Source organism: Vigna unguiculata, chromosome 2 (assembly GCF_004118075.2).
Source record: "Vigna unguiculata cultivar IT97K-499-35 chromosome 2, ASM411807v1, whole genome shotgun sequence".
Lineage (NCBI taxonomy): Eukaryota > Viridiplantae > Streptophyta > Magnoliopsida > Fabales > Fabaceae > Vigna > Vigna unguiculata.
This window is the reverse complement of record NC_040280.1, coordinates 32,725,337-32,985,454: the sequence shown is the minus strand read 5'-3', so window position 1 is coordinate 32,985,454 and position 260,118 is coordinate 32,725,337. Positions and strand designations below refer to the sequence as shown.

The 260,118-nt window shown below is 32.6% G+C and overlaps 38 protein-coding genes across 62 annotated transcripts; 25 read left to right on the top strand and 13 right to left on the bottom strand.

Moving 5' to 3' along the window:
• Positions 1–10,888: 10,888 nt before the first annotated feature.
• Positions 10,889–12,133, bottom strand: LOC114166406. The gene is made up of 4 exons (XM_028051142.1): positions 12,091–12,133; positions 11,795–11,916; positions 11,377–11,658; positions 10,889–11,216 (listed from the first exon to the last, which is right to left on the bottom strand). The coding sequence occupies exons 1-4, from the start codon at positions 12,106–12,108 to the stop codon at positions 11,162–11,164; spliced, it is 477 nt and encodes a 158-aa protein (XP_027906943.1). The 5' UTR covers positions 12,109–12,133; the 3' UTR covers positions 10,889–11,161.
• Positions 12,134–16,805: 4,672 nt separating this feature from the next.
• LOC114173842 (serine/threonine-protein kinase STY13-like) lies at positions 16,806–20,454 on the top strand. 2 transcript variants are annotated; one of them, XM_028058491.1, is made up of 8 exons: positions 16,806–17,187; positions 17,321–17,353; positions 17,776–18,109; positions 18,656–18,777; positions 19,023–19,228; positions 19,309–19,483; positions 19,704–19,838; positions 19,938–20,454. In XM_028058491.1, exons 3-8 carry the CDS (start codon positions 17,791–17,793, stop codon positions 20,142–20,144), a joined length of 1,164 nt encoding a protein of 387 aa, XP_027914292.1. In that variant the 5' UTR covers positions 16,806–17,187; positions 17,321–17,353; positions 17,776–17,790; the 3' UTR covers positions 20,145–20,454. The 2 variants fall into 2 exon arrangements, with proteins under 2 accessions (XP_027914292.1, XP_027914293.1); XM_028058492.1 differs by having other exon boundaries at positions 16,865–17,187; positions 17,321–17,365.
• Positions 20,455–21,273: 819 nt separating this feature from the next.
• On the top strand, positions 21,274–24,410 carry LOC114173743 (pentatricopeptide repeat-containing protein At3g22690). The gene is made up of 2 exons (XM_028058325.1): positions 21,274–21,369; positions 21,477–24,410. The coding sequence occupies exon 2, from the start codon at positions 21,504–21,506 to the stop codon at positions 24,009–24,011; it is 2,508 nt and encodes an 835-aa protein (XP_027914126.1). The 5' UTR covers positions 21,274–21,369; positions 21,477–21,503; the 3' UTR covers positions 24,012–24,410.
• Positions 24,411–24,464: 54 nt separating this feature from the next.
• LOC114173744 (pentatricopeptide repeat-containing protein At3g22670, mitochondrial) lies at positions 24,465–26,565 on the top strand. The gene has a single exon (XM_028058326.1). The coding sequence runs from the start codon at positions 24,588–24,590 to the stop codon at positions 26,223–26,225; it is 1,638 nt and encodes a 545-aa protein (XP_027914127.1). The 5' UTR covers positions 24,465–24,587; the 3' UTR covers positions 26,226–26,565.
• Positions 26,566–27,549: 984 nt separating this feature from the next.
• Positions 27,550–33,654, bottom strand: LOC114169923 (DExH-box ATP-dependent RNA helicase DExH16, mitochondrial). Its single transcript, XM_028055326.1, has 16 exons — positions 33,440–33,654; positions 33,120–33,243; positions 32,850–32,971; positions 32,567–32,757; positions 32,092–32,232; positions 31,769–31,891; positions 30,900–30,977; positions 30,352–30,520; positions 29,415–29,527; positions 29,222–29,302; positions 28,895–28,960; positions 28,666–28,730; positions 28,449–28,494; positions 28,254–28,370; positions 28,014–28,105; positions 27,550–27,927 (listed from the first exon to the last, which is right to left on the bottom strand). Exons 1-16 carry the CDS (start codon positions 33,492–33,494, stop codon positions 27,816–27,818), a joined length of 1,695 nt encoding a protein of 564 aa, XP_027911127.1. The 5' UTR covers positions 33,495–33,654; the 3' UTR covers positions 27,550–27,815.
• Positions 33,655–36,891: 3,237 nt separating this feature from the next.
• On the top strand, positions 36,892–38,795 carry LOC114169932 (putative 12-oxophytodienoate reductase 11). Its single transcript, XM_028055338.1, has 5 exons — positions 36,892–37,096; positions 37,173–37,313; positions 37,397–37,527; positions 37,670–37,846; positions 37,926–38,795. Exons 1-5 carry the CDS (start codon positions 37,017–37,019, stop codon positions 38,534–38,536), a joined length of 1,140 nt encoding a protein of 379 aa, XP_027911139.1. The 5' UTR covers positions 36,892–37,016; the 3' UTR covers positions 38,537–38,795.
• Positions 38,796–39,631: 836 nt separating this feature from the next.
• Positions 39,632–41,688, top strand: LOC114169940 (putative 12-oxophytodienoate reductase 11). Its single transcript, XM_028055351.1, has 5 exons — positions 39,632–39,923; positions 40,000–40,140; positions 40,211–40,341; positions 40,526–40,702; positions 40,801–41,688. The coding sequence occupies exons 1-5, from the start codon at positions 39,844–39,846 to the stop codon at positions 41,397–41,399; spliced, it is 1,128 nt and encodes a 375-aa protein (XP_027911152.1). The 5' UTR covers positions 39,632–39,843; the 3' UTR covers positions 41,400–41,688.
• A 5,764-nt stretch (positions 41,689–47,452) lies between these two features.
• On the top strand, positions 47,453–49,330 carry LOC114171158 (putative 12-oxophytodienoate reductase 11). The gene is made up of 5 exons (XM_028056367.1): positions 47,453–47,696; positions 47,774–47,914; positions 48,008–48,138; positions 48,241–48,390; positions 48,465–49,330. The coding sequence occupies exons 1-5, from the start codon at positions 47,617–47,619 to the stop codon at positions 49,073–49,075; spliced, it is 1,113 nt and encodes a 370-aa protein (XP_027912168.1). The 5' UTR covers positions 47,453–47,616; the 3' UTR covers positions 49,076–49,330.
• A 4,978-nt stretch (positions 49,331–54,308) lies between these two features.
• Positions 54,309–56,315, top strand: LOC114171153 (putative 12-oxophytodienoate reductase 11). The gene is made up of 5 exons (XM_028056363.1): positions 54,309–54,562; positions 54,640–54,780; positions 54,875–55,005; positions 55,120–55,296; positions 55,372–56,315. The coding sequence occupies exons 1-5, from the start codon at positions 54,324–54,326 to the stop codon at positions 55,974–55,976; spliced, it is 1,293 nt and encodes a 430-aa protein (XP_027912164.1). The 5' UTR covers positions 54,309–54,323; the 3' UTR covers positions 55,977–56,315.
• Positions 56,316–59,184: 2,869 nt separating this feature from the next.
• On the top strand, positions 59,185–64,281 carry LOC114171141 (type IV inositol polyphosphate 5-phosphatase 7-like). Of its 2 annotated transcripts, XM_028056355.1 has the most exons (13): positions 59,185–59,828; positions 60,018–60,108; positions 60,393–60,467; positions 60,576–60,660; positions 60,760–60,864; positions 60,948–61,638; positions 61,743–61,936; positions 62,047–62,155; positions 62,264–62,412; positions 62,566–62,820; positions 63,522–63,617; positions 63,747–63,918; positions 64,037–64,281. In XM_028056355.1, exons 1-10 carry the CDS (start codon positions 59,799–59,801, stop codon positions 62,789–62,791), a joined length of 1,755 nt encoding a protein of 584 aa, XP_027912156.1. In that variant the 5' UTR covers positions 59,185–59,798; the 3' UTR covers positions 62,792–62,820; positions 63,522–63,617; positions 63,747–63,918; positions 64,037–64,281. The 2 variants fall into 2 exon arrangements, with proteins under 2 accessions (XP_027912156.1, XP_027912159.1); XM_028056358.1 differs by lacking the exon at positions 63,747–63,918.
• Positions 64,282–69,869: 5,588 nt separating this feature from the next.
• Positions 69,870–74,728, top strand: LOC114173695 (probable RNA helicase SDE3). 2 transcript variants are annotated; one of them, XM_028058237.1, is made up of 5 exons: positions 69,870–70,003; positions 70,518–71,327; positions 71,427–71,600; positions 72,366–73,814; positions 74,140–74,728. In XM_028058237.1, exons 2-5 carry the CDS (start codon positions 70,551–70,553, stop codon positions 74,413–74,415), a joined length of 2,676 nt encoding a protein of 891 aa, XP_027914038.1. In that variant the 5' UTR covers positions 69,870–70,003; positions 70,518–70,550; the 3' UTR covers positions 74,416–74,728. The 2 variants fall into 2 exon arrangements, with proteins under 2 accessions (XP_027914038.1, XP_027914037.1); XM_028058236.1 differs by having other exon boundaries at positions 69,997–70,216.
• A 31-nt stretch (positions 74,729–74,759) lies between these two features.
• LOC114174646 lies at positions 74,760–76,183 on the bottom strand. The gene is made up of 3 exons (XM_028059474.1): positions 75,883–76,183; positions 75,686–75,745; positions 74,760–74,764 (listed from the first exon to the last, which is right to left on the bottom strand). The coding sequence occupies exons 1-3, from the start codon at positions 76,181–76,183 to the stop codon at positions 74,760–74,762; spliced, it is 366 nt and encodes a 121-aa protein (XP_027915275.1).
• Positions 76,184–77,649: 1,466 nt separating this feature from the next.
• Positions 77,650–78,864, bottom strand: LOC114173485 (non-specific lipid-transfer protein-like protein At2g13820). The gene is made up of 4 exons (XM_028057927.1): positions 78,400–78,864; positions 78,263–78,289; positions 78,119–78,166; positions 77,650–78,023 (listed from the first exon to the last, which is right to left on the bottom strand). Exons 1-4 carry the CDS (start codon positions 78,728–78,730, stop codon positions 77,845–77,847), a joined length of 585 nt encoding a protein of 194 aa, XP_027913728.1. The 5' UTR covers positions 78,731–78,864; the 3' UTR covers positions 77,650–77,844.
• Positions 78,865–79,834: 970 nt separating this feature from the next.
• Positions 79,835–80,963, top strand: LOC114173486 (non-specific lipid-transfer protein-like protein At2g13820). Its single transcript, XM_028057928.1, has 3 exons — positions 79,835–80,226; positions 80,476–80,532; positions 80,639–80,963. The coding sequence occupies exons 1-3, from the start codon at positions 79,905–79,907 to the stop codon at positions 80,761–80,763; spliced, it is 504 nt and encodes a 167-aa protein (XP_027913729.1). The 5' UTR covers positions 79,835–79,904; the 3' UTR covers positions 80,764–80,963.
• Positions 80,964–82,892: 1,929 nt separating this feature from the next.
• Positions 82,893–84,662, bottom strand: LOC114173484 (protein CDC73 homolog). Of its 2 annotated transcripts, XM_028057925.1 has the most exons (4): positions 83,614–84,662; positions 83,435–83,517; positions 83,208–83,325; positions 82,893–83,065 (listed from the first exon to the last, which is right to left on the bottom strand). In XM_028057925.1, the coding sequence occupies exons 1-3, from the start codon at positions 84,611–84,613 to the stop codon at positions 83,233–83,235; spliced, it is 1,176 nt and encodes a 391-aa protein (XP_027913726.1). In that variant the 5' UTR covers positions 84,614–84,662; the 3' UTR covers positions 82,893–83,065; positions 83,208–83,232. The 2 variants fall into 2 exon arrangements, with proteins under 2 accessions (XP_027913726.1, XP_027913725.1); XM_028057924.1 differs by having other exon boundaries at positions 83,048–83,325.
• Positions 84,663–84,937: 275 nt separating this feature from the next.
• Positions 84,938–86,037, bottom strand: LOC114174227 (uncharacterized protein At2g34160-like). 2 transcript variants are annotated; one of them, XM_028059021.1, is made up of 5 exons: positions 85,804–86,036; positions 85,646–85,694; positions 85,399–85,461; positions 85,253–85,317; positions 84,938–85,163 (listed from the first exon to the last, which is right to left on the bottom strand). In XM_028059021.1, the coding sequence occupies exons 1-5, from the start codon at positions 85,942–85,944 to the stop codon at positions 85,083–85,085; spliced, it is 399 nt and encodes a 132-aa protein (XP_027914822.1). In that variant the 5' UTR covers positions 85,945–86,036; the 3' UTR covers positions 84,938–85,082. The 2 variants fall into 2 exon arrangements, with proteins under 2 accessions (XP_027914822.1, XP_027914823.1); XM_028059022.1 differs by lacking the exon at positions 85,399–85,461 and having other exon boundaries at positions 85,804–86,037.
• Positions 86,038–88,087: 2,050 nt separating this feature from the next.
• LOC114173824 lies at positions 88,088–92,691 on the top strand. The gene is made up of 6 exons (XM_028058452.1): positions 88,088–88,461; positions 88,624–88,789; positions 89,083–89,259; positions 89,350–89,433; positions 91,830–91,911; positions 92,005–92,691. Exons 1-6 carry the CDS (start codon positions 88,088–88,090, stop codon positions 92,436–92,438), a joined length of 1,317 nt encoding a protein of 438 aa, XP_027914253.1. The 3' UTR covers positions 92,439–92,691.
• A 1,422-nt stretch (positions 92,692–94,113) lies between these two features.
• On the top strand, positions 94,114–99,945 carry LOC114174017. 5 transcript variants are annotated; one of them, XM_028058749.1, is made up of 8 exons: positions 94,114–94,332; positions 95,106–95,324; positions 95,490–95,597; positions 95,756–95,926; positions 96,282–98,310; positions 99,122–99,237; positions 99,386–99,504; positions 99,627–99,945. In XM_028058749.1, exons 2-8 carry the CDS (start codon positions 95,126–95,128, stop codon positions 99,732–99,734), a joined length of 2,850 nt encoding a protein of 949 aa, XP_027914550.1. In that variant the 5' UTR covers positions 94,114–94,332; positions 95,106–95,125; the 3' UTR covers positions 99,735–99,945. The 5 variants fall into 5 exon arrangements, with proteins under 5 accessions (XP_027914550.1, XP_027914548.1, XP_027914547.1 ...); XM_028058747.1 differs by having other exon boundaries at positions 95,106–95,399; XM_028058746.1 differs by having other exon boundaries at positions 95,106–95,597.
• A 744-nt stretch (positions 99,946–100,689) lies between these two features.
• Positions 100,690–102,521, bottom strand: LOC114174734 (protein CDI). Of its 2 annotated transcripts, XM_028059584.1 has the most exons (3): positions 102,269–102,452; positions 102,110–102,182; positions 100,690–102,033 (listed from the first exon to the last, which is right to left on the bottom strand). In XM_028059584.1, exon 3 carries the CDS (start codon positions 102,019–102,021, stop codon positions 101,227–101,229), a length of 795 nt encoding a protein of 264 aa, XP_027915385.1. In that variant the 5' UTR covers positions 102,022–102,033; positions 102,110–102,182; positions 102,269–102,452; the 3' UTR covers positions 100,690–101,226. The 2 variants fall into 2 exon arrangements, with proteins under 2 accessions (XP_027915385.1, XP_027915384.1); XM_028059583.1 differs by lacking the exon at positions 102,110–102,182 and having other exon boundaries at positions 102,269–102,521.
• A 6,363-nt stretch (positions 102,522–108,884) lies between these two features.
• LOC114172977 lies at positions 108,885–117,799 on the top strand. The gene is made up of 11 exons (XM_028057152.1): positions 108,885–109,379; positions 110,665–111,466; positions 111,599–111,684; positions 111,804–111,898; positions 112,010–112,312; positions 112,429–112,926; positions 113,102–113,771; positions 113,881–114,111; positions 114,215–114,339; positions 115,318–115,712; positions 116,127–117,799. Exons 2-11 carry the CDS (start codon positions 110,696–110,698, stop codon positions 117,396–117,398), a joined length of 4,446 nt encoding a protein of 1,481 aa, XP_027912953.1. The 5' UTR covers positions 108,885–109,379; positions 110,665–110,695; the 3' UTR covers positions 117,399–117,799.
• Positions 117,800–119,474: 1,675 nt separating this feature from the next.
• On the top strand, positions 119,475–121,678 carry LOC114172979. Of its 2 annotated transcripts, none has more exons than XM_028057157.1 (5): positions 119,475–119,603; positions 119,865–120,006; positions 120,446–120,539; positions 121,117–121,197; positions 121,276–121,678. In XM_028057157.1, the coding sequence occupies exons 1-5, from the start codon at positions 119,570–119,572 to the stop codon at positions 121,411–121,413; spliced, it is 489 nt and encodes a 162-aa protein (XP_027912958.1). In that variant the 5' UTR covers positions 119,475–119,569; the 3' UTR covers positions 121,414–121,678. The 2 variants fall into 2 exon arrangements, with proteins under 2 accessions (XP_027912958.1, XP_027912957.1); XM_028057156.1 differs by having other exon boundaries at positions 119,503–119,603; positions 119,862–120,006.
• Positions 121,679–123,337: 1,659 nt separating this feature from the next.
• LOC114172978 lies at positions 123,338–125,654 on the top strand. 2 transcript variants are annotated; one of them, XM_028057154.1, is made up of 5 exons: positions 123,338–123,602; positions 123,706–123,951; positions 124,149–124,217; positions 124,375–124,590; positions 125,268–125,654. In XM_028057154.1, exons 1-5 carry the CDS (start codon positions 123,594–123,596, stop codon positions 125,499–125,501), a joined length of 774 nt encoding a protein of 257 aa, XP_027912955.1. In that variant the 5' UTR covers positions 123,338–123,593; the 3' UTR covers positions 125,502–125,654. The 2 variants fall into 2 exon arrangements, with proteins under 2 accessions (XP_027912955.1, XP_027912956.1); XM_028057155.1 differs by lacking the exon at positions 124,149–124,217.
• A 5,663-nt stretch (positions 125,655–131,317) lies between these two features.
• Positions 131,318–135,814, top strand: LOC114172559 (WEB family protein At3g02930, chloroplastic-like). 2 transcript variants are annotated; one of them, XM_028056968.1, is made up of 4 exons: positions 131,318–131,659; positions 131,821–131,922; positions 132,519–132,774; positions 133,173–135,814. In XM_028056968.1, exons 2-4 carry the CDS (start codon positions 131,906–131,908, stop codon positions 135,480–135,482), a joined length of 2,583 nt encoding a protein of 860 aa, XP_027912769.1. In that variant the 5' UTR covers positions 131,318–131,659; positions 131,821–131,905; the 3' UTR covers positions 135,483–135,814. The 2 variants fall into 2 exon arrangements, with proteins under 2 accessions (XP_027912769.1, XP_027912768.1); XM_028056967.1 differs by having other exon boundaries at positions 131,318–131,922.
• A 1,428-nt stretch (positions 135,815–137,242) lies between these two features.
• On the top strand, positions 137,243–141,562 carry LOC114168562. Its single transcript, XM_028053442.1, has 7 exons — positions 137,243–137,441; positions 137,522–137,623; positions 137,750–137,864; positions 138,146–138,261; positions 139,274–139,462; positions 140,133–140,275; positions 141,104–141,562. The coding sequence occupies exons 1-7, from the start codon at positions 137,320–137,322 to the stop codon at positions 141,283–141,285; spliced, it is 969 nt and encodes a 322-aa protein (XP_027909243.1). The 5' UTR covers positions 137,243–137,319; the 3' UTR covers positions 141,286–141,562.
• Positions 141,563–144,111: 2,549 nt separating this feature from the next.
• LOC114173169 (transcription factor MYB92-like) lies at positions 144,112–146,245 on the bottom strand. Its single transcript, XM_028057413.1, has 3 exons — positions 145,866–146,245; positions 145,011–145,622; positions 144,112–144,383 (listed from the first exon to the last, which is right to left on the bottom strand). Exons 1-3 carry the CDS (start codon positions 146,126–146,128, stop codon positions 144,347–144,349), a joined length of 912 nt encoding a protein of 303 aa, XP_027913214.1. The 5' UTR covers positions 146,129–146,245; the 3' UTR covers positions 144,112–144,346.
• A 3,216-nt stretch (positions 146,246–149,461) lies between these two features.
• Positions 149,462–162,231, bottom strand: LOC114171546 (stromal processing peptidase, chloroplastic). The gene is made up of 24 exons (XM_028056494.1): positions 161,891–162,231; positions 161,566–161,794; positions 161,061–161,287; positions 160,309–160,507; positions 159,364–159,411; positions 159,070–159,177; positions 158,764–158,952; positions 158,384–158,674; positions 155,906–156,007; positions 155,354–155,488; positions 154,785–155,009; positions 153,957–154,160; positions 153,586–153,756; positions 153,079–153,228; positions 152,680–152,817; positions 152,148–152,528; positions 151,598–151,724; positions 151,397–151,511; positions 151,132–151,252; positions 150,962–151,042; positions 150,542–150,643; positions 150,237–150,387; positions 149,994–150,128; positions 149,462–149,855 (listed from the first exon to the last, which is right to left on the bottom strand). The coding sequence occupies exons 1-23, from the start codon at positions 162,040–162,042 to the stop codon at positions 150,037–150,039; spliced, it is 3,738 nt and encodes a 1,245-aa protein (XP_027912295.1). The 5' UTR covers positions 162,043–162,231; the 3' UTR covers positions 149,462–149,855; positions 149,994–150,036.
• A 4,235-nt stretch (positions 162,232–166,466) lies between these two features.
• On the bottom strand, positions 166,467–170,916 carry LOC114173497 (histone acetyltransferase MCC1). The gene is made up of 6 exons (XM_028057947.1): positions 170,625–170,916; positions 168,817–169,040; positions 168,593–168,737; positions 167,679–167,778; positions 167,374–167,602; positions 166,467–166,903 (listed from the first exon to the last, which is right to left on the bottom strand). Exons 2-6 carry the CDS (start codon positions 168,921–168,923, stop codon positions 166,717–166,719), a joined length of 768 nt encoding a protein of 255 aa, XP_027913748.1. The 5' UTR covers positions 168,924–169,040; positions 170,625–170,916; the 3' UTR covers positions 166,467–166,716.
• Positions 170,917–173,682: 2,766 nt separating this feature from the next.
• Positions 173,683–177,291, bottom strand: LOC114173496. 2 transcript variants are annotated; one of them, XM_028057945.1, is made up of 12 exons: positions 176,941–177,291; positions 176,704–176,802; positions 176,312–176,369; positions 176,145–176,225; positions 175,956–176,027; positions 175,626–175,864; positions 175,461–175,532; positions 174,992–175,105; positions 174,825–174,906; positions 174,673–174,719; positions 174,129–174,210; positions 173,683–173,906 (listed from the first exon to the last, which is right to left on the bottom strand). In XM_028057945.1, exons 1-12 carry the CDS (start codon positions 177,162–177,164, stop codon positions 173,823–173,825), a joined length of 1,254 nt encoding a protein of 417 aa, XP_027913746.1. In that variant the 5' UTR covers positions 177,165–177,291; the 3' UTR covers positions 173,683–173,822. The 2 variants fall into 2 exon arrangements, with proteins under 2 accessions (XP_027913746.1, XP_027913747.1); XM_028057946.1 differs by lacking the exon at positions 176,941–177,291 and having other exon boundaries at positions 176,700–176,792.
• A 1,143-nt stretch (positions 177,292–178,434) lies between these two features.
• Positions 178,435–181,952, top strand: LOC114173610 (heat stress transcription factor A-1e-like). The gene is made up of 3 exons (XM_028058098.1): positions 178,435–178,786; positions 180,102–181,321; positions 181,695–181,952. Exons 1-2 carry the CDS (start codon positions 178,568–178,570, stop codon positions 181,290–181,292), a joined length of 1,410 nt encoding a protein of 469 aa, XP_027913899.1. The 5' UTR covers positions 178,435–178,567; the 3' UTR covers positions 181,293–181,321; positions 181,695–181,952.
• A 1,102-nt stretch (positions 181,953–183,054) lies between these two features.
• On the top strand, positions 183,055–190,978 carry LOC114173862 (DNA-directed RNA polymerase III subunit RPC5). Its single transcript, XM_028058513.1, has 13 exons — positions 183,055–183,640; positions 183,731–183,799; positions 183,879–183,986; positions 184,395–184,472; positions 185,101–185,265; positions 185,806–185,853; positions 186,605–186,711; positions 186,795–186,863; positions 187,137–187,185; positions 188,138–188,772; positions 189,778–189,975; positions 190,095–190,215; positions 190,571–190,978. Exons 1-13 carry the CDS (start codon positions 183,239–183,241, stop codon positions 190,640–190,642), a joined length of 2,121 nt encoding a protein of 706 aa, XP_027914314.1. The 5' UTR covers positions 183,055–183,238; the 3' UTR covers positions 190,643–190,978.
• Positions 190,979–192,748: 1,770 nt separating this feature from the next.
• LOC114173525 (TOM1-like protein 1) lies at positions 192,749–195,732 on the top strand. The gene is made up of 3 exons (XM_028057985.1): positions 192,749–193,460; positions 193,614–193,883; positions 195,011–195,732. The coding sequence occupies exons 1-3, from the start codon at positions 192,942–192,944 to the stop codon at positions 195,428–195,430; spliced, it is 1,209 nt and encodes a 402-aa protein (XP_027913786.1). The 5' UTR covers positions 192,749–192,941; the 3' UTR covers positions 195,431–195,732.
• Positions 195,733–199,486: 3,754 nt separating this feature from the next.
• LOC114173839 (cellulose synthase-like protein D3) lies at positions 199,487–205,201 on the top strand. Its single transcript, XM_028058487.1, has 4 exons — positions 199,487–199,682; positions 200,581–201,490; positions 202,359–203,166; positions 203,257–205,201. The coding sequence occupies exons 2-4, from the start codon at positions 200,622–200,624 to the stop codon at positions 205,012–205,014; spliced, it is 3,435 nt and encodes a 1,144-aa protein (XP_027914288.1). The 5' UTR covers positions 199,487–199,682; positions 200,581–200,621; the 3' UTR covers positions 205,015–205,201.
• A 9,021-nt stretch (positions 205,202–214,222) lies between these two features.
• LOC114173797 (4-coumarate--CoA ligase 2) lies at positions 214,223–218,339 on the top strand. The gene is made up of 6 exons (XM_028058406.1): positions 214,223–215,418; positions 216,857–217,055; positions 217,141–217,286; positions 217,401–217,468; positions 217,742–217,844; positions 217,970–218,339. Exons 1-6 carry the CDS (start codon positions 214,351–214,353, stop codon positions 218,099–218,101), a joined length of 1,716 nt encoding a protein of 571 aa, XP_027914207.1. The 5' UTR covers positions 214,223–214,350; the 3' UTR covers positions 218,102–218,339.
• Positions 218,340–219,774: 1,435 nt separating this feature from the next.
• On the top strand, positions 219,775–225,396 carry LOC114174012 (poly(ADP-ribose) glycohydrolase 1-like). Of its 3 annotated transcripts, XR_003602655.1 has the most exons (12): positions 219,775–220,210; positions 220,282–220,464; positions 220,776–220,879; positions 221,141–221,345; positions 221,457–221,561; positions 221,760–221,878; positions 222,371–222,514; positions 222,966–223,089; positions 223,216–223,413; positions 223,771–223,848; positions 224,546–224,608; positions 224,763–224,897. XR_003602655.1 is itself a non-coding variant. In XM_028058736.1 (11 exons), exons 1-11 carry the CDS (start codon positions 219,974–219,976, stop codon positions 224,931–224,933), a joined length of 1,623 nt encoding a protein of 540 aa, XP_027914537.1. In that variant the 5' UTR covers positions 219,780–219,973; the 3' UTR covers positions 224,934–224,973. The 3 variants fall into 3 exon arrangements, 2 of the variants coding, with proteins under 2 accessions (XP_027914537.1, XP_027914536.1); XM_028058736.1 differs by lacking the exon at positions 223,771–223,848 and having other exon boundaries at positions 219,780–220,210; positions 222,966–223,059; positions 224,763–224,973; XM_028058735.1 differs by lacking the exon at positions 223,771–223,848 and having other exon boundaries at positions 219,782–220,210; positions 224,763–225,396.
• Positions 225,397–227,764: 2,368 nt separating this feature from the next.
• LOC114167992 (transcription factor-like protein DPB) lies at positions 227,765–233,211 on the bottom strand. Of its 4 annotated transcripts, none has more exons than XM_028052833.1 (10): positions 233,079–233,211; positions 232,178–232,542; positions 231,036–231,112; positions 230,612–230,655; positions 230,058–230,120; positions 229,827–229,973; positions 229,643–229,711; positions 229,389–229,487; positions 228,647–228,717; positions 227,765–228,352 (listed from the first exon to the last, which is right to left on the bottom strand). In XM_028052833.1, the coding sequence occupies exons 2-10, from the start codon at positions 232,396–232,398 to the stop codon at positions 228,121–228,123; spliced, it is 1,023 nt and encodes a 340-aa protein (XP_027908634.1). In that variant the 5' UTR covers positions 232,399–232,542; positions 233,079–233,211; the 3' UTR covers positions 227,765–228,120. The 4 variants fall into 4 exon arrangements, with proteins under 4 accessions (XP_027908634.1, XP_027908631.1, XP_027908632.1 ...); XM_028052830.1 differs by having other exon boundaries at positions 231,036–231,115; positions 233,079–233,210; XM_028052831.1 differs by having other exon boundaries at positions 231,036–231,115; positions 232,178–232,503; positions 233,079–233,199.
• Positions 233,212–233,353: 142 nt separating this feature from the next.
• On the top strand, positions 233,354–241,405 carry LOC114167926. 6 transcript variants are annotated; one of them, XM_028052827.1, is made up of 17 exons: positions 233,354–233,471; positions 235,669–235,797; positions 235,896–236,194; positions 236,284–236,350; positions 236,482–236,750; positions 236,858–236,924; positions 237,010–237,356; positions 237,432–237,498; positions 237,699–237,913; positions 238,016–238,189; positions 238,312–238,708; positions 238,787–238,887; positions 238,998–239,041; positions 239,869–240,064; positions 240,159–240,303; positions 240,481–240,572; positions 241,054–241,405. In XM_028052827.1, the coding sequence occupies exons 2-17, from the start codon at positions 235,752–235,754 to the stop codon at positions 241,195–241,197; spliced, it is 2,670 nt and encodes an 889-aa protein (XP_027908628.1). In that variant the 5' UTR covers positions 233,354–233,471; positions 235,669–235,751; the 3' UTR covers positions 241,198–241,405. The 6 variants fall into 6 exon arrangements, with proteins under 6 accessions (XP_027908628.1, XP_027908625.1, XP_027908627.1 ...); XM_028052824.1 differs by lacking the exon at positions 233,354–233,471 and adding an exon at positions 235,370–235,559; XM_028052826.1 differs by lacking the exon at positions 233,354–233,471 and adding an exon at positions 235,382–235,580.
• Positions 241,406–242,850: 1,445 nt separating this feature from the next.
• LOC114169997 (protein SMG9-like) lies at positions 242,851–246,247 on the top strand. Its single transcript, XM_028055452.1, has 8 exons — positions 242,851–243,087; positions 243,220–243,328; positions 243,617–243,732; positions 243,924–244,043; positions 244,187–244,276; positions 244,972–245,111; positions 245,545–245,803; positions 245,976–246,247. Exons 1-8 carry the CDS (start codon positions 242,884–242,886, stop codon positions 246,126–246,128), a joined length of 1,191 nt encoding a protein of 396 aa, XP_027911253.1. The 5' UTR covers positions 242,851–242,883; the 3' UTR covers positions 246,129–246,247.
• Positions 246,248–247,410: 1,163 nt separating this feature from the next.
• LOC114169821 (probable NADH dehydrogenase [ubiquinone] 1 alpha subcomplex subunit 12) lies at positions 247,411–250,819 on the bottom strand. The gene is made up of 5 exons (XM_028055145.1): positions 250,600–250,819; positions 250,163–250,189; positions 249,640–249,731; positions 247,906–248,015; positions 247,411–247,796 (listed from the first exon to the last, which is right to left on the bottom strand). Exons 1-5 carry the CDS (start codon positions 250,686–250,688, stop codon positions 247,644–247,646), a joined length of 471 nt encoding a protein of 156 aa, XP_027910946.1. The 5' UTR covers positions 250,689–250,819; the 3' UTR covers positions 247,411–247,643.
• Positions 250,820–260,118: the final 9,299 nt, after the last annotated feature.

Sequence of the window (260,118 nt, the reverse complement as noted above, 5' to 3'; positions counted from 1 at the left end):
GATTGACTATTTAATTCCATTCGGTAAAAATGTTTAATGAAGGTGACCAACCAGAACAGACAATGGTACAATTACCCAATAAATATTTGTTACCGTTTTGTGTTTCTGAAAATTATAGTAACTATTAATTTTTTTTAATTTTATTTTTTGCACATTAAAACAAAATAAATTCTTTTTGACTGTGTTTTTTGAACGGAAAAAAGAGGGATTGGATATTCGACCTAACTGCAGCCGTTAAATTAATGACGACAAAATAGGCAGTGGCTATATGAGATAAGATGACACTCACACGAATACGAAGGCATTTAATTAAGGCTTTGCGTTTCAGCGCGCTGAGAATTTGAAAAGGGAGTGTTCTGGTGTGAGTGAGGCACATGGAAAGTAGTGGACACTCGCGTACATGCTACGCTGATCATGCATACCTGAATCTTGAAAAGTTGAAAGTCAAAGAGGTATCTTGTGAAGCAAACAAATTTGGATTTTTTTCTAATTTTATTGTATTATTTTTTTATTATATCTTTATAATATATTAATTATAATTAATTTTAATATCTTATAATATATTAAAAAAATATTTAAAATATTAATATGATATATTTTTAATGTTCAGACTAACACAAAAAAATCAATAAAAAATTTGGACTATACGCAAACCCATAACACGCACTTCCACGCATTGAATTTAGAATCCACCGTTCGTTTGGATGACAACTAACCTAAGACGTTGTTCTCCGTTCGTTGGACCGTTCCCATCGAACTTTTTTACTATTATTAACCAATGGAATTCCATTGTCGTGTGCATGTCATCATATAACGTCAAATATATTTAATGTTATTAAATATTCGGCATTTTCTTTCCGGTGAAAATAAGTTCATAGTTAAATCTTTAGATTTTTAGGTCCACACACTTATTTTGATGAAATAAAAACATTAAAAATAGTTAGAGTAATTTATAATTACTATACTTGTTTGTCAAATCCACTACGGAAGAAAGGTTCAAAATAAAAAATCATTTTAATAACCTTTTTAATTGAGAATTTTGAGTTCAATTTCACTTAGACCGTCTAAAAATGTGTATTTTCTTTTCATTTATAAAGAATGTATTACATAGCAAATACAACCTTAAAATACATAAAAAATCATCGATTTCATTATAGCTTTTTGTTATTCAAGTTTTATAATTTTTCTATGAAAATTTGAGAGTTAAATATGTTTTTGTCCCTCAAGTTTCAGTGAAATTTAGAATTAGTCTTTCCTCAAAAAAATTATTCAATTTAGTCATTCATCTTTAAAAATGTGTGAATTTAGTCATTTTTGTTATAAAATAAAGGTAATAAGAGAGACAAAGGAGAGGAAGAATAGAGAATGAGAGAGTAGGGAGCAACTTCTGGTTTTATGTGTGTCTAATTACTGATAGGACGAGTCCTATTTATAGGTACAATATGGTAACCCAGAAAGGATATAAAATCAAATAGTAAATACAAAATATTACATCATAAAGAGTAATGAATAATATGTTTATCAATCATATGAGTAATTGTATAAATCAATGGACGACCATTAATTCATAACACTCCCCCTTGGGTGTCCATTGATAAAAGAATGTGCCTCGTTAAAACCTTACTAGGAAAAACCCTTTGGGATAAAAACCTAGTGAAGGAAAAAGAGTACATCATTCTATATAATATTGTTCTTTGCATCTTCTAATTTCTCCCCCTCATGTAAACTTACATCATTAAGATGGCGGAGTCCAATCCTATGAACCAATTGCTCAAAAGTTCTCCTTGGCAAAGACTTTGTAAATAAATCTGCTAGATTTTCACATGAGCGAATCTTTTGGATCTCTACATCACCATTTCTTTGAAGATCATGAGTGAAAAAGAATTTTGGAAGAATATGTTTTGTTCTGTCTCCTTTAATATATCCTTCTTTCAATTGAGCAATGCATGCACTATTGTCTTCATATATCGTTGTTGGTTTCATTTTTCCCAAGGATAAACCACAAGTTTGTCGTACATGTTGAATTATAGACCTTAACCAAACACATTCACGACTTGCCTCATGTAATGCTAAAATTTCTGCATGATTTGACGATGTTGCTGTTATTGTTTGTTTCACAGATCGCCATGAAATCGCTGTGCCACCACATGTGAACAAATATCCTGTTTGTGATCGACCATTATGAGGATCTGATAAATAACCTGCATCTGCATAACCCATTAGATCTAATTTTGAATCATTTGGGTAAAACAAGCCCATATTCATAGTGCCTTTAAGGTAACGGAGTATTTGTTTTACTCCATTCCAATGTCTTCTTGTAGGTGAAGAACTATATCTTGCTAACAAATTTACAGCAAATGCTATATCGGGTCGAGTATAATTAGCAAGATACATTAGTGCTCCTATAGCACTAAGATATGGTACTTCAGGACCAAGTAGTTCTTCATCTTTTTCTTGAGGTCTAAAAGGGTCTTTATCAACATCTAATGACCTCACCACCATTGGAGTGCATAGTGAATGTGATTTGTCCATATAGAACTTTTTAAGCACTTTCGTTATATAAGCTTCTTGATGTACAAGAACACCTTTGTTTAAATACTCAATTTGTAATCCCAAACAAAACTTTGTCCTTCCAAGATCCTTCATCTCAAATTCTTTCTTTAAACAATCAATTGCCTTTGTGAGCTCATTAGGAGTTCCAACTATGTTTATGTCATCTACATAAACAGCAATTATGGCAAATTCATTCTCGGATCTTTTCATATAAATACAAGGACAAATAGGGTCATTTTTATACCCTTCCTTTAATAAGTACTCACTTAGACGGTTATACCACATACGTCCTGATTGTTTCAATCCATAAAGGGACTTATTCAATTTTATTGAATAATCCTTTTTAGAATTTGCTTTGTTGGGCACATTAAATCCTTCAGGGAGTTTCATATAAATATCATTTTCCAAAGAGCCATACAAATAGGCTGTAACAACATCCATGAGGTGCAAATTCAAACCTTCTTGTGCAACAAGGCTAATTAAATATCTAAATGTTGTTGCATCCAATACTGGAGAATATGTCTCCTCAAAATCAATACCAGGTCTTTGTGAAAAACCTTGAGCAACTAACCGTGCTTTGTATCTAACAATTTCACCATTCTCATTTCGTTTTTGTACAAAAACCCATCTGTACCCAATAGGTTTTACACCCTCAGGTGTGCGAACTACAGGTCCAAAAACCTTTCGTTTAGCAAGCGAATCTAATTCTGCTTGGATTGCATCTTTCCATTTTGGCCAATCATTTCTTTGCCGACAATCTTCAATTGTCATTGGTTCTTGATCATCATTGTCACTTATGACATCCTTTGCTACATTATATGCAAAAACCTCGTCAATATTGACTTTATTTCGATTCCATATTTTATGATTCATGACATAATTTATTGAGATCTCATCATTTTCAACAATTTCAGGTACCTGAGGTTCTTCTGGAACCGAATCATTGATTATGTCAAAAGAATCTTTTGGGACTTTTACCCCCTCGATTAGGCCATCTTGCCTTTTTTCCCTTTTTCTCACACGAGGATTTTTATCTTTGGAACCCAAAGGCCTACCACGCTTTAGGCGTGTTTGAGATTCATTTGCTATATTAGATTGTCCAACAGGAATATCAATTCTGATTGGAGTATTAGCAGCGGGTATATGCGACTTAGTTACCCTTTTTGTGTCAGTAAAAGCATCTGGTAATTGGTTGGCCAATTTTTGTAAATGAATTATCCGTTGAACTTCTAGTTCACACTCTTTTGTACGAGGATCAAGATGAGATAGTGATAATTCATTCCAACCAATATCTTTTTCCAGTTTCTTTCTTTCTCCCCCTAACGTTGGAAAAATTGATTCATCAAAATGACTATCAGCAAATTGAGCTGTAAATAAGTCACCTGTTGATGGTTCAAGATATTTTATTATCGATGGAGAATCATATCCAACATATATTCCCAAACGTCTTTGAGGACCCATCATAGTCCTTTTTGGTGGGGAAATTGGGACATATACAGCACACCCAAAAATTCTTAAATGAGAAATATTTGGTTGTTGACCAAAAACCAACTGTAAAGGAGAGTATTTGTGATAACTTGTTGGTCTGATGCGAATCAATACTGCAGCATGCAGAATTGCATATCCCCAAGTAGTCATTGGAAGATTAGCTTTCATAAGTAAAGGTCGTGCAATCAATTTTAGACGTTTTATCAATGATTCTGCAAGTCCATTTTGAGTATGAACATGTGCTACTGGATGTTCAACTTCAATTCCAATTGACATACAATACTCATTAAAAGCATGAGATGTAAATTCACCAGCATTATCAAGACGAATTTTCTTAATTGGATAATCTGGGAAGTGGGCTCTTAACTTGATCAATTGTGCTAATAACTTAGCAAATGCTTGATTTCGAGTTGATAGTAAACAAATATGTGACCATCTAGTGGACGCATCAATTAATACCATGAAATATCTAAATGATCCACATGGTGGGTGTATTGGACCACAAATATCACCTTGTATTCGTTCTAAAAATGAGATTGACTCATTTCTAATTTTTTCTGGTGATGGTCTTATTATCAATTTTCCCTGCGAACATGCAGTACATGAGAAATCATTGGACTGAAGAAGCTTTTGACTTTTAAGTGGATGTCCACATGAGTTTTCAGCTATTTTTCGCATCATGATATATCCAGGATGACCCAACCGATCATGCCAAACAAGAAATTCATTCTTATTTGTAAGCTTCTGGCTTACAATAACATGCGTCTCAATCGCATTAATATATGTGTAGTACAAGCCATAAGAGAAGGCTGATAATTTCTCCAATACACATTTTTTATTTGACTCAATTTGAGTGATATAAAGATATTCAACATCTCCTTCATTATTTGTCTCAATATGATATCCATTTAGACGAATATCCTTGAAACTTAATAAGTTTCTATTGGACTTAGGAGAATAAAATGCATTTTTAATATGCAATCTTGTACCTCTTGGCAGAAGTACTGTAGCTCTTCCAGAGCCTTCAATTATATTTGTAGTACCAGAAATAGTACTAACATTGACTTCTCGCATTACCAAAGTAGAGAAAAATTTATTACTCTTGAGAATTGTATGAGTTGTTGCACTATCAGCAAGGCACAGATCCTCATCATTGGTGTTAATGCCAATATTCATTCTTCATATAAACATAAATATCAATATTAGAGATTACTTTCTAAGAGGAGAGAAAGAAAAAAAAAAATAAAATAGAGGATTTTATTCATAAAAACATAAAAACTTGTACATATAAAAGCAACATGAATTAAATATAAAACATTGTCTTAAAAATTAATCATAAAATAAAACTATTTTCTAACACTCCCATCACCAATAAGGTGATCAATGCTTCCATCGGGTTTAGAAAAGAAATCACCAATATCAAGATGAGTAGTATCCATATGACCATAATCAGAATCACCATCTTCATAAGCAAAGTGTGTTTCTACATTCTTCTTTTTAAGTGATTCTTGGTAGAGTTCAACAAGATGCTTTGGTGTATAACAGGCACGGGTCCAATGACCTTTACTACCACAACGGTAACATATATTTTCAGCCTTTTTGCCATTATTTTCACCCCTTTCTTTTTCCTTTTTCGCATTCTTGTTCCACTTCTGTTGATGAAGTTTCTCTTTGAAATTTCCTTTATAACCATGTCCACGACCATGATTAATAGCACGACCACGACCACGACCATGGCTACGACCACGGCCAAAATTACGACCACGATTATTATTATGGTCTTGACCTCGTCCATGATTATATGGATCAGATGTTGCTGCATTCACTTCTGGGAATGGAGCAGAACCAGTTGGTCGGGCCTCATGATTTTTCATCAAGAGCTCATTATTTTGTTCAGCCACAAGAAGGCATGAAATCAATTCATAATATTGATTGCTCCATTCACTTCTGGGAATGGAGCAGATTAGGCGGATCTCATGATTTTTCATCAAAAGCTTTATTGCTTTGTCCAGCCAGCCATGCATAGGCATGAAATAAATTCACAATATTTGTGAAGTCTCTTTTCACAATATTTTTGTTATGAGCAAATTAGTTGCTTTATTTCTTTATTTAATGGTATCCCAATATCCATTGCATCTAAATATATTTCAACATTTAAAATCCAATATAAGGAATTCTTCCTTACAATATCAAGGGTCACAAATCCAAATTTTGCAACGTTTCGCGTGTTTAAAACTAACACATAAAATAATAATATTAATAATAATCATCATCATCAAAATAATAATATTAATAATAATCATCGTCATAATAAAAATATTATGACAGAGAATTTTGCAACGTTTCGCGTGTTTAAAACTAGCACATAAAATATTAATATAATCAAATTTCATGTATGAAATTATTAAAATCAAATAATAATAATAATAATAATATGACAGAGAAAAATAAATCAAACAATTATCATTACACAAAAAAAAGAAAATGAGATAAAGTTTGTGAATGAGAAAAAGATTAGAAAGAACCTCGGTTAAGGAATATAGAGCGTTGTTCTTAGGGAGAAAAAAAAAATATGCACGCTCAGTTGGATAACCCTCGTGCTGATAACGTGTTATAAAATAAAGGTAATAAGAGAGACAAAGGAGAGGAAGAATAGAGAATGAGAGAGTAGGGAGCAACTTCTGGTTTTATGTGTGTCTAATTACTGATAGGACGAGTCCTATTTATAGGTACAATATGGTAACCCAGAAAGGATATAAAATCAAATAGTAAATACAAAATATTACATCATAAAGAGTAATGAATAATATGTTTATCAATCATATGAGTAATTGTATAAATCAATGGACGACCATTAATTCATAACAATTTTAACCAATTTTTTTTTTAAGTTTATCTGACGTTTCAAACGTATTTCATGATAATATTTGAATTCTTTACATTGTTTAAGACATTTTCACTTCAATATTAACTCAAATATTATCATAAAATGCGTTTAAAATGTCAAATAAACATAACAAAATTTGATAAGAAAAACTAAATCCATATATTCTAAAGATAAAAAACTAAATTGGTATAAAGTTTCAGAAAGGAACTAATTCCAAAATTTACTAAAACTTGAGGGACAAAAAACATATCTAACCCTTTAATAATTACAACTTAATGATTTAGATAATTGAAAATCACACTTTATATGAAATAATTAATAAGGCAAAGGAAAATACAATTCACGTTAGTGTAAACTCATCCCTCCATAATTTATATACCACTGGAATGTTAAACTTTATTGAATAATATACCTTAACAAAATAATTTTAGTGGTCAAATCCAAAATTATAACTCTTTTATGGTGAAGTATATGATGTCTTTAAAATGTGATATTCAGAATTATTACATAATTATAAATACGATTCGTGGTAACTCTAAAATTATTAGTTTAACACTGTCCAGATATAATTAAGTATTTGAATCACTGATAACACGTAATTATTTAAATGAAAAGTGTTCTAGTGAGACACAAAATCTACTTGGGTAATCTTTATACTTTGAAAGAAAAAGTTTTTAATAAACATCTCCAAGACATGTTTTTTTCTTTAATTAAAAGAAGAACGTGTATTTTTTATCGATTAAAAAAACAGAGGGTCATTAGAGAATCCTTTAAAAAGAAAAAGTTGAGAGATAGAGAAGAACAACCCCAACAGTATAAAAAGGTTGCACCCCAACAACCCCAAAATTAGTAAGATAAATATGCATTTTGTTATGAATTTCGACGAGCCTCTTTTTAAAAGCATTAATTAACAATACATCTTATTTAAAAGCAGCTATATATGATAGGAAATCATATAGACAGTGAGATTTGAAATTAGTTCTTATTGAAACTTTTGATCAATTTAATTATTTATCTTTATAAATGCGTGAGTTTAGTCCTTTTAATCAAATTTTATTAAGTTTATTTGAAGTTTTAAACATGTTTGATGATATTATTTAAGTTAGCATTTAAGAAAAAATGGATCAAATTATATAAACAATTAAAATATTACCCTAAAATACGCTTGAAACGTTAGATAAACTTAACAAAATCTTGTTAAAAGGACTAAATTCATACATTTCTAAAGATGAAAGACTAAATTGGTCAAAAGTTCCAAAGAGAAACCAATTCTAAATTTGACTGAAACTTGAGAGACAAAAACATATTTAACCCAATCATATATATAATATAGGTTATTGTGTTCCAGTACATTCAATAGTTTTATTTTTTTCACTTTCATAAGACGTCTTTTAATAACAAAATTGTAATGAAATTTCGAATTTAAAAGTAGACAATACTTCAAGTATGATAATACGGTGAGGATAATGATATTCTAAGAACTAAATTTTGACTATTTTCTCTTATCATACAAGTGACATTCTTTAAATAGTTTTAAAATATAAAAAAAAAAGAAAGATATTTCAAAAATGACACCTCAAATTGTAAGAAGAAAATTTTCAAGATTTAATCGTTAAAATATCATTTTTTATTACGGACTAAAGAAGTGGTAGTAACAAGCATGATAGATGAAAGTTATTAGTAGGTGTAGGGTACATGGTTTGATGGTGTAATGATAATGATAGAATGTGCATTTATGTGAGGCCGTGGTGAAAATAAAGATGGTCATGCTTCACATATGACTCTACCTTATCTTTCTGCTCCCAAAATGCACCGTTTCCTCTTTCCCCAAGACAGGGTACCAAATTTAGAGCTTCTCTCTGGGTGGTCCCTGTGCAACTCTGCAACTCACGTATATGCACTACATCACGTGATTCATGGCGCCACCATAAACACGAAAGACAAGTTAATAAATAAACAGAGAAAATGCACATAATAATGATGATGAAAGAAAGAAAGAGTGGAGTGAGTGAGTGTGTGTGGCAGTGGCATTAAACTAAGAACGATGTGGTCTTGGTCTTTTTAGATGCCTTAACTCATCTGACAAACCAACCATTTTCAGCGGAACCTTGGTTTCTTTTTACCCTCTTAAACCCAACACACACTTTTTAGTCTTTCCCTTATTCAATACTATTTTTCTCATATTCTACATTTCTTACTGACAAAAATTATAGAACGATGTAGTTTGTCTCTTTGTTTAGTTCTTAACGTGTGGATCGTTATGTCCCCGATAAAGACCCAAAGTGTTTTCTTAAAAATTTCACATATGGTTTCTTTCTTCTGACAGTACAACATTCTGGGATAAGATAATGTGTTTGTGGTGCGAGAAGAACATAGATAATAAATCTATCACAATTTTTTATGCCACTCTCAGAGACACACCCAGAACTTTCCTCCAATTAAACTCCAATCCAACCTCTAACTTTTCTTCAATTAATTATTACTATTATTTATTTTTAGTAGTTTTGTTTCACCTGGTTTACGTTTTCGGAGGAAGCTTCTTTCTTACATGGCCATGCGCATTCCAAACAAATTGAAAATTTTGTCCATCTATATATATATATATATATATATATATATATATATATATATATATATATATATATATATATAAAGAGATTTTTTAATGTTCACATCTCATATTTTGAAGGTTAAATATGTTTTTATTCTTTAACTTTTCAGTAAATTTTGGAATTAGTTCATTTCAAAATTTTGAATCAATCTAGTTCTTCATCTTTCAAAATACGTTAATTTAGTCATTTTAATCAAATTTTGTTAAGTTTATTTGACATTTTAAGTGCGTTTCAGAGTAGTATTTAACTTAACATTAAAGCAAAAATGTGTTAAACGGTATAAGCAACTTAAATACAATCCTGAAATATGTACGAAACAAAATACTATTGACAAACAAACTTAACAAGATTTTATTAATGGTTAAATATGTTTTTGATCCCCGATCTTTCAGTAAATTTTGGAATTAGTCCATTTCGAAACTTCAAACCAATTTAGTCCTTCATCTTTTGAAATACATGAATTTAGTCTTTTTAATCAAATTTTGTTAAGTTTATTTGACATTTCAAGCGTATTTCATAATAATATTTGACTTAACATTAAAGTAAAAATGTGTCAAACCGTATAAACAACTCAAATACAATCATGAAATGCATACGAAACGTCAAATAAACCTAACCAAATTTGATTAAAATGACTAAATACACATATTTCGAAAGATGAAGGACTAAATTGGTCCAAAATTTCAAAATGAACTAATTTCAAAATTCACTAAAAGTTAAGGGACCAAAAACATATTTAACCCTTTTATTAAAAGGACTAAATTCACGCGTTTTGAAGGATGAATGACTAAATTGGTCTAAAGTTTCAAATTGAACTAATTTCAAAATTCAATAAAAGTGAAGAGACTAAAAACATATTTAACTCTAATTTTTATTTTATTCTTTATAATATAATTATTTATTAAATCTTTAAAATTTAACAGCTAATTTTAAATGTTTCTTATAAAATTATTTATCTTCTCTAATTTATCTTTTCTTATTTATTAATAAATATTTTTTCATCTTTTCTTCATTCATTTTACTTCATTTTTAAAAAAATATAAATTTATTTTAAAAATTTAATAATATTACAGTATTATTATCTACTAATATAATATAATATTTAAAAAATATGTTACAGAAAATCACCTCTGTTAACATTGGTAGATATAACGAAAGTACGTACTTTCTGAAATAAATAAATAAAAAAAATCCTGTATTTGTGTAAAGTTTATGCATTTCTATAAATTTAAATTAAAAAGTGCACCTCGATCTTTAAAAATAAAATGTAACTATTAATGAAAAGAATCCTATTGTTTATTCGACCTAATTTCACAATGATACTAACAGATGAACTTACAGAGTTCAGAAGTCGTTTATACATTTTATTTTATATGTATATATACATACATAAAAATACAGAAAGAAAAGCAAAGAACAGAGTGGCGCCATATCACTTTTGCACTCAGTCTCAAGCTATCGCCTTATTTACAATTACATCAACACACAGATTGAAAACTCAAACAAAATTATACAAAATTACTGAAAATCAATAATGGAAGGACGTAATTAATGCGACTCAATTATTATAATTAATCACGTATTAAGGAAAAGCGAAGCCATGTAATGGTGTAATATCTGATCAACGCCTGCTTGGTTCAACGCCCACCGTCTTCAATGTCTCAGGAGTTCGAGGACTACATGCAACAAACCAATAATTAAATATCATTAGCAAAAAAATACAATGTTTTAGTATTTTAAATATTCTTTTAATATATTTTAAAACGTCAAAATTAATAATAATCAGTGTATTATGAAAACACGTAACAACAAATCAGATATCTAAATTAGGTTTACCGGGTGAATGGATTAGGGTGCACAGGGTCGTTGAGTGTGGCCCTGTTTTCCTGAATCTGACCCACTTTTCTTAAGAACGAACCGTCGATGAATTTTCCGGCGGAGTTGACGGTGCGATCAGGATCAGACACCTCCGGCAGCGTTTCTCTTCTTTTCTTGTTGACGTGAACCTGTGGAGACCGCACCAATTGTTGAAACGCAGTGTGTGTTCCAATCACCAAAGCCACACACACAAATCCGCCCACGATATACACGGGTGCAAGCTCTGCCTTCACGCTCATCCTATCATCCATCACAAAACACATTCATATCATATCAAAAACTGCGTATTTATATTCACACGTTCTTTCGCTATACACGAACACAAAATATTGCGTATTTATATTCACATATTTTTTTTTTCTGCACAAACACATACCCAGATCTCGAGTTACCATCACCGTCCATCACTCGGGACACCGGCTTCATTTTCGGAGTGGTGGGACTCGTAAATGCTCGCCTTCCACTTCCCAGTTCAATCAACGTCAATCGAAAATTTTTCTGCATGTGATCAATATCATACCAGTTATATATGTATGTAACACCATACTTGCTTTTCTCATGAATTAATAAAACAAAATCATAAATCGTGTATCGTTTTTGCATGTTTTTGCCTTCAAGAATAATAGGGTTAGCCGAAAGATGTGTTAAAAGAGGGAAAAGACATCGATTTACCGCTATCCTGAAAGCCATTTTTTCTTCTGATGGAATGAAAACAAAAAGAAATAGATATATTAATTCTCCTACGTGGGAATGAACCGATTTATATTATTATGAGTAACATGCAGAAAAGGCATCAGAAACAACCACAAGGCCACGTGGCGGGGTATTATAGGACAGTGTTTGTGACCGCATGCACAACACAGCAAAATCCAAACCGCTATTTTGTCGCCGTAACCGTTAACGTTTAGGTATATATATATAAATATAATTTGACTAAATATATACAAAGTGGTCGTATAAGTTGAATCGGTCAAACTCTTCATGATTTCTTGAAAGTTGTAATTGTAACTATACTTGATTAAAATATTTTGTTTTTAATGATAAAGAATGTTTATACAGTCTTAACTAAAGAATTGTTTCTTTATTAAAATAGTATTTTCTTTTTGTGAATGTCACGTTGCTACTTTTAGTTTTACTCAACATGGGCCTAAAACTATCTCCTTACTAAAAACACCACGTTTGAGACAATTTTGAGCCCAAAAATAAAACCAATGTTAGAGAAAAAAAAGTGAGAAAACGTGGTTATTGAGATGAGGATAAGAGGGTACACTTGATTCTAGATGGAAAATCGAATAAACCAATAATATTTGTTCTTTTATTTGGGTATATAATAATATTCCTAAGTATAGTCCTTTATTGTTATGAAATTTTATGTGAAGAATATGATGGGTTGTCGTGTTGTCTACTCTCTCAGATTCTGAAAAGCATTTCCTGATGTAAATATTGTTCTTAGACTTTTCTTGGCTATTGTTCTTTCCTTGTACCATTCTCCAATCATCAATAGTTTTCCAGATTCAAACCTTGGAATACGCATTCTGTTGCAAGTTTCCATAAATTTGTAACTCTCATTTTTAAACTTAGTTCATTAACACTTGCGATTTCCCGAGTTTAAAATGTAACCTTTTCTAATTACAATAATTAAACTTTTTTTTACTTGCATTTTATTTGTATATAAAAAATGTACAAACATGTAAAGCTTTGTCTCAATGATCATAAACAAACGTTAAATTAAGATTAAATATATTTTTGTCTCTTAACCTTTAGTGAACTTTTAAATTAGTTCATTTTGAAATTTTGAACCAATTTAGTCATTTATCTTTTCAAATACATGAATTTAGTAATTTTAATCAGATTTTATTAAGTTTATTTGACATTTCAAATGTGTTTCATAATAGTATTTGACTTAATATTAAAGCAAAAATATGTTAAATAGTATAAACAACTCAAATACAATTTTGAAATGCATACAAAACATCAAATAAACTCAAAAAAAATTATCAAAATGACTAAATCCACTTATTTTAAAAGATAAAAGATTAAATTAGTATAAAATTTTAAAATAAACTAATTTCAAAATTCACTAAAAATTAAGGGACAAAAATATATTTAACGTGGTGTCTACTTAACTTAGCCCCTTCTTTTCTGTACAGAGTGAATGAGATAATTTTTTTAGAGTAAAATAAAATAAGGAAAAAAAAATAATGATTTAACACGCGTGAAGAATGAGAACGGTGAAGTGACGCCATAACCCATATCTGTTGGAGAAAACCGATTGGGCAATTGGAATTAGGGTTTCAAGTTGACATAATGCAAATATATTATTATAATGTAATCCCATTCAATATCGGGTATTGACATTTTTATATTTTGTTTGTCTCCAATTATTTACTCAATTCTCCTTTTTGTACTTTATCTTTAATTTAATAACCCATATCATGTGTTACAATTAAACCGTTGACTTTTTAAATTAAGGCATCAAAGCATGCCATGGTTGACTTTGACCTGGTGTCACATAAAAGATTCCGAAATTTATGTTGCAGGTGACAGTTTAATTTATGGAACTAAAGTAAGTCAAATAATATATTAGGTCAGATATTACACTCTTTATTAAAAAATATAATTCAATAAATATATTATAATCTGTTACTAACTTTGAAATAACATAAACTAACTATAAAAACAAAGAAAAATTCAAAATACATCAGAATCGAATCTTAAAACTTATGATTGAAGAGTATGTGAGAGATAACAAGTGAAAGGAACAAACTAATAGTGTGTTTGGTTTTCAGATTCTTCTCAACATTTAATGATTGTAATTCATATATCTCAACAAACATTTAGTTTGTTCATTATTGACTATGTAAGTTTGCTATACAAATGATATCTTATGGATAAGTCTTTTGATTTTTAAAGAAAATAAGAAATAATTTTTTTTAATAAGTTCAAATTAATTTATGAATAAAAAATTAACATTTTCACAAATTGATTTACAATTGTGTATAGATTATTAATTTTCATAAAGACGTATAAAATAATTTTGACTTGTAACATATAGTAATGATGTAATGCTTGTCTTGTGAACGTTGTTTGATTTGATGAGTTTTTGCATGTAATGGGTATAAAGTATGATTTTTTTTTTTACATAAATCTTTTTTTATCTCTTAAATATTCTCACGAAAAAGTTTGTAAGCAAAATATATATATATATATATATATATATATATATATATATATTATATTTTAATATTGAAGAAAGGAAACATCAATTTTTTTTTTTTTATTTCTTAACTTTTTTCTTGAGAAGATTTTACTATTTATATCGAAACAGAACAAAACTTAAAAGATGAGATAACTTTCGTGTAGAAATAAAAAAATATACAAAGAACGAGTTATATATTATTGATTATTTAAAAAATCTGACAAGAAGTGTGTTAACATACAAAGTTAATCCTAAAAAGCACACATAAATAAACTTAAAATATGAGTCTAGTAACATACATTTTCAATTTCGTTCACACCAATTATTTATATTTTACTTTTGGTTACATTTTATATACAATACCCAATACCCATCATATTTCACAATGTAAATATATATAATATAACTTTTAAAATTTTGTAAGTTTACCTAAGAAAATTTGCATTAAATTTTTAAGATCAAAATAAGAATATTAATTATACTTAACCTCAAAATATATTCAATTTAAATTTAATAAAAGTAATTCTTCTTCACAAAATGAAACGTAACTTTAAGGTGTTTTTTATAAGATGAAAAAAAAACAATAAACTTTACTGATAAAATCAAATTTATATATATATATATATATATATATATATATATATATATATATATATATATATATTTTGATACACACAAGAGTATATAGTTGATAAAAAATAATAGTAATTTCATTAAACTTGTAAATGGTAAATAAATAAAATCAAAAATTAAAAAAATATGATGTATAAAAAGAAACATTAATGCAATATTCAAACAGTCGTTAATGATATTATTAAATTTGTCTCACTGATTTCTAATAGTAAAAATAAATCACCTTGTTAAGTGTGAACTAGAAATATTATTTGTCCAGTACATGTAACATTACTTAATATAATTTAACATTTAAGACAGTAAAAAAAAAATGTTCAAAATTTTCTTTATTTTTTTCACACAACAATTTAAACACAATATTTTATAACGAACAATTTCAACATGATTATAATATAATCTTCTATATATAATTCATTAATATAATAAATTATTTTACATATTTTCTTATGCAACACGTACAATTCATTGTAACACTATTACTGATAATTAAGTAATAATAATTTTAAATAATTTCAAATTTGTACACTATAAATAAGTACAGATATCAATGAAATAATAAATATAAATTCATTGCCTTTTTTATTTTAATTCTCTGACATTTTTTTATTTTAAAAATCAAAATATTCTTAAATATAATGAATGAATATACAATGGCTAATAAATTGATACACAAATTCAAAGAGTCGGTAATAACATTATTAAAATTCATTGTCTTTATACATTCTCCCACTATCTAACATTTGTAATAAATAAAATAAAATCATTTATACTATTATTTAATTTATACTATTATTTAAGTAGATTGAAACATTAACATTTTCAATATATTACATTGAATAATATTTTAGTCAACAAAATAATTAATATTTTCATAATAAACACGTTCTAAGATTAAACAACAACTGTTATTCTAGAAAGGATAAGGTTTATAAATTGTGCATCGAAACACGTCTTTCTAATAAATGCCGACGCAATTCATTAAATAATAATAAATAAAGTTAATGCATTTTATTTTGTATTCTTATTATTAGTGTATATTTCAACGTTCCTATTTTCAATATTATAAAATTAGGTTTAGGGTTACAAAGTAGCACTCAATAATATAAAGTTTATTATATAAATTTGATTTTTCTTTTTGTTTTACGGTCAAATTTGCAGTGTTTACAGATTTTTTACATGGTTCACCAAATTATATTTATTATTTTATGATCTTGTGGTACAATTTGAATAAAAAGTCTGATATTTAAATTTTTCTTAATCTCATATACTTCTGATACTTATAAAAGAAATGTACCTTAATTTGGCTTAGTTTAGTAGTTGTTGAAGCAGCAGATTTATGAGAACAAAATGCAACGACAAACAACTAACAGATCTAGGATTAGGAATCAATGTGTCTGTCTCTGTGTCCTTCTAACTGAATAATCAGAATCACAAACTGTCAACTCACAACACAAACAAGAGCCGTACGTTTCTTATATTTTATAATACTATTAGAGAGATCTTATATACATATATACATTCATCTTATACGTAAAATTCACGACACAACAACACACGAACAAGGTAAAGCTAAGATATGATATGATATAATATTATGGTTATTTGTTGCCTTTCATTGTTTAACCTATTTTCAAACATTCTCTCTCTGTCTCTGTCTCTTCCACCACATTTTAGGGAACACCCGCGCATCTTTCTGGGAGGCTCACCGTTGTTTTTATTTTTAATTTTTTAACTTTGATTTTTTGGGTTGTTTATTTGCCGATTTGTTTTGCTTTTTTCTGTGGATTTACCCTTCAAAATCGCTCCTCTAACAAAGTTTGAGCGATGGATTGTTGGGATCGGGTTCCTGTTGGCATCTCAGAGTTGGTGATGACAACCTCCGCAATGCTCATTGCATCAAAAGCCAAAAGCCTTTGATTCTTACAAAAGCTAAAAAGGTATCCACGCGACATTTTTTTGTGTGTTATTTTTTGGGGCCATAGAAAAATGGTCAATTTTTTCGTCTGTGCCTATTCTCACATTTAGCGTAATTCTTAATCTGATTTCTCTTTGGTTCGTTTGATGCTTCAGCTGGCCGCTCGTTTCTTGGTTGCTGCTGTCAAGGTTTGTGCTTTGGTAGATACCTCTTTTTTTGTTTTTAATTTTTCTACACAAAATAATTAATTTTATTTTTTCTATTTTTCTGGTTCATTGGTCTTAGTCGTCGAATAGTGCGAATTGGGTCGTTTTCTGATAGCTATTATTTTCTTTATTCTGGTACTATTTTCTCAAGGGAACTAGTCAATAAAACAATTGTTTGGCAAGAGAAAATCCCGGCTTTGAATAAAGAAAAGTCAATTTTCTAGCCATGATATAATAATATACAGAGGAAGGCACACTCCTTTTGAGGGTGCTTCTTGCTCCTATCAATTTTAATTTTTGTTACACATAAATTTTTTTGGGTTTGTTGAAATTTCATGGCAGCGATTTTTTTATGAATTATTTTAACATCGTGGGGTTGTACATATTGGTTTTGGAATTTGAAGTGGTGAGTGGTGAAGATGGATTCAGAAAGAGATGCTGTTGTTAAGACACCAAAGAGGGAATTTGAAGCAGAAGGGGCTCTGAATTCAAAGATGAAGGGTTCTGGAAACATAAGCAGTAAGGATATGATATTCAGAGCTGATAAGATTGATCTGAAGAGTTTGGATGCGCAGCTGGAAAAGCACTTGAGCAGGGTTTGGTCAAGGAACGCTGAGACAAAACGGCCCAAAGAGGAGTGGGAGGTTGATTTGGCCAAATTGGATCTACGATATGTTGTGGCTCAGGGAGCGTATGGTACTGTGTACAGGGGCACCTATGATTCTCAAGACGTTGCTGGTATTTATTTTATATCATATCTTCTGCTCCGCACTTTTATTCTGGATGATTTTGTTCTTGTTCATGAAAAGTGAGGGAAAACAGATTGAATGTGTCATTCAGTTTTCTGTTTAGATGCTTAATCGTTCTGCATAGACTGCATTCTTTCTAGCTTTTTTCTTAAATCAATCTTAGTCATTGCAATATGGTATGATTGTTCAAATCTCTGTCTGGGTTTGATCATGATGTGAGGAAGAGAACATGGCTTCAGCAGTGTTGAATGAAAATAACCAATGAGAGACAATTTTTTTCTCCATGCTGTTAGATGCTGGTCTAGTGACATATCCAGTTTTTTTAGCAATGAAGTTAGTGCTGACATGGTGTTTGAAAGATTTACTCTTCATTTCCAAACTTTTCCAAATTATATTTTGATGAATGTGTATAATAAATTTATGGTATGGGGAATATATTGGTACACCAAGTGTACTATCCTTTTGGGTCTGTAAGAGTGGGGAAGATGAGAGATCATTTCTATAACTACTGGATTGTCATCCTGAATATTTACAGTGAAAGTATTGGACTGGGGTGAGGATGGTGTAGCTACCCCTGCTGAAGCTGCTGCTTTACGTGCATCTTTTAGACAGGAGGTTGCTGTCTGGCACAAACTTGACCATCCTAATGTGACAAAAGTAAGAACTCATACCATTCAATTTTATTTATTGAAATTAGTGTGGACTTCTTGATACTTGACAAAGTTGAAGAAATTAATGACATTTTTTTTTACTTTGTTCTGCTGTCTTCAGCATGCTTAGATTTCTGTTATTGTGACCTGTTTAGGAGGAGATACCGATTAAATCCATATCTCTGCAAGCAATTTTGTTTTGGTATATAGATTTTCAGATTAGTAATTGTGTTGTGTTCATCTGTGCAACAGTTTGTTGGAGCTTCGATGGGCACTTCAAATCTTAAGATTCCCTCAAAAAATTCGAATGGAGAGGAAGAGACCCTTCCTTCTAGGGCATGCTGTGTCATTGTTGAGTTTATCGCAGGTGGGACACTTAAGCAATACTTGATCAAGAATAGGAAGAAGAAATTGGCTTACAAGGTTGTGGTTCAGCTGGCTTTGGATCTTGCAAGAGGGTATGTCCTACTTGATCATCTCTACAGTAACAAAACTTATATTTTACTAAAACAAATTCACTGTTTTCCCAAAAATGCAGTCTTCATTATTTACACTCGAAGAAAATTGTTCACCGAGATGTTAAATCAGAGAATATGTTACTAAGCCCTAGTCGTAATCTGAAAATAGCTGATTTTGGAGTTGCTCGTGTTGAAGCTATGAATCCAAGTGACATGACAGGTGAAACTGGAACTCTTGGATACATGGCCCCAGAGGTAGGTGTTTTAACGGGATTACCTCTGTTGTATTAGCCATTTCTACCATGATTTCAATTTCAAATACATATACAAGTTACTTGCATGGCACTGTTTCTCTTCTGTGATACAATGAGGATAATTGCAACCTCATCATGTGAGGTGCCATATATCCAAGGTTGTCTGTCAAACAGAATCACTTCGGTTATTAGCTTTAATCATAGGATTACACTAAATGCAGGTTCTTGATGGGAAGCCTTACAACAGGAGATGCGATGTCTATAGCTTTGGCATTTGCTTGTGGGAAATTTACTGCTGTGATATGCCTTATCCAGATCTAAGCTTTGCTGATGTGTCATCTGCAGTTGTTCGCCAAGTAAGCTAACACGAAAAACTATGATTTATTTCAACACTCTTGATGTAATGTATGCCATGGTACAAATATGGATTTCACATTGCTTGCATTCTTGCACAGAATTTACGACCAGACATTCCTAGGTGTTGTCCAAGTGCCTTATCAAACATCATGCGGAGATGTTGGGATGCGAATCCGAACAAGCGCCCGGAAATGGACGAGGTGGTGAGAATGCTGGAAGCACTTGATACCAGCAAAGGTGGTGGAATGATACCAGAAGATCAGAACTCAGGGTGCTTCTGTTTTGCTCCAACCCGTGGCCCCTGACTCTTGAATCCAACGTTCTTATGTGTTCTCAACAGATGAACTGAAGCACTGTAACTGGCAATTGGTATTTATATTTTTGTCAGTTCACAGATCAACAACAACCTTTCCTTTGGCCAGATTGATTGTGAGAAAGAAAGGAAGGGCATTGTATTTTATTTTTTTAATTTTTGGCTAAAGGGGCGATTTCATCGTTTCTTACATATTGTATTTAGTACTGAAAACTGGATTCTTTTGAGCATCAAAGTGGAACATAATCCCTGATCAAAGCTTCCCCTTCTAATACTACTTCTACTTCTGTTTACCCACTTTACTTAAGTTCACAAATTCTGCTTTTTGTGAGGAGCTTGGTGAATTCTGATGTGGAGAGCTAAGATTTTCTGGCCAAAGATGTGTAATACATCATGAATAAATTATTCAATTATATATAAATTTGGTGATACTTCATAAATTTAGATGTTAATTCTCTTACCCTAAAACCCCTTATTTGAGGTTGTTACTGTCACCTTCAACGTTCTAGACTTCTGTTTGTGCAATCATTCTCCACCATTAAAACTTCATTGGATGTGCTTTCCAAATAGAAATAGAAACATGTTAACCACTCTTTCATCCACCAAATCTCATTTATACACATTGCGACTCCTATCAGTATCTTTTTTTTTTTTTTTTTTTTCTGTTCTTGTCTTTGAGTATATAATGTAGACAAATTAGCATTCAACAACATAAAAATATAAAATAATATTAATTAAATTTAAAAATACAGAAATTAAAAATTAATTTCTTTTTGTAAGATATAGATTCATAATACACAAGACTGTATACACGAAATAAATGTCATAATTCTATTACAAACTACTTGCATCTTCATCCAATTTCAGCTTGTAATAGACTTGGTAAGATTTTTGGAAAGAAATTCCATAATTATTTTTAAAATAAAAATAATAATATGAAACTCTTTAGAGGTTCTCATGAGAAATGAAGTTCAAACAGGACAAGATATTTGTATTGTGTGTGTGGACATGCTATCTCAATTTTTTTATGAATAAGATAAAGACAGAAATTGGTTTATGCCATGATGTCACACCTACACAAATTGGACTCACAAGATCAACATGACTGTAAAGTTTAGAGATAAAACTGTTTGTATTTAGAAAAAAAGGAGAATGATTGAACCAAAATATTTTTCCTACACAGAATGAACCAAAATTAATGGGAAGATATATTTATTGTAAGTTATATAAACCATAGCAGTGTTTCTGTTTTCAATATTTTTCTGAATTTTATACAGTAAGAATTATGGATTTCTAACTCATAAAATTGTTGAATATATGTTAGTTGCTGTTGCATCATCACAGAGCGGCAATGGCTACAACCCTTCATCCATCTTCTATTGTTTTAGTTCCCACAAGCGTGAAGGAAGCTAAACCCAGAACCACAAACTCATCCCAAAAGTTACTTGCAAACTGCAAAACCCTGAATGAACTGAAGCAGTTGCACTGTGACATGATGAAGAAAGGGCTGTGTCACAAGCCTAGTGGTCACTTTAATAAGCTCGTTGCTGCTTGTGTTCAGATAGGTACCCTTGAGAGTTTGGACTACGCTCGAAATGCTGTTCAGGATGATGGTGTAAGCATGCCCTCTTTGTATGTGTATAACTGTCTTATTAGAGGTTATGCCTCAGCAGGGTTAGGTGAACAAGCAATCTTGCTTTACATTCAGATGGTGGTGATGGGCATGGTGCCTGACAACTACACCTTCCCGTTTTTGCTGAGTGCGTGCTCTAAGACTATGAAGCTTTGGGAGGGTGTTCAAGTTCATGGGGCGGCTGTTAAGATGGGTTTGGATGGAGATACCTTTGTCAGCAACTCTTTGATACATTTTTATGCTGAATGCGGGAAGGTTGAATTAGGGCGAAAGGTGTTTGACAAAATGCTTGAAAGAAACGTGGTGTCTTGGACTAGTTTGATAAATGGTTATGCTGGGAGAGACATGGCAAAGGAGGCTGTTTCTCTGTTCTTTCAGATGGTTGAGGCTGGTGTGGAACCCAACCCGGTGACCATGGTTTGTGTTATATCTGCTTGTGCCAAATTAAAGGATCTTGAATTGGGTAAGAAGGTATGCGCTTATATTTGTGAGTCGGGTGTGGAACTTAATGCACTCATGGTGAATGCATTAGTTGATATGTACATGAAATGCGGGGATATATGTTCTGCAAGGCGGATTTTTGAGGAATGTACTGATAAGAATTTGGTTATGTACAACACTATCATGTCAAATTATGTGTACCATGGGTGGGCCGGTGATGCGCTCGTGATTTTGGATGAAATACTGCGAAAAGGACCACGACCGGATAAGGTAACCATGTTATCTACGATTGCAGCCTGTGCACATTTGGGTGATCTTTCAGTTGGGAAGTCATCCCATGCTTATGTCTTACGGAATGGACTTGAAGGTTGGGATAACATTCTCAATGCCATCGTTGACATGTACATGAAATGTGGCGAAAGAGGAGCAGCTTGCAAAGTTTTTGAGCATATGCCAAACAAGACGGTGGTGACATGGAATTCGCTAATTGCAGGTTTGGTTAGAGATGGTGATGTGGAATCAGCTTGGAGAATCTTTGATGAGATGCAAGAGAGGGATCTTGTATCTTGGAACACAATGATCAATGCATTGGTTCAAGCAAGCATGTTCGAGGAAGCAATTGAGCTATTTAGAGAGATGCAAAACCAAGGGATAGAAGGAGATAGAGTGACGATGGTGGGTATTGCTTCTGCCTGTGGATATTTAGGAGCTCTTGATCTTGCCAAGTGGGTATGTACTTACATTGAGAAAAATGACATTCACATGGACTTGCAGCTTGGCACAGCTGTAGTTGACATGTTTTCTAGATGTGGTGATCCCTCAAGTGCTATGCATGTTTTCAGAAGAATGGAGGAACGGGATGTGTCTGCCTGGACTGCTGCCATTGGAGTTATGGCAATGGAGGGAAATACAGAAGGGGCCATTGAGCTTTTCAACGAGATGCTCAAACAAAAGGTGAAACCAGATGATGTTGTTTTTGTGGCACTATTATCAGCATGTAGCCACGGTGGTTCTGTGGACCAAGGAAGGCAAGTTTTTTGGTCAATGGAGAAAACCCACAGAACAAGCCCTCAAATTGTCCACTATGGATGCATGGTTGATCTGCTTGGTCGAGCTGGGCTGTTGGAAGAAGCTCTGCATCTCATACAAAGCATGCCAATGGAACCTAACGATGTTATGTGGGGATCTCTGCTGGCAGCTTGTCGGAAACACAAAAATGTTGAATTGGCACATTATGCAGCCGAAAAGTTAACACAATTGGCCCCTGAAAGAGTTGGAGTTCATGTGCTGTTATCCAACATATATGCATCAGCTGGGAAATGGACTGATGTAGCAAGAGTGAGGTTGCAAATGAAGGAGAAAGGGGTCCAGAAAGTGCCTGGATCAAGCTCCATAGAGGTTCACGGATTGATTCACGAGTTTACCTCGGGTGATGAATCACACGCAGAGAACACCCAGATTGAACTAATGCTACAGGAAATAAACTGCAGGCTAAGCAAAATAGGATATGTTCCTGATACAACCAACGTTTTACTTGATGTTGATGAGCAGGAGAAAGAGCACTTACTCAGCAGACATAGTGAGAAGCTAGCCATGGCTTATGGATTAATAACTACTGCTCAAGGTATACCCATACGGGTAGTAAAAAATCTTCGAATGTGTTCTGATTGTCATTCATTTACAAAATTAGTGTCAAAACTATACAATAGGGAAATTACAGTTAGAGACAATAACAGGTATCATTTTTTCAAGGAAGGATATTGTTCTTGTGGAGATTATTGGTAATGGATTCTCCTAGAGGGAACCTCTTGCCTCTGGTTTACACATCAACTTTGCTCTCCACAATTTAGGTCAAAACATCTACTATTGGCTTCTATTTTTTTCTTCAAAGATGGGACTTAAACATATGGGAAAAACACCAAACAACACTTGAACCACTCAGGGAAAAGATATTCCTTCCCAGAGCATAAGCCGAAATTAAATGAATCAAGCGGACATAACATCTGTTTGTTTTAAATTCTGTTCCAAAGGAAGTATTGTTTTAATTCATGTAATCCTGATACATAACATCTGTTTGTTTTAAACACATATCAATTGTTTTAATTAATTATCTTTTAATTTTAGTTTCATACTCATTTTTATTAAATTTAAATATTTTTTTTTTAATAATTCATGATATCATCCACTTAATTATTTTCCTATTATATCAAGCAAATCTACCCAATTCAAACCATATCATTTTTCAGTTTTTTTTCTATTTTTTATTTTTATTTTCCATCCAACAAAGCATTACATTCCATGAACCCTGCTTTTGGGGTTAAACCTCTCTTCTCTACGTTGAACCAATCATAGCCAAAAAAAATGCTTTTCAAGTTCGGAATGCGGAACCTCTTGGCTCACCGTTTCTCTCCCAGACTCACCGCCGCCAATGCCTCACACCGTTTCCTTTACGGGAACCCTCTCTGCACCACCGTGGAGTCACCTGACCTCCCACCGTGGCTCAAGTTCTCCGACACCCCGATCCCTACCGACGCTGAGTCAGATGACAACTTTGTTATCCCTTCACTCGCCAATTGGGTCGACACCCACATCCTCACCTCCAAGCCCAAACTCCCCGCACAACCCTCCAAGCAAAACAGCCTCGACCACGTAGACGCAGTATCCACACTTCTCAAACAACGCTATTCTTCCCCCGAGCTAGTGGGTGAAGCACTAAATAGACGCGGTTTTCAGCCATCAAGCGATTTGGTTTCGCAGGTTCTCAAGAGATTCAGCAACGATTGGGTCTCTGCTTTGGGGTTTTTCAAATGGGCAAAAGCTCAAACAGGTTATCGGCATTCTCCCGAAGTTTACAACTTGATGGTTGACATCCTGGGAAAGTGCAGAACCTTTGATTCAATGTGGGACTTGGTGAAGGAAATGTCACAACTCGAAGGGTACGTCACATTGGATACAATGGCTAAGGTAATGAGAAGGCTTGCCAAGGCTCGCGAGCATGAAGATGCTATAGAAGCGTTTCGTAGAATGGGGGAGTTTGGTGTTAAGAAGGATACTGCAGCGTTGAATGTTCTCATGGATGCGTTGGTGAAAGGAGGCAGTGTTGAACATGCCCACAAGGTTGTTTTGGAGTTTAAGAGTAGGATTCCTTTGAGTTCTCATTCTTTCAATATTTTGATCCATGGGTGGTGCAGAGCCAGGAACTTTGACAATGCCAGGAAAGCAATGGGGGACATGAAGGAGCAGGGGTTTGAGCCTGATGTATTCTCGTACACTAATTTTATTGAAACGTATTGCCACGAGAAAGATTTCCGCAAGGTGGATCAAGTTTTGGAAGAGATGAGAGCAAATGGGTGCACCCCTAATGCTGTGACTTACACTACTGTGATGATTAATCTGGGGAAAGCAGGGCAAGTGAGTAAAGCTTTGGAGGTTTATGAGCAAATGAAGAGTGATGGATGTGTGGCTGACACTCCATTTTACAGCTGTTTGATATTCATCCTCGGCAGAGCTGGAAGGCTAAAGGATGCTCGTGATGTGTTTGAGGATATGCCTAAGCAAGGGGTTGTGAGAGATGCGGTGACATACAATACTATGATTTCTACTGCTTGTGCACACTCGCGGGAAGAGACTGCTCTCAGGTTGCTTAAGGAAATGGAAGACGGATCGTGCAAGCCGAATGTTGAGACTTACCATTCGTTGCTCAAGATGTGCTGCAGAAAGAAGAGAATGAAGGTGCTCAAGTTTTTGTTGGATCACATGTTGAAGAACGATATAAGCCTTGATTTGGCTACTTACTCGCTCATGGTGAGTGGTCTGTGTAAAAGTGGAAGAGTTGAGGATGCTTACTCGTTTTTAGAGGAAATGGTCTCGCAGGGAATGACTCCAAACCCCAACACTCTCAAGCAATTGATTGCAGAGCTTGAGTCCAAGAGCATGTCAGAGGAGAAACAGCGTGTTGAGAAATTGATGGATCGTTTCTTGCAGAAACGAAATGTTTAGTGGTTTTGGCATAAGAGGAAGTAATTTCCAAGTCAGCGATATATGCTGGTCATTTGTCCCTCATTTCATCCCATGCCATGATAGAAAATTGAAACGACCTTTGCTAAGTGTTATTTTCACAGGATTATATCATGTGACGATTTTGTTTTAGTGTTTCTCTTCTTAAGTGCAGGCATATTTTAGTGCAATTCCACATTTTGTACATTTAAGAGGAGGCAGATTGACACAATTTTAGATAAAGTTTATGTGCTCTATGAATTGACTCAATAGTATTTGCGTTTTGATTGTGATTTATGGATGTTTTCTTCGTACTCTTATAGACATGATTACCGATTAAAGAATAAGAAATGAGTGTAATTCTTATTTTACAATAGTTGCATCATATATGAAGTTTTACGAGTTTTTTTTCATTGCACAAGAACATCCTTTTAGTGTTGGGTTATTATCACTTTCTATGGATCCTTTATTACAGCCTAATATTAATGAATGCGTTCTCTGTTTTATTTCAATAGTAAAATTAATTTTGAGTCCTTATCTTAAATTCTGTAGGACTTAGTTTAACAGCTTCACTCATCTCTTCTCCGTAGTCAAGATCCTAGTCTCAAACACTTAATTAGCAAGATGTGTGTTACTTATAAGATCCTCCTCCACCCTTTAGATGTGAAAACTGGAATTTGACACGCCTTTTTCAACAATAGTTTGGATTTGGATATTCATCTGGATTATTGATTTCACTCCATAATTGGCTGGTTATTATCGAGAGAGCATTTCTAAATAGTTAAAGAAATGGCTAAATAAGTCAACAACAATCTAAAACTAAGTTGTGAAATATGAACTGTTAATTGTGTTATTCTTGAGCTTTATTTGACTTACTTTCCATACAGTTTCTTATTATTTTATGACACCCTAAACCCTAAAAGTGTGAACCAAAGCATGTGCCAATTTTCCAATCCAATTTCAAGAGCATTGATATCAATTACGGTCCCGTAAATTACCTCGACTTTGTGTATGTTTCGAAGCGTTTGTTTTCTCTAAGCTTTCTATTTTTAAAACAAGCTTAAATTACAAATAGTGATTTTTTGAAAATACGATTAGATTAAAAATCAGTTCTTAGATTTTTATGAAAAGCTGACATAATTTGTCTGTTTATGGAATTGTTAATATGATGAAGTATTTAGTTTTCAACGTTGTAACCAAAAAGTTTGTAAACAGACTACCCAGGCCTCTCTGCTTTAACAGCAATGTCGCAAATTGATCGCTTAATATAAGAAAACAACCTCGTATAAGTCAGGCTTGCGTAAGATTGAGAATGAACAGAGACAAATTTGAGGAAAAAAATAATAAATAATCATTACATGAAGCAATATGAATGCGTAAGAGGTAGAAAACAACCTAGTATGTACAGCATATTTGACGTTGTTAGTGAAACTTTTTAAATGCATAACAGAGATTTTGGCACTGCCACTGGTATCAGCAAAGGGAAGGGAATAACCTACTGTGTCTTTTGGACACTTTCTGAACACAGATATTTCGTCATTTTCACATCAAATGGAGAAAATATGCAGAAGCAACTAAGAGTAGTTTCTGTGATCAAAGGTATGGCCTCACGTGTTTGGATAATAGAGAACTTGAGATTTTATGCGAAGGTAATCTTCTTCTAGCCACTGGCCTCTGCCACCGAAGTAGGAATTCCTCAATCAACCTATAAATTCAAAATGATAAATATACAGTTTTGTAGATTTTAAATGGATAAAAGTAATAAACCACATAAAACATAGTAACACGCACATGCTGCAAATGGCCTTTTGGGATGCAGCCAGCTCACGATCTGGGAAAGATTCTTCCAACCGAAAGCTCAACCATACGTAAAGATCCAAGACCTGCAGTTTTAGTACAATCAGAAACCGTTAAAATTGAGGTTAAGTGGTTCAAAATCAGTTAAAAATGGTTTTATGAACATTTTCTGTCAAAATCAGTGAAGAGAAAATATAGTCAACACTGTACAACAAGAACAGTAACTAAAGAAACCTTGTGAATGGATTCCAGCTCCTTAAGAGCAGCTGCAGTTGTGGGCACTTTGAGTGAGCCTGGCGTAAATATTTCTCGAAGCCGAACAAGGCCTTTCTTTGCATAATTCTCTGCAAACTGATTTATTACAAGTTGTGTTATTTTATGATCATTCAAACTAACCTCAACGTCTCATACTAACAATGTGATAATTACCTGTGTTAGGCCTTGAGATGAAATCTCGTCATCCATCTCAACTGGACTGAATATGATTACAACTATCAGTTAAAATTTAACTGAAAAGATGAACAGATGTAAACTACAGACACCGTGATTTATTAATTGACTGGGTTTTCAATTCATAGAATTCTCCTACATTACATAGATATTGCATTCTTAAATTGTGTTTTTTCCTGAAAAGATAAGAATGCACCTGATACAGAAAAGGTATTTCTCATGTAATCCAAGGGGAAGCTCATCAATGACAGCAGCAACTTTCTAGTATCAGCGTGTACAAACAACACCCACGAAACAAAAGGGAACCCAATGAATAATAATAAACTATTGAAGGTATTTGATACTGATATTATTAATGAACAAGACAATAGCATTCATATGAAATATCCACAATTCAATGGCAAGGCAGCTATTAAAAGACATACCAGTAATTGATCACAATTAACAATGAAATAATTTTCGGATAACTTCGCATTGCCAAGAAAATGTGCCTGCAATATTTAAAGATAAAAGGTAACTAATGTAGTTTTGGGATGTAATAATATAATATGTTAAGACACCTAAGAATTTTCAAATTCAATGATTTGAAAGATGAAGTTGAGTGAAACACAATGCTTGGCGACTTCATTATAACTAGTAATCACAATTTTCTTTTCACTTGCAATGGACAATGACAAATAATACAATTTACAGTGTACTATGGATGACAGAATGAATGATCATGCAAACACAAATAGGCACATATATTTTACCAGTATTTGATAGAAACCATATCTCGGGTGTAATCGGGAATACATATACATCAATTCGAAGGTAGGAAATAAGCCAGCACGCTGTATCACAATTAGCATACATAAATCATCAATAGTGGATAAAGTAAAAAGTTCGGATAAAAGTGCATATCTGCTAGAATACTTAGTATAGGGTAGTTAAGTTTTTGGTTACCTCTAAAATGGGTGATGGAGAATTCAATGATGAATGGAGCAAGGGTAGATCCTCTTCATCCAAGCATGTCACTTCTCCTTCCGGAAAATTTGACCCATATCTCCCGGCTCTTCCTGTAAGTAGAAATGCATTCATTGCAACCAAGAATATCACATGATCCAAATAGACAGGACATTAGACCAAGGTTCAACATTTCCACATATTAATAAAATATAAAAATATCTACTGGAACAGTAAATCATGGATATTTGAGTTAAGTTTTTTGTTCCCAAGTGAATTCCTAATCAGTTACTTAAATAAACATAAGGTTAAATCACTTCGTATCTCAACAATAATTTAAAAAAATCAACATTAATAAAGATATTCCTGTGTCAGAAGAAGAAATGATAGCTTGAGTAGAGATAAAGATATATTTTAGGGGCGGAATGTTAAAGCCACAAAAACTGGGAACATTAACAAAGTTGACAGAAGTTTAAGTTCTGTTAAATAATGTAGCACTGATTTTGCCAAAAATATCCTTTGATGTACCCCAGAATATTCACATATCTGAACTGTATCCTAGTAGATTTTTTGTCAAAAAAGTTAATTTATTATATACATAATGCTTAACGCAAGTACCTGCCCCGAATTTTCCAGCAAATTCAGCATCCAACAATGATAATATATAAATAAAAAGGATGCTTTGAATACATTGGAACAGCAACATACATCATGACAAAAGATAAAATAAGAAAAAATTATCCAAAGCTAATGCTCACTATTACACCGCTTGAAATCTGATGTAACATTTATAGACTCAGCCAAAAAAAATTATACCGTTTTATTGACAAAAGGTTAAAAACAGCACAAAAAACGTCAGTATCAATATTTACCAGATACAATCCTTTAATCAAATTCCAGAACAAGGTTCAATTCAATTATAAGAATTTAATGCTACCTGCAATCTGTTTGATCTCCGGTACAGTTAGATCCCGCATCTCAAATCCGTCAAACTTCTTTGTAGTGGAAAATATGATTCTAGAGATGTTTAGATTAAGACCCATTCCAATGGCATCACTGGCCACAAGAACATCAAACTCACTACTTGCATCATTGAACATGCTTGCCTGCAGTCCTAATGAAACTTAAACAAATCAAATTCTCAGCATGGAGGGGGACAATGAGATAGAAATTGGAAATATTTATTAACATGTGCCAATAAAAATAGCAGTAAACTAAAGGAAAGCTAAAAACTACGAACAAAAAACGAGAAGGAATTTCCAAACAGAGCGGAGAAACAACATTGAAACTGCATAACAAGGTTATGGTCAGCATGAGCATTTCTGCCAATGAATGAGAAAAAACAGAAAACACAAAAGAACAAAATAAATGGCAGAATGTGCGTATGAGCAACGAATGTTAAATTCTAAATATTACATTACCGTGAAACAATTGTAATTAAAAAGGAAAACCAAAAATTACTTAGACAAAGGTTTGAGCTCACACCTGCCTTGTTCGTGTCTCTGGTGGTAGTGAACCATAAACTACCGAACAAAGATGCTTTCCTTCCTTCTCAATTCTTTTCTGAGCAATACATATATTAACTCTTACTAGTTAGTTTGCAGTGGAGACACTATAAAAATTATAAATTGAATTTGCATAAGCTTACATTATGTTTGATAAAATACCATTACGAGTGTCATTCTCTTCTTATGCTAATCAAGATGAAGGGGTATGTGTGTGTGGGGTGGGGTGGGGGCGGCGCTGGAGGTGGAAGAGTAAAAGAGAATTTAATTGACTAAATCCGAACTAAGCAAACACTGACACTGTATCTACCATCCCCATTCCTATATAATGTCAATGAAAATAGCACTATGAACATGGTTAAAATGATAGGATACCAGTAGTCAAGAGTCTGTGTAGGGGCTAATAGAGGGCAGATACAACTGTAATTGGATAGCTTGTAAATAGAAGGATAAAGGGTGGTAGTTAGCAGTTAAGATTTGATTCAGAAGTTGTACGGAGAGGAAAGGTCTCTAGAATACCTTATTGTATGCCTTGGTTACATTGATCTATCACATTTAATAAAATACAGGCTCATATCGATTGCCTTGTTCTTTTTTCCCAAAAGCTTACATTCTGTCAATTGAATCCTATCATAAAAACTTTTAGGCTCGGATACTAAATTAGAAAGATAAAGGTTTGGAGTCAATTAAAACATGTAAAAGGGATGACCTCTTTTTCAGAAGTATTTAATGAAAAACAAAAGGGAACAATAATAGTGAAAATGGACAGCCACGAAAGTTTGGGCATAAAACAAAATATGAAAGCATGCAAGTTAATTTCAAGAACAGTTAAAACATGTAAAAGCTAACCTTCAATCTGTAAATCTCCATACGTGAAAAGGTTACAATGCAATCACCATTTCTTACATTAGAGAAAGACCCAAGAGGAACATTCAGTGGGATTAAAGGTGACAGTCTCTCATAAAATTGAACCTGCAGCACCCATGAAGAAAACTTTTTGAGAGAATTCAAAGAACATTTTGATGGAAACACAATGAATAAGCACAGGACCTTCACAACAGTTGTTATTTACCACAATGGAAAATTCTTGAGGGTAAAATTACTAGTCTAATGTATGTGCCCCTATCCCATCCCCCACAGAAACACAAATGTTGTTCGGAGAGTTTCAGTACCTCGACTTCATCACCAGTAATTTTCAATATCTCCTGAATAAGGGGAACAGCAGCCGGATCACCACAAAGGTGAAGTTCATCAGCAGCAATTCCTAATAAAGCACGTGTAAATGAATATCCCCTTGTAGTACAACCTATCATCTGGATCCATAAAGAGACATAAGGTTAGATGGGGAAAAAATCACAATGACAAGCATACCATGGAATCACGAGATATAGAATAACAACTAGCAAATCCCATAATGCCACCGATGCCTCCTCATATGCAAATGTTCCCGTCATTCCAATTCTCAACTAGTAATACTGCTAAAATTGAACATGTGACATGACAAGATTATGATAAGACCATAACGTTTTATCCCTTGCTCGATGTGAATTTTATTTATGTAGGTTCACATAAAACCAAATAATTATTCTAGGAATTACTTTATATATAATACAAAAAAAGGAATCTCCAAATGGAAATTTTACTTGCCTGAATTTCATCAATAACAGCGCATTGATAATCAGCTGATACATCAGCCATTTCAACTGTAACAGCCTTATGATTCGCACCATCAACCTCGTCTCTTTCCTGACCTGTTATGAGATCGCAAGGAACTTGTGCCTTGTTCAATCGTTTTGCTATCTCCCATGCCAACAACCTTAAAGGACCACAATATATGCCTGCAAGGTACAAAAATACTTAATCTCCCTGCTAAGTTTTCATCCTCACGCATTATTGTTTACCTTTTCCATTGAAAAGAAGGATAACTTACCAGAAGCACTAGACTCGAGCTGTTTCAGAGCATGATGTGTTTTACCACTATTTGTTGGACCAACATGAAGGATAACCCTACGATGTTTTTTCCTGGCCTGTGGATACCATGAATGAGGGCAGCTAAAACAACCAGTAATTAAGCATCAGCATTCAGAAACATTAAATGCAAAGTCATAACCCCTGTCGTAGAGTTTTATGATCAGATATAAGTTTGTTTAACAGCATTTGAGAGTAAACAAACAACATATGGGGCATGTTGTTTACTTACGTCAAGTCAGTAAAATCATTTCTGATGGGGCCACTAGAGCTGCTATATGAATGCACCATGTTTGCAGCACCACCTAAAGTTTGAAACTTGAACTGAAAGTATAGACGAAGAGGCTCCTTATTGCCTGGATGGGTGATGATATATCATCACAAACAACCCAAGTCAGTCTATATTGGAATTTAAACGAGGAAAAACATAAGGGCGTGTTGAATTTAGCGTTTTGATCGTTCCAGGATAAAGGGTAGAAAAATCAAAGGAAAATACTGGGTTGGTCACAGCGAAATTAATTAAATTAGTCCTCAAAGGTGGAGGGAACGAACCGAACAGAGAGCGAGCAAATAGGTTCCGATTGCGGCGAAGAAGAAAGGAAGCCATTGTTGGGAAGAGAGTGTGAATATGAAGTTGGATAGAAAAAGGGTGAAATGGAATGAGAATAGAAGAAGAAAAAAGGGTATGGCGGTGGATGGATCCAAAACGTTGCTCCCTTTGACCGCACAACCTGCGAACCTCACTCTCCGCCTCTTCCACCTCCAAACACCACCCTTCATAAATTAAAAATATATATATACTCTTCAATTTAAATTAATAAAACAAGAAAATTAACTCTTTTCAATCAATTTAATCCGATGTTTTACCTAACATTAGAGCCGTCAAAACTCGGTCCGATTTTTTCATTGGTTGATCGTTCAACAAGTTAATTTATACCGAATCACTCCGGTTAAAAAAATTTGAATTTGATCTAATCATAACTTAATAACTTAGTAAGTTAAATGAGCTGAGTTATTAATTCACTTAATTTAAAAAATTATCTTTTTCTTTTGTAAAAAAGACTAAATTATAATTAAGATAAAAATCTAAATAAATTTCGATATAATTTAAATATAATCTAAAAAATGTTAAATTTAATATACAAATCAAATCATTAAAATAGAAATTATCTATATATTTGTTAAGAAAACAATCTTACATAAGACAAATATAAAGTCCAACATAATAAAAAAATATTTATGTAATTTTTATTTGTAAGTTAATTCGTCAATTCGACTCACCACAAATTTAATATGGATAAAACAGATTATGAATAGGACGGGTTAAAACTTAATCTGTACTAAAATTTGTAAATATTTTTCAACCCAATCCAATCTGAACTCGTGATGAATTGAGTTAATTTGTGGGTTTCAACCTATGTTGACCACTTCTAATATTTTGGACCCTCTATTTGCAGATTGGTAAATCAATCCAATTCACCATGAATTTAATTCGGATAAACCGAGTTTTAAATAAAATGAATAAAAAATTAACATGTACAAAAATTTGTAAAAATTTTTTAATTAAACCTAAATTTGTAATTAATCGACTTGAGTCGAGAGATGAGACTATCTTAACATCTTCCATCGTATTTAAAGAGTAAATTATAAAGTACAATTTTGACTATCGATTATTCCGAATTGTAAAATAATTAAAAATTAATACTATTCGCTTTTTAATAGATGTTGGGTTCGGGAATTTGGGTTTTTCTTGTTATTCCAAGGTTTATGATCATAATAATCATATTTTAGACTCCACTATTTTAAGTACCTTTGCTTCAAACTCGCAACTTGAAGTTAAAATAAAATTTAAAAATTGAAGAATGATCAAACTTGAATATATTGATAGTATTTCTTCTTTAACATATTATCTATATCTTGTTTGTGTTCATTGAATTCCTGATTTTCAACTTAGACATGACTCTAACAAAAAAAAAATCTTGCAACTATATAAAAAAGACACATAGATTAGTTTTATTTTATTAGTTATTTTGATATTTTAATTTTAATTTTTTTAGTACGAAATACATATTAATAAAATATAAAATTTATTCCATTGTGTTAGTTATTTTAACATTTTTAATTTTAATTATTCATTTTATTACAATATAATATAATTGCAAGCATTTAATTACTATTTAAGCTTATACTTTTTGAATTATTTATTATGTTGTGATAAAAGTTAAATATTTTATTATTTAATTGATTAAGTTAATTTGTTTAATCGATTATGTGATATATATATATATATATATATATATATATATATATATATATATATATATATTGAAATTTCTTTGTTTTTAACAGTGAAAAATTATTTTTATCTCAATTTTTATTATTTTTCGTCTCATTTTTCGAACTTTAAGTGCATTTCAGTGTCCTCTGTCTCTTTCCATCATCCTATTTTCCTTTTAAATCGTTGGAAGCAAACAAAAAGGAAGTGCACAATCCAATTGAATCAAGAGTGAGTCGTCAGTGGTGCTTTGTTTATAGGAAAATGATCTTTTAATAATTAAATTTTTATAACTTTTTTTATTGTGGTTAAGTGCTTCTTCTTTTTTTTTTTTATTTCAAAAAACTATTTAGAAAATACATTTTAAATTAATAAAAGTTAAAAAAAATTGTCAAAATTTAATCGTAATATATTCAAGAATCAGAAAATGTCCAAAAAATTCGAAGAACGGTAATGGATCAGATAAACGGACAATGTTGATAGAATAGACAATCTTCAATTAGCCAACACACTTTTGTAGTTTACAAAAAAGTTAATTAATACATCATTTTTTCGGAAAATTGCGTAATAACTGATTTTTTTTTTCTCGTTATTCATTCTTTCATCAAAACAAATAAGCAAATAGGGATAATTAAGTGGAAGATTTATGTAAGAAGAAAGAAACATATATATCTCAAGAATAATTTTAGAAAAAAAAAACTTATCCACAGAGAATGAGATAGTCATTTTTTTTAATTATCATATGATGCCTTGAACTAAAAATAACTCATGGTTATAAAACTTGATTATATTTACGTTTTGAACTTGAGTGGTGTTGTTGAATTTTATTCAAGGCTATTTATTGTTATTAAAAACGTTATTTTGACGTTAATTATCTGTTTTAAAATTTGAATAATAAAATCACACTGTCTTAAACTTTATTTATTATTTCGTATATTATTTCTTACCATAACTATTTTAAATTGGTGTCATATTTATGAAATTCAATTAAAGATTTTTATCTTTTCGGTAATCATTATCAAATAATTGGACTATTAATCCAATATTTCAATAAAATCAATGACTAAAGTAATTTTCACATTATTTCCTATCGCTTAGACCTAACTAAATACATATAATTTATTTCTGAATTTTTTTTATAGACAACTACAATGATGTATCGTAAAGTTATATGAACCGGGAATATTTAAATACTTAATTAAATATTTAAATATTGAAATACTGTGGTGACAACTGCAACAAGACATCAACGGAAAAGATGAATGAATGTAGACGGCTTTTTGGGGAGACAGGTTTTCAAAAAGTCTTAGAATCAACAACAATTGGATCATTATAGCAACAAAAACAATATAATCCTTCTTTATTAAATTCATTAAAATATTCATTAATAACAAATAAAAAAATAATAATTAGTCAAACTAATATTCTTTACCAGAATAATATATTGTAAACTTATGTCATTAATTATTTATTAATTAAAAATTAAAAACAGAAAAGGGGCCATGTGAATTCAAATTCCCCAACGGAATTCACACTGCCATAGTGTTTGGGCTGCATTGGGCTTCTGCTTCTTTGACTTTTTTTCCTCTCTTGCACACGTGCGAATCAACATGCTTTATGTTGCTTTGGCTAACCTAACCCGTTGCGTGGGTTCTGGTTCGTAGTGATGTGACCCAAGTCTTAGGGTCAAACAAAGCCGACTCCTTTTTACGCAATGGCTCACGTCACCCTCGCTTCTCTGCGATCTTCTCCTTCTTCTACTCACTCCATTTTCTATATAACTACTCCTCCGCCACCACCCTCCTCCACTTCACCTCCGAAACCACTCGATTTCAACCCTCGCACCCTTCACACATGGCTGCTCCCGCCAATTCCCACCAACAAAATCCTCTCATCACCCCCTACAAGATGGGAACTTTCAATCTCTCTCATAGGTATATCTACTCTCTCAACCTCCTTCCTCCACTTCATTTTCCGATCAACTCCTTCAATTTTCTCTTCTTTTTTCAGAGTTGTCTTGGCGCCGCTCACCAGACAGAGGTCCTACAACAACGTTCCACAACCGCACGCCATCCCCTATTATTCTCAGAGAACCTCCAACGGAGGCCTTCTCATCGCCGAAGCCACCGGAGTCTCCGACACCGCTCAAGGGTATTATTTATCATCACTGTTACTCTCATTTTTATCATCTTCATCTTCATCTTCATCTTCATACCCACTTTTCATTTCTGAAGGTATCCCGACACGCCTGGCATATGGACGAAGGAGCAGGTGGAAGCATGGAAACCCATCGTCGATGCTGTTCACGCCAAAGGCGGTATCTTCTTTTGTCAGATTTGGCACGTAGGAAGAGTTTCAAATTCAGGTTTTTTTTTTAATTCATTTTCCTCCTCCTTCATCGCTCTACATTCTGATTTTTGAATTCAATCATATTTTCAAGTTCAAAACTTTGGGGTTGTTGTTGATTGATACTTGAGCGAGAACTCTACATTCTGATTTTTGTACAGATTATCAGCCAAATGGACAAGCACCTGTGTCATCTACAGACAAGCCACTCACACCGCAAATTCGAAGTAACGGCATTGATACAGCGCATTTCACGCCACCACGGCGCCTAAGAACCGATGAAATTCCTCAAATTGTCAACGATTTCAGACTTGCTGCAAGAAATGCCATCGAAGCTGGTAATTAATTTCCTTCACTTATCATTGTTTCACAAACTAACTACATACACTGACGTGGCTGTGGTTGTGGAAATTACAGGTTTTGATGGGGTTGAGATCCATGGCGCACATGGGTACCTACTTGAGCAATTTATGAAAGACAAGGTGAACGACAGAACAGATGAATACGGTGGATCCCTGGAGAACAGGTGCAGACTTCCTCTGGAGGTTGTTGAAGCTGTTGTGAACGAGATAGGAGCGGAAAGAGTTGGAATTAGGTTATCACCTTTTGCAGAGTATGCAGAATGTGGAGACTCAAATCCCAAACAACTGGGACTTTACATGGCTAATGCCCTGAATAAGTATGGTATTCTGTACTGTCACATGGTGGAACCCAGAATGGTAACGGTTGGACAAAAGATCGAATGCCCTGACAGTCTGGTGCCTATGAGAAAGGCCTTCAATGGTACTTTTATAGCTGCCGGAGGTTATGACCGGGAAGATGGGATCAAAGCCATTGCTGAAAACAAAGCTGATCTTGTTGCCTTTGGTCGTTGGTTCTTGGCTAACCCAGATTTGCCCAAAAGATTTGCTCTCAATGCTCCTCTCAACAAGTATAACAGGGAGACATTCTACGTCAGTGATCCCGTTCTTGGCTACACCGACTACCCTTTTCTTGATGAGGACTCCAACGGTGTAGCAGCATCCTAGGATTTGTTTTGTACTAACCTTTTCTTCCTCTGCAAATTCTTCGCTATTTGCAGATTCGGTTGCTCAGATTTTCGTTTGCATATTTTTTAGTGACTTCTATGTTCTTCGGTTCTTCTAAGTTCTTATTTATGTAATAATGTGGCTCGATCTCAATAACATGTATTGGGCAAAGGCTATGACACCTGTTTTTACCACACCATACTAGCTTTGTGCTAGTAATAGTATTATTTCAGCACTTGCCTAATTTTGTTCTTTGGAAGCTATTCTAAACATGGAATTTTTGTATGGTTCTTGCATAAAACAGTTTTAGAACTTTATAATACCTGCAACAAGAAACATGGCTAAAGTACTAATGCGACCCATAATCCATGCTACGTGTATGAAAACCCCGACAAAATTTGTAGCCACGTGCGTTATTTTGAATATCGTCACTTGTTAAAATTCTTTAAATATTCAAAGATTTAAAGGAGTAAAAGTTTTCCGGTGAAGAAAAAAACATATAAAATTAAACAATATTTTACTAATATATTAATTACTATAGCATGAGTTATAAGTTATATGGGATGTGGTCATACAGACTCAAGGATACACAAGTGAATTTATTTATGGATAGCGTTGAGATACTGAATATTTGTCTTTAAATGAATTTTAGCCGATACAGTTTTGTTGGTTACAAAAGGTTGCTAAATATAGTTAGATTACAGACAATTCTGTCGGAAAACTTCCAAATACCTGATTTTCTTTTTCTCTTTATTCATTCCTTCGTCAAAACAAATAGGGATAATTTTGTAGGGAGTGTGGAATCTTCATGTAAGAAGAAAGAAAGAAATATATATACAGGAATCTTCATGTAAACCAATAAGAACCCTTCCATGATGTCTCTGCTTCCACTCCGACAGTGACGGTAGCAGCTTCGACAACCACCACGAGTTTCTCCCACAGTCGCACTTTCACATTTTCATTGTTTTCCATGTGCATTTTTTTTTTCCAGACACTTCCAACTTACATATCCCCAATCCAACTATATTTGTGTCCTTCGTTCAGATAATAGTAATTTTTTAACCCAATGGAGTAATGCCACTACTTAATAGTACTGGGTTGGTGTACCCACACAAGTTGGTGTATATGAAACACTTGTTCCTTGTCCAATGGTACACGTCACTGTCACCATCACCATCACCATCGGCTCTCTGCGATCTTTCTCCTTCCTCTAATAATTCCATTCTCTGTAGATCTACACCTCCGCCACCACCCTCTTCCGCTTCACTTCCAAAACCACTCAAATTCAACCCTCACACCCTCCACACATGGCTGCTCCCGCCACTTCCCACCAACCAAATCCTCTCATCACTCCCTACAAGATGGGACCTTTCAATCTCTCTCATAGGTATCTACTCTCTCAACCTCCCTCCCACACTTCATTTTCCAATCAACTCCTTCAATTTTTCTCTTCTTTTTTTCAGAGTTGTCTTGGCGCCGCTCACCAGACAGAGATCCTACAACAACGTTCCACAACCCCACGCCGTTCTCTACTATTCTCAGAGAACCTCCAACGGAGGCCTTCTCATTGCCGAAGCTACCGTAGTTTCCGACACCGGTCGAGGGTATTTATTACTCTTATTCTCATTCTTTCTTGTCTTCATCTTCATCTTTATCTTTATCTTCATCCTGAAGGTACCCGGACACGCCTGGCATATGGACGAAAGAGCAAGTGGAAGCATGGAAACCCATCGTCGAAGCTGTTCACGCCAAAGGCGGTATCTTTTTTTGTCAGATTTGGCATGTTGGAAGAGTTTCAAATTCAGGTTTGTCTTTTTTCCATATTCAAAATGTCTTCTTCCTTTTTTCATGGTTAATTCATTATCCACGCTTCACTTTTTTTATACATATAATATACTCAATTTAACTCTAATTTGAAGTTTAACACGGTTGGGTTGTTGTTGTTGATTGATACTTGAGTGAGAACTCTACATTCTGATTTTTGTGCAGATTATCAGCCAAATGGACAAGCACCCGTATCATCAACGGACAAGCCAATCTCACCAGAAATTCCAAGTAACAGCATGGATAAAGTGCATTTCACGCCACCACGACGCCTAAGTAAAGATGAAATTCCTCATATTGTCAATGATTTCAGAGTTGCTGCAAGGAATGCCATCGAAGCTGGTAATTAATTACCTTCACATTTCAAAATATGCTTTATCTTGTTTCACAACACAAACTAACTACATACACTGACTTGCCTGTGGTTATGGAAATTATAGGTTTTGATGGGGTTGAGATCCATGGTGCACATGGGTACCTACTAGAGCAATTTATGAAAGACAAGGTGAATGACAGAAGAGATGAATACGGTGGATCCTTAGAGAACAGGTGCAGATTTTCTTTGGAGGTTGTTGAAGCTGTTGTTAATGAGATAGGAGCAGATAGAGTTGGAATCAGGTTATCACCATTTGCAGAGTACGAAGAATGTGGAGACTCAAATCCCAAACAACTGGGGCTTTACATGGTTAATGCCCTGAATAAGTATGGTATTCTGTATTGTCACATGGTGGAACCAAGAATGAAAACTGTTGCACAAAAGATTGAATGCTGTGAGAGCCTGGTGCCTATGAGAAAGGCCTTCAATGGTACTTTTATAGCTTCTGGAGGATATGAACGGGAAGATGGGATGAAAGCCATTGCTGAAAACAGAGCTGATCTTATTGCGTATGGTCGTTGGTTCTTGTCGAATCCAGATTTGCCCGAGAGATTTGCTCTGAATGCTCCTCTGAACAAGTATAACAGGGAAACATTCTACACCAGTGATCCAGTTCTTGGGTACAGTGACTACCCTTTTCTTGATGAGGACTCCATCGTGTAGCATCCTAGGATTTTTGTATTAAGCTTTTCTTCCCATGCAAATTCTTAGCTATTTGCAAATTGGGTTGGTCAGAGTTTCGTTCACGTAGTTTTTAGTTACTTCTCTGGTATATCCTAGATCAATTTGGCATGTATTCTAAGATGTAAAGGTGTGTAGCACGTAGAACTGTTATTCTTGTAATAATAATGTGGCTAGATCCCAGTGACGTGCGTTGGGCGAAAGCTACGACACTTGTTTTTACGGGCCAAACTTATTCGGTCTGTATTAAAAATGGGTCTTTCTTCCTGCACCTCCAAAATTTTTTCTACACCTCCAGAATTTCTTTAAATTCCCAAAAAATTATTTGATCATTTAAATAAACCCGCAGACACCACACTCCCAAAATCATATCGACTTTCGGAAGTTAAAACATATGACTTCCGGAGATAAAAATATATCACCGAAAGTTGATTTTCAAAAATCAAAATGTATCACCGGAAGTCGACTTCTGAAAGTCAAAAATTATCACTGGAAGTCGACTTCCAGAATTCAAAAAACATTACGGAAATCAACTTCCTTAAGTCAATAAATTAATTTTATTTTTAATATTTTTAATTCTTTTTAAAATTTATGTTTTCTAACTTTTAATTGTTTTTTTAGTTTATTGTTTATTATTTTATTTCTTTTTTATGTTTTCATATTTCTTAATATATATTTAAAAAAATATATTAATATCTATATATATAATTTTATTTTTATTTAATATACTGAAAAATAAATATAAATATAAATATAAGTAAAATTAAAATAATATTAAATTTTAAATAAAAAGAACAAAAAAAGAAAAAAAATTATTCTGCTTCATTTAATTTTATTTAATATTTAAATTAATTTTAAAATAATAAAACTTTAAATTAAAAAAAAAAAAATATATATATATATATATATATACGTTTTTTTTTTAATTTTAAATTTCATTATATATATATATATATATATATATATATATATATATAATTTTAAATATGATTGTTTTTAATTATTTTTTATTTTTATTAAAGTTTTAATAAATTATATAAAAATAAATTTAATTTTAAAAATATAAAAAGATATATAATTGAAAAAATTATAAAAATTTGATTAAAAATAAATATTTAAATTCAAATAAAATATAAAATATTGTACACATGAAATATATAAATAAAATAATTATAATAATATTAATAAAATAAATATAAATAAAAATAAACTAAAAAATAATTTAAATTAAAATAGTAAACTTTAACTAAAAACAGAAAAAAAATATATACATACATATATATATATATATATATATATATATATATATATATATATATATATATATATAATTCATTTTTTAAAATTTAAAGTTTTATTATTTTAATTTAAATTATTTTTTAATTTTATGTTTCATTTTCTTATTTAGCATTTATTTTTACTTATTTTTATTTTCTAAAATAATATTTTTGTAAATTTATATATTTTATAATTTTTAATATTTTTAATACGTGTTTTAAAAAATAAAATAAAATAAAAGGTAGAAAACATAAATTTGAAAAAAATAAAAAATATTTAAAATAAAATTAATTTTTTGATTTCCGGAAGTCGATTTCCGGTAATGTTTTTTTATTTTCGCAAGTCGACTTCCGGTAATGTTTTTTGATTTCCAGAAGTCGACTTCCGGTAACGATTATTGACTTTCGAAAGTCGACTTCCGGTAACGATTTTTTACTTTCGGAAGTCGACTTTCGGTAACGATTTTTGACTTCCGGAAGTCGACATCCGAAAGTAATTTTGGAAGTGTGATGTCCGTAACTTTTTTTAAATGGTCAAAGGATTTTTAAAAATTTAAAGAAATTTTGAAGGTACAGAAAAAATGCTTAGATGTGTAAAAAGAAAAACCCTTAAAAATCCGGGGTAGGACAGAACGGACCCGTCCGTATTGTGCGGGCCAAATGTGAGCCGGCCCACGTTGCTACCCTGCCGCTTCCTCTCTCATTTTCTTTTTTTCATGCTCATTTGAACTTTTATGCATTAAATGCTTTAAGTGCAATGACAGTAAATATTGCATCAAAATGTTGTTCATCTTTTAAATGCTACATCATATATCACACATAATATTAATTTTTAAGGCTAGTCATGTCCCCATCCAACAACAGCAACATTTGCAACAATTTGTACTTTGATGAGACCACCATTTGATACGTTACTTTGTGAAAGATATTCAAACACTGTACTTCAATATGAAACTGTTGTTCCTTTATATATTCTGGAACATTCCCACATGAAAAATAAGCAAATTTAATACTTAACATATATATATATATATATATATATAACAAAATATAAAATCAAATAACTTTATATGAATTTTTTTAAAATAAATTCATAAAATTATTGATCCGATATTTTTTTTTTAAATACAGATTTAAACGGGATACAAACTTAAATAAGTACCTTCTCAGTTCTGTATATAATTCCCACCGACGATCAGTTTATCGTGCATATAATATTTGTAATAAACTAATAATTTTGTTAACATTTAATCAAAATTATGTTTAGATCTCTTATTTTTAACATACAAGCCCTTCTCATTGTCACATATACTTTACAAACATATACTGAAACTTAAAATTTTACAGGCCCATCCATCTAATACGAACGACCCATCAAACTCAGCCCAAACTACACTTCATCTCCACCTTCAGGCAATGAAGATTCTTCGTATAAGTAAAAAAAAAAATGTATCATTGTTAATATTTTTTTTAATGATGTTTTTATTATAAGACGAATGAGTGAGCTATATTTTGTAGTTTATACCTAACTTTCAGGCAACTGTGTGTCGTAGCTATCCAATTTTGTAGTTGAAGCTATAATTAATTAGTTCCAATTCTGCATTTAAAAGTTTACCCACCCCCATTTAATATTTACCTCATTTTGAATTTGGATTTCTAGACAAATATACGAAAAATAATTTTTTGACTACTAATTTTTAATAATTTTCTTTTATATGATATTTTTTAAGTGGTTTTTCATTTTTTCATTTTTAATATTTTAAAATTATTTAGAAAATGACACTTCATATTATAAGAAAAAATTGTTAAAATTTAGTAGTCAAAATATCATTGTCTAAATATATTCACACAGTGATCATTATACATGTAGAATGAAAATGAGAATAATTATTAAAAATGGAGAAATAGAATAATAACATGTATTTGTAGTAAAAATGTGAAAATATAAAGTATTAAAATTATTGTGTTGTGGGGACATGTTGAGTGGTGAGAGCATAAATGCCACACTCTGTAGACTGCTACCATGCCACGTCAACTATCTTCCCACCACTCATAACTCTCTCTCTTTTTTTTTTTCTAATTTATTATTACATAATTTTAAAATATAAAGATTGCATGAATAAGAAAAAAAATGTTTGGTGGAATTTAATATAAATAAAAAACAATTATATTTTCATTTCAACTTAAATATTTGAGGGTATATTATTGTACTACATGATCATGTATGTCATCATCTTTAACCCAAGAGATAGTGACTGTTGAGAATGGCTTTGTAACCCAATGTATGGTAAGGTTGGAAAAGAAGAAAAGAAAAAGGTCAATGGGTATGGATTCCTTTTGAAGCACATAGATAAAGCAAAAAAAAATCTAAAGTTACCAAAAAAAGAGAGAAAGATACAAGAAAGTGATAAATTTAAATAATATATTTAGATCTTAGTAAATTATATAATGTATGTATAACTAATTTAGAAAATACATGCAAGGGCGAAATTGCTTTTAATTATATAAGTTTAAAAAAAATATTTATTAAAGGCGGAATATTGTATTCCTATAAGAATTTAAATTCATGAAATCACTGTCAGGTTTTACAGAAGGGGTTTCACTGGAGAGATATAACACCAATGAGACCTGAATCTAATCACATAAGATACTGACATCACTCTCAACCCAAAATTTTAAGGTAATGAGTTTATGAGTCTTTATTCTTATATAGTGTTCTACTTTCTCATTTCTAGTCAATGTGGAACTTAGACTCACACTTGAATTTCTAACAATCATATCTAACAAAACACTGAAACTCAGGATTTAAACACAAAGACATAAAATAAATCAAAGTCTAACGTCGTTATCATCATCAAATATTGCCTGAAATGGAAATAGAATGGACCCTCCAATGTGAAAAGTATTTTTAATGTTCATAAACAAAACTAGTTCACAACCCTTTTCTATATTTTTTATTTTTTTTTAAGTTGTTTATATGTATACACATATTTATACATATTAACAAATATTTAATTATATAATATTTTTTCAACTTTTTAATTTATTAATTAATATTTTTAATTGAATAAATTAAAATAATTATTACATGCTAATTATATAAACTTAATTGATGAGTGATAATGATTAAAATTACAATATTATTACATGGTAATATTTTAAAAAAGTTATATAAAAAAATTAATTATTTAAATTTTTAATTTAAAAAAATGGACCAGCATGTTTGGGTGGGCTCACTCACTTTGGTCTTCCTTTGTTTTCTCAGATTTGCGGGCCACAATTTTATTTTATTATGTCGCTCTAACCTTACCATACACATTGATTTAGAAAAACTATTTCTACTTTTTTTTCCTGGTCAAGATTTTGTTAAGTTATAAAATGATTTTTAATTATTAAAATAATGAACTGTAAAAGAATTTTTATTGTGTAAATTATTTTTTTATTAAAAATAACTATCTAATTTATAAAAAAAAATAGTTATTAAAATATTGAAATTGAAAAATATTTTTTTATGAGTAGTTACTTCAATTTTAAAAGGAAAGTATTAAAAGAATAAAATCATATGATGTGACATTATTAAGTCAATAAAGTTATGTTTTGATTATAATTATTGACAGTGTAACATTGATTGATTAAACATTACATCAATATATTTTATAACTTTATCAGAATCACAAATTAAAAACTATATATTGCTTAATTATATTAAGTTCAAAATGCTAATATAAAAAATATAAAAGTACCCACACGTGACCTCAAAATGTCTATTGAAAAAAAATGTAATGCTTATTATACTAAATAACTAACAATGTTTGGCTAAACTAATTATTCTTCAAACAAACTTTTTTTGACAACCAGCTTGTGGTTATTTATTGCTAAATATATTAGTTTTTTATTCAATTGGGGAGAGATACTTTGTACCGAAAATAATTCTAACAATAAAATATTCTTAAAATCACGTATTCATGCTAGTCTAATAGGATCTCGTTGTCGTGTTTAATAAACACAAAAATATACAAAAAAAGTAAAAAAAAATGGTAATTGATTGAAAATTAAATAAAAGTATATACTGAAATGTAATGAAATTACTTAACTCGTTTTTTACTTGTGTTGTAATGATTAATTTTCTAATATATTTAAACAAATATATGGATCTGTGTGAATGAAATATTAAATATTATCATCAAAATGATTGTACATGTGCTTTATAGAAACATTGAATTTTGCTCTATAACTTGTGGAAGAATATTATTTAATTAAAAAATCGGTTTTGACATACAAAAGATCCCTAAATATTTGGTTACACCATTTCTTTGCCCTTTTAGGAGCAAAAAACCATGAAAGGAAATGAAGAAGCAAAATATATGATGGTTGGTTCATTATCACCACAAAAGAAAATGCAAACTCAATTCCGACCAGTTTCTGGGACAGGTTCATTTCTGCAAATTTTGCCCCAAAACGAGTTTGTTCGTGCAATTATTTTATCATTTTGGGTTGTGTGGAGAAAAAAAATTCAAATATTGGTAGGTAACATAATTATTGTAGCATGGGACCATGTCCTGCGATAGAAACAACATGTGATGCAGTGCGTGTTCAATGTCACACTCAGACAGTTATAAAATTACAACGCTACAGTTGCGATTAGGAGTTAAGATTTTACTAATAATTTTTTAAATCAAGATTAAATGTTCATTAATGTAAAGTATTAATAATATATAGTGTGTAGGTAGAGCAGGGTAGTGGGGGAAGAAAACGTGATGAATAAGCGGAATCTACTGTTACGCAATTGCAAACGTCACTCTCTCCTTCTTCTACTTCAAATCTTTCTCTTCTGTTATGTTTATAACTGCACCTCTTCAAATTCAGATTCAAATTCAATTCAACTCCAAATTCAATCATCATCTTCAACTCTCACACCACACATGGCTGCTCCATCTACAACCAACCCACCAAATCCTCTTATCACTCCCTACAAAATGGGTAGATTCAATCTGTCTCACAGGTATGTATGCATGTTTCTTCATTTCTACCCTCCATTCTCTCAGAAAACAATCCTTTGATTTTTCATCGCTTTTTCAGAGTTGTCTTGGCACCACTCACCAGAGAGAGGTCCTACAACAACGTTCCACAACCCCACGCCGTCCTCTATTATTCTCAGAGATCCTCCAACGGTGGCCTTCTCATCGCCGAAGCCACCGGAGTCTCCGACACCGCTCAAGGGTATTATTTATTATCACTGTTACTCTCATTTTTATCATCTTCATCTTCATCTTTCATACCCCTTTTCATTCCATAACACATCTCTGTCTGAAGCTTTCCCGACACGCCTGGCATATGGACGAAGGAGCAGGTGGAAGCATGGAAACCCATCGTCGATGCTGTTCACGCCAAAGGCGGTATCTTCTTCCTTCAGATTTGGCACGTGGGAAGAGTTTCAAACACAGGTAATTTTTCTTTTGTTCATTTTTTTTTTTGAGAATTAATTCACATGCTCAATCCAATTTTAATTTCAAGCTCAAGTTCAAATCTTTCGCCTTTTTCTACAGGTTATCAGCCAAATGGGCAACAACCCATTTCCTCTACGGACAGGGCAGTGAGATCCTCGGAATACACGCCACCACGGCGCCTAAGGACCGATGAAATTCCTCATATCGTCAATGACTTCAGAATTGCTGCAAGGAATGCCATCGAAGCAGGTATTTAATTTCCTTCGCATTCATCTTGCTCGTACAAATGCTTCAAACAATCCTTAAGGTTGTGGAAATTGTAGGTTTTGATGGGGTTGAGATCCACGGGGCACACGGCTTCCTACTGGATCAATTTATGAAAGACCAGGTGAATGACAGAACAGACAAGTACGGTGGATCCCTTGAGAACAGGTGCAGATTTTCCTTGGAGGTTGTTGAAGCCATTGTTAATGAGATAGGAGCTGATAGAGTTGGTATTAGGTTATCACCTTTTATAGACTATTTTCAGTCGGGAGATTCAAATCCCCTGCAACTGGGGCTTTACATGGCCAATGCCCTCAATAGGTATAACATTGCTTATTTACACGTGGTGGCTCCCAGAATGGGAAGTATGGGAGGTAAACTAGAAAGCCCTCAGGGCATGGTGCTTATGAGAAAGGCCTTCAATGGCACTTTTATAGCTGTTGGAGGTTATGACAGGGAGGAAGGGATGAAAGCCATTGCTGAAAACAGGGCTGATCTTGTTGCCTATGGTCGTTTGTTCTTGTCGAATCCAGATTTGCCCAAGAGATTTGCTCTGAATGCTCCTCTGAACAAGTATAACAGGGAAACATTCTATAAAGGCCATCCTGATCCGCTTGTTGGGTACATTGACTACCCTTTTCTTGATGAAGAATGGAATGGTGTAGTGTAGTGTAGTGTAGTGTAGCATCCTAGGGCTTTCACTAACCTCTTTTATTCTGCAAATTCCCTGTTGTTTGATATTTTGTTGGTCAGATTTTCATTCACATGACATTATGATTCTTCAGATACTTCTATGCTAAGGATTTGGATCCCACCTTAACATATATGTTCTAAGTTGTTAGAGCATGTAGTATCAGGAACTATTGTTGTTGTAATAGTATAGCTCTTTGTTCTTCGAAATGACACCAAGACTTGTCTACTCTTATTTTTATTCCTACTTTAAAGGTTTTAAATAATTTGAAACAATCATAATTAAGCAACTTTCTTACAATTCAATAGCAACCCAAAGTGAGAAATGTAGGTTCTAGGTATGCATGTGAAGAAAGTTCAGATAAATTGAAAGAGCACGTTTGATGCAAAATTTTGAGGTGAGATCTTGAATAAGAAATCAGCATTTTGCAAGATCTTGTATTGAAATCGAAGCAAAGATCTTTGGCATTAAGACAGATATTTAGCTGAGAATTTACTACATGAGAAGCTCAAATAAGTGGAATTTGTTGATACAGAAACCTGAAGTTTCGAGATTTGATGAATTCAACAAGATTGACCATTTGATGTTTCTAATAAAAAGTGTGTGAATGAGATCTTGATTGTGTTGGTGTAGTTGATCAAATCGATTATGGAGCACCAACAAAATCAGTATAATCGATTCTGTGCTTATACTTGAATCTATAATTGAGTATGTAGTTGTGTATGCTTTACCATGCCTGATTCAGTGTAATTAATAAGAGTGTGCTTGGTTTAGGGTACTCAAAAAGACGTGATTATGAATTTTTCAACACAAAATCTAAGTATGTTTGGTTTTAAAATTAATTTAAAATTTAAAAATTCACTTTCAAAAGAAACTACAAATATCAACTTTTGCGTTCATGAAATTGATTGAACACGCACTAAATCAATGTTATGTGAGAGAAAGAAACATGATTGTAGGGAAGATTACTTTAATTAATTACTCACATTTTATTTTAAATTAATTTTAATCAATTCCATTTGATTTTAATTACAATGATAAAATTATAATCTTATAATTTTGTCAATTAAAATGTTTTTTATTCTATCGTACACAATAAATCACTCCAAAATTTTCACAAAAAAATTCTTTTATTTCTTTCCACTTTCTCTCGTCTAAACAAACTTACGTTTTGATTAATCCATCCGTTAATCAAAACACATTGTTTTATTTATTTTTTTTAATTTCGATTGGACAATTAACTAAATTAAAAACATTTGGAATGTGTTCCAAAACCCTACGTAATTTTTACTTACATTTAAATGGATTTAAATGTATTCTTATATGTGTTTCTTAGTTACATTTTAATACATTAAAATGTATTTTAGTATACCAGCGTATTCTTAGATATGTAGGGAAAACAAGTGAGAACATAGTCAATGAAAATAATAATTCAATATTAAAATCGCTTAAAACTCAATTATATAAATTTTACTATATTTCAATAGATCAATCGATTATATCTCAAATCCTTTTAATTTATTATACTCAATGTATTAAACTTACTTTGTAAGCAATTAAAATCTTTCGAAGTTTATACTTTTAATGATTTTAACATATGAAAAACAAAAATTATTTTTATTAATTAAAAATTTATCTTTAGTATTGAGAAAGAGATTGGTTTGATATAATTAACACTTTCTTAATTTATCTTGCTTCATTGTCGTGATTCAAACCTTGATTCAATAAATTTATTATGCAATTACCTTCGTCTTGTATCTTATAACTTTTAAGGTGATCTTATTATTGTATTCGTTGACTTTTTTTCTTTTTATTTTTTTATTGGAGTATCAAAGTTATTGTTTGTGATGGATTTTATTAAGTGATGGTAGAACATGTTACTAAATTATAACTTGAACTTTTAATTTTTGCTATCAATTATTTTTTTATCATTGAATAACTTAACATGTTATTAAATTTAAACCAAAAACTTTTAAATATGTCTTGCTAATCCGTGTCTTGTCAATGGGGCGTGTAAGGTATAGGTAATAGCTCCCTTGTACCCTACCCGCTGGATAAATATCTGTCCGTAGAGGTATCTATATCCGTTGGATATCCATTATGCGGGTACCTCTCTATTTTTATCATATTCACAGGTACCCGCGGATATTTACAAGATTATTTAAAAAATAAATATTTATTCATAAATTCAAATAAAATAAAATACATCACTGTCATAAATTTTAAATAAAGTTCAAATAACCTCAAGTTCATACAAGTCCAAATAATTATAAAAGTAAATATAAAATGACGTTTAATATTATGGAAATCCTTTTAATTAGTGCTTTGATAAGTCCACATCCTCCAGTTGATTCCTGACAAATAAACAAAATAAACAAATAATAAACTTCAATTGCCATATGTCAAGTATTCTTATTTTGATTTCATCATTTACCAATAAACATAGCATAAATCTCATTGTCTATATAGAGTTTGATATATATGTCCAATTTCAAAGAAATAAAAAGAAGAATGTCAAGGGGTATACTTAGAAGAAGACAACCTACCAATACCAATACTTGAAGCTGGAAGATTGAAGACAAGGCAATATAAGATGTGTAGTTTAGAAAAAATTGGATCAGAATATTTATATATATATATATATATATATATATATATATATATATATATATATATTAGTAAAAAATATTCTTACCTAATTTTATTAAAGTTTAGTGGGTACGGTTATCTACGGGTACGAATACTATGATACCCGTACTCGCCCCGTTATCATACGGATATCAAAAATACCCGTATCCGTGGGTAGCAGGTATTCATTTTTAATATCCATTTTTTACCCGTTGCGGTAGCAGCAGATATCAGCGGGTACGAAATTTGTTGACATCTCTATCAATATCTCGGAGGATAATTAATATACATTGGATATTGTAAATATTCATATTTAACTATGATAATAAATAAAATCTCACCAAACAACCACTAATACAATTTTATTATAATTAAAGGACGAAAATGTCCTTAAATGTTGTACAAATGTGTTTTATATTTTATTTGATGTTCATCCATCAAAATTAAAAAATAATTAAATAGTAAAATAATTATATTTTAATATTGTTAAAAATTAAAATATAACTAAACATAAAAAAATTAAATTAATATAAAAAGTAAAAAAAAATAGTGTTAAACATCTTAAATGTTAAAAAAAAATTAAAGTATCAATTTGATACTTTATTAAATTTCTCTACTCTAACTTAATAACCTTTCGCAACATCTTTGTTGACTCAACAAATTCAATTTTTTAAAAAACAAATAATATTTTAATATTTAAAATTATTAATTATAAATTCATAAATTTAATAATATTAAAAAAATTAAATTACTTACATTTTTAGTAAAGATCTTAGAAATTTTAAATTACTTATTTTATATTTTAAAAATTGAAAAATAATTTTATTTAAAAAAAAAATATTATATGCATTTATATTATTTTGATTAACAGACTTAATTATTTTAATTTTCAATATAAAAACAATAAAATTAATATACATTAATTATTCTTTATTCTGTACACTGGTTGGATTTTTTTAAAATATTATATTATTACATTTGTGTTGCTTTCCGGTATGTTTGGATTTGGTGAAATACTCATATTTTTTTTAAAGTATTATATTATTACATTTGTGTTGCTTTCCTGTATGTTTGGATTTGGTGAAATTCTATTCGCGGATCTGATGCGTTGGAAAATTGACACATCGGGAACATGCAAGAACACGATAAACGAAAAGAAAGTTATATTGCTCCACTTTAACCAAAATGAGGAGGAGGTGCAAATCATTAATTCTACAGGGAGCTAAACAGAAATAAATAAAGTGATTAATTTTACAAGCTTACCCTTAATTTGTATTATAAGTTATTCAGAATTTGATTTTGTTTGAATTTTTAAAATAATCGAGGTTGAGCATATGAAATTTATCATCAGTTACCATTAATTTTTTGAACTTCTAAAGATAAATCTGTAATACTTTTTTTACAATATCACCAGCTTTATCATGTAATTATTAATTATAAATTATTATATTAAATATATGTACAAATTAAATATTATTAAGTAAAACATAGATTCAGTAAATTTCAAAAGATAGTTAAATAGATGCATAATTTATAAATTACTGTCCCTAATTAAACATTTTTAGATCGTAAACGTAGATAAAAAAACAGTAGAGATCCCTATAATTGTGATATGATAAAATTCCATTAAAATAAAGGACGAAGACCGTTCGATTGTGAGTTTCCTTAAATTATTTTAAAAAAATTATCACATCAAACATTTAAGGGATCGTCTACTTATAACGGACAATCTTTGACCACTTATCTTTAGATTGCTTTGGCTGAAAATGTCGATAGAAAAAGAAACATTAGACTATCACATCAGACACGTGGTTCACATTCAGACAGAGAAAGAAACATGTATAATAATTTCAATAGGTTTTGGTCAAACTCAATTCTGAGTTGTTAAGAACTTCATTTGTGTATTGCGTAACTGTTTTCCCAATTGCTATTGTGTAATACTGGAGGGCCTCTCCAGTGTCCTATTAGCTGTGTTTTTTGATTTTTTGAATATGAATTTGACATATTAGAGAGAAAGAAGTGCACAAAAAGATTTCTTAGATCAAGAGACAAAAAATTTGAGAGTCACTAGATAATATAATAGATAAAAAAATTTGTAATATTATAATTTCTGGTACGTAATATAATTAATTTTGGTGTGAGCGAGAAAGAGCATTCTCGTGATGAAAAAAAAAACATCATGTAATGAAGTGTCTGTTGTTGCTGTCGAATGTCACATCCTGCACGGACAGTTAGGAACGAAAACGGAAACGGAAGGTTGAGTGAGTTGAGTTCTAATTTTGTATTCATCTGTCTTTTTAATCTCGGATTAAGATAACGTGATCAGTGAATTAGGATTATTTTAATATAATTGACACGAGTTTGAAAAATAACCACTGTTTCCATGCCACGTAATCTCTGTCTCTACCACTAACTCTACTCAACCCCGTTCCTTTCAATTCAAATGCTTCATTTATGGCTACCCTACCATATATCACTTGCGCAAATACGCAACCGTGTTTGAGTACAACAGGGAACTCAGGAGAAAAACCATTGTCAATAAGTAAATAAAGATCGTTCGATCTTTCGTGAGACTCAAGCTGAATAATACTGTTACGCAATGGCACACGTCATCCTCAACGCTCCTTCTTCTTTCCTTTTATTCCCTTCCAAATCATTCATTCGTTTCTCCTTTATTTATAACTGCATCTCCACCTCCACCAACTTCAAATCCAACTTCAACCCTAACACCACCACAATGGTCACCGCCACCGCCACCGCCGCCGCCACCGCTCCTTCTCACCAGGCAATTCCTCTTCTCACTCCCTACAAGATGGGCAAATTCAATCTCTCTCACAGGTAGGTATATACATGTGTCTTCATTTCTACCCTCTTTTTTTCGATTCACACTCATTTATTTTTCATCGTTTTTTCAGAGTTGTCTTGGCACCGCTCTCCAGAGAGAGGTCCTACAACAACGTTCCGCAACCCCACGCCGTCGTCTATTATTCTCAGCGAACCTCCAACGGTGGCCTTCTCATCGCCGAAGCTACCGGAGTTTCCGACACCGCTCAAGGGTATTTCTTATTCTTATTCTTATTCTCGTTCTTTTTCATTTTCATCTTCATCTTCATATAACACGACTCATTCTCATCCCATCCCACCCTGAAGGTACCCCAACACGCCTGGCATATGGACGAAAGAGCAGGTGGAAGCATGGAAACCCATCGTCGATGCCGTTCATGCCAAAGGCGGTATCTTCTTTTGCCAGATTTGGCATGTAGGAAGGGTTTCAGATTCAAGTAATTTTTTTCCCTATTCAGATTCTTTTATTTATATATTTTTTTTGTAATGAATCATTCTCCGTATTTGGATTCTTGATTACTGAGTGAGTGACTGCATTCTGATTTCTACAGGTTATCAGCCGAATGGGCAAGCACCCATTTCTTCTACCGACAAGCCACTGCCACCAACGCCTCGAGCTAACGGCCTTGGATATATCGAACACACGCCACCACGGCGCCTAACGACCGAAGAACTTCCTGGTATCGTCAATGACTTCAGAATTGCTGCAAGGAATGCCATCGAAGCTGGTATCTAACTTCATTCCATTTTGCTTCAACAGATGCTTTTATCATTGTTTCACAAACTGACTTCACTGATTGTAGGTTTTGATGGGGTTGAGGTCCATGGGGCACATGGGTACCTACTTGATCAATTTTTGAAAGACCAGGCTAATGACAGAACAGATCAATACGGTGGATCCCTCGAGAACCGGTGCAGACTTCCTCTGGAGGTTGTTGAAGCTGTTGTGAATGAGGTTGGGGCTGATAGAGTTGGAATTAGGTTATCACCTTTTGCAGACTTTAACGATTGTGGTGACTCAAATCCCCTGCAACTGGGGCTTTACATGGTCAATGCACTCAATAAGTATAACATTCTCTACTGTCACATGGTGGAACCCAGAATGGGAAGTGTTGGAGGTCCAGATGAAAACCTGACGCCAATGAGAAAGGTCTTCAATGGCACTTTTATAGTTGCCGGAGGTTATGACCGGGAAGATGGGATCAAAGCCATTGCTGAAGACAGGGCTGATCTTGTTGCCTATGGCCGTTTGTTCTTGGCCAATCCAGATTTGCCAAAGAGATTTGCTCTCAATGCTCCTCTCAACCAGTATAATCGCAAGACATTCTACCACGAGGATCCTGATCCGCTTGTTGGGTACATCGATTATCCGTTTCTTGATGAAGAATCGAACGGTGTAGCATCCTAGGGTTCTTACTAACCTGTTTTCCCCTGCAAATTCCTTGCCATTTTCTATCTTGTTGGTAAGATTTTCATTCACATAATATTCTTGAGATTCTCTGCCAAGGCTTTGGATCCAGTTAACACATGTTCTAAATTGTTAGGGCATTTAGTTTGTGGAACTATTATTGTTGTGATGATGTCGCTGGAACCCCTGCATGTTTTGGGCAAAAGCGACGGCACCACCTGTTTTTGTTGCAGTACTCTGCTTTGTTCTTTGAACCGAGACATGTCTCCTCTTACTTTTGTAATCGTACTTCAAAAGTTTGATTAGTGGTTTAAATAAACCTGACAATCATTACTTAAACAACTTTCTCTTTTTGATTTTGGGTTAAAAAATAATTTTCGAACCTTTCTATATTTCAACAGCGCGCCAAAATAAGAAATAAGGGCAAAAAGCACCAATGAAATTTTTATATAGTTCATTCTGTTTTTTTATATAGTTCATCACTGGAAATGAAATTTTTCTTTCAACACTATATATTTAGTTGAGATTGGGAGTTAGTTGATTTCACGGGGTAAAGACATATTCAAACCTATTTCGTTAGTCAAGAAGAGTCCATATCACCGACAAATTAACCAACACAATTATTATCTTAATATAATTAAATAAGGATTAGATATAAAATAAAGTTTAAGTAATATAATCACTTGAACAGTAAAAAATAATATAAATAGATAAATACTTAAAGTAAAGAAGTTTACTTTCCTCTTAACTAAATTATTCCTTCGTTAAAAAATATATATATTCTATTTAATGTTTATTGATTCCTCTAACAAAGTGTAGAGTCTTCCACGAAATTGAACGGATACAAATTATTTGATATCATAGTTTTAAAAGGTTGAAAATTGGGTGCACTGAAAGACTTAATAAGCCAGTGATATAAGTTTTGTCTTGATCATGTCGGGCATGTGTCATTACTATATGTTTTCAATCATTACAGCAATGTTTATAAAAGAATCACGTTATGTAAAACAAAGTTAAAAATACTGGAACGAGGCAAAGTTAAAAATATATATTTTGTTCTAGTTGAAGGAGTATGAAATTTTTAAACCAGAGCATTCAGTATTTAATTCATTCTCCTTTTATAAGTTGGAAAATCAGTATCCTTTAATATTCTGGTTATTTTGGGATGAGTTTTTACCCTCTAAACCTATTTTTGGTAAGATCAGATCGTGATTATAAATCAGATTCATCTCATTAAAAAATATTTATTCCTTTTAATATTATAATTACTGTAGATATTCGTTTTTTAATGGATTAAATATGTTTTTTTTCTCTTGATTTTCAGTAATTTTGGAATTAGTCCAATTTGAAACTATGGACCAATTAGTCCTTCATTTTTTGAAATACGTGAATTTAGTTCTTTTACTCAAATTTTGTTAGGTTTATTTGATGTTTCGTACACATTTCAGGATTTACTTGAGTTGTTTATACTGTTTGAAATATTTTGTTTAATGTTAAGTCAAATACTATTATGAAACGTGCTTGAAATGTCAAATAAATTTAACAAAATTTGATTAAAATGACTAAATTCACGTATTTTGAAAGACAAATGACTAAATTGGTCTAAAATTTTAAAATAGACTAATTCTAAGATTTACCAAAAAGTAAAGGGACAAAAACATATTTAACCCTTTAAATAACTTTATGTTCCTGCATAGCATTGATGAGAGCATCCCCTTGTGACTTATTCAAGGTTATGTACTACCAAAGAAGATCTTGTTTAATTTAGGTTGCAAACAATACTAAAAAGGATAGAAGACAAATAGATTAAGACTACACCCAAAACTGTGGGCCCACCTTCTTTTCTCTTTAGACATGTTCAATTACCATATATGGCCCAAATCTTCTTACTCTTTGCCGCCCCCATTTTTCCTTTCACAAGTTATTTTATTCAAATGTTCACCTTTTTCTTCTCTCTCTCCTCAAATAATTCCAAAGAGCCAAATTAACAACGAATAAACGCAACCATACTCTTAAAATCTAGCAAAAAGTAAAAGTAGGTCACATCATCACATCACCAACTCTATTCCGTGAAGCTAAGCACAGAACCATGTTAGTGACTCCTTCAATTCATAAACACATATATTTTATTCTTCACACACTAATTTATTTTGAACTTTTTAGTGACTATAACACAGGTTTATTATGATGCTTCATAATCTACGAAACATTTTTCACATAAAGAGAAGATTGTGTTCGTTGATAAGATAACTTGATTTGAAAACTCATGTCTTCGAAAGTTTCGCGAGGCAAAAGAAAAGGTTCCAATTGGCCTCCCCATTTTGTGCTTTGATCATATTTGTTTTCTTATGTTAGGTTTACATATACGATTTCACTAGAAAACACAACACTAATAAAATCTGAGTTCAATTATATAAGATATTAATATTATTCTCAACCCAGAACCTTAAGAGAATAAATTTAGGTTTATAAGACTTTATTCTTCTATAGTACCTTGAGATTTCATTAATATTGTATCTCTCCAATAAAACTCCTCCCGTAAACCTAACAAAAGGCGTTTTTTTATCTGCATTCATTTTTCTATGTTCGGATTTCATTTGTACTTATCACACTGTCATTGTTCGTTATTGCATCGGTTTCCTTAAGAAATTCACAATTTTCGAAACTGAAACTAAATAGTGGTTCATTCTTTTTTGACATAGTTCTTTATGGGAAAGAAATGCATGCACTCTTGACTGTTTGAGGATTTCAAAAGCAGCAACTTGGACGGCGCCTGAGACTGTAAAGAAGAAAAAAACTCACAAAATGGTTCTGTTTTTTTTATATTTTTTATTAAAGTGTTTATTTTTCCAGTTTCACCATAAAAATTGTGAAATATAGAAGTTGTGTTTCACGTGGATGTATCAATTTACTAGGTTGTTGTCTTTCCAACCAATAACAGCATACTATCTATGAATCTACATTCTGTCACAACAAATCCATGGAAATATAAGAAAGAAAAAAAAAAAATTTGGAGTAGCATGCAACACCCTGTGCTACAAACGTTCCTTGTCTAACAAAAGACTAAGAAAAACACACACACACATTTCACATAGGTTGAGACAGATACGTTTTCCAAATCAATAGATATATTCACAACCACCTTTTTATCTTTTTCCTTATTCAACTGCTTTTGCTTTGGTTGGAAGACCAAAACGTGAAGAAAGATTACAGCTATAAGATAGTGCCAGATCTCACTCACTTTGCTGAACAGGTGCAGCCTTTGTTCATCTGACCAAAACGTTAAAGCTAAACGACCCGTTCTGTTCTGCCCCCTTCAACTCAGAGGTTACCATTTTAAAAAATAAATTTATTTAACCTTCACAGTGCTTTATTCTGTTCAAGTTTGATACTTGGTTGTTGTTGCAAAGAACGAGGTAGTGTGTTTTTTCCATGAGAGAGAAACACTGCTTCAACCTCTCTCTATTGCTTTGCTTGTCGTCTTGTCTTGTTGTTCCTGGTCTCAGCTAAAGGCATTAAATACTTAAAGGCGTTGCCTCTCTTTCTAGTTGGTGGCATATTTGCGGGGACCTTGTTTCCTTCCTCTTAAATTTCTAAGGGTCTGGTTGTGGCATCATCACCAGAGGGAAACAGAACATCACATTCACCTATTCCGCTGTCTCTCTTTTCCTTCTTTGTTGTTCTCAAGTTGAGAAGCTTTGCACCAGACGAGAGTTTATTTATTCTCACAAAGGGGTTTCACAAGAAGAGAATTTTTTGCTTCTTCAATTGTTGAGAACTTCGGAGCATACTTGAGGGGCTGTGTGAGGTGCAAGATTAACAATGAGAGACGACAATTCCAAGAAAAGCAAGGTTTTTACCCTCTCGTCATTGACTCAACTCTGCTGCTGAAAAAAAAATAAAAATCTCTCCTTTCGTTTGTCGGTTTTGTTTTTATGTTCTTCTGGGAAATGAAATTCTGCATTTTGATTATGTAATCATTTGCATGTTTCAATTTTTCGCAACTTGTTGACTGTTTTTGTGTGTTTGGGCATTGTGAAGCTCTCATGGTCGAAGAGAATGGTGAGAAAGTTCTTCAATATCAAAACCAAAGAGGAAGACTCGTACCAATCAAATGGTGCTGCTCATGGAGGTTGGTGTCTTTGTTTTTGTTTTCTTCTAAACACTTACTTTCCAAAGTGATGGTTTTCAACTGGAACTGGGCACTAACATGCACATGCTTCAATCCAATGTGATGCTAACGCATTGTGGGGGAGAAATTAAGGGAAGTTTGCCAAATTCTGTTTTTATAAATCTACAACGAAGTTTGCCAAATTTTCATTGAATTTCTTACGCATTCCCAATTTTCTTTCTCCACGATTTTTGAACCTCATAGGAATTATAATTTGATGCATTGTAACTTAATTCTTTCTCCAGGAGGTGACGCAGAATACAGAAGCAGGAAAAGCTTCTCCGACAGAGAGCCTTGCACAATCAAAAAGAGCAAAACAGGTACAGAACTACGAATTACCCAAATCCTTTCTCTGAATAATTACCCATTTGAAAATTCTTCATCTTTTTCACTTGTTCTTGTTTACAACCCCTCATTGTATCGTGCAGAGAAGTTTAGCAGGAACACAGAGCAGGTCAGGCGAGGCAGAGTTAGTCTTGACCATCCTCGAATTGTCGATGTCCATAACTACAGGTATGCTTTTTCTTTGACCTTAATTTTTCACCAGGAAAAGCAAATCTTGCTTTCACGAGTCCAATTTTTTCATGAGTGCTTCTCTTACTTTATGAACAGCGTTTTTGTTGCTACATGGAATGTGGCCGGAAGATCTCCACCAAGAAATTTGAGTATAGATGATTGGCTTCATGCCTCACCACCTGCTGATATTTATGTTCTAGGGTAGGATTTGGTACTATTTAATGCCATGTTTTTTCCAAGCAACCTTAATACTAGTTGTTGTTAACGACATATTTGTGTTACAGATTTCAAGAGGTAGTTCCCTTGAATGTTGGTAACATCTTAGGCGCTGAAGACAACGGTCCTGCTAAAAAATGGCTTGCTCTCATCGGAAGAACCTTAAACAATCTTCCTGGTTCTAGTGGAGGTGGTGGGTATTATGCACCATCTCCACTCCCTCAGCCAGTGGTAGAATCAAATGTAGATTTTGAGGGATCGGCTAGGCAGAGGAATTCATCACTCTTCCATCGTCGATCGTTCCAAACAACTTCTAGCAGCTGGGGAATTGACAATGATCCTTCGAATACGCAGCCTCGACTGGATCGAAGATTCAGCGTTTGTGATCGTGTAATTTTTGGTCAGAGGAAAAGTGACTTCGATCCCAGCTTCAGATGGGGTTATAGGCCCAGTGACTATTCCAGAGCAAGTGACTACTCCAGACCCAGTGACTACTCAAGATGGAGTTCATCTGATGATGACAATGCCCTTGGAGATTCGCCAAACACCGTCTTATTTTCACCGTTGTCTCATGGCGGTCCTGCCTCTACCGAAGATGGAAATGCCATGCCAAGGCGTTCCAGATACTGCCTTGTTGCAAGTAAGCAAATGGTAGGAATATTTCTTACCATATGGGTGAGGAGTGAATTGAAGGATCATGTTCGAAACATGAAAGTATCATGTGTTGGTAGAGGATTGATGGGTTATCTTGGAAATAAGGTAGTTTTCATTGAGTCATCATTGTCCTTGCTTTAACTTTTCGTTTCATATATTCATGGAAAATTTGTTGAATAATTGAAACCGGTTGGCCTGTGTATTTTCAGGGATCCATCTCAATTAGCATGTCTGTGCATGAAACAAGCTTTTGCTTCATTTGTAGCCACTTAACCTCAGGACAGAAAGAGGGTGATGAACTGAGAAGAAACTCTGATGTGATAGAGATTCTGAAGAAGACAAGGTTTCCCCGTGTTCATGGTCCTGACAATGAGAAGTCTCCGGAGACAATCCTCGAGCATGAGTAAGAACATACTCGTATACAACTTAGTATTAACATGCTTATGTAATTTGATGCCCTTCTTGAATTTGCCTATTTTGCATCATGTTTTAACTTTGGATTCATTTCCTTAGTCGAATTATATGGCTTGGAGACTTGAACTATCGAATTGTCCTCTCCTACCGTTCTGCTAAGGCTCTTGTTGAGATGCAAAACTGGAGAGCACTATTGGAGAACGACCAGGTACATTTACACAGTTTTCATTTCTAATTTCTCTTGTACCTTCAACTGGATTGCTGGCAAACAAAAACAATCAATGTTAATATCTATCTATGCTGTTACTTTTTGCAGTTGAGAATAGAACAGAAGAGAGGTCGTGCATTTGTTGGATGGAATGAAGGAAAGATTTATTTTCCTCCAACATACAAGTATTCAACCAATTCAGATAGATATGCAGGAGATGACATGCACCCAAAGGAGAAAAGGCGAACACCTGCTTGGTAAGATCATCATCATCTTCTGTCACCTGACCAAAGCAATAAGAATTAAGAACAAACATCCCAACTTCACAAAGGCTATAAATTGAGCGATTATGAAAAGTTTTTTTTGAAATGTTGCAACTTGTTCCAATGTGAATATGTTCCTTTTTATAGGTGTGATCGGATACTGTGGTATGGAGAAGGTCTCCATCAATTATCCTATGTCCGTGGAGAATCAAGGTTTTCAGATCACAAGCCAGTTTATGGCATATTTTCGGCTGAGGTTGAGGCAAATCATGGAAGGTTGAAGAAAAGTGTGAGCTGTTGTTCCAGGAACAGAATCGAGGTGGAAGAACTCTTGCCATATTCCCATGGATATACCGAACTAAGTTTTTTCTGATACCAGGAGGACTAAATCTGGGATTTCAGGTACATTCTCAATTCCAAAAACACAAGATTCTTGCTTTTGTGGCAAGCTTAGGTACCCAAAATGAATTATTTCTTTTTATGTTAAATTCATGCACATGGCATGTGCAAAGCAATCACCCCCTCCCTTCCCCAAAGGGCTATCTATGAGGCCTTTTTCTTATTTTATGTTATTGGTTAGACCACAAGTACAAATTTTCAGAAGCTGCAACTGAGTTATATTATATTTGAACACAATAGACTGGATTTTGATGTGTTCAATCCTACTAGTTGTACCTTTCTTTTCAATATACAGAAACTGATTTCTTCGATCCGTTAGTCAAAATAATCAGAATGTGTTCACTGCATAGTCTTATCAGTCTGTCTCAACCAACCTTTTCTGCTTTTATGTCCTTCCCCCTCCTCCCACTGTCATAAGTGATGGACCTCCTTGTACAACAAGATGTGCAACTACAACTCCTGGTTTTATTAAAATTATTACTAGATATCCGAAAAGAAAAATATTTTGCTTCTCTAATCTTATATATTTGAATTTACTGATAAACTTATGCGTAATTAAGAGTGTACAAATATACTACTTGACTTGATAAGTAAATTGTTCCCCGTAACTTAGGGTCTTAGACATGTCACCGAGTGTCACCACAATTATTTATTTACCCTCTACGAATACAAAATCTTACATGCATGCATCTATCACTGTTCAGGACTTGGTCAACAAGCCGGAGTCACCTCACTTTGAAGAATGTTATTTATGGAGATTGATAGAAGCAAAACAACCCATTTCCCGCATACCGAAAAAGGTTAGTTTTTAGTTTTTGTTTTTACCTTTACTTCTTTTCTTGGTTCTGCTTTTGTTCTCAACCTCTTTTGTCAAATTTGAACTTTAGCTTTTTCATTGTGAGGTGCTAACATGTAATTTTGTTGTACAGTCATGCCTTGCCTAACACATGATCAGTACAACAAGTTACTCATCATCATCATCATCATCTCGTTAGCATCTCACGCCAGCTTAAGCACTGTGCATTATTTGATAGCCAATTAACAAACACACAACTTTTCAATGTCTCAAAACTCTCTTCTGTGTTCTTGCACAATCATTGGGTACTGCATTATTCTTTTCTTGTTAATGTTGCCTTCTGTTTCTATAAGTTACTAGTGATACGCACGCCGCACGCATACTCATGATCAAAGCTTTTCCTTTTTCTTTGTTGTTGTGCAGGAGGCGGAAAGAGACCATTTTTTTATCTGATTAATGATTCTTTAGTTGTTTTTTGGAGAATGTTCATGATGGCTGAATGAAGTCGAAAAGTGCGTCAACATAATCATTAGCCTGCTAACTTTTTTGTTTCGAGTGCAGAGAAAATATGAATTTTGATGTATACTATACATTGATTGCTACAGTGATGATGAAAAAGAAATTGTAATTACAAAGGAAAAAGAAAGTTGTAGCTAACTATTGATAGAATTTCTGACTCTTCGCACATGATTAATGATTTCACTGATAAAGATGTCTTTGATATCAAACAATATTCCTCTTCTGCTGCGTGCTCTTTTTTTATTGTTGAGATCATTAACAAACTAGAAAGGCTTGAATGGCTTTACATGGAGATTCCGATTCTGGTAAATTTCATAAATAACTTATCTGATCGTATAATCAATTTGTAGGAACTGTCAAACTTGTAACAAGCAAGAACATTGAGTAAACTTTTGAAATAAGAAAGGAAAATTAAACCAATTATGGTATTAAATTTGATGAGCTTTTGGTAGAAGTGAAAAAGGAGAGAAAGAAAGGTTTAATGATGGTTTTAATTATAGTGTTCTCTACTTTTGATCAAATTTGTTGTTGAAGAAGCAATGAAAACAATGAGTGGAGCTTGCATGTGTTATGAGAGTGTTCCTTGTGACTTCAAAGAAAGTGATCCTTAGAGTTTTGATAGAGACTTTGCAGGGTGCATATGAACTGGAAAAGGTTCTCTGTCATATGACTTTTCCTAGTGCTGCTCTAGTTCTTCAACCACCAGCACCATTATGTGGCCATTGTTTAGGACCACAACTTTTATCAAACTAACGATTAGTAAAAATCTGATTATGGACAAAAAAGGTTGAAGACTAATTCTGGTAAACATGTGTTCCTAGTGCTGGCGCACACAAAATATTTAAATTAAAAGAATAGGGAGAGAAAACACATTATTTATACAAGTTCATCTCAAAATAAGAGATTGACACTACTTCCAACCCAAAACTTTAAGGTAATGAGTTCATGTTTATATGTTGCCTAAAAGGATTGCACCCACATTAATGGGTAATGTGGGTGGTCCGTTAGCGGTGTTAGCGGCCTGATATCGAATGAAACAGAATGTCTAAGAAAGTTCGCTAGGATTGACTCTAACATGGCTCTAATACCATGATAGAAGGGGATTTTAAACCTAACTCAATCCCACAAAACCGGCTTGTAAGGTAGGTGAGGATTGCACTCACTTATATATTGTAAATTGACCTTATCTCTAGATGTGGGACTTCCAACAGGAATTGACATCACTTCCAACCAAAACTTTAAGACAATAAATCTATGAGTTTTCATATTTATATATGTTGCTCAATTTTCTCATTTTTGTCCAATGTGAACGTGGGAGATAAATTTGTACTTGAATTTCTGATACTTTATCAAGGATATGAGATTGCATTGATCAATTTTTTTTTTATTTAGTAAGAATATCTCATATTTTATTGGAATGTCACCAATTTCTTTGTTAATAATACAAACAGAAAAAGCTTACCTATTTTTTAAACTCAATTATTTGGTTTTAGCTCCTATTTTATTTTCATTTTTCTTTATTTTTGGTTTTAATGTTTGTTGTTAACTTATTTCTTGTTTTGTTTTGTTAAACCTAACAATGGTGATAATACCATACACAAGTCGTTCACTAGATTATCAAGTTAGTATCTTATGATATAAGAGAAAAAATAATGAAAAAATTATAGGGACTAAAATAACAAAAAGGTCCAATTTTCACTTAGAACAATGTTTTATTTATGAAAATTAAAACAAAAAATCATAGTTTTTATTTTTATTTGAGAAGACTTATGTGAATCAGTTGAAATATTATATATTAAAAATGATCATTGACAACTAATTGAAAATTCTCTGGAACAATTTTGTATTTTTTTTTTTCACAAATCAAAAGGGGAGTAATATTTTTGAGATTGTATCTTCTTCCACTTTGATAAGTTATAAAGTTTTGATAGTAAGAAACTCTGATTTGCGCATGTTTTCATACCTTTTATTTCTTTTCTTTTTTCTATGAAAAGGAAATACTTTTATCTTCAACACATACCGTTTATAAAACGTTGAAAACTACATCATTCAATTTAGGTTATAAGTTTTTAGTTTAATCGTATATTGATATTATAAGTTAGAGATATAAAATATGGGCTTTGGCCATACAGTTACAGATATAAATATGGGCTTTGGGCAATGGGCTCGCCGGCCAAGCCCATCACACAAATGTAATAAACTGTAACCAGTTTTCATTAGTATATATTTGTATTTGTTTTTTCTCCAATCAATTTCTTCCTGCAACCCTATATTTTTTCCTGCAACCCATATTTTTCATAAAATTTTTGTATTTAATTTATTAACTATTCTCTCTCTCTTTCTATATATATATATATATATATATATATTGATAAATGTTTATGTTTTATAAATATAATTTATCTTTTTCATAAGTTCTTTTAATAATTAATATAAAAAACTTACCATTTCAGATAGATTCAATTGTTATGACAGGTCCTATGAACGTTGGATCGTGGTTCTTGAAAATGAAAAAAAAAAACAGTATCCAAACAAATTTCTTATATCGGTACTTGATTTTTCTGTTTCTATACAAAAAATAAAAAAAAAATTAGGAATGAAAAAAAAAACCTCGAACACTTAAATGAAGATTCCAATTTTTATCAACAGACTAATTAATGACGAGACTAAGTTATCAGCACAAAATTATTTAAGAACTCAAATATGAAAAGATTATTCAAAAAATAATAAACTAAAACCGTAAAATACTTTATCTTTATCTTTTAAATGGTACACTGAACATTTTTTTTTTATTTGCCAACTTGGTCAATTTACATTTATTTAAGTATTCTTTTATTGCAATGTTAGGCTTATATAAAAATTATGCTTTTAGATGTACTTTTGTATAAATTTAAATCTATATCTTGGAGAGATTCTTTAGATAATTTGAATGATTTTATTCTTCCTTGAATGGCCAAAGTCAAACATTTATGTTATGAAATAAATAGTAAATTTTGAGTTTGAAATTATGATTTTTAATAGCCAGAATAAATTATTTTTCATGAAATCGACTGACTAATTTAAAAAGTTAGAAATTATTGCTATATGAATCGCATTTGAATATCTAAAATAACTCACAAAATAATTTTATTAGTTATTTTCTAATATAGTTTTTAGTTTCTAAAAATCTTCACTAAAATGTATGTATGTATGTAGAAACTCCCAACTATAAAGGATCTAAAAATTAACAAATTATATATCCATACGTAACGTCACATGTAACTAGAGATGACAAATAAACCCGTCTCTGTGGGTATTGCCCGAACCCGTCCCCGTTTTGACGGGGAATCCCCGCATTAACTGGGTATGGGTATGGGTATGGGGAATCCCCGACTTTTTCAGTTGGGTATGGGGATGGGTATGGGGATGTACATATACCCGCCATAATACCCGTCCCCGTCGTATCTCTATTGTCGTTTAAATTATTAAAATATTCACAATTAATCAAGTCACCCCTATATATATATATATATATATATATATATATATATATATATATATATTCTATTTTTATTTCTTTTAATTATTTCATTTGTCATGAACCTCATTCTCATCTCCAATATATTTTTATCTTATCATAACCTTTATGTAATTATGTTAAAATGATGTATGTTAATAAAAAAAAAATTATGCCTCACATTTGAATATTTATATTACTTTTAATATTTTTATTTATTATAAATTTTCCTTTCACATGAGAATGTTTATACTCTCTCAATTTAAGGTAATATAAAAAAATTCTTTACTTATTATTATTATTAATTTTTGTTTAATTTGAAGAACTTTTTTGTTTCATTAAAATAATTATCGTTATTTTTCAACCATTAGGTATATATGTTGATATTTGAAAAGTTTTCTTAGTTCTCTAAGATATTTTTCGTCTTATCATACCTTAGCTATACATTTGATTTCCTTTGTGTGATTTTTTCGATAGTCTCTCAAATTATTTCTAAAACACACATTTGTTAGTTTTTAATATTTTTATTTATTGTTTTTATTTTCATCATGTAGAATAATATTTCGTTATATTCTATCTAATTATTTTTATTTTATAACTCATTATTAATCATAATGTAATTTTTTCACTTTAAATTCTATTTGAAGTGGTTAAAATTATATATATATATATATATATATATATATATATATATAATGATATTTAGGAATAATATATGATAATTCACTACAAGAAAAACATGAAATGGTGACTGATTTAGTCAGTAACCCATATCAGTCACTATTTTTCGTCGTTGGTGGTAGTAGTTGATTTATTATCTGAATCAATGACTAAATTAGTGACCGATTCAATGATCGAATCGGTACTTGATTTAGTGACCAATTTAATTACTAATTTATTTGTAATTTAATGACAAATTTTTTGGTCACTAATGATATTTCTATTTAATTTTAACCACTTCAAACATAATTTAATAATTAGTTCTCTAAGGTATTTTTCATTTTATCATACCTTAATTATACATTTGATTTCTCTTGTGCGATTTCTTTCGATAGTCTCTCAAATTATTTTTAAAACACACATTTGTTAGTTTTTTAATATTTTTTATTTATTGTTTATTTTCATCATGTAGAATAATATTTCGATATATTCTATCTAATTATTTGTTATTTTATAACTCACTATTAATCATACTGTAATTTTTTCCACTTTAATTGTATAAATAACTTTTATTTACTACAATATAAAAATTTAATGTAATTTCTATGAATATTTTTTGTCACTATCCAACATATAATGAAGTTCAAAAGTTACAAAATCTATGTCAAAATTTTATTATTATGTTTATTATTTGTTCTTTGTGTCATTTTGATCAAGTGATGTATTATAACTTTTATTAGTGTATAAAAAAGAGATTCATTATAATTTAAAAAATTGAAGTAAACAAACATTTAAAATATATTTTAATTTGAATATTTGTTTTCCTTTTATTATTATGTTTATTATTTGTTCTTTGTGTCATTTTGATCAAGTGATATATTATAACTTTTATTAGTGTATAAAAAATAGATTCATTAGAATTTAAAAAATTGAAGTAAACAAACATTTAAAATATGTTTTAATTTGAATATTTGTTTTCCTTTTATATTTTTTTGAAATATTTTTTAATTTTATCAACTAAGTCCATCAATGTTGTAGTTTGCAAATTTAATAAATGTTTTGGTTCACATGAAATTTTATTTGGTATTCTAATATAAAATGTAAACAATTATAATTTATTTTAAGGTATTTGACATCGAAAAAAATCCTCCTAATATTGAATATTTCATAATATTATGTTTTCTTTACCGTAATTTTTTTCTTTTATAAAAATTAATATTGAAGTAGTTAGAACGCGGGTACGGGTATGGGTACGAGATTATACCCGTTACCCGGTGGGGATGGGGATGGGAAAAAAGTTTGATACCCGTTGGGTTTGGGTATGGGGATGATGATGAGTTTTTTATGCGGGGATGGGTATGGGATAGCGAAACCCGTCCCCGTCCCGCCCTGTTGCCATCCCTACATGTAACCATTTATAGGTGGACACGCACGTAAAATATTATATATATATATATATATATATATATATATATATATATATATATATATATATATATATATATATATATATATACTAATTAAAAGATAATATTTAATCGTTAAACATATTACAACAATTATTTTTAAAATCAGAGTAAGAAAAATGAAAAAAAAAAAATTAACTGAACGATGAAGAAAAGTTGAGTTGAGTAGGTTCATTTAACAGTGGCTATGGAGTGGGAAGAGTAAGGGATTTCGCAAATTTTTTTCTTTTTCGAAACTTGGTTGTTAAGGTAAGGAATAAGGGAAAGGAGGGGTTTGTTCCATCCAAAACCCTCTTCCTTCTCTACAATGCGATTTTCATGTCAATCCTTGCACTGTGTCAGTGTCTTCACCCATTGTTGTTGCTTCAGATTGATCCTTGCTAACCCATCATTTATTTGATCCATCTTTCAATGTCTTCGTTTTCCATTTTATGCTCTTAACCCATGCAGCTTCAATTTTAGGTATTGCGTTTTTTTCTTCTTCGTTTAGCCTCGGACTGTTTACTCAAAAGGCTTCATTTTTTTTTTTTTTTTGGTTTTTTGGGGTTATTACTTGTACGTTTGGTGAAGCATGAGATTATATCTGTTGTAGTATGATAATTTAATTTAAGTTGTACTGAAAGGAAATTAGGTTATGTAATTTAAGAATGAATTTGGATTAGGAGAGAGTAATGCACAATTTTTTAACAAATGCACGTTGTGTCTGTTTCTCTCGTGGTATGAACCTCTTATGGTATTTATTTTTGGGTGATGTTTTGTGTAGAGACAACTTTCAGGTGGTATACAACAGTTTCCGATGAGTATTGCTGGGTGGTCAGATGAGGAACGCTCTGTCATTGGAGATAAAGCAGAAATTGGGTTTCTAGATTTTGAGGAAGAGAAATCTGTGTGCAGTTACGTTGATTATGAAGGGGTTCCTGTTGTTGTATCTGCCCCATTTCCATTTGTGGATGGCAAGCCTCAATCTGTATTTGTAGGGGACACTGCTGTGGATTTAATAACCGTTAGGAATACTACTGATGAACCAGTTGATCTGTGGAGTGTTCATATTTTTGCCTCAAATCCTACGGACAGTTTCACTCTTTCTCTTACGGAACCTCCACCGGAAAATTCAAATGCAGACGGAGAGCAGAGCTGCTTAGAATCTTTCACTTTGGAGGACAGGATGCTTCAACCCCGTGAAAACTTGAAAATATGGCTGTCTTGCAAGACAAAAGAAATTGGCATGTATTCATCAGTTGTATATTTTGATGCTGGAGATGAAAAAATTGAAAGGGTGGTTTTCCTCTTAGTTGAAGACAAAATCTCCAAGTCTTTGGCTTCTAAGAGGCCCTATTCAAGAGCAAAGAAAAAAGACAAATTTGTTGTCGATACTTATGTTGCAGGTTCACGTCCTGCAGCGAAGCCAACTCGAAGATACATAAATAGGCTTCCAAGATATGAAATTCCCCGGAACATGAGAGAGCTGCTTGAGAGTAATCAAATCCCTCAAGTTGTTGAAGAAGGTCTTACAAGGAGGACTTATTCATCTTATTTCAAAACATTAATAATAATGGAAGAGATTCAATTGGAGGTAATCTTATTTTCTATACTTTTAGTTGCTACAAGTCATAAAAAACCTACTGATCTTGTTTCTTTTAATTAATTCATCGTCTCTGACTTCTACTTTCAGGAAGACATGAGGATTTATGATATGGAATCCATATCGATGAGAAAGAGGAACAATCAGTTTTTGTCTATGGAGGTTCCTGGACTTGCTGAGAGAAGACCATCGCTGGTTCATGGGGATTATATCTTTGTTAAGCTCGCATGTCAACGTGATAATAGCAACAGACAGGTTTATCAGGTTTGGTCCTTTCTTTGTGTGTGATATAGAGCCTGATCTGGTAGATCATAAAAGCACATGTCTTTGTGATAGTATTATCTTGATCATCGGCCATTAAATGACATCTCATTCGTGTTGATGTTTGTATGATGGATATATTTGTTATGTATAAGTCATCTTGCCTATCTATGGCACAGCTCTTGCATTTTATCTCTGCATTATTCAGGGCAGCTAAGATAGATTAAACCAGTCTTGCAGTGCTTTTTTCTGAGTGTAGGTTGTAAACCTTGAATAAAATTAAAGCTAGATATTATTATGAAATTGTTGAATAAAAAAAAGTGATCACTTTGTCTAATAGATTTGACATGTTTATCCTTTTTTCTCTTGCATATGAATTGCAATATCCAAGCCAATGAAGACAAGTTCAGCAATGAGGACAAGTTATTGTATTGATTTGCATGATTCTAATTGCGAACGTCTATAACCATGTGTATGACCTTTGGAGAAATCTAACGTGCTGTTTATTTTGAGGAAATGATTGCTTACATTTGGCAGCTTAATGAGATAATGTTTGAAAAATTAATCAATTATTTCCCAGAATTCAAGTATTCGTATACAAGCACTACGTCTAAATAAGGGAATTATGTTATTCATTACTTTTGTGCATCTTTTATTTTCAGTGCTAAATATATAATTATCAAATTTACTTTGCATTAGTCTACAAATGTATTTATCATTTACAGTTCAGACTCTTCTCTCTATAAAATTATGCGTGAATTTCTCCAGGGCTTTATCCACCGAGTTGAAGCTGATGAGATTTATTTGAAGTTTACTCCTGAATTTCACTATTACCACAAGGACGAAAATATATATGATGTTCACTTCACCTATAACAGGATCAATATGAGAAGGCTATATCAAGCAGCTGAGGCAGCAGAAAACTTGGGTACCGACTTCCTTTTTCCATCTACATCAAAAAAGAGACACATTAAAACTACTGCTCTAGTACCCATATCTGGCACTTTTAACGAGGAGCAAATTTGTTCAATCAAAATGATTCTTGGTTGCAAAGGTGCACCGCCTTATTTGATTCATGGACCCCCTGGTACGGGAAAGACAAGGACAATAGTAGAAGCAATCCTGCAGCTCTACAAATATCACAAGAATACTCGGATTCTTGTGTGTGCACCCTCAAATAGTGCAGCAGACTACATACTGGAGAGACTCCTTGCTCAACAGGACATTGAGTTGCGAGAAACTGAAATATTCAGGCTCAATGCATCTACCAGGCCATACGAGGATGTTAAACCTGAAGTTATCCGCTTCTGCTTCTTTGATGATATGGTATTCAAGTGTCCCCCAGTGAACGCCCTCAGTTATTATAGGATCATAATATCCACATATATGAGTGCGTCTCTTCTTTTTGCTGAAGATGTTGCCCGTGGTCACTTTTCCCATATATTTTTGGACGAGGCTGGCCAAGCTTCTGAACCTGAAACCTTGATCCCTGTATCCCACCTCTGCACAATGAAAACTGTTGTTGTTCTGGCTGGAGATCAATTGCAATTGGGTCCAGTAATATATTCCAAGAAAGCAGATGAGTATGGCTTGGGGGTTTCATATATGGAACGATTGTCTGAACTCCCGCTATATGCCAGTGGAGATACAAATTATGTAACACGATTGATTCGGAACTATCGATGTCACCCAGCAATTTTACATCTTCCTTCGAAGTTGTTCTATTGTGGGGAATTGATTGCCTGTAGAGATTCCTCAACTTTCGTGACGATAGGGGAGTTGCTACCTAATAAGGAATTCCCTATTCTTTTCTATGGCATTCAAGGATGCGATGAAAGAGAAGGAAATAACCCTTCATGGTTCAACCGCATTGAAGCTAGTAAGGTTATAGAAGTTGTCAGGAGACTGATAGCAGGAGGGAACATAAAGGAGGAAAACATTGGCATAATAACTCCATATAGGCAACAAGTGTCAAAAATAAAACAAACACTTGAAAATCTAGATATGCCTGATATCAAAGTGGGCAGTGTCGAGCAATTCCAAGGACAAGAGATGGAGGTTATTATCATATCAACAGTTCGATCAACTATCAAACATAACGAGTTTGACAGAGTCCACTGTCTTGGCTTTTTGAGCAATTATAGAAGGTTTAACGTGGCTATAACTCGTGCTATATCATTGCTGGTTATAATTGGGAATCCGCATATAATCTGCAAGGTAATTTCCTTTCATCCAACAAATTGTGACTATCTTAATTATCTATAAGAAGAATAAAATTGGATGATTCCAAAGGAACCCAACCACCAAAGCTCTCTAATGTAGCCAAAGAGTAGAATTTAAGTGAGAAAAAAAAAAAAGACTTATGTGGGATTTCCACTTCCATCATACACTTCATTAATTGGTCAGTTTATCTCTTTAGCAGAATAGTTATGGTTACAAAATATTCAATGATGTCGATAATATTAAAACAGGTTCAACAATGATCCTTATCCCTGATAGCCATGGTTGTTTGTGAAATCATTCTTCATTTGTCATTTGGCAGGATGACCATTGGAGCCAAATGTTGTGGTACTGTGTGGACAATTCATCTTACCAGGGATGTTCTCTTCCTGAAAGAGTGGAACCTTATGACGATGAGGACACCGGAGAGAACCCATACTTGACTGAAGATAATGCAGAATGGGGTCAAGATTCAACAAACAATGCAGAATGGGGTCAAGATTCAACTAACAATGCAGAATGGGGCCAAGATTCATCTCAGATAGGGCTCCCAAATCCTGTTACCGATGAAGCTGAGTGGTCTGATGGCTGGAAGTAATTAATCCAGCACGTCGGACTTCTACTTGGACCTGATATTTTTATGTCTATATTCCTTTTTTTTAGTCTGTTTATATTCTCTGCGTGCAGTTGGATAATAGATTCTGAATTCCCCCAGATTTTGTGCAAGTTTAGTTTTTAGGTGATGCTTCGGGAACTTGCTTTTCTCAATGAGTTGTTCTGGCTTTTACCCGCCGTTTATCAACAAAAAAGGGTTTCTGCGGTCTTAAACTTGTGTTTGGCCGTAGAGTTTATCTTCAATGCACGACATTAGATTAAAGAAAATGAAATAATAAAGGTTTATTTTTAGGCGATCTATTTAACCCCGATGAATTTACGTTAAAATTAGTCTGCATGAATATGTAAATACCTGTAGCAGTTGAAATAATAAAGAGGAGAAGAGAATAAGTTTTTTCATTAGTTTGTTTTAATTTGCAGAATTTATTATTTAATATAGGCCTTAAACACACTTGGGATTGACCAGTTATGTGAAAAGAGATGTTTATTTACAAAAATGGTATAGATTTTCGATAAAACAAATAAAGTAGAGCCTGAGAAGACGATGGCTCCTTCATTTTAAAGTCATACAAACAAATTTGCGCCATTTTCGTTAATAAACAAAAGTCTGAAATGTCAAACATACATGTAAACAAAGAAAAACGTGCATGCAAACGCAATTCGGATTAGAAACAAGATTTCTGAAGAGACGAAAGTGTGATAATATTGCATGTATGAATAACAAGGACATTCTGTACTGAAATTAGATTGTAGCAACATGGACAATATCATTCAACTATTTATCCCATGATCTTGAAAAAACACCTATGAGAATTGGAAAGGTCACGTGCTGTGAAGTGCAGAGAAGATGGCCATGAATACCGAGACAGTGAGGAGTGGAGTGATGGTTGAAGAAGAAGAAGAGTGACCATGAGGAACGGTTCCTCCTCCACCGTTCAATAAGGGTGCCCTTCTCCCAGAAGACCCTCCGCCGGACCCTGACTCTTCTTCTTCTCCTCCTCCTCCCCCTCCTCTTCCCCCTCCTCCTCCACCACCTCCTCTTGCCCCTCCTCCTCCAACTGCTCCTCCACCACCTCCTCTTGCTCCTCCTCCTCCTCCTCCTCCTCCACCTGTTCATACATGAATATCGTTAAAGATAACAGTAATAATAAATAACTGCATGTTTCTTTCTTTGTTTCTTGTTAAGATATATATATATATATATATATCATGTCTGTAAAAGTAGTAAACAAGAGAGAAAATGAAAGACTCACTAGCTAAAGTTCCCAGATTTTGAGTTGATGCGGTGGAGAGTGGTGGCAGAGAAGAAGAATCTGTAAAAGAAAAGAAACAAGAATGTCATGCAAAGAAGTTAATTAACGTCGGATTGTGAAGAAATACAGAAAGCAAGAAAGAAAGAAAATACTTGAAGAGCAAAGAGCGGGGAAGGAGGCTGAGAAGGGAGACGGACAGAGAGAAGAGAGGGAGAAGAGTCTGGTGGTGTTGAGAGGGAAGCCCAGGATGAGAGGGTCGCCGACGACGTAGCAGATGCAAACCGATTCCACAGCCCGTGAAAACGCCATGCAACACTTCTCCGAAGCACTTTCCGTGAGGTTGTTCGGCGGATACGACACGTACGAAAGACATCCTGAAAACGATATTAGATCCTCCCTGCACCCCTCCGTGACCGCCACCGCCGCCGCCGCCGCTGAGCTCACGAACACCAGGAGGACCAACGCTGACGCTGCTGCATTCATCACTTGTGCTGTCATTTAGCACTACTTGAAAAAAATGCTGCACATTCACGTGTCTTTAACCCTTTAAATAGTTTCTATTATCATCGATACATCCTAATATCAAAACTGAATCCACAGTCTACCCCCCCCCTGATCAATAACGGAAAATAATTATGATAAATATTCTCGTGAATTCACCCGATGAATATAATTCTGGTAATGACTGTGGTATGGAATGAAGTTCATTAGTTATGGTTTAAGTTGTGGTTGTATTGAATGGATTTAGTTGTAAGATCTTGCCTAAAGAATCTATTCTCAATGTAAAATACAATAAATTATAATAAAAAAAAAGAGTGTTTATAAAGAAAGATTTGTTTGTCAACACATTATAAAAATAATTATGAATATAATACACTACAAATCCCATTAAATATAATAACTGATCCACACATATAATTATGAATATAATACACTACAAATCCCATTAAATATAAAGACAATGATATTTTAACCCACTTTTAATCCACCACTTCAATTACCATTAGATCATCAGATCACATCACTTGAAAGAATCAAAATACATGATCTAATAGTGATTGAAAGAGTGAGTTAAAAATGAATAAAAAAAGTGAGTTAAACTATCTTTATCCTAAATATAATAACTGATCCACATGTATAGAAATAATGGATTAAATAGTGAATATTTTGTCAATATTTTGTCAATTAACCTTATTACTCAATTAATTACCAAATAAAAAAATGAAAGTAAAATCCAAATTAAATGTTAAAAAGAGATCATAATATGAGCTTAATTTGGATTCTCATATATCGCGATACTTCTTTGTGCGATATATATATATATATATATATATATATATATATATATATATATATATATATATATATATAAATCCATCTACATCCACAAAACCTTAAACAAAGACCAAAACCTTTTAATGTGTAAAAATGTCAACATGGAAAAAAATGCACAAGACTTACTCTAGTATAATCTTTCACTAACAATAATTAATTCGTATACCACAACTTTTTTTAAGAGTTCTCGATAATCAACAGAGTAATATTTTTCTTCATAAATAAAGTGCATAAAAACTTTCAAATGTTTTAACTCTTTCCATTTCAAGCTTGTAATTAGAGACTAACTCTTCGAATGTCAAGGAGATATTTTTCTTATTTTTTTAGTAAAGATCTCATAAATTTCAAAGATATTGTTTAAAAATTTTAAAAAGTATTTTTGTTTTTATAACATCTATTATATAAATTTATAATATATTAATTAACAGAGTTAATTATTCCAGTTTTTAATATAAGAATGATGAAATCGTTTACATTAATTATATCTTATCAAGTGTTCCGAGCCTTCTCCAAATATTTGGTACTTCTAATTTATAAGAGAGGATTTTAAGATTTTCACAAAAATTGACGTAATCCTGTCGTTGCATTAAGGAATGGAGCTGTTGAAAATTCAGCAAAACTCAATAAAGTTCTGGAATGGATGAAGCACTCGTATACATTACAACACAAAGATGAAATGCTTTTTATTTGGTAAATACTCCCCCAATGCGGGTCTGAAACAATCTGATAAAAATCGAACGCAACAACCACACACATAAACCTACAAACTACATTTACATCCAAAAAAATGCAGAAATGTTTTGGGCGCAGCAACATAGTAGTGCTTAAAGAACAGCAAATCCTAATGCAATTAATAGAACTGAAGGTAGGAAGCGGTTTGATGAAACAGCAGATGAAGGAGTGAGATCAGAGCGTCCACTTCCTGTAGCTGTAGATGATGGAGTCAAAGGAGGGTTTGTGTCAGAAACTGGTGGCAAGGAAGGTGATGGAAGAATGGAGGAAGCTGTTCAATGAAAAAAAAAAATGATGACATTAGACTCGATCAAACTTTAGAAGCTATTGAAAAACTGCATGATATTTTGGTTGAGTAGAACTTACCTTGAGGACTAAGAGATGGAGAAATAGATGGCCCAAAAGCTGCTGGTCCTGCAAATATAAACAAAAACCACTCAAAGCATTGGTTAAGATGGAAAGATGAAACTTTTATACTCAAAATAATAAGTTTCAGGAAAATGATTCTACCTGGAGCTGGAAGTGGGGAACCTGAGGCTGAAAAATAACCAAAAAAATAATCTTTTAGCTTCATGGATAAACAGAATGAAAGCAAGTGCTGAAAACAGATTAAGAGAATGAGAATAAAAATGAATATATATACATACTTTTGCATTGAACTGGAAGACGAGGCATGTTGCAAGCACGAGGAAGAGAGATGGCCAAGGTTCGGTTGATTGGGATTCTAAAGGGGACATTGCCGGTGACAATGAGACACACACAGTCCATGCCAGTACTTGTGAGGGACTTGATGGAATTGCAGCATTCAGAAGTAGGTGAAGTGCCATTGGCACTGCTATTTGTGAGGAAATTTATACAAGGATTGAACACACTGTTTATCATTGATGCACTGCATGGCGTGGTGACCTGAGCTTTGCCTGGTGCAGCTATCACCATAATCATGGCTAATACCACAGTTAGGCACACAAAACGCTCCATTCTTTGGTTTTCTGGGGTTTGTTGTGTTCAAAATTACAGTTTCGATGGTGGGAAAGTGCAGGACAAGGAAAGTTTATGGAGAGAGTGGAAATAAATAGAGGTGTTGTTGTAGTTGGTTTTTGAAAGCTCAACTGCCATCACCAATAAATGGAGTTGGTAGCATTGGTGTTTTGTAAGTTTAGTGACCTCTGTGTACAGATTTGAGCTCTGCAATGACAAATGAAACATCTTACCTTAATTTTTTCTCAGACAAAAATTTGCCGTTTTTTTTTATGATTACTGTGATGTAAAAGGTCAAATCAAATCATTCTTTATTTATTAGGTTAGCTGTTCAGTTGGATAACCGAATCTTAGTAGTTCCTGCCATTTCTCTGCTTTTTTATAACATACTTTCCTCTGTCAGTAAAAAAAAAATACTACATCCAACTACCATTAAACTTACTCAAGTCGTTTAAGTGGACATAATTTAAATTATCACTTGAAAAAATACTATAATAATATAAATAAATATTGACGACTTAATTTAGTATAATTTTCAATATATTATTATTATTATTGCTTACATAAGAAAAATGCCTTAACTTTTGTGCGACATACTTGTCAAAGCCCAAAAGCCATGGTTACTTACTAGACAGAATTGATTAACTATATCAAACACTTATGACACAATTTGGTTAAAACATAAACAATAAGAGGTCGGTAATTGTATGTACACTTTATATGAACGTTTGTGTATGTTCCTGCGAGTTCTCTTTAGTTAAACGAAATAATAACCAAGAAAAAAGTGAGAAAACTAAAAATAAAAAGTGCGTGCACGTGGTTCTTTCTTGATTGATAGTGTTTTCAAAGTCTACAGCTTTGTACAGATAAAGGGATTATAGAAGGTAGCCTCAGATGCTTTAGTCGGTCATCTGTTTAACCGAACTGTCTTTAGAAATTTGCACTTACGCATAAAAATCCAAAAGTTTGAATACCTAACAAAATATAATGCCGCCACCAAATACCAAACAGGTCCTGTTGGAGCGAGTAGGAGGAGTGGTTCACCCACATCACCTCACCATTGTCATTTTCTTCACCCTTTTTTCCCTACAAAAACCCCTGCTTCGTTCTTCCAAAACCATCCTCATCCACAATATCACATACCACAACAAAGCAATTCCACCAAACAATTCAAATGGCTCACACAAAAATGGATACGGGTTTGGTTTTGGTGGTGATTGCCATGCTGTGTGCAGGAGCTGCAGCTCAAACGAGTTGCACAAATGTGTTGGTGAGTCTGTCACCATGTCTCAACTATATCACAGGGAATTCTTCAACCCCATCTTCAGGATGCTGCTCACAGCTTGCCAGTGTTGTACGCTCACAACCACAATGCCTGTGTCAGGTTCTTAGTGGTGGTGGATCATCACTGGGAATCAACATCAACCAAACTCAAGCTCTGGCCATGCCTGGTGCTTGCAAAGTGCAGACACCACCCACCAGTCAGTGTAACAATGGTAAGTAAGACAACAACTCCTATTTTATTTTTATTGAATACAAGAAAAAAGAGGATGCTCTAGTTAAACGAGTATCAAACCTGAGTATGAATATTGAGACATGGGTATACTATATTAACATCAGCACTACACAGTATGGTGTATGGAGGCAATGAATAGAACAAAATAAGAACTATATAACAATAAGATAACCATAATCTATTTTGATCTAAATTCTTCTGCTAACTTGACATGTTTTGTTCATGACAGTAGCTGCTTCACCACCAACAGGAACAGCCGCTGAATCTCCAAATTCTGTTCCATCAGGTATTTAATGTTACTTCTCCACAGTATTTTGGTTTATGCTTCACGGCTTGATTACCCAACTTGTCCCTTGTCCTTGTTAACCATTCATGTTGACATTCACTTGCAGGAGCCGGATCCAAAACTCTACCCACAACTGATGGTGGCTCTTCCGCTGGGAATTCATTCAAGTTATCAATTCCTCTGATACTTATTTTGGCAGCAACATATGTCTCAACTTTCACAACATACTGATCCTATAAACAGTTATTTGTCATTTGCTATTTTTTTGCTTGTTTGGCAATTGTCCTTGTTTTCCAATCATTTGCTATTATTGAGTCTCCTTAGGTTGAAGGGTGTTCAATCTATTCATTCGTGACCCTACTGGGTTACATGGTTTTGTATAATGAGATATTTGTTCTCTATCCATTATCAATAAAGATGGTTTGTAACTAGTGGTTTGTCATTATAATCTTACTATTGGCACGGAACAGGTCACTGGATTTAAAACTTCAGACAAAAAAAATTCAGAGCATACCACTTTGTGGCAGTGAAACGAAATCAACTTTTAACAGAATTGAATTTAACCACTGTAAAAGGGCAATCCACAGACTAAAAAGCCATAATTAGACCATGTGAAGTACTTCAAGGACTTAAGCTTTCATCTAGAGTAATCAGAATTTTGAGTGTGCTTGATTGCCCAATACGTCCAACGTTTTGCATTAACCCTCACAAAATATGCAATCAATAAACTCGAGCCAAATTAATAAGTCCTATCTTTAATTAGATTCCTAAACAAGGCAAGATACTTAAGCATGCTTCAGTTACGGAACCTAATGCACTGGCAGAGTAGCATGATTTCCACACAGGCACAGAGCAGAGCAGATGAATTTAGATTTGACATTATTCACTAAAGCGAGGGAAATTTCACATTAAAGGATAAAGTGAAATGACCGTTAATTTGAAAACTAACTATGGTGATTATAATTATCATAATTTTTAAACCATTGATTTTCTAATCAACAATAGTCAGTGTACTTCATTCTTTAATGTGCATCCTCTTACTTTAGAGGAGCCAAATCTGACGAATGAATAGGTAGTACACCATGAATCAAGTAAATGAGGAAACACAACATGTAGGCACAGAGAGCTACATTTGAATCTCTCAAACCAATTCTCACTGAGGTAACTGAAAAATTACTACATGGTCCTAAACCAAGTAATATATGGTGCAGTTAGATTATTAGAAAATAATATAGAAGACAATAGAACAAGTTTAACCTCTTTAATCTGTTTCAGTTTGTTCTCAGGTTTCTTGCCCTCGTACACATGAGGCTCGGTGGCTGGCATCAAACCTGGCTTACACGCTGAAGAGATTTATTTTTCCTTTTCAAACCAACTCAAGCCACCGCTTAAGAAAGCTATTCAACAGGTCTCAATTAAAAACCATGCAGCACAAACACAGATTTGAACACTATGATACTATAATATCCAAAATGTAGGACGCTACAACACAAATGTGCATCTGAACATTACTATTTTGTTTCACAATTAACATTTATATATATTCAAAATTATCTATAAAAAGGTTAGACAACTATAACAATATGAACATATAGTTGCCAAGAGGATTTAATTAATTTAAAACATTTCACCCTTCTTGGTCATCATCATTGAAAAAAACACTATAGTTAAGGTTCATCTAAAGACAAATTAACAACTACAAAAAATTCAACAATATATGAAGATATGATATAAGAATAAATAAAAATGTTCCTAAAAATACATAGATAATATTCATGATTATGTAGAATACGTTCCTTGATTCTATAATTATAATATAAACTTACACAAATTTCTAACTTCTTGATAAGATCACCATGTTTGCCCTCATTTACGTTGTCTTGGAGTTGTGTTGGTAGTGTCAAAGACCAAAAAATACATTTTTTTTTTTAATTCTGATACTTCAACGGTGTTTGATTTGTATGTTTGATATATGTCATACAAATGTCCGTGTGTCATAGACAAAGGCACACGCCATTGAAGAGGAGTGTCAGAGTTTCATAGATTACAAAACCTCATGCATTGACAGACTACCACAACTTCTAAAAACAGGCACAGCAGAACAGATGAACAAATAGGTAGCATATCATGAACCACATGAATGCGGAAACTCAACATGTAGGGAGGTTAAGACAACCGCATGTTGGGGAGATAACTATTAGTGTGTTTGGATTACTGTTTCAAACGTCAAATTTATCATTTGCATTTTCCAAGGTACTAAACAGAGAAGATCAGTGTTGGATTGAACCTAAGGCGGGCTTAAGTTAGTTTCTACCGTTTCCCAGACCGATTGTAAATATTAAATATCCAACTTGAAAGTGTGACAAGATAACTAAACAAATGAATAACGATCTTGAACTCTGCGCAACTCAATCTCCACATCTGGTAATTCCAGATTAGAAATAGAAGTACTGCCATAGCTATATGTTCCCAAAAAAGCACAGAAATTAACCTTATATGGACAAGAACTTGAGTATAAATTTCACAAATGAATCTGTAAAAGTTAATTGCAAGTGTAAGATTTCCATCCATTATACAAGGCAAGTTATTATAAATACTTATCTCATAATCTGATAAAACATGAATAGTGCAGTATTGCGGTCCTAAGGAACTTCAAATCAAAACTATGTACGTACATGAACTCTAAATATGGTACAAAAATCAAGAACGTGATCGTGCGCGAGCAAATTCTTCTAGTCTCTCCCACACGTCCAATGCAGCGGCCCTGTCCTGATGTCGTTTATTCTTACTAATCTGCAAATGGCAACAAGTTAGAAACATGTGACTAAACTACAAGTTGAATAGGTGTAAATACAGGAACACAGCAAAGCACTAGATTGATATTAATTGAAGAAGAACCCACCGAGATAATCTTCACATTCCACTGCTTGACATTCTTTGCTGACTCCAAACTATCATCTTCAAATCGCATGTAAAATCCAATAACTGCAAGAAATAATGAATCAAAAAGGGTTACTCACAATCAACGAGAAGCACCGATTGGAATTGGTATAATGTACAGAAGGAATGGAGCGGACTTACTTTTGTTGAAAATTTCAACATGGTCCTTGAAAGGCCAGTCCTTAAACTGCCACTCCTTGCCCAACACAAAAACAGCAACGACCCGATCCCAGTCGTCGGGTTTAAGAGAAGAAGGCTTATCCCTCACTTCATAAGCGGTTACAACCCTATCCCTACTGAGCTTCTTCTGGACAGTGACGCAATCTGGCCTGGTCCCTTTCATCTGCTTCACCTTCACATCAGTGGGTATATAAACACCGTCCTCCAAGAACTCCTTCACATTGTAGATAGTGATAAGGGTCTGAAAGGCACTGGGGACCAAGATAATGGGAACGCCTTCCCCAATTTTGGTACCCTTCAAGAGCATCTTAGGCTTCGGGGTGGGGTCGTACCCGCCCATGTCGTCGGAAAACCCTAAACCCCTGTCATCGGCGGCCATCAAGCGACTCTTGGCGACGAGGCCGTCCTTCCTCTGCTGCGACTCCATCCTCTGGCGGTCCTCCTCACGCTTAGTGGCGGAGACGAGGACGCTGTAGAAGTCGCGATTCTTGCACTCGAGGAGGGACTGGCGGTCCTTCAAGGGCCTCTCGACGGAAGTGATGAGGGAGATTAGGTCCAATTTGTCGGGCTGTTCCTGGGGCTGGGGGAGGGCCTGGGCCTGGGAAGGGAGGGTGGATTTGGGGGCGAAGGAGGGGTCCTCAGGGCGGTACTCGATGGAATCGGTGGAGGTTAGGGTGCCCTGGAGGTACTGGAGAAGGGGTTTGCGGTCGGGGAGGGTGACGGAGGGGATGCCGACGGCGAAGGTGTTCTGGATGTACTCGGTGTGCTTGAGGTGGTGGTTCTTGATGTAGTGGACTAGGGTTTCCAGAGTGTATCGGTTGCCCTTTGTGGAACGATAAGCGGTTTCCACCCAGCACGGGAAGGTGTACTCCTCCCCGAATCGGAACTCACCGTTCACACGCACTATCTTCTCCACCTCCCCTCTCATCGTAAACTCCCGAAGAGCCGACAGCGGATCCATTGCTTTCCACCTCTGTCACTGCAACCTACGTTAATATGTATGATACATAGATTCTCTATGCTTTCTATACTCACCCTTTAATTCCGTTCAAATTTTATTTTTTATTTATCTATTATTAGATAAAAAAATTTAATTATTTAATTTTATTAATCTTTTTATTTAATAAACTATGCAATAGTGTAATTTCCTTTCTTCCATATATAATTAGTAATTCCCCACTTAAAATAATGAATATATACATTTAGTTTTAATTTTACAATATCTAATAATCATACCAGATTCATAATTCTTTGTCAAAAATAAATCAGAATTTCGTCATTGCAATTTAAAAAATTAAAAAAACCTAATTTTATTATGGACTCAAGTAGTCATTAGCGATTACAGAAAAAGAACTCTGGAGAGATCTATACAAGGAACAGATTTTACAAGAGTCAAATGGTAATGACCTTTGGTCAAACTACTCTAACTGCTATGCCTTAGTATCAACGGTGCTTTGATTCTCAATAGTGCTTTGTTCCATTTCTGAAGCCTTTCCCAGCAAAATCCCAAGCTGTGTGAAGAAATATCCATCCATCAATTAAAAATAGTTGTAGCAAACTGAAAGACTGAAAGATTGAGTGATGATAAGGAAAAACCAACCTTAGCCTTCGGAATCCCTCGACCTTCTTTCTCTTCCTTGGAAATAACCGTGGATGTCATGATATCTGCGTCACATACACAAGTCAAACTCAGAATAAAACCTTTGGCTTTCGGCAAGCTTCGTAAGGACAAGACTCATATCTTACTTTTCTCAATTGCCCACCCGTTACTTTTCAAAATCTCAGAGATTATCACAACAGTTGGAATAGCTGGGATTCAAAATTTAAAAAAGAAAAGGTTAGGAGAATAAAAAAGAATGCAGAACCCGTACGTTCAACTTTAACATTTTAGCGTTTAGGGTGTGATTAGTAATAGCCAAAATCTATTCATCAAGAGGGGCTAAATTGAGGGTTGAAGAAAATAAAACGCACAAACAGATTCAATAATTTATACCCATGCCCAGCGCACAGAGCTCCACGTCATTGTCCTGCTTTATAAACTTCTGCACCGTCAGAAAGAAACACAAGATTGATAAATGAAGCCATTTGAAGCCAATTTCCACAATCTTTCAAATGTCGATAGAAATTACGAAGGAGAAAGAGAGTGATTACCTTGGCAAGATTGAGGTAGAAGAAGAAAGGTTTCTTAGTTTTCGAAACCTGAATTCGGATTATCTTCTTGCCTTTGTCTTTGACGCCGTTAGCGTTGGCGTTGTCGTTCTTAGGAGCACCCTCCGTCATCTCTACTGCCATCTCTCTCTCGCGCAGATTTTGCAGTATGCTACTCTCACTTAGAACCTTCTTCAAGCGAAACAGAAATGGATTATGCAATATCCGTTGACGGAGACGATTTTATAGGACTCCTTAACCAAACCTGAAGCGACACGTGTCCCCTTCTGTTAATACTCCCTAGGTGGAATTACTCCTCTACCCCTTGGTGGAGTCGAAGAAATGTATACTTATCTAAACTTATTAATCATTCTATTATAAGTAATTTGGTGAAAAATTTTATATTGATTTTTATGATAATTTTTATATTGATTAAGTATATGTATTTTCACTAATGTGCGTGAATATATATATATATATATATATATATATATATATATATATATATATATATATATATATATAAATCTTCGTATGTTTGCTCTTAACTCTTTTTCTTACTTTTATATTTTTAAATTGTTAAAAATATTTTTGTTTTAGTGGATAGTTAAACCTTAAACCCTAATATTAAATTTTATTTATTTTTATTTGATATTTATAGGATTATAATTTTTTTTTATGTTTGATATTGAAACAAATAAACTATTGTTATTTGATAATATGATAGTTTATTTTATGATTTGTCCTTTTAAAATAAATGTTTTTTAGTTAATAATTATAATAATAAAATATTTTTTAGTGAATGTTAAGAGAAAAATGTATACCCATTAGAATAAAGATAATCAAAATCAAATCCACCTGCTTAAACATTGTATTCTTTTTGACCCGATTTGTAGGATGAATGGATTTGGTAAAATAGATTTATGTGATAAATTGTATTTGTATTTGTTGATTTAGGAAAGAGTATGATGACGAATTTGTGAAATATATTCAATTTTTTCATTTTGTCAAAATTGTGAATATTTGCGAGGATGAAGTGTAAACTTATCATTTTATACTTTATGTATGAGTATTATATGTGGGTGACATGTATTAGAGGGTGTTTTGTGCATATGAATTATTGAATATCGATATAAATTAGTGAGGATTGGTCAGTGATTAAATCCATGATATGTGTATGGTTTGTTTATATATATATATAAATTTTAGATTTTTAATTTATTAAATTCTTTTAATCTATTATATCAATAAAATCTGAACTTTTATAAATTTTATTGTAAAATTCACTTGTTTTCATCTTAAAATATCTTTAAATAAACAAAAAAATTATCCATTTAAATTTATCTATGTCTATCCAAATTCATCATCACCCTCTTTTTCAAATTTATCTCTCTACATAACACACCCTAAGTGTTATCCCTAATTTTGATTTTTATATTATTTAAGATATTTTTGTTGTCGTTTTTCTCGTATGCTTATTGACTATTTTCTCGTAGACTTTATTAACTATTTTTATTGGTTTTACGAAAAACCTATTCAACAACATATTATTAGAGGATGAGATTGTGTTGCGGTAAATTAGGGTTTGACTTCTGTTTTCTTTTAAAGTTGATATTAAATAAATTATAAAATAAAAAAATAAATGCAAATTTAATCAAACAACATTATCAATTTTATATTTATCCGATAAGTTTCACAGTTTTACCTACTGAGTTTGAGTTGATTGCGCTCTCCCAGTCAGCGCTCACGCTTCATTCGGGCCTTTCTTAGAACACTACAATAAAATTAAAATAAGATTAGGTAGATGCTTATAAAATACAGCTTCTATCCAATGGATAATTGAAATGTAATTTTGAAAAAAAAAAAAAAGAGTGGATAATTGAATGTAATTTTGAAAAAAAATAGGTTGTCTTGAACAAATTTACGCGGCATTTGGTTTGGATTTAATCGGAGAAGAAGGGTGGGGACTTGAACCGTCGAACCTAACAAATGCTTTCTAATATTTAATGCAAATAAATCGACGGCAGGTGGAGTGACACGTGGCGGGTTTCTCTGAGCGAGAGAAAGAGGGGAAAAAAGAAAGCCTATCCTGTTGGCGATTGGATTGTTGAAGATGGAAGAGGGTGAACTCGTTGGTTGTGTCCTCTGCAACAAGGTTTCCTTCATCTCTTGATTCTATTGTTTGTTGCTGCAAAACACCAAGAAAAGCGAGGAGAGAGATAGAGATAGAGATAGATAAAGAGGAGTGATAGAGAGAGAAAGAGGGATCTTTCATTTTCTGTGGAAAATGGAGGATTCTTTCTTTGACATGGGAGAGTTTCTCAAGAAACCCTCCATAACGGAGACATTCGTCGACATTTTGCTATGCGCGGTTCCGATTTGGTTGGCTGTCATGATCGGCCTCGTGATCGGCTGGTCGTGGCGCCCGCGCTGGACGGGGCTCCTCTTCCTCGGCCTCCGTAGCAAGTTACGCTTTCTCTGGACGGCGCCACCGGGGTTCGGCGCTCGCCGCCTCTGGTTCGCCTTCACCGCCGTCTCCGCCTTCTCCATTTGCCGTACCTATTGGTCCAATTTCAAAGGCAAGGCCAAGGCAAAAGCTGAAGATCCCTCGCCCTCGCAATCTGATGTTGCCGACTCCAACGCCATCGAGCGCACCACTCGGTATGTAGCATTGATAACATTGTTGGATTGGTGTTTAATTATTGTTATCGTAATTTCTTTCTACTAGCTATCGGATTTTATGATTTACTGTGCTGTGTTGGTAGATGAAGAATTGATCGCTTTATTATTTGTTTGGCTAATTGGTTAATTCACAATCATTAGGTCCGGTGATTGGGCTGAGGAGAGTGGGCAGGACACTGTTACACAGGCTGATTTGGAGCATTTTCTTCATCTTCTTGAAGGGAAAGTTGGGTTGATGGACCGGCAATGTTTTATGGAGAGGTCAACACCAAACATGCAATACAAAGCTTGGCGTCATGATCCTGAGGTAGATTCCGAGGTTTAATTTTCATCTCATTTCAACTGTCTATACATTATAAACTGGCAAAAATCATACACATCTTGCATTACTTATTAGTTTTGTATATTTTCCGATCAGAGGCATGTTTACCTTGTAGTTAAAGTATATTTATGTTATCAACTTTTTCTCTATTCTATGTTCCTCTTCCAAATGAAAAATACATCCTCACCATCAATATTTGATGATTATTTCCTTTTGTTTTTCCACTTCCACCTTAGAAATAGACCACCGTCTGATGTTGTATCTGGATATGTGAACAGACAGGTCCTACAGTTTACCGTAGCAGAACCGTCTTTGAAGATGCAACCCCAGAGTTAGTGAGGGATTTCTTCTGGGACGATGACTTCCGTCCTAAATGGGATCCTATGCTTGCATACTGCAAAGTATTGGAGGAATGCCCTCATAATGGGACAATGATCTCTCACTGGATTAAAAAGGTATTTACCCCAAAGATCTTAAAGACTTCTATTTTAATTTTGTTCAATGGTACGGTTCACTGATTCTTCATGTACTCCTTTTGTCTGTAGTTCCCCTTCTTCTGCAGTGATAGAGAATATATTATTGCTCGAAGAATATGGCAGTCTGGAAACACGTACTATTGTGTCACTAAGGTATGGCTCTAACATGGTTCGTTATAATTTTATGGCATTTTCTCTTGTTTATACTCCTCTCCCGATGACAAGGCCACGACGGACTTCTATCACTTTGAAAAGAAAGTCCCACTTATGTGATGACTCTAACAGTGAATGTCTAATTTCTAGCTAGAAACAATTGAGTAATGAATTAGGAAAGGAATGAGTGGAAATTGGTCCCACTACCTCTCCCCTCACAAATTTTGAAAATTGTTTTTGAACCAAGTTTCTCGCATCCCCTCGCAAATTCTGCACATTGTTTTTTTAACCAAGTTTCACGCATTAAGTTGATAGCATAAGTTGAACTAGTTATTTTATTGATGTAGTTATTCACCCTGATAACAGCAGAGTGGCCAACAATAGTTTTATCTTACTATGTGAAATTGGCTACATGAAACAAAACATCATTAGGCTCAATTAAAAATATCAAAGTTTTAGGGATTTTATTCACCATTGGATCTCTTTTAATAATGTCTTCCAATATTCTTGAGTCTTCATCAATAGGGTTAAAAGTATTCTCTCTACTCTACTCACCAGTGTCCTCAGTAGCTTTTTTGTATACGTCTAAACTATCTTAACCAATTTTCTAATCATCTTTTTTTGGATAAGTGATACATTAATATCTACTTGTATATAATTGTGCTGATATATCTTCCTGCCGACCTTACCCTATTCAAAAAGCGAGATCTAGTAATAAATGTTGATTTATTTTATAATATGGGTTAATATCCAGGTCATAGATGGTATTATCTTGCCAATATAATTAAATAAAACGTAATAAGGAGCATAATAAGATAATTAGAGGAAAATCAAGAAGGACAAGTCCATGATTGTAGAAACCGAATTGCAACTCTTTAGGGACAAAACTCACCATAAATACAGAAGACAACAACCCATGGAAAGACAAGACATTAATAGGGGATCTCCATATCTCTTGGTTAGAACAATTATCATTTTATATCTGTCCACAAACATCTTAACACGCTATTTTTTGCTGCTCTTTTCTCTTATTATTCTTTTAATGCCCAACATACTGTAGAGTGTGGGGGTGTTTGCGGATTGGATTTGAATTGATTTTGAAGGAAAAATACCTTTTCTAAACTCCTTAGTTTTGTTATCTGATCATCCGGTTGATTTGATACCTTGATTGTAAAGTTCAATTCAATTCAATCCAATTTATTATGAGTTAGACTGCATGGTTTTGGCTTTTTGAAAAAGTTTAGAAATATTTTAATAAATGATGCAATATTGAAATGCGCAAATTATTCCTACATCAAATAACACATCTCATGTAATTCACAGCATAGTTGAAGTTATAGGTTAAAGATATTCTCATAATAATCTCTTAGTTCTTAATTGCATGGACATATGACTAACTATTGAATATTTTTTATTTGAATTACAACAAAGTTTGGTTTGGATTTGTTTTCAATATAGATTCTCACTTTCAAATCCAATGAAAAAAAAAGTCGTTTTTTCTTTCTTTTTTTTTTATTTCAATCTGATTACCACAATGTTGTATTGGATTGATTGATGAACACTCTTAGTAGAGTATTGATGATCGTATAACAGTATTATAGGACTTTCCTTCGAGTTTTTTGAGTACTTTGTGATCTCAAATAACTCTCAGAAGCCTTTCTCCATTTTAGCCGTCCAACTTGTATCCTCTGCATGACATTAATAATTTACCTATCATTTTGTATTATTAATTCAAGGTACTTAAAGTCAGAAATTTATGGTATGACATCTCCCACTTTTATGTCCAAGTTATTTACCTATGTCTCTTTGTTAAAATTGTGAAACACGGACCTTTTCTTCTCCTAGTCTAGAAGAAACCTTTTGACTTTATTGTCTATCTCCAATGCTCTTGTTTTACTTCTCTTCCTTGCTTTTTCAATCAAAATATATTATATGAAAAGAAAAGGCCTTTATTTTATGTCCCTAGTAAGCATCTTTATGATTGGTTAAACAAGTATAGGCTTGAGACCAAGTCTTGATGTAGACCTATTATTCTAGGGATGTCTTTAGTCTCGCCAACATAACTTCTCTCACTTGTAGTTACTCAATCATACACGTCAATTTTTTTCCAAAGCCTTGCGGAAAAGTCAAAATTTCTCTTAACTCTTAATCATATGTAAGTATATTTACCATGCTACCTTTCCTAGTATGAATTTGAATTTATGCTAGCAATGTGAATTTATACTAGCAAAGTATCTTTACTTTGCCACCCAAAACCTAAAATATTGATGTTTTATTGTTTTCCATGTGTTTTGCATTAAATATGCCGCCAATTGATCACAAATTAGACGTAAAATAGATATGGAATATTCAGAGTAACCACAATGATTGTTCCTATTTAATCTCCAATGTTGTAGGGAGTACCCCATCCCAGTTTGCCAATACGGGATAAGCCCAGACGTGTGGAGCTCTACTTTTCTAGTTGGGTGATCAAACCTGGTAAGAACTGTCAGAACAATTATTATGTGTTTGTTATCCTTAAAGCAATTCAATGGTGGTGGTTTAAGTACTGATTATGTGAAATTGATGCAGTGGAATCTCGCAAAGGAGATGGTCAGTTGTCTGCATGCGAGGTTACCCTGTTACATTATGAAGACATGGGGATTCCCAAAGATGTTGCCAAGTTGGGAGTTCGCCATGGAATGTGGGGAGCTGTCAAGAAATTGCACTTAGGAATGAGAGCTTACCAGAATGCTAGGAAAACAGATTCTTCTTTATCAAGATGTGCATTGATGGCAAGTAAAACAACTAAGATTTCTTCTGACACAAACATGCATTCCTCGGAGTCTTCGTCTTCCATGGAAGATGGGATGCAAGCTATGTGCAATATTGCACAAAAGGGTCATGGCATTGATTGGAAGTGGGTGGCTCTAGGTGGCACTGTTGCTCTGGTTTTGGGTCTTCATAATGGGGCTATAGGGAGAGCGTTGTTATTGGGAGCAGGGCACAGACTTGCGCGGAGGTGAGTTGTCCAGGATCTGGTCAATGGGAAGAATATCTACTTATCACCATTCGGAATATTCATCATAAATATATTTAGACTATCATTTATCTGTGTCGAATGCTAATTTTGCGTTATATTATCATCACCATTTTTATTTTATTTCTTTTACTGATTTGATCGTCTCGCGATATAGAATCATAAGCTGCAATTAAATTCTTGCTGTTGTGTATTTTTATGGAACGAATTCTTGTCAAACTGTGAAGCACAATTCTCTATATTTCCCAGAATCAACTCCACCATTTAAAATGCTTTTAGCACGTTAACCAAAAGAAGTACAAACAGAATAAGCGCAAGGGACATAATAATAGAAATTTAATGACTTTGTCGGATTGAGAAATCTGGTGTCCTTTTATATCTATTATCAAATCCTTGTTCAATAATTCTGTAACTGCACTTCTGAACAGGGGAATAGATGTCATTTGATATCATGTTCCGCGTTATCCAACATTTCGTCGTGACGTTCGACTAATGAAACATGATTTTGTCTAATTTTCTTCTAGTGAAACAGGAATTGACAACTCAAAAATACTTGTCCAATTTGTTATAAATAACTTTAGTAGATAAAACTGAAATTATTTATATTTAATATTTTCTGGGTACAAGTTTGGTTGTGATTAATAATGGAAATTGTTAATATTCTTATTTGTCCCTTTTATCTCTTCTACATATCTTTTTCATCATCTAAACTAATTTGAAAGTTGCATCATAGCTTTCACACTTGACAATCTCAACAAACATTTAATTCATACTGTTATTAACGCGCACTTGTGATATATATCTTTTTAAATTTTCCTTGGTCATGGATCAAACTTATATGGTTGTGTTATGCACCTTATTATTGTATCTTTTTCGTCTAGTTATTCAATAAGTAAATTGACATTGTTTATGTTTTTGTGAGAATGACGGCAAGAATTCTGAATTAAAATCACCAGAGATGTTCTAAGAATGTAGGGTGTGGTGCAATCTTCAAAAGATGATAACAGATATATCATTTCTGAATTTAATTCAAGACTTTCTCTTCATATCATATTCCATATGTTAGTTGGAAGTTTTTTTTTTCTTTCTGGGCTTAATTTTAAAAGATGGTTGAGAGAATAGTGTATACGAATGAATCTTTTCTTTAACTTCTAATATATAAGACTTTTAGATATATTGAAAGAACTCTTTAATCATGAATCATATGTAAGAATTGTCTAAATTCTTTCTTTTATTCTTGATGTCTTGATAAAAGTATGAACTGGAAGATTAAATTACCTTCAGCAGGATATATATATATATATACACACGTAAATTTGTTGTTAATATTTGATATTATTCGTACAAGTTAAAAAAAAAAAGTTGAAATGATTTTTTTTTCACTCATTTAAACCACGTACTAAAATAAACAAAACGACTATTTCTTCTATTAAAGATTTTCAAATTACAATAAACTGTCAAATATCTTATTCTCTACTATACATCCATCTAACAGGAGATAACACTTTTATCTTAAAATACACAATCATTCAAAATGAATTAATTAAAAATAAAAAATATTATTATTTTATTGTATCTTTTAAAGTTGTAAAAATCTTGAAGAATAAATAAATCGAGAGATTGACAGAGGTAAACAGTGTCAATGAAACACTGCAAATTGCAATGATCCAAGGTACGTGGGTGGTCAGTGGCAGAGAGTGTGTCCACGTGGCATATTCTCAACCTCACAGAAAAGAAAAAAGGTAGACAGCTTCATGTAACTGTTATACCAGCACTTCTTCTGCAACTGCCCCCCAACTCCATTCTCTTTCTTTTTCTCTCTCTCTTCTTTTTTTCTTAGTACCCTTTTGTTGCTTTGCTTAATGGATCAAACAAAACTGGTAAAGTTTCTCTCTTTCACTTCTCATTTAAGCTTCAAAATTAACTCTGTTATTCTACTTTGAGCTGAATTTTGAGTTTGGAGTGTAGTAGCTTCTAGTCTAGTTCTAGCCTTTTCTTTTTACTAGCCTGCAATATATTGCTTTGTGATAGGATATGTAAAGGAAAATATTTGAAGTTTGTTATTTTCTTTGTCAAAAATGGTTATAGTCTCATGTTTCCATATATGTAACCAAATGATCGAGTTGAACCCTTTCTAGTTCTGCCCAAGATGATGGTTGTAGTGGTGCCCTTGTTCTTTGTCCACACTTGAACCCCACTAGGTGCTTATAGGTGCTTATAGAAATACCATTCATAAGCCTGTACCTGGCAACGTTAGCTTTTGGTATGTTTGATTCTTCACAACATCTGTGGCAGTAAATTACTTTTAACTGTTTTTTCTGCATATTTGATAATGCTTAATTATGTGGTTGTTTCTCCTCCTTGTCTTGTCGCAAATATTATAAGCTTCACTTAATGTTCTAAAATTTATTGCTTTTTGCATTTGTGAAACACTTGGATTAAGAATGTTACCGAAAGATGTTAGCATAAGGGTTCGTTGAAACAAATGTGTCTATTCAGAATGTTTTCCAATATGATGCATCTTAGAAAGCTGAATAATGAGTCACCAACCCATTATTTTCAGTTGCCTTGGCTCAACATCTTTACCCTGCTTTCAGAATTTTCACTTGAAGTGCTACGCTGAAGGTTACTTTTAATTGTAATAATATTTCAGGATCTTTTTGTGAAGAGTTTATGCTTCTGAAGATGAGTGCCGAAAACAAGAAAATAAAACCAAAGACTGATATTGAACTCTTTCTCAATAATGCTAACCAGTGCGTTTGGAAAAAATTAAATAATGACTCAGGTGCAGGTGCAAATGCAGCCTCCAGGGTGGACATGACATTTGCTGCCACTGACCCCCTATCTGAAATAGTTTGGTCACCAGATAAAGGTTTGAGTCTTAGATGTGCCGATTCAAGTTTTGCTGATAAAAATACTTCACTTTTTCGGGAACTTGGAACGAGCTGTATGGTTCTTGCTCAGCCACAAAATTTTACTGGTGGTAGTTCTACCCCTGATAACCCTTTAGATGATGATTTTGTGAAACCTTTAGCAGTTGTATGTGCCAAGGGTGATATTGCTGAAGCAGATGCTCCTACCATGCATGCCACTGGTGATTCAGGTGTCAAGGCCAAGTTTAAAGCCTATGAAGAAGATGATATAGGTAAGTAGTGTATAGATGCAAGAAAAGGAGGCTTTACAGTAGATTTTCAGGTCCAAATTAGTTAAATACTTAACTGGGACTTGTGAGTTAGAGTTTGTGTCTTTCTGGTCACTTTTTCCTGGAATCATTTTCTCAATCCTACAGAACTCATCTGGCAGGATCTGTTGGTCATAAAGATATAGTGAACACCACAGCAACAACACCTAATTTGCCGTGTGATGAAAGTGGGAATCTGGTGAACAATTGTGAAAAGGTTGCTGGTGATCAAGGCAACATTGGAACTAATTACATGTCTGGGATAGAGGGGAACAAATTTTCTGCTATGTCAGGTATGTGCTGTCATCAAGATAGTTAAAGGTGAAACGTGCCCTTAATGAAGAGCTTAATGCTTACAAAAGGGAGTCACCAAAGAAAGTTTTAGACCTTAAAGCAGTTAAATACGTGAATATTTGCATTGATATGAGGATAATATTTGTGCACATGTTTGTGGTACATTCTAATTTGTTTAATTCTTGTTAATGGTTTTTGGCTGCATAATACAAAATAATATACAGGCACTGAAACTCGAAGCATATCCTTTCTGTTTAAAGAAGAAGATTTATTGGACTTTTTGTTTCTGTTAAAGAAAAGTTCAAATTCTTCCCTTTTGTGAATACCTCTGAAATGTATTATTTTATTTGTTAGGAACATTGGACAATTTATTTCTTCAATCAGAAGAAATCAAACCAAATATGGACCAAAATCCTTCTCCAGGAAGACATTCTGATGGAGGTGTAGATATTGCTCTTGGAAAAAAGGCTGTAGTAACTGGTAATTTACATACTGCAGTTGAGCCTGTAGTGGAATTCAAAGGCTCTGATGCTCCAGGGACTAATTTAGCATCCTCCAGCAGAAGACCTTTACAAAAACTGGAATTTAGTGCAGAGAATGATTTACGGATTGATAACTTTGAAGCTGCTTGTGCTGGAACAAGTGGAATTAATGTTCATGGGATTGAAAACAAACTTCAGGACAATGAAATGATGCTACCATGTGATAAGATTCTTCCAGCCATGCATTCTCCGTGTCATAGTAGGATTTATATGGCAATAAACAAAGGCAAGGAAAAATCTTTATCGGACGGGGATGCAAATGTTGTGTTGTCGAGGGAGGACAATGACAGCCATTCAAGTGTTGAGAGCTGCAACAGTGCTGGCTTTTTTCCAACAGGTAAGAAGAGAAGAAACTTTCAACAACAGTTGATAATAGGGAGTAAAAGAGTCAAAAGGCAAATGGAAGAAACTTCTGGTTCAAAATCCTATGTCAAACAGGATAGCTCATTCATGAATTGGATTTCAAACATGGTGAAAGGACTCTCTCAGTCAATTCAAAATGATTCAAACACTTTAGCTCTTTCTCTTGCAAATCCAAAGCATCATAACCTACAGCCTGACGAGAGACTCATCGCATGCGATACGAATCAAGATTCTGAGCAAAAAATAACAGGATTCAAATCCATTTTTCAGTCCATATATTGTCCAAGCTTGAAGAATGTAGAAACAAGAATCCATCAAGAAGGAAAGAGTAGTGAGGATTTAGAGCCAGTTAACACTGAACATGGTATAAATGCTACTCCAATAACCTGTTGTGCAGAGAATAATAGCCCTTCCAAACTTTGTTTGCGGTCGAATAAGTTTGAAGTATCTACTGGAAGACATGAAGCTGGCCCGTCATCACAACCTCAGATTAAACCTCTAAATTTTTTCAACTGTCAAGAAAGCAGCAAAAGTAACATAATGGAGACTAAAAATAATTCCATCTTTAGCTTTAGTAGGGACAAAGAAGAAGTGGCGCCACATTCATCTTCAACCAAACAGAATACAGATAACAATGACAACATTGATTCCAATGTGCTATCTGACAGAAAGGAAGAAGAGAATACTTGTCACAGAAGAGAAAATCTGGGAAGTCTCTGGATAACTCGTTTTTCGCCAAAATTCACTGCTCCCTTGAGAGAACAACCCAGCAATGAGACGGAGGTCTCTACTGATCTTAAAGAAGAGAATGATCTTAAATCAAAGTACAAGTTCAAAGCCCTTTCATCTTCTCCAGGACTCCGAAATTTAGAGCCAATGTCTTCAATGTTTGCTAGGAGATTTGGTGCCATCAAACATATCATGCCAGCAAACACAGCAGATAATGCCAAGCAGGTTAATATGTTGTGCTTGTTTTGTGGAAAAAGGGGCCATCAACTCTCTGATTGTTCGGAAATTGCAGAGAACAAGCTGGCAGATCTCCAGAAGAATATAGATTCATGTGGAGGATTAGAAGAATGTCCTTGTATATGCATCATATGTTTTGAGCCCAACCACTGGGCAGTTTCTTGTCCCACATCAATCTCAGTTAGGAAACATGAACTGAAAGCTAATCAAGAGAGTGTCAGGCTTGATGAGGATGAGCGAGTTTTATCTGGTGGTTCTGTTAATGGTGAAACTGATCACCGAGCAGGTCAAGATATTTGTTTGAAGCGGAAATCAAATGAAATTATGACCTTCAAGGAAGGGAACAGTGCTTCATTCAAGAAAGACTGTGGTTCAAGTTCAGAGGAAAACAAATTCAGAGAAAATCCTATGTCAACTCCATCCAAATTGACTGAAAAGCAGACTTCACACTTGCCAAAGAAAATATTTGATGCAGTGAAGAAACTTCGACTGTCCCGCACTGAAATCCTGAAGTAAGTAATACCAGACAACACTTATACTTTGTCATTTCATGCAATTGCCAAATTACGTGAATGATGCAAACTAATTATTCTTAATCCCAGTATTCATGGTTATAGTATAAGGGTAGATGTCAGATATATAAAGTCATTAGTTTGCACATTTATGGGAAAAAGTTTTATAGAGAACCTTCTTTTTCATTCGTTGACAGTGTTATTTTCCCAGATCTTGTTTCTTGTGAAAAGATTCATTTTTCATTGCATAATTTGATCCACCAAACATTTAAGTATATTGAAGTTGCGTGCAACTCCATGAGTTGAAACTGTCTTATCATTAGGTCATCCTTAACTTGATTCCCATCCACTGTCATAGGGACTCCAGAAAAAGTTAATATATGCATAAAAGTAGGTGAACTGAGATATAGACACCTTCACTTTTTTGTGTGAAAGAATGGATCTATAGAAATATTTTCACAATGTCCTGAGAGGACCCCTTTGTGAAAAACTACAATGCAACACTTCAAGATTCACAGTTAGTCTTACATCCCAAAAAATGTAAAAATCTAACTAACGAAACATGTTACTGTAATAGAAGAAAAGTTAGCCAACAAATAAACTGAGTTAAAAAGTCTATATTCTCTAATCTTTCTAGCAGGTGAAGGGTTAACTGAAAATTAAAAGGAGATATAAAACTAAAGGTAGTGCATAAAATATCATGGCGAAGACAGAGATTTATATTTGTGGATAGTTATAATATAGTATACTTTTGTCACTTATAAAACAAGTGGATCTTTGTGGTTACTTAACAGACTGTGATTGACATCAGATGGATAAATACTCATGGCTCAATCTCACAACTTGATGGTTTTTTCTTGCGGCTGAGGCTTGGGAAGTGGAAAGAAGGAATTGGGGGAACTGGATACCTTGTGGCATGCATAAATGGTATCAAGAAAATCACACCTTGTTCTTTCCTTGTAAAACAAGCATGAATTATGTTACATGACTTCTGTTTTTTTCTTTTCTGACTACAAGATTGCTGTTTTCATTTGTTTTATTAACTTTTTCTTCTTCCCTGTTCTTGTTTATCCAGAGACACAATCCAGGAGACAATCTTCAGAGCAGAATACACGAAAATCTTTCTCGGTGAAAGTGGGGAGTATCAAGTGTATGGTAGAAAGTCAGTATATATCCAATCATGATTTTCTTGAGGTAATAATCATTGTGAATGTATTGGTATTGAAGCTATTTGGTTCAGTGATTACAAAAGCAGCATCATGGAAATGGTTATCTAATTCCTATTTTGGGGATGGTTTTTCTGTGCATTTGAGCAGGAAGAAATCATGGAATGGTGGTTCAACACCTCAGAAGCTGGTGCTGAGATTCCATCTGAGGAAGATCTGATAGAAAAATTTAAAAAGAAAAATATGTTAGGTCTCTAGGCATTTATTATATAAGTGTTAATATATTTGTTAGCGTATGTGAGTTTATTCTCTCACTATTTGTTATCCAATTGATTGTATATCAAAGGAAGCTTAAAATTGATAATGGTGGCAACTCATCATTATGATTTTTGTGAATGTCATACCAACATTCATATACAAAGCATTGCTTAATCTTATTATGCAATGAAAGTTATATTGGATTTCATTATATTGGATAGTGTGTTAGAAAACGACCTTGGAATGTTCTTTATATTGTGAGAAACTGTTTGTTAGCCTTAGGATTTCACAGTGAGGGTAATGCACTAACACCAGTGAATTCTACTTTCCTTTTTTATTTAATTAACTTAACCATTCAGTAATTTCATTAAAATAAGTGGATTTTATTCTTACATAATTTTAAATCTGATTGTAATCAAATGTCATAAGAATTAGTGAGGGTTCAAACAGTTATGACCAGTACAGTGTTTAGTCTTATTTGGATAAGTAAGATTCTCTTCTCTCTCTTTTTTAAACTTTTTACTGTTTTGTTCAATACTTTTGTATTATATTTGTTTTAAATTTTGCAATTTTTTATTTGTAAAATATACAAATGTTTGAATCAATTGACTCGGTTATATAATTTAAACTGAACAAATAAGATCATATTGATTCAATCTGGATTTCATACTACAAAAAACATTTATCCACTAACCAACCCTTTGATTAGGTTTTGTTAGATTAGTTCTTTAAAATAGACCAAACATGACAAACTAGACCTGATGCTTTTTTTAAAATATCTCAATAACTTTATCTAAATCGTCCTCATTTGTTCTGTTCTATGGTTACCATGAATCAATACAAATACCCAATAACTGTCACACAGTTGATACCAGCCAAGTTTTGCAGTTAAACAGTTTGAACCAAGCAAGTCTTGCAATATATTTGTAATGAATAAAGCCAAGTTTTGCAGTTAAACAGTTTGAAACCAAGCAAGTCTTGCAATATATTAGTAATGAATAATGGTATTCTTGTGTAGTTACAATGATACTACACTTTTTACACCAATACAAGCAATGAAATCATAGTCTCTCTAGATTGGGAAGAAGTTTTACAGCCTAAGCAGAAGCTGATACCTATATTGGAACATATAATTAATATATAATCTTCTACTAAAGCTCCATTAAAATATTCAATACAGAGTGGTACATTAAAATATTCAATACAGAGTGGTGCTTTTGTACCTCTCCCTTAAAGTCCTAGGGAAATCCTCAAACAAATAAAAAATGAATTACATCATCAGCAGCATTTTCTCTTAAATAGCTATCAATATAATAGTGTAATACTGTAAAGAATAGCACTAAACTCTAGTTTTAGACCAGCAGTGACTACTCTCCTGCTCTCATAACATGAATCACCAGATTCAGATTTTTCAGAACGAATGACATAAAAGAATAATACATCACTATAACTGATTCTCAATAAATAACAAGATTAAGCTGATTGATTGACTCTAATTGGCAGATTCTTTCTTAACTTGCTTGCGGTAATCTTCCATTTCACTGACCCATAGATCAGCAAATTCACAGTTTTTCCAAGCTTCAAACCATGGTCCTCCACGAGTATAATGGATGGCCTTGGGCAAAGTAAGAGGATCGTTCTCAACAACCTTGTTATGTCCCTCAAGAAAATTCCAAACAAAAGGAATGGATCCAATTTCATCATCCTCCAGCCATTGAAACCTGTGAAGAAAAGCACCAGTCTGTGTGTTGACAGTCTCAGGAGTGAGAACACGGTTCTTTGGATGACCACAGTTATAAAGAACCATTGAAGACCAATTCTTTCTGGGGTACACAGTTTGCACTGCTCCATCCATCTTAGTAGTCTCCTTTGGAGCATAATCATGCTGAACACACATGATAGCATACTTGTCCTCAATCAAATCTCTCAGTTCCTTGATATCAGCCAAGTAGAGAAAATCACAATCCACAAACATCGCCCAACCTTGATAATTGGCAAGGCAAGGTGTCAAGAATCTAGAAAAGGAAAACTCGGTACTCTCAAACTGACCCCTCTCACGCCAATACAAACCCCTCTTTCTCAGATCTGACTGCTTTATCGGTATGATCTCAACGGGAATTGAAGACCTTTTCAAGATGGAGTGCCGACATACCTCAAAGGCAAGATCTTCACTCGGGTCATACCCAACGAAGATCTTGAATACCTTGCTCTCATTGTTCACAATCTCACCATCTACCCCGTCACTTCGGGCTATTGGTGCTTCACTTTTGCCATTGCTCAAACTCATTTCTCGATGTGCCTGTCACGCAATAAATCAAACATAAACGTGATAAACAAAGAGGAAAAAGAAAAAAAGAACAAAACACAATACCCACTTGACTCTAGACGTGAACACCGACAAACAAGAACAAAAATCCAATCTTTTTCATCCCCAATATCACCCAAATGCTGTAATGTAATGTAGCGTAATGCCAAGTTAAGAAAAATGTATAGAATGCATGTGTAGAAATCAAATGTAAAATGAAGAAAAGTACCGAATTGAGATAATAGCAGCAGTGTGGGTTGGACTTGAACGGAGAAAAATTTAGTTAAAGCGAGATTTGGGTGGTGATGCACATGCAGACACCGACAGTGGTGGAGTACTATATATAGATCAGATCACGCGCTTTCTTCAATCAATTAGCCCAACCCACAGTTTTACTCTTTTTCTATGGATCAATTCTCTGGAATTACAAGGAATTTATTCACTCCTTTGTGCCTATCTCATGTTTGTTGATTTGTCTTAATTAAATTATAAATAACAAAGTAAATAGGGATTTGAGTTTGAGGTGAAGAAATGAAGAGAAAGAGAGAGGTTATGTTTACTCACTTAAAATTATAAGTTAATCATATACTTCTAAATTAACAATTATCTTAACAGAGTTGAATTAAAAATCTTTTTTTAACCTTATCGTTTATTAAACATACATATAAACTAATCTTTTACATAATATTCAAAAATAATATTAAGGGGAAAGTATTAAATGCGTGCAAAACTTTATAGACAATTTTAAACTATAACACTGATTTTTATAGGGGTGCAGAAAGAAAAAAAAGGAACAACCGATAGTTTTTCTTTTCTGTTCTCAGGGAAAGAAGGCCCAAACTCAATACAACAGTAAACAACTTTAATAGAAAGCCCAAAATAACTGGGTGTCCATTTATATTTAATAGTGACAAAAGATCTTCATGATTTTGTGCATTAACATCATAAGTGAATTTTGTTCAATTAAAAAAAAAAGTACATTGAAAATAGAAAGAAAAAGAAATTTATTCTCTCAGTAAAGTAAACAATAAATTTTTTTATATATTGTAATATTATAAAGGTATGGACTCCCTAGAATGATACTTTATTTATTTCAATAATTTTTCTCACATTTGTAATCACAATGTATATCTTTGAAAATGATTTGACCATATGTAATTATTATTTGCTCAATCAAGCATAGAAGAGGTAATGGATATGTTCCATATTGGAAATCACTTGTTCAGAGGGTAAAATGGTAATTTACAAATTGGAGGTGTGTGAAAAAATTGTAGAGGTGCAGAAAGTAAAAGCCTAACAAGAATAGGGAGAAGTAGGCTGAACCTCAACCTCTAATTTAAACTTGAATATCTTAATTTTCTCACGTACGGACTGACGTAGATATGTTGAACTTGAGTTATGTATTCATTGCATAGCATGTGGGGTATGTGTGCTACGTCGGCACTTAAATATTAATAATAAAAATTTAAGGTTTAAATATGTTTTTTATTCCTTAATTTTAGTGAATTTTAGAATTAGTTTATTTCAAAATTTTAACTAATTTAGTCCTTTATTTTTTGAAATATGTGAATTTAGTCCTTTTAATCAAATTTTGTTAAGTTTATTTGACATTTCAAGCACGTCTCATTATAGTATTTGACTTAACATTAAAGAAAAAATGTGTCAAACAGTGTAAACAACTCAAATATAATCCTGAAATACATACGAAACACGTCAAATAAATCTAATAAAATTTGATTAAAATGACTAAATTCACGTATTTCAAAAAATAAAGAACTAAATTGATTCAAAATTTCGAAATGGACTAACTACAAAATTAACTGAAAATTAAGGAAAAAAAACATATTTAACTCAAAATTTAAATGTGTGAACTTTTTAAAGAAGGCTTAAAAATTCAACTGCAAAACTAATTAATGGTGGCAAGTTAGAGCATATGGGCCCTATTAATATATCTTAATCAATTAATTTTCCCTAATCTAAGAGCTGTTAAAACTACCAAGTTATATTGTCGTATACGTCGTCGTGAAAATTAATCTTTAAGCATAAACATGCACGTTTCTCGTGTTTCTCGTACCTCACCCAACTCCTTCCTCGCTTTTCTCAACTTCAACATTTCTTCCATTCAATTCTTAAAAAATCACAATAATACGCAACGCATTTTGTCTTTCTGCGTCACACATTTTTCTTCTTTCTTGTATGAAGATCTTACTTCAACTAAGATGAGGATACAATATATAATTAATATATAACTGGGTGAAAATGTATGATTTTATATGGTTGAATATGTTCAAAATTCAAGTGTAACGTTCGGTAAAAATGATAAAATTTAGTTATATATAATGTAAACAAGACTCATAAATATATAGTATTAAGTTTTTTAGTTGAATATAATGTCAATTTCTTAGGTGGATTGAGTTTATGTCTCATTGATGTTGTTTGTTTTTCAAGTAAACCCATCAATAGTATTAAAATTTCAAGTAAGCCCATCAATAATATTGAAGTCGATGGTTATTCATTGTCTAATTTTATGTTTGAATGATGTCGTTTAAGAAAATAATTCATTTATTTGAAGAATTTGAAATTTCTTCAAGTCAAAATACTTGTTTAAATGCTAAAATTAAAAGAAAATTTAAATTGAGGAATTTCAAATAGATATTTCAAACAACTAAAATATTAGAATTTGAAATTCAATAGAAAAAAAAAAGAAATCAAAATTCAATAAGTTATAGAATTCCTCATTGGTCAGGATGAAAAAAAGTCCGCAAGTCTACAAAGACGATCCGACTTTAACTAAAAGTTGAGCCGAATTGACTTGGTAAAGATCAAGTCAAACCGGTCTCGGTTGAAGATCAAGCCAAACTAACCCGAATTAAATACCGAATCATCTTTGATCGAGAGAGTAGAGTTGAGTTTGATTTAAAATAAAAATTAAATTAATTTATCCAAATAAAATAATTAAAATATAAGATATTTTAATTATTTTGTCCAAACAAATTATTTGATGATAAATTAATAAAATTTAATTAAATAAAAGATTTTTTGTTGATATCACTTTTGATTTGACAAGAGTAAAATAAAAAAATTCTTTTGCGTAATTGAATGAGAATGTTTTACGAGAGTGATATCTATACATACGCACAAAATTGATAAACATTAATCACTAAAATAATTCATTAAGATTTGTATGATCTTCGATGGCAGACTATTACTTTTTTTAGTCAATACAAGTTTATACCACCAAAGTCTGTTGTCCTATATATAGAAAATTTTAATTCAATATCACAGAAAATTTTATGACATCTAAAATTGTTTCGAAAATTTAAATATTTGTAACATTGAGTTATACTTAAAATTAATTTCTTAATTCTCAATATATATTAAGGTCATTAATTATTGATCGGATATATTCTTTTATCCGCAAATTTCTATCGAAATATGCATTAATTTTTACACATTACAATTGAATTAGACTGAATTTTTTTTAATAACATTATATATGTATAACTTAAAAGTATTAAAATATCTCTTCTTCATGTATTTTATAAATTTATTTTTGTGGGAAACGAGTGGTTAAATTTGTTGATACATAATTTGATAATTAAACAGTCACTCATTCTTATCCTCAATATCTATTGTCTTAGTACTTGATTCGTCTCTTTTGTTATCTTTGTTAAGTCAACGGCATCAAGAATTTATAGGTTGTACTATGTTTGTGTTTTTTTTTATCTAGATATTCTAATTCCCCAATACATGCCACCGTAATATTTAATTTCGAAAATATGTTAGCTCTAGAAAAATAAAATATACTTATATTTTCATAAAATTATATTACTTTTCCCTAAAGTTATATTAAATAATGCCCACGTTTTTTTTGTTAATTTAAAATAAACACACGTGTGTCTTTTTGTGAAATGAAACTTACCTTCCTAAAGAAACAATATTTATTTTTTCATAAAGTGACATTCCTTTTCCACAGTTTATTTAAAATAACACATTTGCTGAAATTTAAATAAAAATACGGAAATTAAAAGTTAAAACTTTTAAATACTAGAAAAAATTTGAGTCCGAAAGAAAAATCGAAAAAGGAAATGTGACTATATTCACAAACATGGTCATTGCATACGTATATAAATATTTTGTAATTTGACTAAGCATTGCATATAAAATAGAAGCACGTAAAGAAAAAAAAAAAGAATCGTATTCTCCTAACAGAAAGTTGAGAAATTAGTGTTTTGGATCCTCACGGAGAAACGAAAAAATAGAAGAAAATAAAGAGAAAAAGTGTTTTCTCTTGTATTATTTTCATTTTTATAATCGAGTCTAACACTATATTGGGCTTGATCGAGTTATTAATTAATTTTTTTATACTTAATTAAATTAGATTAGACATTTAAAGTTATTTGTCAACCTGGTTTAAATTGATTTTTTAATCTTTTCTTATTTCTTTATCACGTTATTATCAATCTTTTATTTTTATTTTCTTTCGTTTACTTCACGGTAAAGACTTAAATTAAAAGATGTAAACCATCTTTGGATTATTTTCTTCTTTCAACTTCCACACGTGTCCACTCGTCACGGTACCCAAACTCACTGTATTGTCACCATGATGAAAACTATTTTACGAAAATATAAAATGTATAAAAATAAATTATAGTATTACTTATTTAAGATTTTCTTAAATCACACGCAAATTACATTTACAAAACAAAATCACAAATCAATCCTACATTAAAATAATTATTTACATGAAAGTGAACACACATATATTTTCACTAATTATTATCATTTTTTCATGGAAAAATAATTATATCTTCATAACATTTTGCGAGAATTGAAAGATAGTCATGCCAAAAAGATAGAAGCCATACTGTTTGATTTTATTTTTTATAAATAGACTACTTACATTCTTAATTTTATACTAAATTTTTTATGGCTATATTAAGTTTCAAACTTTTTCTTACTCGTATTAAGAAGGTTTCCAGATTAAAATTTATTGCTATCACTGTTATTCTTTAATCTTAATTCTTGTTTGTGTTTTGATTTTACAGACGAAATAGTTTTTTTTTTTTTTTAAATTCTTTAATCTTAAAATTTATTGGCCGTATCCGAACGTTATCCAAAGTAAAGTTGTAGTAGGGTTGACAATTGGTTGAAAAAAAAAACACTAATATTATTATTGTAAAATTTATTAAATATAACTATGCATGTATGCATGATCTTCAACCCCATTTTAATACCTTCATACCATCAATAATCATACAAATATGTAAATATTTACAAGATAAATAAAAAAAGGTTAACTTTTTCTGAACTGAATCATCTCTCTCGTAATAATATCTAATTTACCTTAAACCCTAAATATATAGTCAACGAACTGGTCAACGAAAATTATCAGCAAAATAAATTATAAACCAACATTAAACATAAAACAATGATTATGTTTTGTAAATATGATACGAATATGTTTTGTTTTTAATATCATTCGAATATATTTTGTTTTTTTTTTTTTTTTTTTATAAATTTCAAAGACCTAAGTTAAAATATTGAACTGTCTCACTTATTAACAAACGTGAGGTCACTTGTTAAGACCTCATCAGCACCACAAAATGCAACTTGGATTCAAGATATTGATATTTTTATTTTCTGACTGCAAATATTAATATCATCATTATTTGGACTTATTACAATATACTTTGCATAAAATATATACACGTGTGATTGAAATAATTATTTTATAAAATTTAAAAAGTATATAAATCTTCTTATTCAATTTATTCGTATTCTCTATGGTTTAATTTAAGTCTCTCTAAATAATGTCTATAAACATGCACACTTATATTTAATAAAAGTACATACACATAGCTTGTAGTGATTTTACAATCACATTTGTTATAATTCTCTCACTATTTTTTTTTAACATCATATTTTCTGTCACATATCACATTCATTTCCACCACTAAAAAAAAAATACCTCATCATTTTCAATCTTTTTTTTAAATTATGAAAAGTATTAATTTAATGTCTGGAATAAATATTGTATTTCCCTTATCATTAATCATGTTCAAAATTAAATATTGTCTAATAAACAAAATTCAACGGTCAATTTTGGTTCCAAAACTTCAAAACACCTAAATACAAAAAATAATTATTTATTGTTATAATTACTAAATTAGTTTCAGAAAAACAAATATATTTTTCTCACCATGACATTATATGCTTCCGAAAAGTAGTAGGGTTTATGTATTTTACTTTAGTATATTATTTTATTTTTTTAATATAAATGGAACCATTTTATAATTTCAAATTTGAAAAACTAATTTCGAATATGTAAGTTATCTTCAAAACTAAAATACACTGTACAAGAAACCAATTATATATATATATATATATATATTTTAATTTTCTAAAACTATTTTTTATAATTAAAGAGAATAATTGAAAAAGTGAAATTCATATTACTCCGAAGAATGACCGATCAAATGTGAGGCACAGAAGCGTGCTAAAGAGGCGTTAGCGCTGATCCACCTAATCCCCACGCGCACCTTACTCACGCGCTGCCATTGAGTTAACATGCCTCACTAAACTCACACGTGCGGGATGCTCACTTCATTCACCTTGACTTGTTTGTCTTCGTGGCCCCAGCTTGGTTTAAATAATAATAATAAAACCTAAATAAATAATAAATGACCGAATAAATAAATAATAAATAGCCAGCTGAAAATAAAGAGATTAACATAAATAAAGATAAAAGCAAAATAAATAAATATGGAAAATGGCCAAGAATTCTGTTTTAAGGATTTTGAATTTTGACTTAATTAATGAATCTATATGTTTTAGAAACGAAAACAGAGAGTTTGGGAATTTTTTTGAGGAAGCTACAGAGAGAGATGGCAGTTTAAGCCAGCTGGGTCAGATAGATGGATTTGGATTGTGATGAAAAAATAAAAAGCCCATTTGCAAGATTTCACTTTTATTTATATTTTTGTTCAGATCAGAGGCAGAGGCAGAGAAAGTGAGGAGAGAAGAAGAAAAAAACGGGAGGAAATTTATTATATAATTTATCTTGCAATTAATTTTATTCAGTATAAATAAATACGGAGTTTGTTCGTTGTATGAAATTCCGTGTCTCTGTGTGTGTGTGTTTCGCTGTGAAATTTGCATGCTCTTCATCTCATCTCTGAACCCTTCATTTTGAATCTCCATTTGGTGGATCGTCGTCACAGATACTCTAAACTCTCATAACCCACAATTTCCAAGACGCAGATTTCCGCGACTACAAACCTCGCCGTACCCGCCACTTCGCGCTTTCTTCTTTCTCATCGGAATTTGCCTAACGCAAGGTGAGGCTTGCGATGCAAACAAGATGGTTTCCGTCTCAATTTTTGTATGTTAGGGTTTTCTTTTAATCTTTTTATTCGAATTTATATTTACCCCCTAAAATCGGTTTTTCTCCTTTTATTTTGTTGATGGATTGATTGCAACCGTTCTCGTTTTGTTAAGATGAATTTATTGGGACAGTAGGGCACTTGTTGGTTCTTACAGGGGATTTTAGAATAATCCAGTGCGTGGTTGGGTTAGGGTTTCATTTTGTCAGTGGAATGGGTTCTGGGACTTGGGGGGAATTTGTTTTTTTTGGGGACCTCTTAGCACACTTCAATTAGCATTTGCAAAATTGTAATCTGTTAGATTCTGGGTTGAGGGAGCATCTCATGGAGTGGTACCTGCTTAGTACCTTTTATGTAAAAGTTGGGATAATGTTTGTTAGTGTGGTTTGGATGTAAATTCTGCAAGTGACATTGAGCAGTTTCCAGATTCTAGAACCTCGGTCATGGGTAATCAATCATCATAATATCCCAGGAGAACGTGGTGAGATAACAGGGTAATTGAGAGGTTTTTCCTTTTCTTCTTTTTAAGGCAATCCGGTTATTGTTTTGTCGCTCTGAAATATCTGTCACATTGAGTAACTTTATGGTCTATTAAAATGGAGGGGTGGGCAGATAAAATAGCATTCAAATCATTATGCCATGGGATAAAAATTGTATCATGTGTTAATGTATTATTGTGCAAAAATTGTAGAAGTGGGCGATTATATGCATGCATTAATGTATCATGTGTTTGCATTGTAGGTCTTGGTATAAATGTTTGGTTTACTGTTTTCTTCATTTCCTATCGTCCTAGTTGAGCAGCTGCTTATGTATGCGAAATTCTACCGAAGCAAAGCAAAACTATATTTCTGGAATTACATATGGTCTTCATTTTTCTTTCTGTTTAAAGAAGAACTCATTAATATATAAGCACGGCTATTGAGTTAATCCATGTTAAAATCTTGCAACTTTGCTCCATATCCAAGTAAATCCATGAATGGCACAATATCCACATATTAGAGAAAAAGATAACTCCAGTCTGGAACTTCAAAATATGGTTTACAAATATGATACAAGCCAAATGCAGCTTCTGTGCTTTCAATTGTGATAAATCATTCATGTTAATTCTATGGAGTAAACTTAGAGAAAATTTGTTATTATTGGAGATCTCCATAACCCTCTGCTAAAAGCAATTGTGAGAGTCTGAGTCAAAATTTTCTTCTCTCCTCTAACTTGTGTTTTGTTTTTGATTATGTATCAGCTGAATCTGGAAAAGGTTTGTCAAAAGTTCTATGACTCAGAACACTGATATGAGACTTGAATCTGGAACTTGCAATGTGTGCTCGGCTCCTTGTTCATCTTGCATGCATCTTAATCATGCTCTCATGGGGCCAAAGGCTGAAGAGTTTTCTGATGAAAACTGTCGCATAGGAGCGGCTATTGATCAGTATTCTATGGATGAGGACAATGCATATTCTCTTAGGAGCAGAGCTTGTGAAAGCTCACAACAAACTGTCAGCGAAGCAAGTAATATGCAAAGTGTTAATTCAAGTCAAGATGCTCTGTCTGAAAATGCCAAGAGTAGACAGATCATACCGAATAAGTATCAAGATTCCAAGCATTTAGAAGGTCATGATGACAACACTTCTTGTATAAGTAGAGCCAGTGATACTAATTTAGTGAATGATAGCCATCAAAGGAATGAAGAACGAGTAATAATGCATGAGGAGAAGGATTCATGTTCTCTTGTGTCAGAAAAAATTTCTGAATGCACCATTGAGAATTTTAGTTCATCATGTACCAAGGAGAGGGAACCTGTTGTTTCTGGCGAAAAATGTATTACGGTTAAGGATGGTCTTATTGAGAGTACTTCCAACATTTCACTAAAAGTATGCGCAAAGTTAGAAGCAAACACTGACGTCTGTGAAGCGAACAATGAAGATCCTAAATGTTCAGTCCAAGATGGACAGTGTGAGAAAGCTGCAGAACTGGTTAAATCGCCTGCCAAGCAGGAAACTCAATCTGAAGATGAGAGTGATGAATCAGATGTTGTGGAACATGATGTGAGTATCTTTACTTTTCTCTCTACTGAAACTAAATTTGATTTAGATGAAACTGAGAGGTGTCAAATGCAATGACATCTGTGGAGATGCTTATCCTCAAATCCATTTCTGATTGCATTGTCTGGTAAATAGGTAAAGGTGTGCGACATCTGTGGAGATGCTGGTCGGGAGGATCTGCTTGCTATATGTAGTAGGTGCAGTGATGGTGCAGAGCACACGTATGTATAAGAAAATTTCACCTTATTTTTCAGTTTCTATCTATTAATATTAATATTGTTGCAAATTTCTTTTTCTAATTATCAAACTGGATTTTACCATTATTATTTCTTTGAATCAGCTACTGTATGCGAGAAATGCTTGAGAAAGTCCCTGAAGGGGATTGGTTGTGTGAAGAATGTAAAGAAGCAGAGGAGAATGAAAATAAAAAACCGGGTAAGGGTGAAGTTGAATTTGCATGCTATTTGAGTTCATAGACGTTTGAGCATCCATATCCATATCTATGACTGTATGCTGACATTTGTGGGATTAAATTTTGTGGTTCAGATGTTGAGGACAAAAAAATTCTTGAAGTTAGTTCAACCTCACAAGTTACTGGCAAAAGACTTTCTGATAACATTGAGGTAGCTCCAGCAGCAAAAAGACAAGCTCTTGAATCAAGCACAGGATCACCAAAGACATCAAGCCCCAAGAGATTAGTTCCATTGTCCCGAGAATCTTCATTTAAGAGCTTAAATAAATCTAAAGTGAAGCCCAGTCTTCTGATACCTAGTCGAAACAACTCTGGAGGTAGTGACACAGAGATTGCTCGCTCTCCTTCCATTGGTCCCCGGGGTCAAACTTCAAAGGGTATTAATTTATTTTTCAGATGTTCTGCTTCACTGCAATTTTCTGTGTGTAATTATTTTGTCTTAAATATGCCAGAGTTTCATTTATTCTGAGCACAAATTGTTTCTCATGAATAGGTATGTTAATGAAATCCAATTCATTCAGCAATGTAAATTCCAAGCCAAGAGTAAAACTTGTTGATGAAGTTGTTCCCTCCAAGCCGAAAGGGGTTAATGAACATGCTTCAAAGAACATGGAGATGCCTGCTCGGATGACTGGAAAATCAACATTATTCAAATCTCCAAGTTTGGGGAGAACAAATGCAACTGAATCAAAAGTTAAAATGCTTTCACCCAAGTCTGCAGCTGTGCAGGATTTGAAAGGATCTAGGCATTTAAAAGAATCAGGTGCAATTGACAGGAAATTTCCATCTAGGATTGATCGGCCGGTGGTTAGTTCTGTTGTATCCACTCCTAAGGGTGATCAAAGGCTCACACCTCGTGCTGAATCAAGTAAACCTTCAACAATGAACAACAATCGAGAGTTAAAGGTTAATCAGGATGGAAAAGCAAGTGCATTATCAAGGTCAGTGAGTAATATAAACCGGAAAAGTTTGGAGCCTCAAGTTATTTCAGGTGTGATCTCTATACTTGCTATTGTATTTTCTTTCTTTTTGGTGGGGCTGAAGAGGTTAATTTGCTGCTCTTGATAGTTTGGTTTCATTTTCAGGTGTGGCATCCTTCTTTCAGATCTAGGTTTTGTGGTATCTTATAATATTATTTCTAATTTCATTTTCTTTGAAATTTACAGAGAGAACATCAATCCGTGTTGATGAAGCTCAACAGGATGTGCTGCCTCGAGCACGAGAGACAACTAATCAGATTGAGAAAAGCAGAGATAGTTCTAGTGATCGCATAAGGCCAACGGTTCATACTTCAAAAAGCCTATTCTGTCAAAGATGTAAGGAATTTGGCCATGCTATGGAAGGTTGCAGTGTTGGTACTACACAAGAATCTGGTGCTGAAATATCTGCAACTACGTCAAGTAGTTCAAAAGATGAGATGCTTAAAGGCAATATATTGAAAGCTGCTATTCAGGCTGCTTTATTGAGAAGGCCTGAAATTTACAAAAAGAAAGAAGTATCTAACCAAACTGATGAGGTTTCTACCTCAGGCACAGATTTGAATTGTGAAGTGACTTCAAATGACCCAGTGTTGATTTCCAGCACACTGAAGAATGGTATATCTACTGAAGAAACCCCTGACCAACAGGAAATCCTTGAGAATTCTACCTCAGATTCTTCCAAATGTTCTTCTGCCAATGATTTTAAGCTACTCAAGTCTTGTCAACCAGGAAAGTCTGGTTCCATTTGTCTTGCAGCCGGAAAACCTGTAGTGAAAGACATGTCTGATAAAGCCGTGACATTGTCGATTGTTCCTTCAAAGATGTTGGCCTTTCCTGAATACGAATACATATGGCAGTATGGAGCATCTTATGATGAACTAGCTTGTCTCTTGTTCTGGATTGCTCTTAGTGTTTATTAATTGTCTTGTTCCGCAATATACATAAGCTTTGTTTTTTGCTTGCAGGGGTGCCTTTGAAGTGCATAGAAATGGAAAGCCTCCTGATTTATATACTGGACTTCAGGCGCATTTATCTTCTTGTGCTTCTCCTAAGGTTCTTGGAGCAGTGAACAAATTTCTACCTAAAGTTTCTTTCAATGAAGCTTCTCGCTTGAGCATGTGGCCTTCACAATTTGATCATGGTGGTGTTAGTGAAGACAATATAGCTCTATACTTCTTTGCCAGTGATGTTGAAAGGTATGTATATGGATAATATTCTTATATTGACTGTAGACCATGAAGTGCAAATATATATTGCTTTTCTTGTAATAATTGACTTTTTAATGATATTCTGACACAGTTATGAGAGACACTACAAAGGTCTTTTGGATCGCATGATTAGAAATGATTTAGCACTTAAGGGAAACTTTGAGGATGTTGAACTGCTGATATTCCCTTCCAATCAGCTTCCTGAAAATTCACAGCGTAAGGAATTATTCCATACATTTTGTCAAACAATCTAACATCCTAAGCAATCTGTGAAAGTTTACTTGCATGGTTGGGCTTTTTTTGGAAATTTATGCTTTGATTAATGTTCATGGACTCCTTGGTGTAAGATGATTTGAGAAATCTGTATGAAGAATAGCATTCCTTTGTCTATAGTGCACCTTATGTTTATTTTTTGGCAAATGGTTATGTTGAGAATAAAGAAAATAGGGATTGAGATTAATCTCCCTTGTGTATAAACCACACATAGGGTAATCTATTTATAATAGAGAGAAGTACAAGTAAAAAGAGTAACTGAAAATAAAAAGATTAAATAGAAGATATTGTTTGATATTGTGGTTATCAATATCTAACAATATCTTAATAATATCAAACAATATCTAACAGGTTATGTGTCATATGCCTGACTGATGATCTCATTTATTTTGAGTCAGGATTCTATATTACTTTTTATATGATGTCAAAATTATGAATAGGACTAGTATATATGGAATGTATTAAGGTTGCAAAAAATATGAATGTTCTATATTGTATTTTGATAAAGTAAAAAACAATAATTTGATATGCATTAGGCGTTAGTGTCTCACTAAAGCTAAATTTCAGTCAATCTTTGGTTTCCTCTTTTGCAAACGACAGTGGTTAAAAGTGTTGTGGTTCTTCCAATGTCTTTATCAGTTGGGGGGGAATCAAATCCTTTACAATGAAGTGGTTATGAATTCGATACTACTTGTCCTTCTTAAAAAGAATTGAACATTAGCTCACGATAGGTGTGCTAAGGAGGCATGTTAGATATAAAACCATTAACTTTTGGTGGAGAGTAGTTTGTCCTTGACAAATGGGCATGTTTGGCTTGCAGTTTAGATGACTGATTATGTGACTGTTTTAAAAAGAAAAGAATTGTTTAAATTCAGACACATATTTGGAATGCTAATGATCCTTTTTTTTTTTTTTTGACAGGCTGGAATATGTTGTTTTTCTTATGGGGCATATTTAGGGGAAGGAAGATGAATCATTCAGATTCTACAAAAAAGATTTGTATTCCCAGTTTGAATGTAATGCCAGTTGAAGAGAAATCTTCAACTGTTGTTTTGACGGTGTCTGAGACACATTGTTTGGCAAAGTGCAAGGATGAAGAAACAATTGATCGGCATAGTTCATGCAATGCACTTATTCCCTCCACATCCACAGACCAACATCCGACTACGGGATGTAGGAATATTGATGTCAATGACCAGACACATATGGATTTACAAGTAAATACAGAGAAACTAGATGGTAGGATTGAATCAAAATGGGTTCCAACTAGCACGACTCTGTTGTGTCAAGAGAAGATCTCCACTGATTCGTCCCTGGTAATGCTTTTATCCTTAAATACATATATCTGATAGACCGAAAGGTTTGTTTTAAAATTGATAAAATCCTACTTGAATGCATGTGTGACGTTAACATTAAAAATATTTCTTTGTGTGTATGTCAGGAGGAAATCCCGTTATATGTCCCACATCTTGTTGCTTTTATGCTATGATATGAATTATAATTACCCTGATATCACCATTTAGAAAATCATTTTGTGAGTATTAGTTGAAAGAAGCTCTCGCTTAATGCATAATTCCCCCGTTGTTTGTCTATAATCCTTTTGCTTATAAGCTATGCTGTGAATGCAACTACCTTGAGATCACTATTTAAAAAACCATTTTGTGAAGAGTTGTTGTTATTATTGATGCCAATATTCTCAGTTTGTTGAAAGGCGTTCTTGCTTTATGCAGAAAGCTAGTGTGCCTGAACAGGGACCATGCAAAGAGTCAAAACCTCCGGAAGCCATGGGAAAAAGTGCAAGCAGCAATGTGATGGAAACAAAAATTGATTCTGATATTTCTGTCAAAGAGGAGAAAACGTTGTCTGTGATTCCTTCTGAAAAAGGTGCTAGAAACAATATTACTAAGGATAAAATTTCAGAGAAAATAAACAGTGAGGAAGACCAGCAAAGGCCCAAGGAGAAACAAAAAGAGTATCGTCACTACAGTATTGATTTGGAGGCAACTATTGATAATGAAGAAACAGGTGATGCAAGCGATTTGAGTAAGGAGAAAAACTCAATAACAATTATTGGTAGTGAAGATCAGGAAGGGCCTATGTGGAAACAGAAAGATGATCGTTATATTGACTTAGAGGTAGCACTTGAAGAAGAAGAAACAGTTCTCGTAAGCAATATAGGAGGGGATAAAATCTTAGAAAAAATGGATGTTGAGGAAGATTGGCGGTGGCCTAAGAGGAAACGGAAAGATGGTCACTATATCGACTTGGAGGCAACTTTTCAGGGAGACCCAAGTGCAGAAGGGATAAACTGTCAGCTACCTAATGATAAAGTTAAACATATAGATCTTTCTGATACAATTATGCAGGGTTCTGCTGTGAGTTGCCAGAAAATGCCTTGGAGTCAGGGAAATGTCAAGTTAGAAGACACAGAAAGTTCCGGCAAGAAGCTTAAGACTGGTTTCGGTGGGATCTATGGTTCTGGAGGTAGAGACTCTTTTAATGACAGTTTTGCATCTCTTGGAAATGATCTTGGTTCCTGTTCTTCAGTTGAGGACAAAGGATGTGAGGAAGCTTGTGATGAGAAAATTATCCGGGAGGACTTGGGAACGATGGAAAGAACCTTCTTTCCAGTGGGCACACACAATATTAGCAACTCACTGTCTGTGCTGAATAGCTTGTCAACCAAAGGGGTTGGTGAATACGATAAAGGATTTCAGGATGTGATTCCTAATCTAGAGCTTGCCTTAGGGGGCAAAACGAAAGCACCGCCGCCGGCACCAGCTGCGCCCAAGGGTATGCTGCCTTTCTTAATCGGGCCAGTAGACAGGCAAAATAACCGCCCAGATCGCTTAGGAGATGTGCAGGAGGATGATGGTGTTGCTGCATCTCTTTCCCTCTCTCTGTCCTTTCCATCTCCAAACAAGGAACACAAAAAACCTGCAGAGCTTTTACCCGACGGCCAGCGTATGGACAACTCGTTTTTCCTTTTTGGGAGAAAATAATCTGCTGCTGGCTCATATATATAATATATATATTTTGGAATCATGTAAATTATCTTATCTTGTTCCGGATGGCCCAGCCTGTATGATAGATAGATATATATAATCTTCCAGCCCCTCCCCTCCCTACACAAGAAGGAGCCATTGTCCACAACAAGAGTCAATAATTTTTCTTTTCTCTTTTTAATCTCCTATGTCACATACATGTTTTTATGTTAGCCTTTTTTGTTTTCAGAATGCATAGTTAACGGCTGTTTGTATATATAGAGAGAATTGAAGCCGGCATAATTTCAGATGTGTTACTAGGAACTTGCGGATGACTATTTTTATGGCAGGGTTTCCTCTGTTCCTGGCTCCATGCTGTCTTTTTTTCATCCTGATATATATATTTATACACTCGGTAAGCTCTGAATTTTTGAATAAGTTCTAGTTCAAATTCAACTCTTGTTGCAGAAATTGAAGTTCATGATTTCGGCGTATGATTGTTCCCCTCGATTTTAAGGGCAAAGTTCAGTGGCAGTGTTGTGACGCTGCTTTGTTTTCTTGCAATGTGATTTAGGGTAAACAACCATTGCAACTAATTGATTATTTTACGCCCCTTAACTATTAACAATGATTTAATGTACCTGCCTCCTTCTTTCATATTAGCTTGGAGAAACAGATATGTGATCACTTCAAATAAATTTTGCATATGGACTAAAGGTAAATTCATTTTGATGCTAAATAATTATGAATTTTCTCATGATAGTTAATATATCAATAAACAATATTAGAATGTACACTAATTTTGCTTCCAGAACAAACTCAACACAGTGAAAGTTCTCTCCTCAAAAGAAGGGATAACTTAAAGTTTAAGTAAATAATCACATTTTTCTTAATAGAATTCCACCCATTTAAGAGAGACTTAATTCCAACTAATTCCTTTAAACTAATATCCCAATTTTTAAAGAACAAAACTCAAAATATTACAGTCTTGATCTCCTTTTGTGGAAACTTTATTTTTTCTAAGAGAATATTTTAAAATATAAAAATTATGAAGTGTCATGCTAACCATGGTGACATTTTCATGAAATTAAACGAAAGTCCACGGATGAGTAGACTAACGTATTTCATTAGAATAATATAATAATATTACATAATTTTTTACGGACAAAACTAAATTAAGTGGTTTTTTGGGATAAAATTATATCTTCATGCTAAAAAAGTGTTTCCTCCCCACTTTTAAAAGTAAAACATAACCCAAAAAACCAATTTGTTCTGTACCTGTAACAGCTGGGAGATGAAATTATGGATTTTGAATTGTCTTTACCTAATATTCACCTTCTTTTTTAGTTGTAAAGTGGGTTGCAGTGACATCATAATATATTCATGATCCTTCTGAAACTGAAATTGATCATCTATTTGTGTAGATTTAAGATTTCAAAAGTTAAATCAAACCCACATAAATGAGCAATACAGTTATAAGACCTTAACTTTTATATGGTCTTTCACCGTAAAATAGAATCAAGTCAATAATGTTCTATGGAACAACTTTGAAAAGTTGAATTAAATAAGACAGTATTTATTTAATATTTTTTATATTTTGAAAAGTATTAATGTTTCATTATTGATTCCGATGATTTTGATATAAAAAAAAATTACAAAAAACAACTTTCAATAATAAAATATTTGTTTCGTTTAAAATAAGTTTGTATTTATTTCTTTGATAATACTATTAAAACTAAATATATATTTATAATCGTGTACGACAAACGGTATATTTTTTCACAAACCTCTCTTATATTTTATGAACAAAATGTTAGGTGAAAAATTAAATGTATTTAATATTCTTTTCCTATTCATATATCTGATATTTTCGAATGTTGAAAATTTTCTAAAATATGACTAAAAACACAATTATATATATTTACTGAAAATAATAGTAAATATGTAAAATGACAAATTGATCTTATCGGTTGAAGACTAAAATTGAAATATTAGTAGTAGATGTTAAACGAAAATCTATTTAGAAAATGATAGAAATATTTATTTGAATTACGAAAATGCAGATATAAACAAAAATAAAAATTGTGGTGATGAACAGTTATTATTTTATAGAGAAAAACCATAAATAAAACTATCTTCAGACATCTCTGACTCTCTCGTCACACACACTGGTTCACTTCCTTTCTCTCATGGCAACTTCTTTCGCACCGTTTTCCATTTCAGGTGAATGGATTTCTCTGTCTTCGTAATAATCCTTTGGTTCCTAATGCTGCATCAGAAGATTTGTCCATTTTATGATTGTTTTTCAGTCCTCAGTACTTTGATTTTTAGGGTTTTTCTCGCATATGGTTTTGTTAATTTGCATTTTTTTTCTTTTCATGATTCCCATTAGCGATTTAACAATATCTGTAGAATTAGGAGTGTTGTTTTCTTGTTGAGTTGAAGTTTGGAATAAATCTTGGTGTTCTTGTATTTTGGGAGTAGGAGGATCTCATGTGAAGTCAGGTGAGCTGTTGTTAACAAGGCCTTACTCATGTGGATTTGGACCTAAGATCAATGTTCAAAGAAGATCAAACCTTTTGATCAAGAAGAACAACCGCTCTTCATCAATTTCTGCTGAATACCGGTATGCCATTTTCACCTTGTTTTGTATCTGGACTTCAGCAAAGAAATTCAGGGTTATTGTGTTTTAAAATAAAACAAACCATCTTAACATAACCCTTGCCAGCCTCGTATTGGACCAGTTATGGCTTTGTCTTTACATTTACATCTGACGTCTATATAATCTTGGGAATATTTTTGTGAATCTTTAAATATAGTTTCAGGGATGTCTGTTTTTATTCTTGGTATGTGCACTAGTCGATGCTTTCCATGTATTGGAAGAAGAAGTGGCAATCACTAGCCACTTTGATGCTAATTTTTATCTCATTATTCTTGAGATTATATTGTCTTTTAAATTCTGGGTTCTTGGAGAAATTGTTGGAATTTTGTCGTTATTAGTTGGTTGTTTTGGAAGGTTATGCAAACATCTATTGTTCTTTCTATTTGCTGTCTCCCTTGTATAGTGATAATGGAGGAGGTGGAGGTGGGGATTTTCTTGCTGGCTTTCTTCTGGGTGGTGCAGTATTTGGAACTGTAGCTTATATCTTTGCTCCCCAGGTGATTCCTTTATACTTTAATTTTAAATTTCTTTATGACTACAAAATGTAACTGGAGACAATGGTGATGAACAAACTTGATTATACAATTAAAAAAGGGATTCATTAACTGTGGTAGATAACTGCTTTCGTAAAAAGAAGCGTTTTTATTTCTTCACTCTACAAGGAAATGAAGTCATTACTGGACTAACTCAATAATGGACTCGTCATTGTGAACTATATCATTGTTGTTTCATTTCTAAGTGTAACATTTCTTTCATGCTCCAATGGATAATTTTCTTTTCTAAGGAAAGAAAAAGAACTAGTGAATTTTCTCTTGTATATGCTATATTGCTTATGATATCAAAGTGCTGTGATAAACTGTAGTCATGAATGTTGTTTCTATTGACAAATTTGGAAAATGTCTATATAGTGTCACTAACCTCCCATCTTCGGCAAAGTATTGTTTTTTTGGAGTTGAATTGCTTAAAAGTTTTGGCAAAAACCATTTGCATTATTCCTCTTATTGTTGTACTCTTGTTACTTCCATTACTATTTACACTCATGTCATTCATGTTGCCGTTTTGATCGCTCCTCAGATTAGAAGATCTCTGCTGAATGAAGATGAGTATGGGTTTCGCAAGGCGAAAAGACCAATATATTACGATGAAGGGTTAGAGGTAATTATGCTTCGTTTTCTAGATTCAACTTTGTTATTGGAATATGCTTGATCTTCTTACTGTTATTTTTGAAAGCAGAGGACTAAGCAGACCTTAAACGAGAAGATAAGCCAGCTAAATTCTGCCATTGATAATGTATCTTCCCGTTTGAGAGGTGGCAATAACGTGCCTGCTTCAAAGATAGAAAGTGATCCTGAAGTGGAAGCAACTATGTGAAAATTCGTGAACTATGACGAATTGAAGTTCGATGTTGTTTTCACGGATTGGAGGATAAAACTCTTGTTGCTGAACCGATATAGTTTTTCTTTATGCTGAACTAATATAGGTAAAGCTGTCAATTTTAAACTTTTGCACCCCTTTGGTAATGGATCATTTTTGTTTCTGTGCATGATGCTGTTTGGATTGTGGGGGCATTCTGCAATCATACTTGGTGTTTATTGTTTGTTATTTTGATAAATACCAAATACAATGAACAAATTCAGAAACCAACCAAACTCAAAATAATAAAGTAACTTAACAAACAACAAAAAAATGTTGCTGTTCAACACATAATGAAATGCTTTCATGTTTTACAAAACTTAAATGATACGTGACTATTTTAATAATTAGCGGTTGAATTAAAAGCACCCATTGTTTTGGCAAGAATATTGAAGGCATATTGCAGTTTTTTATGCTTGAGCATCATTATGTTCTTTATTTACTATGCAAAGCAAAGGGCATTGTATTAGCACAACGTAATCAGCAATATACGCATCTTACACTAATCTTAGATTGAATATTCTGATTCGAGCTTCACTGTCCAATCTAAATCAGTTTTGACTCAGAAAAACATTTCATTATTTTTTTTTTAAGTAATTAGTGGGCACTGATTCTATATTTTTTCAAAATTTCAACTAGTTTGTGTTTTAAGTTTTTTATACACTCTTATTATTGGGCTCGCAAACCATTTTAGTGTTTGCAAGATAGTTAACCATGTAAAAAATGTGATCTTAATATTGAGTTATTTGAGATAGATAACTTAATATTAGTAAATAAAATAATCTTAAGTTATAACTAAATAACATTTTTTAATCATTAATTTTAATTTAAATCAGCAGTGACTTCAAACAACTTTTTATCAAATTTTAACTATAATCGTGTTTTAAAAAAGTAAAATTCTAATCTGATTTAAAAAAATTAATAAATAAAATAATCCTAACTCATAACTAAATAATATTTTCTTAATCATAAACTTTTATTTAAATCAAAAGTAACTTAAAAAAAACAATTCATCAAATTTGAACTATAATCATATTTAAAAAAAAAGGAAATTCTAATCTGTTTCAAGAAAAAAAATAGTAAATAAAATAATTTTAACTTATTACTAAATAATATTTTCTTAATCATTAACTTTAATTTAAATCAGCATCAACTTCAAAAAAGTTTTCATCAAACCTGAACTATAATCATGTTTTAGATAAATAAATTCTAATATGTTTTAAAAAAGAAATTAAAAAGAAAGGAGAAATTTTTGTATCACTATAAATCCTCTGCAAGTTAATTTTTTTTTGGCTTAAACAATTTCTTTTAGTTCTTTTGTTTTCTTGAATAGTTTTTGTTTGTTTTTTTTTTAATGTTAGATATTATTTAGTAATTATTTATGCAGATTTGCTCATTTCTATGCAGTTCTGTTCATCCTTTAAAGATATGATCAGAGTTAATTGCAGAATTGCTGATTTTGAATTGTGTGCCATAATTGATCTGTTGGACATCCATTTGTATGGATTGTTGATCCTCAATCAAAATTAATAAGTTCCATCTTATCACGTATTTTTGTGATTAATAACTTTTTTATGAGTCTCATTTGAAAAAAAAAAATATAATAATAAATGCTGACTAATCTTTTCATTGTCCCCACACATGTCCACATCTGAACCTCAATCTTTATTTTCAATTTCACAAGGAAGGATATTTAAATTAAATCTTCATGATGATGAAACTTTATATATTATTAATATTAAATAATACGAATATTTTAAAATTTTAAAAAGTTATGGTATACAATAATTTAAGGTTTCTTTATACTATTGTTATTACACCTCTTATTTTATAATAAAAAAAATAGGCCATCAATTCTTGCTTGTGAAATAGGTATGGTGCTTGGTTTGGGTTGGGAGTGAGGTTTGGATGCAGTCTTGGAAGAAAACCAAAATAATAAAAACACTACCTTTACTTTCTTTCTGCCTTCATCATCTGCCACCCACCATTACAACAAGCTTATAGCTCCATTCCTATTTTTCTTCCAAACTTTTTCCCTTTTCTCTTCTCTCTGCCATAACAGAGCATATTCAGACAAATTTTATTTTTTCTTTTTTCTCATCTCTGTTTCTGCCACAAGAGAAATCAAACCCACAACAATGATTATGGTTAGTAGTATTATTAGTACCACCCACACGTGTGCATTATTTCTTTTCTGTTTTCTTTCTTGTGTTTTGCTAATTGTTCTTTGTTATGTTATGAATTTATTAGGGGGGTTTAGGAGATGAAATTGGAGTGATGAAAGGTCCCAATGAAGAAGATGATTCTGTTGGAAAGAACGAAGAACAAAAGTGGCCACCATGGCTTAGACCACTTCTGCAAACAAGTTTTTTTGTTCAATGCAAAGTCCATGCAGATTCCCACAAAAGTGAATGTAACATGTATTGTTTGGACTGTAACAATGGAGCCCTTTGTTCTGTCTGTCTTGCTTCTCACAGAGAACACAGAGCAATTCAGGTAAAAAAAAAAAAAAAAAACTCTGCCTTTAACATTGAGTTACCAATAATTCAATCAATTAATCGTCTTTGGAAGATCCCATGATTTTTTATCCATGATTTGAATTCTTTGGATGCCTGTATTCTGATACTGTAACTTTTCTGCATTTTATTGGGATCAAATCAAACCCTATTTGTGTCTTGTATTGGCTTTGATAGGTGGTTAGTTATACGTTCCATTCAATGCTGAATTATGCATCCAAAGTCAACTATGGATGGCCAGTTAAAGTTAGCACTTTGAATTTTCTTCCATTAAAGAATTGATTACATGGAGTGCTTGTTTATTATTTTAACATTTTGGTCTTCCATTGTAGCTAAACTGAATAGTAATGATCTAACATATGATGTTTTGTTCTTGTGTTCTGTCCTGAAAATTTTTTCACAGATAAGGAGATCTTCATACCATGATGTGATAAGGGTGTCAGAGATTCAGAAATTTGTGGACATAACAGAGGTTCAAACTTACATTATAAACAGTGCCAAGATTGTGTTCTTGAACGAAAGGCCTCAGCCTAGGCCTGGCAAAGGAGTCACCAACACCTGCCAAGTCTGTGAGCGTAGCCTTCTTGATTCATTCACCTTCTGTTCTCTTGGTTGTAAGGTATATATATTTACTCTCATTTTATCACATACCATTGTGTATAATAATACTGTTAATTGTTATAATAACCACATAAAAATCACTATGACACTGAATTTATGTTTGGTTTTCGACTTGGAAGCTCAAATTCAAGTTTACTTTTTGTTAAAAGTCACAAATGATATATAAATGATATGTGATAAATTTTTGTTATGTTTCATTTAAGTTCTAAACATTAATTATTTTCAAAGCAAAACCATCAAAATTTTAAGTTGAATGAGTCTATTCTAGAAAACTTTTTTAGACATTTTGTTTCATCCGATATCAGGTCACTAACGAATTATTTACCAATTTTTTGTTTCACGCATGAGATGAATATATTTCGACGTGAGGGAGTGTGTTGGAAGTCCCACATCGATTAAAGATAAGACCAATTCACACCTTATAAGCTGGTTTTGTGGGATTGAATTAGACTTAAAGTCCACTTCTAACAAGTTTCATTCAACCAAACTGCAATCCAAACACATTCTGAGTAAATTTGTGTTAGACAATATTTTCCTTTTTGGACTTTTCCTGTGCAAATTACATAACATTTTGGGTAATCTTTATTGTTTCCCTTGTAATAAAAGTAACAAAAGAACATATTTTAAACATAGGTGAATCTTTCTATGCTCAAGTGTTCAATTTTTTCCCCTCAGATAGTTGGAACCTCCAAGAAGTTCCGGAAGAAGAAAATGTTAGCTGAGACAGATGGGTCTGATGAGGAAGAATCAATAAATGGCATCAGCAATGAAAGTGCAAGAATAAAAATTCAAAGTTTCACACCATCAACACCACCACCAACAGTGGTGAATCACAGAACTGCTAAGAGGAGAAAGGGTGTCCCACATAGATCTCCAATGGGGGGTGCCCTTATTATAGGATACTACTAATGTCATGCACCTTATGAAGTTACAATACCTGAGCCACTGTTCACTGAGGCCGGTGTTGGAACTGCTTCACTATCTTGTATAATGCAAAATATAGGAGGAAAACAATAAAGGAAAAAACACAGGTTATAGAAATCAAATAACTGTAGAATAATATTGAATGGAGGTAAGAATAGCCATCATATGTGTTGGTTTCAGATACAGAAGAGTCCAGATTTTCTTGGTTTCTTCGTGTCGTCCTCTGTGAAACATTAAAAATATATTGATAAAATTGATAAAAATATATTAATATTAGTATATTAAAACTTTAAAACATAAAAAATTCGTGTTCATCGGTATATTTTGAAGATACAGATAACAATACATAAAAATCTAATAGAAAATTTAAATATGTAGAAAGTAGTTGTATTATGCACAATAAAAGTCTTCATCATGATTATAAAATGTTCCACTTGGTTTGGTATATGTCCATTCTCCAGTACCCTTTCAAAGACTTGGAAGTGGGGTGTTGAATTGTTGAGTGGCTTAAATTGCAGAATGTGTTTGGTTTTTGTATTGTTCCTCTTTCTTGCTTTTCATGCTTCACTTCTTATTACTACTACTTGATTAGTGTAGTACACATAGGGAATTTATTTAATATGTTGAGTTTATTTTTCTTTTGAATGACATTTAATTTAATTATATAGAAAATAGCTATTTTGTAAAAATATTTAATTTTTTAAGGAGGATCTGTCTTATGTAAAATAGGTTAAGTTGAAGCAATAATTGTTTGATAAGATAAATAATGGAGTTATTATTATTAACACATGAAAAAGCATCCAGAAAAACAAGATAAGACAGTGAAACAGACATTATAGGAATAATAGAGGACCCACGAAGAAGAAGAAGAAAGAGAGGAGCCTTTTATTTTCTTCAAATCCAGAGTAAATAAATTTACCCTTGTATTAAATATATATCAGGTGAAATTTTGACACAAATAACTTCATCTAAATGATTATAAAATTAAAATAATCAGAGAAAAAATAAATTAAAAATTCAAGTCACATGAAGTATATGAAGACTAAAACAGCAATCAAGTATTGTTCTTATAACACTGTTGTAATTACTAAATTAAGAATTTAGTATTTGTTGTCATAGTCAATGCAATTGATTTCTAAGTTTTTTCTTCCAATAATTTTTTCTTTCATCTTTCACACAAAGACAAAAAAGAAAAGTAATGTGTGCCAATTCTTTGCAGGTTCTCACTGCATAGTTGTGTACGGTTTCTTACAAAAAAAATCACTAAATTCCAATTTAGCAGAAAAATGATGCTTGTAGTCTCATGAAATTATCTAAACTTTACTTCAAAAGGAAGCTATTCACAACTTCTGTCTTCTGTCTTGGTGAAAAAGTGAAGAGAAAGATGGTTCTGTGAAAGTATATATAATCTATATTATATATGTTTTCTTCTGTACTCATATTCGTAACAGTTCACAAAAACATCATTAATTTTGTACCCTACTTTTAGAGTATATTATGAACTCAAATGGTTGTCTTTTGTAGCAGTTTCTTTCACTGATAACGAAGACATATTTGTGTTGAAAGGTAGGTGTTGTAGTAGTTTCAATCAAGTGTTCTGTGTTAGGACCATTATCATCAGAGATTGTTGTATAGATACTTTAAACTCATGTTATGTTATGATTTGATGAGAACTAATTGCAATTATTAAAAACGTGGTTAAACTTATTATATGTTACAATTTTCATCTCAAGAAGACAATTTCACCAAAACAAGATGAACTTTGAAATTGGGAGCAGTTAAGTTAGAAAAGACTAAAATACAGAAAGAAAGGTTGGTGGAGATAATCGCTTTTTTAAACATATACATATGCTGTGTTATAATCATGTGTATTCATAATTTTTAATGTTAATTTTTGTAACGTAAAGTGAATTAATATGAAATTAGCTAGAAAATAATTATACACATTTATTTGGTTATTAATATAATGATTTTCCTTGCTTACCAAAAAGTTTGGTTCTTTGGACCTAAACTAAGCGTGTTCAAATTGGGCCTAGTCGGAGTGTTAAGAGTTCTTGATTATTGGAAAGAAATCCTATCAATTTTCTTTTTGCACCCAACCAAAAAAGTGGATAATTGAAATTAAAAATATACTATGTTTTTAAAAATATTTTTAATATATTTTAAAACTTGAAATTCAGTAATTAATTATTTATTTTAAAAGTACAATAAAAGAATAACGCAGAAAAACAAAGAATTTAAATTCGATTGGATGCAAGAAGAAACCACCAGATTATTGAACCTAAAGCTAGCTCCAAAGAAAAATGATGAAAATAATAAAATATTGCGATTTTAAATAATAATGAAATCATGTATCTAAAGATAGAAAAAGTTTTAATATTTAAATTTTGAAATTGATGGATGAAGTTGCAGCTAATACCTGAATGTGATACCGTGATGAAGACGATGATGGTTGGAACAGGCACAAGGTATAAGAAACCAAAGTGTGTTGGTTGGTAGTAATGTCTATTCAATAAGAAAATAACACGTTAAGTTTAATATATAAATAAGTGCAAAACATAATTTATTTAATACAATTTTTAAATAAATTGACGTAAGCTAAGCTCTTTTTTAAAAAAAAAATAAATAAATACTTTATTAAAATAAAAGAATTTACATGTTGAGTTTTGCATGGTGAGATACATGAGTTTTGGAAATATATACGAAATCAACGTCGTATTCTCCAAAATCATTCGTGTGTCCAAAAACATGACAATCACTTTCTAACGTTATTCATCCATTGTTACATCCAAAACTCAAATATTCTGTGTTCGGCTTTATCTTCAGCTTTATATTACACCTATATCACTGTTCTAAGATTCAGACTATTTTTAATAGGTTTAATTAGTTGGATGGTACCCACTTTTATTCAAATGTGTCAGTTTGGTACCCGCTTTTGAAAATGTGTCAATCTAGTCCTAACTTTTGAAAAAAGTGTCTAAATAAGTCTTTTTCAGACAAAAATTACTAAAATTATTAAAATCTAAATGAAAATAGATATCATCCGACTAATTAAACATTTTTAATACTTATAATTAGTCTCTCTGTTCTTCACCAAAACTTACCATACAATTTATTTCGTTGCCAACATATATATATATATATATATATATATATATATTAAAAAAATTAAAAAAAGCAACTGAATTAATTAGTTTTATCAATTGGTGTGATGACGTAAAAGTGATTATATTTGGGATGAGTTTTTTTAGAAATAGTATTAAATTTTAAGCATTAGTTTTTGTTGCTATTTGATTGTCATTGAAAGTTACCCCAACACATCATGACACATTACTATGCCATTTTTTTCCTGTTTCTCTAAACACATAAACTCATTTATATAAGAGTTAAAGTCATTATTATAGTACTTCAAGATTTAAGTTAACCTAAATTCATAAAAACTATTTAGACAGAAGTGATTGTATATTCATAACCACCACCAAGTTAGATTCTAAGTGCTTGCATCACACTCCCACCCACTTTTTGAGACCACCACATGTTTGTAACAATGGCTCAATGCTAAACACCACCACTCAATCAAATATCAGTTCTGTTTCTCTACCAAACTCCAACACACTACCTTGAATCACAAACTACCATCCTACAAACTCTATAAAAATCCTTTCATTCCACTTGTTGTGATCCCTTTCCTTGCTAACTCACTGAACAAATTCTTTATGTAGTGTCTCAATCTAATTGGTTAAAAATATTTATATTTATCAGAAATAAAACAAATTTATAATGTATAAATGATTGTAAATCGTATATTTTAACTCGGTTTTATAAAATTAAGTTCATTTAAAATTTTTAAACTCTTTCATTTTGTTTTAAATAAGTTGGAAATTTCATCTTCGATAGAGATCACTTTAAAGTATATGTGTGGTTGCAAATCTCACCTTATAAGTTGGGTTAGGGATTGAGTTAGACTTAAAGTTCATTTCTTAACATAGTATTAAAGTCACGTATTAAAGTCTGTCATAGCGAAATTTATGTTTGTTGGGATTGTAAATCTCACGTTAGAAATACATATATACTCGCATGGGGAGGATGTGTTGGAACTCCCACATGATAGATATTAATCGAATTTAGATTCTCTGTTAGGCTTTCTTACGTTGTTGTACTTTCAAAATACACTAATAAATACTGATTTTGATGTTTTAAAATATATTATAAAAATTTTTTAAGTGTCAATATCAGTATATTTTAAAGGCCCAACAGATGATAACACTAAAAAATTAGTAAAAAATTTAGACTCAGATTGATCAAATTTAAAAAATATATTTTTGTAAAAATTCATAAATATTTTTTTAATGATTATATTGCTCTCATTTGAATTTGAATAATTTTTTTTATTATCAAAGATCATCTTCCAAACATTTTGAATACATAAGAAATCATTTAAAATGTTTACAAAGTCAATTATAATAATGATTATTGTATTTAAATAAGAAAAATCAGAACATGACCTAACTTGCAAGCTTTTTGCATTCAACTTGCAATTTATAATAATTTCAACGCTTACACGTCCCGTTTATAAAATTCAACCTGATTTATTACTTGGCATCAACAAACAAGTCAATCTTTTTTATCCAATGTTAAAAATTTGTAGAGAATGAACATAATGTATCATTTTATGATTCAATAAAAAAGTCTTTATGCGCAAAAACATACATTATCTTTGACAATATAGCTAAAATTTTATTTATTTATTATTTTCTACACAAACAATGAAAAATTTCTGCGGAAAAATAATCATATTCAAATCTCATGAGACTATCATAAATTTTCTAAAACAATATTCTAACTTTTTTAAAATACATACAAAATTAACCTTTTTTTTTATAATTTATTTTACTGCAAATCCTTCATGTCCTTTTGTCTTTGGATTATGTTCAGAAACATGATCACGACTTTTTAACAATATTCATTGCATATAAGAGTGAAGCGTTTTTATGTGCTTTTACTTTATCCTTTGGTTGGTACAACAGTCTAATTATAGTTTCCTGTCACATTTTTTATTTATTTTTTAACAGTTTATTTATATCAGACTATTTAGCTTATAACATTAATCAGTTTATTTTCAATTCATATTTAATAATTATTTTTTTTAATTTTCGAATTAAAGAAATAAGTATATCAAACTTTTAAGAAAAAAAAATACACGTTTGATTTTAATAATCTATTATTAAATTTCATAACAAAAAAAAATTAAAAATTTTAGATATACATACAAATTTATAAATATTATCCCTTCATCTTATCCAAACCAACACTAAAATCAAATTTATTTATTTTGGATTTCTTGATGTAATGAGGATAATACCATTTTTAGTGCCGTTTTGCATTAAATGACGATAAAATATCATAGTTATTTAACGCTCTTTGTTTCTTTCACTAGAAAAAATTTAACAAATATATTTAAATGAAACTGCATATTAAAAAGAAAGTGATTATTTCTTTCGAAAAATCTTAAAGCATAAAAAAAGAAAAGTTGAGAAAAGCAAAAACCATGAATGTTATTTGGTGATCTGAACTTCACATGTGTCTACTTTTTAAAATAATCCAACCTGGCAAAGCAATTGGGAACATGCAGTGCTATCTCTTTCGAATTAATTTTGCAGTTCATGAAAAACCAAACTATTTTGTTTTGAAATTTCGACACATGCACATGTTTGGAAATTCAATTGTGACGATATTTAAATTTAAAAATTTGGAGAATAAATTGGAAAAAAGAGTTGCAGGGGTAGTTCCTAATCCCATGGCAGAGTCTCTCTTTTTCCTGAAAAGAAGGGTAAGGTTGGAAGAGTCAGAGACAGGTCTTTGCCTCTGAAAAAGCTACACATACCTTTGCCTTTGACAGATTTAAGAAAACTCAGGGTTACTTTTGTCTTTTCACTGTACTCACCCTCCTCAAGATATGCACTCACTTAACCACTGCTTCCACTGTGAGAGAGAAGAAGAAAGAAAGAACAAGATGAAAATGAAAAGGGTGAAGAGAGAGAATACCATAGCATAGCATAGCATAGCAGAGTGTGTTGGTGTGGCTACTCTGGAGACAGGAAAACCAGACCAACTTATTTGGCTTTGGTTTATGTTTGTGTTCTGTAAATTCCTCTTCATGGTCTTCTCCTTCCCATAATTTCTTTCCAAAAGCCAAAGAAAGAAAGAAAAGAAAAAAAAGTTTGATTTTTTTTTTTTGTTTTTTAATCTTACCCTGATCCCAAATTTGTTTCGTTTCTTCCTTCTGACAATGTTGGAACTTCAGCATTCTCGGTTCTGCAACTGACACTTCCAGCAAAGGCTACACCTTCTCACGTTGTTTTGGTGTTACTCGGTCGCTTCTTACAAACATGGCTTCAAAATCCAGGTATCTCAAGTTCGGTGCTTTGTGTTGTGGGTGTCTCTATTGCTTTAAGATCTGGTGTGGGTTTCTTCTACTTTCTTCAATGTACGGCTTTCGCGAATTCGCTTCTGTTCTGTGTGGTTTTGCAATTGATGGTTTTGATCTGCTATTTGAAGACATTTGGAACGCCCTTTTCTTAGTCTGTGTAAATTTCGATGTTTTTTGGGTTTCTGTTTGGTGCGTGCATGAAATTTTAAGATGGGCTTCACTTCATTTCTATTTTTGGTTGTTGTCGAGTCTTGATCTTCTACTCTTCTTACTGGATTGTGTTTTTTTTTGTGATTGCATCTCCGTCTGTGTTTCTTGCCCTAATTCTTGCTTTTGGGTAGCAGTTACTGACTTACTATCCCCTTTTTCTCTCGGTTGGTGGTTATTTCTTGGTTGATGAGTTTGGCTTGACAATGCGTTTAGATGCTGAGTTTGGAACTAAAATTTGGTTTCTTAGGTTTAGATCCATCTGTCTGATTGGATGCAAATATGGCATTTTGTTACTTTTTAGTGTCGTGTCTTTTCATTTCATTCAATGCATCAGTATGAAGCTAACATTGTGAATCTGATAGATCCGGTTTATCGGAAACCTCCAACAAAGCAACTCCAGCCACTCCCAACAAGGCACGGCCATCAACTCCCAACAAAACGTCACCTGCAACTCCAAGAGTTAGTAGACTCAGCAAAAGTGTGTCCAAACCGGAATCAGAATCGCCGTCACCTCTGCAAAATTTGCGCCTCTCTGCAGAAAAATCGTCGCCACGAGCTTCGAATTCAAAGCCTGTCATTGAGCGCAAATCACCAAGACCTGCATCCACCACACCTGATGTAAGTTATAGTAAATGTACTTTGTATCCTTTCTTATCTGAGATTAGTCATGTCTGGCTTTGTTACTAAATGGCAACTCTTGGAAAGTTGAACTGCTTGCTTTTTCAGTTCTGTTTTTCTGTGAAATTTTTAAATCTGCTAAGTTCTCAAGTCTGTTAACAGTGTATATAAAAAAAGTAAACATGAAAATGTGTTACCATTTGTTAGTTATTTGACATTTCTTTTTCTAGGAATTTGAATGTTTATGCTATCCATGGCTTGTTATCTGTTTATAAGAGGTACTGTGTGTGGTAAGTGAATATTGATAGTTTGTTATAGCACAAAAAGGAAAATTAGTCATACTTTTTCTTTGGTTATCTGTTATGTGATACATGTTTATAATGTTCCTTGAATTGCAGAAACAACTTCCAAGAGTTGCGAAGGGTTCTGAATTGCAGACGCAGTTAAATCTTGCTCAAGAAGATCTAAAGAAAGCAAAGGAGCAGCTGAGTCAGGCTGAAAAAGAGAAGGCAAAAGCGATTGATGAGCTGAAAGAAGCGCAGAGAGTGGCTGAGGAAGCAAATGAGAAACTCAGGGAGGCAATGGTGGCTCAAAAGCGGGCTGAGGAGGATTCTGAGATTGAGAAGTTCCGAGCGGTTGAGTTGGAGCAGGCTGGAATCGAAGCTGTTCAGACGAGGGAAGTGGAATGGCAGAAAGAGCTGGAAAGTGTGAGGAACCAGCATGCTTTGGATGTGGCTTCTCTTCTCTCCACTTCTCAGGAGCTTCAGCGGATTAAGCAAGAACTTGCCATGACTTGTGATGCAAAGAACCAGGCACTGAGTCATGCTGACGATGCAACTAAAATTGCGGAGCTTCATGTGGAGAAAGCAGAGATTCTCTCAGCTGAACTGATGAATTTGAAGGCCTTACTTGATTCGAAGATGGAAACTGAGGCTAGGGAAAACAAGATTGTATCGGAGCTGCAAACAGAGATTGAAGCTCTTAATGAAGAACTTGAAAAGGCAAAGGATTATGATGTGAAGTTGACGGAGAAAGAAAATCACATTGAACAGCTTAATGTGGAGCTTGAAGCTGCCAGGATGGCTGAATCTTATGCACACAGTCTGCTAGAGGAGTGGACGAAAAAGGCCGAGGAGCTAGAAGTGAAGGTTGAAGAAGCAAATAAGTTGGAGAGATCTACATCAGCGTCTTTAGAATCAGTAATGAAACAGTTGGAAGGAAACAATGAGTTGTTACATGAAGCAAAATCTGAAATTTCTAGTCTTAAAGAGAAGGTGGGATTGTTGGAAATGACAATTGATAGACAGAGAGGAGATCTTGAGGAGTCAGAGCGTTGTCTTCTTGTGGCTAAGGAAGAGAGTCTTGAATTGTCAAAGAAGGTTGAAACTCTGGAATCTGAACTTGAGACAGTCAAGGAAGAGAAGGCTCAGGCTTTGAATAGGGAAACGCTTGCAGCTTCCAATGTTCAGACCCTATTAGAAGACAAAGACAAACTAATTAATGAATTAGAGATCTGTAGAGATGAAGAAGAAAAGACTAAAAGGGCGATGGAAAGCTTAACTTCTGCTTTGCATGAAGTATCTGCAGAAGCCAGGGATGCCAAAGAAAAGCTATTAGCCAGCCATGCGGAACATGAAAACTATGAGTCTGAGATTGAAGATTTAAAGTTGGTCTTGAAAGCCACTGATGAAAAATACGAGGCCATGCTTAATGATGCACGACATGAGATTGACGATCTTACATGTAGTGTTGAAAATTCCAAGAACAACATGGAATGCTCCAAGGCAGAGTGGGACCAGAGAGAACATCATCTTGTCAACTGCTTAAATCTAACTGAAGAAGAGAACTCATCCCTTGGAAAAGAAATCAACAGGCTGATTCGTTTACTCAAGGAAACTGAGGAAGAAGCCGGTGCCAAGAAGGAGGAAGAAGCACAGCTGAAGGAAAATCTCAAGGAAGTTGAGGCTGAGGTGATCCACTTGCAGGAAGAACTTAAAGAAGCAAAGGCCGAAAGCATGAAGTTGAAGGAGAGTCTATTGGACAAAGAAAACGAGTTTCAGAATGTATTTCAAGAAAATGAAGAACTTCGAACGAGGGAATCCACATCTATTAAGAAGGTGGAAGAGTTATCCAAGATGTTGGATGAAGCTACGAGCAGAAATCAGCCTGAGGAAAATGGGGATGTTACTGACAGTGAGAAAGACTATGACATGCTTCCTAAAGTAGTTGAATTCTCTGAAGAGAATGGACACGGTGGAGAAGACTTGTCCAAGAAGGTAGAGCTTTCAGCCAATGAAGAGGGACTCGGTCAAAACTTACAGGAAGAAACTATTCCCATGGATGACAAGTATGAGAAAACTGAATCTCCCAAAGCTGTGAATGTCAATGGAAAAGTGAAGGAAGATGCGGACAAAGGGAAAGATGATTCTGCAGAAGCCGAATTTAAAATGTGGGAGAGCTGCAAGATTGAGAAAAAGGAATTCTCTCCAGAGAGAGAACCAGAGCCTGAATCCTTTGAAAATGAAGTTGAGTCAAAGAAAGAGGGTGGTGAGGGCTTTGAGCAGATGAATGGAGCCTCTCTAAAAGAGAACGTTGATGATAGTGGGAGGAACTCACCATCAAAGGAACAAGTGAAGAAGAAGAAGAAGCCTTTGCTTGGGAAGTTTGGAAGCCTGCTGAAGAAAAAGGGTGGTAGCAATCACAAATAGAACAAGATTTGACCTTGGCAGGTATATTGAACATTAAATTGTTTGCATGTATTTGCTTTATGATTTTGCTTCTTGATGAATAGCTTTTAAAGAATGACTGAGGCATGTAATATTGTTTAGGAGTCTTACTCTAGTCACTTATTTTGGTTTGTTGACAGTAAATTGTATGTGGTGGAATTATTGTTATTTTTTTGTCCCCTGTTCTTCTCATTCTTCTTGCCCTTCTACACAGATCTGAGGAAAATTAAGAAGTGGCAAGTTGGATTGTATTTTTATACCATCTTATCTTCATTCCAATGAAAGTTAGATAGAACTTCTGATGTTTGCTACCACTTGGTGTTTCTCTCAAAATACACAGTGCTTAATCACAATCTTCTACGTTAATTTGTTAAAAAATGTTTTTGCATGTTGTTATATACTTGGTGGGTATGTAGAAGAGAAAAAGTTACTACTCTAATGATTGATTGACAAATTGGTTTCCTTACAAGTTTACAACTACAATGATTGATTCAGCAAATTCAGCAATTCTGCACATTATTTGTTGATTGCATTTGTCTCTTCCCCTCAGGAGGCAGTTTTTCTATATTCAGAAACTGTGCTGCAGGGAATAAAATACTCAGATAATATTAACTCACGATTTTTCAATCCATTCAATCTTTTCATTTTAAATGAATCAAATCCTTATGCACGTGCGTGATGTTTTTCTTTTTTGGTGAAAAACACAAGATCAATGAAACCCCAACTTACAGAATTATCCCAACTAGCATTGTTTTTACTGATAACTGCAACACACTAAAACCATCTTCCATTGGTATATTCAAAGAAAGTTGTGATATTTTACAAATCAGACAATCTCATATTTTCAACTTGTATGAGAGGACATCGGTAACAAACATCAATATTTAAGCCGTATTGATAATTTTTATATAATAAAAGTATTTTGTTTCAGATAAATGTAATACAAGGTAATGCGTTTTACTAAGAGATTAAGCTTAAGTATGGATATGTAAATCTTACTTTGAAACAGTAAACTTTCAAGTAGAAATTTACATAATCCGTTTCCAGTCTCCTAAAATATCAAAAGAGTGTCTTCTATGAAGGTTCACTATAGTCCAAAAACTTGGACCAACCAGTATAAGGAAATGTATATAAACCAAGGAGATTTTATTTGGGTTAGTGCTGGTTTGTGATCACATAAACATAATCTTTGTCGTTCGGAATTAATATTCTTTGCTTTCCAAAAATAAAAGGTGGTCGTGGCTTCGGGTTAACATTGAGATAAAGTTTCAATTTTTAATAACACAAAAAATACGCTTGAGATTGCAATTAATTCTTATGGTAGTTCAAAACAACTGCACTATTCAAGACTTAAACTTTGGCAGACAAAGTTTATGTTCTATGCTTGGTTGGGCCATCTGCTTTATGCAGTTTTTTTTTTCTTTTCTTGTTAGACTTAAGGGTTAAGAAAGTTTAAAACAATTTAAAAAATAAGATTTTTTTAAAGACTTAAAATAATTAATTCTAAAACAAAAATTTTGAGGTTTTTTTTTTTAATGTCTAAAAAAAGTAGTACTAAAAACCTCTTTTTAGACATTATTTTTAAGACCTATTAGACATTTATTTTAAGAACTAAAGTAAAGTCTCCACTTACTTAATCCTTGATGCTTGAATTAAGTTTTATATTAATTTAAAATAAAAAAGAAAAAAGTTAAATAATTGTAAAAGACGGAATAAAATACATATTAGAAAAATAGAAATGAAGAGTATAAATTTGCAGCAGGAAGCTTGGGGAGTAGTCAATGTGGGTGGAAGACCGAAGAAGAAGAAGCAACGAACGATGTGGCTGGAGATTATCTTCGGTTTGGTTATCTACAAATTGTTCCGACGGTTCTTTTACGACGACGACGTTTTAGACATGGAGGGATCTGATTATTCTGTTCTTTTCTCCGTCGCTGATAGGTCTCTTTTTTCTTTTTCTTTTTCTTCTTTCTTTCCCCTATTTTTGTTCTAGGGCACAAATCAAGTTCAATTTTTCCCAGGCTTAAAAAACTCTACGGAGCAAATGTGTATGTGGGTCTTCGAATTCCCGATGCTGACACTGCTTCTCGACAGGGCATTGATATTGTTCTTGTCACCAAACAGTATTCTCCCTTCTCTTCGTTTCAATTTTTTTGTTAGTTTGGCAATGACTTCTAGTGTAAGGTATATTGCACATAATTGAAGTATGGTTTCGATTTTATTTTGAGTTTCAACTTATTATACTGCAGGGAGCTGGTGGTGGTTTCTGTGAAGAACTACTCAGGAATTTTGACGATTGGTGGCGATGGTGGCTGGCTCTGTGAAAAACCAGACAAACGTAAAGCAGAACGTCACCCTGATCCTGTAAGGAACCACTAAAATCGTATTATTTTTATTATTATAATTATATTCTTATAGATGTTGATGTTGAATACTATCTTTAATTGCCTCACAGAATACTGTTTCATAAGATGGCATGAATTAAAAACTGGTTTGGATGTTTATTAAATCATACTATAAAGAGTGCTTTGGGTTTCTTTTTGTTCACTTTTTTTATCGATACTGCTGCACTGGACTTGGAAGAACACCAGGGATTGTCTAATTAGTAAGTTTGTTCGTTAACTGTTTTCTCAAATTATGTACAGGTGGAAGAAACACGGAAACAAGCTTCTATTCTTGAATCATATCTTGAACAGAGAGGGGTTGCTCTGCCTGAAGGATACATATGTTGCAAAGTTATACTTCCAAATCCTAAATTAGTGTATGACTTTAAATCTACTCGTAATTTCACTTACTATCATTGCCAAATTCTTGTTCTAATCTTTTAGATCTTGATTTGTGGTTTGTAATCATGACAAAAAATATGGTTCCCGCCAATATCATAACTAATCTTGAATCTTGGGTAACTTTATCAATAAATACATTCTGTGTAGAACTGAAAACGAGTATTGACTCTTCAGGAACATCATTAGTAAGCTATTGTTTAATGCTAAGCTAACTGTGTCATTCTTCTCTCCTCCATTACCATCATCTAGAGAAAAACAAAAGCTTTAAGTTTGCTTCATGAAGAGGAAACTCTGCCAATTCAAGAAGCTTGACACCATTATCAACTGGATCATTCTTCACTAATGCACAACTTGTCTCTCCTTTTCTATACATTATATTCTTCATCTTTTCTAGACAAAAGTTGTGGGTTTGAATGCGCATAAACCAGATATCATTCATTTTGGATCTATTTTGTTTCTGTTAAAAGAATGAGTAAAGGACTATGTACATAAATTCGTCTCACAACATAAGGAAAAACATACTTAGACTAGAAGCTTTAAATTTTTTCAGATATGTATCGAGAAGTATCCAACTCACATCAGAAAAAAGATCAAATGAAAAAAAGAATGGATACTTTTCAGATATGTATCAAGCAGTATCAGGGAAAAACAATTGAAAATGCATACGTAAGTGTCCAAAGAGTATCAGTATCCAACATGGGTGAGGCATTGATACTTGTAACGGACTAATGACTATTTTACTATTCACATGTTTATGAATTCTTTGCATGAAATGAAGAAATAAATTCTGTGTAATTTCTAGTTAAACTTTTGTATATGTTAAAGAAGTTGCAAATGTTGGAGTATGGTTCAATTACTTGAGAATCAGTAATTTTTACATGAAAAATGCATCTGCAAATCTAGTCAAGGGCAACTGAGAATTTTCTCTTGCCTCTTTTGCTAATGCATGTCAAAATTATTAATTAATCTCTTTATTTGTTTTTGCAGTGCCCTTCCTGCAGATGGTTTTCCGTCTGAAGTTATTACCCATGATCAATGGATTCAACTGAAGTCGGAGTCAAAGAGCAAACTGTCTAGTTGGGTAAAGGGTGCTCTTCGTAGTGGGAAGAAGGATATGCTGGAATCTATTAATCAGAATCTTGATTTTGTCCTTAGCTCGGCACCAATATGGGATAGGTTAGTTACCATTTTGTACTTGATGAGTCACTGCATTTTTTTCAGTAAAACTTGTTGCAGTTTGAGGCTTGTTAAAGGGTCCTTCACCCAACCTTGACTTAGGGAAGCAAATATGTCAATCCATCTGTGACCTATCAGATGTTGGCTTGTTAAAAATCTGGTTTCTCTTTGCTTAATGTGTGTCAAAAGCCCATTCAACCTCAAAGCTCTATTAAGAGAAGGCCCAATGATGGATTTATGTATGTAGCATCAAAGCTAGCTTGGAGCTACAATGCATAGGCCCACTCGAGCCTTCAGCTGGGTTTGTTTTTCTTTATAAAAGAGATTTTTAATACTGTTATGAAATGACTAATGGGTGGTTCCATGTATTTTACTAGTATTTTTTTTTCTGTGTTTTCACTATTTCAGTGCCTTCTTTTTGGATGATTTAAAACCCTAGTGTTTTGCTTTAGCCCCTACTCAAGTAAATGATTTTGGTGCAGCTGAGGAAATTATTCTGAATCAGAATCTGCAATTCTGATCAGCTTTTTGGTTAGTTGTGATCAAAATGGGGTTTAGAAATCAGATATATGCATGCCTTCATAACAGTGTGTTTTGGAGCTTTGTTGATATAATTTAATAGTTACCAAATCATAGTTTTTCACTTACAAAGAGATTGTTTGGTTTATAGGCTGGAGCTTAAAGGAAACAAGTACGTATTGGGGGACTTCCTGGAATTTAAGGGCAAACGAGAAGATGTTGAGGCTTTAAAACATATTAGAAGATCAAAAGTTGGCCGAGTGGTAATCCAGAAGACAAGCATGTTTGGACTGGGTAATTCTTTTGGGAATAAATTATGGTTTTTGCTTTTCCAGTTGTATTTGTTTGCTTAACAGTAATTATGATATCCTCTATCCCTGAAACGTAGTAATAGTAGTATACTCCTTTATGTTAAAAGTATATGAATTAAGATCATGAAGAATCAAGGCACAAAATCACTGTGCGAAGGGAGAAAGAATTTTAATATTCTAAAATTGGCTCTTATACGCTAGAGGTGCCCTTGGTTTGCCAAAAATTAAAGGACCGGACATTGTTTTGTACAAAACAAAACAATAGAAGGTACAAATTTTTGTTTCATGGACAAATACCATCCAATAGTTACAAAAAAAAAAAAAACTTCCTCTCTGTGACAGTTTTACTTCCTAGCCCCTTTCTCTTCCTCAATTTGCCCCCTCCACTCTTTTTAGCCCGTCTTTCTCTCAAAACTTCTTGTGTGGCTGGGCTGTGAATTAGTCACCAAACAACAAAATTTGGGTTGTAATTCAACTATTTATATTGTGCTATTTTAGTTATATTGTCCCTCAATGTACATCAAACGCATCTTAGTTGATATGTGAAAGTCAGAAAAAGGCGTTTGGAAGTCAGAAAAAGGCGTTTTTGTATCTCCTCATTGCTGATTATTAATGCCGAGGTTCATCTAATTATGATGTTGAAATAAATACCTGTGAGGCAAATGATTTTCAGTAAAACTATGGTTTCAACTGATAATAACCTGTCTCTGATGGAGGGAAAAAAAATCACGAAAGCAAGCTTTCTGTAGTTGTACTGATTTGGTCATTGGTGGTTTTGCGGTTTCTTTGACTAACTTGGAATGATTTGCAGCTCCTTCCAGGCTTCAAGTTCTATGCAGTTTGCGGGACTATAGAGGTAAAGGGGCTTCAGAACCAGAGTGGAAAGAAGAAACCGTAAGATCAAGTACCGAGATAATCTTTCAGCCTGAAAATGGTTCAAAAGTTCGAAAGTTTAAGCTCTCCTCAGTGACCTCAATGGTTCTTAGTGCTTGAAGTTAGCCAAACTAAGGAAGGTATTATAGTGATGATTTTTGCAGCTGGCATCCATCTCTCGTCTATTTTATATTCCTATATGCCCCTTCAAGGATTTATACTCTTCGTTAAGCTTCATGAAATGAATATATATATATATATATATACATTACTACCCTTAGAAAATATCAATATAGTCAAATGTCTGACATGGAAGTTACTACTTTCCAACTATTTCTTTTTTTCCGCGAGCATGTCTCATGTATATATATTTTAATATAATGAACATTTTTTTTTTACATGAGGTTCATCTTTAACTTTCAGCTTTATGTCTCCCATATAGTGTGTAAACATTTGTTATTCTTTCCCCTAGTGTGAATTGGTTAGAAATATTGCATTTCTCCATGGTTTTCAAATGATCAGTCTAACCCTATTCAATGACAAGATTCACCCTATTGAGTAGTAATCAAGCACTAACTATCCCTACTTGAAGATCAACTCTTGTGATCGAAGTTAGTCAATAAACTTTATTAAATCTAGTTAAATGAAATTTTCTCTTAAAGTATTTAGGTGGATCCCCTTCTCATCTAATTTAAATCAGTGATTCAATAAATCCGATTGAGCTTTGTTTCATCACTGCTCATAATTTCATTGTTTCATCACTGCTGAGCTGATGAACTCTATCAGAAAACTTGCACACTAAATTTTTCAATTGATTTGGTTTTTCAGAACTTCACCGAAAATTCTTTAGTCAATCATGCATTTGGTTGTGAAAAAAAAAACAGTTTTGTAATAGTACAGTTACAAATAAACCAAACAAATATCTCAAATCTGGGTATTCAAATTTTATTTCCGAGTTTCCTTTTCATGTGATAATTTTTTCTTTAAACTGGTTTAGTTATATATTTTTTATTATTATAAAGTATCTAGCAGAATCTGTATATTAGTTGTGTGTATATCAAGTGTTGTCATCCTTGCATGAATTTACCCAAGGCAAAATGAAATTAACAAATATGAAAAAGAAGTCTTTCTTTCTGCACACCTTCAAATTTCTTCCAACACTCCATCAAATCCGATTTGAATTTCCAGAATACACTAAACTAGTTTCGGAAATATTTTTCTGGAATACACTCATCCCACCTCTGTTTCAAATTAAAATTTCCGGAAGCTGGGATGCATAGAAGAAATCTCCCCTTTTTGTTTTGAAGTTAAGTTACATAAGTTTTTGTTGAGTATTTAAACGGTTAGTAGCACGCGAAAAGGAATCCAAGATTTGTAAAATTTTCAAAACATATATATTGTATTCGACAAAAAACTATCATATTATAAGATTTATGGATATTGAAATTCAACTTAAAATAGTTATAATGGGAAATAGTAACAATTGATAGTATTATATTTAGAATGGTTTCGCTGTATAGTGGACCAAAGTGGATTACTTGAAGAAATTACACATTATATCTTTGTCTTATTGGGTCAGAATCAATAGGATTAGTCTTACCTAACATGTAACAAAAATTCTTGACTTTTTTTATACAAAGATAGATTATGATGAAGCTAAAGAAGTAAAATATGTCGTTCAATTTTCTAGGTTGCTTTCTAATACCAGTGTCAAAGGGAAAATCATTGCAAAGACAAATGGTTAAATAATAATTCATGTTTTATTATTTTTATTATGTTACATTATTTTATTATAATGTTTATATTTCATTATCTTTAACTTGCCAAATCTTCACACATATCATATGTGAGGAAAGTTTTAGAAACAGAAAAATCTTGTTTTAGGTGCATTTTAACGTTGAAAATCTAACTTTCTTTTTTTTTTGCAAATTGTGTTTCCATTGTGCCATCCAAACACACTGTAAGTTGTAGGTGTCTCATGCAATTATTTCTAATCACTTTATCATTCAAACATTACTAAATGTTACTTATTATCATCCAATCCATAACAAATAATACAAAATAATTTATTATTTAAACTGTCATAAATAAGGAAAACATTGAAGAAGAGACATTATATAAGTGTTGGAGATTGAAAGTTCCACACGTCACCTTCACTCACCACTCACCTAATTAAGGTCAAAGTTTGCATGCTTTAAGTGAATTGGAATAATGCAAGAGAAGTCCAGAGAAAAAACATAAACATACATTACTCAAACAAAAACAATCTCAACAATGCAATTTTCGGTTTTCATCTTCTCAGCTCAAACTTCTCTTTCTTCATGTTGCCACAGGGTCACATTTTTGGGCTCATATTCTTACAAATAGTAATACACTTCTCATAAAAAATTTCACATATATATATATATGGTTGAAAGTCTAACGTTAAATGGAGATTATATAAATTTTCAGTATATATTTAAAAAAAATAAAATTAATTTATAATATATATTTGTACGTAAATTTTATTTTATAAATTAATTTTGTAGATTGAAATAGATTTAAATATTTTTCTTAACAAATATTATATTATTATCATAAAATGTATTTTTTAATGGTATTTATATGTGTTCAGAAATTTTATTTAGATAAGATTGATTCAAATTACAATTATACACATAATAATTAATAATGTTTTTAAGAATCATGTACAGTTGGACTTGAGTTAGTGTCATAACTTTTGTTTTTATCTGAATCTCCTTAGAAAATGTATATAAACGAGTGATTTGAGTCCAGTCTCTATACAACTAGTCGTTTATAATATTCACTCTCTTTTTCTCATTCCTCAAGTTTCCAACGAAGTCTCCATTTTATTCAGTTAACTTATTTTTCCTGCACAGTGGTTCAAAGATGCTAAGGAAACCCTACGAACAGCATTTTATTTTATATTTTTAAACAAAGAAGATGAACACATCACACTCTAGTGTATGATTTTAATGATGAATCTCCATGTTGTACATTATAATATACAATGCATAAGCTTTTCTATATTTTTATCTGGAATCGATCAATTGATCCATTTGTCAAATAATACACACAAAGCAACCTTAACTAAATTAATGATAGTATATGTTTATGGATACATGGATCGGCGAATAAATCCCATTATTTCTGTGAAAACTTTCTATGCCATGCATCTTTTTCATTGGACTGTTGACCATGTCTGGTTACAATGTTGGCTGCAAAATAAACAGATAGAAAATTAGTGTACAGAAACGGGAATAAAACATCTGTGTATATATAGTTCTTAAAATAATTATCATGAAAAATCTAATTTATCGTAAATATTAATGATTTTTTAGTTAGGTTTTGAGCTATCAGTGCATATAGTCCAACCAAAGTATAATATCACATTAATTATATAGACCTGAATTATTGAGGTGAAATAATGACCACATTAAAGGCCTCCAAATTAAAGAACATATATCATAAGATAAAATATGTTACTTATAACTTTTGACTTGATCAACAGTACAATATTAATGGTATGTAGTGTTAGTTTATCTTAGTTTATAGTAATAATAATATAATAAAAATTAAACATGGTTTTAGTGTTTAAAGTTGTAGGCAAAATTATAAAATTTATTTTGTTTTAAATTTCGATATATTTTAACCTAAACTTTGAAAATAAATTAATATATTTCTCTAACTCAACTTAATCTGTCTTAAATTTTTTACCGTATCAAATATGTTTTATGAGGATTTTTGAATTGTTTACAACTCTAATTTTAAGAAAAAAATATATTAAAATTTAAAATAATAACTACAATGGAGAAAGAAAATGAGAATTAATTAAGCAAACTTACTCTATGAAACCTTTCCAATAATTCTCTGTTGCATCTTCATCCATGAAATCTCCCCAAGCCAACTCAAAGGTGGTAGAAGAAGGATTAGAACACTCCTTTGAGTTTGCATTAACATTTTCTGCTTCCTTCAATGGGGAACGTTCAGGCGAGGCAGAAACCAGATTTGGAAGAGAATTTTCTTGTGTTGGGTGGTGAAGGGCCTCAAAGTTTTGGAAACTGGGGTGAATTTCAGAAACTGAATTACCATCATGAAGTAGGTTTGGGAGATCATTATTACAGTGATTCATAAAACCATCTGTGAGTGAGTTTAATGGTAGAAAAGAGTTTGAGGAAGGAGTGAGTTGAAACATGTTTTGCAGTAACTGGAATTTGGCATCTGAGTGTAGCCTTAGAACATTGTTTATGTCAGAAGGGTTTGTCAAAGTGCTCACAATTTTTGCAGCTGCCAAAATCTGTTGCAGATTTGTAAGAAGGTTGAGGTGATCGGTTCTTGGACGGTGAGTGACTGGGTCTAACCCCATTTGCAATAGCTTTTTCCTTAAATGTGTGTTCCACAAATTCTTAATTTCATTATCAGTTCTTCCTGGCAGATGAGATGCTATAGCTGCCCACCTAATCATAAACAATGCAAACAAATTTACAATACTAAAATCATGTTCATTCACACTTCATTTCAATATATTAACACACAAAATCACGAAAACTTCACACGACTTTTTCATAAACTTGTTACAAAGTAAGGTTGTCAGAGTCGTGACGACTTCAACAATATTAGCTGAAGTCGTTATAACTCCTGACAACTTTACTTTAAAGAACACAATGATGAAGAAGAAGGTGCGAGGACTAGTTGGTTACTTATTTCCAAGAACTGCATGCAAATTGATGATGAGTTGCTCTTCTTGATCAGAGAATTTGCCTCTTTTGATATCAGGTCTGAGGTAATTAGTCCACCTTAGTCTGCAACTCTTTCCACATCTGTTCAATCCTGCAAGCTTTGGAAGGGCTCTCCAACTCCCATGGCCATGCTTCTGAATGTAATCCACTAATATTTTATCCTCTTCTGGGCTCCATGGCCCCTTCTTCAACCCACTCTCATCACTGCTTGGTGTTCTCATCATCACCACCAGCTAAACAATCCAATTATAATACCTTTAAAGTGTTTTTGAAGACATTTACCACACAAGTGTTTGTTATATATATAAGGTGGTGGCGATGTATATGCATCATGTTTTGGTGGCATATTCCAAGTTTGTCCTTTATATCATACACAAAGTCATATCGATAACGACCCTGAAAGGAATCTCTTAACACTCACTCCACAAATGATCTCTAATCTCATTCCACACCACTCTATGTCAACCAATAGTTACGTAAATATTTTCCTTTACAAATCATACACATTCTAAAAAAAATACACCTAATTTCTTCCATTATAATCAACTGTTTCAGTTGAAAATTCTTACCTCGTTTTTGTCATTTTTCTAAAACACACACACATTATCTTCAACTATTCCTTCCCTAACTATACTGAAATATGAAATCATATCAGGGTCGTGCATCCTGGTATGATTACAGTAACCTATCTCTTTCATGTACTTATAACTTACATATATATTCTTAATATAAATCCAATTTATACATATATTAATGATATTAATGGCATTTTTATCCGATATAAGATTTACACTTACACTTAAATTCATCGATAAAAATTGTTATCATTATCTGTCTGGAAGATGCAGACGCAGAAGTTTCCTATACACAACACTGAGTAGTAGCTTCTCTGATAAACCTTCTTTCTCTTTATAATTTGACTTTATTTAATTTTGTGGTCTAAATTAATCTTCCACAGAGGTACAAAGTAGCAAGACTAGGTAGTGGAGTCAACATAACTGTAATGGGAGAGATTTTGTTTTATGCAGAAAGGAAGAAAATGGTGAATTGAAAAGTGAAAAGATATACGTAGAAGGTTTAGATGATGAAAATTTCAACAGGTTCACTTGTCCAACAAGAAGAAGGCACATGCATGAATGCGTGTGGCTAGGGCAACATATTCCAAAAACACACATCACAGAAACAGCAACGAACTTCAACCACCAGCTGGGGTTGGTTTCCACGTGGCAATCATTCAGTGACTGCAAAACTCACTTTTCATTGCCCAATCACAGAAGAAACTTCCTAACTTTAAACCATCCAATGTGTCTCAACATTTTAATGATTTTGTGTTTCGTGTCATGCATAAACCATTCACTTCTGGGACCCTCCATTCAACATGTGTTTGATAAAAATTTCTGCATATTTTATGTACAAAAGAGTACTGAACTAATGGTAGATGCAGCAGCCTTTTATTCAATCTTGTTAGGTTGTAAAAGTGAAAAATGATTACGTATTTGCATCCCACCATTATGTATTTAAAAATCAAGTATTCATGACTTTATACAAAGAAATACGTTCTAATATAAGAATGCTCACTACTTTTAGGTGAGAGTGGGAATAAAAAGATGATTCTCAGACATGCTAAAGGTTAAAACGCCGTTGATTTTAATTTGCTTTTTAATATCTGAGTTACCAAAAGCTTTCTCAGTATCAAAACCCTAATGGCGTTGACAGAAAGTTTTGCACCATTATCTTTTCAGATATATTCAACACTCAAAAGTAAGGGAATCCTCAACTAATCTCCAGTGTCTCCACAGCAAGGGTTTAATTTTCTTGCACCCTCTTCATAAACCATGATGTCTAAAAGGCTTTTTTAAGGGGATAATTTTTGTTAAATGATCCAAGACAAAAATCATTAGGGATGTATATTTAATTCAAGAAAGTAAAACAAAGAGGATAGTTTTATAAATCTTTCTCTCTTATACACGTTTGATTACAAATAGAAAATATGAAATGACACTTATTATTATTATTGATGAAGTCTTGGTCAATAATAACAGTTATACGGAAGGAATTGTAGACATAAAAAAGCAGTGAAGAAAGAAAATGGGAATGGATTTCACAGTCTTCACAGGAAAAATACAAGTAAAACTACTCTTTCTCTACTCTAATATACTATACTATTCTATACCTCAGTTCATGGAAAATGTGGAAGGTAACTTAGTCAATTTCATCATGCATTTTGTATCAGCCATTTGTCATAAATTTTTATTCAGCACAAGATCAAGAGAGAAATTCCCTTTATCTTGAATAATTTTCTTACATTCATTTACACTAACAAATGACAATTACTGAATTGTAAGCTTTGCAAAGAGAAAATATAAGGAATCAGAAAGGGAGCACATATATACTTACTGAAAATGTCTATCAGTATTTGTGTAATCAAATCAAACATTAACTTATTGTGTTTCATAAACTTTATCAGAAGATGAGTTGTACGAAAATAAAATGAAAAGGTTTTTAATGAGTTTGGTTTTGGCAGTGCATATGTTGTTCCTTCTAGAGACATTAAGCAACAAAACCAAGTCACTGTCATTAGACACAATAGTCAAATTGGGGGGTTAAAGGGATAGTAGACCTTGCTGTTGCAGGGATTTTCTACCAACATTACCTCATTATCCAAAATTACAAGACACTATTTTATATGTTACTAATTATATTTTATGTTATCTAACTAATTAACACATGACACCTCTTTCTGCTAAAGATTTCGTGTAAACGGAATATTATGTGAAGAACAATAACGAATTTGTTACTTATGAAACTTGATTTCTTTTTCTAGATAATAATAATTAGACCGTTTAACATAATCCATGTTTACTTGCGCACTTGGTACATGTTTGCCACAAAAAGACCAATGTCGTTAAACTAAAATGCTTATATTAATTGGATAAGTGAAAGGGATTGGTCGTTGTTCTGAAACTAAAAGTTGTTCAACTTCAAAAGTTAAAAATGTGGTACACAAGTCCAAACCATCACAACCATTAATTATTATCAAAGGAGTTGGTAAATGGAAAGATTCACGTAATTACAAGATTTACCAAGATTAGTTGAGAAGACGATGCAAGACGACTTTCAATCAATTTAAATATTTTAATAATGTCTTAACTACAATTTTTTCCATTCATTTTGTGGAGCCTTTGGTTTTTGTTTTAAATGAAATTTTGCACATGCAAATTATTTCAGAGATTGATGAACTAATAGAATTAAAATGCAGTGGAGCCAGATAGAGTAGTCTTCATATTATGTGTTCCTTCATTGAACACTATTATCTTTCTAACTGTTATATTTTAAAATTAACTGTAGTATAGAATAATTTGAAATTATAACAAAGCTGAGACAACTTTATGATTAGCTGCAAAACCCAAGTGCCTTTTTTGTGTAAATCACCTTACATATAGACACTAATTCTACTTCCATTTCTCTTGATGTTTACATATAAGATTAAGAGAGATATTTATAAAGATAAAACCAAAATTTTCCTACAAGAGTAGGATTATGACTACATTGAAGGCTTGACTTAATATTTTTTAATATTTAACCTCATTTTAGATATATTTGAATACATGCATTGAGAATCCTAGAGGTAGTTTACAATTTATATCCTAAGATAGGATCGGCGTTCTCCCCAGCAAAATTTATGGCCGACAGAAAAAAAATGGCAGCTATACATCTTAGTGCTGGATTCTATATTTTCTTTATTCTAATCCTACAAAAGCAAGGAAATCAATAATAACATGCAATGCAACTCAAAAATCGCTTCTTATTAGGTTTCCCCATCCAACACCTTCCGTATCCACTTGTTTCAATAATAAATAATGCAGCAGCAGCAGCAGTAGCAACTTCTTCTGTTGTTGTGACACATGCCGCTAATCCTTCCAACCACAACTTTTAATCAACCCTCCACTCCTGTTTCACAGACATAAGTAGTAAAATTCACTGTCAAACAATTTGCAAGAAAGGAAACAAACCATAGGACAAAGTTTTTTATATTATCGATGCTCTCTGCACAACTCAGAACGGAAAGAATAGACAAAAAATGCTAACCTGTAGTTCTTTAACGAGCAGACCAAAACATGGTCCAGAAATATTAGGTAGTTGGTCGTGTCATTGTAGATAAACCTCTTCCCACTGGAATAACACCGGGATAGACATCCTCCGCTACTACCTCTTCTAAAGGAGCTGCAAAAACATAGTAAAATTTGGAAAAGATGAAAGATGAAATCTGGACTTAAGTTCCACAAGAGAAAGCAAGATTCAATATCCTAGGCATTAGGAAGATTACTACACCTGCTACATCTTGCGCATCCTGAGCACCAGCAATTCCAATGCAGGAATACAGAGAATCCTCATCCACTTTCAACTGTTGATATGCAAGATATATATCCTCGATAGTAGCAACTTCATATAGAAATGTTAGGTCCTTGATACATGATATGTCCTGGATCCACAATCGATATTACAATAATTCAGAAACAAGAATAAGAAAATTATAAAATGTTGGCAGGACTAAAAACCTTAAACCTTGTTTTGTTTTGCATCACAGTAAAAACTCCAATATCTCACACTTCAAGATTCAGATATTTATATCTCACCTTCTTTGGAACAGAAGAAGCTTGTAAATGAGCTAATAACCCTAACCAGTAGGCATTTGACTTGATTTCAGCTTCATGTCTCATAAGAAGGGTTCGTTTAGCCTACATTAGACAAAAGCACCAAAGAAATTCACAAATTTAAAATGCATGGCAAATAGCATGAAAAATTTAAACCATATTTGGAAATTAAAGGAAGGCACTACGTGCATTTTAACCAGAAAGGTATTTGCCCTTCATTAAGAAACCATCACGGAGAAACACAATACAAAGCTCAAGAATCAGTTCATATGATCAGAAGAAACAAATAAAAACTAATCAAATTCGAAAACTGATGTGCATACATTTTAGCAGAAAAACGTGTGCCTAAAGTGCTTCCACTAAATTGTAATGTACAACAAGTCGGGCATTTCAATAACTAACCCTGTCTAATTCCCTCTCCGTAATTTTGTTGCTATGTAGACCTCTGAGAACATTTTTGCATGCATCAACAGCTTTGTGGACCTGCAAATCAATTTAACCTAAAACTTTTGAACAGAAGGAAACTAACAGCAAAAATTAGATTGAATATATTACAAGAATGGAGCTCACACCTTGCTTGGAGTTGATGTGACAGAGATCACATACCATCCTAGTTTAAGCCGGTCAAACAAGTTTAATTCAAATGACACATCATAGGTCAACCCCAGAGAATCTCTGACAGTGGTGAAGAGCCTGTAGAGGAAAATGTAATCAGATTTCTGACCAAAAAAATTGAAAATAACAATCTCTCCAACACACCATTCTATAGAGGTATTTATGCTTGCTAACTTTCTTCACAAAGCCAAATACAGGTGAGCATCAAGTAAAAAGACATACCTAGAATTTATAATCTCAGAAAGCAGTCCCATAGTTATACCAAAGAAAAGAGGATGACCACGTAGGCTCTTTTGCAAACCTTGTATCTGTTGAGCATCAGAATTTGACTGATCACCTGCACAAGCCATTTCAAGCCTTTAACAACTGAAAGCATAACTTTTGAAGTATTATGACACAAGAAAAAAAGTCAACGAAGTTCACCATTGGTAGGTGAAGCATTACTAATGGACTCCAACAAGTACTCTCCATCGACGGTAAAACCCCAACGGTTTGGCGCTGGTCCAGCTATATAAGCACACGCCCTCTCATCTGTGTCCTTTAGAAATACCTGCAAAAAAGGCAAAAGTGAATAACCATGTCAAAAGCCTAGTTCACTGATGTATCAACACCAATTCAAAAAGTATAAACACTAAATTTGACTGTGCAAATAAGTGTACGGTTGCGTGAACCTCTCCATGAGAACTTCTAGAAGAGAAAAGTGAAATGAAAAAAAAATGATTTCATAAGTTAAAATTAGTTTATGCCTAAGCTAATTTGTAGAAGCTCTCATGCAATTTCTCCAAAAAAAAAAATCTTTAATTAGTGCATGAGTTAATTTAAACCTACGGAGAAGTCAATTTTCTTTTTTTCTTCATATTTCTCTCCTAGATGTCCTTGTGGAGAAGTTCGTCCAAGCATACCACAAATAATATACTGTTAACTTGTCACAAAACAACATATACGAAAAGGTAATTAATGCTTAGCCTCTCACTTCTTGAAACTGCAACTCGGATGGAGATAATCTAAATACGGGTGGGTTGAATTCTTGCTCTCTTTCACGGTTTCTTGTGGACTGAGCCGTGCCAAGGTAATCAAGAATGCAAGATTCAATGTCCTCCTCCGTGAAGTCTCCTACAATGCATACCTCCATGTTGTTGCCAAAAAATTGATTCATCACTGCATCCTTAACAGATTGCAGGGTTAAATTCTCCAGTGATTTTGGTGTTGGCTCAATAAACCTCTCATCTCCATCCAACATTGCTACCATGAGTTTGTGGGCAGTTGAGCGTTCCAAGCTCTTGGGGATGGATCGGTAATATGACAGATACAATTGCCTAGCTCTATCAAAAGCATCATCAACCCAGACACTATGCTGCATAAGCAACAGAGCAAATATGTAATTGAGTACTTAAATGCCGTTATACAACCAAGAATTATACATACGAAACGTATGTGGATGATAAAAGCTGATAAAAAAAAAATGTGGATGATAAAAGGAATTGTATCTGTGGAAAGGTGTTTACCTCAAGCACCATGTGAAGCAATTGAAAGGCTGCACGCATCCCATTGTCTCTTAAAGTAAAACGAAACTCCATTGAAATGAATTCCTCCGTAGATTCCAAGGAGCAATTTATCAGGTGATTTACACAGAAAAGTTCCACCTGGTTTTACGCAAAGAATACAGGACATTCATTAAATGGAAGTGAGATAAGTTCTTGGATACTGAAATTATCTGTGTAGATGACATTCATATCCATGAGTAGTCCAAATAATAGATTTTATAGTGGTGAAATTAGAAACTGTGCAGAGTTCTCCTGATATGACAGTACACAAGTTAGCCACCAGAACAATGCAACGGAATTGGAAAATAGAAACATAACATTAACATTTGGAAACATCTGTTAGTAAGAAAAGATAGATACCTGTTCCCTTGAGAAGTTACCAACACGACCTCCCTCACTAAGTGTCCTCACACCAACAATCACAGATCCTCTTGAATCGGAACTCTCAGCTGCTCGTCCACCACCAACAATCAGCCTCATCACACCACTTTGTGTTTCAGTTTTTGATATCTGTCAAACATAAAATGCATTAATAAGTTCAATAAACTGATGCTTCGTTTTTTTGGGGGGTGCAATTCCAGAACTCTGTATGCCAATCTCAGATTGAATTTGTGGAATCAGCTAGAAATTGCATGACATGGTACAAACATAATAGAAACTGGAAATTAAGTTTTTGACAAATTATGTCTCCTTACAATCCATTATTGCAGAATAGAACAAAACAGAGCATAGCAGAGTAGTGAACATAAGAAATACATGTAGACCGAGTCACCAATTTTAAATATGCAACGCTCAGCACAATGACATGGCAAAGGAAAATAAGGTGCTAGTTTCATGGGAATCTCAATATAAACTGACATCAAATACCTTATAATTAACAGGAATTCCATTTGAAAGACGGCGCTGGGTGATCCCAGTTTCCTCATCAAGAAGCTTTGTAGCATCAGTTTCAGGATTTACAGGAATAAAAGTTGGCTTGCGCAGCTTTTTCAGTTCTTCTAGCTTTGATGATTGTATCAGCTCTTTTGGCACCTCAAGCTATACACATACATACGTAAGCAATTAATTAGCTGAACAGCAATTATGTATATAGACAAGACACAACCAACTCATAAGAATTGGCTCTCCTTAGTAGAATTCACCATTGATAAAAAATGAACTAAATTTGAATCAGTGGTGGCGTCATATCGTAGCCAAATCAGGATCAACTAACAAGTAATTAATCTGAAGGAAGATACCTCAGGTTCTGGCTGAATAGGTTCATCCAGTCCAGCTTTCATAGCATCCGTAATCTCAGTGGATGATATCCTGAATTCTGTTTCACCAGCTCCCTCAATGTGAACGTTTCTTGGAACACAGGCAACAATTGCTGCAGGAAGCGGTGCAGTAGGCTTTGCAAAATCAGCTATAAATTCTAACACCTTGGCACCAACTGAATTGACCTGAACCAGAAGATATTTTAAGAGATGATATTTTAAGTAAATAACTAGACTAGAAGGTACCCGCTAAGATTTTACGAGTTACAACAATTTCTTCTAAGATATTTTTTTAAACATACTAATTTAAAATAAAGTATGTTTAAAATGAAAAAGAGAGAGAGAGAATGACACAACAGAAGAACAAAACAAAGAAAATAACAGAAATATGAAATTATCAAGGAAATATACTGTTTAACTTAAAATTTCTTAAAGTAAAATCAGTACAGTTGGCAATGATATTAAAGTGTTCCAAGTATTTTCTTTAACTAGGACAATAATGAGCTACAAGAAAACAATCTAAGATAGAATAAGAAAATCTAAAACCTCATCTCTAGCATGGACGCACAAATAACTAAGCAAAAGGAAAAATAATCATTTTTCTTATCAGAATAAACAAAAAATTGCACTAAAAAATTAAAAGGTAGCAGAGAGATATCTGCACAAGACCTTTGAATCAGCTCATGTCTGACAGTTCTACAATTTTACTTATGAGTTGTCATAATAAAAAAGAGTCAAGAACAGCAAAAAAGAGGAGTTAAAGGTAATTTAACATCTTGCACAAGGTCCAATGGTTATCAACGAAATTACCTCCTCGAGGGTAACTGTCCCAGCAACACCGAGTAAACTTTCATGCCCTTGTCTCTGGTCCATAACTTTATGTCCAAGAGCATCACTTTCCATGATAAAATCCAAGTTATCAACAGAAGATACATTGTCAATCATGGCTGCTAGGTGTTCACTATCTTTCAGAAGGGCATCTAAATAACGAGTTAATTCACCCTGGGTAACCCCAAACTCTTTAAGTCTCCGAACCTATATCACACAAATTTACATTAGAGACACTTGCTGTAGAAAGAATTAAGGTAGCCTATCATTCAAGCTATTTGAAACCTTAAACAATACGGTTTTCTCTATGCAGCACAAGACCTTAAAAGATTCTAGGAGCATTTGTAAGAGTTAAAGAATTCATAAACCTCATGTGAATTAATTGCCATAAAATTGAGTCATTTTATATCTTTCTATGCTAAACAAAGGACTGAAAGCCAGCAGTCGGACATGTATCTAACAATAGCAAACTAGAACCACCAATGAAAAGAAAAATACGAAAAAGCTCTGTTCCGTACACAGACAATCAAAGCAGAGCAAAAGAAACAAACCTCTTGAACAGCAACTCTAATTGCATTATGCCAATTCTTTGGTTCTGCAGTTATGGTTAGTGTGGTTACAGTGCATCCTTCCCTTCCAGAGTCACTGTGATCCAATTCAACTGAAGTGAAAGGTGGATTCGAACTCTGTAAAATCCAATGCATTATTAGTAAACATTTAAATCCTAAGGGATGGATAATGAACTAGTGAACAGTGATTTGTATAATTTGAGTATCTTTTTATCTCTGTCACTTATTATTAAGAAACTGAAATCCACATAATTGAGTCACTTATTATCTCTGTCAATAACTTGGACAAACTTCATAGAAAAGTGAGTATAAATTGCTGAAAACTTTAGGACTAGCTTTTCAAGAGAAAAATTTCCCATTTTCATTTATTGTTTTCCTAAAATTTTCACTTTGTTTCCTATTTTCAGATATCTGTATGAAACAATGAAAACAACAAAATCAATCAATGAATGTCAATTAATTCCTACACTAGTCACATAAAAAGGATGCCACCAGGAAAGAGAACTGCTGAAGATACAAAGAATTTTATCTCACCTTATATCTTGAATTAATTCTAAAATGAAGAGCAGACAAAAATATTCTTTTCATCAAGACCTGGCGCAAATCCCTATATGTTTGAACCTTGTTCACTGGTATCTGCAAAAGGTATAAAACAAGAGAAGAAACATAAGCTTTGTAATATCTAAAAGTATATCAATAAAACACTAAAAAAGGAATATGTAAAGAAAAAGGTATGGAAGAAGAAAACGGAGGATCACTTGGGAAATTTATAATATCTAAAAGTATATCAATAAAACACTGGTGCCAACCCCAAAAATAGCAAAGCAAGATTGCCAATTTAACAATGATTATGGATACAAGATATATAATTTATACTATAAGCATATATATAAATGCTTCAAAAAAATTGAAAACAAAAGTCATAGTGTAGACACACAATTACCATTGATCTAATGGATAACTAACAAATCAATAACAATAAATGTTGAGGATCACAATGGGAAAGATGCGTTAAGGAACTGATGTGGCACATGGTGGCCATGAATCGGGGCAAAAATTTCTTGTAGAGTGTAGAGGCTGACAGAGAGAAAAAATGGTCAAAAGACACACCAGCTGGCAGAGAGCAATATGGCTTAGAGAACACGGCAACTACTTGAGAGCAAAAAAATGCCCAAAGGGAATGGCGGCTGTTGGAGGCAAATTGTCGAGGATCAGAAATGCTTAAATGGAACGGTAGCTATTGGAGAGAGAAAATGCTCACAGAGCTTGACTGCTAGCAAAGAGCAAAAAATGCTCAAAGAGCTCGAATTCTCAAAGAGCAAAATTGCTCAGAGGATGCAGTTGATAGAGTTGGTCATCACGTGGCAAGGCACTCTGAGCGAGTGGCGGTGGTCATCATCCAAAGAAATGTCATCATCCAAAGAAAGCTCGTTGGAAAGTCACCAACAATGAACAGTGGCACTGACAATAGTGAGCAGTGAAACAATAGAAAAAGAATAGAAACCAGAAAATGTACATGGTTTCTGAAAGAATTCACACCTATAAGCAGTGGGCCCACATGAAAAGCACAGATTAGAGTTCCCTTCTCATTATCCTCTAAAACCATGCTCAGAAGAGAGAAACAAAGAGGCGCATGTTGAATTCTGTGTTTAGACCACACCATAGCTGAGCAATTTAATTTATAAGGAAGAAAGCATAATTACAAAATATTCTATTACCTTATTTTAGGCCACTGACAAAAATATAGAATCTATCTAATTGCTCATAATATCTTCAACTACTACATCTATGGGATTCCAACATATCTACTAGATACTAAGAGTACTGAAATCTACTAATGAGGCCCTTACTTATCCATGTAATTTATTGGCTTACTAACAATATAAGCCACATTCATTGGTCAAAAAAAATATTATTTGAATTGTGTACTGTAATTATAACCCATTAAACTAATTAATTCCACTAGGGGCATTTTTGGAATAAATATTAAATTTGTGACAATGTTAATTATAATTATCTGATTTAACTACATCTATTAATCTTGATAAAGGATCAAAGGAAGTACTTTTCCAGCAATTCCAAGCCACCCTAAACTAACTCCAGCTACTTAATTTCAAAATATAGAAAATCAAGGAACCATTGATATTCTTTTAGTTTAGATACCTAATTAAAATTTCCCTAAAGGTCAGCAGCCTTGATGACTCAAGATACCACTTAAATAGAACTTATAAAACTTGGTCCTCGGACAATCCTTACATTCCAAGCTATTTTTGTAGAGTTGAGTCCAACTCAAAACACAAATTGTAAGATATACCTTTTTTATGGGTGAAGGGATTCTAGCTGTAGAAATACATTGGGTACAAGAATAAAAGAGATAGTAAAATAATAAAAGCTCTCCAAGAATAAAAGAGATAGGCAATGGCATAAAGGGCAGACACAAAACAGGGATTCCATAACTGTCCAGACTAAGGATTTGCTATAAGCAAAAATCATGCAACATTGCAAGAGTTTTAGAATCAGCCAGAGGCTGATCTACCCCACATTGCTGCCATAGAATGGCACAACTTGCCACTATAAATATTCTAAAGAGTACTTGACAACATTTAAAGCCAGAAAGGTTTTAGTGCCATAAGGAGAGGCATGACAGACACAACCTGGGTAGAATTCCAACTTGTCTTTAATGGTTATTGCTCAAAACTAAAGTACATTCTAATTATCATTAGACCAATATAACATCTACTATACCAGTATACGAATATGACAATATTTTATTTAAATTGTTCATTAGACTAGTAGACCTTGAAATGAACTAATAAATTGCATGTTCCTATCCTTTTATGAGTTATGCCCATCATTCTCCATTGACCATTTCTCCACCACAAGAAGTCTCCGACTTCCTTATCAGCTCCAAAAATTTTAAGCACATGCAAATAATAATTGATACACAAAAGCAACTACAAAAATCTACACTATAAGTTTGAGTTAGGAATAAGATAACACAACTCTATATACCTTGCAGAACATATTAATTGAAAAATTTTGAAGTAGCTCATGCTGAAATATTTGTGGTGGCTTCAAGTCAGCACCACTCCTGGGAAGTGACCAATTGTGCTTCACAGGAGGACGAACAGCTTGCCTTTCCTTATTGAATATTTTGGATTGATCCATTGCTGATCTTTCGATAGAATTTCCACCCAAACCAACAGAAAGCTTTGGAACAAGAAAACTAGCCATTGCACCAAATGCACTTGGAGGGGCTACAGAACCTTTCTCATTGTCTACACCAGTTTGCCCAAAAACTGCCTGTGTGACAACAGCTTATTGAATAAGATTCCTACATATTATAACCATGACCGCAACCAAAATTATGAATATAAAAATGTAGGACTTACTTCAATCTGGTAAACAGTCTTTGATATGTTATCAATATCCCCCACAATGTACAAGGTAGCATTTGCAGGGAAATACCATCGCTCATGAAACTTCCTAATTTTATCTGCATCCCATTTCTTTATCTGTTCTTCTAATCCAATGGGAAACCTTTTGCTCAGCTTATTTTCAGAATGAAGATGCTGTAACAACTGCAGTTACAGAAAATAAAAGCAATGAAAAATGGGAAACAACAAAATTGAGTCAACATTCTGCAAAAAACACAAAGTTGATAGCCTGAATTTCCTAGAGATATTTTTGTTCCTCACCTGGCAATCAACTCGATACTCTATTGTATTCATCATTTGAAGCTCTGATAGTATGGCACGTCGTTCCTTTTCAATCCGAGAAGCAAGAAACTTTGGGTGGAAAGCTATCTGCATACATCAACAACAATTAGCTGTGAGTTCATATTTTCTCTATTGTGCCAAGACAAGTAAAGTCAAAACCAAAGCAAGATCAAATGAAATATCGTGTTAAAGCAAATATAAAGCATTTGTACAAATGTGAAGAGGCTTTTATGGGCAATGGCATGAAAAGGAACAAAGTTCAATAAAGCATACCTCATTCAAGGCATCCAGAACAAATGGAAGTAGATCCCCGTCAGAATCCTAACAAACGACACCCGTTTATGATCAACAACAAAATGAAATATTAAAATATTCAATTTGATTCCATGCATATATACATATATTGGAAACAAGACATACATGCACACAGTTAAAATGCGTCAAAGAACAATTCTATTACATAATAAGTGTAAGAAATATGACTGTCAAATTTTCTATAATTATGATTGCTGGAAAGTTGCCTTGGGTATTGCTCAACCCCAGCCCATTAATTTCGGACTCTTTGAGGGTTGCAATTATTGCAATCTCAAGGTAATATTCAATCTTAAAAATATGACTTAAGTAGAGCTCATAAAGCTTGGGCTTTTCTCACGTTACTGGCAGATTCTGCAAAGTTAAATAAAGAATAATCTTCACTCTTCCATTGCATTCTCTCTCTGGAGAAGTTTCTCCACTAGAAATCGAGCCCAATGCTTTCTCTGTGCCCTAATGGAATTTTACTCTAAATATCATGTTGAATCTCTTTTAAAGAAAACTATTTAACATTGTTCATCATTGACAAGGATTTACCTCCAATTGTCACAAGCTTTAAGTGTGGGAAACTTTGATACCATTAGAACATTGGGATTTGGAGTTGGGAGTTTTCATGACAATTTCTTCTTACAAATTAATTTAAAAAATGTATACTGTTAGCCAAATATTGTTATATTCAAAATATGAACTGGTCATACCCATTACAAGGTCAATAATTTCTACATATTGCTTTAGACAGAAGTACACAAGAAACACCGTTTACCCTATTCTCATATGCATGACTAAATAATAATTAGTAACATAACAAAGTTGAATAAACGTCCAAAATCCTTAATGAAATATATCACAGAAATTATAATTATAATTGAATACATCACAAAGAACTGCACTTCAAATGGCCCATACCTTGGTGGTTGTAGGAGCATGGATGTGAAATACTGTATGGTGGAAATCAGTATATGCATTTGAACGGGCTCCTGTTCCTAAAAGTTTCTCACGTTTTTTACTTCCTAGGAAAGCAACGTGTTCAATCATATGAGCAATTCCTTGCTCATCCTCCTCCTCGTCTATTGATCCTGCATGAACTTCCAAATGTGCTTCGAACCTAAAATTGAATCACTTGATACTAAGCAGTTGACAACAAGCAGATTCTAGAGAAACTACAACAAAGCAATGTTTAACCGAGAAAACATAAAACTATATCATATTTGACTGTATCGGTTATATTAAAAAATCGTCTAGAAATAACGTACTAGCAAACTAAATTATTCGCTTCAAAGTGTTGATGGTATGCATACATGACCCATTTCACCTAAGAACGCTTCACAATCACAATTTAACATAAACATATTCCACACCTCAGAAATACGAACTGCTAACATAGCATTCCTGCCAAAAGAAATACTGATGACACGAGAGCAAGGCACTGAGAAGAAGCGTCTCAGGGGATTGTAAAACACAAAGCAATATGCCTCAGAAAAGTAATGGTCATGCATGTCGATAAGAGATATCAAGATATCAAGATATCTTTATCGCATTCTTGAAATTGATCGTTGATAAACAAACTCAAGAATCATAATAAAGAATGAAAAATCGGCACTTTCACATTGAAAGACGTCCTAGTTTTGAATGGAATTCATGAAAATGATTAAACTTGCCTTTTTGGTGGAACTTTATTTGGCAGGATCAGATAACGTAACCCATTCTTCAGTTGACCACGGTGCAACTTCGGGTGAGACGGAAGTTCAGTGCTTAGAAACCCCTCAATCTGCTCTAGTTCATTATCATACACACTTGAATCTTGTTTCACAGTACCATCTGCCCAGGTTGTACTTGCTGCATGTGGCTCATCTGGACCTACGGTTGCACGTGGAATCTGAACCTGCTTGAAGAAGAAAATCCATTAACACAAACATAAATTTCGCCCAAGATTTGATACAAGAGACACTTCTCTAGTTTAATTCTTATTCGGACAATAAGTAGAGTTTTAAAAATCTTGAAAGCCACATATAGAAATGACTCGGTTGTAATATTCCAACCAAAGATCACAAAAAAGAAAGCCAAAATCTTTCTTTTCTACCAGCCACAACGAGAAAAGTGAAAGAAAGTAATCACAAATTAAAAATTAAGATTATCAGCTACAAACGAAGCGAGAAAACTCACAGAAGAACGATGGAGTCTACTGTTAGACAAACGGAAACAAGACTTGTCAAGAAAAGCTCCAGGCACAAATGTTGCGAGATTGGAACGGCGTTTCCTCGCAAGACAGCAAGAAGCACAAGTTTGTTGCGGCAGCAAGAACGAGGGTTCACCAATAACAAAAGCGTGACCGCGAGGCTTGTTCCGTCGAAATCCCGATCCGCCACCAAGAGCCTTGAGCCTCCTTCTTTCACTGATAGGGAAACAAGAATTAACAACTGTAGAGGTGGAATTTGACATTGGAAGCATCGACAAAAAATAAAAAAGAGAGATAAAGAATCAGTGATACCTTGGGAGAGACGATAGGAACAAACGGTTGTTCCGGAATCGAGTGCAGAAACGAGTAGAGGATGTTGCGGGAGGGTGAAGATGATGGTGCGGGAAGGCGAGGCCACTTCCAACGACGGAGAGAGAGGTTGAAGTTGAAGCAGCCATAGCCATAGCCAGAGCAATAGCTAAGGCTCACAGAATAGAAGAGAGAACAGAAAGAAGAAAAAGAAAAATGGAAAAAGAGGGTAATACGGTGGTTATATAGACACCGCCACCCAGGTCGGAGTCACACGGGAACAGAGGAACACGGAACCTCTCGATTTTCAGATTTTTCTTTCGACACCCGCATCATCTACTTGTGTAGTTTATAATTGTCACGTGTGAGTGTGTGTGCGATTACATTAGATATATAATAGATTTTTTTCGTTCAAAAGTAATCATTACGTTTCAATTACAACTGAAATGTCAAAACTAAATATGCACTTACAAAAATTATAAGAATCGGCTAAATTCACTTGGAAAGAGAACTCCATTAAAAATTATATTTTTGAGACAGGTTGTATTGTATTATAACGAGGAAAAAAATATTTATTCTGATTTAGAGATATTGAAAATGAGTGTTTTTAAGTTGAAAATGGTAGGAATCAATTCTTATACGTTAAATATATTTTTATTCTTTAACTTTAATCGAATTTTAGAATTAGTCTATTTGGAAATTTTGAACCAATTTAGTTTTTCATCTTTCGAAATATGTAGATTTAATTTTTTTAATCAAATTTTGTTAAGTTTATTTGATGTTTTGTATGCATTTCAGAATTATATTTAAGTTGTTTATATTGTTTGACACATTTTTTCTTTAATGTTAAGTCAAATAGTATTGTGAAACACGCTGGAAATGTTAAATAAACTTAACAAAATTTGATTAAATGGGTTAAATTCACGTATTTCAAAAGTTAAAGAACTAAATTGGTTCAAAGTTTTGAAATTGACTAATTTCAAGATTCACTGAAAGTTAAGGAACCAAAAACACATTTAACCCAACAATAAATCATAGAAGTAAGTGATCGTATATTATAAGTTCTTACATGGATTTAGAGGTCAGATTTTGTTATATGTAACAAGATTTGCCGATGAATGTTATTGAGATTAAACATGTTGTACTAAGAGAGTTTGATCTATATTATGAATATATGAGTGAATATAAAAAAGTGTGTCATTTCTTTTGTGAATGATACTTATTTATACATTAAAATACTCCGGTCATCGTTTTTGTCGCAAAATCTTAATTTGGTTATCGTATTTTTATTAGTCTCAATTAGGTCCTCATTTTTGTAAATTAGTATCAATTAGGTTATTTCTGTTAGTAGAGAACTAACACCGTTAAGTAAGTGTCACGTGTTAGCTCCTCGTTTTTTTGAATTTTTGATTTTTTTTTCGAATTTTTTTTTTAAAAAAAAAATATTTATGTCATGTGTCACAGTGTACCACGTGTCAATCTAATATGGTGACATGTGTCAAATTATTGTATGAATCTTAATTTGGTCCTCATATTTGTTAATTTGATTTGATTTGAGTCCCAACTTTTTTTAAAAATTTTCAATTTCAAGCACTCCAAATTTAGACCAAATTTTACTTTTATATAATATTATGATTATTTTTGGTTTAATTAATCGTAAGGTATCCAGTTTGGTACTAGAGTGTCAAATTGGTACCCGCTTTTAAAAAAGTGTCAATTGCATCCCAACTTTTGAAAATTGCTTCAATTAGGTTCCTTTCAAACAGAGTTGACTAACGCCGTTAGTCAACGTGCCACGTGTCAATCTGTGGTTTTTTTGATTTTTTTTAAAAAAAATTTAATTTTTTTTTAATTTTAATTTTTTTTTTTAAATTTTTTTTAAAAAAAATTAAAAATGCCACGTGTCAAGTCCCTATGTGTGACACGTGGCATTGTCAGTTCCACGTGGCATTGTAATGCCACGTGTCAGTGTCACTATTAGATGTCATTGTGTTGATTTCGATTTGGTCCCCACATATGTTTTTTTGTTTCAATTTAGTACCTAAGTATGTGTATCTGATTCAATTTTGTCCCAATTTTTTTTTAATAATTAAAATATTTTTGTAATCCATTTTTTATAAGATTAAAAATAATTAAGTATAAATATTTTTACAAAATTAAGTACTAATATTTATAATGTTTCTCTCAATTTCAGACCAAATTTATTATTTGTATGAATGTTATGCTATTTATAAGTACTAAAATGACTTTTACCACTAAATTTTAGTATAAATATCAAATACTTAATTTTTTTTAAACTTTTATACTTAATTACTTTTAATTTTATTAAAAATATTTTAATTATTAAAAATTATTAGGTCAAAATTGAATCAAATACACATAAGTAGGTACTAAATTGAAACGAAAAAACATAAATGGGGACTAAATCGAAATCATCACAATGACATCTGATAGTGACACTGACACGTGGCATTACAATGCCACGTGGCACTGACAATGCCACGTATCACACACAGGGATTTGACACGTGGCATTTTTAATTTTTTTTAAAAAATTTTAAAAAAAATTTAAAAATTAAAAAAAAAAATTAAATTTTTAAAAAAAAAAATCAAAAAAACCACAGATTGACACGTGGCACGTTGACTAACGACGTTAGTCAACTCTGTCTGAAAGGGACCTAATTGAAGCAATTTTTAAAAGTTGAGATGCAATTGATACTTTTTTAAAAGCGGGTACCAATTTGACACTCTAGTACCAAACTGGGTACCTTACGATTAATTAAACCATTATTTTTATTAAAATTGATATTTTTATTAAATATTTTAATAATATTAATTGTATTTAATATTAAAATTTTAAATATATTTATTTTATTTTCTTATAAAATTATTTTAAAATTTTACATTTGAATTTATAAAATTGTTATTTTTAAGCCAACTCTAAAATATTGTTGATATAGAATATTATACAAATATTTCGAATATAAATTTATTAATCTATATATTTATAATTTAAAAAAAAATAAAGTTTAATGTAAAATATAAATTTAAATAAATTAAATATTGTTAAAAATATGTAATAGAAATATCACTTCTAATAAAAGTATCATCATTACATTTATAAAAAAATTAAATTTGTTTTAAATTTGGAGCACATGAAGTTAAATTTTTTTTTAAAAATTTGGAACTGAAATCAATTCAAATTAACAAATATGAGGACCAAATTGAGATTCATACAATAAGTTGATACGTGTCACCATATTAGATTGACACATGACACACTACAAACCTGACACGTGGCATAAATATTTAAAAAAAATTAAAAAAAATTAAAAATTCAAAAATTCAAAAAAACGAGGAGTTGACACGTGGTACCTACTTAACGGTGTTAGTTCTCTACGGAAAAGACCTAATTGATACTAATTTACAAAAAGGATGACCTAATTGAGACTAATAAAAATACGAGAATCAAATTAAGATTTTACTACAAAAACGAGGACTACCGAAGTATTTTAATCTTATTTATAAGTTTCTAAACCCTTAGGAAGATAATTATGAAATATATAATATTAATAATTAACAATAATAAAAACTTACCATGTATGTTGTAATTAATATTATATGATAATATAAATCAAACATATCATATATTTTATTGATATATGATATTAAGGGATATATAGAATATAATCGATGTGAGATTTGATCATATATTATGTTAATATAATTGTTGCAACAAATATCTATCTAGATATTATTTACCCACTTTAGGTTAATAACGTTGATTGAGTCTTATTGGCCCAAACTCTTTAGTAAATTTGTTGGGTTGGGTATGTATACAAACCTCCAAAACTTAAAAGTTTGTTGTGTTCACATCTACGTAACTTGTTTGTGGACTTTATTTGTGCTATCGTCTAGGTAACTCAGAGTGTTGCGTTTGAAGACTTGATTACGCTATTATTTAAATAAAATTATTATTATTAGTATGAAATGTGAGTTATTATTTAAAATGAAAAAATTAAAATTGAAAAAGTTATATTAGATTAAAATGTGGAGGTTTTTGTGAAAAAAACAAAAAGGCATATCAAAAAACAAAAGAGAAGGATACTCTTGTAACTTAAGGTGTACTGACATAACTTTCTCTTCTATTCTCTTCCCTCATGGAAGCGATCCCCTCAAATTTGTCTTCCCAAACCACTTCCAAACAATCTTTGCACCTGTATTTTTTTTCCTCCCTATAGTAAATCACCTCAAAGAAACTCAGCATCACTGAAAATGCAGTGGTTCATTCCGACCTGAGATTTTATTCTTGCTTCATTCATCAGGTAAAGAACAGGCAAGAGTCCTGGATAACCAGAAATCTACGGATTATGTTTCATGTTTGTTATGAAATATTTTATTGCTTATGAATCATATTTTAAAGTTTGTGCTTTCTAATGCTTAAGACTCAAGACTCTGTTAACTAAGAGATGAAATCAGGTGCATTATCTTTCCTGTTCCACCATCATATTTGCTTTCTCAATAAAGCTAGTAAACGAGCATGGTTATATTAGCCATTACAGTAACTACTGCATCAAATCTGCATGTCCTTTTAATCCTGCCAATTGTAATGATGATCAACAGAATCACAATTTTCATTGTTCACATACACTTAAATGTTGTTATTGTCACCTTCTAACAGTATATGTGAATTCACTGGATTGAAGAAGTTTATTATGACATCATAGTAAGAAATAATTTTTGGCTCGAATATGACCTTTCTGGAGGGAATCAACAATAGTGAGGTTGATTGATACAGGAAACAGATAACTTAAAAAAAATTAAACGGAGTTAAACACACTCATAACCAGAACATTCCACTGCTACGTTTCTTTTGTTGGGTGTTGCTGACACAAGAGAATGACTTTCTTTACACTTTGCTCGCCTTGAGATCTTCCTGCTTCCGCTCCTGCACAACCTTGCAGCCACTGACTTAAAGCCACTCCTCATGAAGCTTACTATTGCAGTGAGAATCTCTCTGAAATGTGAAATTGAAATTTCAATTCTAGAAAATAACTTAGATAAAAGGATGCATGTGGCTCAATATGCAACAAATACTAAAAGGGTTAATCAGATAGGCAGCCAAAAGTAAGAAGGAGAAATTGATGTTTAGCTTAGAAAATCAGCCAATGATCCTTTTGCAATAGCAAGACAGCAGCATTTAATTGTTCCACATTTTATCTCACCTAAAACAACTTAGAACAAAGAAATGAAATACTTTTCACATATCAAGTTCAAACGTGTGTGTGTGTATATAACAACAAAGAATAGGAACACCCTTATTAGTTCAAGAACAACCTTATTTACAAAGGTTCAGAAACTCAGACCGGTTAAGAGTATAACGCAAAATTTTCTACACTAGGTAAAACAAGATTAGTATAAAGCATTGACATGAAAAACCAGTCTGAACAAATCAGGGATAAAAAATGAAAGGAATTTTGCACTTACAATGGTGAGCAAGGAGAGCGACCCCCATTTACATAATACAAGAATAAGAACGAATCGTAATGTTGGCCATTGATCAAATAGAACCCCTGCAACCTTCTCACACATTTGAAAGACATTTTCTTGTACAAATTGATTGCAGGGTTATTGTAAGAGATTACATGCAAGTAGACAGCTCGGCAGGTTGGAATACTTGAAGCATATTTTATGACCTCCCGAATCAGAGAAGAAGCTGCATATAGAGCACAAATTAGAGTTCCAATTATATAATAGAGGACTTCACAAAACTTGATTTGCAACACTCTTACCTATTCCAAAACTTCTATATGCTTCCACGACTCCAAGCGTCAGAACATAGACTAAAGTTTGGTCAGATCTAGCTGAGTCATATCCAAGCATGTCCACTATCTACAAGAATGACATTCATGCAATAAAATTCACAAATCTTCAGCAAACAGATTAAGCTTTCAAACATCTACACTTTAAGTAGTAGGGCATACCCTACTACTTGAACAGTTTGGGACAGTTAGAACAGGTTTATTACAAGCAAACTAAGGCTATGTTTGGTTTCAGTTTGGGGTTCCAAACTCAGCTTCGTGACATTTTTTATTACATTCAAAACTTAGTTTGGTAAAAGAAAAAGTTTGGGTTACTTTAGCAAACTCAGTTTGCAAACTTAATTTTAATGAGAACTTCAATTCAATCATACATTAAGTTTTAGTAAGCCATTAATTAAATAATAGCAACAGAAAACTAATAAAATGGTCAAGCCGCAGACTGTGGATATCAAGATGTACATAAAACTACACAAAAATTGTCTGTTATCTTCATATCAAAATGTTGATTAAACCAGACTACCAATATTAAGAGATTTGTCTTGTTTTGTGTCCATGGGTTGTACATTTAGACATTTAAACAGGTTTATTGAAAGGTAATTTTCCATTATCTTTGGGCCAAGAAGATTGATTAAACACATTTCAAATAAACTTTCCAACAAGAACTTGCTACTTGACATTCCCCCTTATAGCCAGTAAATAAATCTCAAAACATTAATTAACCACACTTTTGCAGGCGAAAGATGCATTCAGAGTAGTAGAAACGCAGCACATGTTCTCTTTTCAGAACAAATTTCAGGCTTTAGAAATGATGGACAGATAACATTTTCTCAGTATTCTTCAAATAATTAGACAAAAGGCATATAACTGTACATAAATGGGGTCACCTCGCTTTCTTTTGCAAGAACAATCCGTGCTGTTACAAATCCAATGAGTTCATCACTTCGACCATCGGAGCGATTGCTGTCAACAGCTCCCCATGACACAATGTCACGTCCATTTACCACATCATGGAAAAAAGTAGATTCGTACCTGAGAATTGTAGACATGTCTGGGTAAACACAATTTCCAAATCTAAAGTTGAAGTTAACAAAACAACACAGGATCTTACCTGATAGGAAATAATCTGCCATGGATATGCTCTAAAATGTCAAGGTCAGAAGGTCGAATAGGCCTATAGCATATTTTTGGTTGACTAGACACATTCGGGTTTACCATTGAGTCTTTTTCACTTAATCCCCAGCAAATATCTGATATACTTGGAAAAGTCGTGCAATAGCAACTGCTTCCATTTACACAGCAACAGTGAAAAGGGCCATTGAATAGTTGTTATTACTGTAAATTAAACAATAGCGTCAACAAATTTCATATTTATTATAACTACTGAAATGAAGAGTAGAACTGTTTGTTTTATATATGAAAATTCTGGCTCAAATGTTAATGGAGCTTTCCTTTTCTACAAGTGTCCATTTGGCACAATTTGACCTAGGAGTTTTACTTACAACGTTCAGAAAGTCCTTTCAGAATTCGAATCGCAATTCAGTTTCAAACTTAATAGAATCATAATACACCTAAAACCAACTATTCCTAATTTATTAGTTCATAACTCAATTCAAAACTTCACGTCCACATTTCACAGCCTCTCTTCTTTATTTTGTTATTCTTATTATCACAGTTGTTGTTATAACTACTCCAAACTTGATTATTCTTGCCACTGATATTGTCATTATTGCTACCAACCACTGCCGCAGGCACTAATGTCTAATGTTAGTTCTTCCATGACTACCCTAACTAGAGGCTTAACATGGTATTGTAATTTGACTTAAAATTATAATTTTATGTTTTGCACAACTCAATTTAGAATAATGATTCTAAACCAGTTTAAGTTTCTTGTGCCAAATGGATGTAAAAAGTTTTTATTTTTTTTTGATAGAAAAAGAAATATCATTAAAGAGAATCCACCTAGGAAACAAGAAAAAATACAATAAGACAATAATAAATGCTGCAAAACAGCACTGTCTAAGTCAGACAAGATGAATCCCATAAAGTAACTACTGTCGCTACAAAAAGGCCATATACACAATCCTTACCCAAAATAAGCTGCATGGCCTTAAGAAACTTGAAAATAAGAGTATTTCTCCTACCTAATATTTTTCAAAAATCTTTAAACCTATCTGGCAGAAATGGCTCCAAAGTAGAATCTAAGACTCAACCTTCAGCACTCTAAACAAAATAGTCATAAGAGAGTAATAGCCTTACAATGCAACAGCAAGTGTCCAGTTGTTCATGAATTACAGCAGCAAACAAAACATGCGAGGAAAGATTAACAGTAAAAATACTCAAAGAATCCAAAAGTCCAAACTATCCTACCATAATTAGAGTGAAATCAACCTAATTTGATTCTTCTCACTAAGTTAGAGACTAAGAGCAAAGTGCAACATTGATTATGAGATTCTTATCCACTGATCTTGAAAAGATCCAGTATGTCTTCTCACCATACATCTACACTTCCTAAATAAAAGAAGTTAAAACTAGCGTCTCTATCTTCAGCCATTCTAAACCTGGATTTTGTCCTTCAACTTATTTCAATTCCTCAAACAACTTAATTGGGTTGACCTCCAATTGTTCTCATCCTAAGCAACTTCCTTCAAAAGACAACACTCAATTTAAAGTACAATCTTCCGAAAAACAACTTTTTGGAAGTTTCCCACATATCAAAAAACAGTAATTACACAGTTTCAGACACAAGAATATCCTACTCATGATCTCCCATCACAACTACCTTCCCTAAAGTCAAAAGATTCAAAGATTCAACAGCCAATCAAAGTGCAGTAACTCGCAGCACACACAGCACATAAATTAGAAGAGAAAAACAATCTAAGATTCATAATGTAAAAATTGAATAGTGATCGTAACCACCTTAGCTGAAGAGGAACATGAGATTATAATTGTTTGAGAGAAAAGATAGGGAGGCGGATTGATCGAGGCAACAAAGATGGGATTTTGAATCGGAAAAAGAGAAATTGGGTAGATTTATTCGGCCAAGGTTTGATGGAATATTGGGATTGGCATATACATGTCATCGACACAACACAATCATTGTTTCAGAAGACTATGTTTCCCAATTGAATTGGTTTCACCCCTTAACTCAACAAGGAAATGAATCTATCTAACAACCCATTCTAACCTTCACCCCTTCCTCTCTCTCTCTCTCTCTTCAATATATATTTTAATTTTAATTTTATATATATTTTTGTTTTAATTGGTTTTATTTGTAGTTTTTGTTATGAGTATTGATTCATTCTTGTGTCATGATTCTGTTTCAGGATCTTGTGATTCTTCCTCGACATGTTAATTTGTGCTAAATGGAATAAAATATAGAATAATACAGAATAAGCTTGCATATTTAATATTAATTTATTAGAAGGTTTTTAAAATTATATATATATATATATATATATATATATATTATATGTTAATTTCATTCTTAACTATATCTTGGAATTGAAAAAAATAAAATAAATTTAAACTATCTAACTACAACACATTAACCGTTGATCTTATTTTTATTGTTAGATTGTTGTCTCTTTATAATTATACAGTAACTGTTACATGACAGAGTTATTACCTTTTAATATAAATAAGTACAATTCATTCACAAGAATATTTTAGGAGACATTTTGATTGTTTAATCAAACACATTATTTATTCTGTTGGAGATTAAGCTTTGGAGATGAAATATACCTTTTAATTTTATATGTTTTGTAAAAAAAATAAGAAACTTATAAAAATTATATATCGAATTATTTTTTTTCTTGGACTGGATTTTTATTCAAATATTTCTTAGAGCATTTTTTCTGCGGGTTTAGAATATTGTTTGTAAATTCTATGTTTATATTGTTATATTTAAAAAAAAAAGTTTTTATTTCAATAATAAACTCATTTTAAATTAGAGCTGTCAAAACAGATAACTCGGTCCGACCCGGCTCGAGTCATCACGGATTGATGATTTAGTGAGCTAACCTAACTCGATTCACTTTTTAACGAGCCAAACAAATTTGAACCCGGTCCGGCCTACCACGAATTGGCGGGTTAAATGGGTTGGCTCACGGGTTCACTTAATTAAAAAAATATTTTTATTTTTTTAGTCAAAACTAAATTATAATTCTAATTAAAATCTAAATAAACTTTAATACAATCCAAATACAAACCAAAATAAAAATTATTTATGCGTTGGCTAAAAAAAACAACCTAACACGACCCAAATAAAGCCCAACTTAATAAAAAACACTTGTGTGACCCTTTTATTTGCGGCTTGTTGAGCCAACCCGACTCACCACGAGTTCAACCCGGGTGAGCCGGATTCTAAATGAGTCGGGTCAAAAATTAACCTGTATTGAAATTTGTAAAAGAATTTCAACCCAACCAAAACCAATGGTGAGCCGGGTTAACTTGCGAATTCCGACCCATTTTGACAACTCTATTATAAATAAAAATTATCTATAGTTGTTTTTTATTAAAAAAAATCCAATGATCTCCGATAACAAATATATAAGTATATGACAAACATCATATTCCATCTCCTCACATAATTTATTTGAGTTTAAGAATTTATTTAATATATTATTTAATCAAAATACATATATAATTTAAATATAAAAAATATATAAGTTTTAAAACTCTATTTAAGAATATATGAATACAATAATAATATTAATAATAGTAATTTTAATATTTCAATTAATAATACAATATAAATGCATATGACAGAATATATATATATATATATATATATATATATATATATATATATATATATTGTTTCTTTTTTTTTGTACAATGCTGCATATTTCATACAATATAAATTTATTTATTATGATTTAAATCATTGTGATGCCCAAATCAACCCCCAGAGAATGATTAATTGAATCCATATAAAGTAAAAGGCTATAAATGATACATTCTAAAGTTATATGATTTCTATACCCTACTTATTTTAATCGCAAGAGATATTGATGTTGACTAAATTATATATTATAATTATTTTATAAATTTTTTCCTGTAATGCTTGCTTGAAGTTCATATTACTTCAATCATGTACTTTTGGTTACTAAAACTTTGGAAGAATTTAATTTAATTTTCAAAGTTTTAAAAATAACATCGCAATCTCTTAAATTAAAAAATAATTTTTTAAACTAAAACACAATAAAATATTTCAATTATGTTAACATTTTTAGTACATGTATTACTAATTTAACTAATACTAATATTATCTTGCTACTGATTTAAAATGAAATAACTATGTTTGATGTCTTCAAAATTTCATTACAAAACTAAATTGTTAACTAATTTATTGATAGTTTAATTGACTTTTGTATAGAGCTGTCAATAGGATAATCCGACTCCGATCTAGCTTAACCCACCATAAGTTGATGATTTAGTGAACCAACTCAACTTGACTCACATTTTAATGAACCAACAAAATTCGAACCCAACCCGACCCACCACGGGTTGACGGGTTAAACAAGTTGACTTACGAGTTCGCTTAATTAAAAAAAAATACATTTTTTTTATTTTTTTCCAGTCAAAACTAAATTATAATTCTAATTAAAATCTAAATAAACTTTAATACAATCCAAATACAAACCAAAATAAAAAATACAAATTATTTATGTGTTGGCTAAAAAAAACTTAACATGACCCAAATATAAAACCCAACTTAATAAAAAACTCTTCTATACCCTTTTATCTGCGGGTTGGTGAGCCATTGGCTCATCACGAGTTCAACCCGGATGAGCTGGGTAAAAAATAACTCGTATTGAAATTTGTAAAATAATTCCAACCCAACCCGACCCCGAACCCGTGATGAGCAGGGTTGGCTCGTGGGTTCCAACCCATTTTGACAGCTCTAGTTTTGTGAATATGATTGAAAATGAGAGGATAAAGAAAATGAAAGAATATGAAGAAAAAAAAGGTAAAAAAATTAATAGAAAGACTGAAATATATACATTTAAGGTCTATTTATTGACCAATACATTTTAATTAACACTCCTATTCTAAAGAGCATTATTATTTATAGAAACAGAAAACTGATAAACACATATAAGTCATATGTATTCAAAGGACTGCTCCTGTCATAAACCGATGATTCAGAACAGCTTCAGCAGTTGGTCTTTTTCGAAAGTCAGCATTAAGCATTGTCTGAAATTCAAGATAAACAGCATCAACTTCAATTCAGTATACATTTATATTATAAATAAACTAGCTTTTCCATAATGTATTTAAACTAGTTTCTATTTCATTTTTTTTATAAGAAACGTTAAGAAATGAACTTTAAACTTAATTCAACCTCACATTAAGTGAGATTTACACTCACTTACGTGAGAAAACATCTTTCTTATCCATATTAAGAGACAAAAATACCTGAAGTAACTCCCAACCAGCACCATCTCCAAGATCAAGGAACTCAACAGCATTTACCAATCTGTCATCAGCTAGACAATATCTGCCAAATGAGGAATAAAAAAGTGAGACAGAAGCAATGGCCTAATGAGACACAAACACAAACTTTCAGAACAGTTTACTACAGACTCACAAGTGTTAGTTGTAAAAAAATCATCTAAAAGTTGGTGTGTTTTTTTTCCTTTGCATTCTCCTTTCCTCAAGAAACTACAGTTATGGTAGTGACTGATATTTTAGATGAGCCATAACTGTATGAACTATTTGTTCATCCCATGAACACAATCATAATTAGTTTTGGAATCATGTAGATATGGACTTGTTAGGTATGGACTTACATAATTGTCTCCATCATGTAGTACTATCATAAACTAGTTTTCTAAATCTCCAAACACCCACAAAGTCTTTCTATGTCAATATTAAGATTATAAAACAACACTGCAACATATGTCTACTCTGACTCTCTGTGCACGATTAAACCATAAGTTAAACTAGGAAGATAGCATACTCTCGTGTGGCTTCAAGATCAAGTTGGAAGGTGTTCTCCAAAAGCCTCTAAATTTCATGACCAACAAAAACCAGTGAAGATATTAAGAAGACTTTGACAAAAAAGAACTATGAGCTACAAAAGAAAAGTCTTATTATTGCAGCATAGCTTACTTGCAAGGATAGGCTATCCATTACACCAGCCTCACAAAATGGAACAAAAGCCAAGTATGCGAAAAGAAGACCAGCTTCATATCTGCATTGGAACTCATAAAAGAAATAGGTAACCTGAAAAATATGTTGAAACAAAGTTCTGCATTGACCCAAGTTCTGACAGTTACATGTCATCAGCTATTCCAAAAGCTCTTTTCTCCATTTGTGTGAATGCACCAGCACCTGATGCTCGTCTCCAAAGCCCCTCTGAAAGCTGTCCTGAATCATCTAGTTCCTTGTACCTGTAGTGATGTAAGTATATGTAGAATGTTAGCATATAGCAAAAACAGCAACAAATTAAGCAGTAGCCTCGGTGAAACCAAACATCATAGATTGGACTATGAAATTCAGATATACAAAATACACAATAGATGAAACTATATCCCAAAAGGAAAAAAAAGTCATACAGATTATACAAATTATTAATAACACGCAGTGCAACACATTACAGTCACACAAAATCAAAGTTTGCTTGAATGATAGTAGCATTTAAATAACAAAAAAAAGGAAGAAAATACAACATTTTTTTCACGACATATCAATGCATTAACAGAAGGTAAATTCAAGACACAAGAACTCGACAAACCATTACCTTACCTGACATTAACAGAAAAGGCTAGATCCCGGAGTCTAGGAATCAAATAAGAACCTTCTTTTTCTGAAATTGTGCTGCAAACATGTAAAAAACACTTGAAGTTAGGGTGAAAGGTATAAGCCGAACGAAAAATCTTGAACCAAGTAAATGCTTGATAAATTCCATACTTGAGAACCACAGAAAATGGTCCTAGACTTTGGTGCAATCTATCATGGTCATGCAAGTAAGCTACACCCTTCATGACACCTTGGAGCAGCTTTATAATAAAACTTTGTCTCCTTTTGATTGTTACTCCTTGCTCAAAAGGATTCCAGGATGAAACTTCTCGGCTTTTCGATAACCTCTCGCTTACAATTTTTGCATAGTCTGCCACGCTATATTTCCCATCATCACGAAATGCAAGCCACTGGATCAACATATTACTCTCATCATGGTTAGCAGAATTAGAGCCACTGCATGTGAAGTTAAAAAAATTATGTTAACTTCACAGAACAAACCTGCTCTCCGGTGGTTGTTTCAAACCCACCTACAAGCAGCGCAAGATGCTGAGCAATACCTTTAGAACTGCTCTGCAAGAAAAAGTATAAACCAGGAAGAAGGATTAACAGAAAAGAGAGAAAAGAGCTATGAATTGATATCAAAGATTAAGTTAAGTAGAAACTAATCCACGAATCCAATTCCCTCACCTGAAGAAACAAGTGTGTATTTAACTCATTTGCAGCGAGTGCATCAGCCACAACTCCCCCAGCTCGCCTTCCAGGATAAACCTTCATTGCCATTTGTTAAGAGTTTCTACGACATTAACACGAACAAGTGAAGAGGTAGACTATGATACTATGATACTACTTACTACCTTAAAAGTAACCGGAGTTCCAGTAAGTGGACCCCGAGAAACTCTCCCTTCATAAAGCCTGCAACACAACCAGAACTGCCATGAGTGTGTATTATCATTATAGTATCCAAACTGGACTCGGTGCAATCCCCTTTTTCACACATCCACACAGTAAGAGCAATTGTAACGATAGGATGAAGATCAACCAGTTGAGTTGAGATCAAGAATGAATCTTTTAACTATGATTTACTCAAATAAACCAGTTGAGTTGAGATCAAGAATGAATCTTTTAACTATGATTTACCCAAATAAAATGAGTGATTCAATTTCATGACACAGTTTCATCTTGTAGAATGTGTGAGTGCAAGGAAAAAGAAAGCCATGGAATCAAGTTGATTTTTGACATTACCTACCTGATTTTGACATCGCCTTCTCCAACATCTTGAGTTTTCAATCCTCCCAAGTCCTTGAGTGAATAGTCAGTGCCAGGCCCAGAGGGAAAGGCAGAGTAGCTGGGTAAAAACGTTACTTTTGAATAAGCTTGTAAATATTAGGCTGTGCATAATTAAAAATGTTAACTTTATGGAAAAAAAAAAAAAAACTGATTGCATCTTTTGTTTTCATTGGAATGGTTGTGAAGAAGTAGGTACCTGGTGATGTTGATGAAGCCATAGGTGCCAATGGGTCGACCCACTTGGAAGGAGTCGGAGTTGGTGAAAAAAGGCAACTTTGCTTGAATTATGGGATAATGGAAGTGGAGAGTGGAGGTGGTGGCGGTGGAGGTGGTGGATCTGGAAGAAAGGGACAACTGGGTCGTGTGATTGCGAAGACAATGATGGAAAGAGAAGCAATCAAGAGGAACCACCACAACCATGTCTCCCTTTCTTTTCTGTGTGCTTGTGAATGTGAATGAAGAGGAAGAAGAAGAAGAATGTAGCGCCAAATGGATAAGAGAGAGTTCAGTTTGCCGTCAATAAACTCAAACGGTGAGATTGTGAAAGTATCCAAAATAATTACAATAATATATATATATATATATATATATATATATATATATATATATAAATTTTTGTCTCTTTTAAACATGTATTTAATTTAGGTTGTTTGGGTTTCTTTTAAACATGCATTTTAGTTTGGGTTGGAGTACGTATGTATAAGGTATGTATTTTATACATTATAACAATGATATTGTTATGTTGTGTTATGATATATTCGTGATATTATATTAAAAGTTTAGTCATTTACAATTGTATTGTCCATTCATCTATATAAGAATTTAATTGTTTTATATGTTAAAAGTTAATTGTATTAATAATTTAGTAATTATTGATATATTTAATGCTGTACTACAAATTAATTATAGAGTTATTAAGAAATAGAATTCCAACATGCTTATATATATATATATATATATATATATATATATATATATATATATATATATATATATATATATAATTTGATTCCACATAACCTTTTTAAGCAAAATTGCATATGAACTTTAACCACAAAATAAATATAAAATGTATGCTGAACTAAAAAAATTAACGTTAAACTGACAAAAATAACCCACGTACTCGTATATTAATAAATTTATAATTAAAAAATAAATAAATATTTATTTTGAAGACTTATAAAAAACTACTTTGTTCCATGACCGAAACTTTTATTAGTAATTGAAATTTTAACTAAATTTAAAAAAAATGAATGATAATAATTTTTTATTTAGGAAGTAAAATTTAAATTAAAAACATAAAACATTTATTTTTCTTTGTTTTGAAAACTAAGAGAAAAGTATTATGAAAATAAGTAAAAAAATCAATTAAAAAACTCTAATTTTATCCTAACACGTTTTCTTTATTTTTAAATAAGAAAAAAAAAACTCACAATCTCCTCCACCGATATTCTTAAACAACAATTATTTATTATTTTGAAAATAACCCATTCTCACAAGAATTTCATCCTTTTCCCCTTCACTGTACAAAATTAATACAGTGAAAGCCATAAATGTAAATGATAATATTTCTTGTATTTAAAAAAGTCAGGAGTAAAATGAAAAAAAGGTAAGAAAATAAGAAAAAGAAAAAAATAAAAAATAAAAATAACAACTTAATCAAATAAATAAATGCACAAGAAGAGAGACATTGAAGTGAAAGGAGTGAGAGTTGTTTCGAGTGCCTGATACCTTCCGTTTATCTTCTTCCTCTTCTTGCTGTGTGTGCAATAAAAGCAAAACCTAAAATTTGGTTTAGCCGTAGGAATCAGTGTTGATCTGGTATGGAGGGAGCATCGTGGAACAGCAGTGTCTGTGTGGCACCGTTTCTGAGCAAAACCTACGACATGGTCGACGACCCCACCACCGATTCCGTCGTGTCGTGGGGCGAAAACAACAACACCTTTGTTGTCTGGAACGTTCCCCAGTTCGCCACAGACATCTTGCCCAAACATTTTAAGCATAACAACTTCTCCAGCTTCGTCAGGCAGTTGAATACTTATGTGGGCATCGCATCACTTTTTCTCCGATTATTCTTTTACTATTGTTCTTAGTTTTATTGCTAATTTGATCTTTTATTTTGTTTTTCTGTTCGGGGTCAGAGGGATCGTGGTTTCTTGTTGTTGTGGGCTCGATGGATTTGAAGGGTTTTGTTGTTTTCTGTTGGGTTTTATATTCGTGCTTTATGGGAAACCCTATCTTGCTGTTTTATTTCATTTCATGTAGCACGTTCTATCTTTCAATACTGTGGCGTCTCATTGATTGATATGAATCTCGAATTTGCAGGTCAGTATTACACCTTCATTGGGTATGCTCGACTTTAGTAAATTTGGCTTAGCTTGGCAAAATTTTGGTTAGATCTGGGTTTGCATAGTAAGTTAGCAAAGTGAACTCAATTTTTCTTTTACTTTTTTTTGTGTGTCTTGTTATAGGTTAACATATGCCAATTTGTGTATGAGGAAACCGAGTTTGATGACCCTTGATTAAAGATGCAGTCAGTTCGTTTTCCTTGCTTTCTTTCTTTCTTCCCCCCTGTTTCTGAATTAGGTTTTCGTCTTCTAGAAGTTAAATCCTGTAAATCATGAGAAAACTGCAAGTGTAAATTGCGATTAAATACAATTTTCCCTTGATTGAAGATATTGCACGAATAATTTTGGCTTGTTGTACCATGATTGAAATTGCCCCTGCTTGGTGTTTGGTTGTAAGACTGGCTGCTTAAGTTGAAAATCTTATGATACTTGGTTATACTAGGAACAATTATGTAATTAATAGTTATAGGCCTTCCTGTTTTGCTGCGCAATTTATGAGAGTGCATATCATCTTAAGATTTGTTATTAATACACTTGAACAATGACATGGTCCGATTCAAAGATTGGAAAAAAGATGCGTACATTAGCTGGTGCTACCAGTGTACAAAAAATATAATTGTGACTGTGGTAGCTTTAGAGTAGGTTGATTAAAAAGGGATTACAGAACATAATTTAGAAACTTGTGATTAAAGACAACCTTTGGTTATGTGCTGTAGAAATATATTGCAATGATGTAATAAAGACATAGTTTATGTCAAATATAGGTTCTTGGTTTTGCACACTCCAACGAATTTAATTAATTATCACAATTTATTCTACCGTTATCTAAGAAAATTTACTTGTATCTCACACACTCATCGAGAATATTGTTTCACATGCCATCTCCCCTTCACAAGTTATTATTAGTATTACGTGTAATTTTAATTAAGCTGGATTACTTGTACAGTTTACCCATATTTTCTTCTCCTAGTCTAAATTATTCAATGATTTCATTTTTATTGACAAACAGGGTTTTAGGAAGGTTGATCCAGATCAATGGGAATTTGCAAATGAAGGGTTTCTAAGAGGGGAAAAACAACTTCTAAAAAGTATCAGTAGGCGTAAATCTGCCCATGTAAATGGTAGTCAACAACAACCATCTCAAGTGCAAAAATCAGCTGTTAGAGCATGTGTCGAGGTGGGGAAATTTGGGCTTGAGGAAGAGGTGGAAATACTGAAAAGGGATAAGAATGTTCTTATGCAGGAACTAGTTAGGTTGAGACAGAAACAGCAAGTGACTGATAACCAAATGCAAAATGTTGGGCAACGCGTGCAGTCAATGGAGCAGCGGCAGCAGCAAATGATGTCATTCCTAGCAAAGGCCATGCACAGCCCTGGCTTCTTAGCTCAATTTGTACAGCAGCAGAATGAAAGTAACAAACATATCACTGGGGCTAATAAAAAGAGGAGGCTCCACAGTCAGGAAAAGGATAATTTAGCCACCAATAGTCTCCATAGTGGTCTTGATGGACACATAGTCAAGTACCAGAGTTCCATAAACAATGCTGCAAAATCATTATTTCGCCAGATACTGCAGATAAACAATTCTACAACAACACAATCGTCAATTAAGAACCCTGATGTTTTTCTCATTGACGATATTCCTTCTGCCATTGCATCAGATAGCAGCAGTTCATCCACTCAGGTTTCTAATGTGACCCTTTCTACCGTTCCTCCTGTTTCTGAACTAACAAGTATGGAAGTAGACTCCCAGTTTCCTGTCAATTGTATGCCCAGTATATCCGAGGTGCAATCTTCACCTGCTGTGTTGGACTTTTGTCAGAGTCAAGGGGTGGAAACTGAAAGCAGTTTAGTGAATCATAATCTGAATGGTGTGGAGGCTGGTAGTAGGAGCATGGCGGAGATAGACGTGTCATCTGTTTTGGATGGAGCGCACACTGTAGAAGCTGGTTATTCTTCAGCCGATGCAGATGGAATTTCTCAACTCCCTGATATCGATGATGAGTTCTGGGAGTTGTTTTTCAGGCCAAGCCCACTTACAGGAGACGCAGAGGAAATTAAATTTAGCTCTCTAGGATGTGGTCTGACTGAAGAACAGGGTTTGCCTTTGGAAAGGGAAAATGAGAAGAAAAATGTTGATAAGATGCAGCATGTTGACAATCTTACTAAACAGATGGGACTTCTTGCATCAAAGTCCTAATTGTGTAGATATGTTTCTTGCAACTGAAGGTAAAATTTTTAGACTGGAGCATCTCACTTATATACATCATTATAAGCATACTGGTTCTTGTAGTTCCCTCAACTAAAACAAGTGTAATTGCTGTGTAACCAAAGAGAAAATTACTTCACATGTACTTCCATATCCATATTTTGGTACAACTTACAACAAGGTGGTGTAAGAGTTGGAGCGGGAATTTACTTTCATTTCTCCCTTGATACATATATATAACCTAATTGTATCGACATGGCAATTATATGCGATCTTTCTTTGTTCTTAACATATGCATGCATTTGTATGTCTGAGTTAAAATGGTTGGTTTGGGGAAAATGAGATGAAAATGTTTTAGTTTCCAACGGTTTTCTGTTCATGATTCCTACACAGGTTTAGGTCCTTTGCTGCTGAGCAGACAAAGTCATCTTACATATATACATAAAGAAAGCTGACAGATATCATCCAACAACTTGATCAGTGCTTTTTCTTTTATCTGCCTGAAATGTCGTGTGCTTTGATTGTGATTAGGGGCTTAAAAACACGAAGTTACGAAACTTCATATTTATCTATCTATATATATACCATGTATTTTGAATTTTGGCAATTGTGCCACTAGTTTCCAATACTAGCTTGCTGCTGCTTTCCATTACCCTTCGGAACAGTCCAATACTTTTATTAACTCTTGCTATAATAACTAATTTTATGCTTTATTATCATAAGAAAAAAAATAGACACATGTACTTCTACTGGTAATAGAGCAAAAATATTTATCGGTAGATGTGTATTCATTAGTATTAATAATTGTAAGGAGAACAAAACAAATATTTGTCTCTCTGAAAAATAAAATTTTCAATCATTATGTTAATATTTATAATAAATTGGTTTAATTTTTTGAAAAATTGTAATTTGATTTTTTTTTGTTAAATTTTTAGAAAGAGATCAAGGATATTTTTATTAAAATTGAATTTGTTGATAGGAATGATTTGTTTTGTTAATGTAATTAATATACGTTAATTAAAATTGCATTGTGTGGGATTTCTGGACTAAAAAAGAAACAAAAAAGAAAAGAGTAATTAAATTTAATAAATTTGTTATTTTAACAAAGTAACAAAATGAAGGGGCATAATTTTGTTTAAAAATAAAATAAACTCAAATATCATTATCTTTAAAATGATGTTCTATTAAATATATTTTTAAATATTTATATATTAAAAATTATTACAAAAATTAGACGATAACCTTAACCTACATTTAAATGTAATAATTTTTCCACAGCTGAAAGATAGAATATTTATACATTAAAAACAAGGAAACTATTTATATTCACCGAATAAAAATATCTCATTATGAACATATATTATAAAATATATATATGCATATTATCACTATATAAAAGTTATCATTGAGTTCAAAATAAATTAATATTTTTAATCTATACTTTTTATTTTAACTATTGATATCTTTTAAAAACAGTAATATTTATTCTAGTACGAGTTTATAATTTCAAGTGAAATTTTAGACAATCTAATTAAAACATTGATATTAATATGGTTAAGTTTTAACTATTGATATATTTTTTTTCCAAGGGATCAGATATTATTTCTGTTATTATTACAATGCAGAAAATGTAATCAGAAATTAGTTTTGATCATATGATGTAACATATGATATTTCTCCGTATTGATTAAAAAACCTCTCCGAGATAAAAGGGGAAGATTTAGGTGAATAATTTTTTTTCTGAAATATCAGTTTCCTTCCTAGGTTAACAAAATTAAATTTCAGTATCGCTAAAAATTGCTTACGCATATCAGAAGGCTAAGGGCACTGTCACTACCACTGCCACAACCGTTTCTCCACCACCCGCCGCGTCCCTCGGCGATCCGACCCGCCGTAACCGGTCGCGTCCGCCGTAAAGCAACTAAGCACTCCGCGCTATGGACTTCGACGACTTAGAAGAAGCGCCGGTGAAGGCCACTTCTCGAGTCTCCAAGTTCGCGCCAAAATCATCAAAGCTCAAACCTAAACCAAAAGCGGAACCTGGCCCCAAAACTGAACCTCAACCCCAACCCCAACCCGAACCATCCATCTCCAAACCAGAGCCTCAAGAATTCGTTGCGACTGTCAAAAAGAACGAAGATGGCGTAGAAACAGTGTCACCAAGTCATATAAAGCCCGAACTCAACACCGATGTCCAAATGGAAACGGAACCGAAATCTGAACCCGAGGACGAAGCAGAAACAGGACGAGATGATCCCATGGACGAAGATACTCCCGAAGATACAGTTGTACGGGAAATTGACGTTTTCTTCACACCTTCTATTGACGCCGAGACTCAGGTTCGCGTTTCGCTTACGCCATTTTGCTTGTTCGATTCGGCAGTTTTTTTTTTCACAATTTCAGAGTAATTTTTCCTTGTTGCTTTTTAGTTGTACGTTTTTCAGTATCCCTTGAGACCTAGTTGGCGACCTTACGACATAGAGGACAGATGCGAAGAGGTATGTTTGTTGAATAGTTTTTCTGGAGGAAAATGGGATATCGATCATGTTAGTTTTCCTTCTAATTATTATTGTGTAGGTAAGGTTGAAACCTGAGAGTTCAGAAGTGGAACTTGATTTACCCATTGAAATGGAGTCAAGTAATATTGATAGAGAGTTTGCCAATAAATACAACGTCACGAAGCAGGTTTACTTCTTTATCACTGTGATTATCTCTATGATGAGCTGTACAGCATTTTTGCATTTCTATTTTGTCTTACAAACCGCAGTAAGTAAAGTAAAATAACCAAGATGTTTGGTGATGACGAAGTTTCCAGGGCTTCTTGGCTCTAAAATTAGCAATGACCCCAATACATTGTTTGAACTTTAATCCATGCAGCTGGTTTCAACTAGTGCTATAATGCTTCATTGGTGTTGATGTATTCTTTATTTCTACTTTTATATTCCGTGGTATGCTAAACCTTTTTGTTTGTACAAGAATATTTGAAGTTGATGCTTACAATTGAGTACTTTCTTTTGTACTTGTTACGTGTACTGGAAAAGCATTATATTGTGTGCGTTGTAAGTATGATTGAATTGTTTTAATTCTCTTCAGACTTATGCAACTTCCTGGAAGCCACCTCGTGCAGGTGGACGAGCTGCAACTGCTGCTGGGCTTCTTATGGGAGATAAGGTAATTATTTACCCCATTCTATTTTATGACTTGAACGTTGTATTATGTTTGCCATTGCAACTTGGGATATTATTGTCCTATGTATTGAACACTTAATACTTCTGATGAATTAGGATGACTGTATCCGCCAAAAATACTCCTCTAGATGAATTTGTTATTGGTATAAGATAAGACATGTCTTACTCAGGTCTTGAATAACAATTAATTAATTTTTTGTTAATGATAAAGTTCATTGAAAAGCTAATGCAGCTTGGCATACTTTTTAAGGTATGCTTCAATCAAGAGTGAAAACGGGGGAACAAGGTATAAAGCGTGTCTTCAAATAAATTTGGCTCCTCCCTTTCCATAAATGGGAAACCTTGGATTACTACCTTAAAAGAAAAATAATTGAACATAATCTTGTAAAGACTTATCAGGTTAGAATCATGCATGATTCACTCGGCAAAATTGATATGCTTAACATTTACTTGCAGATGGTTATATTTAGCATGTTAAAATATTACATAGTTCAGACGCGTTATCTTTTCTGAGAGCATGATGGTTTTATGAATTTTTCCTATGTGATATTCAAGTTGATTGTTATTTTAGAAAAGAAATGTAAATTTGCCTACCTTTTTCTTCGTTACAGTTACACCTGCATCCAATTCATGCAGTTGTGCAGCTTCGCCCAAAATTACAGCATCTGAATTCTGGTGGTTCAAAAAGGAAGAACGTCACCTCTGCTGGGGCAAATGCTACCGTCAAAACTGAGGGCTCAAATGAAGAAAAGCCTGTTGCTACATCAAAGAAGCAGGTACCGTGTATTTCTTTCATTCATGCATCATAGTTATTTTATTATGTCAGTTTAAATTTGACTTCACAAGAGCAAGGTGCAGGAATTATAGTTTTCATACATTGGCATTGACAATCTTGAATTATTTTTCCATGCACTTTTTTAGATGATTAGGTGGTTTAATTTAAGTTGGGTCAAAGTTTTGTTTCTTTATACGAATCTGGATCTCAAGTAAATGTAGGATTAAAAAATCCACAACAGGCATGTATGTCCGCCCAAAAATAAGAAAGTTACAAATTTGCTGCCGCATACTTACAAGATCATTGGCTTTGTTGTTCATAAATTGCTAAATTAATATTTAGCAACTAGCACTTTGCTTCTATTTGTGCCAACTATGCTTGAAGTTAGACACAGATTTTGTTATCTTGTACGTTAAGTTCACAAGCTGTCTTGTAGCAGTATCAATCCATCTTGCAATTTTTATTTTTCTGGTGCTTGTATTTGGTTAAGGCTTGTTAGCTAATTTCCTTCTTGCTCATATATTTTTCTTCTTTGTTGCAGAATAAGCCAACTGAACCATCTATTGAGCAAAAGAATGAGGATGATGAGGTATTATAGTAGTTAATGCCACTGTGTGATTTGCATATGATGTTTTTTGGTCTCTGCTGTGCATCTGCCCTGCCTCTGCAAAGTTGAGTTTCAGTATAAATCCATTGCTCCTCAGACTTGCCCTGTCTGTTGTCTCCATGTGGAAGTTTTGTGCCAGACGAAGTAGTCTTGTTGCTGGGAAAGCCGCCTCTTTATGCTACCATTCCTTGTCTAGTGAACCCTCTTCTCATTGTCAGAAAATCATTACTTTTGGCTGCTTTCTGCTGGTTGCCCTTTTGGGTCTGTCTGTGGGTCACCTTGTAGTGTCTTACAGTTTGTTTAATGTAGTTTCCACTAATAAGTTGACATGCACTCTTTATTGTTCAATAACCTTTTTCTCTTATTATATGATGACAAATCCTAAGGGACATTAAGGAAATAGGGTCATTAGTCCTAGAGGATAATATATTTTTATAATATGAAATTCATATATTTAGTTTCATTTCCACTAATAAATGTTTATGGTTATGATCATGAAGAATGGATGCAGGATTAGGACGATGGTTGTTTTTGTGTTTTTTTCATGGAACAAACTGTAACTTGTTATACATTGATAAATAATATGCTCTTCTCTTAAATTAATTATGAATTAGTTCCATATATTTTCATTTTCTGTCAAAAGAATTTCTTAAAGGTGATTTTGTCTCATAACATTTTGTTTATTTTAAGTTCCTGTTCTAATCAGTGTTTTTTTTTTCTACATCGTGTGAAGAGCTGGCTTCCTCTTAAGTACCATGGCTGCAAGAGTGATATCTCGTCTAGATATTTGGAGCAAATGATGGCACAAGAAAGTTCTCCAATAGACTTCACAATGAAAGCGTAAGATGTCCTATTGTTCTTTTGGCAATCTTATGTGATATGTGAATTACTAAATATATGAAGTTTGTAAATCTTTGATTCAGGTTTGATTATGTTACCGCACTGTGTCCTGGAGGGACTAGCAACAATTTATCAAAGGGTCCTTCAAAAAGGTGCTGTCTTCCTTGATTGTCGAATTTATTTAACTTTTGCCCCTTCCTTTTGAGTAAAGGTTTTCCATTAGCTGTATGTAGGACTCACTCTTTTCCCTTCTGTATCTGCAAGTCTGTCCTTTTCTGATATTTATTGTTATATACTTTCTGTTGTTTCTGTTGACTTCTTGATATTATGTTTCTTGCTCTTATAATTCTATATTGTTTATCTTTATTGGTTTATTCTATTGCAATTGGCTTATAGTTCTGACTATTGTGTGTATGCAAATTTAGGGATCTACTATCATTACCCGTGGAAGAGCGACTTAAGAAGATGCTTGAGGTTTGTAACATTATTTGTTTTTGATTGAGATAGGGGCATTGAGATCTAACAAAATTCTTCCTCTTACTTCCTATACCTGTTCATAGTTGACTACATTCTTTTTTTAAAGAAGATATTCTGTATTCCCAATTCACTACTGGTGTTTTAGGTGTGTTAACTGTTATTAGTGGATATATTAATAGCAAATAACCTGGACATGTGCACCAAATTGCTCATTGATAAGATTGCAAGCACTGAAGTTCTGCTTTCAGTATGAAAAGTGTTTGTATTTAACACTGGTCTTAATTAATTGTTAATGAACTTGCTTATTTGGGTGGTGGCGCACACATCAGCTAATGTCTTTAAAATTAGATTGGCTATAGAACGAATTAAAGCAATTATTCAGTTTATTGATTTAACTGTAGTTGAAATAGTGATAATTGAATATTTATACATATCCATAAGTAATAAATTCAAGCAAAAATTTTAATTAACATCAATCGACTGCATAGTCTTACAAAATAAAAAATTATGAGTTAAATATTAACCTAAATATAGTCAAATTTGTAGTTAGATTTTGTATAATACATATCAAAATTGACAATGGGTTCAAAGGACGTCATGAATATTATAGGTAGGGGATTTTAATCTGTTTGTGAATTGAATCAGCTAGTTCTTGCCAGTCAGTGCCCAATTTCATTATTTACCGACTGGCTTCCTGATCACCAGTTAAAGGGATGGGACCTAACTTATATTGTATTAAGTGACTCGTAGTTGAACTGGCCCATCTGGTCTAATTATCTCAACTATGGTCTCTACTGAACTAAGTAGTATAAACAGCCATCACCACATGGCATTTTCCTTTGAGGTGGGATATGCTACAAAGATCAAATACTGCTGTAATCTTCTATTTGTGAATCATGTTTTGCTGTGCTACATTTCATAACTTGCCTAACACAACTCTTTATGATAGACATATTCACCACAGCGTTTCAGTGCTATAAAACACTTTGCACCTGAATACTCCGAGGAGGAAATTCTAAAATTCCTGCAGCAACATGCGCTGTTGTTGTGGGGACTATGGACTGCAAAAAGTTCGTTGCTATATCCTAATGGTGGCGCGGAATCTTTGGCCAGAGATTATGTCTTACTAATGTTTAGCAAGAATTTGAAAGTTCAGTCTTCTGATTTGAATGTTCGAGGTGAACTTACTACTCACGTGAAGGAATTCCTTAAGCAATTTGGCTTGGAAACAGCCAATCTTGATAAATCTGCTGGAGAACCAAAACCTTATTGGAAATTCAAAGAGCGTCCTGACGAGTCATTCAAAAAACTCTATCCAGATATTGTTGAGAAACAGGAAAGACTTTTCAAAGGTTTGGAACAACATTTACCTGGTCTTGTTTCAAATGCTGGAAAACGTAAAATTGGTAAAAGTGCTGTAGCAAACCAAGGTGTAAACAATGAGGCTCTTAAAACAGTAAGTTCTGATCAAGGGACAACGAGTCTGGCTGGAGTGTCTACGGGGAAAATGACCATGTCAAATGAAACCCGACATGCTCTACCGATTGCCCTCAAGAAGCTTTTTCAGACTAACAAAGTTTGCAGGTACGGTTATAGAGACAGACATCTATCCTTTTGCTTTGGTGATTTCCCATGTTCAAGTTATTGATGTGATAATATTTGGAAGCACGATAGTTGTAGTTAACTTCATTCCACTTTCCACACACGGGCTCTATTTTTATTTTTTTTGTAAATGAAGAAATCACTTTTCCCTTTTGTTATATAAGATTTGTGTTTTTTGTTAACGTCTTATGTTGTATTATGCATATTTTTAAAATGTTGTATCCCCGTGTTCTGGATTATATGCTTTTCTTGATATAGTATGCAAAGACACCAAGATCACAAGCTGTGCTCACGACACTCCTTGAGCATGTAACTAGGTCCCATGTGGCATCAAGAATTTTGATACTATTTTGTACAGGAGGGAGTGTAAATCCCCATAAAACTGTGCTGTATTTCTGTGGCTGTGGTGCTTATGGCTGGAATTATCTTAAAAGTGTCAGTCAGTGAGTAGAAGAAATTATTTGAGCTAATATTCTTTTGCAAAAACAAATAAAAGAATGTTTTCTATCTTATTCCAATGTCTTGCTGATTGGAATTTTTGTTTTGAGTGGTTTGTTTGGAGTGATATTGAGGGACTTGTACACATAGGTGGGTGATCTGAAGAGAGATAAAATTTGTATGTGTTGCAGAAATGAGGTGGTTATGGTTCCTGGGCAAGTTGTTTTATAAATAACTTTTTTTTTTCAGCTAAATGTCTGTGGTGGTTTCCCTCAAACAAAATTCTTCATGGCAATTGGTTATTTGGATTAAGTCAGGTTTAAATAGGGATAGGTTGTAATGCCGCTGATGCCAGTCCTTGAAAATTAACCTCAGTGATATGCATCTTTCTGACCAGTTTGTCACTCTTAGTGTCATGGTGATGGTAATTGTATGAGGGGGAATTCTCCTCCAGTTGACATTCCATCGAAGAGAATTTGGCTCAACAGAAGTTCTATATTTTTATCTTGTTTAACAGTTGTCTTATACTGTTTCTATTTATATTGGCAGTTTCAAAGTGATATGCCAAGGATTGCGCGAAATGGCAGTTTCCAAAGCTATGCTTTCAAAGGGAGATTCTAAAATTGCCGTGGATGCAGCTCACAGTCTTGACGGTCCACATAGTGAGTTAATGGCAGTCATAAACGAAGTTGCATCTGAAATCCATGGACATTATGTGTTGAAATCATCACAAGATGATCCGTTCAGGTTTTTTTCTCTTCCTCGCCTCACCCCCAAAAGGAAAATTGTTTTCATTCCATGGGAGGTCTGAAAATTAGCAGATTCCATTTGTTAGATAATGCTAAGGACTGCTTCTGTCTGTGCAGAGATGTTGTAATTGATATGCTTCGTGGAAGTGGACCCAATGCCAAGCTCAGGAAGGCTGAGATAATTGAAGCTGCAAGGAGAAAACTTGGAAGAGAGGTCCCTAACAACGAATATAACAAGGTAAATTTTTTTTTTCATGAGTTGGCTATGGTATGCTACTTATTTATTTGTAGTTTACAAAAAATCATGGAGGACCGGGCATGGATATGATGCAAGTAAACGAGGTGGACGACGACACAACGACAGAAAACTTTGCACAATCTATCTTGAGACTTTGATCAATAGCTATAGATAATAAGATAAAAGAGAATGAATGTCACCTGTGTAGTGTAGCCATATTAATTTAAAAGTAGATAGTGATCTTATTAACATGGAGGTAGCACAAATAAAAGTTGCAAATTCATTCTTAAGCTTGATGATATTTTCCCTGCTTATTATCCTAACTTTTGTTTGTCTTGTTTTGAAACAATTCCAGGTGATGAGTGAGTTATGCGTTTCAAAAGGTTCTGTTTGGGTCTTGAGAAACGGTGATGGAAGTAACCAATGATTGGGTTTTTGTTCGTCCACACGAATGGAACTCGTAATCATTTGCTTTGCAGAGCTTATTGGTAATAGTCATTATTCTCAAATGTGCAAATCTTTTCCACCTTTTTAGCTTTAGATAGGGAGATAAAATAGTTATTTTAACCAAAAAGAAAAGGATAAGAAATTGGATGAAAGAAAGATAGGAATGCCCGAAGATTTTACCTTCACCTATTTATGATTATTTTTTTTCTGTTTCTAGACTAGATGAATTTATACACGCTGCTGGTTTCACTTGAGATTATCTAAGGTTATCGTTAACCCAAATTCCTTTAAATTATATTAAAGTGATATTCATCCCTTTAAATTGTAAATCATCATAATTATAATACGGTACATGTTAGGTTTTTTTTAGTCACAATTATAACATTGAAAAATAGTTTTTCTATTAGAACTTTACTAGATGGTACAGCCATGGAAACTTATATTTTACGTGGTGGCAAAACTCCCTTGAATACCATAATTGCCTTGTTGAAATTATGTAACGCATTTGTTAGTAATTATTATAATTAGCTAGTTATTATAATTAACCAGTGAAAACACGGGAGTTACTTGTAATTCTTTTACAATAATAAAATTATTATTATTATTATAAAATTAAATATAAATCATTTTTTTAATTTTATTGTAGATAGTTTTTATTCATTTTATAAGTAATTTTTTAATTTTAAATGATTATTTAAAAAAAATGGTTAATTTTAAACAAATGATCATTTAAAAGATGATATTGATGAATTAATTATTTTAATTTAAAAATGATTTATTTTTAAAAAAATGAAAAATAAATATGGATTAAAAAAAATCCAGTAGATATATAATCATTGGGTTTTAAACAAACCAAAATGAATAAGTAAAATGAAAATATAAGGAAGATCATAACAAACAATAGATCCAACACAACAAATTATTGATTGCTTTCTTGGAAAAGTGAATGATACTAATAAAAATAAATTCTTAAATTCAAAGTCCTTAAAGATATGAAAAAAATTTAAAATGAAAGATGTTCAAACGATCCAAAATCGCAGAATATATATATTTATAAATATTGTATCGTTGTTATTTTCTCTTTACTTTCAATATTTTGATTTATTTATTTCAATGCGCATAGAATAGGGAAACAGTTGATATTAATAAAAGGAAATTTAGTCTCTGAGAATACTTTCATGTAAACAAATTACATTAAATTAAACTAATAGTAACAAATAATTTTATATTCACAAATGTAACTTCAAACTGGAAACTAAATATTTATTGATGAAAATGGTAGATTTTTTAAGAAAGAAAAATGACCACTAATTAAAATGTCTTTTAAAAGTGAAAATTCAACAAATATTATAAGTAAAACACACAGGCAAAAATATTACTTATTAAGTAAATATATAAATACTACACATGAATTCGCAAACATATACACATGAATAGCTTAATGTACGTTTATATGAATTATTATTGATACGCGTTATTCGTCTCAAACCTATGAAACAACGAAGTTTTTGTCGTAAATAAAATACATAAAAAAAAATCTTTTTAACATTTATTAACTATCACAATTATATAGATGAACTTATGCAATCACTCATTTTAAAACATAATAAAACTTGTAAAAAAATATTTTTAAAAAATGAAAATGGAGCAGGTGAATATGCATTTGTTCAACTAATTCATTAAGTTAAATATAATATTTTTTTAAAAGGGTAATTATTTTTATAAAAGAAGCTATATTTTCTCAAAAAAATCATATGGATTTTACTAAATTCGTTAGAAAAAATCCAATATTGACGCATATATAATTTGACTGATAAATTGACCAGAACACTAATAGTTTTATAAAAAAAAAAAAAAAAGGTGTTTGAAAAAAGAAAATGGTTATGGAAAATAAATGTGAAGTGGAATAATGAATTTAGGAGTGAGAAAGAAGTTTGGAAGGTAAAGAAGACAGAAAAAGTACCTCTGAAGTCCAAAGGAAGTTATCCACTTAATTATATGACAATTAAAAATAATAATTTTAAGATATGAATTGAGAAAACCCTGTAAAAGAAACCCTAAATATGATATTTTTAAAGAAAAGTTAAAACACTCTGTTCCAATTAAAAGGAAACAACAGAGAGAAAGGGAAAGGGGGAAAACAGAGTGTTGCGTTGCGTTGCGAAGGGGTAGACTTTGCCCAGTCGTCACGCGTTGTTGCGAGCACCAAACACTTCACTGTGAAAAACGAAAAACCCTTTTTCCGTTGATCTTGTTTGGATCAGAATCAGAATCAGAAGATGAGCGATAATCTGATGGAAAAGGTGAATGCTTTGGGGGAGCGTCTGAAAATCGGAGGAGTGGAAGTGGGTCGGAAGATGAGTGAGGGAATGAGTTCGATGAGCTTCAAGGTCAGAGAGTTCTTCCAGGGCCCGAATCAGGCCGACAAGTTGGTCGAGGACGCTACTTCGGAGGCCCTAGACGAGCCCGATTGGGCCCTGAACCTCGATCTCTGCGACCTCATCAACACCGACAAGCTTTCCAGCGTGGAACTCATAAGGGGAATCAAGAAGCGAATCATGGTGAAAAGCCCTAGGGTTCAGTACCTCGCCCTCGTCCTCCTCGAAACCTGCGTCAAAAACTGCGAGAAGGCCTTCTCCGAGGTCGCCGCCGAGCGAGTTCTCGACGAGATGGTCAAACTCATCGACGACCCCCAGACGGTCGTCAACAACCGGAACAAGGCCTTGATGATGATCGAAGCCTGGGGTGAGTCCACCGGCGAGTTGCGATATCTCCCTGTCTTTGAAGAAACTTACAAGGTTCTCTCTCTGTCTCTGTGTCTCTGTCTCTGTATTTACTTTTATTTGAATTCAAACAGTTAGAGACCAGTGTCTGTGAATTAATTAAATTGTGTGAGATTTTTTTTGGTTATGTTTATGAGTTTTTTTTTTTTTTTGCTTTTTGTTTTTCAGAGTCTGAGATCGAGGGGTATAAGGTTTCCTGGTCGTGACAATGAAAGCTTGGCTCCTATATTCACTCCGCCTCGTTCAGTTTCTGCTGCGGAGGTTGATGTCAGTCTTCAACAGCAGTTTGAGCATGATGTGCCTGCGCAGTTTGAGCATGATGTTCCTGTTCAGAGTTTTTCTCCTGAACAGACTAAGGAAGCTTTTGACGTTGCCAGAAATAGCATTGAGCTTCTTTCCACTGTGTTGTCGTCTTCGCCGCAACAGGATGCTTTACAGGTATGATGTTAGTAGTTGCTATTTTTGAATGTGTTGTTTTCTTGCTCTCGGTTGATTTTTGCCATAAGTAATGTAGGTTTGGATTAGGACCGATTTGTGTTATTTGCGGATGGAATATGGATAGAACTTCAGTTGCTTTTGTATGCCTGTGATGTTGCTGCATGATCTTTTCTGTCATCAAAATTTACTCTGTGCTGTGTAAGTTTGATCTTGATGATGTTATGCCTTGACTATTAACCGCATCATTTAGGATATTGATGAAAATGTTTCACATTTCACATTAAGAAAACGAACAATTTTCTTAAATCTATAAAGCTTGTCAGTTTGCACTGACTGGTGATGGAAAAATTGTAGATACTGTGGTTATGGAAATGTTATCCACTGTAAACAACTTGGGTATCATCTTCACAAAGTTTTGTCCAGTGTATCTCCGTATTTTACTCTGACTCGTGTGAGTGCTTATCTTGAACTACTTTACTGTGTCAACTTGTGAAATTTTTTTATTGGTTTACAATTGTGTGTTATACTATATAGATATAGTCATAAAAAATCGTCAGTGGTATTTGTCAATACAAGACTGAAATATGGAAACATCAAAAAAGTGTTGTAAAACTGAAATAAACTAAGAGACAGGTGAGGGAACCGATTTACTGATGATGTTTTGAGTGATAATAGTAATGATATCCTCTCCAAAGAAAAAGAAAATGAACTGCTAATGCTTGTTATAGTTTATTTAGATTTTTTTTTAACGCTAATCACATCTTCTATAGTTTTCCAGTAACGAGATCTATTACCCCCTTGGCCTTGATAATGCAGTTATGGGTATTGTTTATCTGAAATTTTGAATTTTGAATTACTGGTTTATTAGGATGATGGGTACTACAAAGAGGGATGCCATTTACTCAATAAGTTATTGATTATGCTATTTACCTAATAAGCCCCTTGTCCTCATATGATATCCATTTACCAAATTAGGCAACAACCAGTCAAGAACTTATCCTAAACTGTTCCATAAATAAAAAACTCAGTTTTAACCATGTGATGAACCTTGCTAGAGAAGAATCGTATTGAAGCAGACATTGGTGAATTGCCAAAAATGTAAATGTGACCATTTCTTCTATGTGCAGGATGATTTGACCTCCACACTTGTACACCAGTGTCGTCGCTCCCAAACCACTGTCCAGAGAATTGTTGAAACTGCGGGGGACAATGAAGCACTGCTTTTTGAAGCCTTGAACGTTAACGATGAGATTCAGAAGGTTCTCACCAAGTACGAGGAGTTGAAGCAGCCTGCATCTGCTCCACTTCAACCTGAACCAGCCATGATTCCAGTTGCTGTGGAACCAGACGAATCACCACGCCATATTAAAGAAGATGCCTTGATTAGAAAACCAGCTGGATCAAGAACACCCCAGGGAGGAAGCAACGATGACATGATGGATGATCTTGATGAGATGATTTTTGGGAAAAAAAGTGGTGAAGGATCAGATGGGGGACACGACACAAAGAAGCAGCAATCACCAAAAGATGATCTCATCTCTTTCTGAGCTGCAATACTGATTCTACAATGAATATAGAACAAACAGAGTGCTTTTTAATGTCACGTTACTTTTATATCCAGATGTTGATTCTGTTCTGAACTTTGTTCAGGATTCAGATTGCTCGCTCCATTAATTTTTTTGCACTTTGTGTGCAACTTATGTTTGCATTATGGTATATAAGTTATTGACAGACAAGATATACGTGGGAAACTCTGGATAATTTCATTCACTCTCTGTCATCTGTTATTACTCACATAACAATCATTTTTTCTTGTTGATGTATGATACCAATTCTACTTTTTTCTGCACTTTAACAATGTCAATTTTCTTTCTATATTTTGAATGTGAAAACCTTCATTTCGGATTAATCTATTACCTACCAATGAAACGCGTTTGGTAACGCAGTTACGTCACTTATGAGGAGAAAACTTCTATGGATATGGCATGGCATAATGGCACATGATATGAACATGTGACTGAGAAATGATAACGTTTTGGAAGAATAAATATACAAAATAAGAAAGAATGTAGCATTTTGAAGGATTTGAAACGGCGTTCATTAATATAATGTTAGTAACAAAAGCACGTTACAATTATGACAGAGACATTGGGTTGGGTTTGACGCGTGAACAGGCACGCTAACACCTAAAACGCTGCTTTTTCGGTCAAGTTATGTTTTATAGCGGTGAAGTATCAAAACAATTTTCTTCATGCTTAAATTATAAATTTTTGCTGTAAATACATTTTTCGTCTTTATTTTTGTAGTGTTTGTTGCAGATGATTTTCACGCTGTTTAAATTAGTAACGTTATTTAAATTAGTAACGGTCTGTTTAAATTAGTAACGTTATTTAAATTAGTAACGGTCAGTACACGTAACACACTTCAATGCAACATAATATCAAAAAGTGTCACTTATACAGTGATCCGTTACTGATTTAAACGACGTCACAGAAAATGACCATTTTAAACATTCGATAAAAATGAAAATTATTGTAAACATTCTATTAAAATGAGAAACATCCGTAACAAATATTACGAAAATAAGAACGAAAAAGGTATTTAAGTCTAAATTTTTTTATTCAAAATTGAGTTTTGAGTGTATTATCGTGTTATATGTTTTCTGTTTCTTTAAATATTTGCATCAGTAAGAAATACTGAAAACATGTATTTCTTTTTTCGTAAATCTTTTACAACACTAGAAATATTGAAAATAAAAGTGCTATGTTTACATTGAAATGAAATAAAAAGCTTCATTAAATTGTTCTCAGAACATTTTCTTGTAACTTTTTTACGTGATTATATTAATGTATGCCTAATCTCATTTAAATCTGAAATCTTCAACTCATATTACTGTATGAAACCAAATCATAATCACATTAGTATTCTCTGGACTCAGCCAACTCTAATTTTTAGATTATATTTTTCTTTGTAGGTGGTGAAATGGTTGAACACTTGAAAAGTTCAGTTGGCAAAGTAAAATATAGAAAATTGAAAAAAGTACTAAAACCCACATACTTTAATTTAAACTTAAACGAAGAGCAATTTTCAAAGCAAGCGGTGGAGCAAGTTATTTTGGAATTGATGTCAATCAATCTATGAATTCATATAATATTTAATAATAACCCATCGACTTCTAAATCGTAATCAATGTCATAAGAACTTTAGTTAAAAAATAATGAAGTTACAAAATTTATAGTTAAATGTGGCATAAGAATTTTAACAACAGTATTTATGTAGTTTTACTTTGTTTAACAAATAAAAATGTTCATAAATTTATTTTATATATTAAAAAATTAAATAAATAAATAAATAATTTTAACGTTGTTATTCAATTATTTTTTTTCTTTTTAATTGTTTTTCTTTTATTTTAGTATTATTAAAATTAAGATATAATTAAATTTACAAAAAGCTTAAATGAAAAGATAAAGCAGCAAATTAAAAAAATTGTTTTTTTTTTGTTTGGAAAATAATTGTAGGAATAAAAGATAAAAAATGTATTTTTTTTCTTTAAAAGATTTGTTATATAAATTTATATTAATTTAATTAGTAAATTTAATTATTTCAAATTTTAACATAAAAAATTAAAGATTATTAATTATATTTTAAACAGTTTCGTAAATTTATATTATTTTAAACAATAGAGTTTATTATTCTAAGTTCCAACGTATAATAAATTAAGTATTGGAAATTATACTTATACAGTGCTTGCAGCAGTTAACATCTTCCTACATTATGTAGTTGGGAATGGATTACCTATTTAATTTTAATAAAAGATTATACATTAAAATCTTAACCACTGAACAGTTTATAAAATCAACATTAATTATAACTCTACTTAATAAGAAAAGATAGTAAAAATAAGAATTACACTAATTATATATAATTTAGTTTTAAATTTAATTATAACATGTATCAACAAGACTAATAATTTAATAATAAAAAATATAATATTACTGATTGTTCTTCAAATTTTGATTAATATATAAAATATACTTTATAATTCTTACAATCTTACTACTGTACTGTTTACACTCAGATTTTCCATCATTACATATAAAATTATATTCTTATCTTAAGATTCTTATCTAAAATTCGTCAAAATAACATTATTAAAGCCAATTGCCATGTTTAAAATACCAATTGTTCTAAATTTTGAAACTTAATCATGATTTTATTTAAAAAATACATAATAAATTTAAAATAGCAAAATACATTTAAATTACTCATTTTAAGAAAAACCCTTTTTCTTTTTTTAATAAAAAACATGATTAATGTTGTTCTTTTTAGATGGTCATCATGAATTGATATTTATTTCTTAACAATTTACAACAAAAGTTCACGAATTTTTAGGGTCCACACTTAGCATTTTCTGCAACTTTATGAAAAGCAAACTAATTTAAAAAAAGTGGAGATTATTTTTTATATTTCAAAAGAATAATTATAAAACTACCCTGGATAATGCATTTCTCGAGGGCGTGTGATATTTTGTCTAATTGTCTCCATGTTCTGGTACTCTTTTACAATAAAATGAAATGTTTTTTTTTTTATTTGCTATGTCGGTTTTTAATAGGCAATGATGAATTCTATTAATTAAACACCGACCACTGTTCTGCAGTTTCAAACGTAAAAAATAAATAAAATAAAACTAGTGAGAGATCAAGCTATGTTCTCTTAATGAAAATAACATGACATAATTAAAAGAATATTACTTGACATCGATACATATTATTATTAATTAACATCATCAAGAACCTAAGCATAGATAATGAATACTGTAAAAAAGTTAAAATAAAACTAGTGAGAGATCAAGCTATGTGTTCTTTATCTTAATGAGAAACATGACATAATTAAAAGAATATTGCTTGACATTGATATATATTATTATTGTTAAGTAACATCATTAAAAACCTAAGCATAGATAATAAATACTTTTTTTCATAATAAAATTTATTTAATAATTAAAAAAAAATGAAAGATTGTCCATCCAACATACCAAATTGTTCTCCAAGCCCTTTAATAATTGAAATTTCTTTTCAAGTTCCTTAAATTCGTACAAAATGGTCCCTACAATTGCAAGTGATAGAGTTGTACAATTCAATCTTTTTTATATGTTTGGAATAATTGAGAACACTAACTGAAATTCTGAACCTTGATCAAATGGTCATGGTTTTTAAAACTTTATGCTGGTAAAAAGAGAAACCATATTATATAATGCTGTTGCCTAAATAAAAAAAAAAAAACTGTACATATTTATGAAGAGAAAGTATCAAATGAAAAGTTAATTAAACTTCCAAAAGTGTATGTACAATTACTGAATTAAAATTAATACAAATCATTAAATGGAATAAAAGTAATTTAAATCATTAAATATATTTTATCCTATTTTACTGTAATTCTAATATACCAAAAATAAACAAAAAAATTAAATAACCTTCCGTGATTTGCAATATGAATGTTATTAATTACTGAAAATGCATTTTATAAAATAAAATAAAAAATATAAAAAATGTTTTAACGAGGACTAATTCTGCACCTGTCTTAGCTCTGTCTAAATTGCGTGTGATTGTGTCATGTATGCGCGTTAATTTGTTTGTATTTTGAAGCCTACAAAGGTGACAGTTGGAGAGCAAGTTCAACACTTTATAACTTTTAAGCTTTCTATCAGATTCAAATTCAAAACTCATCTCTTCTCTTCTCTTCCCTTCTCATGGCTTTCTGGTAAATTTACCATACACAGATCTGAAACAAAGTAAAGAGGTAATCTTCATTTTTCATCTTTTGCACTACCCTTTTTGTGTAACAAGCATTCATGGTTGTTTTTCTACCCCAAGGTTCAAGCTTTTCTGTATGAATGATGGCTGAGCTTAAAAAAATGACAAAGCTGGGAAATTGTGAATTGGGCATTTTCTTTTGCAAAAAAAATCTGAGCTTTTTTAGATTTATGATTGTTTGTGAGTTCATTGAAGCAGCTAAGTCAAAGGGGTTTACCAACTTTAGCTGACTTGTTAATGTCGTTGCTGCTGCTGATTAGAAACAGCAGTGTCCAAGGGGTTCGTGTTTTTTCTTTTGTGTGAAGATGACTTTTGTAACTTTTTTTCCTATCAGAATCTAGTTCTACTTGGAGCTCTAATCTCTTCGGGTTGGTTTTGTTCCGAGTGAAAAAAAAAAAAAAACAGAACATTTTTGGATCTTGTAGTGGGGGGTTTATGGAAAAAATGCCCATGGATTTAGTCTCTGCATCTTTTTAGATTCCAGTGAATATATGGTCTCTCCTCTTTTCAACTTATTTTCTACGTCCACATAAAAGTTTTCATTTTTGGGGTTTCGCTTTTTTGTTTCTGATATATGTGAGGAACTGTTGAAATTATCTGATAAATCTTCAAGATTTTACTGAGATCCAGCCAGCTTTTTACTTGTTTGATCAGAAAGGTGTGTATTGTAATGGGGTAACAGGTTATATTTTGTTTCAGCTATCTGTTTGATACTTGAATAATACTTGAATAATGTGCAATTTTTTCTCAATTTTTCTCTATCACAGCACTCTTAGCTATGGATGAAGACTCATCTTTGAAATTTGGTTTCAGTGTTTTTTGTGAATTGAAAATTATCTATAGCTTTTGATGAAGTTCTGATTTTGTAAATTTCTGAGTTTCAGGATATCATAATCAGTTTTCTGCAGTAAAAGCGTGCACTAACATGGCTTCAAAAGTGTTTAGAGCAAGCAGATCATCTATATCAACATCATCTGATGCAGGTGATGGCCAGAAGCCTCCTTTACCTCCAAGTGTGCAATTTGGTCGGAGAACTTCCTCAGGCCGTTATGTCAGTTACTCCAGAGATGATCTTGACAGTGAAATAGGGAGCACAGATTTCATGAACTATACAGTGCATATACCAGACACCCCAGATAACCAACCTATGGATCCATCAATCTCACAGAAAGTTGAGGAGCAATATGTGTCAAATTCACTTTTCACAGGTGGATTCAACAGCGTTACCAGAGCACATCTAATGGATAAGGTGATAGAATCTGAAGCAAATCATCCGCAGATGGCTGGTGCAAAAGGGTCTTCATGTGCAGTTCCTGGTTGTGATTCTAAGGTGATGAGTGATGAACGTGGTGCTGATATTCTTCCATGTGAGTGTGATTTTAAGATATGCAGAGATTGTTATATAGATGCAGTGAAAACAGGAGGTGGTGTTTGCCCAGGATGCAAGGAACAGTATAAGAACACAGAACTAGATGAAGTGGCTGTAGATAATGGACATCCTCTTCCACTTCCTCCTCCACCGGGTGGAGTGTCTAGAATGGGGAAGAAATTGTCCTTGATGAAGTCACAGAAGTCAACGTTAGTGAGGAGCCAAACCGGAGACTTTGATCATAACCGGTGGCTCTTTGAAACAAAGGGGACCTATGGCTATGGTAATGCTATATGGCCAAAGGAAGGTGGTTTTGGAAATGAAATAGAGGATGATGTTGTTGAGCCAACTGAGTTGATGAATAGACCTTGGAGACCACTTACTAGGAAACTCAAGATACCTGCTGCTATTCTCAGTCCATATCGGTATTCAGTCTTTACTCTAAAATCACTTTTTCCTTGTAAAATATGGCTCCTTGTTTTGTTTTCTAAATATACTTACTATCTTAAACAATGATATGATGCTCCGACACGCCTCATAAATGGTGTGTCCCATGTCCGACTCGTATCGGACACCGACACTCGTACGATACTTGTAGGACACACTATGTCCAATTTGAAAGATATTCTTTTATCTTTGACATGATTTTGATGATTAAAATAAGGAACAAATCTTATTCTATCACTACTTTTCGCATATTGGATATTAGATAGATAGATTGGATTCATTTTTGTATTAGTTGACAATGTGTTAGTTGACAGTTTCAAACTTAACATGTATATACACGTCATGTCCTGTGTCCTATGTTTTTTTAATTTAGCCGTATCTCCGTATCCGTGTCGTATCCGTACCCGTGTCCGTATCTGGGCAACATAGTTTGAGTCCCCCAACAAAGAATTGACATGTTAACAACTAGGAGTGATAAGGTAGCTTAGTGGTTAGATGAATGTTTGTTGTCGACATTACTATGTATACCTATATCCATGTAAAAGGTAGATAAATAGTTTATATTCATATGTTTAAGATTTAAGTATTCATAGATTATTGAATTTGGTTTGTTCAAGCATCCTAAAAGCACAAAATCAGAATACAAGGGAGATTTGTGATAGTTATTTAAGTGATTGATCCTGTCTTGTTATATTGTCTGCCTTGTTCTGTGGCTAGACTTTCAAAACTGATGTTTCTGTTGAATTTTTTATTCTACAATTGTATCATGTATACTGGTCCTGAACATGAAAAGTGATGTGGATGTCAACATTTGACTAATTCATTGTTCTATGTGTCTGTTTGCAGTCTTATCATTTTTATTCGATTGGTTGTCTTGGCTTTGTTCTTGGCATGGAGGGTCAAACACCAAAATACTGATGCAGTATGGCTGTGGGGCATGTCTGTTGTTTGTGAGATATGGTTTGCATTTTCCTGGCTTCTGGATCAACTGCCCAAACTGTGCCCAGTGAATCGATCCACAGATCTTAATGTTCTGAAGGAGAAATTTGAAACACCCACCCCTAACAATCCAACTGGAAAATCTGATCTTCCAGGAATAGATATATTTGTTTCTACCGCTGATCCTGAGAAAGAACCTCCTCTAGTAACTGCAAACACTATCTTGTCTATTTTAGCTGCTGATTACCCTGTTGAGAAGCTTTCTTGTTATGTTTCTGATGATGGAGGTGCGCTTCTAACTTTTGAGGCTATGGCTGAAGCTGCAAGCTTTGCTAATACATGGGTTCCCTTCTGCCGTAAACATGATATAGAGCCCAGGAATCCTGAATCATACTTCAACTTAAAAAGAGACCCTTACAAAAACAAAGTGCGGCCTGATTTTGTCAAGGATCGAAGACGAGTGAAGCGTGAGTACGATGAATTCAAGGTTAGGATCAACGGTCTGCCAGAATCTATTCGCCGCCGATCTGATGCCTATCATGCAAGAGAGGAAATCAAGGCCATGAAAGTTGAGAGACAAAATAGGGGAGATGAAACTTTAGAAACGGTAAAGATTCCTAAAGCAACATGGATGGCTGATGGAACTCATTGGCCAGGAACTTGGTTGAATCCTACATCTGAGCATTCTAAGGGTGATCATGCTGGTATAATTCAGGTATTAAATAGATCCTTGTACTGTTTTATTCTAGTGTGAAACTAGTGTTATTGAGTTAACTATGATGAATTATTTTGTTTAATAATGCAGGTGATGTTGAAACCTCCTAGTGATGAACCTCTCCCCGGAAGTGCAGATGATACAAGTATCATTGACCTAACTGATATTGATATCCGTCTTCCCCTTCTTGTCTATGTTTCTCGAGAGAAGCGACCAGGCTATGATCACAACAAGAAAGCCGGCGCCATGAACGCCTTGGTTCGAGCATCAGCAGTCATGTCTAACGGTCCATTTATTCTCAATCTTGATTGCGACCACTATATCTACAACTCAAAGGCAATGAGGGAAGGCATGTGCTTCATGATGGATAGGGGAGGTGATCGCCTTTGTTATGTCCAATTCCCACAGAGGTTTGAAGGGATTGATCCCTCCGATAGGTATGCCAATCACAATACTGTCTTCTTTGATGTCAACATGAGAGCCCTTGATGGACTTCAAGGGCCGGTGTACGTGGGAACAGGGTGCCTCTTCAGACGGATCGCACTATATGGTTTTGACCCGCCCCGATCCAAAGAGCACCACACAAGTTGTTGTAATTGTTGCTTTGGCCGTCAAAAGAGACATGCATCAATGGCGAGCACCCCAGAAGAGAGTCGGGCACTGAGGATGGGTGATGAGGAGGAGGAGGAAATGAATTTATCACTGTTCCCCAAGAAGTTTGGAAACTCAACTTTCCTCATCGACTCTATTCCGGTGGCTGAATTCCAAGGCCGGCCGCTGGCCGATCACCCTGCTGTGAAAAACGGACGTCCGCCCGGTGCTCTCACCATACCCCGCGATCTTCTTGATGCATCGACGGTGGCAGAGGCCATTAGTGTCATCTCGTGTTGGTACGAGGACAAGACCGAGTGGGGAAACCGTGTTGGGTGGATCTATGGCTCTGTGACGGAGGATGTGGTTACTGGATATAGGATGCACAATAGAGGATGGAAATCAGTTTACTGTGTGACCAAACGTGATGCCTTCCGAGGAACTGCTCCCATCAATCTCACTGACAGGTTGCATCAAGTCCTTAGATGGGCCACTGGCTCAGTTGAGATATTCTTTTCAAGAAACAACGCTCTTCTGGCTAGTCCAAGAATGAAAATTCTTCAAAGAATTGCATATCTTAATGTTGGAATCTACCCCTTCACATCCATTTTCCTAATTGTCTACTGCTTCCTTCCTGCACTTTCCCTTTTCTCTGGCCAATTCATTGTGCAGACCCTCAATGTCACTTTTCTTTCTTACCTCTTGGGCATCACTGTGACTCTCTGCATACTTGCAGTGCTGGAGATTAAGTGGTCAGGCATTGAGCTGGAAGAATGGTGGAGAAATGAGCAGTTCTGGCTGATTGGAGGGACAAGTGCTCATCTTGCAGCTGTGCTTCAAGGTTTGCTCAAAGTCGTGGCAGGGATTGAAATCTCTTTCACCTTGACTTCAAAGTCGGGTGGTGATGATGTAGATGATGAGTTTGCTGATCTGTATATTGTGAAATGGACATCTCTCATGATACCACCTATCACAATTATGATGGTTAACCTGATAGGAATTGCGGTTGGAGTTAGCAGAACCATATACAGTGTGATACCTCAATGGAGTCGTCTACTTGGTGGTGTTTTCTTCAGTTTTTGGGTCTTGGCTCATCTGTATCCCTTTGCAAAAGGTTTGATGGGAAGAAGAGGAAGAACACCTACCATAGTTTTTGTATGGTCAGGCCTCATTGCAATCACAATTTCTCTCCTCTGGGTGGCCATCAACCCCCCTGCTGGTTCTAACCAAATTGGTGGTTCATTCCAGTTCCCTTGATATACCTCATTCTTTTTCTCACATCATTATGTCACCAATTTCTTCATTTAAATTAGTTTCTCTCTATCTATCTTTCTCTATATATAATCACTCTACATATTGATGCTACTAATGGATGGACTTAAATTATGCAGTCTGGTATGGTTATGAATTTTTTTTAGAACTTAATTCCAGAGATGTCATAATATTTTTGCTGTCTCCTTTTGTTCTTACACAAGTCGGTGTAAAGGAAATTTATTCTTTACTAACTCCTTATAATTTTAATCTCACAGATTTTACAATAAAAATGTGTTTTAAAACAATATTTTTTGGTAATCAGTTAATAAATAGATATATAATTTTTATTTGTAAACTTAATTTTCTATTCATTTTAAAATATATTATTAAAATATTTTCGAGTCCTAAAAAAAGAAAGACATGTTACACAGTCGAAAACACTATAAATATTATTACAAATAGCCTATTGTTTTTATGAAGTGAAGCAATTTTGTTTGACCTATCAAATAAAAAGTTAAGAACATTCCTTTTCATTATTGCTAATTTAAATCATAAATGATAATGAGTTCCAGAAGATGGTCCAAACGAATTAATTGCATAGGCGTTTATTATTGGTTTGGAAAGGTCCCAATCAATTGTAATGTAATGAGTGACAGGGAGCGACGAGATCGGATACCAATTCGGGACGGGCCAGACCAGTTGGTTCGCATGTTTACAGAAAAAAAAAAATTTGTGGGTTTGTGCAGATTAGATGGATTGACTCCTAATCAGCTTATAATTTTTTTTAAAATTTTTACATTATATTGTTTTTGTAAGTTTGTATTATTATTATTATTTTTATCATATAATCGTTGTTGTATATAAGTTAATTATTATGGTTCTCGAATATAAAATATATTTTTATGCATTTTTAGATTAATAAATTTGTATTTATCTTGTAAAGTGACATGTTACTATTATACTTTAAGTAAAATATTCGTTATTATTGTTTCTTGATTTTGGTTAATAAGAATAATTAAAATTATTTCGATAGGAAATGAATATAAATTATTATAAAAAAAAAAGAATTTTTTTTTTTGTTTTATTCATCACAAATGTAGGTCAACCTATGAAACGATCCAAGAAATTAAGTTTTTTTTTAATTGCGGGACGGATCAGTTCAACACACACTTTACTGATCAAAATGTAGGATAAATCAAAATAGATCGTATTGTCCGCTTTGTCATTCGTAACCAGAAGAATATAGTTTGTGATAACACATTCAAGTTCATATAACCTAATTGCTTCTTCCAAGTGTACCAGACTAGTAGAGATGGATACACTAGGTTTTAGACCCTAGAAGAAATTGACAAATTGCTCAAGATTATTCTTTTGCATTTTTAATTTGGATGAATTTGGTATTGAAGATTGTAGGAGTATATTAAAATTCACAATAAATAAATATTTCAAATTTGTATGAATTATATTTTAGGTTTACCATATATAATTTATTTTGTAATTTTAGGTTATGTCTAACTATTAAAGTTATTTTAAAACATATAAAAATTAATTTAAACTAAAATAAAGAAAATATTCAAATAGATAAACATTTATAGCATTTTTCTAGATCATAGTGATTTTGTTTACTGTTGCTGAATCAAATTAAAATTAATAAAATCTCATTCTACTATTGGTACGGATCACAGCAAGCCAAATGAATACAAGTTTAATTATACGATATTTGTTTCTGAAATAAAAATTCATATAATTTTTTTTTGTCTCATCCTCGTCCAGAGATAAAATAAAATACTATTTTACAAAAAAAAAACAAAAGAATAATTATATTATAAAATTTAATTCTAAAAAACATACATTTTTTTCTCCAGCACTAATTTTGAAGAAATAATTTACAATTATATAAATATAATCGTAACAAATAAAAATCGGATAAATTTATGTAAATATATAAAATAGTAAAAACATGATCAAATATTTGTCTCATAATTCAGTTATAAAACTATCAATCAAAGAAAAATTAATGTAGGTTTTCCAAATTACCAACAAAATTATAATATTTAATAGTAATATAAAATAGGAACGAGTAAAGGATGAAGACAAATATTGAACAGGGATATATACATGCTTATGTTCATTTTCATTTTCATATTTAATTTAAAAAATCAAATGTTATACATTTAATTCGCATATCTTCCATGAAAGTAAGGAGAAATGAAAAAAAAATACTCCTAAGGATCATTTAGTATCTTCAAATGATGCAAGGAACTCACACAAATAAATATTTGTTCCTTTATTTAAAGATTTATGATTCTATTAACTGTATTATTAAATTTGAACTTAAGATATGTTTAATTAATGAGAGTTTTTTTAATATTTATTTAAATTATATAATTTAATTTAATTTTAATATTTATTCAAATTATTTATTTTATTTATTTTTAACATTTATATTTATTTAGGTCATTATCAATTAAACTTATCCGAATTTTCACTTTTGTAATATTTATTAACTTTTGTGTATGCTTAGTTTATACTAATATATACTTTTTTAATATTTATTTAAATTAATATTGATTTAGATTATTTCTTTTAAAAATTATTTTAATTAATATTGATTTAGATTAATCTATTAGTGTAGGATTCTAATATTTTCTCATACCAAAACATTAAACATGAAAATTAAGGAAATTCGATAACAAGTGATATTATAGGTCCAAATTTTAATTAATATTCATAATAATTCTTATATTATATTAAGTAATGAAATTTAAATTTAGCTAAAAATAAACTCAATAAAATGAGATTTACCTTTACTGTACTTATATAATATTAGAGTTTAGTTTTATTTCTAACCAAATATGAAACCTACAATACTACTTACAACTAAAAAAGTCTCTATCTCACGAAAGTGGAAATCCTTAGTCTCTCACTAAATGGTCATCTACTGATTTTTTCCTCTAATGAAATTAATTTTTAATTTAATTTATTTTACTTCCTCTATTTATTTATTTTTTATACGAGTTGATGATGAAGAAAAATACAGTTGGAGAGTTCTTTTTTATTATTTGTAGACTATGAAAATATAACTAATTATATGACTATTTATTACAAAATATTAATTGTCTTTAACGTTACTCAAATCCACACTAAATCGTTCTAACAAGAAAATTAAAATTTAGAGAAAAGAAAAAAAAGTAATGTAACTTATACTTTTACTTGTTAGTTGAAGTTGTAACTTGGTAGTGGTAGTTTGTTTCGTGTTAGTTGAAGTGTTTTTTAATTGGAAAAAATGAGAGCACATGATTGGTTAAAAAAATCTGAGTCTAAAGTCAAAGTTCCGCAACCATAAAACGATGATTCTGTGTTTGTTTGACGTATGAAATCATCGCATGCACCACCGTTGACTATGCATTGCAAATGAAATACGCGTGGTGGGTTGGTGTGCCGTCCAACTAATAATTAACTTTATATTTTACTTTATTCAAATCTTCTTCATTTTTTTCCTCTCTTTTATTCTAACACACTCACTTCTTATTATAGAAATAATAAATATATATATATATATATATATATATATATATATATATATAAGTATGTATACTTTAAAAAATCAATCATTTTAAAAATATTATTCAAAACTTATAATTCTTAAATTTGCATCTTTAAAAAGTCTCTCCGAAACGGTCAGATATCAAAGTAATCATCTGGACAATATTTTGAAATAAAAAAAATAAAATAAAAAATCACTTAAGTTATTAAAAAATTATTAATTTTTATTTTTTGTGTATTCATTTTCTTAAACGAAAAAATAAAATCCGTATAATCATGTGTTTGTTGACCAGGTCAACAACTACTTGTTTTTATCGGAGCTGAAACTTAAAATATAGTTTCTTTTTTTCTTCGGTCAATCTCTATAGACTTGAAAAATATATAGTTAATGACATTTAAATATATAATATTTTTTATTTTTTAATCATATGTAAAAATCACCCGAACTATATGAATTTAATTTTTGAAATTGCAGCAGTTCTTCAAATGGTTCTTAAGATTAATATAATGAAAAAAATAATCTTTGCAATTGTACCAATCAATTTAGTCCTGAAATTATAATAAGCTGCTGTGACAAAATAGAGGCACACTTCTTAACATTTTAAAATATTTACCGATCAATATAATAATTAAATGAAAGCATAATAAATTGTTGGAGGATAAATAATCTATCTCAAATATATTGTCTCATTCGATTCTAATTTTTTTAAATTTTGTACGGACACGCGAAAGGTATAGATGCTTCTGATACCATTATTTCATAGTTTTATATTATTACATATATTGAATTTATTAGTTAATTTAAAAAAATATTTTTACCGTTATTGTTTTGTTTTGTTTCTTTTTTTTTTTCATTTAAAAACTTGTTCGGTTACGTACTTTTTTATTCTTTTATTATTTCTCTATATTTAATTCATTCTCTATTTATAAATTTTTGACTTTTTTTGTGAGGTTTTATTTAAGTAATACATCATTTGAAAAGACAAAAAAATATCAGTTTCTTCGGATTGAATGATTTATAAATGCACATTTTATTTCTATCTCCTTTTTAATATAGTTTAAGCAACTTAAACAATTATCTCTTATCTATGTTTTTTTTTTATTTAAAAGCTCTTCTTTGATTATATAACTTTTTGTAACTGCAATATATTTGACACTAAAAAGAAAAATGTCTCTATATCTTATCATAAATCTCTTAAAGTATCATAATTTTTAAAGTAAACTTTATTCTTTTGTAAATAAAATATTTAGTTAATATTTTTTTTAAATCATAAATGAGTAGCTATTATATTTATCTAGACAAGTGCATTTAAACGTTTATCTACTATTTAATCTGTGAAAAATAAACATAAATTATATAATATATATATATATATACATATATATATATATATATATATATAAGTCTATAACTTTTATTTAAAAAACATATCTCAAATATTTTTTTTACAAATTTATGAAAGGGTCTTATTAACGAGTTATAAGGACACAGGTTAAATATAACTAATATTATTGAATTTTGTAAAAGTTTATAATTAATTTTGATAATAAATAAAATTTGAATTAATAATCATTAGTATATATTATTTTATTTAAAAATAAAAATGAGTTATACAATTGCATCTAATATTTTATTTAGTATTTATCCATAAAAGTTAAAAACATATTAATTAATAAAATAACTATATTTTAATGTTGCTAAATATTAAAATATAATCAACAAGTAAATACACATTTAAAATATATTTTAATTTGAATATTTGTTTTCTTTTTATATTTTTTTAAAAAATATTTTAAAATTTTATCAATTAGGTTTCATTAAAGTTTGTAAATTTAATAAATGTTTTGTTTCTGATCAAATTTTTTTCGATGTTCTAATATAAAAGGTAAACAATTATAATTTATTTCAAAGTATTTGATATAGAAGAAACAACAATTTTTCTAATATTAAATATGTGATAATATTACCTTTCTTTTACCATAATTTTTTTATTATTTTATAAAAATTAATTAAAATTAATATTAAAGTATTAAGAAAATAGGTACGAATATGAGTACGAGATTATATCTATTACCCGATAAAGATGAAAATAAAACAAAAATTTGATAATCATTAAACTTGGATATGAGAATTTTTTTTCTTTTTCACAAAAATAGGTACGTGATAACAAAATCGGTCTCACTCCACTTACTTAGCATCCCTAACCATATCTTTAGAGTAGCCGTTAATATTCACCTTTATGAAAATATAAATTACCGAAAATAACATTCACCTTATTTCACTTCTTGTTTATCACGTTTCTCATTTACAAAATTATGTGGATATAAATCATCTATAATTAGGTGGTCCTTATCCAGCTTATTTCATTTCATGCTTTTGACAGTGATTTTGATAGAAAATGAGCGCGGGAAGAATGTTGGAAATATATCTCTCATTAATTAAGGGATATATTTCATGGAAAGTAATAAATTATTTATTTCAACGTCTTGGAATTATATTTGAATTAAAGAATATAATTTACATGTATAGAAACTAATAAATTTTTTATTTCAAGTTATTGGAATGATTTATTTGAATTTTCGAGAAATGAATAGTCATTTTTAAATATGCGAAGAACATTTAATATCCATTATTATTCTTCAAGTAGAAACCTTAATCCTTCCTATGAGTCGAGAGACAATCGGAATTATATAAGAGTAAGCGAGTAATTCAACTTTGAAGAGTAGTAATGAATTGAGTATTTGAAGAGAAAAAAGAGTTTTCTATCATTTTTTTTTTTTGAGATAGTCTCATTCAAATGATGAGTTAGTGTGTTATGTTGTTGATAAGAAATATATATTTTGTAATGTTTTTGTAATTCAAATTTCCTAACAGTCGTATTTCAATTTTTTCTTCTTAAGTTCCAATTTATCTTATTCTAATCCAGTCATAGTTAAGGTCCAATTTATTTTAATATTGTAATTTTAATGAATAAATTATTAATAATTTACATTTTCATTAATCAATTTTAGGAATCAATTTAATTATTAGTTATAATTCTAACAAGTAATCACTTGATAGTTTCAGGAATTATCTGTTATTTTATTGATTTCAGTAACGAATATGATTAACCGTTACAATTTTAAGTATTGGATTGGTAGTTTTCTTCATAAAAAAGAGAGTATAATTCACATAAACAATTTACACATTTTTTTTATTAAGAATAATCATAAAATATTAATTGAGGACCAGGATAATCTTGAACTCGGACAGACCATGTTTTCTTTGATTTGACAATCTAACTACCAAACGGATGCTTGTAAACATTTACATCAAAGTTGAGAAGTATGAATATATATGTCTTTCTATTGATAAAATATACTTTTCAGAAATGTAAAATTATAAGTTTTGATGCATGTTGTTTATTTTCTAGAATTATGAAACGGACAATTATATTTTGACTATTAAATTTTGATATTTTTTTTTACAATATAATATATTATATTTTAATTAATTTTGAAATATTAAAAATGAGAGAATGGAAAAATAGAAAACTATTTAGAAGATATCATATAAGACCGTAAGAGAAAGTCGTTAAAATTTAATAGTCAAAAAATAATTTTCCTTATAAAATAAACTTATAGTTGCAAAACTTTTCCTTTTTTGTCTACATACTTAAAAACATGATTTTAGTCTACAAACGTACAATTTTTAATTACTTTTAATCTTCGAAGAAGCAGAAGGGTTGATATAATAAATGGATGAGCCAAACGATAATGTTTAAACATAAAAATGAAAAAAAAAAACTGTAATCACAGAGATAACGTTACAATAAAATTACGTGAGAAGTCGAGGTATTTAAATAATCAATTAAAATTTCATTTAAGTCGGTATCTAATAATTTATCAGGCAAAGTAAAAATTAACCGTATATTTTATCATTTCAGATCATTAATGACTTTTACATTTACCTAACAATTCTAGAAATTCTTTCCCATGACAATTTTAAATTGATGATTATAAACAAATATTGGAGGTTGAATTCAACCGTACAAATAGATTACGAACAGTAGTTTCTCATATTTTATTTATTGAATAAATATTTTTCTTGTACCTGAATTTATATATATATGGATGTTTATTCTTTTTAATATTTACGGATATTGATGAATATTTGTAAGTATTTATAAAAGAAAAATTTAATATTAAATAATATATTTTAATCATAAATTTAAATAAAAATACAATACATAATATTTATAAATTTTAAATCAAAGTGTAAATAATCCATTTAAATAATGTTAAATGATAATTTACAAAAAAATGAATAATTTTTAAAATTAATCGAGAAAAAAAACAACTAATACAAAAATCAATATATTAATATTTTAATCATGTTTTCTATTTTTTTTATATTTAAATTTGAGTATAACGGTACAAATATTTATGAGTACGGATATTATAATACTTGTATCACTCCAAGTATAAAAGATATTCATATTCATTATCCACAGATATTCATTTATAATATTCATTCTTTATCCGTTGTGAATTTTGTTAATATCCACGTATTCAGCTTTTTTGACATCCTAGTTAAATTAGAGTAGCCCTTTATTTTATTTTTGATATAAATTAAAAATTTTCGTTATTTTTCCATTCTCTATATCATATATATCAATAAATAATATCACGTGATAAAGAAAAAAAAGATGTTACAGTCTAGAAAGGGATTGGTCTCATACTATAAAACATTTTATATCTTCTTAAAAGCATTAAATTATTCTTTTCAGATGTACACTTTGTTTCTATATATCATCCAGCACTAACAACAGGAAAGGGAAAATGTAAAAAATACTGTAAAAATCTATGCAACAATTTTTGGTGGTAAAATAATATAAGATTGACAAGTTAAATTGTAGTGGGACCAAAAACACAGCAAGTAAAGACAACGACGAGAAATAAAGGCAAATATCCACTTGTAGGACCTGGTTTGAGTTTTTCCATTTTCAAATACAATACCATATGCAACTTAGGCCTCACTTACTGTCATTCCCAAGCTACCTTGTCCAAACACATCAAACACTTAACCAGTAATCCAAAATGATTTTTTGACTACTAAAAATTTTGACAATTTTTTATTATAACTTTATGTAACATCTTTTAAGTAATTTTTTATTTTTTTATTTTTTCATTCTCAATATTTCAAAACTACTTAGAAGATAACATTTTTTGTTAAGAAAGAAAATTGTCAAAATTTAGTAGTCAAAATATCATTGCGCGTGCAATGCAACTGAAAAAACATATAAAACTCTTCAAAAACATGATTCTATAAGGTTTTGGCATGCAGAAATTAGAATAAAATGTTAATGCTGAATTTTATGATCTTATCCTCATACTTAATTCTTAATATAAAATATATTAATCACTGCAGTGAATGTGAATGTGAATGAGTTGAAGCGAGGTGTCCGTGTAGTTGAAGTAATAATTGTTAATTAATTAGTTGAGGCATGGAATTGAATAGAATAATTTTGTAGAGAATCCACAAAGGTAGGCTGCAAGAAAATGACAGAAAATGGGGTAGGTAGGTAAGTAAGAGTGGCTGGAAGAAGAACGCTTGTTCTCAAAACGTGATCCAATGCGTGGCTGCCTCTTCTCCATCTACTGATTTATTCATTCATTCATTCATTCATTCTCACCTAACACCCTTCACCTTCCTTCCCTATATTACTTCATCCTCTTATTTCTCTCTGCAATCACTTTCTCTCTCTCTCAAATTCTCCCCACCATAGTAACCACCTTTCAATCCAACACACCATGTTAAGTGTGGCTCCTTCCGTTGATACCAACACTACCAAAGAGGTTCCTGCAACGAAAAATCAGCAGAACCAAATTTCTGAGATTACTCATGTATTCAAATCAAAGTTACCAGACATACCAATCTCCAACCACCTCCCCCTCCATGCCTACTGCTTCGAAAACCTCTCCAAATTCGCAGACCGTCCTTGCCTCATCGTCGGCTCCGCCGCCAAAACCTACACGTACGCAGAGACTCACCTTATATCGCGCAAGATTGCCGCCGGATTCTCGAACCTCGGAATCCGGAAGGGCGACGTCGTCATGATCCTCCTCCAGAACTCCGCCGAGTTCGTTTTATCCTTCCTCGCGGCCTCCATGATCGGGGCTGTTGCCACCACCGCCAACCCGTTCTACACCGCCGCCGAGATCTTCAAGCAGTTCACCGCCTCCAAGGCGAAGCTGATCATAACTCAGGCAATGTACGTGGACAAGCTCCGCAACCACGACGCCGGATGGACCCTCGGCGAGGACTTCAAGGTCGTGACCGTCGACGATCCGCCGGAGAATTGCCTCCACTTCTCGGTGCTCTCGGAGGCCGACGAGAGCGACGTTCCGGAGGTGGAGATCCACCCGGACGACGCGGTGGCGCTTCCGTTCTCCTCCGGCACCACGGGGTTGCCGAAAGGAGTGATTCTGACTCACAAGAGCTTAACCACGAGCGTGGCGCAACAGGTGGACGGCGAGAACCCTAACCTCTACCTCACTACCGACGACGTGCTCCTCTGCGTGCTCCCGCTGTTTCACATATTCTCGCTCAACAGTGTGCTGTTATGCGCGCTGAGGGCCGGGAGTGGCGTTTTGCTGATGCAGAAGTTCGAGATTGGGACGCTGCTGGAGCTCATACAGCGCTACCGCGTGTCGGTGGCGATGGTGGTGCCGCCGCTGGTGCTGGCGCTGGCCAAGAATCCGATGGTGGCGAATTTTGACCTCAGTTCAATACGGTTAGTTCTCTCCGGTGCCGCTCCCTTGGGTAAGGAACTCGAAGAGGCTCTCCACAGCAGGGTGCCTCACGCCGTTTTGGGACAGGTAACTAATTACCGTACACAATCCCTTCTTAATTTTATTTTAACAAAACAAACTTAAATTATTATTATCCACGAAATACTCTAAATTAAATTATGATAAGAATAATAAAAATTAGCGCCATAAAAACAACAATAGATGTGGAAGTTACGTGATAATAATAATCAGGATAATACTGACCATTGACTTAAAGCACCACGAACACTAATTAAGAAATTATTAATGTATATTGATAACATTATTTTTATATTAAAAATTAAAATAATTAAATATATTAATTAAAATAGTATAAATATATATTATAGATTTTCTTAAAGATAAAAATACCCTTTTAATTTTTAAATAATAATTTTTTGATGCAAGATAAGGACTTTAAGATTTTTAAAATCTTTATTCAGATTGATATTTTAATAATTTTTTCTCTTATAATTTTAGATATTTAACATTATATTTTTTTTTTGATTTTTCTGTTAATTTAAATTTTCTTATGTTTCATTATATTTAATTTTAATAACATTAAAATATATTTATTTTATTATTTAATTGATTTTTAATTTTTATTGATAAACATTAAATAAAATATTAAACATACATATATAATACTTATGAAATTTTTGTCATTTAATTAAAATAAAATTACATTAAAAATTGTTAGGTCAGATTTTAATTAATATTATATTTAACTATGTATTTTTATATGATTCCATAATCACTGCTCTTGGGTATTGGTTAACAAGATCTGATAATTAAGGGGATCCTAATAATTAAGGCCAAATTATAGGAGACAAGTAGTCGTTTTCATTTAACATTTAACTATCCCACCTATATTTTCTGCTGATACTTATTTCTTATAAAGCTTTTGCATGCGACCATAATTATGAGGCCACACTAAACACATCTTTGGGACATGTGGGGGATACCTTAAAAACTTGTTATATATGGATAAACATATATTAAGTATTACAGATAGATCAATCAATTTTGCAATTAGCTGTGATATAATTATAACAAAGAGGAGAGTGTTTATTATTAAGAATATAAATCTAAATAAATCATTAAGATATTTCATTATAACTGTTAAAAGGATTGGGATTGGTAATAAGGTGGGTTAAGAAAATAAATACAGTGTGTGTGCATGATAACCGTGTTTTTAATTTTTCAAATGTAGCTAACCCCACCAACCCCCAAACTCCAACTACCAAAATAGTGAAATCGGTGCACAAGCATCAACACAAGACTTTTAGTGACGTGTAATACTTGATTTGGCTCGGTGACGTAAGCCAAACTCACCGTAGACTAGTCAACAACTCACCCCAATTCGGTCAACGCCACTCCACTGCAACCTGATTTATTTAATTTTAAACATTTTCATAATAATAATAATGGCATGAAAAATATCTTACCAAATTAAATTTACCATACTTTCCATGTGTTACAACAGGGTTACGGGATGACAGAAGCAGGGCCAGTGCTTTCCATGTGCTTGGGCTTTGCAAAGCAACCATTCCCAACAAAATCGGGTTCTTGTGGAACTGTTGTCAGAAACGCAGAACTAAAGGTTGTTGACCCTGAAACGGATCGTTCTCTCGGGTACAATCAACCCGGTGAAATTTGCATCCGAGGGCTTCAGATCATGAAAGGTATAATAATATTCCTTTTTTTTTTTTTGGCGTTTTTCTATAATCTGTTTTTTCAAGCAATTATTAATTATTTTTTCAAATTCAGGATATCTGAACGATGATCAAGCGACAGCATTGACCATCGACGCAGAGGGTTGGCTTCACACCGGTGATGTTGGCTATGTAGATGATGACGATGAAATTTTCATCGTTGACAGGGTGAAAGAACTCATTAAATTTAAAGGCTTCCAGGTATATTATATATATATATACATACAAATTAAAATCTAAATTAAAAAATTTACCTAAAAGTTTTAGAGAAAAAAATAAATAAAAATGTGACAAGTAATTTCTTTTTCCTGTCAGGTGCCCCCTGCAGAACTTGAAGGGCTTCTCGTTAGCCATCCCTCCATTGCAGACGCAGCAGTTGTCCCGTAAGCTTCTTAATCTTCTGAATTTCAATGGCTTACTAATACTGTATATGTGCATTTACATGACTCGGATAAAAGTTTCAAACCGATTATAAATAGAGTCATTTCATATGTGAGGTGCAAACAACAAACATCATAGGCGATTTTATCGATGAAAATAAGTTTAAAATTCATTTCTAACATGATATCAAAATCATGATTTAAGATGCAAACCTTATCGGGCTTAAAAAAATCTACTTCTAACGTACTAAACTTTCATTTTATCGATGTTAACAGACAAAAGGATGTTGCTGCTGGTGAAGTTCCCGTTGCTTTCGTTGTCAGATCTAACGGCTTTGATCTAACAGAAGAGGCTGTGAAAGAGTTTATAGCCAAACAGGTATATAAAATCTAACTTCATTTACATCATCACGTCGATCAAATGCAACCATAAAAACATTAAGTGTTTGAGAAATTTAATGAGAGGTTAATTAATCTTGAAGACGCGGTTTTGATTATGAACAGGTGGTGTTTTACAAAAGACTGCACAAAGTTTATTTTGTTCATGCTATTCCCAAGTCCCCATCGGGAAAGATATTAAGGAAAGACTTGAGAGCAAAGCTAGAAGCTGCCGCCGCCGCCACTCCGACGGCATAAGGCCAGAACCTGCCCCTTTTTCTTTTTGGCGAGTTTTCCAGATTTTTTATTTAAATTATTGGTTTAACACGTGTAATTTACGTGTGAATGCTTGAAACATAAATTGAATCCGAGAAGCAGTTGCACTTGCATATATTCACTGTATTCTTATGTGTATTACCTGAGCTTCTCTGGTAATATTGTAACTTTAGATAACTGTTTCAGATCTTATATATTGATGTTATCAGATCTTGGTATATACTTGTTCGGTAGAGATTTGTTATAACTCACAATTTAGCTTCAAAAATAAAAGTACAAACACTCTAACTAAACTTATATTTATATTATTTTCTCTTATATATAAAATCTCAATTCTAAATTGTAAGTTTGAGAGATTTGAATGATATACACAAGTAATTTTACAAAGTACATATAACAAATTATTGGTTATGTATTTTCACTTTACAATATTTATGATATAGTTGGTTGTGTATATTTTTGTTGTTGTTGAAATAGTATACTTTATTTTTTTTTTTAAATTATTAAAATAGATAAAATTTAAAAAGTTACAAAATATATTAATTATAAGCGGAAACTAACAAATACTATTTTAAGTCGACTAAAATCGTAGTTCTTCATATAATTTCAGTCTTCTAATAATAATATTAATAATAATTATAATAATAAAAGTAAAGTATTTATAAAGTTTTAATATTTTGACTTTTATAAACAACTAAAAAATCTTTCTATAAACATCGTTATAAAGCACATCAGTTATCGGCAATTATATCAACTGTCTTATTCACAAATTTATGAAAATAAAAATTACCTAAAATAGCGTGTACCTTGTTCCATTACACATTTATGACATTTCTCGTTCACAAAAATATGTGAATATAAATCACGTATAATTTATTGGGTGGACCTAATGCGTTTGTCACACAGTTAGCTGTGAAATAAAAGTGGATCACATGGATAGTGACTTCTTATTTTTCTTTCTTTTAATTTTCCCCTATTCTCTCTCGTCATGTTTTTCTTCTTCGAATTGGCGTAAACAAGAAGAAGATGGAGAGGGTGCAGTGTACAACAACACAAATCGTCGACAGTTAGAGTGAAGTGAGCGAGAATTCAAGTGTGTTCGTCATTTTTGCCTCAACAAGGTCATCTTTGGTCAAACACCATTCATCCACTACGAATGGTGTTTGTTTGTAGACAATTAAAGATAATTTAATTGTGAGTTTATAGACAATTAAAGATAATTTATTTTTTTTATTCATTTATCTCAAAGAATGTTGAGTTTCATGAAGAAAAAGTTGTTTTGACACAAAATAATCATTTGATAACTTATTATAAGGGTAAAATGGTAAATGTATAATGAAAGAAATCATTAATTAGTCTTGGTGGCTTTGAACGAAAATAATGAAAGACTAAACTTCACAACATTTAAAGGAAATTAAATATAAAGTACATCAAAAGAAAAAATAAAGTGATTTGTCGAAAGTCAAAATTGCAATTAAGGCTAAAATAGTTTTGTAAAGATGAAAAATAATCAATACGTTTACTTCTTGGAGTAGAATGTTAATTCAGAATTTAAACATGGGTATTACTTTCTGCCCCAATCTTTTTCCTTCCTGCACCCTATCAATGGTGTGAAATACCATAGATAACCCTTTTGACATGTATGACTTTAACCCTAATTTTTTAACAGTTTAATCTTCATCCCCAAACTGCAACCACATCGAGGTGCATCTCCAGTTGACTGTGGCAGCTCCTTGCAAGTTGTGGGCTGCGTTTTCTGCGGCGGAGAAGAAGGCCGTGGCCGGCGTGCGTCGGAGCAGAGGGCAGCGGCAGTGGTGGCTTCCTTCCGGCGTTGGTTTGGTTTGAGTGCAGAGAATGGAAGAAAGTGAGGAGTTGCAATCGATTCTGTCGTATCTACCACTTCTCATGCGTTCTTCTTCTCTGTTTTGGCCATCCCAAGCGGTGGAAACGCTCAGAGAACTCGGAGGCGGCCGAGTTGACTCGGGCTACCTCTTGTTCCAGGCTATTTCTCACCTCAGAAACGCTCTTTCTCTCTCTTCCGAACCCTTATCCCCTTCCACTGCGCTTGGGTACGCACTCTTTTTCGACGAGGTAATGCTTCTTTTCTCCCTCACTTTTCAATTTCATCATTTCAATTGCGCACATTCATGGATTTGTTTCAGGTTATGTCTGGAGAGGAATCTAGGAAGTGGTTTCGGGAGGTGGTTCCGGTATTGGGCAATTTGCTCTTGAGATTGCCCTCTTTGTTGGAAACACATTATCAAAACCCTCATAATTCTATGCGCACAGCAACTGCTCTTCGTTTATTGGATTCGCAGCTACCGGGGATAATCTTCCTTAGCCAGGTTACTTTCTTAAATGTTACTCTTTTGTATTTTTTACTTCAAATAAGTTGCACTTCTTAAATCACTCACACAATAGTAACACTTTACTGCTACTGATATTGTTATTACCATTGATTTGCGGCGGTCAACGCTGTCACACATGACTAAGGTTACTAAGGTTGATTGTGGCATGCATGCATGCATGCTGGAGATGGTTAACGCTACCAATTTCTACTGCCATGCGATCTTATTGTATGATGCATGATTTTAACATGCATTCATGCTTTGATGGAGACGATTGTGGTTAATATTACCAATTTCTTGCTTTTCAGGAGTTGATTGCTGCACTTCTTGGGTGCTCGTTCTTTTGTCTATTCCCAGTCAAAGACAGATATGTGAATCATCTTCCGGTGATCAACTTTGATGAATTGTTTGCGTAAGAAACTTTAGCTATATATATTTAAGTTTTTTTTACCTCCCAAGTATTCGTACCCACCTATTCAGTTGCTTGTTTTAGTCTTAATTTAGATATCCTAGTGGTGTCAACATGCTGTGGCACTTGATGTATCTTAGATGCGTGCTTGTGTGTGAGAGTGTCTGTGGGAGTATGAAAGAGTGAGAGAGCTACTGGCCTATTCTATATGGAAGAGTTATTTTCTTATTTCATACGTCATTATTATAATTTTTATGTTTTCAGGAGTCTGTATGAAGATTACAATCAAAAACAGGAAAATAAGATTTGGTGCATCATTCACTATTTTCAAAGAATAAGTTCTAACATGCCCAAGGGTATTGTCTCATTTGAGCGAAAAGTACTTCACTTAAAAAATGATTATACTCACATTTCTTGCCCAGATGCCAATTTTTGGAGCACTTCTACTGTTCCTCTATGCAGAGTTGAGGTAGTTGAAGGGAATTTATTTGAAAATTTTTAAAAAGTTAATATATTTTAGTATTTATTTTTAAATCATCTATTTGGTTTTTAATAGTTAATCCTTTAGCATTTTCAATAGGTTCACAATTCAGGGCTCATAGAAGATCAATCAAGTGACGCTGTCGAAGTCGATTTTGCAAATAAATATCTTGGGGGAGGAGCTCTTGGTAGGGGCTGTGTACAGGTACGATATGTTTTTATTTCCTCCTTGTATAACCTTTTATCCCATAGTTTCTGGTATAAGTATATTCGTGTTGTCTTTGTGTACATATTGTATTTGCCACCTTCCTTCATTTTTTAGATTGTTGAGATATTTTCTTTTGTCACATGAACATTTGTTCTATTGATGTTTGATAAATTTGGTTGTAAATGTATGATATAGGAGGAAATCCGTTTCATGGTCAGTCCAGAATTGATTGCTGGGATGCTTTTCTTGCCAGCCATGGCAGATAACGAGGCTATAGAAATTGTTGGTGTGGAAAGGTTCTCAAGTTATACAGGGTTAGTGCAACTTAATGGATATGACCTGTATAAGATATTGTTATTGTTGATGTCTACTACTAGATTTATTTACTTAAAAAATGTGATGGGTAGTTTTTTTCAATTTCTATTCGAATATGGAGGAAGAAAAACATGTTTATTGATTCTTAAGCTTTGCATGGTGAATTTTTTCGTGTTTTTGTCTTTGTCTGTCTATGTTGGCCAATAGTTTGCGTTAATCTTTCTTCTCCTTGTTGTTTGTTTGCTGCGTAGGACACATGTTTGATACTTGGTTTATATCATGGCAAGAACATAAAGATTTTTACATTGTACTTTTAATTTGTTATTATGTATATACGATATGCATATGATTGGGTGCACTAAATTTTAAAAAAAAATACTTATTTTAATATGATGTCAATTAATGTTTTTCAAGTGTTTACTTTACTCACTTTTATAATTACTGGTGCTTTCTCCATATTCCTATGGTGATAATATTTCCTTATTCTTTAGGTACGCATCATCATTTCGATTTTCTGGTGATTATGTGGATGAAAGGGAAGTAGACGATCTTGGAAGAAGGAAGACTAGGATTGTTGCAATCGATGCATTATGTAGCCCAGGGATGAGACAATACAGGACGAATTTTCTCCTCCGGTCTGTTGCTATTGGTTTATGGGGCTACTGCTTTTTATGGATGCAAAATCACATATATTTATGGACTATGAGAATATATGAAGATCAAATTTATAATCTTAAATTCATTATATTTGATATTTAAACTTTGAAATTTGTGATTTTTTATGAAAGGTGTATTTTACATGCATGCATTTCGTGCAAGGTGGAAACACTTTCTTGCCTTTAGTTTCTTTTTCTCATTCCTTTTGAACAATGTGCCTGTTTTACTACACAGAGTATTTGTTCTTTCATGAAAACAGCTTTTTCTTTATGTCAGTTCAGTCTTATACCCCAAAATTAAGAGATTTTGATAAAGGGATTACTGGGAGAATTATTCCTAACTTATTAATAATTTACCCTTTAAGTATTTAAGACTGTTCAAAGTACTTACGTAAAATAAAATCTAAACTGAACATGTTCATTTCTGCAGTGAGATCAATAAAGCATTCTGTGGTTTTCTGTACCAATGTAAATATCAACTATATCAGAAAAAGTTGCAAGATAATGGATGTTCATCTGCACTGGTTGGTCTTTTCCGATGTTTTTTCTGCAAAGTACGATACTGTATTAGTCAATTTATGTTAAGCAACTTAGTATTAGGATTCAGGTATCCTTATCTGCCATCTATCTCCATTGGTCTTTGTTCATTTATCTAAAGGCAACACTTTTTTTTTTCATAGTTTGATGCTGCCACCTCAACATCTATGGAAACAAGTGAAGGAAAATTTTCAGATCACAAAACTACTAATTCTCAAAACGATTACCATAGCATGGATCAGGGTAATAATATTGGGGTTGCAACTGGAAACTGGGGATGTGGTGCATTTGGAGGAGATCCTGAAGTAAAGACAATAATTCAGTGGCTTGCAGCTTCTCAGGTAATTTTATATTTTTAGCCATCACTGTATGAGAATGAGGCAGTTATAACTGTGAGTGTTCTGAATGCATTGTAATTTTTCTTTTGTTTTACCCTTACATTACGGAAAACTACTTATTTTCCCTGTTAGTTTTCAGTAAGAGTTGAAATATTTGCTAGGGTAGAAGTGGGCATTTAGAAATTCCTCTACCCCTAGTTATCCATGCTCAATTATATACTACTGTTTTGGCCCTTTTATTGTGGTAAATTTATTTATACGTTCTTGTTGTAAATGTTGTGGCCATACAGCTCATGTTTGATTTAACTAGTATCCGAGTTTGATTTCTTTCTCTCTTTTGCATGACCGATGCGATTAAAGTATTGAAAGTTTTGATAGCTGAAGGATTGACAAAAGGTTAATGAGAATGAGTTATTGGAATTGGCTCAACAAGATAAGGTTGTGATTAATTATGCTAACTATTTGTTGATACATGAAATTATGTGATTTTAAGCTTGGAAGGCGGAGAAAGGTTGAAGAGAATGAAAAACTGTATTGATATTAAGTGAGATGTATTACAATGTAATCAATCTAACAATGTATTATTGTGTTTGATATGTTCAGAAAACCTGGAACACTAACCCTTATTTATACTGATCAGAGTCCAGCTAATAGGGGAAACAAATCATGATATAAGGAAATACGATAACTAATCTTAATAATATATAATGAGGAAACTAAAGCTAAATCATAACATAAGGAAATATAGTTGCAAATCCTAAGAGATGATGACAGAAGCCATCCTAGAGGATAATATGGATATTTTAAGATGAGGTCAGACATTTTCTATCGCCATTTCATAAATAGTTTTAAACTTATTTCTAAAAAGAAAAAGATAAAAGAGTATGAAATGCAGACAGACAAGAGGGTGGTTGGCATGGAGGCTTATCTTTGTGGTTTGCTTGCTCACCAGCATAGATATGGTCTGGTGGATTACTCAAACTATTGGATGCTTTGTGTAGTGTGGATTTGATTCTTAAGATGAGGTGGTGAGGAATTAGGTCAAACATGTGGCAGAAAATCATACTCTGTAATTCTGTTTACCTTTGAATTATCATGCTTGAAAACCAATTTTGTCTTGGTTCTTTCCTGACAGGCTCTAAGACCTTTCATATCATACTACACATTTGGCTTGGAGGCATTACAGAGCCTAGATGAGGTAATTTGGTCTTTCTTTTGTAGTAACAATATCGATCCTACAGTAGATAGCTTCCTGATAGGCATCTGAAATGTGACTACCAGGAGGATTCCCACTCAATTTGGACTTGTCTTTCAAAATTTCTTACTAGGTACTTTGATTGATGTTGTGACAGGTTGCTCATTGGATTTTGTCACAGAGATGGACAGTTGGGGACCTATGGAACATGCTAGTTGAGTACTCAACAAGTAGATCAAAAGGAGAAACCAATGTGGGTTTCCTTCACTGGCTTCTGCCATCAATATATGGCCATGGTACTGGGATGGATTTGTCAAATCTGGCTTAATCTTATGTTATCAAACATCTCTCTCCTTTGCCGATGCCTGTTCTGAAGAAGAAGATGTGAAAAGGAAACATTTTTATAAATTTTTATGTCCAATGAAGGAAAGGTACAAGGCAACCTTTGTTGATCAGCATCAGCGAAATTCTTATCTCTTATCTTACAGGCTCCAAAATGTTTCTTTCCAAGTGATTCAGACGCAGCTGCACTGTTTCAGCTGTAGTGAGGTCTACTGAGGCAGAATGATTTTTGGAATTTTTGTATTGTTATACACATGTTTGTATTTTGCCTTTTGATTACATGTTGAATCTCAAAACTTTTATTCTATTATGTCACCAACAACAAAAGAAAAAGAAACTAGTGTAGAAAATCTGTCACTCTACTAGAAATTAGTGTACACTACTAGTTCTTAATGTATATGATGGAATTCTTCATATTTTGATGTATATAGTTTATGTTCCTATTTTTACCTTGATTACATTTTAAAATCTTAACATTTTGAATTTCAAAATTATTATTCTGTAATGTATGTAACAATAAAAGTAAACAAAAAAAGTGAAAAAAAAAGCACTTCAATGAAAATTGTGTTCTACTACATAAAAATTACGCACTTATGTTCATCTTGTTTCTTTGACATTGTTTTCATTTAAATCATAGATTACACGTTAAATATATATATATATATATATATATATATATATATATTATTAAAATAAGTATAAAAAAAAACTTGTACATAAAAAGTATTATCTCATTTATTACCTTTTGTTGTGATGATAAACCAATTTAGGAAAATCTTTACATTAACATAATAAATTGGTATTTTAAGAATTAATACACTAATCTATCAGCTTCATAACAACATAATAATTAGCCGTATACAATATTTAACTTTATATGGCTTTGATCCATTTATTAGAAAAATGATTACTTTACTAATTAATTATATTTTAGGGTTAGCCTAGTAATAATTTGATTAAAAATATTTTAAATAAAATTTTAAAACTTAATATTTTAAATTTTATTATTACATTTTATTATAAAATTTATAATAATAAAATTTGATTAAAATATTTAAAATAAAGTTTTATTAAAATTTTGATATTCTAAAACTTAATATTTTAAATTTTATTATGAAATTTACAATAAAAATTTATTTAAAATATTTTTAATCAAATTATTAAAAATTTGTTTTTAAAAAAAGTATACAAACTTTAGAAATTATGTAAAATTTAAAAAAAGAAAAAGTCAAATCAGTAATAAAGTTTTCTTAAACTGACTTATTTTTATAATAAATCGATCAAGACGAACCATTTTTAACATAATCAAGCAGTGACATAAAGGTTGTGGATGGTAAAAAAAGAATATTTTTAAGATTTAATTTTTGAAGTACATATTTAATTTATACTTTTATAATATTTATTAGTAATAAAACTTTAATTTATCATTTAAAAAGAAACTATAAAAATTATATTTTAAATTGGTAATTTAAAAACAAAACAAAACAAAACATTTTATTAAAAACAGAAATATAATATTTATATAAAAAATTATCTTAAAATTAAAATGAAAATATAATTAAAATAATAAATACAAAATTAACATTTAAATTCAAATAAATAGCAATAATTTAAATGATATACGTTAAATTTTTTAAAATTATTTTAAAATAAAATAAATAAATAAATCTTTAAAAGTAGCATTTACGGTCTATTTAGCTTTTAGACAATATAATAACTATATAACAAATTATATTTAAATTTAAATAAAATAATAATAATAATAATAAGATTAACATTTTAAATTTAAATAAAAAAGCAATAATTTAATTGATATATGTAAAAAAAATTAAAACTGATTTTAAATAAAAAAAATGAAAAGACGTCAAAGGTAACATAAAAAAGTGTATAAAAAGATGTACTAAGACTGCCAGGGCAGGATAGATGATTTTAACTTTAAATTAGTTAACACATTTTCCATGCAAAAATCTTTTATATTAAAACATCATGAAAAATAAATGTTTCATCATGTTTTGTTATGTGAACTTGAACCCAGTCACATCATTGCAGTGGTTATGTTATAAAAAAACACCAATAACAATTACAAAGAAAATTATAATTATAGTACACATTAAGAAAATAATGCATGCCTTACTAAGTTAACATTATCACACAAAAATAAACTACATCATTACATTAATCTGCAATTTGCGGATTACCAGAGTGAATCTACAAGGAGGACCAAGGGTAAGACACATGTAACAGAAGAACAAATTCAAACGGAAGAGCGTCAGAGTGAGTTGATAGCCCTAATGCAGAGGTGGATTGCTGCCATAAATACCATCTTTTAACAGTTTACTTCAAACCAAACTCAACATTCATAACGAAAAGAATTGATACAGCTCAAATTCTCACTAGAAAAATGTTACCATTTCGTAACTAACAACACCACAAACAAAATAATTTTCAAAGATAGACACAAGTGCGATGAAGATTGAATACAGTCATGCTGTGAATCCTGAAATCATGTTCTCCCTTACATATCATAGGAATTTCTCGTTAAATAAAACAGTTAAATTAAGATGGAACACCATATAACAACTAGAACGTCTATTATACGAGAAATAAAAACCCTTTTAGTTTGAGCATATGTTCAACCTTCTCATTTTACAATTACAGATTTATTGAGAAGTTTGAGTATATTTGCATGATCAATGTTTTATGACATTTTTCTCGGAATACAAAAAACAGTGCATGAAGTTGATGCAAGTAACACAGACCAAGATATCATACAATGCATTCGCCAAAATATCAAAAGATTGACATATGAAGAGATAATTTACACAAAATCTGTGTATTCCAAACTTAATCCTACGCTCATGTATTGCATTCCATGATCGCTATGGACTAGTACAAACCAATTCATCTATTACAAGTACAAGAGGGCAAATAAAAAAAAATTATGGGGAAAAATCAGTTAAGGTCTAAGGTAGTAAATAACGGATATGGTTAGAAAAGAATTTGCCAAAATCATCTCAGAAGAATATAGACTCAAGCAGACCAGTTCGCTTCTAACCCACTGAGTGAATTGGCTGTACTAATTAATTATTATAAAGGGCAACTAATTACCGACAAATTACTTTACAAAATATACAAACATGCTTAAACAAGGCAATGCAGTACAAAATTGCAGATCAATGCTCGTTCTTAACTCTTGCCTTCAATATTCCAGGGAGTGGTGGAGATGAAGGAGGTCTAGCAGGAGGGTTTGAAACTGAACTAGGAATCTGTGCATGATACAAACTAGACATGCTAGAACCTTCCCCGCCATCTGGAGGATTGTCTGGTTTGTTATCATTCTGAGATCTCTCACAAAATTTCATTGCCTTGAGAACATAGTTATCATCATGCAGCTCAAAGGGAGTGCTATAGAGAGAGAATGAGCAAATAGAAAGTAAGCATACACAAATAAATATTTTGAATTATAGAAAGTTATAATAACAGAAAGATGATACAGAAAAGACTCCTGGATTTATAAATAAATAAAAAATGACATGGATTTCCCAATGCTGCCTGTGTTTGTCCACAATAGTATCACGTATGATTGAATGTATAATACAAGAGAATTAGGATCGCATTCAGGACAGCAAATGGGGTAAGATGACAAGATGACAACATTATTCGAAGAGAAAAAAAGTCGTGTAATAAAAGCCTTCTTACCTATTGAAATCAAAATGCACAAGCTGCATATCTTCTGATATTTCCACTTCAACAGTTGCATGGGGGCGTGTCTACAAGCCCAAAATAACATTAATTAATAACATGTTTGAGTAAACTACTTTATTGAATACTTATCCACAAGCTTAACAAGTTAAAAAATGCTTATAAGAAGTTCATAGGCTCAAATTAGTTCCACACAACCACTAAAAACTAAAAGTTAGTTATCCAACAAATCATAGCAATTTGCAATTGGCTGCTCAACATATAATTCTTTAGTTAGTTACTTTCTTGCTTAAGGGTGAGCTGGATCTTCCTAACCCTTCGTAGTCTACAACTATCATCTTGTATAGATATCCATAAGCCTAGAGCAGAAAAAGTGACTAACTTAACCTGAGAAAAGCGAAATAAATGGAATAAATATTATTAAATATAACCCTAGCAACTAGATTTATTTTCAAAATGACAAATTCTAAGAAAAGTTCATAACGATGGTCAAGAAAAAAATATTCTACTTAATTTACCCAAGAAGCAGGACTGAGGTCTCATCTGATATAGATCACTTGTAATCTAAACTTTAGGCCTTAAGCCAACATATTAAATAAATGGTGACCAGTTTTATCAGACGTAAGACCAAGGAGATATAAGCATAGGCATTATCTAACAAATCAAAGATCCAAAGGGGAAAAATTTGAAACAATTTCTAGTGGACAAAATAACCAAAAGACCGCACATCATAGCATACCTGCACCAGAATGAAGGGTAAAGATACACCTCCATTGGGAGCATTCCCGGAGCTATATAATTGCTCATTTCGTTCAATAAGTTTCTGAAGACCTATGTACTTCATAAATTAATACAAAAGTTAGCAAACAGAATCAATCATTATGGATAAAAATCCATAGGGCCTTCTTACAAAACAGTTGCAAATTTCAAAACGTAAACTAGGCACAGGAGTTCAAAACCCAGAATAAATCCACTATTGATAGCGGTCCTTACTTGATCCTCCAGCTCTTGCAAATAGGATGCCTTCTTTTCAATTCTATTCCTTAGCCCAAGACGTTCTGTCTGTTGAATTGATTGAGTTAAAATTATCATTTTAATTGTATTATTTAGAATAACAGAGAGCATCACGGTAAATCATGTACCACAAAAATTATACAACTGAATACTGTTTACAAACCTTTAAATCTTCAATATCGCTTAGACTTGTGCGAGGAAGACCCTTCCATTGTATTTCCTTTTTATCCTTAGAAATAATATCCATTGCCATTAGAACATTCAAAGCATCATACACCCTCCGACGGATGTTTTTCTCGTCATATTGTTGCTGTCAAATGTTAACCCAAAAACATCAAATCCATAATATTTATCTTTACACTTGGTCTGAAAGAATTTATACAAAAGAAAAAACCTGATCAGGAGTTGAAGCACCATTGCTTGGATCAGCAAATTCAGCTACAAGTTCATCAGCTACCTGAATACAAGCACAATCCACATCAAATTTATAAAAATAAAGAATAGGTTCATTTGAGGAATTCAACCCAAAATTTGTGACACGATGAATTGCAAATGTGACATGAAAACACCATATACAGACTGTACTTCTTGAAGAATTCTCAATAACATCGTATAGGCATCTAAGATGTCAAAGGCTACGAGTCATATAGATCATGGTTATGCTGGATAACCAAGAAAATGTGAAGATAAGAGCTACGACAATCTGAGGAGAAGCCCAATTCAAACCAACATTCAATTTTTCAATGCATACAATTTAAATTAGGTACAAAACATTAGAACTAGAAACATAAACATGGTAGTGCAAATGCATTCACAAAAATATATTAAGAAATTAATTTGAAAAATGTAGAAGTTATACACATTCATTTTACGTGCATATGGCATATAAAACTGAATCCAAAATTTAATTCCAGTTTAGCACAAACTGACTTGAAGTAACTAGCTGACCTCATTGTAAGTTGTTCTCCCCTTGCTTTCTACCTTCTCACAGACTGAACAGCCAATAAATGAGAAACAAAACCAGTAAGGGAAACATATAATCACGATGTCCTAAAAAATATGACAATCTAAGGAACACAATGAACTAAAACACCACAGATGCAGATCGAGTTAGTGCATCTTTGGAAAGAGATTAGTTCCGAAGAGGGGAGGGGGGTGGGGGGAGAGGGGAGGAGGGAAATCATATATATTACAAAAGTTCTCTGAAAAAACTGGTCAAAAGCAGTTATTTTTACAAAATAAATTAAACCAAACACTTATCACAATCTGCACAACTTGTTATATGCATCTTTGAAAGGCCAAAGCTATTAACTAGAAAAGGTCAAAACACCTTTTCATTAAAGAGAAAATGTCATGGGATTAGGTTAAAGACCTTTCATACTAAATTGGCGGAGACCTCTTCCACTCTTGTCACCACCAACAGTGCGTTGGCCCCTCTTTTTCTTCTTGCTACTGGTTAAAAGGACACAATAGGTAAGAAGAACAGTATATAATGGTATTCTGAGACCACAGGCACGAGCAAGTAATAGATAGAACTTCATGCATACATCATGCAAAAAGCATTTAGTGGATAAAGTGTTAACATTTCCAACTGCCCAAAAAGCCCCAAGTTAAGCATAAATACACTTTTATATTCCTTTACATGACTCTAAACAAACCTAAGATGATTTCACTGTCATACTCAGGATAAGACATAAAACAAAAACCCATCATACCAGGAGATATAGGCAACGAAAAATTAAAAAAAGAAAAAACTATGAAAGGCAGGATCACAATACAACAATACACACTATATTGATTCAACAACAGAAATCCTCAATCAATTTTGGGTGACTGTACAGCATGTCTTATTTGGTAAATAACTAACAAAAAAAAAAAAAAGATGACAATTGAGTGTCACAAATATAATACTACACAATCAGACACGACATGCCATCAAGAATCAATAGCTTCATACATAGAACATTTCCTCACATTTATTCATATAAAAAGACTACTGCAAAAGCCTTGAGCTCATACAGGGTTTGTTCTTCAAAATGCAATTGTAGAGGAAATCAAGTCTTTAGATGGGTCAGATACAGACAGAAAAAAAAAAATTACATGAGAATGGATTAAGGGCATACAAGAAAATGAAAAATGCAAGAAGCAAATGAAATTATTAGGGCATAAAAGAAAACCATCTAATTTTTTATTTAAGATTGCAAACAAAGAGAAAGTTTGACAACATTTTTCCCACTCTTATCCCTCACGCGGATTAAAAAGATATGCCATGATTATCTAACAAATGAGTGATTGTTTTAATTATTTTCCTTTTCCAATCTGACTTTTACGAAGTTTTCTTCATAAGTATTTAAGAAATTGTTTGCCGAAAAATTATTCAAATCCATGTTTATTTGAAATGGTACATTCATGAGAAATGTCAAAAGTCACAAACTTCAAAAGAAATGGCATCTGCTCCGCAGCACATCACATAATTATACATTTCTACAAGCTCAAAGGACAATGGGAACTCACGCAACTGCACCCTGTGATCCAGCGTCATCACCATGTATGTCAAGATTATTTAACCTAAGAAAGGTGTTATCACTAGCTGGTGTTGCCATTGTCTGCTCACTCCGGCTGGATGGTGACCCAACACTTCTGCTAGTTGACATTGATTGACCCGAGATAGTTCCACGGCATGGCGGCTCCTCCTCCTCTTCCTCTCGAAATGGTTGCCGGGGTTGTGTTCCCATGTTGGTAAGTTGCTTACCCCAAGGCCTGAAAATGACTTACCAATGGAAACTGAATTCAATTCAACAGAGTTTCCAGGTGAAGCTGAACTGCTCAGTGTTAACTCTCTGAACAAACCAATAGTGTTTTCAGATCAGCACAAGATACTGTGCAACAATAACAGGGGAAAAAGAAGTTAATCCAGCATCCACCAAATTACAAGCACAAAACGTACACACAAACCATCAACCGATCTCACACACACATACTGCAAACTAATTAGTGCAACTGTAGAGATAAACAATGAGAAGTTGCATTTGTTCAATTGATTTGTACAGCAAAGAAAAAGACAAGACAAAAACAAAAGTGTTAGATAAGACAACACTGCAAAGAGAGACTAAAATTAAACATTAGTAAAATAAAATCATTGCGAGTAATAAAATTCAAACAATTGTGCTAAGACCTAATGTGTGAACCCTGCACAGGATTCAAACCTGTCCAAATAGTAAAACACCCTTATTCCAATTCTCAATTTCGTAAAGCGTTATATGATAAGAGAACGAATCTGAGAAATTGAAGAAGCCATAATTGATAAAACGATGAAAACAAAATTGACAAATTAGGCTCTCCTGGAAGTCAGTTATCAACACCGAAGCAATCAGATGAATTGAAAGTTCCACAAATTGAAGCTACAAATACTCACCAAAGACGTTCAGCAGTGTCCCTCAGAGTCAGAGAAGACCTAAAGTTGAAGATGAAGGAGAAACCAAAGAGAGAGGGACCACCGGAACAAATGTTTGCGTGTGCGAAAGAGAAAGAATAAGGATACGAGCATGCTTAGGTTTTAATGTGTTCAAAAACTTACCGGTCCGGTTCAGTGAACCGGTCCGTTATAAAAAAAAATATCCACGAGAAATTTTTTTAAATAGCCAATAATATATTTTTTTTATCGAATCCGAAGCCTAAGCGAAAAGAGACTTAACATTTGTTTTCTGACTCTCAACACTTGCCCTAAGAGAAGGTGCTGCCACCGCCGAGAGACGAGAGCACCGTCGCCGGCAGCGCCGAAACCCACAAATCAAAATTAACACCTCTGGTAATGTATTTTATAGTTTATTTCTGGTTTTTTACTCGATTTTTCTTCGAGAATACTATTTTTAATGGTTGATTTCTGATCGTTGAATGAACGGTGTAACGAAGTCTTTCATGTATGCTTTATTTGGTAAAACAAGATTATTAATTTGTTGAGTGGCACTGTTATGAAAAGAGTTTAGTTTGAGTTGACTGTATTAGCTGAAATTGAATGCAGAGCATGGAGGGAAAATAAATGTGCTTATTACAGTTTATGAACTTATCTTGGAAATCTTTCGGTATAATTACGTTAGAGCGACCCATTTAGGATCGGTCCGTTTAGACCCGTTATTAATTTTTAAAATGTGGAATGGGCTAGTCTTTCATGCTATAAAAGTTTAGGTTTAGTAGTCTGGTCCGTCCTGCATGGTTTATGGGACCGTGGGTTGACATCAAAGCTGTCAAAATGGATTGGAATCCGCAAGTTAACCTGATTCGATCCAAATTATATTAAAAAAATTTTATAAATTTTAATATGAGTTGATTTTTGACCCGCTAATTTAGAATCCGGCACATTCGGTTGAACCCGTGAGGAGTCAGGTTGACTCACCAACCCGCAGATAAATCACAAAGTATTTTTTATTAAGTTGGGCTGCATATTTGCACATGTGCAACAAATAATGCTATTGGGGGAGGATGTTTAAGTTTTGTATTCAAAGCATAGTCATGAAGGATCTGCTTCTTACTTGTAATCTTTGTTTCTATTATTTTGTGATGATTATGAGATACTACTCTATGTGAAAAATGATGAAGGAAAGTCATAGTGTTTTTTTTATTATTGATTATGGGTTGAGGTAACCCAATTATCTCCTATTAATATATTTGTTCTTGTCGATAAAAAAATATTAAGTTGGGTTTTACATTTGGATCATATTAGGTTTTTTTTAGCCAACACATAAATAATTTGTATTTTTTTTATATTTTGGTTTGTATTTGAATTGTATTAAAGTTTATTTAGATTTTAATTAGAATTATAATTTAGTTTTGATTGAAAAAAAATTGTATTTTTTTAATTAAGTGAACCCGTAAGCCAACCCGTTTAACCCGGCAACCCGTGGTGGATTGGGTCGGGTTCAAATTTTTTTTGACTCGCTAAAAAGTGAGTCGGGTTGGGTTGGCTCACTAAATCATCAACCCGTGATGGGTTGAACTGGGTTGGGTCAGGTTACCTGTTTTGACAACTTTAGTTGACATATATTTATTTTTTTGAGTTTTCAACGTTCCTAATTCAAAACATTAGAGATATTGAATAGTTAAATGATAAATTATTAATCTAATATTTTTATTATATTTGTTATTTGACATGAATTCTTTATATTTTATTATATTTAAATGATTTATTATATGTTTCAGTACAGTCATAAGTTTTACATTGTTTAGGAATTTCTTACCTTTCCTCGTCCTCCGAACATCTTTTAAGAATAAAATCGTAAAAGAGATCAAATACTCTAAAACGGACAATATCTCGAAAATGTGATGATTGTCCTATGGTGATTGCCAGGCGATCCCTAAATAATAATAAATAATAAGTTATTTAAATTTTGATGGAAGATTTATATTTTCTTAGTTATTGATATTTTTAAAATTTGTCAAAGTTTTTTTTTGGAAAACAAAGACGAAAACTTTTTTGTTTTTATTTTCACGTTTAAATTTATTTTTATCTTTTAATTATTAAGTTTATGTTTTTTTTAGACTAATGGATTTTATATTTTATATATAAATGTTATGGTTTCTAATATCGAAACAGTTTCTACGGCGTCGTTTTACTTCGAACGAATTGTAATCTTATTGGGCCTGAATGGGGTTTGGCCCAATTCCCCGTGATCGTCCCACTTATAGCCACGAGTTGACAGTTACAAAATCAGTCTTGGGCACGCTCATAAATATATCAAATTTTTCTCTCAAACCAAATTGTTTCTTCTTTTCTTCTCATACTCTTCGCTCTACCAAGTTTGTTCTATCATAGATTATATAGATTATATAGATATAGATAGGTCCAACTTTCATCGAAAATTTTTCGTTGTATGCGATTAAAGCGCAAGATTACATTGATGTAAATTGTGAACTATATATTGTTGGTGACCACCCAAGTTTAATTCCTGGGTAATGTTATGAATTGCAATTCGGTAACATAATCTAAATTCTTAATCTTCTGCTTTCAGGAAATTTCTTGTTTGGTTCAAGATTTGGGTTTGTTGCATTCAAGGGTGCCTATGCTTCTGTACTCGACCTGATCCATTGCCTCATGGATCCTTTTGATGATCTTCTACCCGAGGCTCCTGTTGCACGCAGTAAGTGATTCACTCCAATGATTCTTGAAAGATTTTTTCTTTTTCTTTTTTTCATTCGCCGTGTTTATATCAAGTGACTTTATTATTTTCTTTTGTAGTTCGGCCGGGTGCCAAGTTTGTTCCTAAGGCCAAAGCGAAACAGCGGCCACGAAAGGAAGTACCTTCGTCGGAACATGCAACCTCATCTAAAGATGAACTTACTGGGAATGAATGTGAAAATGCAATTGCTTCAACGCTAAGTGCGCCAGCGGAAGACTTTCCAAATTCTGAAAGTGGAAATCTTGAACAAATTAGTGTGGAGGGAGATAGTGCGGCCTTGGTGGGTGGTTCCACAATCACAGCATCTGAAATTGGTGCTGGTCAGAATTCTACAAACTTGTTAGAATCAGCATGTGAGGTGAATGTCATTTTTATTGATGATTTTATTGATTCAATATTATCTGTTATATGTAACCTCATTTTCCTTAAATTGTTTTTCAATTTTAGGCTGATCCAACAGATTTTGACGGGGACTCAGTCACTAACTTCGTTTCTGAGACCAACGTCAGTAATGGTAAGTTATGAGTTTACATTGATTGTCTGTGTGAAACCACTTTTCTTCATCTCAGACTTGTACATGTCAGTGTGAGTCATCACTAGAATTTAATTTGGTATGATTCATTTTCTGTCTATCGTGTGGTTTAGGCACAACACAACCAGTTCACCCTGCTAATGTTGTAGAAAACAAATTGAATAATTTGGCTTCTCCATTTTCAACTTGCTCAACCATAGATAGGATGAAAGAACCCCCTAAAAATTGGGAAGGTTCATTTCTTGATATCAACAAATATGTGGAACTTATTGACAACTCATTGCAATCAGGCACGGATTTGGGCTTCAAAAGTGTTTCAGATAATAAAGTTTCAATAATTCAGACCGTTGATTCAAAGTCAAACTTTGAGAAAGAACCAGAGGTGGATTTCTGTTTTTCTTTTTTTTTTTTTAATTTTTTTGGTTTTTTCTCCGTATAATTCTAGTGCTTTAGATGGGTGTGACCAACTTATGGGGGAATACTTTTCAGTTAGTATCTGCAGAGATTGGATTGGATCCTTTCAGCGACATCCTAGCTGATCTTCCCACAAGGAATGGTTAGTGATATTGATGATTTTTTAAATAGTTGAATATGCTTACTATCACGGAAAAGATGAGCTATCTGTATTATTTTTATTGTAGTTCATAAATTTAAACCCAAGATTAAGCCACGACCTAGAGTGGGCAATATGCCGGCTTCTGCTTCATCTGATGTTGTGATGGAAAAATCTGTTGAGTTGCCTACTTCTTGCACAGAAAACTTTCAATCTTTTCAGTCTAGTGGTGTACCAAACCAATCAACCAGTTTACCTTTGCCAACGTCAGAGATTCTTAGGACAAATTATTTGCCCGATAAGTTTGGTGACAGCAATAGCTTGGCAGCAGCAATTCCTTCCCAATTGGATTCCCTAAATGCTATGCTTTTAGGGGACGCAGTTCATAATGGTACTAGGGATTGGCCTTCTACCTTTGGTAAATCATCTGGAGAGGTAATGAAACAATTAATATCTGTTGTTTTTCTATTTCATTAAGTTGCTAAACGGTGATAGATTTTGTACATGCAGGCTGCAGACATTTTTTCTGGGTTGGAATCCCTTGATGACTTTCTCACCCAAGCTACTACAGATACGGGTGAGTACTATATTCCTTTTGATTTACCGAATTGCATCTACTTTCTCTTTATTCTTCTTCACTAGAGCTTTCAAGAGCATCACTTGTATTGTACTGTTGCCTTTATATCTCAATGTTTTGGTTTACTGGCTCCCATCCAACTGCAACTTGTATGTATGTGACCATGGATTTATTCAGTGGTGATTTGAAAAATTGTGTAGGAAAACCGGCTCTTCATTCTTTCAATGAGAAGGGTGCAGAGGAAAATTTCGTCACACCTGCTTGTAGTTCTATTAACTCCTTTGGGGAATGTGATACTACCCAAGTTCAAAGATGTCCTGAATATCATACACCAGAAGATCCAGTAACCTTCCATGAAGCTACTGTTCTCAATGAGAGTGATACTCACACTAACAATAGAATGTCGGAAACGGAGGTGAAGATTATGTGATTACAAGCATATCATAATTGTCTGTTTATGCGAAATAATTAATCAATTTTCTTATTTAATAATATTGATTATTATTGTTGGTATCAGGAAATTGTGGACTTGAATCCCACCTATCCAAGAGATGATGTTTTTGATTATCAATCCATGAAATCTGGTGAAGATCCAACTTCTGGAATTCTGGTGCACGAAGACTTGACAATTGCTGCTGACAGTTCCACATTGGCTGATTTTTTGCACGCAAATGATTCAAGGGAAAAAGAAGTTAATATTGTTTCCTTTGACTTCTTTCTCTTTTTTTTTTCATTTTTCTAAGTTGTAAATCTAATTATATATAATTTTTATTTTTTCTAATTTTTTATCATGCTTGTCGGGTTGCTAATCAGAATAAAAAGGATGGCTCAGACTCATGTTCTCTGAGGAAGAACAAAAGATCTTCTATTTCTGGTGAGGAGGATAATGGTGGTAAAACCTCAAGACAACGGAGAAAACTAGCAGCTTGCAAACCTAAAAACAGCTCATTGAATGAGGAGGTTGAAGATGATAATGACCTTGACCCTCCTTATCATTCTAACGAACATGAACTACAAGAAAATGATGATGACTATGAAGTCGATCATTCATCAAAGAAGAAGAGAGGATCAAAGAGATCACAGAAGAAATCTGTGGCCAAAAGTGGAAAAATGTCTCAAAGGCGTAAGAAGGCTGATGATGATGTACAAAAAAAAACTAAGGAACCTCCTAAAAAGTTCTCTCATTCAACCCGACGAAAGAAAAGATGTGGTAGAAATTACTATATTGTTTGCTTTAAAGTTTCATCCTCGGGGATATACTTGTGCTGAAGTTTTTCCTATTTCATAGTGGACAAGGCTCTGCTGGAAATTCCTGAGGACGAACTTGATCCTCGAACATTGCCTATGAAGGATATTATTTTACTTGCAGAATATAGGGAGCGGCAAGCGGTGTGTATACTTTATTCTATTTCAACTTCCTACAATTGTTAGTTTCATAGTTGTTAGTATGGCACTATGACTTGAATTTTCACCAACTGCTCCATTGTTTTCCTGTGTAGAAAAAAGACGCGATGACTTCGAATACGTCTCCCTCCAATCAAAGGTACTCACCTCTAGTAAGAGTTTGCATTTTACTTAATTTTCTGGTCAATATTTATCTTTAATATGGTATAGTATAATTATATTGTTAAATCAACTTATTTTGAAAAATAAACTGATCCAAACATCCTATTTACTGCAACGTCTCTCTAATTCTTACATACTATTATCCTTTTGAGAAATGGGATATTTGAAAAAGTGGAGAAACTTGTCCAATAAAGGTATTTCATGTTCCTTTTTTTCCTTAGAGACATGTGAGTGCCCTGCACAAAATGTATATTGTAGCTTGAATTATATCTTCTCTCTTTCAATGATTATATGAATTGCTTCGCCATTTTGTCCTAATGGGTTGAGTGAATGGATTGTCATTCATACTCAATAAACTGCTTTATTTATTTTGTTACTTTTGTTGGCTACTACCGTTGATCCAAGGGCATGAATCATGGGGGTAGAAGTGATTGTGGACCTTTTTACATTAGTCCATGATGATGGGAGGATGTACTGGAGGTTGAGTAAATGAGGGGGAGATACTTTATATTTTTTGTATAATGGTATTCATCAAAGTACTTCATGGTTTTGGCTCACATTCAGTATTTGAGAACAAAAGGGAAAAGTCAAACATTGTATAAAAAATGCACTGTATATTATCCACTGGCCGTTATTACTTATTATTGTCTCTTGATGCCTTGTGGACTAGATAATGAATTTCAGCTTGCAAAATATTTATCGCCAGTGGATGGAGATTCTGTTAGGCCACTGGCTTTATTACTGTCTCTGGAGTCACATAAGGTCTAGTAAACAAATTTTATTTTGTATAATATTTATCTGCAGTGGTGGAGATTCTCTTCATGGGGCTGGTGCGTATAATGAACAGGAGTTCTCAGGTTCAGAAGATGATAGAGACCCATATGATGATCAAGACAATGAAAGGATTACATCAACTCCCGCTCTATGCAATTACCAGACTTTCATGGAAAAGACACCTAAGGGGAAATGGTCAAAACAAGATACCGAACTGTTTTATGAGGTATTTCTGTAATTCGCACAAGATGTCTGACATTATTATGTCTCTTAAACATTACAGTAAATTACCTAATTCCTTTTTTGTTATTTTGACATAGGCTATTAGGGAGTTGGGTACAGATTTTTCTATGATACAACAGCTTTTCCCTGATAAAACCCGCCGTCAAATTAAGTTGAAATACAAGAAGGAAGAGCGGGAGCATTATTTACGGTTAAGAGATGCTATACATAACCGTGCAAAAGGTTTTACCGTTTTATTGTTATTGTTCTGCACTGTTCTCTGATAGATTAATTGTGTTTTTTTGTTTAAGCAGTCTAGTAATGATCCTTAAGATTACTTCTATAACTTCTTTAACTTGTCATGACAAATATAATTTTAGAATGGTTAGCCTTATCGCTCTTCAATACTCTTTCTTGTAGATCATTTTCATTATAACTTGTTGATTGAACGATTGCAACAAGCTTCCACCAAGGCAGAGGAGGAGGTTGTGGACCTGGCAACGGGAACTAATGTATGCATTTTTTGCCTCTCCAATTTATCCTCTGATATCACCTTTTTTGGTGCACATAGTTTATGATTTCAGTGGCTTATTTATCAGCGAAATATTATTCTTAACCGCATGTTTTCCTGTACGAAGGTGGAACGTAGCAAGTCCATCGATAAAACTTAACAATTTTACTTGATTCTGGTCTTCATTTCCTAAATAAGTTTGTGTGAGGGCTAAAGCTTTTTCTTCCCTATTCATAAGGTCCATGCTCTGATATTATTAGCTTTTAAAGCTCAGATGACCGAGTTACTTAAGTATATTGCTATTAGGCTGAAAGATACCTTACCTTGACTATTTTCTTTTTAAAGATGAAGTGAATTTAGTCTATTTGTGCAAAAGGAAAAAATTATTGTCTGTGGAAAACTTAACTCTTAAAAGATACTCTAATGTTCTATTTCCTAATTGGCCCTGCTGATTTCCATAAATTGTTTTATCTTAAATGAAGGAAGAGGCTGTGGATGCTGCCACAGTTAAGCATGATGCGGAGGTTAAAGAACAGGAAGATTCTGCGCCAGTTCAGAGTCCAGAGGAATATGATGACAGTGAGGATGACTCTCTAAAATGGTCTCAGTATAAAAGTCTCTATTAGGGACAGAATGAAAGTAAATCAATTTTATCTCATTTTATTTTCAGAATAGTTAGTGCGAAATTCTTTTACTTGCTCAAAATTTGTGAAATCATTCATTTAAACCATCCTCCGGTTCCATTGTCCAGGGCCTCTTTTTCTCTTTTCAATTTTGCATGTAATATTGTACATTTTTTTCTCCGAAAAATGTATGGTAAATTAATTCCTTCTATATTGTGTTATTTGTTCTTGGATACGTGGAAAACCAATCTCTAAGATTGGGTATGACACTGGAGAGGATATATGGTTGTGGTGAATATCAATTAAACAGAAGTTACAAGAGTAACTAACCAGTGTACAATCTAGCCATTGTGTTTATCAGTAAACTATAAATAATGGTTTTTGTGTTGTCAAAAGGAAGAAACTAACAGTTAAGATATCGTACATTGTCCAACCTAACTCCTTTCTCTTTCTAGGCAAATATGTTCCTTGCTGGTTACCGATACTATAATTGTTGGACGATGTTACTTCCAGCACCCATCAAATTTCTTTCTGCACTCTATCATCCCGGAATTTGTTTTCCAGAATGCACTAAATCATTTCTGGATAGATTTTTTCAGAAGACTCTCATTTTTTTGAAAGATCAGCAGATAGATTTTTCTGGAAGCTTTGATGTGATGCAGAAAGAAAATTGAAAGGGTGCAGAAAGTAACACCTTTTTGTGGATTTTTTGATCGAATAATCTGTCTGATATTATGATTGTTGTAACAACCCAAATTTCCTCAATTCAAAACATAACTATATATAATAATATTTAATTATAATTACAATTCCATAAAATAACTGAGAAGAAATTTAGATGAAATCTCGAGGTCTTTCATAAAATTCACATGGTTAAAGCTCATGTTATCTCTTCTCCTCTGGTTTCTAATCGTAATTTTTAGTTTAAAATTAGTACTTAGTTTAGTCCTTCTCAGTTTCCTTTGCTACTACTACGATACTACGATAAATGTAGAGCGTACAATTTCTATCAAAACCAATCTCATTAAATACTTGTAGAGTGTACAATCTCTATCAAAATCAATTTCATTATAATTTTAGTCCAATCCAACCATTACACTATGGCCCTCAAGCTTAAACAAACTTCTAAGTTATTTCATTCAATGAATTCTCAAGGAGAATCAACCGAAGAGCACATAATAATTCACATTTATTCCAAATTACCCAATATTAGAATCACATCCCAAATACCATATTCATCAAGAAAGTCATGACATGATTAGTTTTTATTTGAGAGCTAAGTCTAATTTTACTCAAATTAACAATATATATCAGTTGTGTTATTTAGTTTTAAAAATAGAAAATTAAAAATATGATTTTGTTTTTATTTTCATGCGTAACCAATATAATGAATCAGAGTTGTAGAGCCAGAATTTTGGAAAAAAAAATGTCATAGACACGTAACCAAAAATAAGATTTAGTTGAATATATATTCAGATAAGTCACACAATGAAAACTAATCTTTATTATTTATCTCGATAAATTATCAGAAGGTACACAAAATAAATTAATTTCATAATATGAACATATTTTTGTCAAAAAATCATAAAAAAAAAATGTGTGTGGAGAAGTTTGCAAAACAAAGAGCCCATTATTATTCCATGATATGACCCAATTTCGAATTTCACTCTCACTCGCCCAAACCAAACAATGGCGGGTTCTGAACCTTTTCCTTCTCCAAAAATTCTTCTAGCAAAGCCGGGAATCGTCACCGGAGCTCCCGTCTCCGGTAAATTTGGCCGTGGAGGCGCCGGCGATGACGATTCCGTTCAGCTCCGTTCTCGTCTCCCTTCCGTCGCGTCCCTCAACCTTCTCTCCGATTCCTGGGATTTCCACATCGATCGCTTTCTCCCAGTACTAACCTAAATTTCTTTTTACCTCTCTGTTTTTCTTTTTACCGCCAAAATGTTTACAATTAGGTTAGACGTTTATCGGTACCTGAAGTAGACTGACTGTGATTGCCATTGGATTTTGAAAATGTTGCAGTTCTTGACTGAGAATACGGACTTCACTGTAATTGGAGTGATTGGGCCACCTGGGGTGGGCAAGTCCACTATTATGAATGAACTTTATGGTTTTGATTCAAGTTCCCCTGGTCAGTTTATTCGCACTATGTAATTTATATCCTCTTTGGATGATTTTTTTTTTCCATAAGGACTCAATGAAAAAGTAAATTACTTAAAACTTCTTCTGTCAGTTTAAACAGCATATAGAGCTCAGTTTCTGGAGAAGTTAAAATGGAAAATTTTCTACAATTTACAAAAGTTGAGGGCATGAATGATTTTAACTAATAGGTTAAATTCATTTTACCATGAACAGAAAGCTAGTTTCTTTACTATTTTCTTTTTTATATTATTTTGAATTTTGATCTATAAGCCTGCAGGGATGCTACCACCTTTTGCCATACAGTCTGAAGAAACTAGAGCTATGGCAAGGCATTGCTCCACGGGCGTTGAACCAAGGATTTCAACTGAACGCATTATTCTTCTCGATACCCAGGTAATACTGCCCATAATATCTTCAATTTTGTTTTCTTTTTTAATTTTTAATATACTCATTCATTGGTATACTTCATTTTTCATTTATGACTTTGTTTCTTTTCTATGGCTTTCACTGTTCCACTTTTTTCCCTTAAATTTTGTGGGATTGAGTTTTTTTTTTTTTTTGCTTTTTTTGTTTTTTACGTGTAGCCTGTATTTAGTGCTTCTGTTTTAGCTGAGATGATGAGACCAGATGGCTCTTCAACAATTTCAGTGCTAGGTGGAGAAACCATGCCGGCTGAATTGGCTCATGAACTTATGGGTATTCAGGTAAACAGTAACTTCCAATTAGAGAATACATTTTCAGTAAAAATACTATTTATTCCTAGCTTGATAGGGGTTGGTGTTTCCTTGTACTGTTCCTATATCTGATTATCTTGAGTTTGTTGGGTTACTGCAAGGAATCTTTTTAGCTTGCTGTTCTTCTAGCATCCATATGTCATATTGTGCTGGTGGTGTCAGAGGGAGTTCGTGATGATAGCATGTGGCAATTGATGTTGACGGTAAGTGTGTTGTATTTGAAGATGCTTCAAGTCCCGTTCAATAACTCAAATGACTTTTTTGTGCTTATGCAAAATTAAGTAGTCATTTGAAACACAGTAGTTCCTGTTGATTCCATCCATTATTGTTACTTACATGAATGCGTGACTTTTTTTATCTTAGTTTAGTTTTATGCTATAAGAATCCAGCTGCTAGATCAATGGCTAATATTCACTGTCTGGCCTACGCTATATAAAATCAAACTGCTTAATATCATCCATTATGTTTAAAATGATCATTTTGCTGAATAGTTGCATTCGGATAGTGTGCAGGAAGTATTTTGTGTTGTTGAAGCAATTGGCTATTATTTGCTGCTGCTAACAAAATGACTAGAACTCTCAAATTTTTTATGCTTTTCAAACGTGTGACTTCCATGTAATCACTTGATTAATCTCTAGTCAGATTTGTGTTTTTGTAGATTTAAGATTACAGTCAATTATAAGGACAAGGACAAGTACGTGATGTTGTTATTGGTAAAGAGAAATATCATATTCTTGTAAAATCCTTTTTGTACCAATTGAACAAATTTGTTTTAGGCTTCCTTGTTTATTTGAAAGTCTTTGTACATCATGTGCTGACACTTTATAGTTTTGTTAATTTACACTCTAAAGACTACTGATATATTGAAAACTGGTCATGCTGTATTTGAATAGTGTAGGTTGATTTGTTGAAGCACGGCATTTCAGACCCGTCCTTGATGGCATCATCCCTATCGCAAAGCTCTAGTTCAGGGCTTGAGAAAGATAGACATCTTGAACATGAAGAATACGTGGCCACTCCTGTGTTTGTACACACGAAGTAAGAAACATCATTCTGCCTTAACATATTGGCATGAAATTATTAGCATTAGTGAATCCTATAGTTACTGTATACGCAGCCACAATAATGAAGTCTATAATCATAATCATCATAAACAAGGAGGGTTTATGAAAAAGACAAGCCAACCTAGACCTAGAGGGAACTGGTGAATGAGAATCGATGAATGGTTAACTTGTTTGACTTGATTAGTCTTGCTGCAAGCCATAATCTCTGTGTCTCCTACTGCATGTGTGCCACTGACTGTTTGAAAATATAAGAAAATTTGGCTGACTTAAATATATTCTCCATCTTCAAAAATGTAATTTTAGGGTGCGTTTGTCACGGTTATTTCTTGTATCCACTTCCTTTCCTTTATTGGAACAGTTTGCTGCTAGTGAAACACTCATCGTTCTTTTATTTTTTATTTTTTTAGGTTGCAGGATCAAGACTTTACTCCTAATAATTTTGTGCAGTTGAAAAAGGCACTCATGCAATATTTCAGACCAACTTCTTTTGTGAGACAACACATTGGAAACAAACCTGAAGAGCATGCTTTATCTTCTACAGTTCGTGGCAGTCAAATGAAATCTAACTTAATAAAGTTATATGCGATCCCTCTAAAGAAGAAAGATGAAAATCCAAGAGCTCAACATGAAAGTTACGTTTCTGCACTATGGAAATTGCGTGATCAGGTTCTCTCTCTCTCTCTCTCTAGATATAGCATACGAAAGAATGCCTCACAAGTACTACAGTACAGGATTTGTCAAGTTTCTTTGATGCTGTTATATTTCTTCCTTTCTTGTAGAGCCGTTAGTTTTAATAATAAACAAAATTTAAGAGACGTGATATGTTTTCCCATGTCAGATTTTATCCATGAAGTCACCATCTTTCACGAGACCAGTCTCAGAGCGGGAATGGTTAAAGAACTCTGCCAAGATATGGGAACAGGTTAAAAACTCCCCAACCGTATTAGAGTATTGTAGAACACTTCAACATTCGGGTATGTATAGGAGATAATGACGAAGTATGCGAAGATTCAAGACAATCTCTTAAGTTATGTCTTTTTAAACGCAAAATCATAATATTACTGTCTCAGTTGCATATTCTTTACGCTGATTTTATTGCTGCGGGTTGAATACACTTGTATGCCTATTTTTTTAGCAAACTCTTAACAGCTTAATTTTGTTATGTTTTGCCGGTAACTCTAAGAATTGGCTGCTTGTTTAGTTTTATATCAAATGAAGCGACACATATTATCTTTGTCACTTGTTATCATTTATTTTCTTATTACCTTGAATGTCAAATAGTTTCTTACAACTAAACCTTTATTCAATATTATAGTATCATTTAAGCTGATCTCATCATTGTCTACAACTTTTGTCACCCAAAACCAAGCTGGTGCAACCATCTTGGCATGCCCATTTTCCTCAAAATCGTCAAATATCATCAGCATTTACTTGATTAGCATTATCGCAGCTGCATGGGATCCCGGAAGCTTTTATATATATTTTGGATAACATTTTTCAGAAAATATTAAGATTTTGAAAAGTTATTTTCGGTAACCAAAGGGAGTGAAAAAGCAATGTCTGTTAAGCATTTTGTGCATCACCTTTTTAACAATTGAAGAGGAATATTTTATGGGAACCATTAGAAAACAATTGCTACGTACAGTAGAATAACCAGTGTTTTCTCCAATCAGGTTAAGTTATTAGTATATATATTATTAAAAATCATTCTTATTTATTAGTTTAAAATATATTAAGCTTATTTCTTCACATATTTAAAGTTAATAATTTAAATGAATTATGTTTAATTTAATTATCGGCAGAGTACGTTTCAATTATTATAAAAATTAAAGTGTATTTCTTTATACTCTTTTAATTTTGAAGTGGACTTTTATACTAAAAAATAGAAATATATATAAATTACTTCATTTTAATCTTACATCGTGTTTCTCTAAACTTTTTTAAATTTTGAATTGGATTTTTATAGTAAATAATAGAAATCAATGTATATTTAAGATAAGTAATCATAGAAAGCGTAAAAATTATACAATACAGAATATGATAAGTCACCACTTGACCCACAATATTATGATGTATTATATGTGATTGATCAAATATTTTGAAAATATAATTTTACTGAGATAAATTAGCCGATAATTATCCTTCAGATAAAGAAATGTGTTCATACTTTCCTTTCCCAATAAGGTGTTTGGTTTAATAATTAACTACAAACTCTAGATCAGACAGGTTAATTAAAATAATACACGTACAAATAATAGACTACGCAAAAGATGGTTGCAAACAATAGCAGGTCCTTTTTTTAACACGATCGCAGACATTATACTAAAAGATTTTAAAGTTCAATGCGAATTTGTCTGTTTTCACCACTAATAATTCGTTTTATTGTTAATTGTTAAAAAGGAAAAAAGCAGTTTTCCACCTCATTAACCGAAGGCAAAACAATTCTTGAGGATTAAAAAAACAAACATGGAGGCCATTTGCAACTCAGCTGCCCCATATTGACGGTTCAGGCCTTGGACTCCCATGGTTGGTACCTGGTCCAGTCTCTCTGCCCTGGATTAAGGGCATGTCCTTTCGAATGATAGATATACTGTTCACCTTCTCCAGACAAATTTTCTTTGTGTTCAACACCATACCTTTTCGGTTTCAGTAGAAGAAGCTGCAACAATTATTATTATTATCACTACCTCAACAATTTTCATGAGGCCTCAACATTCTCTCACCCTGTGCCATTACAAAGGAAGGAAATAGGAAAAGAAAAGAATTACCTCATCTCCAGTGTGATCAGTTATGAAGTGGAGCCAGCCATGCCATTCAGGCGGAACCTGGGAGGCATTATACCTAGTTTTCTCTGCATATTCAACCCACCTGTGTCTTCCTGCCGATAGTAAGAAAATCATGGCATTAACAAAGTTTATATTATGTCAAACATGGGTTTTACCTCATGTTTGGATAAAGCATTTCCAAATTGAGATTAATTTAAAATGTAGAGTAAAAGGAAAGCATTTTCAAATTAAAAGGCAATAATCCCCCATTTGCTGCAAGATAGAGCTGACTTTTACCAAAACACTACGGACATTGCCCTTGAATCATCCATCCACTTCACCCAAACCCAGAAAAACAATCTATTGGATGAAAATAACTACAGAAAGATGCTTTAAAAGAGGCCCGAAATACATCAAACCAAGGGCGGAACGTTGACAACTGAAAGTGATTGTAGAAAGGATAAACGACAATGCAGAAAGCTGATAATTTCTCTCGAAAGTAAGTGTTGTATTTACAGAAGCAGAAACGGATTACAAGCTAGTGCTAGGTCCTTTATAACAGAATAGAGACAGAGAGCTAAGGAAATTTAAAATTCCATCTATCGACATTTTTTTTTTTGTGATCAGCATTCCATCTATCGTCATAACTTAAAATTTCAAATTCCTTATTTTAAAGAATGAAAAACTTTGCTAAACCTTAAAATTAAATATCCAAACCAAATGAGGACTTCGGGGTTAAAAACTTAATTGCCCCTTTAAATCTGCATTCCCTTCTTAAAATTTCCTATCCAAACACATTACTGAAAATCAAAGTTTGAATCTCGCCTTGCAAGTTTATACAATAACATAGCAGACAGTAAATCATTAATTAAAATACAGAAAAAAAAATACAAAGTCAGAAGATTAAAATAACACAACATAACCAAAATTGTCATCAACAATGATAACAAATAGCTCATAAATAACATATCAATCAATAAATATAAAATTTCTACATGTCAAAAGCACACTGAATGTTCACCATCAGTGCAACAAATACATTCAAACAAATGGGGGAGAAAGGAAAGAAAAATTAGAATAAACTGGTTTAGCTTTTTACCCTTAAGCAAATACATTCACATCATAGTATTCTACCCTTAAGCAACTGTTGTGAGAAAGCTGATAGAAACCAACTGGTATAGAAAGATGAACTGAACTTTATTCAACGAAAGTGACACTTAGTTACCAACTACACTAGAACATAGTGAAATAGAATGAGTACAAAGGTCCCCTTCCAAGATTTGTTGAGAGCTTGGCCTCTCCCTGCCTAACCATCTTCTATCTTCCCTCCTCTCTCATTTTTTCCCCTATCCTCTTTTTTTCTCCCCTGACCAGTTACTGCCTAGAGGCAGTTATGCTTGCCCCTGAAAAGAACTGCTACAACCGAATAAAAAACTGCTAACAGTTTAATAACTTCCAGAACAATTCAATCCTAATTCAGGACCTAATTTCTAGTTCTCCTCTTATAATATTTACTTATAAGAGGCCTAACAGAAGCATTTGAAAAGCCAAAACATTTCACATTATCAATTTGCTGTTAAATATGCCAATAGTGAGATATCCATGTGCAATAATTGGAATGCTTGATGATTGTTAAATGCTTAGCTTTCCATGTGGATGGGTTATATTTGCTGTTTTTAGTCATGAGTAATTTGCTGGATAAACCACACATACATGCAGAATGAGAAACATACTTACCATACTGTGTGTCTCCAAGCTTCTCATAATACTTGTTACCGAATTTATCAACACCAACAAGCGTTGCCCCAATATTGTGGATCTTGGTTTGCCTGCATAAAATTAAAAACGTAATTAGATTGGAAGAGGAAAAATATTAGTACCACAAGAGAGTTAAGATCTCATGGTGAAAAGTACCAATGCAAAGAGGACATACATCATTTTGAAATGAACATACAGCCCACTCAACTCGACCTAGAGTAAAAACGTCTATATCTAAAGCTCTTCTTCTTTTATCTATAAGAGGGACATTTGAAGATACAAAACTAATGTGTATATGTCTTTCTAATGCTCCTTCAATTGCACCCAGTACTCAACTATGTCTTTCTACACTTTATATATTCATGAAGCATTAGGAAAGACCGCGACCCAAAACACAGTGAAAGACATCCAATCATCAAATGAGAAGTCATAAGTTGGCATCTAAAGAGGGTGGGTAATGGAATGAAAATGAAAAGATCAAGAAAAGCAATTGACTACTTACAAGAGATTTCCATCCGGAAGGCATCTCCTGAAAATCCAAATCATAACAGAAAAAATATCAGCACACCACGAATGCACAACCTTCGAGTATCGATACATACATCTACATTGTTCACGGAATCAAAGAAACCCTAAACAACATAAAAGATATCAGCGCGGCACAAATGCACTACAAAGTTCCTTTGACAATCGCAACACTGAATTAACAAAAAGCTGTTAAATCAAATCTCAGTTTCATTTCATCTCCTAAATTGCATTTTCCGGAGAAAGAGAAATCGAAAGGCAGTGGCAAATTAATACAAAGAGGACGAAATCGGTTGAGTAACAGAAATAAGAAACCAAATGCAAATGATCGAAATTGAAAGTGAAAAAAACGATGAGATTGGTAAAATATCCAATGTTAGGGGAAATTTAAAAGCGAAAGAGAAAGGAACAAACAGGTAGCCTTCATCCTTAAGCTCTCTGAGAAAAGTACCGAAACCCTTTTCTCTGATCGATTTCAAAACATTCTTCACCACCGAAGCCATGTCGCTCTTCTTCTTCTTCTTCCTTTTGGGCTATTGCTAAGGCTGCGTTTGGTAACACCAAATAGAAATAACATATAAATCACGGTTAAGAAAGAGAAGCTATAAATAATCCAGAATCTAGAGGAAGGAAAGAAAATACTGATTTTAAATTGTGTTTGATTATTTCATCAATAAATTAATTGTTATTAGCAAACAATTTTATTTTTTATAAAATTTTAAAATTATTCAATTAGATTTCACTCTAGCCAAATTGACTACGCTTTTACAAAGAAAAAGTTTTAACTATTTTGGAAATTTTTTTAATAATGCTACGTAGAATAACTTCTTTTGTTTAATTTATTATGAATAATTTAACTTGTAATAATATAAGGTTATTTTTTATTATTGTTGATATTTTGAGAATTATGAAAATCGAACTCAAAGTTGGGATTGTATTATTGCACCGAGGGATAGCATGCCAACTGCTCTAAGAATACAAATAACGTTGAATAACTACCATAAATTACAATACTTTTAAGAATTATTTTCAATAATAAATAACTCTTCCTTGATCATAACCTATGATGTACCGATATTTCAATCTGGGTAAAGTATCCGTATCTGACACGTATCGTGTTCGATACTTTAGGATACTCTAATGATACTTATTAATGAAGTATCTAATTTATAAAATAGTAGTACACTATAATAAAATCTTTGAATAGTGATCAAAATTAATGACAAAAAATAATTAGTCACTATATCGTGATCAAATTGACAACTAAAATAGTTCCAACAAATTATAATCAGTTTCTAAATTGATAATTAAAATAGTTTCAATGATGAATTGGTTTTTAAATTGGTCACCGACATTAGCTACAAGGTTTTGACTACCAAAATAATTGGTCTCTAATTGGAAATTTTGGATTCATACATTAACAATTATAAATTTATTATGTTTGTAAGAATTATTGTACATTTTTCATTATTCATATATGACGTATCTATCACGTATCGTATCCTATTATTTTAAAAATTAACATATTGACGTATCGGATACATGTCGTATCCAATACATGTATCGTATTTGTGCATCATAGATCACAACATTTTTATGGTTTTGATTTGATCATTTTTGTTTTTCTTATAATTCTAAATTTTTGACCAAATTTCAGCATCTTGAAACAAATTTAGTGACCAAAATAATCTTACATTACAATAAAAATTAATAGAAAATTAAATACATCTTTTACACTGAACATATAAATTTATTACAATTTTTTCAATATAATTTTCAAGCTAAAATTAATTATATTTTAACTGCATGATAAATAAATAAAAAAAATCAAATGAGTCTATAATAAATTTTTATGGTATTCAATAAATTTAAATTTTTAATTGAATTCTCACAATTAACTTTTTTTTTATGTTAAGTTAATTATGTTAAGTGATTCACATTATTATTTTATCATGTCATGTTGATGAGTTATAGTCATGCCAGATGTAATTTTGTTATTTTATTATTTTAAAAAATTTATAAATTTTATAATTTTAAAATTTTAAATATTTATAATTTTAAATATTTATGATTTTATCATATTGTGTTAGAAATGTATAAGCCATGAGAGAAGAAAAGATGCGTACAACAAAATGCACAAGAAAAGTTTGGATAAAAACCAACTCAAGAGAGTTTGCTTCGCGGATTTATTAGAACCTTTTTGTTCAATATATATAGTACAATGTCTCATCATATAAAGGAAAAAGTAAAATATATTTGATAATAATAAAAGAGAATCAAATATATGATATCTCTATCAATATAAATAAAAGCAGAAGATATATAATATCTTTATCACCCCTTCTCAAAGTGGGCATGAAGATTGTAAAGACCCAACTTGGAAGTAGCAACTCGGAAAGTAGAAGGATGTAAGGACTTAGTAAACATATCAGCAAGTTGACTTCTAGAAGGAACATGGAGAAGGTGAATAAGACCATCAACAAGCTTTTGTCGAATAATGTGGCAATCAAGTTCTATGTGCTTGGTTCTCTTATGAAAAGTGGGATTCTTGGCAATGTGAATAGCATAATTGTTGTCACAAAAGGCAGTGTAGGGAGTGAGAACAGAAAAATGTAAATCCTGAAAAAGGTATTGAATCCATTGTAGTTCACATGCCAGGGATGCCAAGGCACGATACTCAGCCTCAGAGGAAGACCGTGAAACAGTGGTTTGTGTCTTAGACTTCCAAGCAACCAAAGAGGTGCCTAAGAAAACACAATATCCAGAAACAAAGCGTCGAGTAGTGGCACATGTTACCCAATCAGAATCAGAAAACGCCTGAATTTTAAAAGAGGTATTGAATTTATACAAAAGGCCATATCCAGGAGCATTTTTCAAGTACCGAATGATTCGTAAAGCCTGCTGCATATGTGGTTCACGCCGAGAAGAAACAAATTGACTAAGTTGTTGGACAACAAAACTAATATCAGGCCTGATGTTAGTCAAGTGAAGTAATCGTCCAACCTCCTCCTTTGAAGCCCTCTGCTCATGCTAGCATGGTTGATATTGTCTCCTCTACTGCCGATCTTCGTGCCGGGAAAGATGACAAAGCTGAAGCTCAATTTGGTTTCTCTAGAGAGCAGTATGAAGCTCTTCTCGCATTGATTCAGCAGTCTCCCAATGATTCTTCTTCCACAGCTACTGTTGTTAATCAATGTACTACCAAACCCACAGGTTTTGTTTTTTCCTTTTCTTCTTGGATTTTAGATAGTGGTGCTATTGACCATATTTGTCCTTTTAAATCTTTATTTCAAAATCTCAAACCTAATTCTCCTATTTCTATACATTCACCCACTAATTTCATAAAGATATTATATATCTCCTTCTTTTATTTATATTGATAGAGATATCATATATTTGATTCTCTTTTATTATTATTAAATATTCTATTTTATTTTGTTTTTTACTTTTCCCTCTATATGATGGGACATTGTACTCTATATATTGAACAAAAGAGTTCTAATAAATCCGCGAAGCAAACTCTCTTGAGTTGGTTTTTACCCGAACTTTTCTTGTGCGTTTTTTTGTATGCATCATTTCTTCTTTCTCTCATGGCTTATACATTTCTAACATGGTATCGGAGTCAAATTAAAGCCTATCCTAGCGAACTTTCTTAGACATTCTATTCCACTTGATATCAGGCCGCTAACGGATCACCCATTAATTTCTAGTCCCACGCACGAGATGTATATACCTTGACGTGAGGGGGTGTGTTGGAAGTCCTACATAAGGCAATTTCATAGTATATAAGTGAGGTGCAAACCTCACCTTACAAGTCGATTTTGTGGGGTTGAGTTAGGCTTAAAGTCCACTTCTAACATATTGTCCTGTCATTAACAAATCGTACAATTTAATTTGATTACTTCTTTTAAGTGGGGAACTTTGTATTACTTCTTTTATATTTTTTAAAAATTTACTAATCAATATTTTTTTTGTTATGCAATGGGATTTACCTCATATGTACAATAAATTTAATTTAATTATAAGTTACAAAAACCAACCCTTATTGCTTACACTACATGATTGACTTGAAGAAAAAAAATAGGCCAAACAAGATAGGGCAAATAAGTGAACATCAATGAAAAAAATATTTGGGGAGTTGCGTGTTACTTTTCGTATAATTTTTTAAAATTTAATAACCAATCTTTTTTTTTCATCCAAGTGGATGTACTTCTTATGTTCCACTAATTTTTTTATAAGTTAGACAAATCAACTCTTGTTGTTTGCACTCGGTGGCTGGCTTGAAGAAAAAAATATAGGCTACTAAATGGAGCACAATAAGTAAATAAGTGGAGAGGTGCGTATTACTTCTCGTACAATTTAATAAAATTTTCTAATCAATCTTTTTTGTCATATAATGAGATGTACTCTTATGTACCATGAATTTTAATATATGTCAAAAATTCAACCCTTATTTCTTGCACTAGGTGGCTGTCTTAAAGAAAAAAATAGGTCACTAAATGGGGCTTAATAAGAAAATAAATGGGGAGCTGTCTATTACTTATTATATTATTTTTTAAAATGTACTAATCAATATTTTTTTGTTATTCAATGGGATGTAACTCTTATGTACCATGAATTTAATTTAATTATAAGTTAGAAAACCAACCTTATTGCTTGCACTAGGTGGTTGGCCTGAAGAAAAAAATAGACTAATAAATGGAACGCAATAAGTAAATAAATGGAGAGGTGTGTATTACTTCTCTTAAAAAAATTTAAAATTTTCTAATCAGTCTTTTTTTTCTCAACTAATGAGATGTACCTCTTATGTACTATGAGATTTAATATATGTCAAAACAATTCAACTCTTATTTCTTGCACTGCTGGCTTAAAAAAAAAAATAGGCCACTAAATAGGCTCAATAAGAAAATAAGTGGGGAGTTGTTTATTACTTCTTATATTATTTTTTTTAAATTTACTAATCAATCTTTTGTTGTTATGCAATGGGATGTACTCTTATGTAACATGAATTTAAGTTAATTATAAATTACAAAAATCAATTCTTGTTGCTTGCACTAGGTTGCTAGCTTGAAGAAAAAATAGGTCAAACAAGATAGACAAATAAGTGGACGCCAATGAAAAAAATATTTGGGGAGTTGCATGTTACTTTTCGTACAATCTTTTAAAATTTAGTAAGCAATCTTTTTTTTTTCATCAAGGGGATGTACTTCTTATGTTCCACTATTTTTTGTATAAGTTAGACAAGTCAACCTTGTTGCTTGCACTAGGTGGCTGGCTAGAAGAAAAATATGGGCTAATAAATGGAGCACAATAAGTAAATAAGTGAAGAGGTGTGTATTACTTATCGTACAATTTATTAAAAATATAGGCCACTAAAAATATATGTGGGTAGCTGTTTATTACTTATTATATTATTTTTTAAAATTTACTAATCAATCTTTTTTGTTATGCAATGGGATGTAACTCTTATGTACCATGAATTTAATTTAATTATAAGTTAGAAAACCAATCCTTATTGCTTGCACTAGGTGGCCGGCTTGAACAGAAAACTAGGCTAATAAATGGAGCACAATAAGTAAAGAAGTGGAGAGGTGCATATTACTTCTCTTAAAATTTTTTATAATTTTCTAATCCGTCTATTTTTGTCATTTAATGAGATGTACCTCTTATGTACCGTCAATTTTAATATATGTCAAAAAATACAACCCTTATTTCTTGCACTAGGTGGCTGACTTAAAGAAAAAAATAGTCCACTAAATGGGCTCAATAAGATAATAAGTGAGGAGTTGTTTATTACTTCTTATATTAGTTTTTAAAATTTACTAATCAATCTTTTATTGTTATGCAATGGGATGTAACTCTTATGTATAATGTTATGTATAATGAATTTAATTTAATTATAAGTTAGAAAACCAACCCTTATTGCTTGCACTAGGTGGCTGGCTTGAAGAAAAAAATAGGTCACTAAATCGGCTCAATAAGAAAATAAGTGGGGAGTTGTTTATTACTTCTTATGTTTTTTTTAAAATTTCTAAAATTTACTAATCAATCTTTTGTTGTTATGCAACGGGATGTAAGGTACAATGAATTTAATTTAATTATAAGTTAGAAAATCAACCCTTATTGCTTGCACTAGTGGCTGACTTGAAGAAAAAAATAGGCCAAACAAGATAGGCAAATAAATGGATGCCAATGAAAAAAATATTTGGGGAGTTGTGTGTTTTCGTACAATTTTTTAAAATTTAGTAATCATTCATTTTTTTTCGTCCAATGGGATGTATTTATTATGTTCAACTAATTTTTTTATAAGTTAAACAAATCATCCCTGGTTGTTTGCACTAGGTAGGTGACTTGAAGAAAAAAAGAAATAGGCTAATAAATGGAGCACAATAAGTAAAGAAGTGGAGAGGTGCGTATTACTTCTCTTACAATTTTTTAAAATTTTCTAATGAATCTTTTTTGTCAATCCAATGAGATGTACCTCTTATGTACCGTGAAATTTAATATATGTCAAAAAATTTAACCTTTATTTCTTGCACTAGGTGACTATAGGCCACAAAATGAGATTCAATAAGAAAATAAGTGGGGAGTTGTTTATTAGTTCTTATATTATTTTTTAAAATTTACTAAACAATTTTGTTTGTTATGCAATGGGATGTAACGCTTATTTACTATGAATTTAATTTAACTATAATTTAGAAAACTAACCCTTGTTGTTTGCATAGGTGGTTGGAAATATAGGCCAATAAATGGTGAGCTTTGTATTACTTTTTGTACACTCTTTTAAAATTTACTAATCAATCTCTTTCTGTTATGCAATGGGATGTGCCTCTTATGTAACATGAATTTAATTTAATTATACAAAAATCAACACTTATTGCATTCACTAAGGGGCAAACTTGAAGAAAAAAAATAGGTCAAACAAGATAGACAAATAAGTGGACGCCAATGAAAAAAATATTTGGGGAGTTGCGTGTTACTTTTCATACAACTTTTTAAAATTTAGTAATCATTCTTTTTTTTCATCCAAGGGATATACTTCTTATGTTCCACTAATTTTTTTTATAAGTTAGATAAATCAACCTTGTTGCTTGCACTAGGCGGCTGGCTTAAGAAAAAAATAGGGTAATAAATAGAGCACAATAAGTAAATAACTGGAGATGTGCGTATTAATTCTCGTACAATATTTTTAAATTTTATAATCTATCTTTTCTTGGCATCCAATGAGATTTTCCTCTTATCTACTGTGAATTTCAATATATGTAATAAAATTCAATCTTTATTTCTTGCACTAGGTAGCTGGCTTGAAGAAAAAAATTGGCTAAACAAGATAGGCATATAAGTGGACGCCAATGAAAAAAATATTTGGGGAGTTGCGTGTTACTTTTCATACAATTTTTTAAAATTTAGTAATCAATCTTTTTTTCCATCCAAGGGGATGTATTTCTTATGTTCCACTAATTTTTTTATAAGTTAGACAAATCAACGCTTGTTGCTTGCACTAAGTGGCTGGTTTGAAGAAGAAAAATAGGCTAATCAATGGAGCACAATAAGTAAATAAGTAGAGAGGTGCGTATTACTTCTAGTACAATTTTTTAAAATTTTCTAATCAATCTTTTTTTGTAATCCAATGATATTTTCCTCTTATGTACCGTGAATTTTAATATATGTCAAAAAATTCAACCCTTATTTCTTGTACTAGGTGGCGGCTGGCTTGAAGAAAAGCATAGGTCAATAAATTGGGCTCAATAAGAAAATAAGATGGGAGCTTTATATTACTTCTTATACAATTTTTAAAATTTTACTAATCAATTTTTTTTGTTATGCAATAGGATGTACCTCTTATTACCATTAATTTAATTATAAGTTACAAAAGCCAACTTTTATATTGCTTGCATTAGGTGGTGGGTGACTGATAGAGATGGCAAATAAACTCGTCTCCGTGGCTATTGCCCGAACCTGACCCCGTTTTGACGGGAATCCCCGCATTAACTGGGTATGGATATAGGTATGGGGATTCCCCGACTTTTTCAATTGGGTATGGGGATGGGTATGGGGATGTACATATCCCCGCCATAATACCCGTCCCCGCCATATCTTTAAATTTTTACAATTAATTAACCATATATATATATATATTTTCTAATTATTTGGTTTGTCATGAAACTCATTTGCATCTCCAATATATTTTTTAATCTTATCATAAACTTTATGTAATTATGTTAAAATGATGTATGTCAATTAAAAAAATTTATGTCTCACATTTGAATATTTCTATTATTTTTTAATATTTTTATTTATTGTATATTTTCCTTTCACATGAGAATGTTTAATATTCTCAATTTAAATGTTTAATAGCATAAACCTTTCACTTACTAGGTAATATAAAAAAATTATTTACTTATTATTATTATTATTATTATTATTAATTTTTGTTTCATTTGAAGAACTTTTTTGTTTCATTAAAACAATTTTCTATTTCTCAACTATTGAGTATATATATGTTGATATTATAAAAGTTTTATTAGATCTCTAAGGTATTTTTCATCTTATCATATCCTTAATTATACATTTGTTTTCCTTTGTGCGATTTTTTTACATATAGTCTCTCAAATTGTTTCAAAGACACACATTTTTTAATTTTTTTATTTGTTGTTTATTTTCATCGTGTAAAATATTATTTCGATATATTTTATTTAATTATTTTTTATTTTATAACTTATTATCAATCATACTGTAATTTTTCACTATAATTATATAAATAACTTTTATTTACTACAATATAAAAATTTAATGTAATTGCCATGAATATTTTTTTTTATCACCATCCAACATATAATGGAGTTTAAAATATACAATATTTATGTCAAAATTTTATTATTATGTTTATTATTTGTTCTTTGCGTCATTTTGATCAAATGATGTATTAACACTTTAATTAGTGTATAAAAAAGAGATTCATTAGAATTTAAAAAATTGAAGTAAACAAAAATTTAAAATATATTTTAATTTGAATATTTATTTCAATTTTATATTTTTTAAAAATATTTTAAAATTTTATCAACTAGGTCTCATTAATGTTTGCAAATTGGTATTCTAATTTAAAATGTAAATAATTATAATTTATTTCAAAGTATTTGATATCGAAATTGAATATTTGATAATATTATGATTCCTTTATCGTAATTTTTTATTATTTTATAAAAATTAATTAAAATTTATGTTGAAGTAGTAAAGAAACGGGTATGGGATTATACCCGTTACCGTTGGGGATGAGAATGTGATAAAACTTTGATACCCGTTGAGTTTGAGTATGGGGATGATTATGAATTCTTTTTACGGGGATGGGTATGGGATAGTGAAACCCGTTCCCGCCCTGCCCGGTTGCCATCCCTAGTGGCTGACTTGAAGAAAAAAATAGGTCAATCAAGATAGCCAAATAAGTGGGCCCTAGTGAAAAAAAAATGTGGCGTATTACTTTTCGTACAATTTTTTAAAATTTAGTTATCAATATTTTTTCATCCAATATGATGTACATCTTATGTACAATGAATTTTATTATAACTTAGACAAATCAAGTTGCACTATGTGGCTGGCTTGAAAAAAAAAAAATAGGCCAATAAATGGGGCACAATAAGTAAATAAGTGGGAAGTTGCGTATTACTTTTTGTATAATTTTTTAAAATTTTCTAATCAATCATTTTTTTCCTCCAATGAGATGTACCTCTTATGTACCATGAGTTTTATTATATGTCACCCATTATTTTTTGCACTAGGTGCTGACTTGAAGAAAAAAATAGTTCAAAAATAAGTAAATAAGCGAGAAACTGTCAATATTTTAAAATTTACTAATATTTTTTTTGTTATCCAATGGATTTAAATATGTTTCGAGTTTATGAAAAATAAATATATTTTTATTGTTTTCAGTAAAGG

What these genes read in the sequence shown, in the direction of transcription:
- LOC114169940 (XM_028055351.1), top strand. Translation starts at nt 39,844, where the DNA reads ATGGCTGCTCCCGCCACTTCCCACCAACCAAATCCTCTCATCACTCCC. An exon ending in GTTTCCGACACCGGTCGAGG is followed by an intron (nt 40,141 to 40,210) that starts GTATTTATTACT and finishes TTCATCCTGAAG; the next exon opens with GTACCCGGACACGCCTGGCA. An exon ending in AAGGAATGCCATCGAAGCTG is followed by an intron (nt 40,703 to 40,800) that starts GTAATTAATTAC and finishes TGGAAATTATAG; the next exon opens with GTTTTGATGGGGTTGAGATC.
- LOC114169932 (XM_028055338.1), top strand. Translation starts at nt 37,017, where the DNA reads ATGGCTGCTCCCGCCAATTCCCACCAACAAAATCCTCTCATCACCCCC. An exon ending in AGGAAGAGTTTCAAATTCAG is followed by an intron (nt 37,528 to 37,669) that starts GTTTTTTTTTTA and finishes ATTTTTGTACAG; the next exon opens with ATTATCAGCCAAATGGACAA. An exon ending in AAGAAATGCCATCGAAGCTG is followed by an intron (nt 37,847 to 37,925) that starts GTAATTAATTTC and finishes TGGAAATTACAG; the next exon opens with GTTTTGATGGGGTTGAGATC.
- LOC114173797 (XM_028058406.1), top strand. Translation starts at nt 214,351, where the DNA reads ATGTTAAGTGTGGCTCCTTCCGTTGATACCAACACTACCAAAGAGGTT. An exon ending in TTAAATTTAAAGGCTTCCAG is followed by an intron (nt 217,287 to 217,400) that starts GTATATTATATA and finishes TTTTCCTGTCAG; the next exon opens with GTGCCCCCTGCAGAACTTGA. An exon ending in GCAGACGCAGCAGTTGTCCC is followed by an intron (nt 217,469 to 217,741) that starts GTAAGCTTCTTA and finishes CGATGTTAACAG; the next exon opens with ACAAAAGGATGTTGCTGCTG.
- LOC114173169 (XM_028057413.1), bottom strand. Translation starts at nt 146,128, where the DNA reads ATGATGAGAACACCAAGCAGTGATGAGAGTGGGTTGAAGAAGGGGCCA. An exon ending in CATGCAGTTCTTGGAAATAA is followed by an intron (nt 145,623 to 145,865) that starts GTAACCAACTAG and finishes GTTTATGATTAG; the next exon opens with GTGGGCAGCTATAGCATCTC. An exon ending in TATTGGAAAGGTTTCATAGA is followed by an intron (nt 144,384 to 145,010) that starts GTAAGTTTGCTT and finishes TTTATTTTGCAG; the next exon opens with CCAACATTGTAACCAGACAT.
- LOC114173743 (XM_028058325.1), top strand. Translation starts at nt 21,504, where the DNA reads ATGGCTACAACCCTTCATCCATCTTCTATTGTTTTAGTTCCCACAAGC.
- LOC114172978 (XM_028057154.1), top strand. An exon ending in GAGAACACAGAGCAATTCAG is followed by an intron (nt 123,952 to 124,148) that starts GTAAAAAAAAAA and finishes TGGCTTTGATAG; the next exon opens with GTGGTTAGTTATACGTTCCA. An exon ending in TCTGTTCTCTTGGTTGTAAG is followed by an intron (nt 124,591 to 125,267) that starts GTATATATATTT and finishes TTTTCCCCTCAG; the next exon opens with ATAGTTGGAACCTCCAAGAA.
- LOC114172977 (XM_028057152.1), top strand. Translation starts at nt 110,696, where the DNA reads ATGACTCAGAACACTGATATGAGACTTGAATCTGGAACTTGCAATGTG. An exon ending in CCGGGGTCAAACTTCAAAGG is followed by an intron (nt 112,313 to 112,428) that starts GTATTAATTTAT and finishes TCTCATGAATAG; the next exon opens with GTATGTTAATGAAATCCAAT. An exon ending in TCTCCACTGATTCGTCCCTG is followed by an intron (nt 115,713 to 116,126) that starts GTAATGCTTTTA and finishes TGCTTTATGCAG; the next exon opens with AAAGCTAGTGTGCCTGAACA.
- LOC114166406 (XM_028051142.1), bottom strand. An exon ending in GATGGTAACTCGAGATCTGG is followed by an intron (nt 11,659 to 11,794) that starts GTATGTGTTTGT and finishes GATGGATGATAG; the next exon opens with GATGAGCGTGAAGGCAGAGC. An exon ending in CACCCTAATCCATTCACCCG is followed by an intron (nt 11,217 to 11,376) that starts GTAAACCTAATT and finishes TGTTGCATGTAG; the next exon opens with TCCTCGAACTCCTGAGACAT.
- LOC114173842 (XM_028058491.1), top strand. Translation starts at nt 17,791, where the DNA reads ATGGATTCAGAAAGAGATGCTGTTGTTAAGACACCAAAGAGGGAATTT. An exon ending in ACCATCCTAATGTGACAAAA is followed by an intron (nt 18,778 to 19,022) that starts GTAAGAACTCAT and finishes TCTGTGCAACAG; the next exon opens with TTTGTTGGAGCTTCGATGGG. An exon ending in TTGGATACATGGCCCCAGAG is followed by an intron (nt 19,484 to 19,703) that starts GTAGGTGTTTTA and finishes CACTAAATGCAG; the next exon opens with GTTCTTGATGGGAAGCCTTA.
- LOC114167992 (XM_028052830.1), bottom strand. Translation starts at nt 232,398, where the DNA reads ATGGGAACACAACCCCGGCAACCATTTCGAGAGGAAGAGGAGGAGGAG. An exon ending in CCGCCAATTTAGTATGAAAG is followed by an intron (nt 230,656 to 231,035) that starts GTCTTTAACCTA and finishes TTGGCTGTTCAG; the next exon opens with TCTGTGAGAAGGTAGAAAGC. An exon ending in GCGATATTGAAGATTTAAAG is followed by an intron (nt 229,712 to 229,826) that starts GTTTGTAAACAG and finishes TCAATTCAACAG; the next exon opens with ACAGAACGTCTTGGGCTAAG.
- LOC114172979 (XM_028057156.1), top strand. Translation starts at nt 119,570, where the DNA reads ATGGCAACTTCTTTCGCACCGTTTTCCATTTCAG. An exon ending in TCAATTTCTGCTGAATACCG is followed by an intron (nt 120,007 to 120,445) that starts GTATGCCATTTT and finishes TCCCTTGTATAG; the next exon opens with TGATAATGGAGGAGGTGGAG. An exon ending in CTTATATCTTTGCTCCCCAG is followed by an intron (nt 120,540 to 121,116) that starts GTGATTCCTTTA and finishes ATCGCTCCTCAG; the next exon opens with ATTAGAAGATCTCTGCTGAA.
- LOC114173496 (XM_028057945.1), bottom strand. Translation starts at nt 177,164, where the DNA reads ATGGTTGTGGTGGTTCCTCTTGATTGCTTCTCTTTCCATCATTGTCTT. An exon ending in GAAGGCGATGTCAAAATCAG is followed by an intron (nt 176,370 to 176,703) that starts GTAGGTAATGTC and finishes GTTGTGTTGCAG; the next exon opens with GCTTTATGAAGGGAGAGTTT. An exon ending in ATACACACTTGTTTCTTCAG is followed by an intron (nt 176,028 to 176,144) that starts GTGAGGGAATTG and finishes TTTTTCTTGCAG; the next exon opens with AGCAGTTCTAAAGGTATTGC.
- LOC114169821 (XM_028055145.1), bottom strand. Translation starts at nt 250,688, where the DNA reads ATGGCTTCGGTGGTGAAGAATGTTTTGAAATCGATCAGAGAAAAGGGT. An exon ending in CTTAAGGATGAAGGCTACCT is followed by an intron (nt 250,190 to 250,599) that starts GTTTGTTCCTTT and finishes TTGGATTTTCAG; the next exon opens with GAGATGCCTTCCGGATGGAA. An exon ending in CTTCCGGATGGAAATCTCTT is followed by an intron (nt 249,732 to 250,162) that starts GTAAGTAGTCAA and finishes AATTTTATGCAG; the next exon opens with GCAAACCAAGATCCACAATA.
- LOC114173695 (XM_028058237.1), top strand. Translation starts at nt 70,551, where the DNA reads ATGAGTATTGCTGGGTGGTCAGATGAGGAACGCTCTGTCATTGGAGAT. An exon ending in TGGAAGAGATTCAATTGGAG is followed by an intron (nt 71,328 to 71,426) that starts GTAATCTTATTT and finishes TTCTACTTTCAG; the next exon opens with GAAGACATGAGGATTTATGA. An exon ending in ATCCGCATATAATCTGCAAG is followed by an intron (nt 73,815 to 74,139) that starts GTAATTTCCTTT and finishes GTCATTTGGCAG; the next exon opens with GATGACCATTGGAGCCAAAT.
- LOC114171153 (XM_028056363.1), top strand. Translation starts at nt 54,324, where the DNA reads ATGGCACACGTCATCCTCAACGCTCCTTCTTCTTTCCTTTTATTCCCT. An exon ending in GTTTCCGACACCGCTCAAGG is followed by an intron (nt 54,781 to 54,874) that starts GTATTTCTTATT and finishes CCCACCCTGAAG; the next exon opens with GTACCCCAACACGCCTGGCA. An exon ending in AGGAAGGGTTTCAGATTCAA is followed by an intron (nt 55,006 to 55,119) that starts GTAATTTTTTTC and finishes TGATTTCTACAG; the next exon opens with GTTATCAGCCGAATGGGCAA.
- LOC114169923 (XM_028055326.1), bottom strand. Translation starts at nt 33,494, where the DNA reads ATGGCTTCCTTTCTTCTTCGCCGCAATCGGAACCTATTTGCTCGCTCT. An exon ending in CAGAGACACGAACAAGGCAG is followed by an intron (nt 30,521 to 30,899) that starts GTGTGAGCTCAA and finishes TTAGGACTGCAG; the next exon opens with GCAAGCATGTTCAATGATGC. An exon ending in CTCCATCACCCATTTTAGAG is followed by an intron (nt 29,303 to 29,414) that starts GTAACCAAAAAC and finishes ATTGTGATACAG; the next exon opens with CGTGCTGGCTTATTTCCTAC.
- LOC114169997 (XM_028055452.1), top strand. Translation starts at nt 242,884, where the DNA reads ATGGCGGGTTCTGAACCTTTTCCTTCTCCAAAAATTCTTCTAGCAAAG. An exon ending in TGTGGCAATTGATGTTGACG is followed by an intron (nt 244,277 to 244,971) that starts GTAAGTGTGTTG and finishes TGAATAGTGTAG; the next exon opens with GTTGATTTGTTGAAGCACGG. An exon ending in TATGGAAATTGCGTGATCAG is followed by an intron (nt 245,804 to 245,975) that starts GTTCTCTCTCTC and finishes TTCCCATGTCAG; the next exon opens with ATTTTATCCATGAAGTCACC.
- LOC114167926 (XM_028052827.1), top strand. Translation starts at nt 235,752, where the DNA reads ATGGATCCTTTTGATGATCTTCTACCCGAGGCTCCTGTTGCACGCA. An exon ending in CGAGGCTCCTGTTGCACGCA is followed by an intron (nt 235,798 to 235,895) that starts GTAAGTGATTCA and finishes TTTCTTTTGTAG; the next exon opens with TTCGGCCGGGTGCCAAGTTT. An exon ending in ATGATTCAAGGGAAAAAGAA is followed by an intron (nt 238,190 to 238,311) that starts GTTAATATTGTT and finishes GTTGCTAATCAG; the next exon opens with AATAAAAAGGATGGCTCAGA.
- LOC114172559 (XM_028056968.1), top strand. An exon ending in CTGCATCCACCACACCTGAT is followed by an intron (nt 132,775 to 133,172) that starts GTAAGTTATAGT and finishes CTTGAATTGCAG; the next exon opens with AAACAACTTCCAAGAGTTGC.
- LOC114173484 (XM_028057925.1), bottom strand. Translation starts at nt 84,613, where the DNA reads ATGGATCCGCTGTCGGCTCTTCGGGAGTTTACGATGAGAGGGGAGGTG. An exon ending in TGTTGAAATTTTCAACAAAA is followed by an intron (nt 83,518 to 83,613) that starts GTAAGTCCGCTC and finishes TATTTCTTGCAG; the next exon opens with TTATTGGATTTTACATGCGA. An exon ending in GGAATGTGAAGATTATCTCG is followed by an intron (nt 83,326 to 83,434) that starts GTGGGTTCTTCT and finishes TGCCATTTGCAG; the next exon opens with ATTAGTAAGAATAAACGACA.
- LOC114174227 (XM_028059021.1), bottom strand. Translation starts at nt 85,944, where the DNA reads ATGGCAGTAGAGATGACGGAGGGTGCTCCTAAGAACGACAACGCCAAC. An exon ending in GCTCTGTGCGCTGGGCATGG is followed by an intron (nt 85,462 to 85,645) that starts GTATAAATTATT and finishes TTTGAATCCCAG; the next exon opens with CTATTCCAACTGTTGTGATA. An exon ending in CGGGTGGGCAATTGAGAAAA is followed by an intron (nt 85,318 to 85,398) that starts GTAAGATATGAG and finishes TATGTGACGCAG; the next exon opens with ATATCATGACATCCACGGTT.
- LOC114174734 (XM_028059583.1), bottom strand. Translation starts at nt 102,021, where the DNA reads ATGAGTTTGAGCAATGGCAAAAGTGAAGCACCAATAGCCCGAAGTGAC.
- LOC114173824 (XM_028058452.1), top strand. Translation starts at nt 88,088, where the DNA reads ATGGAGGATTCTTTCTTTGACATGGGAGAGTTTCTCAAGAAACCCTCC. An exon ending in GCCATCGAGCGCACCACTCG is followed by an intron (nt 88,462 to 88,623) that starts GTATGTAGCATT and finishes CACAATCATTAG; the next exon opens with GTCCGGTGATTGGGCTGAGG. An exon ending in TCTCTCACTGGATTAAAAAG is followed by an intron (nt 89,260 to 89,349) that starts GTATTTACCCCA and finishes TTTTGTCTGTAG; the next exon opens with TTCCCCTTCTTCTGCAGTGA.
- LOC114173486 (XM_028057928.1), top strand. Translation starts at nt 79,905, where the DNA reads ATGGCTCACACAAAAATGGATACGGGTTTGGTTTTGGTGGTGATTGCC. An exon ending in CACCAGTCAGTGTAACAATG is followed by an intron (nt 80,227 to 80,475) that starts GTAAGTAAGACA and finishes TGTTCATGACAG; the next exon opens with TAGCTGCTTCACCACCAACA. An exon ending in TCCAAATTCTGTTCCATCAG is followed by an intron (nt 80,533 to 80,638) that starts GTATTTAATGTT and finishes ATTCACTTGCAG; the next exon opens with GAGCCGGATCCAAAACTCTA.
- LOC114174646 (XM_028059474.1), bottom strand. Translation starts at nt 76,183, where the DNA reads ATGACAGCACAAGTGATGAATGCAGCAGCGTCAGCGTTGGTCCTCCTG. An exon ending in CTTCTCCCTCTCTTCTCTCT is followed by an intron (nt 75,746 to 75,882) that starts GTCCGTCTCCCT and finishes TTTCTTTTACAG; the next exon opens with ATTCTTCTTCTCTGCCACCA.
- LOC114173839 (XM_028058487.1), top strand. Translation starts at nt 200,622, where the DNA reads ATGGCTTCAAAAGTGTTTAGAGCAAGCAGATCATCTATATCAACATCA. An exon ending in GCTATTCTCAGTCCATATCG is followed by an intron (nt 201,491 to 202,358) that starts GTATTCAGTCTT and finishes GTCTGTTTGCAG; the next exon opens with TCTTATCATTTTTATTCGAT. An exon ending in ATCATGCTGGTATAATTCAG is followed by an intron (nt 203,167 to 203,256) that starts GTATTAAATAGA and finishes TTAATAATGCAG; the next exon opens with GTGATGTTGAAACCTCCTAG.
- LOC114173485 (XM_028057927.1), bottom strand. Translation starts at nt 78,730, where the DNA reads ATGGAGCGTTTTGTGTGCCTAACTGTGGTATTAGCCATGATTATGGTG. An exon ending in TCTTCCAGTTCAATGCAAAA is followed by an intron (nt 78,290 to 78,399) that starts GTATGTATATAT and finishes GTTATTTTTCAG; the next exon opens with CCTCAGGTTCCCCACTTCCA. An exon ending in TTCCCCACTTCCAGCTCCAG is followed by an intron (nt 78,167 to 78,262) that starts GTAGAATCATTT and finishes TTATATTTGCAG; the next exon opens with GACCAGCAGCTTTTGGGCCA.
- LOC114173744 (XM_028058326.1), top strand. Translation starts at nt 24,588, where the DNA reads ATGCTTTTCAAGTTCGGAATGCGGAACCTCTTGGCTCACCGTTTCTCT.
- LOC114173610 (XM_028058098.1), top strand. Translation starts at nt 178,568, where the DNA reads ATGGAGGGAGCATCGTGGAACAGCAGTGTCTGTGTGGCACCGTTTCTG. An exon ending in TCAGGCAGTTGAATACTTAT is followed by an intron (nt 178,787 to 180,101) that starts GTGGGCATCGCA and finishes ATTGACAAACAG; the next exon opens with GGTTTTAGGAAGGTTGATCC.
- LOC114171158 (XM_028056367.1), top strand. Translation starts at nt 47,617, where the DNA reads ATGGCTGCTCCATCTACAACCAACCCACCAAATCCTCTTATCACTCCC. An exon ending in GTCTCCGACACCGCTCAAGG is followed by an intron (nt 47,915 to 48,007) that starts GTATTATTTATT and finishes CTCTGTCTGAAG; the next exon opens with CTTTCCCGACACGCCTGGCA. An exon ending in GGGAAGAGTTTCAAACACAG is followed by an intron (nt 48,139 to 48,240) that starts GTAATTTTTCTT and finishes CTTTTTCTACAG; the next exon opens with GTTATCAGCCAAATGGGCAA.
- LOC114173862 (XM_028058513.1), top strand. Translation starts at nt 183,239, where the DNA reads ATGGACTTCGACGACTTAGAAGAAGCGCCGGTGAAGGCCACTTCTCGA. An exon ending in GACTTAAGAAGATGCTTGAG is followed by an intron (nt 187,186 to 188,137) that starts GTTTGTAACATT and finishes TCTTTATGATAG; the next exon opens with ACATATTCACCACAGCGTTT. An exon ending in CTAACAACGAATATAACAAG is followed by an intron (nt 190,216 to 190,570) that starts GTAAATTTTTTT and finishes AAACAATTCCAG; the next exon opens with GTGATGAGTGAGTTATGCGT.
- LOC114174017 (XM_028058746.1), top strand. Translation starts at nt 95,126, where the DNA reads ATGCTTCTGAAGATGAGTGCCGAAAACAAGAAAATAAAACCAAAGACT. An exon ending in CTATGAAGAAGATGATATAG is followed by an intron (nt 95,598 to 95,755) that starts GTAAGTAGTGTA and finishes CTCATCTGGCAG; the next exon opens with GATCTGTTGGTCATAAAGAT. An exon ending in CCTTGTGGCATGCATAAATG is followed by an intron (nt 99,238 to 99,385) that starts GTATCAAGAAAA and finishes TTGTTTATCCAG; the next exon opens with AGACACAATCCAGGAGACAA.
- LOC114174012 (XM_028058735.1), top strand. Translation starts at nt 219,974, where the DNA reads ATGGAAGAAAGTGAGGAGTTGCAATCGATTCTGTCGTATCTACCACTT. An exon ending in AACTTTGATGAATTGTTTGC is followed by an intron (nt 220,880 to 221,140) that starts GTAAGAAACTTT and finishes TTATGTTTTCAG; the next exon opens with GAGTCTGTATGAAGATTACA. An exon ending in AGGACGAATTTTCTCCTCCG is followed by an intron (nt 222,515 to 222,965) that starts GTCTGTTGCTAT and finishes TCATTTCTGCAG; the next exon opens with TGAGATCAATAAAGCATTCT.
- LOC114171546 (XM_028056494.1), bottom strand. Translation starts at nt 162,042, where the DNA reads ATGGCTATGGCTGCTTCAACTTCAACCTCTCTCTCCGTCGTTGGAAGT. An exon ending in TTCCTATCGTCTCTCCCAAG is followed by an intron (nt 161,795 to 161,890) that starts GTATCACTGATT and finishes TTTCCCTATCAG; the next exon opens with TGAAAGAAGGAGGCTCAAGG. An exon ending in AGTATCGAGTTGATTGCCAG is followed by an intron (nt 158,953 to 159,069) that starts GTGAGGAACAAA and finishes CTGTAACTGCAG; the next exon opens with TTGTTACAGCATCTTCATTC.
- LOC114171141 (XM_028056358.1), top strand. Translation starts at nt 59,799, where the DNA reads ATGAGAGACGACAATTCCAAGAAAAGCAAG. An exon ending in AATCAAAAAGAGCAAAACAG is followed by an intron (nt 60,468 to 60,575) that starts GTACAGAACTAC and finishes TGTATCGTGCAG; the next exon opens with AGAAGTTTAGCAGGAACACA. An exon ending in TGGGTTATCTTGGAAATAAG is followed by an intron (nt 61,639 to 61,742) that starts GTAGTTTTCATT and finishes GTGTATTTTCAG; the next exon opens with GGATCCATCTCAATTAGCAT.
- LOC114173525 (XM_028057985.1), top strand. Translation starts at nt 192,942, where the DNA reads ATGAGCGATAATCTGATGGAAAAGGTGAATGCTTTGGGGGAGCGTCTG. An exon ending in TCTTTGAAGAAACTTACAAG is followed by an intron (nt 193,461 to 193,613) that starts GTTCTCTCTCTG and finishes TTTGTTTTTCAG; the next exon opens with AGTCTGAGATCGAGGGGTAT. An exon ending in CGCAACAGGATGCTTTACAG is followed by an intron (nt 193,884 to 195,010) that starts GTATGATGTTAG and finishes TTCTATGTGCAG; the next exon opens with GATGATTTGACCTCCACACT.
- LOC114168562 (XM_028053442.1), top strand. Translation starts at nt 137,320, where the DNA reads ATGTGGCTGGAGATTATCTTCGGTTTGGTTATCTACAAATTGTTCCGA. An exon ending in CAGAACGTCACCCTGATCCT is followed by an intron (nt 137,865 to 138,145) that starts GTAAGGAACCAC and finishes AATTATGTACAG; the next exon opens with GTGGAAGAAACACGGAAACA. An exon ending in TCGGCACCAATATGGGATAG is followed by an intron (nt 139,463 to 140,132) that starts GTTAGTTACCAT and finishes TTTGGTTTATAG; the next exon opens with GCTGGAGCTTAAAGGAAACA.
- LOC114173497 (XM_028057947.1), bottom strand. Translation starts at nt 168,923, where the DNA reads ATGGTAAACCCGAATGTGTCTAGTCAACCAAAAATATGCTATAGGCCT. An exon ending in GGCAGATTATTTCCTATCAG is followed by an intron (nt 168,738 to 168,816) that starts GTAAGATCCTGT and finishes TACAATTCTCAG; the next exon opens with GTACGAATCTACTTTTTTCC. An exon ending in ATATAGAAGTTTTGGAATAG is followed by an intron (nt 167,603 to 167,678) that starts GTAAGAGTGTTG and finishes CTCTATATGCAG; the next exon opens with CTTCTTCTCTGATTCGGGAG.